Source organism: Lissotriton vulgaris, unplaced genomic scaffold, assembly GCF_964263255.1.
Source record: "Lissotriton vulgaris unplaced genomic scaffold, aLisVul1.2 SCAFFOLD_2881, whole genome shotgun sequence".
NCBI classification, from domain to species: domain Eukaryota; kingdom Metazoa; phylum Chordata; class Amphibia; order Caudata; family Salamandridae; genus Lissotriton; species Lissotriton vulgaris.
In genome coordinates this window covers 39,926-303,400 of record NW_028248727.1, presented here as the reverse complement: position 1 = coordinate 303,400, position 263,475 = coordinate 39,926, and the positions used below count along the sequence as shown (strand labels likewise).

The 263,475-nt window shown below is 47.9% G+C and overlaps 2 protein-coding genes across 2 annotated transcripts; one reads left to right on the top strand and one right to left on the bottom strand.

Annotated features, from left to right (window-relative positions):
• Positions 1–21,547: 21,547 nt before the first annotated feature.
• On the bottom strand, positions 21,548–180,744 carry LOC147663847 (long-chain-fatty-acid--CoA ligase ACSBG2-like). Its single transcript, XM_086950155.1, has 6 exons — positions 180,198–180,744; positions 138,471–138,757; positions 41,729–41,817; positions 38,923–39,043; positions 34,729–34,809; positions 21,548–21,745 (listed from the first exon to the last, which is right to left on the bottom strand). The coding sequence occupies exons 1-6, from the start codon at positions 180,205–180,207 to the stop codon at positions 21,548–21,550; spliced, it is 786 nt and encodes a 261-aa protein (XP_086806281.1). The 5' UTR covers positions 180,208–180,744.
• On the top strand, positions 94,950–99,580 carry LOC147663848 (uncharacterized). The gene is made up of 2 exons (XM_086950154.1): positions 94,950–96,315; positions 99,474–99,580. Exons 1-2 carry the CDS (start codon positions 94,950–94,952, stop codon positions 99,494–99,496), a joined length of 1,389 nt encoding a protein of 462 aa, XP_086806280.1. The 3' UTR covers positions 99,497–99,580.
• Positions 180,745–263,475: the final 82,731 nt, after the last annotated feature.

The window sequence follows — 263,475 nt, the reverse complement described above, 5'->3', positions numbered from 1 at the left end:
GATCGTCGGTTCAGCTCCAGATCTGGTGATCGAATCGGACAAAAGCAGACAAGGTTGGGGTGCCAGATGCGGGATATGGCTACAGGAGGCTTGTGGTCTCCTGAAGAACAAAAATTGCATATCAATTGTCTAGAGCTCCTTTGCAGTGCGTTGCTGGATGAGAGAATCTGTACAGTCCTGCGTCCTTCCGAAGATAGACAATGTATCCGCCGTCCGTTATGTGAATCACCTCGGAGGTACACGGTCAAAGGCCCTGTCGGACCTGGTGGCGAGCTTTTGGCAATATTGCCTGGACAGTCAGATCTATGTCATGGCGGTGTATCTGCCGGGCAGAGACAACTCGGGAGCGGACCTCCAATCTCATCACTTCCGGGATTCCAGTCTTTGGAAACTAGACCAGTCAGCCTTTGCACCGCTGAGCGATCATTGATGTCCTTTTTCGGTGGGCCTGTTTGCCTCCAGGCTCGATCACCAGACCCCTCGATTCTTCAGTTGGAGACCGGATCCCTTGGCGATTGCCACAGACGCCTTCCTTCAGGACGGGAGTTTAGAGCAGGGATACCCATTCCCTCCTTTTTTCAATGATCACGCAGACTTCGGTGCAAGTTTACAGGCAGGAGGCGGACCTGGTGTTGGTCACCCCTCTTTGGAGATCTCAAGTCTGGTTTCCTGTTCTTCTGGAACTTTCTTTGGGTTTTCCAATCCTACTCCCCCACTTTCCGACTCTCCTCACGAATCCAGATGGGCTTCCTCATCCTCTGGTGGAGACGGGATCGCTGTTTCTCATGGCGTGGCGGATTTCCATGGCCGTTGGGAGGCCCCAGGCCTTTTGGAGGAGGCTGAGAGCCTAATCTCCAAGGCTTGGGCAGACAGTACCGTCAAGAGGTACAAATCGGCATGGGGAAAGTGGACCAGTTCTTTGTGTGTTAAGGGGTTTCGATCCCCTGGGCTCAGACGTTGTTCACGTCATGAATTTCTTCGGACGGGCTTGCATACTGCACCATCAACACGTTCAGGTCTGTCATTTCTTCCGGTCATATCCCAGTTCAAGGGTCCCCCGTTGGGGGACATCCCTTGGTTTGCAGGCTTCTGAGAGGTATTCGCCTGTCCATACCTTCGGAACCATGTTATTCAGCCCTCTGGGACGTTAATCAGGTTCTTAATCTGTTTTTGTCCTTGGAGCCTAACCGGTTTCTTTCCAGGAAAGAACTCTCAGCAAAATTGGCCATGCTGCTCTGTCTTGTTTTTTGCAGACAGGTTTCGAATGTCCGAGCATTGGACTTTCCAGGAGAATGTTCACTCCAGAAGGTGTGACTTTCAGTCTTCTCGGGCGTACCAAATGCCATACTAGAGTTATCTCCTACCCGGAGTTCCCGGATTCTGCCAAGTTGTGCGTTGTGAGGTGTCTCAAGGCCTATGAGGAAATGACAGGAGAAATTCGCCTCCCCCCCCCCTCCTAGAGAGCGTCAGCTCCTTATTGCCCTCCGGAAACCCTTTAAGGCAGTTTCCTTCCCCACCATCGCAAGATGGGTCCGGTGGGTAATGCAGGAGGCAGACATTAGCCTTTGTCACTTCGGGTCACATTCAGTGCGGGGGGCTATGGCCTCTAAAGCTTTTGGCCTGGGAGCCAGGCTGGAGGAAATCCTCAACGCGGCCGACTGGTCATCGGATTCTACCTTTAAAAGGTTTTATTTTAAGCCAGTACTTAATAAGGCTCAGCTGGTGGTGGACAAGCTTTGAACGAGCATAATCCTCGCCTCCAGTCCTGATATAAAATGAAAAATGTCCTAGCTAAGGTAACGGAAAGTTTAAATTCTATTAAGAATTCGGAGGCGAGGATTATCCCGCCCAGCGTTCCTGGAGAAAACACCTCCCCGTATTGCAGTAAGTAATTGACTTTGAGTTAAACGTTATCCTTTGCTGTATGCCCTAACTTTATCGATTGCTCCTTAGAGGGTCAACAGTGACTTCCGGGTGGTAATATGTTCCCTGTTGTTTCAGGTTCTGATTCCCAAAAGCAAGATGTCGTATGTGCCATGGTGGACTGCCTTCGCGCTCAGAAAGAGGAAGATGGGATCATGACAGAGGACTTTGTTGGACTCCCTGACTCCTTATTGGACACTGAGTCTCTTGTTCTGATTGGTTGTTACCATGTTGTTCTTTTCTACTGCTTTTCCCACTGTTCCATGGGAAGCGTAGTTTGTTTGCTTCTTCGATGCATGTGTTCTGAATTCTGCAGCATACACAGAAAGAGGAAAACACCAGGAAGGATTGTTTTTGTGCAGGAAGATGCCCCTTCTTGCACAAAAACAATCCTGCCTGCAACGGAGGCTCTCTTGGACCATGGTGCAAGGGTGGCTAAGTGGGCGCTTGGCTGCCAAAACAGCACCAGCAAAGAGGGAAACAAATGCCTGCCCTTTTACTTTGGTGTAGTGCATTGAAGCAAGGTGTCTTGCAGTGCTGCCCTATGCCAAAATGCCATAAATGAGCCCCACAGTTTGGTGCTAACATTTGTATGAAAACTGTTTCTGGGGACCACTATAAAGTTTAGGTTTGTTGAAATGGAAAAGTGGTTAGGCTGAAAAGGATCTTGGTCCTGAAGAACAGGGTCCTTAGTTAAAGGGAGTTGCTGTTATGTTTTGGGGTTGGAGTGGTATGGTTAAGCAATAGGGAGGTTGTTATTGATTTCTCTAATAATCTGAAATGTTTAACATCTTAGTGTAACAATGGTATGTTGGTGTGTTTTTGTAAACAGCTCTTTCAGCCATGTTAAAGGTTTGTTAATGGTGTGCTTGTTGTAATAAAGTTAAACTAATGTCCTTCAGTGAACAAGGGAACATTTGTTGGCAACCCCCCTGTGACACCTTCGGGGCCAGACTTCACAGCTCCAACTGACAAGAGAAATCCAAGATAAACCTTCTGGTACAACTATTTGAATTCCACTATATGATGACAAGTCCCTTGCATAAAGGTACACTACATCTCCTCTTCCTCACATAACAACAACAATTAAACACTAACACTACAAATACACTCACCATGAATAATCAATAGAGTGAGCAACTGGAAAGAGGATAATGACTGTATGTATTCACACCACACAAACCCAGAAACAACAAACGTATAACACAGTGAACACTTAAGCCCCAATTATGAGTCTGGCGATTCACGTACTGCCAAACTCGCGGGGGTGCGGCAGTGCAGGTCTCCTGACAGCCCTATTACGATATGGTTGGAACCGCCAATATCCCGGCCACAGCGGCCAGGGAACTGTTGTCCCCTGACGGCGTTGCGACAGTCAGGAGGCAGTGATATGCAAGGCTTATTACAAGTTTCCTCTACCACAGTTTTCAGGGCCCCCTTGTGCCTTACGCCCTATGGATGCACACAGGGGGGCACTACATATGTCCCCCTGTGTGCATGCACACCAGTTCCTGCACAGCATGGACTTTTCAGTCAACGCCATGCAGAAACTGTTTTGGCGTTCCCATTGCGGTGCCGATTTTCAGCGCACAGCCGTGGGAACGTGATAAAAGATCACCAGACAGGAGAAAACTCCTAATCTGGCAGAAGGTCTGACCATGTCTTTGGCAATCCCGCAGCGAGGTGGACCTGGCGCTGAACCGCCAAAGTTGTAATTGGGCCTTTAGTAAGGTCTGTAAACCCATTTGAGGACAGACTCACCCGCAAACAAATTCCACCAACCACCCCAATATCTCTAAAACCTTAACGGGCCCCTCCCCTTGACAACAAGTACTGACCTGTTGGACATGTGGAAAGCAGGAAAAGTGACCCCTGTTTCACCACCTACATCCTTTTGCAGATATATGGTGCCTCTTGCGTACCTTCTCGAATTTTCCTGAAAATCGGCATGTGTGGTATCCAGCTCTTCTTTATGTTTAGTCCTTCCTTTGTATTCTCTGCCCTGCTACTCAGCCATTGTGAGTGATGTCATAGAACGTTCATGTGTGTCTGGTTGAGTGAAATGTCAGTTTGTGTATGTGGGCTGAGCAGCTGGGATGCTGCTCCTGGTGGGGCTACTGTTGCAACTACCTTGTAATCTGCAATTTCTGTAACCTAAAATACCTACTTTAATCTGAAGAAACAACTTCCTTTTGGATTCTCCATCATGTCTGCTTACCTGTCAGTTTATTACACAGGCGACGACGGAAAAGGACCTACAGTGGAGAAAAGTTCCCTTCTGAAACTTAACAGGAGTCAAGATTACTGCAACAGGGGAGGAGAGATATTAAGAGTACTAGCCTTCTAAGTGGAAATGCATCTGGGAGCTCAAACAGACAGACAGACAGCCTCAACCCAGGGCATTGGAACAGGCGATGCTCACCTAACATTACTTGAGATTCAACAAACATTACTGTCAGCCTGCCGTCACCTCAAGCAAGAAGAAACGTGTCAAGTGATAAAAGGTGAACAGACCATGAGCAAGTGGCTTTCTTGCTGCATTGTATTGGACTGTGCAACATTTACGTGATTTACCACTCATTTGAAATGAACTGACGGTGAGCCTCTGTGTCTAGGAACTGTGTTACATTTGAATTGGTTTGATTTTCACCCTACGGTCTTCAAGTGCCAAAGAATAGACCTGCTGAATTTCTTTCCATACAGGCGCTAATGCCTACTGGGCACTAATAATTGTGGCAATTGTCAGCGGTGAGTGCATTCTTTTATATAGTGGAGGACTGCCCTATGTTTCAAGAGAAAGCAAAAGACACACAGATGAAGGTGGATTGCAGAACAAATCAAATATTCACCCTTAGTCAAGAGATATGGATTAAAGTAATTGTTCTTTTCCTCACCGTGCTACCCCAGTTTAGACCGCACCATTTGCAAATCAGTCTTGCCCCTGTGCCTCATGGGAACAGTCCAAACCGACCTGCCAAGCCAGGTCCTCCCTGGACTGGAAACAAGCATCCTGGTACCGGTTTCGGGGCATCATCCCTCATTAGCCAGGCTAGCTTGAATCCAGAGGCACATTGAGCCCGAGACCCACGTCTGGGCATACTTGGCACACTTAGGCCAATGTTGTAGATGGGTTATTAGAACTCATTGAGCCCTTTGTTTTAGGAGCAAATAATTTCATCCTCATTGTAGATTTTAATTATCATGTCGACCTACTGGTGGACCCAGACACTGAACAATTGATAACATCGCTACAGACATTAGGGCCGGAACAATTGGTAGTTGGCCCAACCCATCAGGCCGGTCACACATTAGACCTTTTATTTACAAACTTGAATAAGCTCGTAGTCGGTCAGCCTTTGCCGCTCTTTGGACCGATCATTATCTAATTAAGTTTGGTCTTCTTATGGATGACCATATAGTGAGCTGCGACAAGGACAGTACTGCCATTAGACCTTGGCGAAGATCACCCTTGCTTCTTTTTATACTCACTTTAACACGGCAGCCCTCCCTGATACAGATAACATAGAAGAGGCTACTAAGGCATTTGAAGATGCCATAACATCCACTTTGGATACGGTAGCCCCTATGTTAAGAGTTAAGTCCAGGAGTAAACCATCTATCTCTCGGTTCACCGCAGGATTAAAAGTTGAGAAACTGTGCAACAGGGCCGCAGAACGTCTCTGGAGGAAAACACAATCCGCCAGTGATCAAGCCAAATATAAAGAAAGCCACAGCTTATATTTAAATAATATTAAACAAGCAAAAAAGCTGTATCTAACAGAGAGGATTGAGAATGCTGCCAACACCAGCAAGGAATTATATAACATTTTCAAAGAGTTTACCTCCCCAGAAGCTACTCAACCCTCTATTTCTCCTACACAGGATTGGGTCGATAAAATATCTTTCTTTTTTGATGATAAAGTTAAAACTATCTATAGATCTTTCCCCCAAGAAAACAACGCCCTCATGTCTTCAGTTATGAAGAATCATTCACCTGTACCTTTGCTGATGAAGTTTAAACCAGTAACCTGTGAACAGGTGTCAGAAGTTATGGTCAAAATTAAATCTGGCTCTCCTGCCGATCCTCTCCCCCCGGATCTATAGGAAAATAGCCTCACAGCTGACACTGTGGTTAACAGAGATTTTTTTAATATGTCCCTGGAACAAGCTGCTGTACCAAGAAACTGAAAAATAGCGCACCTTAGACCCATTCTAAAGAAGCCAACATTAGATGCAAACAAACCTGGAAACTACCACCCCATTTCACTGCTGCCTTATTTCGGTAACGCTCTCGAGGCCCTGGTAAATAAACAACGAACTAATCCCTTAGATTAGTTAGTTGATTCCTCCCAATCAGGGTTTTAAGTGGCACATAGTACCGAAACTGCAGCAGTTGAAATGGTTGACATCAGGCTGGCCTTGGACAAAAAGGAATGAGCTATGCTGGTTCTCTTAGATTTGCCGGCCGCCTTCGACACCATCTCCCATGATATTTTGTTACAGCGACTCTGAGAGATGGGGGTCTGAGGGAAGGTTCATGACTGGTTTAACAACTATCTAAACGATACCCAGCTGCTGATCACCTTTAGCCCTGACCCAACTGATACTATGATCCAGTTTAAAAACTGTATGACCCACATTGACAGCTGGATGGGCCAAAATCAACTACAGTTAAACAACAGCAAAACCAGGATCATTCTGTTCAGCAAGGCTGAAGATTATTGGTCAAGCAGCTGGTGGCCCCAGACACTTGGCCCCTGTCCATCTCCAAAACAAACCATCTGCAATCTGGGAATTACCATCGATAACAAACTTTCCATGAAAGCACATGTGAATCGTGTACTGGGCACCAGCTATGCCATTTTACGGAAATTACGGAAAATCTTCAAATGTCTACCAATTGAAACCCCAAAGCCACTCGTGCAGGGCCTCATTGCCAGTAGCATGGACTATGGAAATGCCTTATTGGCCTCTATAAATGAAGATCTTGTTTCCAAACTACAGATTCTGCAGAACATGGCAGCCCGATTAATCCTGGACCTGCCTTCTTGGTCGCCATCCATCCCCAATTTGAAGCTTCTTCATTGGCTTCCAATTAGGAAGAGAGGGCAGTTTAAAATCCTAAGCCTAACACATAAAAGCTTTTATGGCACCGGCCCTTGTTATCTTGGGAAAAAACTGAAAAAATAGCAACCCGCGAGAACTCTTAGATCCAGTTCTAAGCTCCTCTTACTTCCCCGGCTGGTTCGCACTGTGCGTAATGGTGGCTGATCTTTTTCCCATCTCGCCCCGTATTTTGGGAACCAGCTTCCGCCCCATCTTATGTCCATCCCAGACAACCGACGTTTCTGTAGTGAATTAAAAACATGGCGGTTCTCCAAGTGAAATGAGATAGCACTCAGCCAGTTGAAGGATCTGCAAGTGCCTTGAGACCTAACAGTGATATGTGCGCTATACAAGATTTTTTGACTTTGACTTTAGGGTGAGAAAGCAAAAGACACACAGATGATGGAGGGAATGCAGAGCAAATCAAACATTTACCCCCAGTCAAGAGACCTGGGTTAGATCCATTTTTTTTTTGCTCACCTTGCCACCCAGGTTTAAGCCCAGCTTTATGCAAATCAGTCTTGACCAGGTGCCTCATTTGAACAATCCAGCTTGGACTGCCAAGCCAGGTCCTCCCTGAACTGGAAACAAGCCTCCTGGGACCAGTTTTGGGGCATCACCCCTCATCGGCAAGGCTAGCTTGAATCTAGTGGCACAGTGAGCCTGGGATCCACGTTTGGGCATACTAGGGTTAGAAAGCAAAAGACACACAAATGATGGACGGAATGCAGAGCAAATCAAGCATTCGCCCCCAGTCAAGAGATCTGGGTTAAAACTATTTTTATTTTGCTTACCATGCCAACTCAGTTTAGACCCAGCCATATGCAAATCAATCTTGACCCTGTGCCTCATGGGAACAGTCCAGTCCAGGCCAGATCTTTGTACTGAGGTGAACCTATGATATTGTTTTGCATTCAGTCAACTGTTTTTTTTGCATTTGTCACACCGAGTGGGACGGGTATGCCCAGACGTGGGTCCCGTGCTCTCCATGCCACTGTAGTCAAGCTAGCTTGGATGATGAACGGTGAAACACCAAACCGGTCCTAGGATGCTTGTTTCCAGTCCAGGGAGGACCTGGCCTGGCAGTTCGGGCTGGACTGTTCCCATAGGGAGAAGGATCGAGACTGATTTGCATATGGTTGGGTTCAAACTGGAATGGCATGGTGAGCAAAGAAACAATGGATTTAGGCCCAGATCTCTGTACTGGGGTGAATGTATCACATTGTTCTGCATTCTACCCATCAATTATACTTTTTGCCTATATTTCAAGGGGGCAGCGGTGACTGCATTTTTTAAATCCCGTCACCGCTTGTGTCTTTTTGATTTTAAACAGTTTGGACTTTCGCAAAAGCTGCTTACCTTGAGCCTCAAGGAGCTGCGTGGGCGGCTGGAATATTTTCTTATGCATGGTGTACCATCTAGATTCGCCCCTGCGGTGTTGTGGTTATCATGATGTTTTGACCTGGATACCTGACTTTGCCTGACGGGTGCAGGCCGTGGACACGTCATGTAAACGCAGCGTCATATCCCTATTGACGTGCTCCATGACATGGGAACTGGTGAAGGCTAGCGTGAGATCGTTCTACGTGCATCTGACGTGCGCATTCCTTCGCTTGCGCTGCGAAAAGCTGTGGAATTCTTTTCTTTTACAAAATGCATCTTGCACTTCACCGGACGCCTGCATTTCCTGAAGTGTGGTGTTGCGCTCTAGCCTTCGGCGGCCGACGTAATGACATGCCGCGCCGGAGCTAGAGCGTGAGACCACGCATGCGCACAGAGGCTAGGGAAAAGCGCGCAAGCTAGGCTAACGGCAAAAGCGACCGGAGCTAGAGAGGATTAGACGCTCGGCGCTCTATGAGAAAGCAATTTAACTGTAACGGTGAATAAAGCAGTTGTTTCACTACCCTTGCTTCCTGTGCTCTGTGGAGAGGGACATACGACATTACAGTGGCGACGAGGACTGGGAGCACCCCACTTTCTCCACACAGCTCCACTGGGAAGCAGTAGCAGGAGCACAAGAACTCAGGAGCAGGTCAGAGGCAGTCTACAACTGCACCTCAGAGGGGACCTGGTCTGTGCAGCAGTGCTATTCTCTATAGAGCGCGGCAGCAGCAGAAATCCACAGCAGCCTGCATACACGGGGCACCAAACCACAGAAATAAAGGTCAGTGCATACACGGCGCGCAGAGGGACCCTAAGTCAGGATCCTGGCTGAAAGAAAGGACATTGATAAGGTGGAAGAGGGGATACCCCTCCCCAGCGCCACACAGGGTGCAACCAACAGTGCACCGGGCAGTCCCAGAAGCCAGGGAGACGTCTCAGTCGGTGAAGGAGCCCCAAGTGCACCAGGCAGCCCGGGTAATCGGACTGGGGGACCCAGAACAGAGCCCAGAATGGCCAACCAGGCGACTTCACTAACTGCTCCCATCCCCTTCCTACCCATACCGGGTGAACCCCTGATGAAGTGGGAGGACTGGAGGGAGTACTTCAAGAACTACGTGGAGGCCTTAGAAGATGAAAACGGTGAGCCATTCCCCAGTGCATGGAAGAAAAGGCTGCTACTGCACAACCTGGGCCCGGAGGGCGTGCGAGTATTTGCGAACATTGTACCTAAAGAGAGACCTGACATGGACGATGATGTCTTCAAGAACGCTCTGGAAGATCTAGATTACCACTATCGCCCAGCAGTGTGTGTATCTATCGACCGGTACAACTTCCAACAAAGGAAACAGGAGGAAGGAGAGTCGATAGATGACTACGTAGCAGCCCTGAGACGTCTGGCCATCACATGCAAATACGGGCAGCTACAGGACGAATACATCAAGGACCAGATAGTCATGCACACAACGAACAAGTCGGTCCAGGACAAGCTGTGGGCACAGGGAGAAGCGTCGCTCAAAGACGTTATAGCCATGGTGAAAAAGGCGGAACTTTCAAAATGCTGCGCAGAAGCGGCTAAGAAAGAAAGCGCGCAGAAGCAGATGGTCAACAAGATCGATGAGGCTCCTGCAGCATACAAACAAAGGGGATCCACAGGTGAACGAAAGCAAGATTCGAGGTGGACAGGGAAGCAAACGGTTCCAGGGAGACAGCCCACGGACAACACATTTTCATGCTACAGGTGTGGAAGTATGGCCCACTTGGCGCAGTACAAATGGTGCCCGGCGTTTCGCAGCAGATGCGCCATCTGTGGCCTGGTCGGACATTTTGAAAAAGTGTGCCGCAAAAAGGGAAAGAAGACCATGGTGAAGTGCATCGAGCAGCCCCAGTCGGAGGACCTCACGGAAGAAGACCTGGAGGACGACGATATGGTCTTGTGTGTGGATGAGCAAGTGCTGGATGTGACAGGCAAGCGCTCAGACAAGCCGCGCACGGACATGATAATTGTTGGGGTAAAGGTGCACATAGCAATCGACTCGGGATCCCCGTGGTCCATAGTACAGCGATCTGTGTGGGAAGAAGACTTTGTACCCACCCTGGGACCGATGCTACACCCACCAGATATCCGTCCCATTTCATACACCAGCAACGCAATTCCCATGGTGGGTTTCCGCGCCCTGAAGTTCGAATTCAGAGGTAGATCAGCCACCTGCAAGCTATACGTGGTGGAGAAGGGACCCTCTGTACTAGGCTGGAGAGACCAAGGTGACTTGGGGATTAAGTTGGATCCCGGCGGCAAAGAGCAAATCCTGTTAACAGAAGACGACCAATCGCCCCAACGAGACAAACTGAAGCAAGCCCTCCCCAAAGTCTTCGGAGGCACAGTAGGAAAATTGGAAAAGTTCGTACATAAGATACTCCTCAAGGAGGGTGCCCGCCCGGTGTCCCACAAAGTCAGGAACATCCCCATCGCCATTAAAGAAGCGGTCCAGCTGGAACTCCAAAAGTTGGAAGACCAGGGGATAATCGAACCGATTGACAGTTCCGAATGGTTGGCCCCCTTGGTCGTAGCCAGGAAACCCAATGGCAAGGTCCGTTTATGTGTGGACCTCCGTGAGCTCAACAAGTGCCTAATCGTGGAGAAGTTTCCCCTGCCAAGGATTGAGGAAATGATGGCGAGAACGAAAGGAGTGTCATGGTTTTCTACCGTCGACCTCACGTCGGCGTATCATCAGATCGACCTGCACCCATCGAGCAGGAAATACACCTCATTCATCACACCTTTTGGGTGTTATCAGTTTCGCCGCATGCCATTTGGACTGGCCTCTGCGGCCGCAGTGTTCCAGAAGCTGATGCATCGTCTATTTAAGGATCTACCGGGAGTCCAGTACTTCCAGGACGACATACTGATCATGGGAACGAACCAAGAGGACCATGACAGTAAACTGACAAAGGTGCTAACAGTACTCCAAGAAAAGGGTCTCACTGCGGAGTGGAGCAAGTGCAAGCTAGGCATGTCGTCAGTCACATACCTGGGCCACGAGATCGGGAGTCATGGCATATCCCCCAAAAGACAGAACGTGAGAGCCATTTGTGATGCCAGGGCCCCAGTCAACAAGGAAGAAGTACGGTCATTCCTAGGGATGGCTGAATACTACAGCAAATTTGTAAGGCACTTTGCTACCAAGACTTATAAACTTCGTCAGCTCATCAGGTACAAATCGATGTTCAAGTGGGATGCAGAGGCACAAAGCGAGTTCGAGGGACTGAAGAATGACATCAGTGGGGCAGTACCCCTACATGGATATGACCCCACAGGCAGCACCATATTGACGACAGATGCCAGTGAAAAAGGATTAGGGGCGGTGCTTGCACAAGAAAGGAGGGATGGCACAATAGAGACTATCAGTTTTGCATCCCGGGCGCTATCCCCCACCGAACAGAAATATAGCGTCATCGAAAAAGAGATGCTGGCGGTTACATGGGCCATGGGAAAATTTAGGCAGTTTATCTGGGGCACCCGTTTCAAACTTCAAACTGACCACAAACCGTTGGTCAAGGTGTTGACATCTTGCGGCCACGACACAGCCACACCACGCATTGCCAAAATGACGCTTAAGCTGCTGGACTACACGTATGATGTAGAGTACCTGCCAGGGACACAGAATAAGGTAGCGGACTACTTAAGCAGGGCCTCCGCCATGGAAGACGCACCTGTGACCCTGCCAGACGCGGACGAGATGGTGGCAGACATGGCTGACACGGAGAGGACGATCAGCCGGCAAGAATGGACCGAGGCGTATGAAAATGACCGTGAGATAGTGGAAGTCAAACAATATCTCATCTCCAGATGGCCAGAAAAACTGAACCTCAAAGCGGACCTGAGGAAGTACTATGAGATTCGGGAAGAGTTATCGATGAGTGACTCAGGGATTTTCATGTACCGTGGGGACAGAGTGATACCACCGGTGGCCATAATCCCGGTGCTACTAAGCCAACTGCACAAGGGACACCTAGGCATTGTGAAGACGAAGGTCAGGGTGAAACAAATGTACTGGTGGCCTGGAATGGACAGTCAGATCGAAAGACAGGTGAGGGAGTGCGTCCAGTGCCAAGGAGCTGATAAGATACTGAGACCATTGAGACCTGCGTTAGGGGAATTTGACCGTCCCCAGAACCCATGGGAAGATATCGCTGTGGACATACTAGGCCCTGTTCTCGACAACAGAGGTATTGGCAAATACCTGTGTGTGGTCATCGATAAATACTCGAAATGGCCTGAAATCGATGTGCAGGAATCCATGGACACGGACGCAGTGTTGAAATTCCTCACCTCACTGTTCTTGAGGGAAGGAATACCAAAAACAATATTGAGTGACAATGGGCCACAGTTCGCCTCGGACAAATGGACCAGGTACATGAAGAGAAATGGAATAAAGTCCAAGCACACTGCAGTCTATCACCCAGCGTGTAATGGGCAAGTGGAGCAGTTCAACCGCTTACTGATGGGGTCAATACAAGCTGCCATAATGCAAGGGAAGGAGTGGGAAATAGAAGTCCAAAACATGCTGTGGGCATACAGGATCACTCCGACGGTGCTAGGATACAGCCCTTTCCAAATCCTGAGAGGCAGGTTCCCCTTTTAACGAGACAATGTGGTGTGGGGAGAAAAGACAGTGACTAGTAAATGGTCACCGGCAGTGGTGCAGCACAATCTGGAAAAAGCTCAAAAAGTATATGCTGCACATTACAACAAGCGGCACAAAACCAAAGACACCATTCTGGAAAAAGGGGAGTGGGTTAGAGTCAAACTCCCAACTCTCCAAAAGAAGGGAGAAAGCAAGTACAGCAAACCCTTGCAGGTTCAAGAAGTGTATGGAAGAGTGGCCTTGCTCAGCGATGGGAGAGTGTGGTCCCAAGACTGCATGGCAAGAGTCAACAGGATCATGCAGTGGCCGGTGGTCAAGGAAGAGGAGGCTGAAGAGCAGCGGCAACCCGGAGAGATGGAGATAAGCGAGGAAAAGCAGAAGGAAAAACTTGTTGTGGAGGACAATGAAGGGAACGGAGAATCACGAACATTTGAAGAAGCAGGAACCAACGGAACCCCGGCTGGGGAGACGGAGAAAGGGAATCAGATGGACACCAGGAGTCTTTCCGGTGGAGGGAACAGTGAAGAGTCCAACCTGGTAAGGCGTACCCGTGCCGGGAGACCAGTCACCCTGCCTCCTCGATTCAAAGACTATGATATGAGTGACTATTGAGCTGGGACTTTTGTTGTTGTTGTGTTGTTTATAAAAAGGAGGAGATATGTGGTGTTGCGCTCTAGCCTTCGGCGGCCGACGTGATGACGTGCCGTGCCGGAGCTAGAGCGTGAGACCACGCATGCGCGCAGAGGCTAGGGAAAAGCGCGCGAGCTAGGCTAACGGCAAAAGCGACCGGAGCTAGAGAGGATTAGACGCTCGGCGCTCTATGAGAAAGCAATTTAACTGTAACGGTGAATAAAGCAGTTGTTTCACTACCCTTGCTTCCTGTGCTCTGTGGAGAGGGACATACGACATTACATGAAGTGGCTCCCGGCAGCAATTTGAGGTCGTGCACCGTGAGGGGGTGCAGTGTTCTTTCGGGTGAGTAGTCGCCACCGGCAGTGTGGATTCGCAGCTGGATCTTGAGTTTCACAGTGCCATGAATATTTAAGCTTTGGGATTTTATGTCCTTTTTCTCTTGTTTATTTTACAGGTCAATTTGAAATATTAATCTGTATTTTGCTTTTACAGGCTTTAACAGCTCAGTGTGATTATCTAAACTCAGACTCATAAATTGTACTTCATTCCTAGTTGTGTGAGTCATGCAGCTATGTGTGAACCAGCAAATAATAGAGTGCATTTCTGTCATCATGACATGCTGCAGGTTGTAACAGGACTTTTCAGTACTGGGATTTCTGTAACTTATTCTGCTGTTGCTTGTGTTGGGATTCATTTCCCAAACCTTACTAACTTACTGTGTTGATGGTGTTGCGTTGTTGTTCCTAAGCCATGGTTGGTGGGTGCATTGCGACCCCAAACCTTACTTGAATGTTCTGGTGGGGAGCAAGTTGCTTAGCTCTAACCATTTTTATGGGGCACACTGTGACCCCAACTTTTATTTAAATTCTAGTTGATGAGTATATTGTTGAGCTCATTTTTGATGGGCATAGCTTTACCCCAATCTTTACTTGTGTTGACTGGTGATGAGGGTGATGTTGAACACAAACCTTTACTGATGGGGCACTTTGCACCCCTAATTTTGTGAGTATTTACAGGTGGTGGGTATACTTGTTGAGAACACACTTATTCTAATTTGTGGTGGCCTTTCTGTTAATTTACTTTAGTTTAATGCTCAAACAATATTGAGGGGGCATTGTCTTACCCCACATGTTAAAGTGAGTTGTTGATTTACAGTTTGTTGCACAATACTTGCATTTTCTGGTGATGGGTCATGTTTCTGGGCTCAAACTGTTTGGTAGGGTTATGTTCTTTACCTTATTGCATTTATTTGTGATTGGTATTTCCACCCACATTTGCAGTGCATTTACTTTTTTCTGGGTGTCTCTTTGGCACCCTAGTTCTGCACCATCTTTTACTTAGGAATGTGAGTGGCATCCTTTGGAACACATTTATTTATATTTTTGATAGGAGTGGTGTGTTGGTGTGTTTCTTTGTTGCATTATTCTTTCCTAGAACTTCTGTGTTGCATCATTTGGAGCACATTTATTTCCTTTCGCTGTAGGGGAGAGTGTGTGTTGTGCTTGTGTCATTTCTCTCTGGATTGCCTCTTTCTTTTACTGTCTGTTTTATGATGTGTGTTGCCATCCTATTTGTACTGGTGTTTGATATTGTCTCCATAAGGGAGGAAGGGTGTGGTACCCTGCTATTCTTGATGTTTAGTCCTACCTTCCTTTGCATTCTGTGCCATGCTGCTCAGCCATTGTAAGTGGTTTCATAGAAAGTTTGTGTGTGTCTGGGTGAGTGAAATGTCAGTGGGAGTGAGTGGGCTGAGCTGCTGGGATGCTGCTTCCAGTGGGACTGCTGCTACAACTACCTTGTAATCTGCAATGTCTGTAATCTAAGACGCTTACTTTATTCTGAAGAATAAACATTTGTATTCCATATCATCTCTGCTTACCCTCCTTCTTAGTTTATTACAGAATGCTTCATGGAGAAGCACCTACTATATTCTACCTTGCTTTCCTCCACTTCCTTACAGTCACATTTCTGAAACACATACCTCGGATTCCAAGTAGGGCCATTGTTAATGACTAACTAAGAAGGTATACCTACTGAATTAGAAAACATACCAAGTGCTCCAATGGAGGAAGGCGTGGTCACATTCGTCATAAATACCACCTCAATCCACTTAGACTTAGCATCCGCTAAGCATCAACAGCTGCATACCTCTCTTGTGCAGGCAAAAATTAAAAGGGTCCAATAAAATCTAAGTAGCTATTTTGCCTCAAGTGTTTGGCATTACAACAAGCTGATCACAATCTAACGTCCCTAAATCAAATGTGTTGATAAGGGCGAGGAGGCCATGTTGGTCCTCCTCGACCTATCCGCCACATTCGATACGGTGTCCCACAAAATTCTTCTAGACCGACTGGAGCAGATTGGACTGAGCGGCACTGCTCTGGCTTGGATCAGTTCCTTTCTCCAAGGACGATTACAGAGGGTTCTGCTCAGACCGTTTAAATCAGGATGCAAACCTCTTGTACGTGGAGTCCCACAAGGCTCGGCGTTGAGTCCTCTGTTTTTCAATGTCTACCTAGCCCCGTTGGCCAAGGTAGTAGAGGCATGCGGAGTCAGAGTGATCTCTTATGCTGATGATACACAGCTGATATTTTCTTTTAGAGATCACTCTGACTCCAGCCTCTCTAGTTTCCGCCATTGTCTTGGCGAAATCTGCTCTTGGATGTCCTCGAACCACCTGCGACTTAACACCGACAAGACGGAGGTCTTGTTCTTTAATCAAAAAATGACCATTCCACCTTCATTATGGTGGCCAACGGTACTCAACCCCCCCCACCCCGGTTCACTCTGCCCGTAATTTGGGGTTCATATTTGATGATACACTCTCCTGCAGCCCTCAAATCAACAAGGTTACTGCGGCCTGCTTTGGTAAATTAAAAATGATGAGAAAGATCTTTCCATTTTTGCCAATGGAGGCACGCAGAACAGTAACTCAGGCCTTAATTACCTCCCACCTGGATTATGCCAACAGTCTATATGCTGGGGCCCCTCTATATCAAATTGAACGCTTGCAAGTAGTTCAAAATGCTGCAGCAAGACTGATTGGCAATATCCCATACAGACACCCTATATCAGCGTTTCGCAAAGAACTCCATTGGCTCCCTATAGCCAACCGTATTAAATTCAAAACGCTTACACTTGCTTTTTGAGCTTTGAACGGAACCGGCCCAGATTATTTAAAAAAGAGATTGAGATTGTCCCACTCTGTCAGAGACCTTCGCTCTAACAACCTTCGTCTCATGCTTGTGCCAAGATTCCGTCGCACAAGAACTGGTGGCAGAGCCTTTGCTGTTCTTGCTGCCAAACATTGGAACTGCTTACCGATCGACCTCAGATTTGCCCCATCCGAAGCTCTGTTCCGCAGACGCCTGAAAACGTGGTTATTTTCATCTATCTAGATTGCTCCTTCACCTCCTGCTGACAGTTCTAGCGCTGGGACACCCCCATTGGGGGTAGCCGCGCGCTTTACAAAATTCGTAAATAAATAAATAAATAAATAAATCTTCAATTGTTTTCCCACCTGCCTACAGACTCCCCACCCCATTACCCATCTCTTTACTTGGCCATTCATCGTAGGCCACCAAAAGTCCTCCTTAAGTCTTTTTCATGACCTGTCCCAAATGTCCTTCATAAGCTGCAGCTATTATCTTGATTCTTACCTCAAAAAAGAGGTACAAATCTGTTGTCTCTCATTACCACGTTATCATCACACAATGACATTTCCTCGATGAACTTAATGTAAGGCCGGGCACCAAGAGGAAGCACACTCTTGCTCATTAATGTACCCTTAATGAGTTTAACCACAGTTAGCAAGGTCTTCTTCCGTGGACACAATCCAGTCCTACTTGGATATCATGTTTCTAACAGTGTACCACACCTTCTGGTGGACCATTTCAAGGCTGCGGAATGGCGGGCCTGGTGCTTTATTGGATTACCTCCTTCCTGAAGGGACGCTCCCAGTCTGTCAACCTCGTTTATCTCGTCCAGACTCCTTCTAGACTGAGGATGCCACCATGGCTCCTCCCCCACTCTCCCCACCTCTTCGATTTGTATATACATCCTTTAGTCCATTCACTGAAAAACAATAACTGTGCTATATACAACTACAAGGACGATATGCAGCTGCTGTCCAGGAGCGACAACTCTCCTGAATCAATAAAAACATTCTAATCCACAATGCTGTTCATACACGACTGGATGGATAAGAGCCACCTCAAACTTAATTTGGATAAAACCGTAATTGTCATCACCAAAAGCAAGATAGACTACTGATGGCATCATTATGGCTGGGAAACCCTGCCCCCTGTACATCAGAGGGGTGATTGGACATCTCCTGGGCTGTCAATAAATTAGCCGGGCTGCTTGGTACTGGACAATTTGAATACTGTGAATGTGGCATTTAGGTAAGCCAATGTATAGTGAGTATGCATAATCAATTCTAGAGAGAACTAGCATGATGACTGCATTACATTACATTTAGCCTACACCCATCTCTTGCTCCGGATATTAGGCACCGTAAGTATTCCACCTTTCTTAAACTAATAACCTACATTTTTTCTTGAGAAGGGTAAGCCCAGAGCTGAGACTTTTACTGAAAACCCTCTGTGGCATTTGGCTATGTGTTGCAACAGAGTTTCCATAGAGTAAGAATATCATCCTGAAAAAAACCCATTATTAATAGGGCATTTTATGTACGTCTTTTGAAAACTCTTGTCATCGATACTAATACAAATGCCAGCTTGGTAGATTGGTGCTCAGTTGCACACCCTCAGTCATATTAAATGCAGTCAATGCTTTGGAATCCAGTTGAATTGTTATCTGTTGGTAAGTCATTGTCTGGTCCAGTATCTACAAATACTGACCATCAGACAGCATCAAAATCATCTAGTTGGGAGGGAAAATCAGTCGGTAATGATTTTCTCATTAAGGCTGCAAAAGTCCACATAGAATCTCAAGGGACCATCTGATTTTTTTGGGTGATAACCATATGAGATATCCACTCTGAAGCCTCCACAGCAGAGGTCTTCAAACCAACATAAATCTTGAAGTCCTTTTCTGCGGTTGGTTATATCAATGTAGTCAATGGGGTCCCAGAGGTGGGTGTTTTGCTTTATTGAATCTTCCCAGAGCCAATAGTTTATTTGGTCTTTCTACTAGATTCTTAAGGGGAATGCACCTCATTTCAGCAACAAGAGCAATCCACAATAAATAAACATGGATCTCTGACACAACAATTGGAATTCCATTGCATGGTGAACATTTCCTTGAAGAAATATACAACAGTGCTGCTTAGTTCTTGCTACAGAATCTTACTGGCAAAGCTCTCCTGAGGAAACTTCCACAGGCTAGGCAAGGAATACACAGAAAGATTATGGAGATATCGCTTTCAGCTCACAGAATGGAATTTTGTAGGATCTGTTATATTCCATATAGGTAACCCAATTTAGGTTTGGGTAGCATCCCAATCTTTCACCTATATTCATCCCTACATTACATACATTACGGGCTGCTTGTACTGACCCTTCACCTAGTTACAGTACTGCACACAGAAAGTTGGGTTTTCCCTGAACAAATAGCCTCCTATATTATGCATGAGGATCCGTGGATTCTTGGCAACTCAGCCGGGCAACCATCTCCTGTATAACACCTAGGTACAAGGTTCATTCCCTATGTCATCCTAAGCCTGGCAGTGGCACAGCAAGGTAGAACCCCTGGGATACCTTTGGGTATATAAACATCCCATCTTGCTGAGATAGAGAGAGGAGATCATGGCTTCCATGCCGGCACACTGACATGATACGCTGAAATACCCTGCATGCAGATACTCCAGCTCATAGTGGTCTAACCGAAACCAGGATGGGGTCCCACAATTTCTCACTTCAGGTAATGGGGGTTGACTTTATCCTAGAGGATTATTGGCTTAAAACCTACATACATGCTAGGTACACTTAGGTACATCTAGTTAGGGTAGCATCGTAGGAGTACGCATTTTATTGTCATGCATTTTATATACTTGCCTGTATTCATGGTTATAGCAAGATGGTAGAACTCTACCATCCTTTTACTTTCCTAGTGCTTCTAATCATCTATATCTGTTACTGTCTAATGATTGTTTCAGCACACATAATTTACACTAGAATACTTATTGAAAACGTCCCTACTGTTTATTCCTCTGAGACTAAATGAGCATGAGTGACTGAGCGAAAAGTAGTGCACTGTTTCCACGGTCCTGAGGGATTGGGGTTGTCATGTTCGTGGGTTGGCAAGAACTATTCCATCCTTGATAAGAGAAGTTTCTAGTGGCACTGTGTAAAGAGTTTTTTTTACCAAATAGCCTGTCATTTTAGACCTTTCTACTGCATATGTTGGGGCATAATATCAAGCCTATTATCGCCGCTTTAGCCTTTTTCGGCCGAAAAGCGTGGATAATGGCAACCCAGAATTAGCAAGGACACGCTAGCACGTGTTTCCTTGTCTTAGTGCCGGTTTTTCCTTATGCCTTGCATAGCATCTCTAATGAGATGCAAAGTAGGCGTTCCCTAGCAAAACAACATTAAAAATATTGCTATCTGTCCGTTCCAGTATTTACAAGCCCACCCAGGACACATAGGGGTCCATTATGATGGCGGGCGGATTTCCACCGCCAGGCTGGCGGTGGCTACCGCCAGCCTGGCGGAGGAAATCCGCCCGACATCATCAGAACAATTCCCCTCCGCCATATTAGGATGGCGGAGGGTACCGTGGCGGTGCGAAAGACCGCCCGCCTGTTTTCCGCCCCGGTCGCCTTGCGGCCTGGGCGGTAATGGGGCCATATGGTGGCGGTGTCTATCAGACACCGCCATCCATATTAGGATGCCTGTCTGCAGCTGCTTTTCTGTGGCGGCAATGCCGCCACGGAAAGGCATGCGGTGATTGCTTGTGAGGGCCCGTTACGGGCCCCCAAGGACTCGGGGTGGTGGGGGGTGCACATAGGGGGTACCTATGGTACCCCCCAGCAGTTCCATCCAGGCGCGGTGCCTGCCATGCTGTGCATGGAAGTGCATGACATGCCTTCCTGGCATTGTGGCGGGCGGTGCTGAATGCACTGCCCGCCACAATGAAATGAATGCAGGATGCGCCCGCCACTGTGGCGGGCGCATCCTAATGCTGCACACGGGACCCCCGCCCTTAGGGCGGGCGGTCCCCTACTACGACAGGATGGCGGGCAGACAAAGTCCGCCCGTCATCCTAATGGACCCCTTAGAGTGATATTAAAAGCCTCGTTAACCACGGTTATCACCGGTATTTTACGTCTGTGAAAATCCTGACTGGACTATCTTATACAAGGGTGGTGGACTGTACCGCTAAATCCACATCTCCCTATCACTAAGGATTCCCCTATCGATGCAGCTTTATTGCTGGATTCACAGCGATAAACCTGCCTTTCGTGTCTATCGCCAGATTTTTCATCGCTGTGGAGATAAGCGTTATAAATAACGCAATGTCTCGGCGATCAAATCCGGCGATAGCCGGCTTTAAACAAAATTGCAGTAAGCGCGCTCTGTGATATTTATTGCAGATCGTTGATGATATGCCCCATCCTCTCACATGAAAATGTTTTATAAATGTGAACACCATGCCTGTTTTTTTCTTATTAACACATGATACACCATACATATAATATAATTACAACTGCCTCTACATGTAAAGTGTTCTGTCTTTCCCATTTAGTAAACTTATTTCTTAACTGAATATGTTGGTCTGTTTTGATGGTTGATAGTTCAAGGATCTGAACAGATATTTTGGTGAAAAAGATATAGTACTTAATGTGAGAGAGGACACACTGTCCAGTGCATTTAGTTCACCTTTGTTTACGTTCAATTATTTACATTAACTTGCCCGGGATAAGTTGCATTGATACTCACATTGTCATGACTCAGCATCACACCCTTAGGTGTACCAGTTGTCCCTGAGGTGTAGATCAGAGTACAGCACTGATTTGCATGCTGGGAATTCATGATGTCATCAAGTTCAGAATCTGGAATTTCTGATCCCAGCTGCATGAACTCCTCCCACTGCAATCAGAAAATAAGAGTCAAAACATCAGAAAAGGGCAAGCGATATGCCAATAATGTCAATGAGCCGATTCACAAAAGTAATCTGAGATAAAATCCTAACTTTACGACTATCCTAACTTTATGACTTTCGGTATTCACAAAGGGAATTTAGGAGTAGTAAAGTTAGGATTTTGTCTCAGTTAAACTTAAGTTTTGGTCTTAAACTAAGTTAAACTTAAGACCAAAACTTAAGTTTAACTGAGACAAAATCCTAACTTGACTACTCCTAAAGGCCCTTTGTGAATACCGAAAGTCGTAAAGTTAGGATTTTGTCCCAGATTACTTTTGTGAATCGGTCCCCATAAGACTGCAAAGTAAAACAGATGTAGGAGAGCTATAAACAGGGGGCCTCATTTATGAGGAATCGGCTTAGGGCAACGTCGCAGGTCTTGTTGCTGCGCTGCCCTACGCCAATTCGAAATGGCAGGAATGCACCGTATTTACAAGATACAGTGCAATCCTGTCCTTTCAGCCAGCGCTGGCACACAATTTGCCGCTGAGCGCCAGCGCAGGCCCCTTGCAACATGGTGCAAGTGTGTCTGTGTTGTTGGCATGATTGTTTTTGTGCACAAAAACAATCCTACCTGGCGTTTTCCTCTTTTTATGTGTACTGTAGAAAGCAGCACACTTGGAAAGAGGAAAAAACAAGGCGATATTAACATATTTCTGCTTGTTACGCCTCACCTTGAGAAGCGTACAGATTTGACATTGCCCTAGGTTTACAACACTTTGTAAATCTTGGGCAGCATCAAATTCCATGGGTGTTGCATGGGAAAACCCACTGCGACGCACATGGGACGCCTCCTTGAGGGATAGTAAGGCGAGGCTTCAACCTGCGCTGCTTTTTCCTACTCCATATCAATGAGGCCATGAAAAACCATGCAGGGTGGCTTGGCGTCTCCTAATAGATATGACTGAGAGGCTTGCGCTGCAGCATCATCAAAAAAGTGATTCTTCAGCAGTGCAAGTCTCTCATAAATAACCCCTGGGATATTTTTAGGGTCACAAACAAGAGTTCAAATAATGAACATTTGAGCTGTCAGAAGGGCGAGCAAAACAGAAGATGTTCACTGGAATTAAAAGAAAACACACTGTGAGAAATCAAAGAGAATGCATGCAAGAAACACTGACTTTGGGCCACTGATCGGAGACCATATGTACAGAGTAAATGCTCATTAGGAATTGTGACTGTGCCGCCTCATTCTGCATTAGTAGGGTAGCACCCCAGGCATTGTTATGGAAATGGCCCAGCGACTGGCCCGGTTTTAAGCTGTAGGTTTCAGTTCAACTGGCCTATAGTGAGAGCCCATTTTAAAATGGCCACCAAACACAAACTACCTTCCAATATGGGCACCAAAAACAAACTTCATACCAAGATGGCCACCAAAAACAAACTTCATACCAAGATGGCCTCCAAAAACAAACTTCAGTCCTATAGGGTAACCACACATAAACTTCGTTCCAAGATGGCCACCAAACACAAACACAAACTTCATTCCCATAGGGCCACCAAACACAAACTTTATTTCAAGATGGCCACCAAATACAAACGTCATTCCTATAGGTCACCAAACACAAACTTCATTCCAAGATGGCCACCAAAGATGAAAAGCATTTCAGCATATCCAGCTTTCCCTGTTCTATGTCCTTCCCATTCAATTCAAGTGGGTCCTGTTCTGGGACAAGCCTCTTCCTGTCGGGTGATTCCTGTTCTGGGGCCAGTCCCTTCCTGTCCGGTCAGTATATAATGAGCCTCTGGTCAGCATACTGGTGCATCACAGCTTCTCTAGCTTCATCCTGCTGTTGGAGTCCTTACTTCTGCTCCAGCACTTTTCCAGCCCAAGTCATCCTTACATTCAACCAGCTTTGAGCCTTTTCCCTGTGGTGATAACAGGTGTTGCATACCAAAGACCATTCACCCTGTAACCTGTGATGCACTGGGGACAGACAGCCTGGCTTCTGGAAGAGGCTACCTTTAACTTAGAGCCTCTGAGAAAGAAAGGAACAACCAAACACTAAATCCCACCCTTGACAGACATTGCCGCCGAGTGGTGTGAGTAAAAGCTGCCATAGGTGTCTTTTGGCTCACTTTGTGCACACTTCTGACATGTCTGTTATGCACAAGTAATGCTGGTTATGCAGTAGATAGAGTGCATTGAATTTGCATTTCCTGATCAGAGTGTGTTTGCTTGGTTGATTCAAGATTGGACTGTTGAACCAGCAGAGCTTCTCTGGGAAGGATAAGCAGCCGATACTGTCCTCTAATGACAGGTGAGAAAGAAAGTCAGGGGCTTATGTGCCTAACTGCTTCATATATACTATGACAATGCAAACGCCCATGCATTCATGTGTGCCCTTACATTTGATTAATCAGTTGGTATTTCATTTGTGTACGTCTTGAAGTCCACTAAAGCCCAAGCTTTATTTCACACCTACACACATTTTAAACAAGTTCTCCTTGTGTTATGTTATTCCCAGCTGTAATCCTGACATTTTAGGTGAACCCTTCGGGTGAGCAGAGCACAGGAAAGTGAGTATCTCAGAGAGCAGCAGGGCCATCTCTTGCTCCAACCAATGGATCTGTTCCGTCCAGGCCTCTCGCACCCTTCCCACCCGAAGAGCCCGGCAGCTGCACATGGGAGCCTTCCATGAGGTTTCATATGCATCACTTGCTCTGCTCCCATTCACGCGCACGGAGATAAAAAAAATAATAATGGTCCAACGATGAGATCAATGGATCTTAGCATCAGATGCTGCAACTGGTCGAGGGCGAAGCGCTGTTCAATTGACCTTGCTTATTTTGAGTGTTTGCTTGCTATGTTTGTATTAAACATGAGCGCTCCCCTGAGTGTTTGTGTTTTTTTATTCAGAACCTGGTGCATTGTGTGCCGAGAAACATCCCCAGTCGGCCAGCAAATCTTGCATTGGACGCCCCCCCACACGAGGACCCCAGGCGCAGAGGTAAGGTGGAGATGTCTGCAGGGGGCTGGGGTGGAGCGTGGCCCAGATCAGGCCCTGGGAACAGTGCAACCATCTTGGACCAAATTTAGATGAAGTCTGACTGCGTTTAATTTATTTTGCTTGCTCGCTTGCGTTGCAGATGTTGTTATGAAATGTCTTTAATGTGTTCATATATCCAAAACACGTGTTGTTTGGGTAGGAGAAGACTAGAATTAAGACTGGCTGGGCAGGTATCAATGGGAGGAGTCTGGAGACAAAGATTGTGTGAAAATCCATGGTTTAGAGTAAGCTCATGTCATGTCATGTGAAGCAATGATAGATGCAAGACAAGCATGAGTTCCAGGGCCTGCTGAAAAGACCCTTGAAGGGGGAATATGTGTGGGAAAGAGGCCCTCGGACACAACTGATCACCCGCTGAAGGCAAGGACACTTTTGGGTGTTAGTGTATATTCGTGTTTCTCCCTCACTCCACAAGATCAAAAAATGTCCACATAACAAGCTCCAGCCAAAAGGGATCTTGCCCACACTATGTAACACCAGTAATGTAGAGCCACATGCACACTGCACGCGAGCGTCCGAAGAGTGGTCGGGAGTCACTATCGAGCATGAGAGGCCCTCTCCTAATCATGGTGCCTTTCATATAGAGAGCGCAACCCCACAATTAGTAGAGAACGCTTCAGAAGGGGAGCAAACCGACAGACTAGGGGACACCTCCCCTCCACTCATTCCAGTGATGCAGATAATGAAGACCCTGCCCACATGTTGTGCAGGGATTCCTACAGAATGTGAGAAATCAGTCAATGATGATATGTCCTGGATGGCACACTAAGAAACTAGCAGAACGAATGACCATCAGAAACCACTGTGGAGCTTCACAGGAAAGATACAAGATTGAATCCAAATGAATCACTTTGAAACAGCAGAAAGGAAGGGAGAGAGTGTGTGGAGCTCCTCAATGGTGAGGACAAAGGGGGGGCCAAAAGGAGTATGAGGGGGACAGAAAAGGGCAGGGGTATTGTAAGGGGGAGAAGAGAAGCCCCGGGTGCAGGCGGATTTTGTTTTGCAGGTATTCAACTGGGGCATTGGAAAAAAGGCTACCCTAATGCTGTTTCAAATGTGTCAGGTCTTGTTTACACCCCTGGATTTTATCAACAATTATGCAACAATCCTGAGTTTTAGGACAGCCTGAGAGGTTCCGACTGCGCCCTGAATACCCTCATTCCTAGATCAAAAAGGTCCCTATGTTGATTGCATGATCAATGGCACATTGTAAGAGCACCGCTCGGCCTATTGACACTGGTGCTAGCTGCTCCATCTTTAAAACCTCTGAGTGTCCCTCATTGGATCTCTCGGACTTATCCATAGACGCAGTCAGTATTTCTTTTTTTTTTTATTTAAAAAAGTTTTTATTTAGAACATTTTCCAATACAGTACAGTAGTAATGCAGGGGGGGATATTTACAGCGGGGAGTTCTTGGTATTTCCCTGGTTACATGTTTGCCCCGAGTATGCATAGTTAATCGGCTGATTTCCCCTGCAGAAGGTGAAAGAAAGAGAGAAAGGTGGAGCGAGCGGAAGGGGGGGGTGTTCTCTTAGCCATGGCTGCGTGCTGGCGGTGTGTCGTTGGTAGGTTGTGCGTTTACGGGTTTACGGGGGTTTATGTGACCTCAGGTGTGCATCTAGGGCCGCCCACATCTCGTTCTTAGCATTGTGGCTGGGCGAGAGGTTCCCCGTGATGTTGTCTGCTCCTCCTAGGAAGGTGACCCAGTTTATCCAGCTCTTGAATGTTGCTTTGGCTGTGTCTTTCCAATTCGTTAATATGGTTTTAACTGCTGCTGTAAGTAGGATGTCTACTAGGTCTCTCTCTTCCTTGCTTTCTAAGTCTGGTGCCATAAATGCGGTGGCTAGCCCTACGAAGCCTGGTTGTATGCTTCTCCCTATGACAGTGTTAATCAGGTTGCTCACTCTTGTCCAGTACGTCCTGACCTTGGGGCATTCGAAGATGAGGTGCTCTAGGCTTCCCGTCTCCCTTTGGCAGTTCCAGCATGTGTCGCTGTCTCTTATGCCTGCTTTTTCAAGTTTGGCAGGAGTCCAGAAGGCTCTGTGTAAGAGCCAGTATTTTGTCTGTGCGAGTTGTGGCATGACTTTATTTGTTGTGGCTGAGCTCCATAGCCTGCCCTTTTCTTCCTCACTGAGGTGTCTTGTGTACAGTGTCTCGCAGAAGTGTGTTGTTTTTGCATTCAGTGTAGATGTTTTGGAGCCCAGGAGTTTGTAGATCTGCGCTGTCTGGTGTCCAACCTTGTTGAAGTTGCTCATGTACTGTTGATGGTGGGCGTTCCTTTATTTAGGTTTGCCTTGGTGATGGCTGTTCTTATTTTGAGGAACGTGTACATTTCTATGTCTGGTAGGTTGTGCCTCTGTTTGAGATTCTGGAACGTGATTGGGGAGTGTTTTTTTTCCAGTTAAGCTGGGGTGGTGATCCCCTTTTTGGTCCAGGCCTCGTTGCACATCACTTTCCCTTTGTATTGGACTCTTGTATTAAACCAGATTGATTCCCAGTTGGTTCCTCTGATCCGTTGTCCCAATTTTGCTTGTCTACTCTTAGCAGGGCTGTTTTTGTGTGCTTGATGATGGGGTCATGTCTGGCGGGGTGTTTGTTCGCTGTGAGCATTGCTATTGGGTTTAGCCCCCCCTAGGATGTTCCTTTCGAGTGTTAGCCACTCTGGTGTATAGTCCTGCGTGTTGGTAATCCAGAATATTCCTTGTTTAGCTAGGCAGGCAGACTGGAAGTTTTTAAAGTTCATCATATTCAGTCCTCCGAGTTCTTTGTTGAGCCTCAGTTTTTTTAGGCTGATTCTAGGTCTTTCCATATGAACCTGTTTATCAGTTTGTCAAGCTTTTTGTGGAAGTCCTCTGTCATTGTTAGGGGCAGCATGCTGAGCGTGTAATTGATAGCTGGTGTTACCATCATCTTAATTGTCTCCACTCTACCCCACCAGCTGATGTATTTGGGGGACCATAGGTCCAGTCTTTCCTTTATTTTCTTTAGGGTAGCTTCTTCGTTATGCTCCAGGGTTTTTTTAAGGTCTCTACCGAAGAGTAGGCCCAGGTATTTAAGGGGTTTTGTTTGCCATGCCAAGCCTGAGTTACCTAGTACCGCTCTTGTCGTATGCACGTTCATGGGTTTACACTCTGACTTGTCCCGGTTTAGTTTGTAGCCTGATGCTCTTGCGTATTCTTCTATGGAATTCTTCAGTGCTGCAATGGATTTGGTTGGATCCTTCATCGTGATTAGCACATCGTCTGCATACGCTGCCAGTTTCACTGTCTTGCTCTTGATTTGGACTCCCGTTATATCTGGGTTCACCCTTATCATTGTTAGTAGCGGCTCTAGGGCTAGTAGGAAGAGGCCTGGAGATAGAGGGCAGCCCTGCCATGTACCTCTTTCCAGAGTTAATGGCTCTGATGTTCACTACAACCCTTGCTCTCGGTCTGTTATACAGTGCCATAACCATGCCCCGGTACTTGGTGCCTAGGCCAAATTTTTCCATGCATAGGTTAAGGAATGGCCAGGAGACCCTGTCGAAGGCCTTCTCCGCATCCACCGCTATCATAACTGCCTGCTCTGCACTGTGCATTGTTTGGTTAATGAGGTGGCAGAGTAGTCTTGTGTTGTCTTGGGACAGTCTGTTTTTGAGGTATCCTACTTGTGAGTTATGGATGAGGTGGGGTAGGACCGTGTTAGTCTGTTTGCTAGGATTTTTGCGTAGATTTTACTGTCTACATTGATGACCGATATTGGCCGGTAGTTCTGCAGGTGCTGGGGGTCCTTCCCTTCTTTTGGGATCACGATGATTTTGGCTTCCGCCATGGAGTCCGTCATACGACCTTTGCAGATGCAGTGGGTGAACACTTCTGTCAGGGTGGGTTTCAGATGTTCGAGGAATTTCTTGTAGAACGCCGCTGTGTACCCATCGGGCCCTGGTGCCTTGTTTGCTTTGAGCGTTGTTATTGTTGTGTCTATCTCTGCGTCTGTGATGTCTCCTTCAAGTGCTACTTTCTGGGTCTCTGTCAGGGTTGGTAGTGTAATTGTGCTCAGTAGTTCTGCTCCCCGTCGGCTGCTAGGTTCCTGTCGGTGCTGTATAGCTCCTGGTAGAATTGTTTGAAGACTACTAGGATACCTTTGTTGGTTGTTTGCGATTTGTTTTCCTTGTCCGTTATCGCTGCTATTGAATGTTGCCTCTGTTTCGCGTTTAGGTATGACGCCAGTTCTTTCCCTGCTTTGTTGGCAGAGCAGAGGTTTATGGCTTTGAATTTGTTGATCCATGTGCCCGCTCTTTCGCTCAGGATCTTGTTGAGCTCATACTTTTTCTTCGTTAGTGTTGTCCGTGTGTTCTTGTTGGTGAGGTTAGCGCAATGTGCTTTTTCTAGGTCTCTGATTTGTTCTTCTAGTTCGGCTATTTTCTTGTTTCTGTTCTTGTTCATTCTGGCCTTGATGTTTAGAATTTTGCCTCGGAGTGTGGCCTTTAGTGCATCCCAAATGGTGTCCTTGTTTATCTCGGCATTATCATTGAATTCCAGGTATTCCTTTATGGCCTTCTCGATTTCTACTATGTTGTCTGGGTGTTGTAGGATGTCACTATTGAGCCTCCATCTGCGGCTGGGTGTGTCATTGTGTCTTCCAATCATAGATAGCGATATATGTGCGTGGTCCGAAATGGTAATTGGGGCAATGACCGTTTGATCGATCAGGCGTGTGTGTATGGCTGACATTAGGATATAGTCAATTCTGCTATATGAGTTGTGTGGGTGTGAGTAGAAAGTATATTCTCTCGCTTCCGGGTGCTGTAGCCTCCATGGGTCCCTAAGTTGGAGCCTGGTGCATATGTCCTTGAGTATGTGTTGGTTTTGGGAGTCGTGGCTTGGTCTGTATGGATGTATGGATGCCTGTCGGTGGACTGGTCTAGGACCTGGTTCATGTCCCCCGCTAGAAGGAGGAGGTCCCCTTGCGGTAGTTCCTCTAGTTTGGTTCCTGCTCTGTGCCAAAAATCTTTATCATCTGCATTGGGCCCATATACGTTTGCTACATGTATGGTTTCCTCCCCTCTCTTTAGGCTCGTCAGTAGTAGTCTGCCGTCATCGTCTGTGTGGGAGTTGCTCAGAGTCATGTTGGCTTTCTTGCTTACTATGGTGATAACCCCTCGTTTCTTGTGTTTGGCTGGTGAGCAGAAGACCTCGCTTATCCATCTGGCTTTGAGGTGACTTGCGTCCTCTTCCGAGAGTCTAGTTTCCTGAAGTACGTACACATCTCCTTTCAGTTTCGCTAGGTAGTCTAGGGTTTTCCTATGCTTGATGGGGTGATTGAGGCCCTTCACGTTGAGGGATACTATCTTAAGGTTTGTGCTTATGTTGGTCTGTACTTGTGTAGTCATGGTGGTTTGTCGTTTTCGCTTCCCTTTGTGAGTTTTGCTAGGTTTGCTTGTATCTCCTTCGATCGCTGAATCTGCTAGTTCTCGCTATGTTGTACTGGCTAAGAGGTGCTGACCTGTGTGTGCTAGTCATTATGTTCCCCCTTGGAAGTAGATGGTTGTGAATAGTAACAAAGATATAGTAAAGACATAGAGAAAAAGAAATGCATACTTCTGTACTGAAATTTGTGACCGCTCCCTCCCCTCCCCTCCACCTCCCCACCCTCCCCCCACATCCAGAATTGTGAACGTGCAACAGATTAGGGTGCCCCGGCTGTCCGTTATCTTCATCCTCGCTGACCCCGCGAAGCTGAAGGAGATATTGTCTTTTCGCAATTTGTCTCTCATGGCTAAGAAGCCTTTCCTGGTTTCAACTGTGAGCTTGGAGAAGTCCTGTGTGATGATGATCTTGCTCCCATTTACTTTTAGAGTTTGTCCTTTTCTGGCGAAAGCGAAGATTGCTTCCGTGTGGTTAGCGCGCAGTGGCTTGCATATTATTGGTCTTGGGCCTCTGCCGTGTGGCAGTTTTGTTGCTGGGATCCTGTACGCTTTGTCTACTTCGAAAGGTCTTTCAAACGTCAGACCTGTCAGCTTGGGTAGGAGGTCCTCAAGTAGGGCTGCGCATGAGCCTTGTGAGTCTTCTTCTCCCTCTGGTATTCCTAGGAGCCTTATGTTACCCTTCCTACTCCTGTTGTCCTGTTCCGCTAGCATTTTTTGCAGGTTGTTTGTTGTTCTTATTACTAGGCCCATGTCCTTGTGTGTTATACTGGTTACGTCCTCTAGGTCCCTGATCCTTTTCTCTGCCACGTCGATTCAGCCATTTGTTTTGCTTTGGTCTGCCCTTATGGCTGTCAGCTCCATCTGCATATTGTCTATTGTTTTTTTGTGGCCTTGGCTACTTCGTTGCCCTCAGTGATTTTCTTTAGGAGTGTCTCCAGTGTTATTTCGTTATGTTGGCCGTTTTTTTGTTTGTTTGGCGATTCCGGGAAGTCTTTCCTGACTTTTTTAATGTCGATGGCGTTTTTTTCCTCGCGTCCCGCCATTGTATCAAAGCCCCTTCTGGCTAGATACGTGTGGAGTCTGCTTTCTTTTTGTTGTTTGGTAGGGTCCTCTTTCGCTCCTTTCGTTGTGGTCTTCCTCTGAGCGGGTATGGGTTCCTCGCGGAATGTGCTTGGCCACCTGACCGTCCTGGTTCTCGTCTTCGCTCCCGCCAGCTCAGAGGGTCTGCCTTGCTTTGCCTAGTTGGCTTGAGGTTCGTTCAGCTTGTCGTGGTGTTACCGTGACTTCCAGCTTGTGTTTTGCCTGGGGTCGCTGCTCTGTTTGATATCCTTCTCTCCCTCGCCTCTTCCTGGCGATCGTGTGCTTGGATTCTCCCCTGTCCGCTCTGTTCTTGTTCTCTGCACACTGTTGTGCCTATGCCTCTCTTTTGTGCGTTACGGCCAGCGGTGCGCAGAGTGCATTATTGTGTTCGGCTGGGTGGCTCCCCTGCTGCTTTCCTTACCTCACCTATATGCGGTTTACTTTGTGGCACGCAGTATAGCTCGCTCCCACGCTGCCGTTCTTGCCTCTCCGTTATGTGGTTTACTGTGTGGCTCACAGTGATGCTCTTGTTGTTTTCCCACCCCAAGATGGCCGCTCCCTTGGTTTCCCGGTTTCGTTTTGCAGGGGTGTGTGAGGTTCGGCAAGTTCCAAATTGGTGATCTTCCCTGGATCTACCTGAGTCTGGTTGAGGGTGCGCCTGGGCGATTTGGTCGCTATGGCCGCCCCCACCGGCGTTCTGCTTTCATTTCGTTTTGCAGGGGTGATTGAGATTCAGCAAAGATCTGCCGATGTACCTTCCTCAGTGTTGTTGCGGGCTTGCCTAGTTGCTGTGTGGGGTCTTGGGTCTTGGGGTTCCGCTTTGTGTCTCTCTCGGCGTTTGCCGCGTGTCAGCTTGCCTCTCCTGTTCGGTCCTCCCCAAGATGGCCGCCCTCCCGGTGCGCTTCAGTGCTTTTTTTTCGAGCGAGGTTGGGTCTGAGCACAGGGGGTCGCTGACTTGTTGTGGGTTTCTCTGGCGGTATGCTGGTTTCAGGGCATATACTCTTCGCCGCTGCTCGGCGCTTGCCACGTATCTGCTCGTCTCGTCCCTTGCTGGTTCCGTTATGAGTCTGTTCACCTGCAGCCGTCGTTCTGTCTGCCTCAGGTGGCCGCACTTTCGGTTTCGCTTGTCTGGTTTCCTCCCCGCTGCGGTGCTAGGGCGGCCTCGTTTTACCCGCTCTCCTCTGCTGCTCCGGACATATTGGTTGGCTCTGGTCTCCTGCTCGTACCCCACTGCTCCGTGCTCGCTGTGTTTACTAGTGGGCTGCTACCTCCATTCTGCACGCCGCCATCTTGTGCTCCTCCTCGCCTTCCCTCTCTGGCACAAATACTTCATTTCTTTGGTTCTTGTTGCTTCCCTTATATAATCGACTGCCTCTTTGTGTGCCCCGCAGCTTCAGACGCCTTCTCCTTTATTTATTTATTCGCCTTGGGCTGTTTCGCCGCTACAATCGCCATTGTTTCGCTCGGGCTGGTGGAGGCTCCGGACGTAGGCGCCTGTCCTCCTCGCCATCCAAGCCACGCCCCCCGCAGTCAGTATTTCTAACCAGCCTCTTACTCTTCTCATTTCCGACCCCTTTTCTATCTCCCATGGGCCCATTACTGATCAGAATGCTTTCCTACTCAGTTCTATCTCACCAGCCATTCTGTGGAGTGGGACATCTTGTGCAGAATTAACTGCATAGTGTTGGGAAACACCGATGGAGTATACCTCCATGTACACCAGCACTGTGAGAATGAGGGGCTCCCCTTGCTCTGTGAAAGTATAAACTGTCAATCTGATGCAATTAACTCTAAATTAGCTCCAAGCTTAACTTATTTACTTTTCCAGGTGGCTTCCACATTTTGGTCTACAGGTTCCAATGATGTGGGAGGTTTTGTGGTGATGGCACCCTTGAAGATCAAGATTCGCCACAAAAGAAGCTGCCTCGAAACCCTTGTTATCAGAGGGACACATCTTTCCTGTAATAACTGGGCAGATTAATCCCGGGGTTCTAGTATCAATTGTTAGTAGATGGTGTACCCTTATTCTCCATGTTAAGAAAATGGAGAAGACCAATGTGTACAGTTTTTTCTAGATTTGCCTGCCATCAATAATGTGGCCATACCTAGCACCCCTGTAGTCTGTAATGTGTCACTGTCCTTTCTTACATCCCCACAAGTGCACAATGGTTTAACATAGTGGACCTTTGTTCTGCCTTGTTCTCCATGCCCATACATTTTGTTAGGTAGATTTGTAGAGTGGGAGTGTTGGAAATGGCAGTTTCTGTAGGGTCATCCCCAAACCTTTTGCCTTCCTCCTCCCCTATTTGCTGAATTCGTTTTTATTGGCTGTAGGGCTCCGAACACTTAACCACTGCTAAACAGTGCTAAAGTGCTTGTACTCAATCCTCAAAACATGGTTCGAGTGACTTATTCACAATTGGCCTGTTTAAAGTCCTTAGTACTGAGCACAACATGTACCCAGGGCCTGTAAATTAAATGCTACTAGTGGGCCTTTAGCACTGATTGTGCCACCCACTTAAGTAGCACTTTAAACATATCTAATTCCTGCCACTGGAAAGCCTCTGTGTGCAGTTTACAATGCCATGCCGACTTGGCATTTAAAACCCCTTGCCAAGCTTTAAACTCCCCTTTATATTTTTTTTACAAATTATTCACCTCTAAGGTAGGCCCTAGGTAGACCACAGCACAGGGTATTGTGTAATTAAAAGGTAGGACATGCATTCTTAAGTTTTACATGTCCTGGTAGTGAAAAACTACCAAATTTGTTTTTCACTACAGTGAGGCCTACCTCTCCCATAAGTTAACATTAGGAATTCCTTGTTAAATCTTATAAGTTGTAATTACCTATTGAAAGGAGGTAGAGCTACCATGTTGTTTAGTACTTATGGTATTGAAAGGATAAAACCTCTTTAATGGTAAAGTTAAAATTGCAACTTTTAGAAAGATGGTGTTTTTTTTTCTTAGCCCTGTGTGCCTACAGCCTGTCTCCAATATATGTCTATGGTGGGCGACAGCTGGACTTTGTGCATTCCTTTTAGATAGCCACACAGAAAGGGAGCTTAAGTGTGCTTGAAGGGCAATCTACATCCCGATGGGCCACCCTGGGTGCACACAGTACTGCTTAACCCCTGCAGTGATACCAGTGGAATTCTAGTTCGAGTCTCACTTTTTATACTCGAACCTGTCTCCTGTCGGTATATCAAAAGACTTTTTAACAAAAGAGTCACTAAGGTAAAAAAGAAAGTGGCATGCCTTGCTGGAAAATCACATGTTGCTACCAAAACACCATTTCCTGTAATTTTCAATTAATTTTGTTGAGAAAAAATATGTGGCTTTTCCCAACCTTATGATTAGGGCATATGTTGATTTGTAACTGTGTGCGACAGTGGGAGAGAGGAAGACATGGCCAAGGACTGTGGAAGTTCCTCACCGTGTAGAGGTTGGGTCTCTTCTCCTTTAGCTCATCATTGTATTGTACGATGGCCTTCAGATGAGGCAGCTGGTCCTGGACCTAAACTCAACACAAAGGAAACCAAAACAAATCAGTTATAACACACATGAACTATAATTCAGATAACACAAAGATCAAGCCCTAAGCTTCTACTACTTGTCAGATTGAAGGCACTAGTTTTGAGTATTAAATGCACAGTTTATCTCCAAACAGGGAACACTAAAGGCTGTATGTGCATTGGACGCATTCTGTACTGATCCAAACTCTGTCAGGCCCTTGTCTGTAAGGATTATAGGCTAAGTTTACAATCCACACTTGGTCTAGACTTTCTGAAAGCCTCTGAGACACCCAGTGGCTCCAGGTTTTTGGACAGCACCATCACTTTGGTCTCACTCATTATTCAAGCCTCACCTCGTTGGACCTCTGTGCTGGCCTCTGAGGGTTCTTAGCAGGAAGCAGTAGCATCTCGAGGGTTCAGACCTGCTGCCTCCAGCACCAACCCACGATCCTGTAGCACTTCATTATTTCCTCCAGTGTTGGAGTGCTAAGACTCTTCCTCTTTACAGTACCAGCAACGCCTAAAGAGGCTTGTTCTTCCCTCTCTGTGAAACAGTACCAGGTGTCTACAGAGATTCAGTGGTGCTGTGACACTAATACACTGATACCAAAACTGGGCTGTGGCTTCAAAGCAGTAAGGCCTTGCCTCAATAACTATTAAACAAAATAACTGCCAGTACTGCCTATCTATTTAGTGGAGATTTCAAGTAGGACGTATTGACTGTAGAACAATATGTGCCTTAGACCTTTTGTTTAGTCTGAAATCAATCAATTTAACTTTGTTCTTTTGTTCACATTACAATAACATTTGCAAAGTTTTGTTTTTTCTTTTTTTAAATTCAACAAAATTTACATTTGCACCATAGAAAAACATAGAAAACCATTTATTCAACTTCTCTCCTTCTTCACATTCAATCCTGCATTCACAACCACAAGCACTCTTATTCACAAAATATTACAATATATTCTTATATCAAATGAAAGATTTGACATTAACAGCCATGGTATCTATTCATAATTTTACAAAAATCACAGTTTTTCAAGTAATCCTAGAGCTGTATTGGACAAAGTTCTACGCGTTTCAAACTCTCTGGGTTATGGAGAGTTCTCTTCAGGATCAGGCAAGCTGTAAAACAGAATTACAAGGTGTGTGAGCTATGTAGTGTCCTAAACATCTCTCTGCATTTCACAGCCACTTACTCATTATGTGTCTTACCTTTTTAAGGCTTGAGCTGAACAGCTTTCAGAGACTACAACAAATGAGAGAAAAAAACATTTTTTTGCTAAAAAAAATCCTAATCAGACTAAAAATACCCAATCTGCACAAGCCAACTCCAGACGCGTAACTAAGATTTATTACTTACAGCTATATTCATCTATGATTGTCTTTACGAAATCGTGCGCTAGTCGTGAACCTATGGAGGTAAAGAGGTGTCATAAGACAACTGCTTTGTCCAGAGTATCTAGAGTGAAGAGAGAAGTGGTGTGTACTTACTCGACGATAAAAAAGAAGTCTATAAGAGTAATCCAATTGAGGGCAAACAGTCGCAAATTCTGGGGGAAAGAGTATGCAGTTAGATTTGTATCTCTGCTTAAGTATTTGCAGAAAGGAGTGTTAGGCGTCGGATACAAACGAAAAGGTAAAGACCGGCGTGCCGCTACAATCCCTCTAAAAAAGTTGAGACTGACAGCCTCGAAACAACACAGACAACGCAAGACTCATCGCACCTTTCGATTTTTCAGGTACAGGCATGAGAAACAAATGACAGAGTCTGCACTACGACTGACGCCAGAGGTAATTCGGCCGTCAAACACTTTCATTTATTAATTTTTTCGCCGCCTGACTTTTAAGCAGAGATACAAATCTAACTGCATACTCTTTCCCCCAGAATTTGCGACTGTTTGCCCTCAATTGGATTAATCTCACAGACTTCCATGCTATCTTCGAGTAAGTACACACCACTTCACTCTAGATACTCTGGACAAAGCAGTTGTCTTATGACACCTCTTTACCTCCATAGGTTCACGACTAGCGCACGATTTCGTAAAGACAATCATAGATGAATATAGCTGTAAGTAATAAATCTTAGTTACGCGTCTGGAGTTGGCTTGTGCAGATTGGGTATTTTTAGTCCGATTAGGATTTTTTGTAGCAAACAAATGTTTTTTTCTCTCATTTGTTGTAGTCTCTGAAAGCTGTTCAGCTCAAGCCTTAAAAAGGTAAGACACATAATGAGTAAGTGGCTGTGAAATGCAAAGAGATGTTTAGGACACTACATAGCTCACACACCTTGTAATTCAGTTTTACAGCTTGCCTGATCCTGAAGAGAACTCTCCATGACCCAGAAAGTTCGAAAACACGTAGACCTTTGTCCAATACAGCTCTAGGATTACTTGAAAAACTGTGATTTTTGTAAAATTATGAATAGATACCAAGGCTGTTAATGTCAAATCTTTCGTTTGATATAAGTATATATTGTAATATTTTGTGAATAAGAGTGCTGGTGGTTGTGAATGCTGGATTGAATGTGAAGGAGGAGAGAAGTTGAATGATTAGTTTTCTATGTTTTTCTATGGTGCAAATGTAAATTTTGTTGAATTTTAAAAAAGAAAAAACAAAACTTTGAAAATGTTATTGTAATGTGAACAAAAGAAAAAAGTAAAATTGATTGATTTCAGACTAAACAAAAGGTCTAAGGCACATAGTGTTCTACAGTCAATACGTCCTACTTGAAATCTCCACTAAATAGATAGGCAGTACTGGCAGTTATTTTGTTTAATAGTGATACTAATACAAGCAGGTTAGCACACAACTACTAAAGACATACCCAAGGGCTGGAGCCAAAGGAAGCGGGAAAGCAAGAAGAGAGTCATCAACCAGGTGTGAAGAATTTCCAAGAATGCTGTACCTCTTTTTTTCTACCTTGAGACCATCACAGGTATTTGAACATACCAAAAAAACACAAGCAACAAGGTGTTGCCATGTACTGGTCCTTCGTCTCTATACATGTACGAGAAGGCTCACTGTAAAATGGAAGCCTGGCTTTCTGTTCTGGCGTTAAACAGGAAGCGGACAGTGGTTGTGGTGTTCGCCACAAGGCAGGAAGGAGGACCTTGAGACTCTGCTTGAGACGATTTTGACACTTGAGGCAAGATGAGTAAATGCTTGTTTTGATCTTTTACTCTTTGTGTACTTGTACTAGGTGAAATGTTTTTTATGCTCGTAAACTCTTGCAAAATGTCCTGCATTTAGTGCCAAAATTGTGACACAAAATGTGTGAGATTACACAATTATTCCAAAGCAAAAGAGGAAGCATCGAGGTAATGATAGAATCACCCTCCTAACGAATTTATATAAACAAAGAGATTCTATCAATGTGTGATGGTGATATTTTTATTTGGATTTTAATATGTACAGTGAAAAACTAAGCTCTCTCTTATGCAGTGGAAAGATGAGAGCATTTGTGTGCTTTTTAAAATACCCCTCACACACTAAAAAAATCCATTAGTGTCATGCTTCATCATAGGGGTCTTCCCGTCCCTCTACGGGGCGGGGCGTGCTGCGACCTACGGACTACGCGGGAGCACTAGATATTTGTGACAAAGGCTATGTGATGGTGCAGTGTATCAGTGAAGTGTAGGGACCTAACTAGTGAGTGTGATAAAAAAGGAAAAATTAAAAATTCCCTGGCTAGTAGAAAAAATACAATGTATTCACTTCTCTGGCTGTTCTTCTATTATTTCACTCATTTGCGTGTTGATAGTAGTGTTTTGCTAGAATTTTCATGAATCTATGTTACGCAGTTCTGGTTCTACGGTTTACAATAACGTGTGCACAGGCATTTGTAATATAATACTTGTGGGCCTTATATCTGTTTGAAGGGGTCAGGGTTGCACACGAGTAGGCGCCATCGCATACCGCACAGATCCGGACTAAAGAGGTGCTGACGCTCATCAGAAACCCTTTGATCACTAACAATCATGCTAGTGGTTAAGGTAAGGCAATCTTGGGGTGACTATGATGAAGGCCTTAAAATCCGCCTGCTACTACTTTGTGCCTTAGATATCATTACGATATGTGTAAAAGGAAGGAGAAAAAATGGGTGAATATCTCACCTGCAGAATCTTCTCCAGTTGGTGATGGTCGTCTACAAGAAGGATGTTGGCTTCACTGTTGCTGGCCACGTAGCAACAGGTGTCCGCTGAACTTGTGGAGTATATTCCTGTAGGAGTACCTCTGCAAACAAAGGAGGAGAGTTTGAAATTCATGTCTTCGGGTTAAGAAGATGCTTATCTGTGTTATGAAGGGCTTAAATGCTGCTCGGTTGACTCCCAAAGACACTTTAATAATCCCCTCACAAGCTGGAACTAAGAAAGGACCATCACAGCATAACAGACAGGCTGGGAAAGGCGTGTTTGCTCTTTCACCTTGTGATGGCATGAGGCGCATGCCATCTTCAAGGACCGCAGCAAAGGTGGCAGCAGGTAACAATTCACCGGCAACCTTATGGGCGCGAGTTCCATCCGGATCCATCACCACCACACACACTCACAGCTGTGCTCAAGGCTGCACCACCCAAGAACTTCCAGCCACTGAGTATATGCAAGCACAAGGCGCCTTACAGAGGCCGCCTCTGCAGGGCTGACTCTGGTTAGAATGACTCCTCTAGCATCCACTACGTAGGCTCTTCCTGCCCCTGCACGTAAGCCCACTAAATCACTTCATCTACCTCTAAAGCAAGATCATCACTATGTATTTTCATTAAAAAGCACTCTTTTTTACACATTTGATTTTTGGGGTGCCCACCACCATACCACCCAGAAAGCACCTGATCTCAACAAAGATTTTGGGGTGCTGGGGATTAGGCAATTAGAGAGGCTGATTAATCTACATTCGGGAGTCTTTGGTGGTTGGAGGCAGCAAATGCCTGTCCAGTAGCAGCAGAAAGAACCCCTCACATCAGCAGGGAATACTCATAGGAAGAGGAAGGGGGAGGTTTTTAGGTTGTTTGAGGGCAGAGCAGAACTGTACAGTACTTTCAGAATCTGCTTTTGAGTCTCATTATGTGCAATGTTCGAGATTCCATCTTCCACACATTTCATCGCCAACTCCACTTCATTTCCTTGTTTCCTCTATTTGAGATTTTGAGGTCTTTTGCAATTTCTATTTCTTGATATGTTGTAATCAGGCCTGTGAAGGGTTTTTATGTGTTACTGCATTTTCTCCCTCTAGGGCAGCCATTTTCTTCTCTTTCTTAGATTATTAGAATTAGCATAGTTGTGGTTCTTTACTAGGAGTCTCCACCTTGCCCATTCAAGGACAGTGGAGAGCAGTTATGTGGCAGCTGGAGAAGGTCACCCACTTCATACCTTGCCAGAAGAAGGATAATGCAAGAGACAAGACATGAGGAAAAAACCTCCTGTGCACCACATTTGTCTTCCTTAATTATATTACAAGCTGTCCCACCTTATCAAGGTCCTTAGGAAATTCAACCACATCACCAATACATTAAAGGAACTTTGTGGCATATTATCAAGGCCTTTATCACCACTTTTTGGCTTTAAATGCCAAAGAAGCGGAGATAAAAATATCGCCCTATCAACAACAGGGTGCTAACATGCAAAATCGCATGTTAGTATCCTTTTAGCTACGCTTTCCTTTGCATCTCTAATGAGATGCAAAGTTGGCGTTCCAAAGAAAAATAATAGGAGAAATTTCGCTAAGCAACATTTCTCCTATTTTCAAGCTTTACGCTAACCCTGTTAGAGTTAAAAAAAAAGCAGCGCTAACCACGGTTAACGCTGCTTTTTCACGTCTGCTAATTTTCAGACTTAGCCATGTAATCCAATGGGAGGTGGATTACATGGCTAAAATCACCCTGCCCTATCAGCAAGGTTTTGCTGGTTGCAGTGTGATTATCGCTGGATTTCCAGCAATAATCACACTGTTTACCAGCTAACGCATGGATTCCTATCGCTTGGGAGATAAGCGTTGCTGATAGAATCCAGCGTTAGCCTGCGATAATTATGCTCGCGCTAAAAGCGCTGAGCGATAATTATCGCATGACCTTGCTAATATGCCCCTTTATTTCTTCCATCTGCAGGCCCAGAACAAATAAAAAAACAGTGGCATCAGCAAAAAGGCCATAGGAAGTGGCATCCTTGCACACCTGGCCAAGAAACAACCCACCTCAGGAGCTCTTCTGGACACCAGTAACAAGATGGAGAAATGTGAGAAAGGAAACTGAAGGCAGGGCTGGGCAAGCAGGATCTGGAACAACATCTCCATCACCCTCAGACCTTCTGCACCCAGAAAGAAATAGAAGTGCTATCTCTTCAACGAGAAACATGGGCTCCTGCCTGCAGTTTATAGCTCATCCTTCTCCCCTTCCTCAACCAGGTTTGTTTATATAAATATCAGCATATAGATAAATGCATAGATATAACTGTATTACGTTAATTTTTTCATTTACATGCCCAATGTAAGAATCAAATACAATGGAGAGAGGTGTCATGTCCAGGTGACTTCCTTAGTTCTTCTATCTCAAGAAGCTTGAGCCATGGTGAATGTTGTGTCTACATACAGTGTTGTATTATTTCATTATTTTGTAATTTTTAAACTTTTTAACACTGACAGGGCATTGGTTGCATCTCCTTAATACAAGATTCACACCCAAAAATAGTAATAAGCAGCAAAGAGGTGACCTGTCAACCTTTCCAAAGGGCCTTCCACTGCAAGGCAGCACATGTCGCTGCAGTGTTAGTAACTTTTGAAACTTTTGATCTAGGAACAAAACAATGTTTTAAAATCTGCATATTATGTGGCAGATGATGGATTATGTGAGAATGACAGTGGCCACACCATCGCATAATTCCAGTGGACCTGATTATGTGTAAAGTAAGAGCAAGAGGAGGCACCTACCCTGCCATGATGGCTCCAATGTGCCCGATGAAGCACTCTGGGGCATTAGCGCCCAGGATCCCAACGCTGCGGAAGCGCTCCAAACCGAGCTGCAAGGAAGAGATTCAGAGAACCTTGATCAGGAGCAGCTCTTCATCTGCCATGGTGCATAAGTGCAGCATTTAGTAGATCTGAGGTGCCATCATCACCAGCACCTTGTACACGCACTATTGGTAGGACATTCGAACCTTTCCAACTCATCAGTAAACGAATCAGCAGCCAATAAAATACAGCAAAAGGAAACTGAAGCTGGCTAATATGTTTTTCAAAGTTAAACCAATGTTACGCAAACATCTCACTTCCCGCCTTCAGGGTCCTTAATCGACTACATGCACAGTCACCAACAGGCATTAACCACACATCATAACTAAAGCTCAGTAGCTACTTTTAACAGGTTAGGAGGATCCACATGAGAGAGATCAGAGCCGTTGGCCAGGGGCAAGGAAGCAGAAGAGGGAAAGCTGTACATGAAGGATCTGTGATTTGCTTTATAAGATCAAGGAAGATCCTTGGGTGATAGCAAAGAGGTGGGATTCAAAGTGCTTTCAAATGTCACTTTTAACAACCCAAGCCAGTTGCACAACTGAAAATGTGGAAAACACCAAAGATTAAAAAAAATCATTGTATTATAATAGTAAATGTGTTAAATAAATTATTCCCACAGTAATAATATAGAACATAGTGCACATATTTAAAAATCTTTATTGGGTAATGGTCCATTCCATATTTAGAAAAAGGCAGCCAACTCTGAGGTCACAAGAAATGGAGGAGAGGGGGCAAGGAGCTGGATCTAGGTCCAGTGACTCGTGCTCCTGAAAAGTAGTATTGTTGCTGAGGGGAGTCACAAATCCTAAGGAGGAGTAAGGAAGAGAGAGATGAGTGTATGTCTTTTTCTTGATGCCCTCACACACCCCGAATGATGTCATGCTTCAGCATTGATCTGTGCTCCTCGTCGGGCCGGCGCTGCAATGCCGCATGGGTCCCCAAAGGGTCACTTTTTCAGAGATCTTTTGAATGTTTTAGCCATATGAGTGTGTGCAGGTCTGAGTTGAAGTGGTGTTAGGTGCAGTATTAAACGAAGGCTAGAGGGAGGTATAAGCATGGCATCCTTTGGGGTGTGTGATGGCATCAAGATAAGGACACACTGTCCCCTGTTACTATGTTAAAAGAACAACCCCCATCTCTCTCTTCCTTACTCCTCCTTAGGAACTGACATTCTGCTGAGCAACGAGCCTACTGTAAGGGCCTGATTGTGAATTTGGTGAATGGGTTACTCCATCACAAAAGTGACGGATATCCCGTCCGCCATATTATAAGTTCCATTGGGTATAATGGAATTGTAATACAGCAGACAGGCTAGCCATCACGTTTGTGATGGATTAACCCATTCACCAAACTCTTAATCAGGTCCTGAGTTTTCTTCACAAGGCACCTGTTGTTTAGAAAGAAAAAAAGACAATAGAACATGAAATGAAATTCACTTCCTTGTTTTATGAGTGCCATTTATATATTTATAAATCACAATGGGAGTCTTTAGTGATCATCATCCGGCTACAATCATCAAACTCTTAGGGCCTGATTTAGATCTCAGCAGACAGGTAATTTCGGCACATGGGGGATGGATATCCCATCTTCAGAAATATAAATTCCAAAGGATATAATTTGATTTATATTTCAGTGGATGGGATACCTGCCACCATTGTGACGGAGTAACCCATCCACCGAGATCTAAATCCGGCCCTGACTTTTGACTTCACTTGGGGCCAGAGTAGATGATTCTTTTCTTCCATTGTAACATCTGTTACTCAGACCCTTCTCTGGAGACACCCTAGTGTGAAAGGGCATTGTTAGCTTTGGGGGGTCTCTAATTGGCAGAGGTAGATACCTTTGACCAAGTAGGGACGCTTGCGTCTAGTCAGAGTAAGGGGCTACAATCCTAAAATAACTTCTGCTCACCTCCTTGGTAGCTTGGCACAAGCAGGCGGGCTTATCTCAGAGGCAGTGTGTAAAGCATTTGTGAACACATACAGTAACCCATTGATAACACTACAGATGAACACAACACAAGTTGTAGTATAAAAATAAGTATTTATATATAGACTTAACACAAGACTACAAACGACAAAAAAACAACAATACTGAACTTTAAAAATGGTAGAAATAGCTTAGTTCTCTTTAGATGTTAAATGCAACACTTTTCTTTTTTAAATTTTCAAAACCTTTATTGGTTATCAAGAGTATAATCACAGCATATTGCCTACAACCATATCAAGGCCGGCAGCGTTTCATAGTGGATCTTAGGCATCAAGCAGTAAGTCAAACAGTCATATTCATTAACACAGCAAGTCGCCTACAACCACATCGGGCCGGCCGCGTGGAGACTGGTGTCGATGCAACAACCGACAGTATGGGCAATAATGCATATAAACTCCAGGGAGACAGAGAAGAACTGCTTAAGAAGTCTGATCCTAAGACAAGTAATATATCGTTCAGCTCTCTATCTGCCATTCACTTGCAGAGCTTTAAGGAATTTGTTCTCGAAAACCATACAATCATATAAGTAGGGTTGAAGTACTTCACTGCAATCTTTTCACATATGTTGTTATGAAGTCCAGTAAATGACGTACAGATGTGTGAGAAAGAAACAACTAACTTAGGAAACAAACTAAATTGGCATCAGTCAATACAATAGCATCAAAAGAGCACAGTATATTATCGTTCTTTACTGAATATAATCAGCCTATAGCTGGTTTAGGGCTGTGAAACATGTTGGGATCCTATTGATATCATGCAAAGTGCTACACGTCTTGCGTACATACCGGCGGTCCATCACAACATAGCGGCAATAGGCCTGTGAGAATTGAGGTCTGCATCGCTTCAGGATTCGGGAAGGGGAACCAACCCCCCGGGGTCAACGCGCTGGAGCGCCATCATAGTCACCCACTAAGCTGCAGTCCCCCCAATAGTTTCTTACGCATGCGCCACCTCGTCAATAGCCGGGGGCGCACCCTAGCTGATGTCCACTGAATAAACGGCTCCCAGATGTTCCGGGGTCGAGAAGTCACGGGCATGGTCTCCCAATAGATACCTAGCTGTGTATGGCCGTAGGTGACGTCTGAAAGCCAGTCGGAGAATTTGGGTCTCTTCCTTCTACCCCAATGAAGCGCGATTTGCCTCCTAGCATATAATAGGATAGGCATAGCATGGAGCTTTCTTCCCTTAGGTGTAGTGTCGCTGACCAACCCCAGTAGGCCTAGATGTGGGTCGGGTCATCAGTTCTGCCAATAATTTGATTCACCGCCTCAAATACTTCTTGCCAGAAGCCAGCAAGCCTTGGGCAGTGCCATGCTATATGTAGGAAATTAGCATTGTCGAAGCCACACCTCCAACACCTGGCATCTTCTCGCAGGCGCATGCGGTACAGGCTAACTGGGGTTCTATAGTATCTATGCAAAAATTTGAAGTGTATGAGGCACAATTTATAATTTGGGGAAAGTTCAAGCAATTGTTTACAACAAAACGACCATTGGTCCTCAGACAGGGGGGGAGGGGGTTAAGCTCTTCATTCCAAAGGAGCATAGATTTAGGTTGTACAATGGGGGCCTGGTCCTGCATCTCATTGTACAAACGCGTCACTAGTTTTTTTGGGGGGAGGCACGAGCCAGTACATTTTGCAAGGTGTTGAGCATGGGGGGTGCATCAGGAAAGCCTTCCCAGAGGGAAGACCTCCTGAAACGGTGGGGTCCTCCTCTCTTCCTCCACCTGTGGGTCTCGGAATACGCCGTCTGGGTACAGATCTGCGAAGGTGCGAATTTGGGCGCCCCCAGGGTTATCTCCCCACCCCGAGCCTCCAAGCAGGTCAACATCGGGTTATGCTTCAAGGGGATGGCAGGCGCATAAAGAAGTGGGAGCCGGGCACGCCTTTGCAGTTCGCGCCACGCCCAGCATAAAGTATTAGCGGAATTCACTTCTGTCTTGGGGCGAACGCGCTTTTGGTAGAGGGCCACAGGTAGGGGCGTGGGTGCCAATGAATCTTGCTCCACTGCCACGTGTGGCTGGTAGGGCGTCGGATAGGTCCAGAAGTGCAAGCACTGAGCTTGTGCACAGAGAGCATACAGCCGCGTGTCTGGGGCCCCCAATCCACCCTGTCGTAAAGGCAGGGTCATTAAAGCCCATGATATTCTGACCTGACCCCCAGACCATACCAGTGAAAATAGGTGGGTGCGGAGACATGTAAAGAAGTGTGTAGTGAGCGGAATCGGTATATCACTGAATAAGTATAGGAATTTGGGTAGGACCACCATCTTAGCCAAAGCCACTTTCCCCGCAATGGAGATCGGCAATTTGGACTAGATTGTCGCCTTGCTCTCCAGCCAGTCGACTGCCCGTCCGAAATTTAAGGACCAGATATCCTGAAGATTGCGGCTAATCCAGACACCCAGATACTTGATGTCGTCTGCCGACCAGCGTAAGGGAAATTCCGATCACACCTCGGGCGTACCATCCGTCAATGGGAATATCACAGATTTGGCCCAATTGATTGTGATACCAGACAGTCCGCCAAATTTCACAAATTCTCGTAACAGGGGGTCCAGGTTAATGGAGGGGTTTGAGACATATAAATATACATCGTCCGCATAGATAGATATCAACAGGCTGTGGGAACTGAACCCAATCCCTTTGGCAGTATGTTGTTGCCTTATTCGGGCTGCGAGTGGCTCCATTGCAATAGCGAACAGTAGTGGAGACAGGGGGCAACCCTGTCTCGTACCTCTAGTCACCTCGAATGGTTCCGAGATCATACCGTTCACCCGTACTCGCGCCATCGGGCCAGTGTATAAAAGTCTCAGCTGGGCAATGAATAATGGGCTAAACCCCATACGCTCCAATAAGCGGAACAGATACGGCCATTCAATTGAATCGAACGCCTTCGTGGCATCCAGGAAGATAGCAGCAGCGTGCACCGTAGGATGGAGATAGTGTAGCACCTAAAATAGCGTTTGAAGATTATGTGCCGTGGACCGACCAGGTCCGGTAAGGCCACCATTGGGAGTAGGGGCTGCAACCGGTCAGCTGCTAATTTAGCGTATATCTTGACATCAACTTTTATTAAAGACAGGGGTCTATAAGAATCTATCAAGGTCTCATCTTTGTCCGGTTTCAGTAGGGTCATTATTAAAGCTTCCCTCATTGACGCTGGGAGGACTCCCTTCTACAGTGATTCTGCATAAACAGCGTGCAACCGTGGGGCCAGTTCCTCCGCGTAAGCTTTGTAAAAAGCCGTGGTAAGGCCGTCCGGCCCAGGGGCTTTGTTTAGAGGAAGACCACTAATCGTCTATTGGCACCGGGATCTCCATATATTTGCGATGTGCGTCATTGAACCACACCAGTGCTATGGATTCTACGAAGTCTTGTAAGTGCGCCGGAACTTCAGTTTGTGTTGTATTATATAGGTTGTAGTAGAAGTCCTTAAACTCATTTAGTACCGCCGCCTTCCCGGTAATTGTAGTACCGTCCGGATAATTAATCGTGTGTATGAAGCGAGCGGTTGTCGTTTTTTTAGTAGGCCTGCCAGCGTGCGACTTGGCCTATCGCCTTCCCCATACCGTCTGGCCTCTGCCTGTTTACCTAGGAACTTTAACTCACACTGTGCCTCCTCCCCAAAGTCCAACAGTTTCTGTTTTATTTCTTGAGCAAGTTCGGGACCAGGTGTAGTGCAAAATGTGCTCTCCAGAACCCTTAGCTGACTCTCTAGTGCACTCAGTGTACCCCTTATAGCCCTCAAAACTCCCTCTTGTCTTGCAATACACTGTCCGCGGATCACTACCTTAAAGGCCTCCCACAACGCTGAGTCAGTGGATACAGAACCTGTGTTCAAAGCAAAGTAATCTACAATGTCATTCCTAATTTCTTCTTTAAATGCGTCATCCAATCGGGCATCAGGCGGGAGCCTCCAGCTAAAGGCTAGCGTGGGCGCATCCGGGGGTGTCAGTTCCAGAAGCCACGGAGCGTTGTCCAACAAAGAGCGGGCCAGATGCTCAACGCCAACAGTCCATGCGGCAACCTCAGGGGATATCAGCCAGAAGTCCAGTCTGGACCAGGCAGCATGATGATTGGAAATGCAAGTGCCCTCCCTGGCCTCTGGCTGCCGCATCCTCCATATATCAGTCAGGCTGCCCTCCAACATAATGTCAGTAAGTGCTTGGCGAGCTTGGGGGTGTAACTGTCTGGATGAGCTCTTACGATCTATGTCATCATTTAGAACTACATTAAAATCACCCCCCCAAATAATAGTGGGACAGTTTCATTGTCACTAAGGTTACCCTCCTCCAGGCCAGTCTGAAGATTTCTTCCTCGAGCCGCAAACATGTTTGGCAAACTTGAGAGCAGATTGTGCATCTGTAAAGAAATGTGCTGATCTGTCATGTGTAACCTTAAGCTTGGCAGGGTACAAGAGCGCATAAGGAATCTGCACCTGCAGTAACAGACGTTTAGCAGGCAAGAACTCTTTCCGGGCAGCTTGCACCACCGGTGTGAAGTCTGGGTAGAAGGAAATCTTATTTCCCTTATAGGAGATCTGGCCTTTGTCCCGTGCTAATTTCAGGATAAGATCCCTGTCTTGGTAATAGAGGATTTTTGCCAGATGGGCAGTGGCGTGCCACCCACCGGTGGTTTCGGGCCCAGCGCCCTGTGCGCCCGCTCCACCACAAACACTGTTGACAATTCCGGATCGAACAGTTCGTGGAGGAGGTCCGTCACGTACGCTTCCTTCTTCCCCATGTTGGTCGTCTCCGGAATTCCTGTAATTCGGAGGTTGTTCCTCTGAGAACGCGCTTCTAAATCGTCATTTTTGGCTTTGATAACCATGAGGAGTTTGTCCATATGAAGGAGCTGTTCCTTGGTGTCGTGTTGGAATTCCACACACTCAGTGTGTCTATTCTCAAGCCCGTCGAGCCTGGTTTCATGTGTGGCCACTTGCGTCTTCACCTGGTCCAGCTGGGCGGTCAGCGTGTCCAATTTTGCGTCGATATTACGCAGGCTGGAGCGCATTTCGAGCATTAAGGTGCGGATATCATCGTCCTGGTTGTCATCCTGGTTGCCCGCCGCTCTGTCACCTCTGGCATTACCAGCGGTCACCGGAGATTAGCCATTGGGTTTCGCAGTGCGGGCAGTGTCAAAGGTAATTTTTGCCTGTCTTGTTTCATTCTACCCCATGTTCTACGTTGTAGCGGGCTGTGATGGGCAGAGGTCAGGCAGAATTCAGGGCAACACCCCCCCCCCCCACCGGGCCCAGGTGCAGGACGTGGCGCGGCGATGATACAGGAAGTCAGAGCGGGACCACCCGGCCACACCCACTCCCTTGAGGATCACGAGTTTCCCTTGGGGCCCGTGAAAGCAGGGGGGGTGGGGCCCTGCAAGATTACCACACTGAGAATATGCAGCCCCCACACTGGTGCAACAATCAGACGTAGATTGCATGGCAGCAGACAAAATGGAGGTACAGCAACCAAGTCACGAATCGAGGGGCTGTATGATCAATACTCACACACGGACGCCCTTCAATCAATCAATCAATCAATCATGGCATTTATATCGCGCACTACTCACCCGGAAGGGTCTCAAGGCGCGTGGGGAGGGGGGTCTGCTACTGCTCGAACAGCCAGGTCTTGAGCTGTTTCCTGAAGGCGAGGTGGTCCTGGGTCAGCCGCAGGTGGACGGGCAGGGAGTTCCATGTCTTAGCCGCTAGGTAGGAAAAGGATCTACCTCCGGCGGTGGCTCTCTGGATACGAGGCACGACGGCGAGGGCGAGGTTCGCCGATCGCAGCTGGCGGGTGGGCATGTAGAAGGTCAGGCGGTCGTTGAGGTACCTAGGGCCCAGGTCATGGAGGGATTTGTGTGCGTGGGTGAGGAGTCTGAACGTGATCCTCTTGTTGACAGGGAGCCAGTGTAGGTCTCTCAGGTGGCTCGAGATGTGGCTGCGTCGGGGGACGTCCAGGATGAGTCGGGCGGAGGCGTTCTGGATGCGCTGGAGTCTCTTCTGAAGCTTGGCTGTTGTTCCGGCGTAGAGTGTGTTTCCATAGTCCAGTCTGCTGGTGATGAGGGCCTGGGTGACCGTCTTCCTTGTCTCGGTCGGAATCCATTGGAAGATCTTGTGGAGCATGCGGAGTGTGTGGAAGCAAGATGAGGAGACGGCGTTGACTTGTCTGGTCATCGATAGGGAGGAGTGCAGGATGATGCCCAAGTTGCGTGCGTGGTCTGTTGGCTTGGGTGCGGCGCCTAGGGCTGGGGGCCACCAGGACTCGTCCCATGCGGAGGGCGATGGTCCCAGGATGAGGACTTCTGTCTTGTCCGTGTTCAACTTTAGGCGGCTGTTGTTCATCCATTCGGCGACGTCTTTCATCCCTTCGTGGAGGCTCGCTTTGGCGGTGTCGGGGTCTTTGGTGAGGGAGAGGATCAGCTGGGTGTCATCGGCGTAGGAAATGATGTTCAGGTTGTGATTGCGAGCGATGGCAGCTAGTGGTTTCATGTAGATGTTGAAGAGAGTGGGGCTGAGCGATGATCCTTGCGGGACGCCGCAGATGACTTCGGTGGCCTCCGAGCGGAACGGCGGGAGGCGTACTCTGTGTTCTTCCGGAGAGGTATGAGGTGATCCAGTCCAGGGCCTTCCCTTGGATGCCGGTGTCGTTGAGTCGTTGGACTAGGGTGTGGTGGCAAACAGTATCGAATGCAGCGGAGAGGTCTAGGAGGATGAGTGCCGCTGTTTCACCGTTGTCGAGCAGGGCTCGGATGTCGTCAGTGGCTGCGATGAGGGCGGCCTCTTCAGCAGGTTTATTAGGCCCGTGAAGCAAAACTGTCATTGGGGCACTGCTGCGTGGACATGCAATGATCCTTATGCTCGGGTCTTGCAGCGCGTCCATTCCCGGAACCTCCAAGCCTGCTACGCAGGGGGGGGTAGTGCACCAACCCCGTCCCGTTAAGCATGTAGCGCAGTGCCCTCCTACCTCCAGCAAGTGTCTCTGTATCCCAGTAGCCGGGTCTCAGACTCCCTCACCTCTGCCAGGTCGCAGCGCCAGGATCTAATATGGCATCCAGGCACCGCGGTCTCCCGAGCCGCGCGTCTCCGACCAGTTCTTTCTTCACTGGCGGCTTCAGCTGCACTTCTGCCACGCGTGCCAGGTAGGTCTTGTGTCGCCTCACCGGGGCCCCCGCAGCCCGACAGAGTCCCCACGGGCCCCGCATGCACCACGGCAAGGCGGCCCACCCGACCCCGGCCTGTAGTGCGCCAGTATGCTGGGTCAGATTCCCTCCGGTCGCGGCTCTGGCAGCGGGGATGGTCCGGTGGTAACAGTTCTGGGTGCAGCAGACGCAGAGCGGTGATCTCGGCAGCAGCACTGGATACGTTGCAATCACCGGGCTTTCGGCTATTTCTGACGCTAGCAGCGGGTTTCCAATTTCACAGCTTTGACAGGATTATTATAGGATTACCCCCGTGGCCGGCGGAGCTCGCTCAGAAGGCGGCCATCTCGCAGCCTGGCTAGCCACGCCCCTAGAGTTCAATGTACCTTTGGATGCATAACGCTATATGACGAAAGTGTTGCAGGGAAGGTGATACATCGGTTCCTTACACGCAGGAACAGTAATGCGTCTGGTCCCTACTGCTGCGTAGGGGATGCGTTGGTTCTTCTCTGCATGGGGAGGTGATGCGTTGGTTTCTTACTGCGCATATTTGGCATTGAAACCAGCAGCACCTTGATGCGATGAAGATCCGGTGCAATGAAACAAAATGGCGTCTTCTTCTTGATGTGACAACGATGCGTGCGTGCCCGAGGGCCGTGCAGCGACTCAACTATTCTTCTGAGCCATGACAGGCCCTGCAACACGCTTCTCTAGTGATGCGACGGCATCTGCTGCGATGGCGACACTCTTTTCCGGTGATGCGAGGCGCTTGGGGTGATGCGATGGCGACAGTGGCAGCGGCGGCACGCTTCTCCGGTGATGCGACGGCGTCAGCTGCGATGGCGACACTCTTCTCTGGTGATGTAACGACAACGGCTGCGGCAGTGACACGCTTCTTTGCTGTGAGTCGCGCTTCCAACTCCCAGCGACACGCAGTCTCTCAGAAGGCCCAGCTCAACAGCAGGCACTTCAATTCCCAGCAAGGGAAGGCAGGGGAGCTGGCTGGTGAAGTCTGTTGTCCATGAGAATTCAGCAGGAGGCAAGCACTATCTCAAGCCCTTGGAGATCCTTTAAAAGTTGATTTGAAAGTAGCACAAAGTCCTTTCTCCTTTCTTTGGCAGTCAGGCAGCCACTGCAGGCCAATCCCCTCCAAACAACATTCAGCTTAGGGATAGTCTCCTCCTCAGTTTGTCTGGTTCCTCTCCTCAGCAAAGGTTCTTCTTGTTTACCAAAAGTGATCTAATTCTCTGTGGTCTAGGTCCCCATATTTATACTAGCAAATCGTTTGCCCTCTGAAGGCAGAGGATCTTGTACCCAGTCCAAACCAGTTCTGTGCAGTCCTGGAGCACTTTGTTGACAAGACTTCTTCTTTCCTTTAACAGTGTTGGCCAGGGACATCAGACGCACCACAGGAGGTGGAGCCAGCATTGTGGAAGGCAGGCACAGCCCTATTCAGGTCCCAGGTTCAACTCCTCCCACCCATCTACATGCAGATAGCTCTATTCAGCCCTTTGCTGACTCACCCTTTTTCCAGGAATCCCCCAGCCCCTGTCACTCAAACTCCAGACAAGGAATACACAACCTAGCAGAGGCAGGCTTGGACAGTTAGGCAAGAAAATACCTTCTATCTAAAAGTGGTATTTTCAAACACAGAATGTTAAAACCACCTTCACTAAAATATGTATTTTATCATTCTGAGTTCAGGCATACTAAACTCAAATTTCTACCTGGTTCCCTAGGTCAGTTAGGATTATGAGATATTATAATCAAACTGCCCATTCTGGCCTATTGGGAACAGTTAGCCTTGCTATAGTGAAAAACTGGCTGTAATTCACTATCAGGACATGCCACTCACATCAGGGCATGTCCTACCTTTTACCTACAATGCACCCTGCCCTTGGGCCTACCATAGGGGTGACTAATGTGCAGAAAAGGGAAGGTTTAGGGACAGGCAAGTGGATGCACTTGGCCAGTCAACATGGCAGTACCAGACTGCACACAGGCTCTGCAATTGCAGACCTGCGACACATGTTACAGGCTGCTTCTTTGGGTGGCACAACCAATGCTGCAAGCCCACCAGCAGCATTTGATATACAAGCCCTGGGCACACGCACTGCACTGTACTAGGGTCTGTCAAGTAAACCAAACCAGCCAATCATGGAGTCACTAATCCATACATCAATTTACAATAAAGAGAGCATATGCACTCTAGCACTGATCAGCAGTGGTAAAGTGCCCAGAGTCATAATACAGCCAACAACAGGTCAGAAAAAAGACAGGTGGAAGGTAAAACGTTCAGGGATGACCCTGCAAAAAGGGCCAAGTCCAACACAACCCCCTTCCACCCAAAACGCAGGTTAGACCAGTCACTACCTTGATGGGCTTCTCTGCTTTGGGTGATAGAAAATGGACCCTGGCCCGCAACAGCTGGGGCATATTCCAGTTCTAGGCCAATCTGAACCCATTTGGATCTCTTTCCATACTCTTAGGGCCCACCAAGCTAACACATGGGGAACCCTTCTCCTCACCTGTGGACACCATCTGTGCAGCACCTAACCTTAGTCTGCTCACAGTTGTGTCCCAATAGACAGCAAGCACGCCACAGTGGCCACTGACAGTAGTCAGTGATGAGACCCAGGCCTTATGTCTCTCCGGGCCCTCAAACCTCTGTGATGTCATAGAGTGGGGGGTAGTATCCCCAGGTGCTTGGCACCCTTTGCCCACTCCCACTCCTGTCCGGTCAGTTATGACATCCTGACACTGACCCACAAGCCCCGGGCCTGAACCCAGCAGCTGGACAAGAGACTGGACAAGAGACTGGGATGGGCTCTCCCACACCCAGTCCTCCTCCTATGGGCTCTGCACCCTCCCACTTGGAGTGGTACCCCCTTCTAGAACCTGGCTTCCTAAACCCAGGGACCAACCCCTGAGGTTGAACACTTGTCCAGCGAATGGTGTGCACATATGCCCCCCCAGGCGTGGCACATAACTCATGTGTCGTGTGTCAGTCTGCCTGGGGAAGATCTCCCGACTCCTGTCTATCTGACAGTGTGTGAAGATCCCCCAGGACAGAAGTGGTGTTGAGATGGTCACTTCTTGGTGACTCAGCCCTTCTGGCTGACCCCTGACCCACTGGTTCTTCCACTGGGGACTCTTTCCCCCTCTCACCCCCCACTCCGGACTCCTGCACCCTCCACTTAGGAGTGGTACTGCCATACACTACAACTGATGGAGGTCCACTTACAGACACTCCCAGCTCACCTGACACAGGGATATCCCCCTCAACAGACGGTCCATCAGGACAGACTAGGCTCCCTAGCTGGTGTTCCCTTAAAGAACAATCCATTCTCTGAGACTGAGGTTGGGCACTATCGGGACATAACCCATTCTCACTACTTCCCCTTAAAGACAGGACGTGAGGTCCTATACCCCTTTCACTACAACAGGACCAAGCTGGGCTAAACTGAGCCACTTCTACCACGCTGGGTTGGAAGATACCTGAGACACTCCCCTTAGGTTCACACCCAATGCCTCTTAAGATCCCAAAAGGTCTGCCTCCAATGTGAGCTCCCTGGGGTCAGAGAACTCACTCTCCAACAAGTGTTGGCGTAACTCTGGAAAATAGGGACTTACAATATGCTGTCCCACAATTGCATCACACAGCCCCCTACAAGGGTTAACCAAACTATCCTTCACCTCTTCATCCAGTGCCTCACACAGGTACTCCACACCACTCTCTTGAGATTAGCAAGACAGTATCTGACTGTCTCTGTCACTCAACCCACACTCTTCTGGGCAGTGTTCACACTCACCTACCAGAACTTCAACCTTGGGGGAACCCCTCTGCCTATACCTCTCATCTAGATTCAGTAGAGTGTCTCTTCCACCACTAGGACCATGAACCCCTGCATCAGTTTCCCCATTTACCTCAGAGATACTGCACACTACTGGAGCTACTTCATGTCCTTGAACCTCCTGGTTTATGCTAACCCCCTCCTTCAAGTCAGGCGCCAAATCTTTGGATGTATGTACTTCTCTCCCAGCACGGGAGAATTCAATTTTGCTTCCACCATCTGCGCTGGATTCTACCTCCAACTCAGCAAAGCTCACTTCCTGAGCTACAAACATTTCTTTTTTTGGGGTTGAGACACTCATGGCCTCAAGCCTCTTGATCTCCAAATCAAGCTCCCTCATTCTCAACTCCTACTCAAACTGCATCCTCTTTTCCTCTAGGGCCCATTCCCTAGTTTGCAACTCCAATTCTAACTGCCCACTCAACTTCAGCTTGGTCAGCTCCATCTCATGCATCCTACTCTTCTCCCTGTCCTCCAGCTCTTCTGGGGACAGGCCCTTGGCAGAAACACTTCTACCTGCTGGGGGAGGTGCTCTCCTCCACCATGGACCCTGGACCTTCCAGCTGCTCCTTTGCATTTTCAGCCCTTTCCTCATTCTCAGGGGTATTCCTTGCTTCGACCCAGGTCCTCATCGCCTTTTGGAACTCCTCCTACTTGGAGAAACCAGTTATAGCAACTTTAAATCTCCTGCAGAAGTGCTTCAGCTGTTTCACATTGTAGCATTCTAGTTTCTCCTCTTCCCAATCAAAATCAATATGATTGATTCAGCATTCTGTCCATCATTTGTTTCCACAGCACTTTTCACCCTAAGTGGGTTGGGAATGCCCAGACTTGGGTCACTTGCTCACTTTGCCACTGGATTCAAGCTAGCCTGGCTGATGAAGGGTAATACCAGGAAACCGGTCCCAGGATGCTTGTTTCGGGTCCAGGGAGGACCTAGCTTTGCAGTTCGGTCTGGCCTTTTTCCATGAGGCACAGGGTCAAGATTGATTTGCATATGACTGGGCCTAAACTGGGGGGGCATGGTTAGTAAAAATACAATGGATTTAACCCAGATCTCTTGACTGGGGATGGATGTATGATTTATTCCGCATTCCGTCCATCATTTGTTTGCGTAGCACTTTTCACCCAAGTGGGATGGGTATGCCCAGACGTGTGTCCCTTGCTCATCGTGACACTGGATTCAAGCTAGGCTGGCAGATGAAGGGTAATACCCAGAAACCGTTCCAAGGATGCTTTTTTCTGGTGCAGGGAGGATCTAGCTTCGCAGTTCGGGCTGGACTGTTCCCATGAGGCACAGGGTCAAAACTGAATTGCATATGGCTGGGTCTGAACTGGGGTGGCATGGTGAGCAAATTAACAATGGATTTAACCCAGATCTCTTGACTAGGGGTGAATGTATGATTTATTCAGCATTCCATCCATCATTGGTTTGTGTAACCCTGTGCCTCGTAGACACACCCCCTACCAATATAAAAAGGCAGCACCCACTCCACAATACCTGAAGACATGGTAGGGTGGGTGCGGCGCACTCACTCCAGTGAAAGCTTGTTTCTTTGACTATGTCGTTGCTGCTTTTTCACTGCACTGGGTGGCTACTGGCTTCCTGCTGCGATGTTCGGGGTTTTTCTGGGTTGGGCACGCGCTTTCTGGTGTCCTCCAATGTTCCTGGCAGTTTGGTTTTCTGCCGTGTGGTGACGGCAGTCGTTTAGTCCAGCTTCCGCGTTCTTCTCTCGTGGTGCTTCCTTCTTGTGGCATGCTGCAGGGGCATCTGTCCTTCTGGTAAGGTGGGGGGGTGTCTGCATGAGGGTGTGGAACCCCTCCCTCGTTCCCTTTTCTTGCCAGGCCAGAGGTCTGCGACGCTTGCCTCCGGCTGGCTTGTGGTAATGTGTGGGGACTTGTTGTTCCCGCTGAGTCGTCCCCTCTTCCTCTTGCCTATTTTCCTCCCTGACCGGAGGTCCGCGGTGCCTTCCTACAGACATGGGGGCATGGCTTGTTGCTGGGGCTGGTTTCAGGTGGCAAGAGATTTGCTGTGCATTTCTCCTGCCGGTGGGTGTGTATCTCTAGGTGGGTTTTGTTGTAACACGAGGAGTCAGGTAGATGCTTGTTCGAAGTTTATTAGCAGGAGACAGCTTGAACAACCACCATTAACAAGTACACAGGCTTCACTGAACATTACTAACATTAGAATGTCTAAGTAAGAAAGAACCATAACAATTCCAATTGGAACATAGGAAGTGGAATAATACACACCTTCCCCCCTTAAAAAAACAAAAAAAACCCAAAAAAAAACTCAATGAAAATAGTCACGCAACTTTACAGGAGTATGTTTAACACGTACACTTTTTCTTTGGACAGAATCATTAGAAACATCAGAATTCTGTATGGGAACATTATCATTAACAGAGTTTTCATCATGCGTAGCACTAGACTGTTCACTATTCTGATTGCAATTGTCAAACATGGGAATAGGACTATCCAAATTTTGACTTTCACATCCAAAAGTGTCAAGCAAAGGAGAATAAGATGCATCATTTTGTTCAACAGAAACATTGGGCTTAGAAATGGAATGATCACTGGTGGAAGGCAAAGCAGAACACGATTTAGTGTCTGAATACAAACTAGGATTCAAACCTTTGCACAAAGAAACCCTTCTAAAGTTCCATATCTTGCCATCCTCAACTCTCACAGCTTTGGAAAATACCTCAGTAACCTTGCAAGGATCCGACCATTTGTTCCACTTGTTATCAAAAACCCTACCAAACTTGACACGTACAAAATCACCCACCTTGACCTTCCAGCAAGAACTTTTAGATGACAAAAAACTGGTTTTCATTTTCTCTTGATTTCTCAAAATTCTGTCCCTAACTTTGTCAGGATCTACTGAGGATTCGCAGGAAAACTTAACCTTCATCCACCAGGGAAAAAGTTTGGATCCAGGTTTCCTACCTCTAAGCAACTCAAACGGAGAAAAACCTGTGACAGAGTTGGGAGAAGTGCGATATGACAGTAAAGTGACACGCAAAGTTTTCTTCCAATGTAAATTACTTTTAATAGCCAGCTGAATGGACTCTTTGATGACTCTGTTGAAGCATTCCGTTTGACCGTTGGCTTGGGGATTGTAATTTGACACCCTTTTGTGCACAACACCACACCTCTGGAGAAAAGACAAGAACTCTTTGCTAATAAATTGCGGGCCATTGTCCGACACAATTTCAGCAGGTATGCCTTCCCTACAGAAAACCTCATCTAAAAACTGAATAATTTGGGTAGACCCAACCTTGTCAACAATCTTTAATTCTGGCCATTTGGAAAAATAGTCGATGAGAACCAACCCAAACACATTTTGGTGAGAAGATAAATTAAGAGGTCCAATTATGTCAATGCCCAACTTCTTCCAGGGGCAAGAAACACATTCAATAGGGGAAACATCCACTGCCAAAGGTTTGACAGTTTTGTCACTTTTAACACAAGGAGAGCATGAGCTAACCCATTTATCGACCATTTTATCAATACCAGGCCACCAGTAAAATTCACAAATGCGTCTCTTAGTACTAGACATGCCCATATGCCCCTCGTGAGCCATAGAAATAATTTTTCCTCTCAAAGAAACAGGAGGAATGATCTTATCACATCGGATGATGAAACCTTGGTCAAACATAAGTTCATCTTTCACCTTGAAAAAGGAAAGAATATCGCCAGACAAATTTCGTTCTTGAGGCCAACCACACTGTAAGTACCTAGTTAACAAAGGCAAACTAGAATCATTCGCCATCGCTTCTCTCCACTCAGTTTCAGAAATACCACCAGAAGAACCTTCAGTACCGCAATCATTAACATCATCAATGTTAAAAACAACATCAGAATCATTGTTCAAATTGCCAGAAAAGACAAAATTGATCAAAGGCAACCTGGACATGCAGTCAGCGTGCACATTTAAACGACCAGGAACATACTCAACAACACATTGGAATTCCTGTCATTTTGCAGCTAGACGTGCTAGACGCGCAGTTAACGTTCTACCACCACCAGCTGCCAGCATGTTATTTAAAGGTTTATGGTCAGTTCTTAAACGAAATCTAGTTCCCCAGAGAAATTGCCTAAAATGTTCAGAGGCCCAAGTGCATGCTAATAACTCTTTTTCTATTGTAGAGTAGTTGTACCCGCAGAGTTCTCGAAGCATATGAAACTACGTATTCTTCACCTTTGTCTTTCTGCATTAAAACAGAACCCAAACCTACGTTGCTTGCATCCACGCACACTATACACTCTTTCCCAAGATCAAACGGCCTTAAAAAAGGAGCATTGGTAATTTCCTGCTTCAGCAGATCAAATGCATGTTGCTGATCATTGTTCCATGAAAATGTTGCATCTTTTTTTAATAACAACCTAAGAGGATGTACTTTTGAGGCATAGTCTTGAACAAATTTACTATAAAATTCAGTAAGGTCCAAAAAAGAAACTAGCTGATCCTTGTTCAAAGGCGCAGGAGCTTTTGATATGCTTTTGATATGATTGAGTTTAGGTTTAATACCCAGGGCAGAAATTTTGTGACCAAGATATTCAACTTTACTTTGCCTAAATTTACATTTGGATAGCTTTAATGTCAACCCATTTTCTTGAACACTTTTTAAAACCTTTACAAGATTTCTGTCATGTTCCTCGAAATTTTTCCCATGTATTAAAATGTCATCCTGAAAGGCAATTGCTCCCTCACAGCCTTCTAACACTGTCTTCATAAGACGTTGGAATACAGATGCTGCACTGGCTAGACCAAAAGGCATTCGACAATATTGGAACATACCCTCAGGTGTAATGAAAGTGGTCAAAAATTTCGAATCTTCATGCAAAACTACCTGATGGTAAGCACTAGTTAAGTCTAGTGTGGAAAAAACACAAGCACCTGAAAGGGTAGAAATAAGTTCATGTATGTGAGGTAAAGGATGTCTATCAATCCAGATCTCTTTGTTTAGATTGCGGAGATCTACACATAGACGAAGTTCGCCATTGCTCTTGAGAGATAAAACTACTGGCGAAACCCATGGGGATGACTCAACCGGTTCAATTATTTTCTTGGAAACAAGATCTGACAAAATTACTTTCAGTTTGTCACGATATGCCAAAGGTACATTCCTGACTCTATGTCGGATGGGAATGGCTGATTCTTTAAGAATGATACGGTGTTTGAAGTTAGCAAAGACTCCCAAATTATCATTAAAAATAAAAGGAAAATCCTTTTTTAATTGGGTAATAAAATCATTTTCAGGTGGAACTACATATACAGGAGGAGAAGCATTAGGGTCAAGCTTGATCCCTAAATCGTGTTGATGAGGCCAACACAAGATAGACGCACCTTTGGCGGAGACATATACCTTCCCTCTAGTAGTCCTATCTTTAAATTTAATGTCAGCCCACATGATCTCTTTTCTTTCCAGTGTACCCCCCGGGATGTATATCAGGTGGTAAGAGTTTCGTTGAGCTCCAATATCTGTCAAAAATATTTTTGCCAATTATGGTATACCAGGCACAAGAATCAATAAGCATCGATATTTCTTCACCATTAATAGAAATCATATCACTGGGAAAGCCTTTGCATTCAGTATCACCAACACATAACATAGTGTTAATTTCAGACAGTTGTTCGAGATCATCACATTCTTCATAAGACAAATAATTAACTTTTTGTGAGGACTTACACATTTTGCTAAAATGACCTGACTTTTTGCATTTAATGCAAATCTTGTTCCAAGCTGGACAACCTCTATAATTTCCTACATGATCATTAGCTCCACATCTATAGCATATGATTTGAGATTTTTTAGCAAAAGATTTATTATCTCTACCAAAATTATCTTTTCTAGTAGAAAAAAATGCAGGCTTCCTGTAGTTGGAAGGATTCCTTACTAAAGAAACCTCAGGAATTATTACTTTACTCTTTACTTCGTGACCTCTTATTTCATTTACAAATAATTGAGATTGCTCAATACCCTTAGCAATGTTTAATACAGCACTGAGGGAAGATTCAGTGCCCATCCACAAGCGTTCTTGGATCTTTTTACTCTTGGTGCGCATCATAATTTGGTCCCTTAAAAGTTGATCAAAATTTATAGTTTCAAAAGAACAAGAGCCAGCCAAAGTGCGCAAAGCAGCTACATAAGTCTCAATGGATTCATCTTCTTTTTGTACTCTAGAGTAGAACTTAAACCTTTCCATAACAGTGTTGATTTTTTTCCAAACCTGGTACTTACTTGCTTAATAACAACCTCAAAAATGTTTAAATCACCAGCACCTATATTTTCAATGGGAGGTAAACTTTCTAATTCTTTGAGTCCAGCACCACCTAGACAGTTCTTTAACAAAGCAAGTTTCCTTTTAGGAGAACAACCGTCTTCCTCCACTACATCTACATATGCTAGGAAAGTTGGATACCAAAGATCCCATTCTACTTTGGGATCACCAGCTGAAGGTAAAAAATGTGCAGGTGAAGTAATGTTATTAGACATTCTTTTTTTTTAAAACAGAAAATACAAATAAAGGAAAGAAAAGAAAATAACATAGGTAGTCACCGTTGTCCAGTTGATTTCGTTGTCCAATATTGATAAATGTGGTAATGTAGATCGTTTTTTTTTTTTTTAAACAGGGAAAAATGTTTACCCAAAAGGAGTTTATGACGTTCAAATTTTTAGTTGTGGAGAAGAAATCAGTATAAATGTATCACTAAAAATAATAGGGTAAAACACAGCTTCACACGGATTTCCGACTTGTTGCTCGTTGCTATGGAGACAAAATGGCTGCTGGAACGCAACGTTTTAATGCAACGTTATGCGTGAAAACATGATGACAAGACAAGTGCGCGGTGACAGACTGCGCTGTGGAGTGGTGAACACGAAAAATCCAGACGCGTAATGAAGAACTTTGAAAAACATGGAGCGCCACAACGAGCTGGAAACTACAGTAGGTTTCAAAAAATGCTTCACAGGATAAATGCCGAACGAAGAAAAATGAAAAGTAAATGAATATGTTGGGAAAACAGGATTTTAGGCGGAGCTTCACACAGGGAGAAATAAACGTCAGAATTACACGTATGAGTTGTAGAACAGAAAAAGTCTCAGAGCGTTATAAATTGAGTAGAAATAATAAAGCTGCCGCAGGTGCAATCAGAGCACGTAAGGTGATAGGAACTGCCGCTGGTGCAATCACTTAACACAGAGAATAAAATAAAAGTACCTTCAATTGATCCTTGATAGGAAAGGTGAACGCTGTCTCCAAACTTCGTTTTTCGGAAAAAAAAAAAAATGGTTTTGAAGAGAAAGTGGGTCCTTTTCTTGCTTCACGCTTTTGTATCCCGATCGTCGCCAAAATTGTGTTGTAACACGAGGAGTCAGGTAGATACTTGTTCGAAGTTTATTAGCAGGAGACAGCTTGAACAACCACCATGAACAAGTACACAGGCTTCACTGAACATTACTAACATTAGAATGTCTAAGTAAGAAAGAACCATAACAATTCAAATTGGAACATAGGAAGTGGAATACTACAGGTTTCCCCCTGCCTGGGGATGACTGTGCGGTCCTTCGGTTTGAGTGGGCGTGGCCTGTTGCCGGGGCTGGTTTCAACTGACCAGAGTTTGCTGGGGATTTCTCATGCAGTGAGTTTGTCTGTAGATGCGGCAGCGGTCCTCGGTTGGTTGGCGGGGGGCGTTTGATGGCCCTGACGCATCACATAGCTCGGCCTTCGCATTGCTGAGCATGTAGTATTGGTGCCAGTTTGTTGTGTGCATGGTGAACCCTTGTTGCCCTAAATTGCACCTCCTTTGTTGCTGCAGACGAGGCAGAGGGGGGCATCGGCTCGGTTTTAGCATCTCGCAGGTTATTGGATTGATGTGGGGCATGTGGAGTGGTTGCCTCTCACCTTTCGTTGTGTGGCCAGGGGTGCTGGTGTGTTTCTACTGTGGTCCACGTGGGCGACGGTGCCTGGCCACAGTTTGGTCGGCTTTCGCCTGGTTTGCGCTGGTTTGGTTCTCCTGGCCGGGGTTCTGCTGTGTCTTACTCAGGTGGAGTGCTGGGGCCGGATTCTCTCTCTGTGGTGTGCAGGGGAGCCTTTGTGGATGCTGAGGGCTTATTGTATTTGGGGTGCCGGTGTTTGGTGCGTTTGGTGGCTGATAGCGGTGCCGCAGCCTCATGTGTTCTTCGTTGCTTTGGTCTCATTCAGCTGGTGGGCTGTGGGGCATTCTCTGGCCTGGGTGTGCTGCTGGGGTTCTTGGCCCTCTCTAGATATCAGCGCCTTTTTTCTGTGCTGTGATGTCTGTCATGGGTTGACCCTCATGCAGCCTTCTGCGGTGGCTCCAATAGTCTTGCGCCTGTCTCTTTCTTGGGCTTGGCATTTGTGCCTGGGGTCCTGGTCCTGCCATGGGGGTTTGTGCAGGCCTGCTCCCCTGTTGTTTTTTGGCCTCTTGGGTGCCTGGCACTTGCTCCACGTGCACCATTTAGCCTTGGGTCTTCCCAGCTCTCCCTTGTCTGTGGCATTTCCTGGGCAGCCTGGCCTGTGCTTTTGGGTCTGGCCTGCATGCCTCCTGGCCTTGTCAGGGGCGGTGCTCTGTTCAAGGTGCTGGTTTGGCTTTGCATGGCTTCCTGGGTTTTGAGGACTCCTTTGCCTGTGGCTGTCCCTGGGCATCTCCCAGCACTTCGGAGTGGTGCTCTGACTGTCGCTGTGGCTGAATTGGCACGTTGGTGCTGCTGTTTTTTTGGCAGCTCTATTTTGCTTGTTGTGCGGATGCTGTGCCTCTCGGCGTCTGCGGTGAGAGTCTGCAGGAGGGGTATGCCTTGCTTCTTGCTGTTGGTGTCTCTGTCCCTCTGGTTTGGACGTCCTTTCTTGTTTTGGATATAGCTGTGCTATATTTTTTGGTTGTGGTTGGGTCTGTTCCTACCCTGTGGCCTGTCCTTACCTCTTGGGTGCCGGTTTACCTTTGTGTTCTGTCTCTGTTTTTCTGGGGGTGTCCCCTGGGCTGCTATGCACCTATGCTCAGTACAGGGCAGTGTCTCTGGCCTGCCCTGCCACAGCGTTTCTGTGCTTCCTCTGTTTCCAGCTTTCTGGGCGCTGTGGTGGTGGGTGCCATTGTCCCTGTTTGTGTCCTCAGTGTCTGTTTGGGCTAATGCTCGTCACTCCGGGGGTCTCTCCCTCTTGGGTATTGCAGTGGTCTTTGGCTTCCCCTGCTCGCTGTTTATAGGGGTGACGTTGGTCATGATTCCGCCTGTTAGCTGCTTCTTGTTCTGGAGCTCTTTGCCTGCTGTTCTGGTGGTTTGCCGGCGAGTGGTGGCTTGCCGGCCATTTGCTGGCCTCTGGTTTTGGCCTGGTCTGCATTGCTGTGCCTGTGGGGTGTGTGTGCTTGTTTCCCATGTGATGTTGTCCCATCCTGTGGTCTCCCTGGGTGTTGCCTCTGCAGTTCTTGTAAGGCGTTTCTGTCTGTTCTCAGACGTTCAGCAGCATCGGGCCGGGTTCATTCCTGGTTAGGTGTTTGCCAGGCTTTGCCGGGTGCTGTAGGCTTAGCTGCCTCCTGTCTCTCCTAGCCTGTGGGTGTGTTGTGTGGCTTTCTGTGGTCCGGTTTGGGCTACACCCTCTTTGGTTCCATGATGGGGCAGTGATTTCCGGTGCGTGCTTCTCCCGTTTCTGCGCATCCCTGTGTCTTCAGTGATTTTTTTGGGGGGGTTCACTGTGTTGTCTGAGGCTTTTCGGGTTCCTACGTGTGGGCTGTTCACTGTGGTTGCCTGACTGTGGGTTGCCTTGGGGGCTGTTCCGGCACCTCCTTCCCACTGTTCCCTGATTTTGTTTTTGGATGTTGGGGGGTGTCAGTGTGGGGGTGGTTGCCCTGCGGTTTCTGTGGCCTGCAGGTCACTTGGTGGCTTCCCTCTGTTGACCTTGTTCCAGGGTTCTGGGTCAATGGGTTGGATGTCCGGTTGTTCTGGTGCCTCTGGCTTGTCCTGTTCCTTTGGTCCCTCTGTTAGTGTAAGGTTGGGGATTGGTGGCTGTTGGTGCCTTGGTCTCTGGGCTTTGGTCACCTCTCCTGTGCGTGCACCCTTTGGGGGTCTGCCTGGACTTCTTGTGCTCTGCGTTGACTGTTGGTTGGGACTTGGTGTGCTGTTGTGCCTGTAGTTCCTTTCCGTTTCTCGGCCTCTGGCTGACCTTTGGAGCTTTTGCTGTGGTCTGTTGGTCGGCTTGGGTTTGGTCTCCCAGTCCTTTGTGCGGTGTTCTTGCCCTCAGGGGATGTGTCCCTCGTGGGGATTTTCCTCCAAATTTGCCGGCTTTCCGATGTTCCCTGTTGTTTCTTTCATCTGTGGGGTTGCACTGTCTGGCTCTGCTGTTTTCTTCCTTTTGTTTTTGGGTTGCCTTGTGTGTTGGCTTGCAGGCTCGGGGGTCTTCGGCTCTTTGTCTTAGGGTTCTTCTTCTTTCTAGGGTTTGGGGCTGGGCGTACCTCCAGGTTTCGGTCCACTGTGTTGGGACTGGCCTGTCTTTCCTGTTTGTTTGCCCTTCCTTTGGGCGCATTGTTATGATGCTCTGGGCTGCTGCTTGGTTAGTTGGCCTGGTTTTTCTTTGGCTTGGTATGTCTCGTTGCGTAGTGGATATAAACGAGAGGGACGTGGAGGTGATGTTTATATTGTTTTATTACTTACTTGTAATCACATTACTACTAGTCCCACTCTCTCTTATCTCCATTATGGCCCTTCCTCCCTCCTGGTGGCCAGGCCAACTGAGTCTATGATGGCTTGGTACGTACTGGTGTTGTGGAGGGGGCGGTGCCTTTTTATATTGGTAGTCAGTGTGTCTAGGAGGCACAGGGGCTCATTGTGTAATGGAGATTTGCGAGAGTAGGACTAGGAGTAATGTGATTACCGGTAAGAAATAGAAACATTCGTAAATCACAGTGCACAATTCGGTGTGTGGGGACTACACAGCTCTTCAGTCCTGGTCTCATCTGGCGTGTTCCTCGTCGACTGACAGACACATTGGAGTTGTGCAGCTTCCACGTCTGGACTTTCGCTGCCCCACGCATCAAACACAGAACGATGGATGGAATGGAATGGAATGGAATGGAATGGAAATAGATTTATTGAGCGCGATTGCTGCCCAGGGGCGTCCAAGCGCTGGGGGTAAGAATCAAAAGGACAGGTGGCGTGACACATTAGAGCTCGGAGGCTTGGGTGAATAGTAAAGTCTTCAGTTTTTTTCGGAATGACAGCAGGTCCGGGTTGGAGCGGAGTGAGAGGGGGAGGGTGTTCCAAAGTTTAGCGGCATTCACTGAGAACAGCCTACCCCCGGATCTAGCTCTCTTTACTCGAGGAACCACTGCCAGAAGAGCCTCAGAGGAGCGGAGATTCCTGTTTGGGTGGTAGGGGATGACGAGCTTGCTGTTAATAGCAGGTCCTGTTTTCCAGAATGCCCGGTGTGCGATGCACAGCGCCTTGAATGACACCCTGTGCAAATCTCCCTTCCTGGTCCGGGAGTCTCTGCAATTACAAACAGTTACAGATATTCTAGCGAACAGAAACAGGAACGCTTTTCTTCACAGTTTGTGTTTGGACATTGTTCATTTTTTAAGGGCTGCCTTGTAGAGATTGTACTACCAACTATTTGCTTCCCGTATTACCATTTTTTTTTTCATTTGAACAGACCTTGCTTGCGTAATATGTCAAATTTTGTGTGGGAAAGCACTTCAGACATGTGAGTTCAAATTACCAGTTGTACACAAATAACACTTTAGATAAGTACTTCTCATTGCAGTACTTTAATATGCCTAGTAGTGTCCAAACTTTCACGTTAAAGAGCAGCAGATGTAGCAACAAAGATAATGTTTTGCAATGTCTAAATGCTTACAAGGTTCCAAAGCTGAGACCAATTGCATTGCAAATGCTTGTTTCGAACGGAAACATTAGTGATTTGCCCAGAATCACAGGATGTTGAGCTGATGCCGAGATTGGAACACGGTCCACCAGATGCAAGGTCGGCCACTCCGGCCGTTACACCACATCCTCTGCCCTTGCACCACATCCTGTCCCATTGTACACACTACTCCGTCTCATGTCATTTTTTCTGTGTGGAAGGTGCTGCTCAGCGCTGTGGTATGAGGGTGGGGCTCTACTAGGCGCTGTGGTAAGAGGGTGGGGCACTGCTAGGTGCAGTGGTAAGAGGGTGGGGCGTTGCTAGGCGCTGTGGTAAGAGGGTGAGGCACTGCTAGGTGCTGCAGCAAGAGGGTGGGGCACAGATAGGTGCTGCGGTAAGAGACTGGGGCGCAGTTAGGCTCTTTGGTAAAAGGGTGCAGCGCTGCTAGGTGCTGTGGTAAGAGGGTGGGGTGCTGCTAGGTGCTGTGGTAAAAGGGTGAGGTGCTGCTAGGTGCTGCAGTAAGAGGGTGGGGCGCAGCTACGCGCTGCAGTAAGAGGGTGGGGTGCAGCTAGGTGCTACTGTAAGAGGGTGGGGCGCTGCTAGGTGCTGCAGTAAGAGGGTGGGGCACAGCTTGGCGCTGCGGTAAGAGGATGAGGTGCAGCTAGGTGCTGTGGTGAAAGGGTGGGGCGCTGATAGGTGCTGCAGTAAGAGGGTGGGGCACGGCTAGGTGTTGCAGTAAGAGGGTGGTGTGCAGCTAGGTGCTGCAGTAAGAGGGTGGGGCACTGCTAGGTGCTGCAGTAAGAGGGTGGGGTGCAGCTAGGTGCTGCAGTAAAAGGGTGCAGTGCTGCTAGGTGCTGTGGTAAGAGGTCGGGCGCTGCTAGGTGCTGCAGTAAGAGGGTGGGGTGCAGCTAGGTGCTGCAGTAAGAGGGTGGGGTGCTGCTAGGTGCTGCAGTAAGAGGGTGGGGCGCTGCTAGGTGCTGCGGTAAGAGGGTGGGGCGCTGCTAGGTGCTGCGGTAAGAGTGTGGGGCACAGCTAGGCCCTGGGGTAAAAGGGTGAGGCGCTGCTAGGCGCTGCAGTAAGAGGGTGGGGCACGGCTAGGTGCTGCAGTAAAAGGGTGCAGTGCTGCTAGGTGCTGTGGTAAGAGGTCGGGCGCTGCTAGGTGCTGCAGTAAGAGGGTGGGGTGCAGCTAGGTGCTGCAGTAAGAGGGTGGGGTGCTGCTAGGTGCTGCAGTAAGAGGGTGGGGCGCTGCTAGGTGCTGCGGTAAGAGGGTGGGGCGCTGCTAGGTGCTGCAGTAAGAGTGTTGGGTGATGCTAGGCTCTGTGGTGGGTGAGGCGCTGCGGTAAGGGGGGGCGCAGCTAGGCGCTGTGGTGAAAGGGTGGGGCGCTGATAGGCGCTGCAGGAAGAGGGTGGGGCACTGCTAGGTGCTGCAGTAAGAGGGTGGGACGCAGCTAGGTGCTGCAGTAAGAGGGTGGGGCACTGCTAGGTGCTGCAGTAAGAGGGCGGGGCGCAGCTAGGTGCTGCAGTAAAAGGGTGGGGCACAGCTAGGTGCTGCAGTAAGAGGGTGGGGTGCAGCTAGGTGCTGCGGTAAAAGGGTGCAGTGCTGCTAGGTGCTGTGGTAAGAGGGTGCAACGCTGCTAGGTGCTGCAGTAAAAGGATGGGGCGTGATAGATGCTGCAGTAAGAGGGTGGGGCACTGCTAGGTGCTGCAGTAAGAGGGTGGGGCACAGCTAGGTGCTGCAGTAAGAGGGTGGGGCACAGCTAGGTGCAGCAGTAAGAGGGTGGGCACTGCTAGGTGCAGCAGTAAGAGGGTGGGGCACTGCTAGGTGCTGCAGTAAGAGGGTGGGGCGCAGCTAGGTGCTGCAGTAAGAGGGTGGGGCGCTGCTAGGTGCTGCAGTAAGAGGGTGCAGTGCTGCTAGGTGCTGTGGTAAGAGGGTGCAACGCTGCTAGGTGCTGCAGTAAAAGGATGGGGCACTGATAGACGCTGCAGTAAGAGGGTGGGGCACTGCTAGGTGCTGCAGTAAGAGGGTGGGGCACAGCTAGGTGCTGCAGTAAGAGGGTGGGGCACAGCTAGGTGCAGCAGTAAGAGGGTGGGGCACTGCTAGGTGCAGCAGTAAGAGGGTGGGGCACTGCTAGGTGCTGCAGTAAGAGAGTGGGGCGCAGCTAGGTGCTGCAGTAAGAGGGTGGGGCACAGCTAGGTGCAGCAGTAAGAGGGTTGGGCACTGCTAGGTGCAGCAGTAAGAGGGTGGGGCACTGCTAGGTGCTGCAGTAAGAGGGTGGGGTGCAGCTAGGTGCTGCAGTAAGAGGGTGGGGTGCAGCTAGGTGCTGCAGTAAGAGGGTGGGGCACTGCTAGGTGCTGCAGTAAGAGGGTGGGGCACTACTAGGTGCAGCAGTAAGAGGGTGGGGCACTGCTAGGTGCTGCAGTAAGAGGGTGTGGTGCAGCTAGGTGCTGCAGTAAGAGGGTGTGGTGCAGCTAGGTGCTGCAGTAAGAGGGTGGGGCACAGCTAGGTGCTGCAGTAAGAGGGTGTGGTGCAGCTAGGTGCTGTCGTAAAAGGGTGGGGCCCAGCTAGGTGCAGCAGTAAGAGGGTGGGGCACTGCTAGGTGCAGCAGTAAGAGGGTGGGGCACTGCTAGGTGCTGCAGTAAGAGGGTGGGGTGCAGCTAGGTGCTGCAGTAAGAGGGTGGGGCACAGCTAGGTGCAGCAGTAAGAGGGTGTGGTGCAGCTAGGTGCTGCAGTAAGAGGGTGGGGCACAGCTAGGTGCAGCAGTAAGAGGGTGGGGCACTGCTAGGTGCAGCAGTAAGAGGGTGGGGCACTGCTAGTTGCTGCAGTAAGAGGGTGGGGCGCAGCTAGGTGCTGCAGTAAGAGGGTGGGGCACTGCTAGGTGCTGCAGTAAGAGGGTGGGGCGCTGCTAGGTGCTGCGGTAAGAGTGTGGGGCACAGCTAGGCCCTGGGGTAAAAGGGTGAGGCGCTGCTAGGTGCTGCAGTAAGAGGGTGGGGCGCAGCTAGGTGCTGCAGTAAGAGGGTGGGGCGCTGCTAGGTGCTGCGGTAAGAGTGTGGGGCACAGCTAGGCCCTGGGGTAAAAGGGTGAGGCGCTGCTAGGTGCTGCAGTAAGAGGGTGGGGCGCAGCTAGGTGCAGCAGTAAGAGGGTGGGGCACTGCTAGGTGCTGCAGTAAGAGGGTGGGGCGCAGCTAGGTGCTGCAGTAAGAGGGTGGGGCGCTGCTAGGTGCTGCAGTAAGAGGGTGGGGCGCTGCTTGGTGCTGCAGTAAGAGGGTGGGGCGCTGCTTGGTGCTGCAGTAAGAGGGTGGGGCGCAGCTAGGTGCTGCAGTAAGAGGGTGGGGCACTGCTAGGTGCTGCAGTAAGAGGGTGGGGCGCAGCTAGGCGCAGCAGTAAGAGGGTGGGGCACTGCTAGGTGCTGCAGTAAGAGGGTGGGGCGCTGCTAGGTGCTGCAGTAAGAGGGTGGGGCGCAGCTAGGTGCTGCAGTAAGAGGGTGGGGCGCTGCTAGGTGCTGCAGTAAGAGGGTGGGGCGCTGCTTGGTGCTGCAGTAAGAGGGTGGGGCGCAGCTAGGTGCTGCAGTAAGAGGGTGGGGCACTGCTAGGTGCTGCAGTAAGAGGGTGGGGCGCAGCTAGGCGCAGCAGTAAGAGGGTGGGGCACTGCTAGGTGCTGCAGTAAGAGGGTGGGGCGCTGCTAGGTGCTGCAGTAAGAGGGTGGGGCGCAGCTAGGTGCTGCAGTAAGAGGGTGGGGCGCTGCTAGGTGCTGCAGTAAGAGGGTGGGGCGCTGCTTGGTGCTGCAGTAAGAGGGTGGGGCGCAGCTAGGTGCAGCAGTAAGAGGGTGGGGCACTGCTAGATGCTGCAGTAAGAGGGTGGGGCGCTGCTAGGTGCTGCAGTAAGAGGGTGGGGCGCAGCTAGGTGCTGCAGTAAGAGGGTGGGGCGCTGCTAGGTGCTGCAGTAAGAGGGTGGGGCGCTGCTTGGTGCTGCAGTAAGAGGGTGGGGCGCAGCTAGGTGCTGCAGTAAGAGGGTGGGGCACTGCTAGGTGCTGCAGTAAGAGGGTGGGGCGCTGCTAGGTGCTGCAGTAAGAGGGTGGGGCGCAGCTAGGTGCTGCAGTAAGAGGGTGGGGCGCTGCTAGGTGCTGCAGTAAAAGGGTGGGGCACAGCTAGGTGCTGCAGTAAGAGGGTGGGGTGCAGCTAGGTGCTGCGGCAAAAGGGTGCAGTGCTGCTAGGTGCTGTGGTAAGAGGGTGCAACGCTGCTAGGTGCTGCAGTAAACGGATGGGGCGCTGATAGACGCTGCAGTAAGAGGGTGGGGCACTGCTAGGTGCTGCAGTAAGAGGATGGGGCACAGCTAGGTGCTGCAGTAAGAGGGTGGGGCACAGCTAGGTGCAGCAGTAAGAGGGTGGGGCACTGCTAGGTGCAGCAGTAAGAGGGTGGGGCACTGCTAGGTGCTGCAGTAAGAGGGTGGGGCGCAGCTAGGTGCTGCAGTAAGAGGGTGGGGCGCTGCTAGGTGCTGCAGTAAGAGGGTGCAGTGCTGCTAGGTGCTGTGGTAAGAGGGTGCAACGCTGCTAGGTGCTGCAGTAAAAGGATGGGGCGCTGATAGACGCTGCAGTAAGAGGGTGGGGCACTGCTAGGTGCTGCAGTAAGAGGGTGGGGCACAGCTAGGTGCTGCAGTAAGAGGGTGGGGCACAGCTAGGTGCAGCAGTAAGAGGGTGGGGCACTGCTAGGTGCAGCAGTAAGAGGGTGGGGCACTGCTAGGTGCTGCAGTAAGAGGGTGGGGCGCAGCTAGGTGCTGCAGTAAGAGGGTGGGGCACAGCTAGGTGCAGCAGTAAGAGGGTGGGGCACTGCTAGGTGCAGCAGTAAGAGGGTGGGGCACTGCTACGTGCTGCAGTAAGAGGGTGTGGCGCAGCTAGGTGCTGCAGTAAGAGGGTGGGGCGCAGCTAGGTGCTGCAGTAAGAGGGTGGGGCACTGCTAGGTGCTGCAGTAAGAGGGTGGGGCACTGCTAGGTGCAGCAGTAAGAGGGTGGGGCACTGCTAGGTGCTGCAGTAAGAGGGTGTGGTGCAGCTAGGTGCTGCAGTAAGAGGGTGTGGTGCAGCTAGGTGCTGCAGTAAGAGGGTGGGGCACAGCTAGGTGCTGCAGTAAGAGGGTGTGGTGCAGCTAGGTGCTGTGGTAAAAGGGTGGGGCGCAGCTAGGTGCAGCAGTAAGAGGGTGGGGCACTGCTAGGTGCAGCAGTAAGAGGGTGGGGCACTGCTAGGTGCTGCAGTAAGAGGGTGGGGTGCAGCTAGGTGCTGCAGTAAGAGGGTGGGGCACAGCTAGGTGCAGCAGTAAGAGGGTGTGGTGCAGCTAGGTGCTGCAGTAAGAGGGTGGGGCACAGCTAGGTGCAGCAGTAAGAGGGTGGGGCACTGCTAGGTGCAGCAGTAAGAGGGTGGGGCACTGCTAGTTGCTGCAGTAAGAGGGTGGGGCGCAGCTAGGTGCTGCAGTAAGAGGGTGGGGCACTGCTAGGTGCTGCAGTAAGAGGGTGGGGCGCTGCTAGGAGCTGCGGTAAGAGTGTGGGGCACAGCTAGGCCCTGGGGTAAAAGGGTGAGGCGCTGCTAGGTGCTGCAGTAAGAGGGTGGGGCGCAGCTAGGTGCTGCAGTAAGAGGGTGGGGCGCTGCTAGGTGCTGCGGTAAGAGTGTGGGGCACAGCTAGGCCCTGGGGTAAAAGGGTGAGGCGCTGCTAGGTGCTGCAGTAAGAGGGTGGGGCGCAGCTAGGTGCAGCAGTAAGAGGGTGGGGCACTGCTAGGTGCTGCAGTAAGAGGGTGGGGCGCAGCTAGGTGCTGCAGTAAGAGGGTGGGGCGCTGCTAGGTGCTGCAGTAAGAGGGTGGGGCGCTGCTTGGTGCTGCAGTAAGAGGGTGGGGCGCAGCTAGGTGCTGCAGTAAGAGGGTGGGGCACTGCTAGGTGCTGCAGTAAGAGGGTGGGGCGCAGCTAACGTGTAGCAGTAAGAGGGTGGGGCACTGCTAGGTGCTGCAGTAAGAGGGTGGGGCGCTGCTAGGTGCTGCAGTAAGAGGGTGGGGCGCAGCTAGGTGCTGCAGTAAGAGGGTGGGGCGCTGCTAGGTGCTGCAGTAAGAGGGTGGGGCGCTGCTTGGTGCTGCAGTAAGAGGGTGGGGCGCAGCTAGGTGCTGCAGTAAGAGGGTGGGGCACTGCTAGGTGCTGCAGTAAGAGGGTGGGGTGCAGCTAGGTGCAGCAGTAAGAGGGTGGGGCACTGCTAGGTGCTGCAGTAAGAGGGTGGGGCGCTGCTAGGTGCTGCAGTAAGAGGGTGGGGCGCAGCTAGGTGCTGCAGTAAGAGGGTGGGGCGCTGCTAGGTGCTGCAGTAAGAGGGTGGGGCGCTGCTTGGTGCTGCAGTAAGAGGGTGGGGCGCAGCTAGGTGCAGCAGTAAGAGGGTGGGGCACTGCTAGGTGCTGCAGTAAGAGGGTGGGGCGCAGCTAGGTGCTGCAGTAAGAGGGTGGGGCACTGCTAGGTGCTGCAGTAAGAGGGTGGGGCGCTGCTAGGTGCTGCAGTAAGAAGGTGGGGCGCAGCTAGGTGCTGCAGTAAGAGGGTGGGGCGCTGCTAGGTGCTGCAGTAAGAGGGTGGGGCGCTGCTTGGTGCTGCAGTAAGAGGGTGGGGCGCAGCTAAGTGCTGCAGTAAGAGGGTGGGGCGCTGCTAGGTGCTGCAGTAAGAGGGTGGGGCGCAGCTAGGCGCTGCAGTAAGAGGGTGGGGCACTGCTAGGTGCTGCAGTAAGAGGGTGGGGCGCTGCTAGGTGCTGCAGTAAGAGGGTGGGGCGCAGCTAGGTGCTGCAGTAAGAGGGTGGGGCGCTGCTAGGTGCTGCAGTAAGAGGGTGGGGCGCTGCTTGGTGCTGCAGTAAGAGGGTGGGGCGCAGCTAGGTGCTGCAGTAAGAGGGTGGGGCACTGCTAGGTGCTGCAGTAAGAGGGTGGGGCGCAGCTAGGCGCTGCAGTAAGAGGGTGTGGCACTGCTAGGTGCTGCAGTATGAGGGTGGGGCGCTGCTATGTGCTGCAGTAAGAGGGTGGGGCGCAGCTAGGTGCTGCAGTAAGAGGGTGGGGCGCTGCTAGGTGCTGCAGTAAGAGGGTGGGGCGCTGCTAGGTGCTGCAGTAAGAGGGTGGGCACTGCTAGGTGCTGCAGTAAGAGGGTGGGGCGCTGCTAGGTGCTGCAGTAAGAGGGTAGGGCGCAGCTAGGTGCTGCAGTAAGAGGGTGGGGCGCTGCTAGGTGCTGCAGTAAGAGGGTGGGGCACTGCTAGGTGCTGCATTAAGAGGGTGGGGCGCTGCTATGTGCTGCAGTAAGAGGGTGGGGCGCAGCTAGGTGCTGCAGTAAGAGGGTGGGGCGCTGCTAGGTGCTGCAGTAAGAGGGTGGGGCGCTGCTAGGTGCTGCAGTAAGAGGGTGGGGCACTGCTAGGTGCTGCAGTAAGAGGGTGGGGCGCTGCTAGGTGCTGCAGTAAGAGGGTGGGGCGCTGCTAGGTGCTGCAGTAAGAGGGTGGGGCACTGCTAGGTGCTGCAGTAAGAGGGTGGGGCGCTGCTAGGTGCTGCAGTAAGAGGGTGGGGCGCGGCTAGGTGCTGCAGTAAGAGGGTGGGGCGCTGCTAGGTGCTGCAGTAAGAGGGTGGGGCGCAGCTAGGTGCTGCAGTAAGAGGGTGGGGCGCAGCTAGGTGCTGCAGTAAGAGGGTGGGGCGCTGCTAGGTGCTGCAGTAAGAGGGTGCAGTGCTGCTAGGTGCTGTGGTAAGAGGGTGCAACGCTGCTAGGTGCTGCAGTAAAAGGATGGGGCGCTGATAGACGCTGCAGTAAGAGGGTGGGGCGCTGCTAGGTGCTGCAGTAAGAGGGTGGGGTGCTGCTAGGTGCTGCAGTAAGAGGGTGGGGCACTGCTAGGTGCTGCAGTAAGAGGGTGGGGCGCTGCTAGGTGCTGCAGTAAGAGGGTGGGGCGCAGCTAGGTGCTGCAGTAAGAGGGTGGGGCGCAGCTAGGTGCAGCAGTAAGAGGGTGGGGCACTGCTAGGTGCTGCAGTAAGAGGGTGGGGCGCTGCTAGGTGCTGCAGTAAGAGGGTGGGGCTCAGCTAGGTGCTGCAGTAAGATGGTGGGGCGCTGCTTGGTGCTGCAGTAAGAGGGTGGGGCGCAGCTAGGTGCAGCAGTAAGAGGGTGGGGCACTGCTAGGTGCTGCAGTAAGAGGGTGGGGCGCTGCTAGGTGCTGCAGTAAGAGGGTGGGGCGCAGCTAGGTGCTGCAGTAAGAGGGTGGGGCGCTGCTAAGTGCAGCAGTAAGAGGGTGGGGCGCTGCTAAGTGCAGCAGTAAGAGGGTGGGGCGCTGCTTGGTGCTGCAGTAAGAGGGTGGGGCGCAGCTAGGTGCTGCAGTAAGAGGGTGGGGCACTGCTAGGTGCTGCAGTAAGAGGGTGGGGCGCTGCTAGGTGCTGCAGTAAGAGGGTGGGGCGCAGCTAGGTGCTGCAGTAAGAGGGTGGGGCGCTGCTAGGTGCTGCAGTAAGAGGGTGGGGCGCTGCTTGGTGCTGCAGTAAGAGGGTGGGGCGCAGCTAGGTGCTGCAGTAAGAGGGTGGGGCACTGCTAGGTGCTGCAGTAAGAGGGTGGGGCGCAGCTAGGTGCAGCAGTAAGAGGGTGGGGCACTGCTAGGTGCTGCAGTAAGAGGGTGGGGCGCAGCTAGGTGCTGCAGTAAGAGGGTGGGGCGCTGCTAGGTGCTGCAGTAAGAGGGTGGGGCGCTGCTTGGTGCTGCAGTAAGAGGGTGGGGCGCAGCTAGGTGCTGCAGTAAGAGGGTGGGGCACTGCTAGGTGCTGCAGTAAGAGGGTGGGGCGCAGCTAACGTGTAGCAGTAAGAGGGTGGGGCACTGCTAGGTGCTGCAGTAAGAGGGTGGGGCGCTGCTAGGTGCTGCAGTAAGAGGGTGGGGCGCAGCTAGGTGCTGCAGTAAGAGGGTGGGGCGCTGCTAGGTGCTGCAGTAAGAGGGTGGGGCGCTGCTTGGTGCTGCAGTAAGAGGGTGGGGCGCAGCTAGGTGCTGCAGTAAGAGGGTGGGGCACTGCTAGGTGCTGCAGTAAGAGGGTGGGGTGCAGCTAGGTGCAGCAGTAAGAGGGTGGGGCACTGCTAGGTGCTGCAGTAAGAGGGTGGGGCGCTGCTAGGTGCTGCAGTAAGAGGGTGGGGCGCAGCTAGGTGCTGCAGTAAGAGGGTGGGGCGCTGCTAGGTGCTGCAGTAAGAGGGTGGGGCACTGCTTGGTGCTGCAGTAAGAGGGTGGGGCGCAGCTAGGTGCAGCAGTAAGAGGGTGGGGCACTGCTAGGTGCTGCAGTAAGAGGGTGGGGCGCAGCTAGGTGCTGCAGTAAGAGGGTGGGGCACTGCTAGGTGCTGCAGTAAGAGGGTGGGGCGCTGCTAGGTGCTGCAGTAAGAAGGTGGGGCGCAGCTAGGTGCTGCAGTAAGAGGGTGGGGCGCTGCTAGGTGCTGCAGTAAGAGGGTGGGGCGCTGCTTGGTGCTGCAGTAAGAGGGTGGGGCGCAGCTAAGTGCTGCAGTAAGAGGGTGGGGCACTGCTAGGTGCTGCAGTAAGAGGGTGGGGCGCAGCTAGGCGCTGCAGTAAGAGGGTGGGGCACTGCTAGGTGCTGCAGTAAGAGGGTGGGGCGCTGCTAGGTGCTGCAGTAAGAGGGTGGGGCGCAGCTAGGTGCTGCAGTAAGAGGGTGGGGCGCTGCTAGGTGCTGCAGTAAGAGGGTGGGGCGCTGCTTGGTGCTGCAGTAAGAGGGTGGGGCGCAGCTAGGTGCTGCAGTAAGAGGGTGGGGCACTGCTAGGTGCTGCAGTAAGAGGGTGGGGCGCAGCTAGGCGCTGCAGTAAGAGGGTGGGGCACTGCTAGGTGCTGCAGTATGAGGGTGGGGCGCTGCTATGTGCTGCAGTAAGAGGGTGGGGCGCAGCTAGGTGCTGCAGTAAGAGGGTGGGGCGCTGCTAGGTGCTGCAGTAAGAGGGTGGGGCGCTGCTAGGTGCTGCAGTAAGAGGGTGGGCACTGCTAGGTGCTGCAGTAAGAGGGTGGGGCGCTGCTAGGTGCTGCAGTAAGAGGGTAGGGCGCAGCTAGGTGCTGCAGTAAGAGGGTGGGGCGCTGCTAGGTGCTGCAGTAAGAGGGTGGGGCACTGCTAGGTGCTGCATTAAGAGGGTGGGGCGCTGCTATGTGCTGCAGTAAGAGGGTGGGGCGCAGCTAGGTGCTGCAGTAAGAGGGTGGGGCGCTGCTAGGTGCTGCAGTAAGAGGGTGGGGCGCTGCTAGGTGCTGCAGTAAGAGGGTGGGGCACTGCTAGGTGCTGCAGTAAGAGGGTGGGGCGCTGCTAGGTGCTGCAGTAAGAGGGTGGGGCGCTGCTAGGTGCTGCAGTAAGAGGGTGGGGCACTGCTAGGTGCTGCAGTAAGAGGGTGGGGCGCTGCTAGGTGCTGCAGTAAGAGGGTGGGGCGCGGCTAGGTGCTGCAGTAAGAGGGTGGGGCGCTGCTAGGTGCTGCAGTAAGAGGGTGGGGCGCAGCTAGGTGCTGCAGTAAGAGGGTGGGGCGCAGCTAGGTGCTGCAGTAAGAGGGTGGGGCACTGCTAGGTGCTGCAGTAAGAGGGTGGGGCGCTGCTAGGTGCTGCAGTAAGAGGGTGGGGCGCAGCTAGGTGCTGCAGTAAGAGGGTGGGGCGCTGCTAGGTGCTGCAGTAAGAGGGTGGGGCGCTGCTTGGTGCTGCAGTAAGAGGGTGGGGCGCAGCTAGGTGCTGCAGTAAGAGGGTGGGGCACTGCTAGGTGCTGCAGTAAGAGGGTGGGGCGCAGCTAGGCGCTGCAGTAAGAGGGTGGGGCACTGCTAGGTGCTGCAGTATGAGGGTGGGGCGCTGCTATGTGCTGCAGTAAGAGGGTGGGGCGCAGCTAGGTGCTGCAGTAAGAGGGTGGGGCGCTGCTAGGTGCTGCAGTAAGAGGGTGGGGCGCTGCTAGGTGCTGCAGTAAGAGGGTGGGCACTGCTAGGTGCTGCAGTAAGAGGGTGGGGCGCTGCTAGGTGCTGCAGTAAGAGGGTAGGGCGCAGCTAGGTGCTGCAGTAAGAGGGTGGGGCGCTGCTAGGTGCTGCAGTAAGAGGGTGGGGCACTGCTAGGTGCTGCATTAAGAGGGTGGGGCGCTGCTATGTGCTGCAGTAAGAGGGTGGGGCGCAGCTAGGTGCTGCAGTAAGAGGGTGGGGCGCTGCTAGGTGCTGCAGTAAGAGGGTGGGGCGCTGCTAGGTGCTGCAGTAAGAGGGTGGGGCACTGCTAGGTGCTGCAGTAAGAGGGTGGGGCGCTGCTAGGTGCTGCAGTAAGAGGGTGGGGCGCTGCTAGGTGCTGCAGTAAGAGGGTGGGGCACTGCTAGGTGCTGCAGTAAGAGGGTGGGGCGCTGCTAGGTGCTGCAGTAAGAGGGTGGGGCGCGGCTAGGTGCTGCAGTAAGAGGGTGGGGCGCTGCTAGGTGCTGCAGTAAGAGGGTGGGGCGCAGCTAGGTGCTGCAGTAAGAGGGTGGGGCGCAGCTAGGTGCTGCAGTAAGAGGGTGGGGCGCTGCTAGGTGCTGCAGTAAGAGGGTGCAGTGCTGCTAGGTGCTGTGGTAAGAGGGTGCAACGCTGCTAGGTGCTGCAGTAAAAGGATGGGGCGCTGATAGACGCTGCAGTAAGAGGGTGGGGCGCTGCTAGGTGCTGCAGTAAGAGGGTGGGGTGCTGCTAGGTGCTGCAGTAAGAGGGTGGGGCACTGCTAGGTGCTGCAGTAAGAGGGTGGGGCGCTGCTAGGTGCTGCAGTAAGAGGGTGGGGCGCAGCTAGGTGCTGCAGTAAGAGGGTGGGGCGCAGCTAGGTGCAGCAGTAAGAGGGTGGGGCACTGCTAGGTGCTGCAGTAAGAGGGTGGGGCGCTGCTAGGTGCTGCAGTAAGAGGGTGGGGCTCAGCTAGGTGCTGCAGTAAGATGGTGGGGCGCTGCTTGGTGCTGCAGTAAGAGGGTGGGGCGCAGCTAGGTGCAGCAGTAAGAGGGTGGGGCACTGCTAGGTGCTGCAGTAAGAGGGTGGGGCGCTGCTAGGTGCTGCAGTAAGAGGGTGGGGCGCAGCTAGGTGCTGCAGTAAGAGGGTGGGGCGCTGCTAAGTGCAGCAGTAAGAGGGTGGGGCGCTGCTAAGTGCAGCAGTAAGAGGGTGGGGCGCTGCTTGGTGCTGCAGTAAGAGGGTGGGGCGCAGCTAGGTGCTGCAGTAAGAGGGTGGGGCACTGCTAGGTGCTGCAGTAAGAGGGTGGGGCGCTGCTAGGTGCTGCAGTAAGAGGGTGGGGCGCAGCTAGGTGCTGCAGTAAGAGGGTGGGGCGCTGCTAGGTGCTGCAGTAAGAGGGTGGGGCGCTGCTTGGTGCTGCAGTAAGAGGGTGGGACGCAGCTAGGTGCTGCAGTAAGAGGGTGGGGCACTGCTAGGTGCTGCAGTAAGAGGGTAGGGCGCAGCTAGGCGCTGCAGTAAGAGGGTGGGGCGCAGCTAGGCGCTGCAGTAAGAGGGTGGGGCACTGCTAGGTGCTGCAGTAAGAGGGTGGGGCGCAGCTAGGTGCTGCAGTAAGAGGGTGGGGCGCTGCTAGGTGCTGCAGTAAGAGGGTGGGGCGCAGCTAGGTGCTGCAGTAAGAGGGTGGGGCGCAGCTAGGTGCTGCAGTAAGAGGGTGGGGCCCTGCTAGGTGCTGCAGTAAGAGGGTGCAGTGCTGCTAGGTGCTGTGGTAAGAGGGTGCAACGCTGCTAGGTGCTGCAGTAAAAGGATGGGGCGCTGATAGACGCTGCAGTAAGAGGGTGGGGCACTGCTAGGTGCTGCAGTAAGAGGGTGGGGCGCTGCTAGGTGCTGCAGTAAGAGGGTGGGGCGCTGCTAGGTGCTGCAGTAAGAGGGTGGGGCACTGCTAGGTGCTGCAGTAAGAGGGTGGGGCGCTGCTAGGTGCTGCAGTAAGAGGGTGGGGCGCTGCTAGGTGCTGCAGTAAGAGGGTGGGGCACTGCTAGGTGCTCCAGTAAGAGGGTGGGGCGCTGCTAGGTGCTGCAGTAAGAGGGTGGGGCGCTGCTAGGTGCTGCAGTAAGAGGGTGGGGCACTGCTAGGTGCTGCAGTAAGAGGGTGGGGCGCTGCTAGGTGCTGCAGTAAGAGGGTGGGGCGCTGCTAGGTGCTGCAGTAAGAGGGTGGGGCACTGCTAGGTGCTGCAGTAAGAGGGTGGGGCGCTGCTAGGTGCTGCAGTAAGAGGGTGGGGCGCTGCTAGGTGCTGCAGTAAGAGGGTGGGGCGCTGCTAGGTGCTGCAGTAAGAGGGTGGGGCGCTGCTTGGTGCTGCAGTAAGAGGGTGGGGCGCAGCTAGGTGCTGCTGTAAGAGGGTGGGGCGCTGCTAGGTGCTGCAGTAAGAGGGTGGGGCGCAGCTAGGTGCTGCAGTAAGAGGGTGGGGCGCTGCCAAGCACTGTGGTAAGGGGGTGGGGCGCTGCTAGGCACTGTGGTAAGAGGGTCTGGCAGAAGGATGGTTTACTTTGTGTGTGGCTTGACGCCACAAGAGGCCCTCGAGCCGGACCAGGTGCCGCCTCGGCGGAGCCTGGATGGAGTGGTTTCTCCACATCTGGTAGAAATCAATGTCAAAATGAGTTTAAAAAATGCAACCCCCGCTGGAAACCGCAAATGACCGCAAACGAAGAAGAGAAGCAAAGAGCTGTCACTTGAAGGAGCACCCCAAAGCCCTCACCAGTGTCAATGAATTATGAGTCGGGTGTAGTGGAGACCTCCGGAGGGGCTCAGCCACCCCCCATGTCTAGATCAAGAGACCGATTTACTGAGACAAGACAGGGGGTACCGTCGGGAGGGGCTGAAGTGCACCCCTGACACCACCCAACCCCCACCTATGGTGTGAGAGGGCATGGAGGCAGACCTCACCTGCATGTTATTCCTCATTCCTGATAGAATTACCTGTAATTCCTTCTCTTCTGAGATTAAGTAAATTTGATGGTGTTATTAATGCTCTGAAACAGCTTCGTTCTCTGTCAGTGGCCTGATGTATTCAATTGAAGGGAGCACCCATGATGCCTCACACCTACTGCTGTAGGGCCAGTCTCTCCCTGAGTGAAAATATTTCTAGACACAGATGGAAAGGTATTGTGAACCTCTGCTTCTTATTGTTTCCCCACTCCAAAATGGAGGAGTGGGGGGGGGGGGCGGTGGGAAGGGAGGGGGCGGGTAGAACTCAACACATCCTGCCGAAAGCGCTCCCATTGAGAACCGTCCCACTTGAAATTCGAAGTAAACTCAAAAACATGCTGATGGAGCCGCGTCAGTGCCTGGTGAATCCAGGCCAAGGTACCAACCACTCTGTAGTAGCTGAGCTTGGGTTTAGTGCACTAATGCGTTCACTGTATGGGCCTCTGTCTGCCCTTATGGTCACAGGTTCAAATCCCGGTGGGATCACTCAACCTTTCATCCATCTGAGGTCTCCGAGGTCGATAAATTATTATCATTATGTTGGATAACAACAAACATCTGTTTTTCAGCGCCCAGATGCCCGGGCGCGTTCCAAATACACAGGCCCTAAGTGAATGAGACTCTGTGGAAGAGAACCAGCTGATGGTGGCAGCGACATCCTACCATTCTTGAGCAGTGCTCCTTAATCTGGGATGAAACATACATTGTTACATCTCATTCTTGTTGATCCTGGGTTGGGATGGGAGGACTTTGTGGCAGCTTCTCCCAGCAAGAAGGGAAGCTGGGTCTGTCACTGGGATGTGCCATTTAAATCTTGAAATGCTTGTTATTCATGCTCCCACATTTCCTCGTGCAAAGAAAACCGCTCTTCAAACCTGTATTATTTGGATCTAGTACTAACCAGAGGGAGTTGAGCTGCAACTAAAATGAAACATTGGGGTGCAGTGCTTGCAGTGCTGGTTTCATAAGCAGTGCAAAGAAGGAAATTCTTTCTTGAAAGTTTTAACTGGCATTTTTAATGATTTGAAGATTGGTGCAAAGATGTTGATTGTTGTTCAATGGACTGCCAGACCATGTTCAGGAGGCTTAACATGAGGTCAGAGGCCTTTTATCCCTGCTTTATGTTTTTTTACAAACCCCTTGTAAATATGGCTCAGTAGAATTACTTGGCTTTCAGTTAAGCAAAGGCTTGAACCAACTTACCAGCAGGAGCAATAGACAGGCTATGATTGATGCATCTTCTACAACTTACCTGGAAATAGTCCATATTGGGTAAGGCTCAAACCTTGGCAGGGAAAGTAAGGAGTACATTTCACTTAAGTGAGAAGATTACTTAATTTGGGGAGAGGATGTAGCCATATGGCTAGAGTGATTGACCTCGGACCTGGGGAACCGGGTTTGAGTCTCGGCAACGACGCTGAACAACCTGTGATTCTGGGCAAATCACTTAATCTTCCTGTGCCTAATAAAAATAAATGTGTCCTTCTGTAATTTTTCTCCCCCTCCTCTTTTCCTAATTTCATTTTATTTTATTCACTCTCTCAAATCCTTGAACAAACCTATTCCTTAATCTCATAATATGTCACGAAGTTCGTTTTACATCAGCACACTGCACATGTGTTCTATTCAAGAACACAACTGTACAGAGATTAGTTTTGGCAAAATTAGACCCATTGATATTTGAAAATCCACTTTACCATGTGCATGTTGATTCTAGATCAGTCACCAAACAGTATTACTAGAAATAGCTAAAGTGAGATCTTTGCACTAGGAAATATGTGAACCAGATTAGGATGTCAACTACACCCCTTCATCACTTGAGTCTGCTCATTGCTTATAGGACCGATATATCAAAATTGGTTGGTTGACAAGATTTTGGGTTGTCACCCAGGGTGTAGTTACACAAAAGTCACTTGTCGTCTGAACTTTAAAACATGTTGTTTGAGTTTTTGAAACTTTGCTATTGTACATCTTCTAGCCCTGAAGAAGCCTTGGGTTCACACCCTGATGAAACACGTGTTGGCTGGGCAATCGATCCTCATTAAACCATAAGAACACGATACACCTGGAGTGTTCTGTTATTTCACTTATTTTATGTGTGAATAGTGAAATGTTACTTGTTTTTTTGTCAATTGAGATTATGTAGGACTGATTCTGCAATATACTTAAAGAACGTGTGCATAGGCATTTGTAACATAACCCATATGTCTCGGATCTAGTTTGCGCTATTTAAAACTCAAAAAAAAAAGAAAAAAAGTGTGGGTTACTGGAACACCTTTCCCTGAATAATGCACACACAGGAAATCAACACTATAATTGTTTAAGAAAACCTTTACACATTAATGCCTTGTTCTGTGCCGCATAAATCAAAAATCTTATTTCCAAATATAAGCATTATGGTGAGTAAAATGAGATCAATACGGGTAAATAATATGAAAATGTGCGATACGATTCATCATAATCTGTAATGCAGTTTGATGGAGTTCACTCCGTTCCCTTCCTCCCTAATCCTAGTAAATGTCTACATTACCACCAATTTATTGCCAGAATAAGGAGTCTCCGTGCACACGCACACCTACCAATTCTGATTCTCTTCTTTTATTTTGTCTCATTGCTCCTGCAATTCAGGAAAGAACTGAAGACCTGGTTGTTTGAATGAACAGATAACCACAAAGCAGTAAGCTGCCCCAAGGCCTTGAGACCCTCATAGGTGATTTTCCGCGCCTTGCAAATACTTGACAGAGTGATTGATTTTCCTGCCTGCTGGCAGGCAAGACCACTCTTTGTCTATGCCTTGTCGATGTTCAGATAGCAAGCATGAGTGGGTAGTCTTGACACAGACTGTCACAGATGATCCTTCTGGAATGCCTGAAGTCTTTCTATGAGAGGTTGTCAAGTGGACTTCATGTAAAAGTTTTCATCATTGTTATGAGAAATAAGGAGCCCCATGATCTGTGATGTGAGTTGTGATTAGTGGTGTGTGAATTCTTTGCACATTATCTCATGTACACCAAGACCGTGCCCATTTAAGCCTCTTCTACCTTTATTATGTGCTTACCTGCAGACTCTTTTATGGCTTCCTATCAGAACGTGTGAAGATCAGACACCCACAGAAATGAGCATCATGTCCACCTCCAATCTAGGCTGACACATTTTGTTGTTTGTGTTATGGCCACTGCCATGTTAATATAACAGCTTAAAATGGAGGCTCAATTGTCTACATGTGAATCGCAATGATGCATTTATCGCCATACTTACTCTCGGGAATAACAATTCGTATACATCGCAGAATGAGGCCTCTCACTGATAGCTCATCTCTTACATTTTTTAATTTCAAATACTCACTGTCATTAATGAGAGGTCTAGAGTGCTAGTTTCACAATTGATGAGCAATAATGTCTATTAATTTTAATATGTCGCTATCTTGGTTCGTGGCGGTAACAATTTGTTTTAAAGACATGGTAGCTGGTGTGCTTGATTTCACAATAAAATTGATGTAAGCCTCCGCTATCTTAGATGGGATACCAGGGCACTGCCAGAGCAATTTCAAAAAATAATCAGCAGAATTTTGAACTTTCCTTCAACGATGAAGAATCGTATACCTGCATTCTTCTAACCTCAAACCCAAACATTCAATTCTAGGAGGCATTTTGGCTTTGGGATTGCTGAATATTGTCAACAGTGATTGATGATCAGTCACTAGTGTGAAAGGCTTTCCATACAAAAACACAAGGAAATAGTCACAAGCCCAGGCCACGGCCAAACTTCCTTTCTCAGATTGCGTGGAAGCACATTCTGTTTGTGACAGGCTTTTACTGGCCTAGGCTAGCATTGCACCTATTCTGATGGGGCTAGCGTCAACTACAACCTCCATGTGAAGTGTGGGATCAAAGTAGGCCATTGCAGTGGCACTCTCAATAGCTTGCTTGAATTTTTGGAAGCTATTCTCACATTCTCTAGACCAATAAAAAGACACATTCTTTTTTTTTTTAGTTCTTGTAACGGTGTACTGACCCTAGCAAAGTCTTCTATGTATCTAGAACAGTAATTGGCCATTCCAAGAAATGATCGTAACATTTTAATGTCCATGTGGGATGTGCAGTAGACAATGCTGGTACTTTAGCTGGATCAGATTTCACACCCCCATCAGAAAAGATATGGCCAACGAATTTCAAACTTTTCTTATGGACTTCACATTTGTCAGCAACCAAAGTTAAGCCTGCATCATTCAGCCAACAGCATACTGTCCAGACCAGGATGTCTCTCTCGCTCAATTGCATTGTTGGCTTGACACATGTCAACATATATACGTACAGCTCCTTTACTGTCATTTTTAGGCACTGTTACATTGGGAGAAACACATGGTGTTGGCCAAGTGGATTGTTCAAAGATGTCATGTTGAGGCAGCAAATTAGTTCCTTTTCAACAGCTTCTTGCAAGTGAAATGCAACTTGCCTGTGTCTTTGAGCAACTGAACGAACATCCTTTTTATGTGTAACTTTATGTTGTATTCTCTTATCTTGTTTTAGTGTGCTTTCCACTTTAAATAGAACATTCTATATTCACTTATGGCATGATGCAACCTGGTGCTCGGGTGATTCTATACTGAGAGTTGCTTCCTGACTTTTGATGGGAACACCAGCTTTTCTCTGTAGCTTATAATAAATTACTTTATCTACTTTGATGGTATTCCTGGCTGTTCAACTTCCGTTATATCAGATGGCGACGATGAGCTTGTGAAGCAAGTGGAGTACAGAGTGAGTTAAAACTCGACTGGTGGAAAAGAACCGTGGATAATAAGATTCAGAAGGAAAAAATTAGTTCAAGGAAGGCTTGGAAGTGTATTAAGGAAAATGAAAATGAAAATGATGAAAACGATGTTTGGTTAGTGGAACTGTTTCATTAGTGAAGAACGGAGAGTAAGCAACGAAGAACGGTGAGCAGGCTATCTTTAAAAGTCGTTGTTAAGTGTCGTGAAAAAGGAGAATACGGGTGGAGGAAAAGACTCATGATTTAAGAGGATTGTGACTATTGACTGTTCGTCTAGCGATGTTTAAATTTAACTGCTTGCGAAAGGAATGAAAGTCATGTCGCCAAAAGGAGAACATTTATAGATTAAAAAGGAAAGAAAATATATGAGGAGAAGAGGATTGAGTTGTCTATATAACATTGAAACTGTCATTTACCATTGCTTGATCAGCGGAAGGATAAGTTATTGACAACTGCATGTTCAACGGAAGGATTGATTTTCACAAGGAAACGGCGGCATAGCATTTTTTAAATGTACTTACAATCTGCACGAGCAAACGGCTTCAATCGTTCAACTTCCGTTATATCACTTTACTTTCATTGTTTTGAGTTTTCCTAACCCATGAAATAATGAATGAAATTGACTTACAATTTCATGTAGAGCATTCATATTGTAGTTCACTGATATCAGTCCCATGTCAGCAGCAGTGTTACATCTCAGCAGACAGACATTTGAAGCTGTTCTGTGAAGCACATGAATAGGTGTTTGTACCACAGTTTTCTTATGGTTCATGGAGGCAACAAACAAACCTTGTCTTTTAAAGGGCATTGAGGCAGCCCATGTGTATACTTTTTTCTTTGACTTCGTCAGTTGTGGTAATGAAGATAATTCTTGATACTTCTCCTCAGGCATGGCATTTTTCGATGCACCATGTCAATTCTGAATGGTATGTAAATGTGTTGTATTTGTATAGCGCGAACAGTAACCCGTAAGCATCCCGGCGCTTGTACTCCTACCACAAGGGAACCCCTCCTGGCTTTTCCTTGTGAGGTGTCCACTCCTGGGCATCCCATGGTGAAACCAGGCATCCCTTGTGTATCGGGGGCCGTTGTGGAGACTAAGCAAGCTATTGCCCAGAGTTGCAGCGTGGGGCCCATGCTTAGATTCGGCACTGAGGCGAGAATATCCAGTCAGAGGAATTTAAGCCCGATCCCGCCGAGGCGGGAATCGAACCCTGGTCCCTGGCCAGCACTCTGCATCAAGGTCTGCCGCTCTAACCATTGAGCCACACTTCTCCACTATATCAAACACATGTTTATAGTTAGAGGGATCTTTGGACAATGTTAGAATGTTTTTGGTGCTTTTTCATGATGATTTTTCTTTACCTTGAGTTTTTCCTCACATTTGAGATTCCCACATGATTGCCTTGTTTGATGTAATTATCAACATTACAAAATTGGCATTGTACTTTCACTGGAAACTGATACTGAGGAACTATTTGTCGCTGATTTAGATGATGATCAATTTCATATGGTGTCAATTTGCCTAAGTTGGTGTGACCGCTTATTCTAGTGGAAGTGAGTCGAACGTCACTGAGGTAGCGTTCGTTTGGCCATTTTGTCTTCATGCTGTGACGCACTTAAGTTTCTTTTCGCCTTGCAAGTTATCACAAAATGGTTCATTTTACCACAGCCATAGCTGTCCAGTACTGGGATATTTACCTTTCCATGGAAATGACAGTCCACATCTGTAAAACTTTGTATTTTTCTATGGAGACATCGCCTTGTGTCCCTCTGCCTTGTACCTTGGCTTACTTTTAATGCTCATGACTGAGGCACTTATGGGCAACTCTGACCTCCATGTCAGGTGCTTGACAATCAGCACACTCTTCAGCGTGGGCAGCCTTAAGGAATTGTTCTAAGCTCAGTTTCTTTCAGCAGTTGTCATCAAAAGGAATCTGACAGACATCCATCGATTACTCAGGTGGGTAGCTTCCTCGTCATTAAATTAATTGAATTTACAGTGTTTCACCAGAACATTCAGTCTCTCAACAAACTCTTTGATGGTTTTACCTGGTCCCTGGTGTTCTCGACTGAATATGTAGCTTTCATAAGCCACATTTGGCACTGGGCTGTTTTGATTTGATTGTGTGTCACTTCACCTTCAAGTGGTATCTTTTTCATAGTTTCTTTTACTTCTTCACCAGTCATGTTCTTCAGATACTTTATCATCTTTTTTTTTTAATTCTTTATTATTATTTTCATTATTAGCATTGGCAAAAAACTCAGGTGGATTACAATTATAGTATAACATTAGTGCACATTCCCATATCAGCGATACAATCATCTTGTGTGCATTCTCTTTTAGATCTTCCGACTCTACAATCAATCCCCCCATATATACTCTGTTAACCTCTTTATTGTTCCTCCTCCGAACTGTCTTCAATACGTTCTGGCGGTGGCTCACATATGTCTCCACTGAACTTATTCCATGCTCCCAACACCTTGCTCCATTTCTGGGGGCTGCCCCCATTAATAAATACTGTCCTTTCAGCGACCAAAGACGGCACCTCCGCCGCTCCCCACTTTTGCGCTGTATTGCGCTTAGCTACCACCAACCCCAGCGTGGCCTAGGACTGCGCCTGATGAGTAAGGCCATTCAGTTCCCGCATGTTCAATAGGCACCTCTTTGGTTCCGGCACCAACAACAACCCTTCAGTCTGTGATATTATTTTCATTATTTTCTTCCAGTAGTCAGCGATTGTAGGGCATATGATCTGATAGAAGGTACCCTCCTCCCCGCAACCTCTAAGGCAATATGGATGTGATGTTCTACCCATCTTGCATAGATTGTATCTAGTGTAGTAGGTGCTATGTAGGATTTTAGGCTGTATTAGTCTGAGTCGCGAGGGTATGCTCACCTCTCTTGGCGACGCCAGTGCCTCTTGCCACTCTGCTTAGTGTCCCAGAGAGGAGTAAGTTGGGTTAAGACCCCTGTCAGCCCAATTTTGCCTGCGCCGCATGCCATATGGTGACTGTGTGTATTGTGGGCCCTGTTATCGTAGAGGTAAGTCCCTTATTGTAAAGTGCAGAGAGCATATTTCCTGGTCCCAATAGAAACCTGTCTGCTCTGTATTCGGGATCTGCCTGCGGGGCATGTATCCACTGATTAATGACCTTCAATTGCACTGCCCAATAATACAGTTGTATATTTGGGAGTGCTATCCCACCATCATACCACCCGCGGGTCAACTTATTCTGCGCTAAGCGCGCCGGTTTTGTTACCCCATAACAGGGTGGATACTTGGGCTGCAATCTTCTTGAAATATCCTGGGGATGCGGGGAACGGCGTGTTCTCTAGTGCATATAAAAACCGGGGAAGTGCCATCATTTTAAAAAGTGCTGCTTTTCTCAGCAATGTCAGCGGTAACGATTCCCAGTGTGTAACGTCTCTCTTTAGACGCTCCAGTGGGGGCACCAGATTTCTTGAGAAGAAGTCATCTGGATTTGCTGTAATGTATACGCCTAGATACTTAAATGTGTCACCCGTGACCTGGAGCGGACAGCGAGCAGGGAGTTGTAGTGGGGGGCTGTGTAATACGTACAAAACAGATTTGGACCAGTTTATGGTGTACTCCGATACCCTTCCAAAAATCTCACAGATATTGAGGAGAACCAGTATTGAGCGCCTGGGGGATGCCAAGTATAACAATACATCATCCGCGTACAGGGAGATGTGGTCTTCCCACCTATCTGTCCTCCCGAGGCCCCTTATCATTGGCTCCCATCTGATCCACGCCGCAAGTGGCTCCAGCACCAAGGCAAAGAGCAGCAAAGACAGGGGACAGCCCTGGCGTGTCTCCCTTGCAAGTGGAAAATCATCAGAAATGTGCCCATTGGCCGTAACATGTGCTATTGGTTTAGTGTACAGGAGGCAAATCCACGCGCAAAACCTGGGGCCAAAGCCCAGATGGTGAATCACTGCGAATAGGAAGGGCCTCTCAACCATATCAAAAGCCATCTGTGTATCTAAGGATAGCACGACAGCTGGCTCTTGAAGATATGGGATTCGGGCCATTACCCCATGTAAGCGCCTCAGATTCAGTGCCGTATTTCTGCCCAGCATAAACCCAGACTGGTCCGGATGTATTAGGGTCGTAAGATGCCATGTTAGCCTAATCGCCAGTAATTTCACAAGGATTTTAGCTTCCTAATTTATCAATGATATTGGGCGGTATGAGGTACATTCTATCGTAGGTTTCCCTGGTTTAGGAATTGCCACTGAGGTAGTTAATCGCTGATCAAGCGTCAATTCACCCATCTCCGGGCTATAGGAGTACATGCGAAGTAGGTGTGGGGCAATAATGCCCGTCATCTCCTTGTACAGCTCAATAGGCATACCATTCGGTCCTACCGCTTTGCCAGATTGTAATGATCGGATCGCAAATTGTAGTTCTTCCTCCTTAAGATCCGCCTCTAACTCGAGGGGCGCCTCCGGGGTGAGCCTAGGCATTGCTATGTCTTTAATATAGGTCAATGCATCTTCCATTGCCATCGTGGAGGATGAGGTTTATACTTTCTGGAAGTGTCGTGCTAGTGTGCTGACTACCGCCTTGGGTCCATCGTCGTCTGCCCTTCCTCCGTCTGAATCTTTGCTATCCCTGTGTTACCCCGCTCCCTCTTATCAAGGCATGCCAGAAGCTTTCAGGCTTTGTCTCCGGTTTCGTATTTTTTATGTTTAGTGGCTTTGAGCCTCGACCAGGCCCGGACTGGCCGTTGCGGGCACCGGGCAATCCCCCGGTGGGCCGCATGGGTTGGGGCCAGTTAATGAGCCCTTGGGGGCCGTTTTTGTTACAGGGCCAAAATGGCCCTGTAACAAAATCGGCCAAAAACCGTCCCGGGAAAAGAGCGCAGGCTCACCCCCACGCCCCGTCAGGAAGGGGGAGAAGGGGCGGCCGAGCACTTTGCCAGGGCCGGTTTCGGTTCCCAGTCCGGCCCTGGCCTCGACCTGGTCTCCTCTCCAAGGTATTCTCTATACTGTTGCTGCCTGATGTTCAGCGTCTGGGATGTAGTTGGTGTGGGGTTAGTAGAGTGGTGTGTCTCAGCCTCATGCAACTCTAGTTCAATGACATGCATTTCTCGCTGTTTCTCCTGCTTGTGCCCTGCAATAGAAACTATGGCCTGCCCTCTAATGACAGCTTTATAGGCCTCCCTCAAGATAGTCAATGAGCTAACAGACAAAGTTTTCTTGGAAGTAGTGTTTTGTCGCCTTAACAACCGTTTTTTAAATCTTTGGGACCTGTAAATAGCCGGGGTAGATGGGGTAGATGCGCTTCCTAGTTTGGTAGTGATACGAAAAAGTCAATAGTACTGGGGAGTGGTCAGAGACGCCCCTAGGTCTTTTTTATATATCTTCAACGCTCTTAAAACTATCCGCTGAGGCCAGGAAGTAGTCTATTCTACATAGGCTGTTATGTGCCCCCGAATGGAAAGTGTAGTGTCGTGTTGTAGCGTGGTGCCGTCTCCACACATCAGTAAGTCCAAGTGCCTCCATAAAACCCTGCAGGCGAGACACACCAGGCATGTGCGCCCTCACCGGGTATCTTTCTAAGGTACCATCTATAGTCGCATTGAAGCCCCGCCTATCAGAATTTCCCCTTCCGGAAGGTCAAGTAAAAATTCGCTAAGGGCTGGGAACGCTATCGCATGCAGGGCGGGAGGAATGTATACTGATACCCCATTGACAGATCGTCCCTCCCATTGACCCATTAGGGCTGCAAATCGACCTTGATCATATGTTTTTGTTTTATGTATTATAAATGGGGATTGTTTTTTCACCAGAATGCCAACTCCTCTTGAGCCAGAAAAAAATTCTGAGTGCGCCTTCATTTTATACCCCCACCTATCCATCGCTTTACATGCGGTACCAGTGAGGTGTGTTTCTTGCAGTTGGGCTATCAACGGGGCGCAGCGCTTTAAACTTTGTAAAGCCAGGCCTTTCTTTATTTTGTCACCCAGGCCGTGCACATTCCATGTGAGCAATGTCAGAGGGGTCACCTGGGTCCTGGGGTATGACTCCGAGTCGTGATCAGCTGGGGCTTGTGATGCCATGCCTATTAAAATACTGGGGAACGGATACTGACTCATGTGTATACTGTATATTTCGGCCAATGTGCGGGAATGCTACAATTCTGAAATCGCCGCTGGAAACCAGAACTAATAACGCAGAGAACCATGTAAACAGACCCTTCCCCCCAAACACCCTCCCTGCCCGACGGACTCATAACTGCCCGCCTCCCCAACTTAGTAGAGTGCTCAGTCCCAAGCCCCGAAAAAGTACTTGCGTGTGGGAGGTGAGAGGTCTAGGGACGGTCATAGTCCTTCCCCACCCCAAAGACTGCTTTTGCTTAGAATTTGTTTCAGATCTTTGTGCAGGTAAGTCCGCGTTTGTGCCTCCAAACCTCACCCAATCTCAGTGTCCAACGTTCTCGCTCAGTCTCACTCTTGGGCCTTACTTTGTTGCAGATGTTCTTCCCCTTATTGCTGCCCACGATCCCCGGGGTCTTTAGTCATCTTGCGACGTCTCTGGTTCCTCTCCGACCACTTGGGTCCTCCCACCAGGCGTGTGCCTCCTCTGGCGTGTCAAAAAACCATGTTTTCCCATCCGCTACCACACGCAGTTTCGCCGGGAATAACATTGAGTACAGCAGTTCCGTGGTTCTCAGTTCTTTCTTGACCTCCATGAAACTCCTGCGGTGCTTGGAGACCCCCGCTGTATAGTCCGGTAAGAATGATACAATTGAGTTCTGGATGGATACATAGCGGCGGAGCCACCCTTGCTGTTTGCAATATAGCGTCTCTATCTCTGAGCGTCAAGAGCGTCCTTCTTGGTTGTCCAGTTTTGCTGCCATGAGTTTGTTCTCTGCCTCCAGGCGGTTCACCGTTTTTATCAGGACCGTAGTTTCTTTCGTCAAAGATTTCATTACCTTCTCAACTTCCGTGACCTTGGCCTTCATTTTTTGAAAGTCCGCTCACAGGAATGAGACATCCACTGATATCGTTCCCACTGTTGATTGTACACTGGTGAGGGCGGCCATTATGTCCTCCAAAGTCACTTTGTGTGCACCTTCCTTCTTAGGGGCCCTGTCTGCCAGGTCCTTACGTTCAGGCAGCAGTGGGAATTCTTTGCCGTAGGCAAACTTGCCTATTTTGGACTGGGTGGTTGTCGTGCGAGAGCCCCGGCCCCCCATATCCTCTCAGACGACTTTGTCTTTCTTGTACTGGCTGCCGCCTGCCGCGAGATCGCCTGCCGCGAGATCGCCTGCCTCGCGCGGCCTGTCGGTTTTCCCACTGTGCCACTGGATACTGGTAGAATGGTGGTGTAGGGCCAAAAAAGGGTGAGGGTCTCCCACGCAACACTCCTGTAGCATGCACTGCACAGTTTCACCTTCTCATTGCTTATTGTACAGTTTCCTGCATCTCTACCTATTATCGTGCGGTTTTCAAACTTTGCTTTGCCGGTGCTTTTATTTGGTAATTCAAGAAAAAGGGGTGACCCTGTGTCCCTCGGAACTTGGGTAATTAATGATTAATATAAAAATGGTTCTGTCGGGTGAGAAACATGACTAATTCCGATTACTGTTATTGTAATAGAACGGAAAGAAAAAACCCCCTATTAGACAACACAATTCACGAACCTCGCAATTAATAAAAAAAGGCCCAGCGTCTTATTCGTTGTATTTTTGTATTTATCGGAACTGAATTCATTCAATAAATATTTCAAACAATTCATACAACGACTGTCAAAGTGAATATAAAGTGCAAAACTAGTGATAATGGTGAATAGTGATCACATAGTGAAGTGATATGTGCAATGAAGAGTCAAAATCTATACAATAAATCTATACATATATATACAATTCTCTTTTCTTTGTCAGAGGCCATGTACGGATGGGTGTCTAGAGATTCACAAAGTTTCTTTCAGTTTATGCGGAATCCTAGAGGTAATGAATGGGCCTTGGCAGAATGTCGTCGTTTCGACCCTTCTGCGCCTATGTCTGAGGTTGCGGCGGGTCTTTATCAAGACAGGGATGTGTTGCACGACAGTCTGAAATTGAAGTAACAGGTTGTGTGTCAGGGGGGTTATATGATTGAATGAATCGACAATCAGGATGGACCGTGGGTTTACTTACCCAGAGTTTTACAAGTCGTAGTAAATCGCCTGTTAGGATGGGGCACACATTGGCCTAGTAATCTGTGGAAGAGAAGGAGTGGGACAATGACCTTCTCCTCTTGGAAAGTTTCAATTACATGAGGTCTATCTGGAGAATAACCGGGATGTGAAAAGTGAACGTGCAATACTACGAGGTGGAATCTCGCGGCAGTAGAGCAGGCCTCGGTGTTGCATGCATTTATTCAAAAGTGAGGATGTTATTTTAAAATGTCCCTCTTAGCGGTGCCTGTCGTGGGAAAACCGTCTGTTTCTATAATTAAATCGGGTGTTATAAAGTTTGAGCGATTGCCCCGCTTTTTAGTCCGGTGGAGATTAGAAAGACACCCGCTGAATATGCGCGATTTACCCAAGGAGGGGGGGAGAGGAGTGGTTGGATGATCCCTTTGCGCGGTGCCTATTGATTTACCCGTCGGAGTGCATGGCTAAATCGGGTGTCCCGCTTCCTAGTGGTGAAGAGATTGTATCGCCGGCACGTAGTTCCTTTGATTCGCTGCCATCTGCTAGCTTATCGGGCTCTGTCTGTCAGTGACTTTGTTTGAGAGTGAGCTGTGAGGACGCCGGCACGTAGGTGCTGTAGCGTCGTTGCTTGGCAACCAGTAGCGTCATCTAGTGTAACACGCAATTGGTATGTGAACTGATGACGTGTCACCTCGGGAGACCTCGGGGAAGCAGAAATCATTAATGTTCGACTATTAGGATGCACCACATCAGTCAGGCAGGGTGTGATTGGTTAGTAGATCGCTCATCATTGGAAAATCATGACATTATACATAGAATTCTATGTCAGGGAGCGGAGGCGAGGATTTTGCTAGTCCTTTCTCCATTTTATTGGACAGCAAGTTAGAAGTAAAGAAAAAACATCACATCCAGGACTACCCAAACCAACATGGCAGCGGTAGCCCTGGTAACGTAACAACCAATCAGAGTCCAACAGTTCGTATATATGGAGTCCCAGCTGTTAGTCCTTCCTCTTTCTCCATTGCTGCCTCGGCAAGATAAGTCACGCTCTTCATATCTTTGTCGTGGCAGTGTTTTGTGTGATTGTTGACAGCTTTATTTGATAGCGATTATTTGTATTTGACTTTGCCTTATTCTTGGCTGTGTTTCTATAACGCGGTAGGCTTTCAGCCCGAGCGTTCATTCTTCGCGCGTGCGCGATCTTGGTGTCGGCTTCTGACGCCGATCAGCTGTTCTCCTCAGCGCTTCTCGCGCTTGAGTAGAAACGCGCTGAGGCATTGCGCTTCTGTCATTTTTCAGCCTCTTCCCTCACACTGACGCCGTTTTAGACGGCAAGAAGTATTTTCTGACTGAAAATTTGTGAATTTACTTATAATCTCTGTCAGAATTTTGGTGTTTCAGGTTTTCTTGTGTGTTAACCTGCCTGGTACTTGTGTGAAGGGATTTCCCCTTGTATTTAGTTGGGGTGTTTGTGTATGGGTACCAGTTTTTCTGCTAATATGCAGTCCAGTCCTTCAACTGTTGAGGTGGTGGCTCCTAATGTTCAGCCACAACTGACCCCTTTACACCCTCCTGCAGAGGTTGACAGGCTTCTCTCTTCGGCAATAGCCCAGGCTCTGGCACCTCTGCAGGACAGTGTAAACAGACTGTCGGCCCATGTATTTAAGAATGATACTGGTGTTTTTGGGGACAGTGGGGCAGGGCCCAGTGGTGTTCCGTGTGCTCTACCACGTACGGCCAGGAAGCGTGACGCGGGGCACCTGGAGGGCTTCAGTAAATTATCTGAAGTGTTCCGTAAGAGTGCGCGCACGCTTAGAAGCGCACCCTACCGGGGGGAAGACTCACCCGGAGAGACTGGTGGTTTTGCCACCCAGGACCTTGACCCGGAGGAAGGGTTTCCCTTTGAGGGAGATGACGAGGAGGACGAATACGTAGATGAGGATGAGGATGCTTCCTCAGAGGATTTTTCTGATGTGAGCAGGTCTTGGCGCCCTAAGCCCAGTGCTCCTAGTCTTACGGAGGGTGATCTTGCGCCTCCTAATATGTTCGACCCATCTACCATTGTAAGACCTAGGTTATCGGAGTGGTTTCCTGAGCAGTCTACTGCTGATTATGTCGCAGCTAAGCTCCGACAACCTTTACCTCAGGATGTCCGACTCCGTTTGCGCTCTGAGTGCCCTCGCCCTTCCCTTCCCTTTAGAGTAGCTTGCACTCCTGAGATTGATCCCAAGTTGTGTACCTTCTTTGCCAAATATATCAAAGACCCTAAAAAGGGTATTGATAGGTCGTGGAAAGCCTGTCAAGATAAACTCCTTGATGTGGTGGGCCCCCTCACTAAAATTATTGAGACGGCCCAACGCTCTAAGGAGTCGGGCTTACCGATGTCTGTTGATGACGTTGCTGGTTGGTCGCAACGGGCAATGTGCCTTCTTGGCAATGCCAATTGCGCGCTTTCTGCAGAACGGCGACGTTCCTTACTGCTTAAGATTGACCCGAAACTAGGGGAGTTGCCGTCTTCGGAGGCAGGCCCTGTTGCTCAGGGTGCTTTGTTTGGTGACCCCTTTGTAAAGGAGTTGGGGAAGTTTGTGGCAACCTTTTCAGCTCTGGACAAGGCTCAGGCTTCGATGAAAAAGTTCTTCCCCAGAAAGGTTTTTGGCGGGGCCGGCAGAGGCAGGGGTCGCTCTTCCGGCCGTCAGGTCCAGCAAGGCCCCAATAGAGGCCAGTACAAACGAAATAACGGCTGGAACGATGGACGACAGGGTACCTTTTACCCCTCCAGAGGAGGCAGAGGCCAAGGCAAAGGTCGTGGTGGATTCCAGTCCAACTCCAGAGGATTTAATGGTAAGATTTCGAATCATCTCTCTGGTTCAAATGGGGGGAAGATTAGCGTTATTTCCCCAGGCCTGGGCGTCGATAACTTCAGATCCTTGGGTGCTGGAGACTGTTCAGGGGTTTCACATCGAATTCTACGGTTCCCCTGTTCAGTTTTCTCGTCCTCGTCCTCTAGTGTTTTCTGTCTCAGACCAAGAACTTGTCGATTTAGAGGTTCGGGCGATGTTACAAAAAGGCGCCATTATCCCCTCGGCGCTTCATCCAAACGGTTTCCTCAGCAATATCTTCCTGGTGGAAAAGAAAGGCAAAGGGTTCAGACCTGTAATCAACCTTCGCTCCTTCAACGAATGGCTGGTTTACAGACACTTCAAGATGGAGGGCATCCATCTTCTGAGGGACCTTCTGTTACAGAACGATTGGTTGGTTCGGTTGGACCTGAAAGATGCTTATCTTTCGGTTCCAATCTTTCCTCCTCATCGTCGATTCCTCCAGTTTCTGTGGAGGAATCAGGTTTACGAATTTCTTACGCTTCCATTTGGTCTTTCCTCAGCACCTTGGTGCTTAACCAAGCTCCTGCGCCCGGTGGTAGAACATCTCCGGACCCTGGGGATTCGTCTGATTGTTTACCTGGACGACATTCTTTTAATGTGCCAGTCCAAGGACCTCCTTCTTCACCATCTTCAGGTTACTATAACCCTCCTTCAGTCTCTGGGATTCATCATCAATGCCCAGAAGTCGGATCTCTTTCCTCGACAGGAAATGACTTTCCTTGGCTTTCTGATCATAACTACGGATGCGACTCTTCACCTTCCTTCCGAAAAGATCTCCAAGATCAAGAAGGAGATTCGCAAGGTTCTTTGGCGGGATCGAGTATCCCTCCGCCAACTGGCCAGGATTGTGGGTTTACTCTCTTCATCGATCCAGGCCATTTTTCCAGGCCCTCTTCATTACAGGGCTCTTCAGAGACTGAAGGCATTTCACCTCCGCAAGGGTCTTACTTACTCGGAACTGATTTCCTTGAATCTGGAAGCCCGATCGGAGCTCCTCTGGTGGTTAGATCACATGGATGCCTGGAACGGGAAGGCGATTTTCGGTTCCCGTCCGGATCTGGTGATCGAGTCAGACGCCAGTCGCCAGGGTTGGGGCGCCCGTTGCGGCTCCCTCTCGGTGGGCGGCAGATGGACGGAGGAGGAACTTCATCTCCATATCAACTGTCTGGAGCTCCTTGCGGGCTCGTTCGCGATCCGCTCCTTCACCTCGACCAAGGTTTCGTGTTGTGTGCTTCTTCGGATGGACAACACGACTGCGGTCAGGTACATCAATCGGTTGGGAGGCACGCACTCCAAGGTTCTAGCGGACCTTGCGAAAGACTTTTGGAACTATTGCCTTCTTCGCCAGATCTCTGTCACGGCGGAGTATCTCCCAGGCGATCTGAACACTGTTGCGGATTGGCAATCCAGGAATTTCCGGGATGCCAGCGACTGGAGACTGGATCCTTCAGTATTTCAGAGAATTTCGGACCTTTGGGGTCTTCCAGTAATGGACTTATTTGCGTCCAGATGGAACGCCCAGCTTCCCCGTTTCTACAGCTGGAAACCGGATCCGGGGGCGGAAGCAGTGGATGCCTTCCTACAGGACTGGTCCCTGTTTCCAACTTATGCGTTTCCCCCCTTCCTTTTCATTCAAAGGGTGGCGGCCCAAGTCCGCAGGCAGAGAGCTTCTCTGATTCTGATCACGCCAATCTGGAAAGCTCAATGCTGGTTCCCTTCTCTTTTAGAACTATCCTGGGACAAGCCTCTTCGGCTTCCGTCGTTCGACCACATTCTGACGGATCCATTGGGTCACCCGCATCCGCTGGTTCTCCAGGGCCATCTACGTCTCATGGCATGGAGGATTTCAGGGGACGTTGGTCTTGTGACTCGCTTTCGAGAGACGCTGAGCTCCTCATTCGAGGAGCCTGGGCTCCTAACACCACTAAGCGGTATAGATCTGCATGGAACAGATGGGTTCGTTGGTGTGTGGGAAAACACCTGGATCCCATGGGCTCCTCTGTCACCGACGTGATTAACTTCCTCGCTGATCTTTTCAAAAAGAAATTGGCGTACAGCACCATTAATTCTTTCAGGTCGGCAATTTCTGCTGGGCATGCTCTCGTTGATGGCTCTCCGGTTGGTGAGCAGCCTTGGGTTTGTAAACTACTTAAAGGTATCCGCCTTTCGCGACCCCCAGAACCTCGTTATTCAGGTTTGTGGGATGTTAATGTGGTCTTGAATTTTCTAAAGTCCTGGCAGGATAATCAATACCTTTCCCGCAAGGAGCTTTCGGCCAAATTAGCGATTCTCCTCTGCTTGATCTCATGTAAGCGTGCTTCAGATGTTCGTGCACTGGACGTCTCAGCCAGGGTTTTTACCCCAGAAGGGGTTACATTTACTGTTTCAAGAAGAACTAAATGTAATACCAGGTCAGTAACTTACCCGGCTTTCCCTGATTCGCCAAAGCTCTGTGTTGTTCGTTGCCTTAAGACATATGAGGATGTTACTCTTGAGCTCCGCCCTCCGGGCGAAAGACAATTACTTATAGCGGTTAAGAAGCCGTTCAAGGCAGTTTCCTCTCCCACCATTGCCAGATGGGTCAGGTGGATAATGTCTGAAGCTGGAATTAGCGTCACTGACTTTGGGGCTCATTCCACTAGAGGTGCAATAGCTTCCAAGGCTATTCAGGTAGGTGGACGACTGGAGGATATCATGAATGCAGCGGATTGGTCCTCAGATTCGACTTTCAAAAAGTACTACTTTAAGCCAATCCATGAGGCTGCTTCGTTGGTGGTGAGTAGGCTTTGAACAAGCAAAATCCTCGCCTCCGCTCCCTGACATAGAATGAGAAATTTCCTAGTTACCACAAAGGAAAGTTTCAATTCTATTAAGGAGGCGGAGGCGAGGATTTTCCCACCCAGGCCTTATCGAGCCTGCCCTCCCGGAACTGGACTATGATTTGTTACTTCGTCTAAGGGAGTATACCTTTTTTCTGAGTTTTAATGTTTTCATTGATAAGCTGTGCAATGTTGATTAAGTTCTATCAGGCATTTCGTTTTGTTACTCCATTGCAATGTTCTTGAATTCTTCGACATTGTTCTGGACGAGATATTATTATTTGGTTCTCTTCCCTAGGCTCCGATCAAAAGACGGACTAGTGGTTGGATGACTTCTTCCCTGCGGCAGCTCCCACGAAAGAGGAAGGACTAACAGCTGGGACTCCATATATACGAACTGTTGGACTCTGATTGGTTGTTACGTTACCAGGGCTACCGCTGCCATGTTGGTTTGGGTAGTCCTGGATGTGATGTTTTTTCTGTACTTCTAACTTGCTGTCCAATAAAATGGAGAAAGGACTAGCAAAATCCTCGCCTCCGCCTCCTTAATAGAATTGAAACTTTCCTTTGTGGTAACTAGGAAATTTCTCATTATACTTAAAATGTCGGGCCAATTACACTAAAAACATACCAGGCTGGTTATATTACAAAATTGTCTATACATGGTTTGTTGCCACAGTATTGTACACGATATTGGTAAATGTCAGTAAAAGCATATCTGTTCAGTTGGAAGTGACATTATGCACAGATAGTATATACCTGTAATTTCGGGCCAATTTCCTTACAGGTGCATGCCAAGTTAATTGCATTAAAACTATATATGCACACTATGATCACACTTTATTTTGAGTGTATGTTATGGCAAACCTGTGCATTTGTTGCAACCAAGAATGTAATGGGTCCCTACGAGGACCATGATTGGGGTAGGTAAGGAATTAGAGCACGCCCATTTGCTTGGCACTTTCCTCATGTTCATTCAGGCCTGTGGCAACTGAGTCTAGGATATGTATCCATTTACATTCTTTCTTGTTCAAAGCGGCTGACATGGAACCTCCTCTTGGGTTGTGGTTGATTTTCTCCAATATCCTCCATCTCAGGCTTTCCGGTGGGTGGTTGTGGTTTTATACAATGTTCAACCATTGGTGCTCCTGGTGTCTTACATCTAATGCGACTCATGTGTTGCAGAATTCTTGTTTTGGCTTTCTGTGTGGTCTAGCCTATATATTGCATTTCGCAAGGACACAGGATAATGTAAATTACATTGGAGGTGTTGCAGTTCGTTAGAGAGGGTAATGTATAAGTTCTGTTTCCATGTGTTAGAGTCTGTCCCTCCAAGCATAAGGGACATACCTTGCATGTGCCGCACTTGAAGTGGCCAAGGACTGGTGGAAGTCTAGCTGGTCTCCCAGGTCTGGTTGTTTTCGAGGTTCAAGGTATGCTTTCACCACACTGTCTTTTAAGTTCGTCCTCTCTTGAAGGCAGAGAGCGGATTTTCACTCATATTGAGTTCTGTAGCGACTAGGCTCCATAGTTTCTTGATGATTTTCTTTACCTCGTTGCTCTTGGAGTGAAAGGTGGTAACATATACCAGTTGGTTGCTGGTTGTTTCCTTTTCTTTTGGAGTGAGAAGTTGGTCTCTTGGGCAATACCATGCCCTTTTCTTTGCGCGTTTGAGGAGGCCCATCGGGTACTCCCTTTCCCGTAAACGTTTGGTAAGCACCTCAGTTTCTCTAAAAAAGCCTACCCTTCTGGTGCAGTTTCCTGGTCCGCTACAGTAGTGTAACCCCCAGGGAGGCGGATTGAGCCAGCGATCCCCTGCAGCTGATGGCATATTGGAGTTTGTGGGGTCTATAGCAGATGGTGGATGGTGTGGCGCAGCCCTGGTGAGAGCCCTGATAGAAGATTGAGGAAGGGCGCACCCCGCAGTAGTCAGGGTGTGCTAGGCCCTGTTACACTACAACCGCTGGTTCAGTAGAACTCAGAGTATTCTAAGCTAAGTTATATGTACCTTGGTACTTATGTGATCTTTCAAATGATATTCTTAGGATACGTGTGTGATAAAACAACAGCAAGCTCAAATCCCAACCGCTGCACACCAATGTGAGAACTTGGCCTGATATATAGTGCTCACTATTCTAGTGATCACTGTGTATCATTCCAAACGACCCTTATTGATGATTGGTTGTAAGTCAACCTTATAGACCAGCTATCCTAGTAGCGTGGACAAAAGCAGTCTTTAGGCTAAACTCTAGAGGGCGTGTTAAGCCAGCTGTTTTACCATCACATATACCCCTTGAACACCAAGTGAAAGGACACCACACAAGTTGTTATAAAAATAAAGTATATTTATTAATAACAAGTCTACCCTGAACTCTTTATGAGTCAGGGAGCTGAGCACAATACAAAACTCTTAAGAAAATACTACAAGTTGCACAATTTACACAAATGCCCGAGGGGCACGAAAAACCATATACTCTAAAAGTGGAATGCGAAATGCTAGCAGGTGAGTAACACAATCCAGAGGCTTCAGGACCGCTAGGACTACCTTACTGAACCCTAAGGTTAGGAGCAGGAGGCCTAGGGAGATCGGGTGCAGAGTGTGAACTCTTACGCGGGATGCGGGACAAAGTCTATGGATGCTAGCAATTCTAAAGTTACTGTTTCCGGACGAATCCGACTAGGTAGACTAAAAACGAGAATGGATCTGGACACTTGGATAGTGAACCTGCGTTGGAGCACTGAAATGCTCGGGTTACCTAGCCCAGGGGCTGCGGCTGCATAGGGTTCAAAAGACGTCGGGAATCCTCGTTGTAGTCTATGGAGCCTGAAAGAAGATGTTGCTGGCAGGCGACCAGTGAAGATGTTCGGTGTGATCCAAGGCTGGATCGGTGATGAAGACGACCTGAAAGCAGAGGGGACTCAGTTCTCAATCACTAGCCAGTGATTGTGTAGGCACCAGGTTGGCACCGGATGAGGTCACCGTGATCAGGTGAGTGGGCGACGCTGGACTCTGCAGCCACACGGGCCAGGAGGCGTTGTCGGCAACCAGGCTGGGGGTGCGAGCTGTTCCACGAGGGTGTCTGCTGTCGGCGATGCTGGATCCAAGCTTGGAGCAACAAACCTTGGCAAAGGCAAGCCCACGCGGTGGAGTCAAAATGGCGTCTGGAGTGGACCAGGAGGGTCCGGGGTGCTCCTCTTTTGGAAGGGAGCAAGGGCCAGTCTGGAGCAACCAGACCAGCGGTGAAAACGTCGTGGTACGTCGTCAGGAGGGTCACTGGCCAACGGGCAAGTGACCGGACAACGTGGCAAGCAGCAAAAGAGCAGAAGGGCCCCACGCAGATCTCGTGGATGCTGGGGGGCTGGACTTCGGTGCTGGAGCTGCCCGGGGTTGGGGCTTCTCAAATCACAGTGCACTCACTCGAGGATCCCTCGGCGGTCGTGCTGGTTAAGCGTCGTGCAGATTTTGAAGATGGCCGATCCCTCAGGTCTCGTCACACCCAGGAATCTCAGCTGGGCTGATGATGCAGGTAGAAGTCAGAGATGCCAGGGAATCCGGGTCTCGTCGAGCTGGTCAGTCTTGATCCAGAGGATGGACGTGCAGCAAACCGCAAATGCTTAGGTGGTGCCTGCGGGTGCAGGGTGGCTACTCCTTAGCCACAAGGGAGAGTCTTCAGAGAATGTCAAGAGTTCCTTTCGTGGAAAGTAGTTCAAGATTCAAGATTATCTAATTTGGGAAGGGGGCCCGCTCCTACCTTTATCCTAAGAAAAGGGGCTGGCCCGTGACTAGGTCCTGCCCATGGGTGGGACCAGGAGGGGGGTGGTTACACCCCTCTCCTTTGTCCGGTCTCTCCCCAGCTCAGGGGCTGGGGTGCCCCTGGAACTGGTTTGAGCTGGCATATGCACAGTGAGCACCGGGGTGCCACTTGCAGTCACCTTCCTCTCAGCCCTGCCTACCTGGGATACACAAAACCCTGTCTGGGATGGTGCTAGCACCGCCCCTGACAGGAAACCTTTTGTCCGAGCTTTCCTCGCTGGAAGGACTCCCAGCAGCAGGAGGTCAGACTTGTGTCTGTGGTGGCAGCATCCATTTTGTGATGCTGAGGCTCGAGTTAACTTTAACCGGGGTTCACAGTTACATACATGTCGTGTCCCTCTAGAAGGGTGGAATGCTAACCCCGTCACAAGAATTGGCGAGGGGTTAGTATTCCAATTCGTATGACACCTTACTCGACATGTTTTGATAAAGCGATACCAAAGTTAGCAAATAACCGTGAGGATTATAATGCACTTAAGAGTATATGGTACGCGTTATCATGGAACAGCTATTTGGACTTGGTTCCGCAAGCTGCAAATGGGCTCAGCTCATGCCAGAGCACCATCTCACATAATTCCAAGCACTCTGCTTTCAGGATTGATAAGGCCTGCCATAGGAGTGACTGATAGGAATATATGTGTCCATTTTAGGGTTAGATATGTTATGTTATAGTGATTTGTATTGAATACTATATATATAGGAATACTATATCTAAAGCAAAGGGTGATTACACCACCTTGCCCCAGCTGTCGTGCAGACAGTTGTGTCAGATTTGGGTGGCCAGCCAGGGGTGGCATAATACATGCTGCAGCCCCTGGTAGGCCCTGGGTACACATATGCCCTGGATACCTAAGGTATGCTGTACAGGGACTGATAAGGTGACTCAGTATCCAATAGATATGTACCTAGGGTACATTACAATCCATTTTACAGAGAGAGCAGTGGGCCTGGGGCCCTGAATAGCAGGGTCACAGGTCAACTAAGTCGAAAAACCAGCAAAACACCGGGCAAAAAGTTGGGGGCAACCATAGTCAGATATCCACCTTCCTACACCTACCACCACCTCTGACTCTACCAATCTACCGCCCTCACTCTACCACTCTACTGCCCTAACTCTACCACTCTACCGCCCTCACTCTACTGCCTCACTCTACCACTCTACCGCCCTCACTCAACCGCCCTCACTCTACCACTCTACCGCCCTCACTCTACTGCCCTCACTCTACCACTCTACTGCCCTCACTCTACCACTCAACTGCCCTCACTCTACCGCTCTACTGCCCTCACTCTACTACTCTACCGCCCTGACTCTACCGCCCTCACTCTACCGCCCTCACTCTACCACTCTACCGCCCTCACTCAACTGCCCTCACTCTACCACTCTACCGCTCTCACTCTACCGCCCTCACTCTACCACTCTACTGCCCTCACTCTACCACTCTACCGCCCTCACTCTACCACTCTACCGCCCTCACTCTACCACCCTCACTCTAGTACCCTCACTCTACCTCTCTACCGCCCTCACTCTACCAGTCTACCACCCTCACTCTACCACCCTCACTCTACCACCCTCACTCTACCACTCTACCGCCCTCACTCTACCACTCTACAGCCCTCACTCTACCGCCCTCACTCTACCACTCTACCGCACTCACTCTACCGCCCTCAATCTACCACTCTACTGCCCTCACTCTACCACTCTACTGCCCTCACTCTACTGCCCTCACTCTACCACCCTCACTCTACCACTCTACCGCCCTCACTCTACCACTCTACCGCCCTCACTCCACCACTCTACCGCCCTCACTCTACCACCCTCACTCTACTGCCCTCACTCTACCACTCTACTGCCTTTACTCTACCGCCCTCACTCTACCGCCCTCACTCTACCGCCCTTACTCTACTGCCCTCACTCTACCACTCTACTGACCTCACTCCACCACCCTCACTGTACCGTACTCACTCTACCACGCTACCGTCCTCACTCTACCGCCCTCACTCTACCCCTCTACTGCCCTCACTCTACCACTCTACCGCCCTCACTCTACTGCCCTCCCTCTACCACTCTACTGACCTCACTCTACCACCCTCACTCTACCGCCCTCACTCTACTACTCTACCGCCCTCACTCTACCACCCTCACTCTACCACTCTACTGCCCTCACTCTACCACTCTACCGCCCTCACTCAACCGCCCTCACTCTACCACTCTACCACTCTCACTCTACCACTCAACTGCCCTCACTCTACCACCCCCACTCTACCACCCTCACTCTACCACTCTACGGCCCTCACTCTACCAGTCTACCGCCCTCACTCTACCACCCTCACTCTACCACTCTATGGCCCTCACTCTACTGCCCTCACTCTACCACTCTACCGCACTCACTCTACCGCCCTCACTCTACCGCCCTCACTCTACCACTCTTCTGCCCTCACTCTACTGCCCTCACTCTACCACCCTCACTCTACCACTATACCGCCCCCACTCTACCACTCTACCGCCCTCACTCCATGACTCTACCGCCCTCACTCTACCACCCTCTCTCTACTGCCCTCACTCTACCACTCTACTGCTTTCACTCTACCGCCCTCACTCTACCGCCCTTACTCTACTTCCCTCACTCTACCACTCTACTGACCTCACTCTACCACCCTCACTGTACCGTACTCACTCTACCACTCTACCGTTCTCACTCTACCGCCCTCACTCTACCCCTCTACCACCCTCACTCTACCACCCTCACTCTACCACTCTACCGCCCTCACTCTACTGCCCTCCCTCTACCACTCTACTGACCTCACTCTACCACCCTCACTCTACCGCCCTCACTCTACCACTATACCGCCCTCATTCTACCGCCCTCACTCTACTGCCCTCACTCTACCACTCTACTGCCCTCACTCTACCACCCTCACTCTACCACTCTACCGCCCTCACACCCTCTCTACCACTCTACCACCCACACTCTACTGCCCTCACTCTACCACTCTACCGCCCTCACTATACTGCCCTCACTCTACCACTCTTCCACCCTCACGCCCTCTGCTGCTCTATACCACCCTGCCTCCTTCTTTAACTCCATGTTCTCTTCTGCTGTGCTGTTATTCTGCTCTCTTCCACCCACCTCCTTCTCAAACTCCCTGTTCACTTCTCTTCTCCAGAGCTGATCTGCTGCTCTCTTTAACCCGCCTCCTTCTCTGCCTCCCTGTTCTCTTCTCCCGTGCTGTTCTGCTGCTCTCTTTCACCCCACCTCCTTCTTTAACTCCCTGTTCTCTTCTCCTGTGCTAATCTGCTGCTGTCTGCCACCCAACTCCTTCTCTAACTCCCTGTTCTCTTCTTTTCTCCCTCTGCTGATCTGCTGCTCTCTTCCACCTCGCCTCCTTCTCTAACTCCCTGTTCTCTTCTTCTGTGCTAATCTGCTGCTCTCTTCCACCCGCCTCCTTCTTTAACTCCATGTTCTCTTCTGCTGTGCTGATCTGCTGCTCTCTTCCACATACATCCTTCTCTAGCTGCACACGCACATACATACAACCACACACACATACAACCACACACACAACCACACACACACCACAAACACAATCTCACACACAACCACACACACACAATCACATCCAACCACCACACACCCATCCACACACCCAACCTCACACAAAACCACACCCAACCACCCCCAACCACACACATAACCACACACACAACCACACACACAACCACACACACAACCACACACACAACCACACACCCAACCACACACACGTCCACACACACAACCACACACACACACAACCACACACACACAACCACACACATCTATCTATCACCTTCACTCTATCTATCTATCGCCCTCACTCTATCCATCTTTCTCCCTCTCTCTAATTATCTATCACCCTCACTCTATCTATCGCACCACCACAGCATCACTCGGGGGCGCCACAGCATCACTTAGGGTCACCACAACATCACTATGCGCTACCACAGCATCACTGAATGCCACAGCATCACTCGTCGCCACCACAACATCACTCAGCGCCACCACAGTATCAATCTGTGCAACCATTCAACAACAACTAGTTCAAATATGTTCTCTCAATGTTTCAAGCTTTATTACAAATGTCACAAAAAATGTTAATATTTCACTTCTGTTCTTAGATTTTCGTCACAATAAAATACACTGAACATAATCTTCACAAAAGTTATTTACAAAAGTTTAAGCTAGTGCCATTATAAATTACAATAACTTTTATTTAAAAATTAATTATTTAAAGAAATTTAAAGCCATTGTTATTCGTAATATCAATACATCTAAGTCACGTAAATACAAAACATTTTGCATTACAAATGGAATAGGTGTCACATTTGCAAAAGTTAAAAGTATTAGCATTGTAATTGACAAAGCTATTAATTTCGCTATTTTCAAAACCAACACATAAATAAAAAATGTGTCCTTTACAAGACCAATAGCACAAATTTCCTACTGCGAGACCTATTGCATTGCAAATGCTTGTTTTTAAAGAGTTTTCAGCAGATAGACTTCCCATGTAGTTATCTGCCCTTAAATGGCAGAGGATAATGCTCTCACATCGAAGTTAGTGAGGATAATGAAGAGTACCCAATTGAAGAGACTAGAAGCACTGCCTTTGCCGTTGAGAGTGACAGTGCATTCTAGACCAGAGTTGTCCCAGGGCTTCTGGCCACTCCTTTGAAGATTGCAGGCCACCTGCCTGCAGTCCCATTGTTAAATACAATGAATTGTTTTTGTACTATATTGAAGGATACTAACAGCTGTGTCAGGGTTTTATATCACCAGGTTCTGCAGGATCTTCCAGAATAAAAGGAAGAGTCATATTAACCTGCAGAATGATGATTAAGATGAGTCCTAACTCCCATCAGTGACATGGGCAGTGATGAAGGGCAGACGTCTTGGACCTACAGTCTCAGCCCTCAGAAAGTAACAAGGCTGGACAGCGATTGCCAGCGCGTCATCAATGGCATCTCCAAAGCATTGTGCTTGCTCCATCAGAGGGCGTTGGACATCAGACAAAAAGGAGGAGCTGGTTCCCTGTTTTCTACAGAACCAGAGTTTCAGTGCAAAAGAGCGAAAGAGAAGGATCCCTGTTGTTGATGGCAGGGCTGGTTTGAGGCTTCATTTTTCTACCTGTCATGTGCTGGTAACCTCTGACAGCTCGCTGCCCCTTGAGCCCCTTGGCCTGAGTTTTGGCCCCCCTTTTCTTTGCTCCAACGCAAGGGCAGTGCACCGGAGGATCCAAGATTGGCAAAAGGCACTACACTGTGGTACCCATGATGAAAAGAAAAATAAATAAAATGAAAGAGCAGCCCGAGCGTCCTCTGACACTGAATAACGAGGTTTGGAGTCTGAGAATGTAGCTGAACATGAAATTGTTTTGCTTTTTCTGTTTAAGCAGTACCCGGGTCTGCACGAGTTAATCTGTGCCCACGACCAACGATGAGCACAATATCTCAGAGGAGAGACACTGGTGCACTGCATTGAGACATTTCGACTTTCGAGTGAGCTGTGAGTGTTTGCCAGGAGGGCACGCCAACAGATACTGAGAAGCATTATTTTCATGGACGGCCTGGATCAAGAGGCCCAACTTGGACAACGGAAGCAGATTTGATGGACGATATAAGCCTACCATAGAGGCTTAGAACGGACTTTGGGATAGTTGCACAAGTGCTTCCAGTTCAACTGTATAAAGTGGGTGTTGGATATGTTCCCATTTGACTGAATTGCCATGGAAGAGGAATAGCCTCTACTGGCTCCGCCCCTAGCATCCAAAATGGTCCACCAGAAGTGAATTTGTGTGACTGTTCTTACTGTTCTGCTGGCATCGTTTTAAAGTAGTTTTCTATCTGTACTCTGAAAAAGGGTATTCACATTTCACCTGAGAGCATTGATAAGGATCCCCACAGTCTCACCTAAGTATATAACAGTCACTGAAATGCATAGGAGCCCTAAAATGTTTACTAGATGATTTTAGGATTTGCTTTTGCTTACGACTAGAAAAATGATAATTCTATTTTTAATAGTAGTCATTACTTTCTACTGCTATCTGAATCTTAATGATGCCTAAATGCTCTGTTCCCCTTGTATTCCTACTCATACCAGCTTAATGAAATGTTTAGAATGGAAAATGCCCACCTAGCAATGAATTAGGAAATTGATAAAATTATGAAAATTAATGTGTAAATATTTTCTCTGTTCCCACTGGATCATAGGAATGTCTTCAGCTAATGCTAAAACGGTCACTGTCGTAAATTGATAGCAATGGGTTAGCATTTAGCTGAAGCCACCTGTATTTAGAAGTTATCTTATCCGCTTTGTGAAAGCCATTTTGTATTTCTGGCAGCCATTTTGTTTGCCATGTGCTCGCCATGTGCTCTGTCCTCCCTCAGTGTTAACTGCTCTTGAAATCTGCCTAGAGACAAACTATTTTCAGCATCTTCCACTTCGAACATGCCCAGAAGGGCCTAGCTGGTAGAATGCACCTGGTTCTCTAGTATAACTGTCAGGCTATTTTTGCTGCTGAATGGAGAAGTAATTCTCCTCCCACTTTGTTGAGCAAGTAGATCTTGTATGCCCATCTTAGTCATTTTGCATGCTTACATGAGCCAGGACTGCCCCTTGCATTTATGCTTACTTTGTAACCCTAAGTATATATAAAGCCCCAGCTTTCTGTACTCCTCAGACTGCCTCATTCAGTTGCTAAGGCTTCTGTGTGACATAGTTTCACTCATTTGAGTTTAATAGAAATGTAACATTTATATTTCAGCTTCTGTGCCAATTTCTTCTTTGTTGGTTTAAAAGGACCAAGTATCAGTCGGACCCCTAGGAAGGTTTCTTGATTTCTTCAAAGGGACGAGAGCAGCGGGACACCAACTGGTGAAGTGCACGGAGAAACATCCCTGGGCCATAAGCGGTGCATGAGTTACTAATCAGGTCGCTCCCTGGCTGGGTAGCTCCTTTACCCCTCAGGAGAGGTCCAGGTCCTGGCGACCAGTGGTTGATAGTGCTCGCCCGAGACAACAACCATCTGCGGATGCCAATGGCGCAGCAATTAGCGATGCGGGACAAACCGAAAGTTGGACAACATAAGACTGACAATCTTGATTCCCCCACGGGACGTCAGAGTGGAAGCATGGAGACCCAGGCGGGGGCCCTTGCGACTAAGATGGACACCGTGCTGGCAGCGGTGGAGTGGATCGGAACCATCCTGGAGCAAACGAAAGAGTCGCTAGAATCAGGGATTGATAAAGTCACGTCGGACTTCACTCTCCTTCATGCCGATCATCGCAAGTTAGCGGACTCCGTTGCCTTGCAATATCAGACGCTCCAAGAGATTCAACCAGTGGTGCAAAATCACACTATAGCACTCCAGGATATGATCGACCGAGTCCATGCACTTGAGGATCGCATCGAGGATGCAGAAGGGCAATCTCGGAGCAACAATGTCCTAGTGGTGGGCCTTCCAGAGGGCGAGGAGGGCAGAAACCCGGAACAGTATGTCGAGAACTGCTTGCGTGACTTCCTGCCCCATAGGGTGCAGTCGCCACAATTTGTGGTGGAGAGGGCACATAGAGTGCCGGCGCAGAAGCCCAAGCAGGGAGCTAGACCTCGTCCATTACTCTTCAGACTCCTTAACTTTCAGGACCGAGATGTGGTGCTCCGTGAAACCAGGAAGCTATGCGACATCAGGGTAAGAAGTGGTCTTGTTATGTTCTTTCCGGACTACACAGCAGCGGTTCTGAGACGGAGGAGCACCTACATGGCGGTGAAGTGCCAACTGCGAGAGCTGGAGCTGCCATACTCCCTGGTATTCCCATCGTGGCTAAGAGTGATCTCAAAAGAGGGCACCAGCTTTTTCGATACTCCATCGGACGTCTGGGACTGGCTGGAGGAGACGGGGCAGTGGAAAGGAGCAAGACCCACAGGCCTGGATGACGGTGGTTGGCAGGAGAAGACGTCACGGAGGCGCAGGCGCAGGGGGGCTCGCCGTGGAACAGAGTTGGGTACAGTTGCGCCCAGCCCAGAGAAGATTAGACTGGAAAGGCAGGAAGTTCTTGAGGCGGTGGCAACTCTTGGAACAGTGAACAATAATAGCTGTGTGGAGTCGCGGACACGCAGTGACCTGGAAACCAGTGGTTCATCATCGCCATCCACCTTGTTCTCAGAAGATTCGAATATGCCAGTAGGGACACCCCAGACTGCCGACCAGATCATGTGACTGAGCGGTGATATGTTGCTTTCCTCCATGACCTACACACACGTGTGCACTGTATGTTGTCTCTCTTTAGTATGTTTGTGCATGCTCTGTTGATATGTGTTATTTGTTTGAAGCGCTTCTGTCACACAAAGTAATGCATGTAGATGTCCAAGAAATGTCTCACTGGTTGAAAGGCGGGATGTGCAGCGCAGCTGTTGCATTTTTCGCAGTCTCCCACAGCGGTGCTCCACACCGAACCTGCACGGTTACATACTCTGTGACACATTGTACACCACTTGCGAGCACGACAGGCTTGAGACGGGGGTGCAGCGCGGATACTACACGCACCACACTGGTTCCTATACTGGACTAGCACTTCATTGCAAGTGGTTTAGCTTGCGGTTTGGACGTATGCCCTTTCGGGGATTCGCCCCAATAGTTGCATTGTTCTTGGTTTTTGTTATGTTTACGCTGCGACACAGGGATATGCTCCACCTAGTTAGTACCTCTGGCCCCCCTGGGAAAACCCTTCGCCCCGCGCTGCGCTAATTACTCCAGGGACATGACACAAACTAACATCGCAACCTGGAATATCCGTGGTATGCACACATTGTCAAAACGTTACTCTATCTTCTATTTACAGTGCCATGCGATAGGGGTTGCCCTCCTGCAAGAGACCCACATGACACAGATTGAACTAGGCAAACTCAGCAGGAGTTGGAGAGGGCAAATCTATGGCACTGTCTTCTCGGCGCATGCGCGAGGCACCCTGGTATGGGTAAGAGCGGGAATTCCCTTCATTTGTGAGGAATCGAAGATAGATCAGGAAGGCAGGTACTCCCTGGTGTGGGGGAAACTAAATGGTCAGGAGGTGCTATTAGGATCGGTTTATACCCCGAATGTAGATCAACCCTCCTTCTTAGCGCGACTGACCCAGGCCCTCCACCCTTATGCTGGGCTTCCTCGGCGGAGATTTTAATATGGTGCTGGACGTGAACCTGGATAGGTCCTTTCCCCCCCTCAGAGCTGCAGCGGTAGAGTCCAACGCGCAGGCGTTTCGCGATTGGCTTACATACTGGGCGATACGGGAAACATCCTTTACGATGCAACTTTTACCACGCAGTACCTTTACAACGCAGGTTTTTCAATGCAAGTTATTACAACGACTTGCGCTGGGGGCCGCTCTAGGATAGGTAATAGTTTGATTTACTATCCAACACCTTCCCTACTATTCACGGGGACTGCAGTTGGAATAGTAAATTAAACTATTCACTATCCAGCATCCCCCAACGCAAGTCATTGTAACGACTTGCGTTGAAAAACCTGCGTTGTAAAGGCATGCGTGGTAAAAGCATGCGTTGTAACAACGTACATCTGGCGATACAGGACTGTGGCGAGTGCAACACCCGGTAGATAGAATCTATTCATATTACTCATCAGTCCACAACTTATACGTCTGGTTGGACAGGATAGTGGGTTCCCAGTCCCTGCTCCCACTCATCACACAGTCAGAGTACCTGAGTAGAACACATTCCGATCATAATCCCCTGCGGTTCCGGATTAGTTGGGAGGCGGAACAACCACCCATTCCCACGTGGAGGCTACAACCTACGGCGTTAGAGGACGCAGAGTTTCGATCATCGCTGGGCACGGCCATCCTTGCGTACTTCGATGCCAACGACGGGACAACGAGCACTGCCTTGATAGAATGGGATGCGCATAAGGTGGCCGTTCGGGGACACTGCCTGGGGACCACGTGGAACATACACAGAATGCTCTCCGACTCTCTGGCGCATCTGGAGGCTGAGCTGCTGCAATATGAGCTGGAAGGGGAAGGGGAGTTGGGCACTCACTCAGACTGGGGGACCTTTGCACTAGACATGCAGAGCTTCTAGAGAGGCTGAGATGCCATAACTATGCTGCACACACAGCCAGAACACATGCCAAGGCAGACAGGGCAGGCCGACTGTTGGCCTGGTTGATAAAGCAGGAGGGGAGTGGCGCCCCAATAGGGGCCCTCCGCACAGCTGGGGGAGGTATGGTGTTCACACAACGTGAGATACACCGCACCCTGACGGATCACTATACGCAGCTGTACAAGGCCCAGGGCACTGGCCATAGGCACGTCTTGGAGGAGTTCTTAGACTCTGTCCTATAGCCCACGGCCTCTGAGGACCACAAAGGGGCCCTTAATGCGCCCCTCTCGCTGGAGGAGGTTGGGGAGGCGATTCAGTCCATGGCATCCTGGAAGACCCCAGGGCCAGATGGCTTACCAGCGGAATATTACAAAGCATATAGGGAAACCCTGACACCACTACTCCACAAGATGTACACTACAGCGATAGAGGAAGGATTGCTGCCCTCTTCAATGAGGGAGGCGTTTCTGGTTTCTCTGCCTAAGCCAGACAGAGACCCCACTGCCTTGGGCTCATACAGGCCTCTGGTGATGCTCAACGTGGACTATAAAGTCTTTGCTAAGGTGTTGGCGGAACGATTGGCGCTGGTAGTTTCCTACCTGGTACACACTGACCAGAACGGGTTTGTCCCAGCGAGATCTACATCGCTCAACCTTAGAAGATACTTCAGGGTGGCAGCTGAGGCTACGCAGGAGTGGCCTAGGGCGGGATGCCTGATATTGGATTTGGAAAAGCCGTTTGATTGCCTGGAATGGGCTACAGACTGGAGGTAGACTTCCTCCAAATGATAGACTTGCTATATAGAAATCCCATAGTCCGAGTGCGGTTGTGCCCTTACATCTCAGAAGCGGTGGCGGTGGGCAGAGGCACTCAGCAGGGGTGCCCTCTGTCCCTGCTGCTATTCACGCTTGCAATCGAACCCCTGGCAGCAGCCATATGACAGACTCTTGGAGATGGTATCCTGTTGGGAGACGCAATACAGCAGGTATCGCTTTACGCTGACGACCTGTTGGTATTCGTGAGGGATGTGGGAACGGCTGACCCAGCTGCTGCGCATGTTTGCTGGAGTCTCGGGACTCCGTGTGAATGCAAGTAAATCCTGACTTTATGCTTTTAGTGAAGGGACCGGAGACCTTGAGTATTACCTCGAGGTCACAGGATTCCAGTGGAAATCAGACACCTTTAGGTACCTGGGGATACAGATATACCGCCGGCCGGGTGATTTGTTCGATGGAAATCTTGGGAGGGCGGTCGCAGTGATCAGGTCCCAGATACGCTTTTGGAATACGCTCCCGCTAACAACCACAGGCAGAGTGGCTCTCGCTAAAATGGTGATTCTTCCCCGCCTCCTGTACTAGTTAGTCAACTTGCCGCTCTTTGTCCCGTCCTCCTTCTTCACTATGCTCAATAGGATACTGAGGGACTTCATCGGGGCACTTCTAGGCACAGGCTGGCACTGGCTAAGCTATTCCTGCCAACAGACCTTGGAGGATTGGCTGCCCCTTGCTTTGAGCACTACTACCTAGCCGCGCAGCTGCAGTGGGTTGCTCGTTGGTTGGTAGACAGGGGCAGAGAGGACACAGCCACGGTGCTACCCCCATATTCCCTAGAGAGTATAACAAAATGTTTCCATCCAATAGCGGTGACTCGGTGCCCAACACCGCTCCTTCTGGCGGTGGTATATAAATGTTACCGGAGAGCCTTATACCTTACATGCACAACAACGCCTTATGCGCCTGCAATACCATTGGAGGGTTCACCCAGTGGCGACGGTGTACTCACATCCTCCATGCTTGCAGAGTGGCGGGAGGCTGACATACACACGCTAGGGGAACTTTATAGGGAAGGGGATCTCACGGCATACGAGACACTGGTAGCAGAAGAGGGACTTCCTCCCGGTGGGTTCTTAATGCACCGCTCACTGATAGCGAAACTGTCTGCCACTGGGGGAGATGTTGCAACGGAACCCAAATAGCATCTAACTATGCTGTATCTCCACGTCATGGGGAGGGGCAGACACTTGATCCGCTGGTTTGCAGCCTCACTAAGGGAGCACGCAGCGATTAGTGTAGATCCCCTCAGAGGCAAATGGGAGCTAAATCGGGCGACCATTAGCAGACAAGGAATGGGAAAGAGTCCTTAAAAGCCCAGTGCGCATCCCCAGAAACATGCAATTCCCTCAGATACAACTTTTAATTATTCATAGGGCCTACCTTACACCCGAGTTGATCAAATACTTCTGTCGCGACGATGCACGCTGCCCCAGGTGTAACGAGCTAGGAGCGGGGCTTCTGCACATGCTATGGAGCTGTCCCGGGCTGGGCGCTTACTGGCAAAAGATCAGTGAGCTGCTGCAGAACTGCACAGGTTGAAACATACCCTTTGATTGACCCGAATATATACTACACCACTTCAGGAGAACCCCCAAAGACAAGGTGGCATCCCAATTCCTGGACCTGGGACTAGTGGTGGCACAGCACCTCCTCACGAGGAGATGGAAGGCGCGCGATCCGCCATGTGCCGGGGCGTGGACCTCCTCCTTTCAGGCATGGGCTAGGGCGGAAGGGACTGCCATACGCTGGGAAGAGACAGTGGGGCTTTGGAAGGAACCCATGGCGGTATTCTGGGGGCAAATGCTTGATGCATTACAGCAGCCGGATAGGGAGGGGGACGCGGATGGCGCAATAGTTGATTGGAGGCACACTCGGGGGGCAGGTGCATACCACAAGTCGTTCTCCTGCCGAGATAGTCTGATGTGCTCACTTCCTGGTCCAAGTGGACGTATGAATGCTCACGCCACAGCATTCATGGCTGAGGGGTGCGAGCGAAGGGGACGGGAGCTGGGGCAGGGGGAGGAATGGGGGGAAGAGACAGTCCAGGAATGAGAGCCAGAACACCAGGGGGGGGAATTTTGTTGCCTCAGCTTATGTTTTCTTTCCCTTTGTTTCAAATATAATTCATCTGTTTGCAAGCTCAAGTTGGAGGGTCAGCCCTGAACTACACGGGCTATTGAGAAGTCAACGCATCGGCCCCTCTGGACAACCTCAGGATCTGAGCCTGCATAAGGGCAGGCACACTACAACTAGCCCACCAGCTACCTCCAGTAAGCGCTACAGAGCTGCGTTGCAGAGAGGTGTAAAAAGGGGTGTGGCCTCAGAACACCTCTCTGCAGTGCAGCCCCCTGGCACATACTGGAGGTACCTGGTGGGCTAGTAGGACCCCAGGAACCCCCAGTATTCAAGGGGAATTTGTTCCGCCTCTGTAAACGCGCCAGGGGGCGCGTTTGCAGAGTGGTGCAATAATGGGGTGTGGCCTCCGGCTGCGATCCCTTTTATTAAATTTTTTTTTAAGAAGGAGGGCTGTGTAGCCCCCCCTTCTTTTTCTAATTTTTTGGCCCTGGGGACCCCATCCCCCAGGGCCTGCCCCCAATTTTCTTTCTTTTTAAATAAACTTTTTTGAAGGGGGCCCTGTGGCCTCCCCTCCTGCGGCCATAGTCTGCCTCTTATTTTTGCCTTGCCCCCCTCCCATGCCACTAATAGCCCCGGGGACCCCATCCCCCGGGGCTGGCCCACTCCGTTGGGGACCGTGGGGGGGTCCCCAATCCCTCAACGGTCACAGCCGGCTCCCCTCATCCTGCGGGAGCCGGCACTGCTTTTCCACATGGGGAGCAGCTAAACATGCTGCTCCCCATATGGAAAAGCTATCTGCTTTCCTATTTGGAAGAGAGAGCAGTTTGCAATGACAGGGTGGGAGACGCGAGGCTCCCGCACTGCCATTGCAAACAGCAGTGTCCCAGGTGTGGGCACCCCGGGACACTGCAGGAGCCGGCCCTCGGGGGTGGCGGTCCTCAGGGCCATCGAGAGCTCCAGGAGGGGGGCCATGCGACCCGCTCCTACATTTTTTTGAAGCCCCGGGGGGTGGCTGCCCCCGGGGCTGGGGGGCCTGAGAGCCTGCCCACCCATTTGTTTGAAGCCGCGGGGGTAGCGGTCCCCAGGGCTGCGGGGGGGCCCGTGAGCCCCTCCGCATACATTACATTCTTGCCCCAGGGGTGGTGTTCCTCAGGGCTGGGAGGGCCTGAGAGCCCCCCACCCATTTCAAAATAGCCCCAGGGGATGGTGGTCCCCTGGGCTGCGGGGGGCCCTGTGAGCCCCCCGCATACATTAAAGTTGAGCCCCAGGGGGTGTTGGTCCCCGGGGCTGAGGGGGCCTCAAGGCCCCCCCCAGCTAACATTTCAAAGCCCCGGGGGTGGCTGTCCCGGGGCCGCAGGGGGGCCCTGTGAGCCCCCGCATATATTAAATTAAAACCCCGGGGTGGCGGTCCCTAGGGCAGTATGGGGGGGATTGGGACCCCCCCACACTTTTTTTTCAATAATTCCCCCTGGATTTGGCCCCCCCGGGGGCAAATTTACATATTTACTGCGGGAGACCGCATTTCTAGGATGCGCAGATCCTACCCGCATCCCACAATTTTAAAAAAAAACGTGTTTTTTTTTGCCCTGGGGTCCTCGTGGGACCCCCTAAGCAGGCCTAGGGGGTCAGGGTGTGTCTACCATGCCCCCTTTTTGCATTTTGCACTGTTTTTTTTGGTTTTCTTGTTCCTCGGTTCTACCGAAGCACAAGATGGCGGCCAACACTTCCTGATTTTGACAGTTGTCAGCCAATTAGCATTCAGCTTGTGCACGGCAGGGTGCTTGTAGACTGCGCGTAGGGTACGCAGATAGGTACGCAGATAGGTACGCAGATCCACCGCGCCCATAGATATATAAATGACTTTAACTGTCATTTTCTCAGGAACTACTGAACGAATTTACACCAAATAAAAAAAAGGCACACGTCGAAATTGAGGACTACCTCTCTGCCAAATTTGGACTAATTCCGTTCAGCCGTTCGAGCTGTAGCCATGGCTAAAGGTCCTATGGGAAATTGCATGGGGAAACATGTTTTGGGACCACCATTTTCTTCTCCCCCCGCTTGACCAATCTCCCTTAAACTTTCAGGGAAGGAGTGGAACTGAGCTGGCCAAAAGTTTTGAAAATTTCAAAAAGATTCATCAATTGACGCCAAAGTTATTGCCAATAGAATGTTGGGGTTTTCCTAAGGATAATAGGTCCTAACTATAACTACCTACTGGCGGCCGCCAGTAGGTAATATATATATATATATATATATTACCTACTGGCGGTCGCCAGTAGGTATATATAGTTAGGATTTTTTCTCTATGAGATTTTTGAAAATTCTATGTCTAATAACTTTGGCGTTTGTGGACGGAATTGGCTGCAATTTTCAGGAAAATGGAACATTTTGTTTCTGAGCAGCCCCTGACAATTTGGGGGGGTTTCATCAAGGGGGGGCCGAGAAAAAAGGGGGGTCCCAAAACGCGTTTTCCCATGTTAATTTCCATAGGGCAGTTGGCCTCACTTTTAGCTCGAACGGCTGAATGGATTTGCACTAAACTTGGCAAAATTGTAGGGACTGTTAGCCCAATGTGCCTTTGCTAGGTCTCAATATATGTGCTCCAGTGGATTTTGAGTAATTTAGGTTCAAAAAAAGATATATATCTGGGCGGAGCCTAACCACACATCTGATCTGATTGGCTGTCAGCACTTCATCCAAGAAGTGTTGGCAGCCATCTTGGGACCAATATACATGATAGCACCTCATTAAAAAGCATTGTAGTTAATAGAGGGTTTTAGGACTTTAGTTACATTATAAATCATTTGTTGATGGTACCATACTCGTTTTAGGAATTGTGGTGGGTTCTAAGGTGATTTTACCATGTGAAAAATCCTTCTGCTGTGATATCATGAATATTGTTTGAAAGAAAACTAATATCTCATGATTTTCCCACAGTGGTTTGGAAGGGGATCTATAAGCTAAACTGAAAGCATATTTTCTGTAAATTCACATTATCTTTCTCAGTCATGTGAAAATGAAGTCTGACATTCTCAGTAAAACATGTACATCCAACAAGGACAGAGACTGTCAGTTGATTCCTTTGTGCTCTACTGCAGCCTCCTAAAGTGTTCTAAAGAACAACTAGAGCGCTAACAGTCCTACGTATTACAAAGGTATAGCACACCTGGAGCCATCGTGATGGGAATAAAGTGGTAACTCTTAAAACATTTAATTTAAAAAGGAACAAAATGAGGGGGTATATTATGCAATAGAAGGTATTATTAGTGCTGCAGAAAGAAAAATTAGGGCACATTTTGAGTGACTTTTCAAATCCTTTTCTATTTCATTAAAAAATTCTGACATGCAGTCTCCCAAAATGGCCACCAGAGACAAAAGAGCCCAAATGTAGCCCAAATATCACCCAGATGTAGCCCAAGTATAGCCCAATGACAGAATGTCCCAGAGTGTTCTAAAGAACAACTAGAGCGCTAACAGTCCTACTTATTACAAAGGTATGGCACACCTGAAGCCATCTTGATTGGAATAAAGTGGTAACTCTTAAAACATTTAATTTAAAAAGGAACAAAATGAGGGGGTATATTTTGCCATATGAATTATGATTAGTGCTGCAGAAAGAAAAATTAGGGCACATTTTGAGTGACTTCTCAAACCCTCTTCAATTTCATTAAAAAATTCTGACATACAGTCTCCCAAGAAGGCCACCAGTGACAAAAGAGCCTAAATGTAGCCCAAATATCACCCAGATGTACCCCAAGTATAGCCCAATGACAGAATGTCCCAGAGTGTTCTAAAGAACAACTAGAGCGCTAACAGTCTTACTTATGACAAAAGTATGGCACACCAGAAGCCATCTTGATTGGAATGAAGTGGTAAGTCTGAAAACACTCAATTTAAAAAGGAACAACATGAGGGGGTTAATTTTGCCATAGAAAGTATGATTAGTGCTTCAGAAAGAAAAATTAGGGATCATTTTGAGTGACTTCTCAAATCCTCTTCTATTTCATTAAAAAAATTCTGACATGCAGACTGAAACATGCACTTTGAATACCAGCAGCAGACGTCCCTGGTGAGCAGTAGCTTTACTACAGTGATCTAATGTGCAACTAGAGTGCTAACATTCAGAATTTATGGCAAATGTGTGACACATCTGAATGCCTTCTTGATGGAACCAAAGTAAACAAGCATTGAAAATGCAATAGATCTCGCCCTCGTTTAAGTTAAAGCCATTCTGTTTGTAATGAGGTGGCTTTTTAGCTTTGCTTTTATTAGTGTTTTTTCAACTTTCATGTAAATAACATGCATCTGTATGCATATAAGTATATGTATGCATGCATTTATGTTTGTATTTATATAGATATACAGATGATATATGTTTATATATGTATGTATATATATATATTCACTGAAAAAACCATAGGTTATAGACCATATATAGTTAGGAATTAGCATTTACAAAACCTTGAAAATTCACTGAAAAAACCATAGGTTATAGACCATATATAGTTAGGAATTAGCATTTACAAAACCTTGAAAATTCACTGAAAAAACCATAGGTTATAGACCATATATAGTTAGGAATTCGCATTTACAAAACCTTATTTTACTCACACAAAACCATTGAAATTCCATATATAGTTAGTTGCACTAACTATATATCGCGCACCCGCAATCCACTGCTGATGATGTCACATATTACATCATTCATGACATGGTCAGTGACATCACTGATGACATCACTGATGACATCTCAAATGACATCACTGATGACATCACTGATGACAACATCCAGTGACTGTATGTTTCTGTAAAGTTAAAATATGTCTTACATATTGAAGAATGAGTGGATGTATAAGTGTCTGGATGAAGGATTTAGTAGGTGCATGACTGACTGTATGAGTGAGTGATTAAATGTGTCTCACTGAGTGCATGGGTTAGTGACTAAACTGTCTTAATTTGTGCATCATTATGTCCGTTGTTCTGTAAACTGTTGCATGTGTTGATAAGTAGCTATATGAGTAACTATATGGGTTATTGATTGGTTGCCCAAGTATTTGTATGGGAGACTGAGTGTGTGTGTGGGTGGCTGGGAGGTGTATGACTCTGTGCATAGATGTGTGAGCAGTTGATTCACTAGATGTATGGTTTCAAAAGTGCATGTGGAAACAGCTGTATGGGCGGTTGACTGTGTGCATGAGTGTATTGGTGAGTGAATGGATATCTCAGTGCTACATGTCAAAGTAAGTACATATGTAAAACACAGTACATGTGAGAGTTGACATATATAAATAACTGTGCATAAGAGCCAGTGAATGTGTGAGTGGCTGTATGGATCATTGTGAACTTGTATCAGGGATTGTATAAGAGAGTAAATATGTGTTAGTATATGTTTGAATAAGTAAAGTTTGTATAACTGTATAGTTGAGGAAATGGAGGTGTGATTGATTCTTTGCATGACTGACTAGGTGTGTGAGTAACTCCATGGATGAGTGACAGTCTGTGAGTGTCTGTTTACACTGATTGTATCTAAGGTTATATTAGAGTCTGAAGAGGTTCATCGTATTATCACATGAATGATATCATCAGTGATGTGATCAGTAATGTCAAATGAGATGTCATCAGTGATGTCATTTGAGATGTCATCAGTGATGTCATTTGAGATGTCATCAGTGATGTCATCAGTGATGTCACTGACCATGTCATGAATGATGTAATATGTGACATCATCAGCAGTGGATTGCGGGTGCGCGATATATAGTTAGTGCAACTAACTATATATGGAATTTCAATGGTTTTGTGTGAGTAAAATAAGGTTTTGTAAATGCGAATTCCTAACTATATATGGTCTATAACCTATGGTTTTTTCAGTGAATATATATATATATATATAATATATATATCATATCACACGTCTAGTGCCCATCCTGACATCGTTCATTCAGGCCATCTTTCTGAGCCCATTGCATTACAAGGCCCTCCGACATCTACCGTCATCCCATCTTTGGAAAGGCCTGACGTATTGTACTGTCTCTCTATCAAAAAGGGCCAAAGTAGACATATATTGACGGCTCTCAATTTTAGAGGCCTGGAACTGAAGTGCAATATTTGGAGCTCAACCAGTCCTGAAACTAGGATCAAATTCCAGCAGAAGCATCTGGGTGGTCTCATGAGGGGAGTTCTCAGTAGAAGAAGAATGGTCCTTTGAAAAGCAACAGCTACACATCAACCTTCCCAGCTCTCTTGGCAGGCTCCTTCGCAGTGCGATGCTGGACCGAGGACATGGTCCAATGATGTGTCCCCTTCAAGATGGACGACATCTCAGCTGATTGATATATTGACTATCTGGGGGAGCAAGATCTTGAACACCATCAGATGTGGTCAATGACATAACAGATTACTGCCTGGAACACCAGATCTCAGTCACAGCGGAATGCCTCCTGGAGACCTCCAATCAGGTCGTGGACTGACACTGAAGGCCACAAGACATGAGCCACTAGAAACTTTCTCACAGGGTATTCAATGGACTAATGAACAGATCGGGTTTGTTCAATATAGATCTCTTTGTATCATAAATGGATCACCACATTGACATATTTCAGCTAGTGGCCAGATCCAAAGGTGGCTGAAATGGATTTCTTTCTCCAAGATTGGATGAAGGAAATGGGCTATGCCATTACTCCATTCTCAATTATAACGCCTTTCACTGTTCCACCGACCCACCGGTGTTACCTGTGCCAGCCACGTCAGGGGTATACTGTGGTAAATACACAAACAGTTTAAAGGCTTGATTTTGGGAAGAATATTAGTTTCCTGATAGGATCCTGTTTATGGATAGCACACTCATTGATGTTTTTTTGCAGGTAATGAATCATCTAAACAAGACGTGTATGAGCCGAGTGTAGGACATGGATTAGCTCCTGTTGCACAAAGAAAGAGAGTGATACATCTGGGGTAGTTAGTATGTTTTATTTTAGTTTGACGGAAGGACAGGAAACTGTACTGGGTGGTGTGAATTTACTTACTAGTGTTAGTGGCTGGGTGCATATTGGAAGCCGCAGTGGGCACCTGGGTGCTCGATTGACTGATTAATGACTTGACTGGTTTAATTGGTGGCATGGAATGTGAGAGGTTTTTATCACTTCATTAAATGGCATGGGTTCCTGTTGTCTCTTAGATATCAGGGGGTAGGAGCAGCATTCCTACAGCAGATCCAGGTCAATGCCCAGGAGCACATCAGCTTGGCAAGGAGATGGACAGCGTTTGTAGTCATCTTCGTTCTCTTCTGTCTTCCGGGTGTGGCCGCCTGGATAGAGTGGAGGACATTTTAGCGTATTAGCAGCGACTTATGACTCAAAAGGGCAGTGTGACATGGTCTCTGTGACCCTACATGGTCGATGTGGGAAAGCAGATTCTGACATGGAGAAACCCCAGTTTTTTAACGTTATTATAAAAAGTCAAAGTATAATCTGAAATGTACTCTGAAGTGTAAAAAGCTAATGCAGTCATGAAAAGAAAGTCTTAAGTGGCCTTCAACTGCACCCAAGAAGTAGCCTGGGGCAATAGAGTGCACCGTAATTCAGTGCGTGGGCTCAAGAATGTGTATATTATGGTGATGGTGGCCTCAGAGAGGTAGAAGCATCACAGCAGCATCCTTCTGGTTAGGGGGCTTCTAGGAGCACAGTATCCCCCCATTATTGCTCTACCTGCCTCTAGAGCCTTGCCACCGCAAGTACCTCTGAGAGTAGGTACGCTTGGTGTCAACCTCTTTCTTGGGCTTCTTTTTTTGTCTGTGTCGTGGAAGTAGCTGTGACCTACTGAGTTCTAGGTCCTTAGTAGGTGCTATATGAACTCGTTTAAAAACAAGAATATGATTTTTCATGAAATATTCACTGTTAAGCATGTTACAACGTTGACGGTGTGTCACAGCATATAGGTAGAGTTGTAAAAGGTATAATATTTGCATAGTTTTGATATCATCTTGAAATGATCCGGGATTTTTAAGTGCTCACATTTCATTATTGAATGCACAGGAAATAACCATGTCAAATCCAGTGTGTCTGATTTGTAATAGCTGCATTCCATGTGAATTGTTTAGTCTCACAGGGCCTCATGCATAAAGCACTTCTGTGATCACAAAATTTGGGATTAACCAAATCACCAGGTGTGCCAAAAGGGGGTTTGTTATGTTCAAAAACATTTTCATAAGTGAGTAAAATATTTCCGACTCTCAAAAGGACTGTTGCAATTTTTTCTGAATCACAAATAGGGAGAGGCATAAAAGAGGCGTCCCCCTCCTATTTTTGATTAGTGAAGGAATGTATCAATGGCTTACAACTGCACTTATTGTTGATGTGTTACTGACTCCTGGTTACTGTGCCTTAGAATTCCTTCTCCTTTGTGAATCGTGTTGACAGCCTCTCCCATGGACCACTTCCTGCTCCTCTTGAAGTGTTTTCCACACTAAAAAAACAGGACTATGGCGCACTGCCATATCAAATCTTCTTAGTGTTCAAGAATCCAGGAACATTCTGTATGGTGCCAAATTCACGATCATGCATTCCCTAAATCTTAGAGCTGACCTTACCATTACCTTATACAGAAAAGCCATCATTCTTATCCAAGCTCCAGACATAGATCTCAACAAATTCGCTGACTTCTTCCCCATCTATAAAACACAAGCAAATAACCCCTCTACGCTCCCCTTGGGCCTCCCATCCAGGTCTAAGAAAGATGCTACCACTCCCCCATGCACCCCCACACTCCCTCACAGAGGTTGGCGAGGCTTGACTCTTCCTAAAGTGTTCCACTCCCAGAACAAGCCCTGGACCGTACCTTTCTTAATGCTACTATAGAGTTTGAAACCTTTTGCTTCTGACAACAAGCCATTGCCACCGCCCTCCTCCTCCACATCCGCTCATCACCTTCTCGCTCAGTACCTAACACACACATCACTCTCAGCTCACCTGAGCCCCATCCCAAAACCTCCATGACCACCCTTCTGAGCCTCACCCACCTCAACAGCCCCCTGACCACACCTCTAAGCTCGCCTAGCCCTCCTAACTCCCCTGCTCCCAGAAACCTAGCCTTAGGGTGTTTGAGCTTTTCCACCAGGCCTCCTGCTCATCCCACCAGATTTTGTCCTGATCCACAGGCTCCCTTCCAGCAAGTTCTACCTTTACCTTTGGACCTTGAAACCCTGAACTTCAGAGCATCCAACATAGTTCAGAGCATCCAGAATTCCATACTGGAGTTGAAGAACATCCTTCACCTCAATGAACACTCTATCGCTATCCTTAAGCCTTCCCATAACTCAGTCCTTCCCCCACTCACCATGCTTTCCCTCCAACCCATGCGGCTGGCCAACAGACACCTTCACCCTCGCAAACATCCCGCCTACCTCTCGGAGGATGAAACCTTAGCCTTCCTCTTATCTTACAAGACCTACCTCGACACCCCCCTTCCTCCAGACATGAAAGTTGATTACTGAATCCCGACGGTCTCCATCAACACAAATAAATACATCTTCTCTCCATAACCGAGGAGTAAACAGCAACAACTTAAAGCAAGTACCCCTATCCTTCCCTACTTCAAACACTTGCCACGACACTACACTCTCTGGCCTCCTACTGCTGATCAGCAGTGAAGCATACCTCTGACATCGCCGTCCTCATCCTGTGCCAGAAACCTGACGTAGCTATCCCAACAGAGTCATGGCTCAATGAATCTTCATCAGCCTATCTAGATTTACTGGTCCTGCTAAACTGCTTCATTGTTAGGCTTGACAGACAAATTAAAAAAGGGAAAGGTGTTGCCTGCATCTACTGCTCAGACCTCCTCGTCACTGAACTCCATTCTGACCCCACTAATTCCTGCGAATATCTCGCTCTCTCCATTGGTAATAACACTACTCAGTTTTGCAAACTGCATATCTTCTGCCACCCCCAAGCAAGAACAACACTTTTATTGATCACCTCATTACTGCTAAGGCTTCCCCTCACTCCAAAGCCATCTTCCTCAATGACTTTAATATGCACTGGAATTACCCCAAAGACCCACAGTTCAACGCAGTCAAAGCCTTCCTTGTTGACCAATCACTCACTCAAGCTGGGAAACATCCTTTACGACACAACTTTTACCACGCAGTACCTTTACAACGCATGTTTTTCAACGCAAGTCATTACAACGACTTGCGCTGGGGGTCGCTCTAGGATAGGTAATAGTTTAATTTACTATCCAACACCTTCCCTACTATCCACGGGGACTGGAGTTGGAATAGTAAATTAAATTCACTATCCAGCACCCCCCCAACGCAAGTTGTTGTAACGACTTGTGTTGAAAAACCTGCGTTGTAGAGGCATGCGTGGTAAAAGCATGTGTTGTAACAACGTACATCCCTCAAGCCTGCACTCTACCACCTCACACGAACGCTTCCACGCTGTATTGGATCATCGCAAAGCCATCATGGGTCAGTCTTAAAGTAATTGTCCCGTGCGGCTGGTCAAATCACTATACCATTACCTTCTTGATTTCTTGATACCTGGTGAACTCATGAAGAGACCAGGGCAGCCTGTGAAACCAAAACACTGGCTCAGAGACATTAAGAGCCTTGACCTCGAGAAGCTGACTGTTCGCTGCGAGAATGACTTACACCCCTCCAAATCTTTCCTATGTCAATGACCTCACAGAGCATTACAACTCGACTATGTCCAACATTATTGATGATCTTGCCCCGTTAAAGCTAAAAGAACCCTATTGAAAGACAGCAATCCCTGGTTCAACAGACCCCTCAATAACGAAAGGAGAGCTCTCCAGCTAACGGAAAGAAACTGGAGACTGCACCCCTCAGCCTCCAACTAAAACTTCTCCGGCAGACCCGAAACTCATATAACAGAAACATCCTCAAATCCAAAAAAGGGTTCTTCAGATCTGAACTGGATAATGCTAAAAACATACCACACAAGTTCTTTGAAATGGTCAAACTTCAATCAAACAAACTAGCCAAAACCTCCAAAGAAACTACAAAATACCTAATAACCTATGAGGAGTTCTCTTCCTTTACAGCTAAAATTAATTCCCTAGGAAACAAACTTAATGGGGCCTCAAACTTCCCACCCCCTCCTGCCGGGACCCATCTCTCTACTCATCCACCCCTGGTAACACCCAAAAACCAAGTTCACTGGTTCAACTTCAAAGCTTATGATGACCTCTCCATCTTGAAAATTCTATCCTCCTTAAAACCGAATAGCCACTTCAACGACCCACTCCCGTCCAACTGCCTGGCAGCGACCTCCCTATTGGTCATTCCCATTTGGACCACAATCATCAACGACTCCCTTCTTCAAGGCTCCATACTTGACTCCCTAAAAAACGTGCAAGTCATCCCCATCCTAAAAAAAGCCATTCTGAATCCTGCTATTCCAGACAGCTTCAGACCTATATCCAATATTCGTCTCTTGCTAAAGTGCTAGAGAAATGTGTGCAACTTCAACTGAGCCAACACATCGCTAATTTCAACCTATTAGACAAATTCCAATCTCATTTCAGGCCTGGCACAGCACTGATTCAACTATTCTTCAAATTGTATATGATGCTCTTCAAGCCCTTGACCAAGGCAAAACCTGACTCTGAATCCTACTGGATTTATCCTTGGCATTTGACACAGTCAACCACGAGAAACTACTTGAATGCCTCGAACACAGGATGGGAATAGGAGGTACTTTCATCAAATGGTTTGGTTCCTTCCTCCGTAACCACTCCCACAGATTCTCAGTTAACATCAACCTATCTGCTCCCTCTCCGATAAAAATTAGTGTCCCTCAAGGCTCAACTCTGTCCCCTACCCTCTTCAGTCTCTACTTCGAAGCGCTAGCTGAAATATTCCACACTGCTAACATTTCCTTCCACATGTACGCCGACGATAACCAGATCTACTGTAAAATCTCATCCCTAGAGGAGATTAACTGTTTGAATGAGGCTCTAAGGTTAATGGTTCAATGGCTCGCCAGCAACCAGCTGAATGCACAAAAAAAGAGGGGCATATTATCAAGAACGGCATTAAAATTATCTCCTGTTCAGCGGCAGAAAACCGCCACTAAAACAGTGCTAATGGGCTTGATAATATGCCCTAGAGAATTCCAATAGACGCCTATGTTGACACCAGAACATGGACTTCTATTGGAATTCTCAAGGGCATATTATCAAGCCCATTATCGCAGCTTTAGCTGCAGTTTTCTGCTGCTAAACCGGCGATAATTTTTAACGCTGTTCTTGATAATATGCCCCAGAGTTCCTTCTCATTTCCCCCCGTAAAAACACTACTGACATCCTGGAATGGACCAACTCGATCATAGCACTTAATTGCAAACCGACCATAGTGGAATCTGCCAAATATCTCGGCATAACCCTGGACAGCCAAATGAATATGCATGACCACATCAACTCAATGGCCAAAACTGCCAGGTTTCACCTGAGCTATTTGAGAAAACTTCCTTGAAGCTGCAGACCTAAAAAACGCAGTTCAGGCGTTAGTTATCTCCAGGATTGAATACGGCTGCTCAACCCCATGAGGCCTACCCAAGATCTCCAATGCCCCCTGAAAGCCTGCCTCAACACCGCAGCAAGACTCTTAAGAAGGCTCAAAAACATTTGACCACATCTCCCCGCATCTGAAGGCGTTGAACCAGATCCCCTTTGAAGCCAGAGTCCAGCTCAAACTGGCTTGTATCACGCGCAAAGCACTAAACACAAATTTCCCTGCATATCTCGCCAAGAAACTCTTGGTATCTGGGGGAATCAGAAACTCCTGGTCCGCCAAAGACCTGGTGCTCCAGCCACCCCACTTCCGTGAGGATAAAACTTATAACAGTGCCTTCTCTGGGGCCGCACCCAGAACATGGAACTCGCTGTGGTCCTCCATCAGAAGAATTAAAAATTTGCAAACATTCGTGACAAGAATTTTCAATTCTATTAAGGACTAGGAGGCGAGGATTATGCTTAGTCTCATTTCTTTACTGACACATAGCAGCCAATCACATTACAGTAAAGAAAAAAACAGAAATACGTCACCCATGAACCCAGGGCAACCATAGAGTACACCCATAGTATATAAACAGTCTCAGAGGTAACCACTTCCTCTTTCTTTGTCCAAAATCCAGTAGGAAGAACCAATTAAACATCAGAAAACTAAGGAGAACATCATCCGAAAGGACCAAAATCCGAACGAGGAGGCGGAGGAACTTCCAAAAGCCACAGGAACAGAAGCAGGCCAACGAGGAGTAGAAACTCGCAGCAGAACTTCCACAAGGGCGGAGCCGGAGGAACCTCACTTGGGATCAGAGCCTGAAAAGAGACACAAAGCCGTAATACACATCCTGTGTAATCATGAGCAAATAAAGGGTTGGTAGAGAAAAACCAAAGCATTCATCACATTTCATTAGGAAAAATCTATGAAGCATTGCATAGTAACAATATAATAGATACATGCATATACAACGGGTGGGATAATCCTCGCCTCCTAGTCCTTAATAGAATTGAAAATTCTTGTCACGAATGTTTGCAAATTTTTAATTCTATGTCAGGACAGGAGGCTCCGATTATGCTTTTTTAAAGCTGATCCACCACCACAGAAGCAACACTATCGATAGGCTTGAAATAAAAAGTCTTAAACACAGAAGCAGACGACCAATCTGCAGCCTTCATGATATCAAACAGAGTAACACCCATGGAATAGGCTTTGGATGCCATCGCACCACGTGCAGAGTGTGCGCCAAACACAGAAACATCAATTCCAGCTTCAGACATAAGCCCCCGCACCCAGCGCGCCAAGGTGGCTGGAGAAACAGGGCGAAAAGGCTTTTGTAACGCAATCAGAAGCTGACCCTGCATGTCTGAGCGCAAAGAAGCGGTACTCACCTCATAATCCTTCAGGCATTGAACCACACAAAGGTTGGGGTGAGAAGGAAAAGAAGGATAAGAAATAGAAGGCGTATTAGATTTGGTACGTCTGGAGAGACGAAAGGAAACCCCTTCAGGAGTGAAGCTGCGACCCGCCAGATCCAAAGCGTGTACATCCGACACGCGCTTACATGAGACCAAACATAGCAACATAGTCAGTTTTGCAGATAGCTGCTTGCGAGATAAGGAAGTATTGGAAGGCCAGGCCTCCAAAAATCTGAGGACAACTGAAACATCCCACAAGGTAACATACTTAGGGGTGGGAGGTTTTGCAAAACGAACACCTTTAAGCAACCTGGAAACAAAAGGATGTTCACCCGCAGGTTTCCCATCAATGTGGGCATGACCCGCCGAGATAGCAGACCGGAAACCGTTGATAGTCGAATAAGCCAGACCAGAGGTGGCTAAGGAGGCCAAGAAATTAACAATCATGCTGATATCTGCTGAAACGGGATCAACTTGTTGTTGTGAACACCAATCACACCAACGCTTCCAAGACCCCTTATACCGTTTGTGAGTATTGGGAGCCCATGCTTCACTAAGGAGCCTGGAAGCGTCGCCTGAAAGGCCTGGGAGCGACCAGCGATCCCCGAGATCCTCCACGCGAGAAGAGGGAGGGAGCCTGAGAGGATCAGGGGATGAGGATCTCCGAGAGGGTCCAACAGGAGATTCCACAATGGGGGAAGGAGAAACGGTGGGGCCGAACACATTTCTAGAAGGACCGGAAACCACGCTTGAGCCCTCCAGAGAGGGGCAATCAGAATCAGATCCGTCTGAAATCGCTTGGAGTAGGCCAATACCCTGGGAATCATTAGAAATGGAGGGAAGGCATAGCAGAGGGTCGATGGCCACTGCTGGAGAAAGGCATCCGTGGCCAGAGCCTGAGGGTCCGGCCTCCAACTGTAAAAATGCGGAAGTTGCGCATTGAGGCGTGAGGCAAAGAGATCTAGTTGGCAAGGACCCCAACGCCGATGGAGAGCACGGAAGACCCGGGGATGCAGCCTCCAATCGCTGTAATCTCGGAGATGCCTGGAGTGCCAGTCCGCTATCTGATTGTGGCATCCCGGAAGGTACTCCGCAATAACAGTGATCTTCTTCTGCAGACAGAAGTGCCAAAAATCTTTGGCGATCTCCGCCAGGATCCTGGACCTGGTCCCGCCCAGTTTGTTTACATAGCGGACTGCCGAGATATTGTCCATCCGGAGAAGGACACAACAACTGGTCTGCAGTGGGGAAAAACATTTGATCGCAAAGGAACCCGCTAGGAGTTCCAGACAGTTGATATGAAGCTTCAATTCCTGAGGGGACCAACGACCCCCGGTCGAGACCGAACCGCAACGGGCTCCCCAGCCCCACCGACTGGCATCGGATTCTATCACCAGATCCGGAGACACACCGAAGAGGGCTCGGCCGTTCCAGGCCTCCATGTGGTCCAACCACCACTGCATCTCCCACCGGACCTCCTCCGTAAGAGGAATCTGATCGGAATATCCGAGGCCTTTCCGGAGATGAAGAATTTTTAGGCGCTGCATTGCCCTGTAATGCAGGGGACCCGGAAAAATCGCCTGAATGGAGGACGCCAGCAGACCGACTACACGTGCCAACGACCTCAACGACACAGTCGGTCTGGAAATAACAGACGTCAACTCTCTCTTGATATAACGCATCTTTTGGTTGGGCAAGAGAAGTTGACAAGTAACCGAGTTGATCTGGAAGCCCAGGAAATCGATACGCTGGGCTGGAACCAAAACCGATTTCTGGACATTGATTAGAAACCCCAGAGACTGTAAAAGAGTGATGGACAATTCCAGATGTTGAAGAAGTTTGAGAGGACAATCCGCCATAAGGAGAATATCGTCCAGATAAATAATCAACCTGACTCCCTGCCAAAGAAACTGGAGAAAACGGCGATGAGGTTTGTAAATCGGAACCGAGAGATATGCATCTTTGAGGTCCAGCCTGACCATCCAATCCCCTTCTCGAAGGAGATCCCTCAACAGATGGATGCCCTCCATCTTGAAATGTCGATAGACGACTCCGCCGTTGAAGTCTTTCAGGTTGAGAACAAGACGAGCACCGCCCCCTTTTTTCTCGACCAGAAAGACAGAACTGGCAAACCCCTTTGGATGACGGGTGGTTGGAATCACCGCCCCCTTTTTTAGAAGAGAGTCTATCTCCTCGGAGAGACAAACCTGATCCTGAAGAGAAAAACGCAGACAAGGAGGGGGACAAGTCTGATGCATCGGGTGATAGAATTCTATCCTGAACCCCTGAACAGTTTGTAGCACCCAAGCATCGCCGGAGAGCATACGCCAATTCTGCAGGAAAAACTGAATGCGACCCCCCAACATCACATCGCATGCATGAATCAGGCTCACCTGTAGAGTGGGAATCTTGGTACTGTCCCTGATGACCACCGGAACGTCCTTTGCCGTACTGGCCTTTTCCTTTTCTGGAAGGATAAAAGTTGGCTCTCGATGAATAACCTGCGTCGTAGGAGCCTCTATGTTGAGAGGAATTGCCTCTCTGGGACTGATTGGCAGAGCCACGGCCGAACGAGCGTCCCCTACCTCGTCCAGCCTTTCCAAAAACCGGACGCATGGCTCGCCGCAAGGAGGCCTGCGCCTTGTCGATGCCACTGAAGGTGGATACAAAGCGTGTAAGTTCCTTAAGGAATGGCTGACCAAACAGGAGGCCGTCCGCCTCAGGGCCCGACTCAGAAGTGGCCAATTCAGAGAGTCTAGGGTCAAGCTTTAACAAGATGGACCTGCGACGTTCCGCAGACATAGCACAGTTCGCATTACCCAATTGGCAAATCGCCCGTTGCGCCCATTCGATCATCTCCTTTGGGTTCACAAGGGCAGAAGCTTCTTGTGCTCTGAAACCGAGGTCCAAAATCTTAGTGAGAGGCCCAAGCAGGTCTAACATTTTATCTTGACAAGACCGCCAAGATCTATCAAGGCCCTTCTTTGGGTCCTTGGCATATTTTTTCAAATACGTGACCATCATGGGGTCAACGTCTGGAGTCTCAGCCAAGTGGGCAGACAAATCAGGCCTCGGGCACTCTGATCGCAACCGGGCACGAACTGAAGCCTCAAAAGGTTGGCGGATATGCGCCTCAATGTAGGCTGCTACAGCTGGAGAAGGCACCCATGAGGAAGAGTTTGGATGGATTATGTCTGCAGGCTCGAAATTGAGCACCTTAGGACGCTCGGGAGCGTCTACAAAATGTTCTTTACAGACCCGTTTTTTAGGTGGAGGGGAAACATGGTCTGAAGATGCTGAAGATAGCACATTGTCTGAATCAGCCTCGTGAAGACCAGCAGATGAGGATGGTGCAGCTGCTAAACTTTTAGCCAGACGCTGAAAGTCAGTCTTGAGAGGGTTAACAGGCGACTTCGCCGTCTTCTTGGAAGCAGGCAACCAGCCTTGCTGTTGAGCATAGAGATTGAGATGACGTTTCAAAGGGTTAATAGCACGTACTAGTGCTTTGTTAACGGACTGTTGAACACCCTTGTCTAATTGTTCAACTAAGTCCTGTTCCAAGGAGCCTTCCTCCTCATCAGCATAATAATAACAGTCGTCTTCAGCGTCATCAAAATAATCAGCCATTCTACAGCAAAGTAGAGGTAAGTGCCCACAAGACGACTTGAACAATATGGAGTGTTGACAAAAAACACACGTCAAGGGGGAGTGTTGAGACCCCAAAGCAGGCTTGAAAGAAGCAGGAATAAACCTGACTCGAAAAAGTATTAGAATGTGGAGGGAGCCAAAGCCTGCACCAAATAGAACACTCTAGGCAGAGCCTATGCCACGAAAGCTTCAAAACTCCTGCCCCAGCTCTCTGTAAGCCAAAGCGTCACACGGGGTTAAAAGTTCCAGTCAGGCTGTGGGCGTAGACGTCAGGGACGACATTCACTCAACCGGCGTCACTCGAGCCGGAAATCACCAATGCGCATGCGCGACACGGGATGCCTGCTGTCAACAAAAACGACTCAGGAGCGCTCGCGCTCCCCGCACGAGTCGCTAACCCCTGCTCCCGCTCCACTTCAAGTACAAGACACGGGCAGCAAGCGCCCTGTCATAAGGGAGGCGACCACGCGCTCCCAGACGGAACTGCAGCAGAAAAAACGGCAACGGACCCTTAAAGAGCAACCGGAGCCTGAGAAACGCCGAAAGACGTGACAAGCAGCGCTATGAAAGCGCGAAGCATACAGCGAGTACGCGCAAGTATAACAATCAATACAGTAACCATGTAAATGCAAGAAAACACAGTTAACAATGAAAAAGCACTTAACTGGCTGCGGAGCAGCAAAGAAAGAGGAAGTGGTTACCTCTGAGACTGTTTATATACTATGGGTGTACTCTGTGGTTGCCCTGGGTTCATGGGTGACGTATTTCTGTTTTTTTCTTTACTGTAATGTGATTGGCTGCTATGTGTCAGTAAAGAAATGAGACTAAGCATAATCGGAGCCTCCTGTCCTGACATAGAATCCCTATTCTGTCAACCTTGAAGAAGGAAGCTAAAACATTCCTTATGAGCAAATTCCTCCCTTAATTTTCTTTCACTGTGCACTCTGCTTCGTGGCAGTGCTTTGGTTATTCTGAAATATCTCTTGTCTGCTTGGTTGCTCCTATTCTCTGTACTGATTCATTATTCCTGCATATGTAATTGTGGACTCTGTCTGCATATCGCTGACGCGTCACCCTGCATATGTAATTGCTGACTTTTCATTGCATTTTGCTGACTTGTCCCTGTAAAGTGCTCTGATACCCTAATGAGTCACGTTCACACTCTATAAAACTTTAAATAAATACATAATTAAATAATTAAAAAATTTCAAAACAGAAAACCTTTGCTTTTTTAACCAACACTGGTTCCTTTAAGGAACACAGGCTGGTTTTAAAAAGGTTTGATGTTCTGAAATGCAATCACAGGGATGGTAGTCTGCTGTCCCTTGCAGGCCACCATCCCTGTGAGTGCAGTCAATCACAGAGGCTGGAAATTGTGGCTTACCTGACAAACGTTGATTAGGTACAATTTGCGACCACTTTTTGTAAATGAAACAATAGTACATTAAGGCAATAGTGATGTGCCGTAGTCGCTACTTCGAACCGCTAGCTGACATACTCCACACTGCTAACATTTCCTTCCACATGTACGCCAACGATAACCAGATCTACTGTAAAATCTCATCCCTAGAGGAGATTAACTGTTTGAATGAGGCTCTAAGGATAATGGTTCAATGGCTCATCAGCAACCAGCTCAAGCTGAATGCACAAAAAAAGAGGGGCATATTATCAAGAACGGCATTAAAATTATCGCCTGTTCAGCGGCAGAAAACCGCCACTAAAGCAGTGATAGTGGGCTTGATAATATGCCCTGGAGAATTCTAATAGAAGCCTATGTTGACACCAGAACATGGACTTCTATTGGAATTCTCAAGGGCATATTATCAAGCCCATTATCGCAGCTTTAGCTGCAGTTTTCTGCTGCTAAACCGGTGATAATTTTTAATGCTGTTCTTGATAATATGCCCCAGAGTTCCTTCTCATTTCCCCCCGTAAAAACACTACTGACATCCTGGAATGGACCAACTCGATCATAGCACTTAATTGCAAACCGACCATAATGGAATCTGCCAAATATCTCGGGATAACCCTGGACAGCCAAATGAGTATGCATGATTCATTATTCCTGCATATGTAATTGTGGACTCTGTCTGCATATCGCTGACGTGTCACCCTGCATATGTAATTGCTGACATTTCATTGCATTTTGGTGATTTGTCCCTGTAAAGTGCTCTGATATCCTAATGAGTCACGTTCACACTCTATAAAACATTGAATAAATACATAATTAAATAATTAAAAATGTCAAAACTGCAAACCTTTGTTTTTTAAACCAACACTGGTTCCTTTAAGGAACACAGGATGGTTTTAAAAAGGTTTGATGTTCTGAAATGCAATCAAAGGGATGGTAGTCTGCTGTCCCTTGCAGGCCACCATCCCTGTGAGTGCAGCCAATCACAGAGGCTGGAAATTGTGGCTTACCTGACAAACGTTGATTAGGTACAATTTGCGACCACTTTTTGTAAATGAAACAATAGTACATTAAGGCAATAGTGATGTGCCGTAGTTTTAGGGATGTTGGTCTGTTAGTGCACAAACGATTTAAGGTACCTCTGACCGACAGGTTTAGACTGTATTCAGGGGGACATTTAACTGCTGTGACCTTTCAATATTGTTAACCCTTTGTGGCTTCAAGGCATTTCACAGGCAGTTCCCATTGGTTTTTACCATCCGACGATTTGCATACCTTTATCTGGGCATTTGTTTAGTGCTATTTTTTGGATTTGCTGCATATCTACCCTGTAGCATTTCCCTGAGCCAGCCTTGGACTACTCTGCCCTAAGATTCAATTTCCTAACAGGAGTACTTGGTCCCCAGGTTCAGAGTCCTTAGTGCGGATGCCCCAAGGCACTGGAAGTGAAAGACCCCACTTGTCATCATTGGGGTCTAGTGACTTCTGATTGACCTAGAGCCCTCTGACACTGGCTTTGCACACTAGACCTGAGTGTCTGTTGAATCTATGGGTGTGGTTCACAAACTACACCACAGAAATTACTACAAAGTGATATTCACAAGCTGCATTTCTGTAGTAACTTACTCTTTTGAGAAAATCTACTACTTTTTGGTATTCACAAACTACACTTTTATTGTAACTTACTCTTTGTAGCATGTCACTACCTCCATCATCTTCTATTGGAGGGTGTTCTGTACCAGTGGTTAGACATGTGCAGTGCTGGGTTTATAACTATTACAAAAGGGTCCAAGTCACATCTGTTTCTCTTGGTGCACTGGCTGTGGTCTGGCACTCTGGAAAGCTTCACAACAAAGGTTACAGGTTAGGTCCAAATGGGATTGGGATGTGGGTGAACAGATACAGACTATGGAGTGGCAAGTATTGGTTGACTAACACAAACTGGAGTAAGGCAAGGTTCTGATACACCCAAGTTCTTGCACCTGATCAGCTTCTTGTGTCATATAACTCATATAATTCATATAAAGCAGACTTTGGCCTCAGTCTGGAAGTTTGAAGGGTTTCACAAACTAAGGTCCAGAGTCCAAAGATACACTTACACTTTAGGGTAAATGTGTGTTTGCTTGCTATTCACAAAGGTACTTTATTAGGTGTAGCTCTCCGCACATTAAAAGATGGGACAGTTCTGTCTTTTTATATGTAGAGACTCCACAGTCGTAAAGATACTATTCAGAAAATACCTTTGTGAATAGCGAATATTAGTAAACCTACACAGAAGCGTTAGCTTACTTTTGTGACTCCCACCTAAATGTTTGTATTTCTTGATATAACTTTTTGTGGATTGTAAAAGAATTCTCTTTGTGTGTAGTTTATTGTAATCCTAGGAAAGCTTGTTGAATAGGAACAAAATAACAGCTTGGCTGCCCAGAGGCTTATCTGGGAAAATGAACACAAACAGAAAGAACTAATGATTGGCATCGTACACGGTCTTGTGGACTTGTTCACTTTTGACCATTTGGTGTTACAGTACATGATCATTTACAATATGTTTGTAAATCAATCTTAGGGCCTGATTTAGATCTCAGTGGATGGGTTACTCCGTCACTACTATGACGGCTATCCCATACGCCGAAATATAAATGCCATTTTATACTACGGGATTTATATTTCAGTGGACGTGATATCCATCGCCATTGTGACGGATCAGGCCCTTAACTCTGCTCGAAAAGGTACAATCCAGCTTGAGCTGCAGTTCCCGTTTCCTCTGTACCTGAACACAGGCAATTCAGACACTATCAGCCTTGCTGGGTCTCATCAGTGAGGTGCAGCTCAAAATCTACGGCACAACAAGCACAGGACTCATGTGGCGGTACACCCACCCGACATGAGGTATCACATTGAAGCAACAGCAGGTGATGGGTGGCATAACTAGCAAAAGTCTCCACCACTGCATTCCCTCGAGCCATTATGCCACACCAGGTGCGAATTAACCACCTCAGACGAAGAATGTACCACAGCCTTCACTGTTGCGTATATATGTAGACTGTGGTTTGATGCCAGGTTACATTGTAGTAGGAATCTGAAACTATTGGAATGTTGTAAATTATCATTAACGTTTTCCTGTCTATTTACTGACAGTTTTGAATATTGAATTTAATCTCAAGTACATGCAGTTTTTCTCTTGTAAAGTGCTCTTAGACTCTAGCATCTGATACCTTCCATATAGAACTGCAAACAAATAAATTAAACAAACATTTTGTCCACAAATGTATACAGATATATCTTATTACATTTCTAAGGTTTGACTGCACCAAGCATTTTTCCATCATGAACTGTACTATTTTGTTGTCAGCATTTAAGCAGGAACAAGTATCTTCATCTTTCATGAACCCTCCCAGTCCGAACAGTGGGGCTTGCTTGGACTCACCTTCAGAAAGCTCTTGGCTGCTGCCCGGCAGGCCTGGTAGTACTGGAGATATGAAATAGTTTCCCACTGCCCGTCTCTCTTCACTGCCATCGCTGGGCGGTTGCCGAAACGCTGGGCCGCATCCCATAACATCTGGTGGGTGGTGACTGGAGGCTCTGAGGCTGGTCCTGTCTCTTCTGTGTGTAATTTCACCGCCCCATCCCTTTCAGTTGTCAAGAAGTTGTCCGCTGGGGCCAGATTCAGCTTGATGGGACAGCTCCTCTTCCCCACACCTGCAGACTTTTGTCCTAAGGGGGAATGAGATGGTAGGGGTAGTTGCATTGCTAAAAATTTTGGGGTGACCGGGGAGCCAGCTAGAGCCAGCAAAGGCCAAAAAGTGCCTGCACCGCTCACTCCTTGGCCACCCACCTCCTTCCATCCTTATTTGTTAGCATGTTGGATTACTGTTGCACATATATTTGCTGTCTACACATGTCCCTGCTTCGTGGAAACATGGCAAGTGAGACTACCTTCACAGATGGCTGTGGCAAAGCTTTCCTACCCGAACTCACCTCAACAGATTCTTGACTCCGGATCACTTAACAGCTTATACTTGGCAATTTCCATCATCACACAGGCTCCCAACCCTGTGGTCTACTATCCAGCCATTTATTTAGTAGATTTAACCCTTCCATCCCTCCCAAAGAATCTCCTGCTTTTAACACACTATGATGAGTGACTAATTACTGTTCTCATCCTCTCTCCTCCCTCCTCTGGACGTCTTCCTTCAGGCAAAGACACTGGAATGCAGCCTCTATATCTTCTAGCCTCATTAATTGATCCATCACCTACTTCCCCCCTCCCCGTTCTGGCGTGTATAGCTTAAGAAGCAGTCTTATGATATCTCTATGGTTTCTTTTGTTTGTAACTATCAATGGACCCGTTCAGGCTCCATCTTTTATTTCTAATGTTCTTTAAATGCTTATTTGAGTGGGACTGGGACACACTGATAACCTCTTTGTGGCCTCCTGGAGAAAGAAAGTACTCATGAATCTCTACCTATCAGAGACATTTGTTCAGCCAAGACGTTTGTTAAAGTCACCAGGACCTCAAGATAGCAATATGGGATCCCATATTTTTTATATTACATGTTTCTAATAGGATAACTAGTTTGAAAAAAGTTTTTGCAAACAGGTAACTGCTGGCTTGAAAAAAGTGACAGAAATACTATTCTGGTTGGTTGGGAGGTATGGAGTCTGGGCCAAGACAGCGATGGACTTGCTCTAACCAAAGGGACAGATGGACTTCCTGTTGGGATGCCGGAACCCCCAGAGTGACCTGCCTAAGAGCAGGGTAGCGGAGTGACCTTAAACCAGTGAATAATGCACTGCTCCGGGGAGACAGAGGGATCTTGGAAGATCCAAAGTAAGTTGGGTATTTTTTTTCACAATAAAAGCAGGACCCAAAAACATCATTAACGGACTGCTTATATACCGCCCGCCCGGAGGGGCAGCACAGTTCTGTGACCAACTAACACAACTGATAACCCAGCCGGCACTTCGATACAAAAAATGTCTTATTTTGGGTGACCTAAACCTTCACTTTGAACATACCGAATGGGGGGAGGCAAAGGCTGTGGCAGAAGCATTGAAATCCCTAGAGCTCAACCTACAATCTAGGTCCCTCGCACCAATTAGGGCATCTTTTGGACCCTATATTTGCTAACTGGGAGGGTGTTAGAGTCTCCTCCCAAATCAGAACGATTTGGTCTGATCATTTTATCATTCCGTTCGAAATAGAAGGTATTCCTTCAGAAATTAGAACTAACAAACCCTTACCCCAGAAACGTAGAGACTGGAAGAAATTCAAGCAGGAGACCTTTAAATTTTCCCTACTTGCGAACCCCCCGCCCCCTAGCAACACTTTGCTGGAGGCGTGGAATAGTTACGAAAAATGGGTGTCCAATGCGTTGATATTGTAGCACCCTGGACACTCAAACCTCCCGCAAGACAGATCAAAACTGCCCCTTGGTTCTCTAAAGAACTCAAATAAGCCAAAGCAAAATGCAAAAACTTGGAAAGATGCTGGAGGAAAAGTTACAATTCAGAATGTAAGTCACATTATAGAACTGAACTAAAAAAAAACATAAACTTGTAAGATCAGCTAAAGGCGCCCATTTTAAGGGTAGAATAGAATCTGCTGACAACCCCACTAGAGAACTCTTTGCCATTTATAAAGAACTAACGGTCCCGACCAGACTCGAAGCCCAAGACACCTACTCCAGCAAGCTATGTGACTCCATAGCTGACTATTTTGTTGGCAAGGTCGGCAAAATCCATGCCACCTTTACAGACGACGTTGATCCTTCGATAAAAAAAGGGGAAGTAAGAGACAACTCTACCATTAAACCTCGTTTGACATGTTTTAAAGTACCAGATAGGCAGGAATTGCTGAACATTGCTAACAGCATACAGTCTGGCTACCCTTGTGACGTGAGTCGTCCCAATCGCTGTAAAGGAGTCTTGGAGAGTATGATTGATCAGATTACACATATCGTCACTCTATCTTTCCAAGAATGCCATGTGCTTGATGCATGGAAAACAGCCCAGGTTATCCCTCTGAAAAAAAAACCTAATGTCCACATCTCCCAATTTCAAAATCTTCGTCCCATCTCCCTTCTTCCCTTCTGTATGAAAATAGTGGAAAAAGTGGCAAATGGCCAACTCATGAAATATCTGAAGGAGGAATCCCTCCTCCACCCCACACAATCATGGTTCAGAGCCGGCTACTCTACGGAGTCAGCCGTCCTCTATTCCACTGAGTGTCTTAGACAAATGGTGGATGAAGGACAGACAGCAGTGTTGGTTCTATTAGACCTCAGTGCAGCTTTTGACACCGTGCTGCACACAATGCTGCTGTCCTGCCTCTCAGATATGGGAGTGGAGGGATCTGCCCATGCCTGGTTAAAATCTTTCCTGGAAAATAGGAGTTTTCAGATGCACTGTCCCCCTTTCAAATCTTCCCCCGGAAGCTGAGACAGGAGGTTCCACAGGGCTCTAGTCTGAGCCCTACTTTGTTCAATCTCTATATGGAACCCCTGGCTCACATAGTTGAAGCTTTCGGGGTGGATATTGTCACTTACTCTGACGATACCCAACTGATGATCAAGCTTACGCTCGACCACACGGAAGATGCTACTAACTTTTCCAAATGCTTGTCATCAGTGGCAACATGGATGAATAACAACTGTATGCGCCTGAACGGTGGAAAAACAGAACTTTTGGTTGTTGGTAAATCCCCCTCTGCCTGGTCGCACATGTGGTGGCCTACTGAATTGGGCAATATTCCCTATCCCACGGACTCTGTCAGAAATCTTGGAGTGATGCTTGACTCTGACCTTTCTTTCAAATCTCAAGTTAGTAAAGTTACTGGAAAATGTTTCAGCATATTGAAAACCCTCCGTAAAGTCCTTGACCTTCTCCCCATCAACGCCAGGAAGACACTTGTCCACGCCTTAGTCACACCCCACCTTGACTATGCCAATGCCCTGCTCCTAGGTTTAAGTAAAAAAGGCCTGCACCAACTGCAGTGCGTGCAAAACGCAGCTGCCCGCCTGTACTTAACCTGCCTCGTAGAGCATCTGGGAAGACGGCTCTGGCGAAACTTCACTGGCTCCCGGTCAAGGAACGCATTAAATTCAAAGCCTTATGTTTTACACACCACATCGCCCAGGGCAAAGGCCCAGGCTATCTGCAAAAGCTTTTCACAATTCACCGCCCCACTCGGAATCTTAGGTCGGCCGGAGCTATGCTGTTTAATCTCCCCCGCACCCGCAGAGCCAGGATGGGTGGTCGTTCTTTCAGGTATCTGGCTCCTAAACACTGGAATGTACTGCCGCTAGACCTCCGAATGGAACCTTCAGAAATCAGATTCCGCGCAAAACCTAAAACTCATCTGTTTCCAGTTATCTAATTCACCCTCTCCTCTTTGACCTTGGCTTTCTTTTTCTTTAACATCTGCCTTTTGGGAACTAGTAGCAATCTAGCGCGGGGACACACTGTTCTGAGTGTAGCCAGGCGCTTAAGAAATGGCTTTATTATTATTATTATTAAAAAACATTTTATCAGGGAAAACAAATCAGGGCAGCCCTAGGGACTCTGCTGGGTGCAGAGCAACAGATCAGCATGGAAGGAGCAGTAAGAGGAGCAGAAGCTGCATTAGAGAAGCTACCCTACGCCCATGAGAGGAGCAGCCTGGTAGGAGCAGCAAGAGCCGAGGAAGCCGCAGTAGAGGAGCTGCTGTACTGTACGCCCATGAGAGGAGCAGAAGCTGCAGTATAGAAGCTGCCGTACGCCCATGAGAGTAGCAGCCTGGTAGGAGACCCAAGAGCAGAGGAAGCTGCAGTAGAGAAGCTGTGTAGTGGTGATGTATTGATTACGTAACTTGGAATGTATTTCATGATGTATTGATTACGTAACTTGGAATGTATTTCATGAGTAAATGTTGTCCTTTGAATGTATGCAGTCTTCTTGAGTCTGGGGTTCTATGGGTTTCTCCAGTTGCCTGTTGGACTCTGGACTGGAGAGGCGCTACTTCTGTGGGTGAACTACCTTGGATTAAATCTTCATTATATAACTCGTTTAGTCTCTTGCATTTCCAGATGTCCTGCCTTCTGCAAGCTGCTGTACGCCCATGAGAGGAGCAGCCTGGTGGGAGCAGCAACAACAGAGGAAGATGCAGAAGGGAAGCTGCTGTACGCCCATGAGGAGCAGCCTGGTGGGAGCAGCAACAACAGAGGCAGCTGCAGTAGAGCAGCCTGGTGGGAGTAGCAACAACTGAGGAAGCTGCAGTAGAGAAGCTGCTCTACCCCCATGAGAGGAGCAGCCTGGTGGGACCAGCAAGAGGAGAGGAAGCTGCAGTAGAGAAGCTGCCATACGCCCATGAGAGGAGCAGCCTGGTGGGACCAGCAAGAGGAGAGGAAGCTGCATTAGAGAAGCTGCCATACGCCCATGAGAGGAGCAGCCTGGTGAGAGCAGCAAGAGCAGGGAAAGCTGCAGTAGAGAAGCTGCCGTACGCCCATGAGAGGATCAGCCTGGTGAGAGCAGCAACATCAGAGGAAGCTGCAGTAGAGAAGCTGCTGTACGCCCATGAGAGGAGCAGCCTGGTAGGAGCAGCAAGAGCTGTGGAAGCTGCAGTGGAGAAGCTGCTGTACGCCCATGAGAGGAGCAGCCTGGTAGGAGCAGCAAGAGCTGTGGAAGCTGCAGTAGAGAAGCTGCTGTACGCCCATGAGAGGAGCAGCCTGGTAGGAGCAGCAAGAGCTGTGGAAGCTGCAGTAGAGAAGCTACCGTACGCCCATAAGAGGAGCAGCCTGGTAGGAGCAGCAAGAGCTGTGGAAGCTGCAGTAGAGAAGCTACCGTACGCCCATAAGAGGAGCAGCCTGGTAGGAGCAGCAAGAGCTGTGGAAGCTGCAGTAGAGAAGCTGCCGTACGCCCATGAGAGGAGCAGCCTGGTAGGAGCAGCAAGAGCTGTGGAAGCTGCAGTGGAGAAGCTGCTGTACGCCCATGAGAGGAGCAGCCTGGTGGGACCAGCAAGAGGAGAGGAAGCTGCAGTAGAGAAGCTGCCATACGCCCATGAGAGGAGCAGCCTGGTGGGAGCAGCAAGAGGAGAGGAAGCTGCATTAGAGAAGCTGCTGTATGCTCATGAGAGGAGCAGCCTGGTGGGAGCAGCAAGAGGAGAGGAAGCTGCAGTAGAGAAGCTGCCGTACGCCCATGAGAGGATCAGCCTGGTGAGAGCAGCAACATCAGAGGAAGCTGCAGTAGAGAAGCTGCCGTACGCCCATGAGAGGAGCAGCCTGGTGAGAGCAGCAAGAGCAGAGGAAGTTGCAGTAGAGAAGCTGCCGTACGCCCATGAGAGGAGCAGCCTGGTGGGAGCAGCAAGAGCAGGGAAAGCTGCAGTAGAGAAGCTACCGCACGCCCATGAGAGGAGCAGCCTGGTAGGAGCAGCAAGAGCTGTGGAAGCTGCAGTAGAGAAGCTGCTGTACGCCCATGAGAGGAGCAGCCTGGTAGGAGCAGCAAGAGCTGTGGAAGCTGCAGTGGAGAAGCTGCTGTACGCCCATGAGAGGAGCAGCCTGGTAGGAGCAGCAAGAGCTGTGGAAGCTGCAGTAGAGAAGCTGCCGTACGCCCATAAGAGGAGCAGCCTGGTAGGAGCAGCAAGAGCTGTGGAAGCTGCAGTAGAGAAGCTACCGTACGCCCATAAGAGGAGCAGCCTGGTAGGAGCAGCAAGAGCTGTGGAAGCTGCAGTAGAGAAGCTACCGTACGCCCATAAGAGGAGCAGCCTGGTAGGAGCAGCAAGAGCTGTGGAAGCTGCAGTAGAGAAGCTACCGTACGCCCATAAGAGGAGCAGCCTGGTAGGAGCAGCAAGAGCTGTGGAAGCTGCAGTAGAGAAGCTGCCGTACGCCCATGAGAGGAGCAGCCTGGTAGGAGCAGCAAGAGCTGTGGAAGCTGCAGTGGAGAAGCTGCTGTACGCCCATGAGAGGAGCAGCCTGGTGAGATCAGCAAGAGCTGTGGAAGCTGCAGTGGAGAAGATGCTGTATGCCCATAAGAGGAGCAGCCTGGTGAGATCAGCAAGAGCTGAGGAAGCTGCAGTAGAGAAGCTGCCGTACGCCCATGAGAGGAGCAGCCTGGTAGGAGCAGCAAGAGCTGTGGAAGCTGCAGTGGAGAAGCTGCTGTACGCCCATGAGAGGAGCAGCCTGGTGAGCTCAGCAAGAGCTGTGGAAGCTGCAGTGGAGAAGATGCTGTATGCCCATGGGAGGAGCAGAAGCTGCTGCATCCCCATGAGAGGAGCAGAAGCTGCAATAGAGAAGCAGCTTTACGCCCATAGGAGGAGCAGCCTGGTGGGAGCAGCAAGAGCAGGGAAAGCTGCAGTAGAGAAGCTGCCGTACGCCCATGAGAGGATCAGCCTGGTGAGAGCAGCAACATCAGAGGAAGCTGCAGTAGAGAAGCTGCCGTACGCCCATGAGAGGAGCAGCCTGGTGAGAGCAGCAAGAGCAGAGGAAGTTGCAGTAGAGAAGCTGCCGTACGCCCATGAGAGGAGCAGCCTGGTGGGAGCAGCAAGAGCAGGGAAAGCTGCAGTAGAGAAGCTACCGCACGCCCATGAGAGGAGCAGCCTGGTAGGAGCAGCAAGAGCTGTGGAAGCTGCAGTAGAGAAGCTGCTGTACGCCCATGAGAGGAGCAGCCTGGTAGGAGCAGCAAGAGCTGTGGAAGCTGCAGTGGAGAAGCTGCTGTACGCCCATGAGAGGAGCAGCCTGGTAGGAGCAGCAAGAGCTGTGGAAGCTGCAGTAGAGAAGCTGCCGTACGCCCATAAGAGGAGCAGCCTGGTAGGAGCAGCAAGAGCTGTGGAAGCTGCAGTAGAGAAGCTACCGTACGCCCATAAGAGGAGCAGCCTGGTAGGAGCAGCAAGAGCTGTGGAAGCTGCAGTAGAGAAGCTACCGTACGCCCATAAGAGGAGCAGCCTGGTAGGAGCAGCAAGAGCTGTGGAAGCTGCAGTAGAGAAGCTACCGTACGCCCATAAGAGGAGGAGCCTGGTAGGAGCAGCAAGAGCTGTGGAAGCTGCAGTAGAGAAGCTGCCGTACGCCCATGAGAGGAGCAGCCTGGTAGGAGCAGCAAGAGCTGTGGAAGCTGCAGTGGAGAAGCTGCTGTACGCCCATGAGAGGAGCAGCCTGGTGAGATCAGCAAGAGCTGAGGAAGCTGCAGTAGAGAAGATGCTGTATGCCCATGGGAGGAGCAGAAGCTGCTGCATCCCCATGAGAGGAGCAGAAGCTGCAATAGAGAAGCAGCTTTACGCCCATAGGAGGAGCAGCCTGGTGGGAGCAGCAAGAGCAGAGGAAGCTGCAGTAGAGAAGCTACCGTACGCCCATAAGAGGAGCAGCCTGGTAGGAGCAGCAAGAGCTGTGGAAGCTGCAGTAGAGAAGCTGCTGTATGCCCATGAGAGGAGCAGCCTGGTGAGAGCAGCAACATCAGAGGAAGCTGCAGTAGAGAAGCTGCTGTACTCCCATGAGAGGAGCAGCCTAGTGGGAGCAGCAAGAGCAGAGTAAGCTGCATTAGAGAAGCTGCCGTACGCCCATGAGAGGAGCAGCCTGGTGAGAGCAGCAAGAGCAGAGGAAGTTGCAGTAGAGAAGCTGCCGTACGCCCATAAGAGGAGCAGCCTGGTAGGAGCAGCAAGAGCTGTGGAAGCTGCAGTAGAGAAGCTGCTGTATGCCCATGAGAGGAGCAGCCTAGTGGGAGCAGCAAGAGCAGAGTAAGCTGCATTAGAGAAGCTGCCGTACGCCCATGAGAGGAGCAGCCTGGTGAGAGCAGCAAGAGCAGAGGAAGTTGCAGTAGAGAAGCTGCCGTACGCCCATGAGAGGAGCAGCCTGGTGGGAGCAGCAAGAGCAACGAAAGCTGCAGTAGAGAAGCTACCGCACGCCCATGAGAGGAGCAGCCTGGTAGGAGCAGCAAGAGCTGTGGAAGCTGCAGTAGAGAAGCTGCCGTACGCCCATGAGAGGAGCAGTCTGGTAGGAGCAGCAAGAGCTGTGGAAGCTGCAGTGGAGAAGCTGCTGTACGCCCATGAGAGGAGCAGCCTGGTGAGAGCAGCAAGAGCAGGGAAAGCTGCAGTAGAGAAGCTGCTGTACGCCCATAAGAGGAGCAGCCTGGTAGGAGCAGCAAGAGCTGTGGAAGCTGCAGTAGAGAAGCTGCCGTACGCCCATAAGAGGAGCAGCCTGGTGAGATCAGCAAGAGCTGAGGAAGCTGCAGTAGAGAAGCTGCCGCACGCCCATGAGAGGAGCAGCCTGGTAGGAGCAGCAAGAGCTGTGGAAGCTGCAGTGGAGAAGCTGCTGTATGCTCATGAGAGGAGCAGCCTGGTGAGAGCAGCAAGAGCAGGGAAAGCTGCAGTAGAGAAGATGCTGTATGCCCATGAGAGGAGCAGAAGCTGCTGCATCCCCATGAGAGGAGCAGAAGCTGCAATAGAGAAGCAGCTTTACGCCCATAGGAGGAGCAGCCTGGTGGGAGCAGCCAGAGGAGTAGAAGCTGCAGTAGAGAAGCTACCGTACGCACATGGGAGGAGCAGCACTAATAGATGAAGATGCATTAGAGGACCCATTGAATGCCCATGACAAGAGCGTCCTGGCAAGAGCAGCAATAACAGCGGAAGTTGGAATAGACAACCTAACATGCACCCATGAATAGAGCGGCCTGATGGGATTAACAGTAATTGAAAACCCACTAGGGCAAAGTACTTGTTTATACTAAAGTGCAACACCCACAAGGGATTTTATTTTTGGCTCCAACTGCATACCCATAACTCTAAGCGCCACTGGGTCACATGACATGAATAAATTCAGTTTGCATAGGGTTTTGAGTGCCTTTGTTGCACTTGGGGAATGGCAGCCTATGAACAAGGATGTCTCATATTTGAAACGCGTTAGGCATGATGCCTGGTTCTGGTATTCAGATGGCATCTTCCCCAGGGCCTCCCCGTCTTTTGGGCAAACTTGTGAAACATGTTAATATATGTGTATATATGTATTTGTTTGTAACTTTTTGAAAGTATGTTTATTTGTTAATATATATATATAATATATATGTTTTTAATTAATTTAATGTTAGTATATTATATATATTTTTATATTTTGCTTTGTATATATTTGAAACTTGATATTTATTACAACGAAATTATTGTAAACAATATTTCTGTACTTACCTTTTTAAGTAAAGGTAGTTGATATTTTTGTAGTTAATATTTTTGTCTTGATATTTTTGTACGATTCAGAAAAGGGGGTGGTGATGAACAGAGTGTCTGAATTAAGCAGACCACTCTTACCCAGTCCAAAGATCAGGGCTTGATCCATCACGTTATTTATCTCACTGCACCATCCCAGCTCAAAACCTGGCTATATGCAAATCAGTCTGTCCCTGGCCCAGTGCATCATGGGAACAGGGCAGACTAAACTACCAAGCCAATTCTTCACCAGAAAGGAGACCCTAGCTCATTGCACCATCAGGATTCAAGCAAGCCGGGCCGAAGACGGCTGAAATGCCAGAAACCGGTCCCCGGTAGCTTGTTTCCTTCCCAGTATAAGAATTGGCTTGGTAGTTTGGTCTGCCCTGTTCTCATGATGCACTGGGCCAGGGTCAGACTAATTTGCATATAGCCAAGTTCTGAGCTGGGATGGTGCAGTGAGCTAAAAAACGGTGATGGATCAAGCCCGGATCTTTGGACTGGGTAAGAGTGGTCTGCTTAATTCAGACACTCTGTTCATCACCACCCCCTTTTCTGAATCATTTTTGTCCACCATAAGCGTGGAAGGGTATACTCAGATGTGAGTCCCTAGCTCATTGCACCATCAGGATTCAAGCAAGCCGGGCCGAAGACGGCTGAAATGCCAGAAACCGGTCCCCGGTAGCTTGTTTCCTTTCCAGTATAAGAATTGGCTTGGTAGTTTGGTCTGCCCTGTTCCCATGATGCACTGGGCCAGGGTCAGACTAATTTGCATATAGCCAAGTTCTGAGCTGGGATGGTGCAGTGAGCTAAAAAACGGTGATGGATCAAGCCCGGATCTTTGGACTGGGTAAGAGTGGTCTGCTTAATTCAGACACTCTGTTCATCACCACCCCCTTTTCTGAATCATTTTTGTCCACCATAAGCGTGGAAGGGTATACTCAGATGTGAGTCCCTAGCTCATTGCACCATCAGGATTCAAGCAAGCCGGGCCGAAGACGGCTGAAATGCCAGAAACCGGTCCCCGGTAGCTTGTTTCCTTCCCAGTATAAGAATTGGCTTGATAGTTTGGTCTGCCCTGTTCCCATGATGCACTGGGCCAGGGTCAGACTAATTTGCATATAGCCAAGTTCTGAGCTGGGATGGTGCAGTGAGCTAAAAAACGGTGATGGATCAAGCCCGGATCTTTGGACTGGGTAAGAGTGGTCTGCTTAATTCAGACACTCTGTTCATCACCACCCCCTTTTCTGAATCATTTTTGTCCACCATAAGCGTGGAAGGGTATACTCAGATGTGAGTCCCTAGCTCATTGCACCATCAGGATTCAAGCAAGCCGGGCCGAAGACGGCTGAAATGCCAGAAACCGGTCCCCGGTAGCTTGTTTCCTTCCCAGTATAAGAATTGGCTTGGTAGTTTGGTCTGCCCTGTTCCCATGATGCACTGGGCCAGGGTCAGACTAATTTGCATATAGCCAAGTTCTGAGCTGGGATGGTGCAGTGAGCTAAAAAACGGTGATGGATCAAGCCCGGATCTTTGGATTGGGTAAGAGTGGTCTGCTTAATTCAGACACTCTGTTCATCACCACCCCCTTTTCTGAATCATTTTTGTCCTCCATAAGCGTGGAAGGGTATACTCAGATGTGAGTCCCTAGCTCATTGCAGTGAAGTAGTGTGGCTCACTGGTTAGAGGCGGCAGACCCGAGAGCAGAGGACGGCCCGGGACAAGGGTTCGATTCCCGACGCGGCAGGTTTCTGGACCAGGGTCAGCGGACTCGATAATTCTCTCGCCTCGGTGCCCACTCTGATCAGCGATCACACTCGGCAACTCTGGGCATTAGCTTGCCTCATCTTCACTAACGGCCCCACCAGACCGCCGGGGATGCCTGGTCTCACCCTGGAGATACCCATTAAGGGACCATCTCTCAGGGAAGCCAGGAAGGGTTTCGCAGCGGTCGAAGCGCGGAGATACTCCTCCGGGAGTCGATCCTAGCGCTATATAAACTTGCAATTAATTGCACCATCAGGATTCAAGCAAGCCGGGCCGAAGACGGCTGAAATGCCAGAAACCGGTCCCCGGTAGCTTGTTTCCTTCCCAGTATAAGAATTGGCTTGGTAGTTTGGTCTGCCCTGTTCCCATGATGCACTGGGTCAGGGTCAGACTAATTTGCATATAGCCAAGTTCTGAGCTGGGATGGTGCAGTGAGCTAAAAAACGGTGATGGATCAAGCCCGGATCTTTGGACTGGGTAAGAGTGGTCTGCTTAATTCAGACACTCTGTTCATCACCACCCCCTTTTCTGAATCATTGATATTTTTGTAGGCCAATGTTTTACTAGTCGATTTTGTCAGTAAACTAGGCGCAGAGACGCCACAATGGTCCAGGGAGTTTGGCCTTACTAAAGCACGCATGGTCAAAGGTATGCACACATTCCCAAAACACCATAAATCCAGATGCCACATGAAGTTAGGAATACTCAGCCAATCAGAACACAGCACACACAGTACATGCAGTGATCACATGCTCCTCAATGTGCACATCTGGACATGTTACCCACTGGCCCTCATTGTGTCTGTGCCCGGTCGAAGCCCATCTGCCTTTATCAGGTGGAAATGTTAATGATCCCAAGACTAGGCGGCATTCTTTTGCCAAAAAAGGTTCTCCGGATCGTTTTATGGTGCCCAAGGAAATATATAAACTGGCGCTCAGATCAATTGTACTTTGACACAGTTCTTATACCCCAACTTTGTAACTGTACTTGCGGCGAAATGTTTAATTAAAGCAACTGTTGCTGTTTTGCCAAATGCCTCTTGTCTTTTGTTTTTCAAAGTAAATTCATATTCTAACAACAAGATATGAGAGAGAGAACATGGGAGAGAGACCAACAGCAAGAGAAAGAGAACAATAGAGATAAACAAAGTCAAAGAAAGATAGGTGAGGAGCAAGAGGGAGACAGTGAGAGGCAGTGAGGCAGTCGAGGAGCGAGCAAGTCAAATACAGAATGACGGGGATTGAAAGAAAGATGAACAGGTAGGGAAAGCTGGCGAGAGGTAAAGATGGAAAAATATGGAGATGCTGCGGGAGGGAAACTTAGGCAGAAAGACAAATAGACAGAGGTAAACAAAGAAGAACAGGGAGAGAGGCAAGGGACCAATAAAGACAAGTGGAAAGAGCTAAAGAAAGAAACGATTGGGAAAGATGGAGAGAAGTTCGGCCGGGGAAAGACATGAGAGTCATAATGAGGTAAAGAATATATCAAAAGAGATTGAGAAGCGGGTTAGACAAAAGGAAAAATAGTGCAAAAGAAAGATAAAGGGTTGAGAGGGATACATCTCCATCCTTCCATCCATTCATTCATCCATCCATCCTTCTCTATGTCTCTATTTATTTCTAACTGACCCTTCAACTGTAGTGCATAGGAATCTTGGGCCAGATGTACAAATCATGTTTCAGGCTCAAAGGGCCCGGTTCGCAGAAACGGGCTGTTTGAGATCAGAAAAATGACCGGAAAAAATGCTTTTACAAATGTACAAACTGCAAAATGTGATTCGGTATTTGAAGGGGCGCTTATGGCTGGCTGTCCCTTCAAAATGCAATATCGATATGGTGTGTATTACTGATTTGTGACCGAATTCCAGTTGTAAAACAGTAATTCTTTACCAGTGTTTTAAAAGTGGTGGTAACCGATTCTCAAATTGGATCTCTTTTCCTTTGTGAATGTTTATACAATTTTTCTTAAGAGCAGGCAGTGGATCCACTGCCTACTGGTGAAAGGGAGACTTGAAAGTTCCTTTCTTTTTTTATATGCATCCTGTTTTCCTTTAAGACAAACAGGCTTTTAAAAATGAGAGAGAGAGATTGCTGGCAGCGTTGATGCCGAACTCGGCCTGTTTGACTCTGTTTGTTGTGTTTTCCGGTGTTTGCACGCCAGATCCCTTTCTGCTGCTCTGCAGCTCGGGGCTGTCCTCTGGGCTTGCATCAGCATGTCGTTTCCTTTTAGAGGAAGCACGCAGCCTCAAAGCATCGCATTCAGAACATATTGTTTTTTCCCATAAATTGAACAATGTTTCTAAGTATTTCATAAGTGTTCAGTGTGCGGTTTTTGTGTTGTGAAAGCGACAGTTACTGTTTATTTACTTGGGGAGAAAACGAGCTGGAAGGAATTTGGATGCAACAACGTGTTTCAGTATATAGCACAGACCACAACCTGCTTACGTAGGAGTTGTTTTAGTCCTAAAATGTTACATTTTTTATTTTTTTTATTTTACCTCCTCTTAAAAGTCAATAGGAGTAAAACGTTTTTTATCTTCCCTTGGCATGTTCCTTTCCCCCCTTCCCGCTCCTTCCCTTGGAATGTTCCAGACAGCTGTTTTATGGACGTTGTATGTCAAGCTCACAGCTGGCTGGAACCTGTGATGATGCATGACATGAATAAAAGAGGCTAGCCTATCCTACTTTGAGCCTTCCTTTCAACACTGGCACAAGTTCTGTTGCAGTGTGGGGACAAACCCCCCCCCCCATGAGGTACAGTGAACATCCCCAAACACATATAGTGACATTGCTCAAGAGGTGGGACTGGCACAGGAAGGTCCATCACTAAAGGTCCAATCCACAGGGCCTCTGTGTGCCAGCAAGGTAAACATGTTTACCGGCAGATAGTGATACCACATCGAAAGCCCATCTGATCTGTTTGACCTGTCTTATCCAGAGACTCTATGAGGCTTTTGTTGCTTCCCTCCAGGAGCTGTATATTCTCTGCTTACTCTTTAAATCTTCAACACCACTTTCCCAGTCAACAGTTCCCTGACAGCGACTGGGGCCTCGCGGCGTTGGACTGTTTTGAACTGCAGCCAGCGGCCAATCACAGAAAGCGTGTCAGGCCCCCCTCAGGGAGAAACAAATGAGGTGCTTGATTCCACGAAATTGAACCCAGCGGGTAATAACTGCATGTGTGTCGAGTCCCTCAGGACAGGAGGAGACGCACGCTCAGCCAGCCTAGACTGCAGCCCAGTGGCTGTATGTGTGTGTGGGGGGGGGTGTCGAGCCCCTCAAGGAGGAATACAAGGAAGCGCACCCCCAGCTGATCTCATTACTTCAGAGCGCCTCCCCCACTTTCTTGCATGGAGATCCGCCTTGCAGAGTGATGCTACTGACAGCAGGGTAGTCTCCGGCCTGCAGCACCCACAAGAGAGGCACAAAAAAGGTGTGAACTACCTGCTCCCCTATAGGTACAGCCAAAAAGACCCACTTCATACCTTCCATCCTCTGCTTGCTGTCTGTTTCTAAGTAAACATTCCTCTCAGTCTCGAGCCAGGCTCCCTTTATGTCTCTAATTATACTTCTGCAAAAGGCTGACACCTCATCTCATAGACTTCAAACTCTCCTACTTTAGAACGCTATCCCTGCCATCTAACATTACCTAATCTCTGCCGGCCCTATCTATATCACCAACGATTACCCTGAAGCCACACAGCCCCTTCTGACGATCACACCTAACTGGTATTAATATAATCAATCTATCTATCTATCTATCTATCTATCTATCTATCTATCTATCTATCTATCTATCTATCTATCTACTATCTATCTATCTATCTATCTATCTATCTATCTATCTATCTATCTATCTATCTATCTATCTATCTATCTATCTAACGATTACCCTGAAAGCATGCAAAGTTTTACTTCAAAGCACATCACCTTAATCAACATTTAACCAATGGATTAAGTACTATCCTTAGGCTATGGAGTAGCGTACTTCTCGTCCTAAAGCCCTTGAATGTCATCTCAGGGGTAGTTAGCACTATATAAATAATATTACAATTCCTATTTAATATATATTGCCTACTGGCAGTTGCCAGTAGATAGTTAGGTCTACCTTTCCTTAGACTGAACATTTTTTGGTTTACTAATAACTTTGTCCACGTTTGACAATTCGTTACAAAACTTTCCAAAACTAAAGGTTATCCACCCTATCTGTTTCTTGGAAAGTGTCGGGGTGATCCATCCAGTGGGGGCAGAGCAAATAGGGTTGTCCAAAAATACAAAAAAAACATACGTTTTCCATAGACGTTTTTAGACACGGCTGCATCAAAAACTGTTGGACAGAATTGTACCAAATTTAGCAGGAAGCTAGATCTTCTCTGGAGATTGTGCTTTTGATTTAGTGTAAATCTGTTCAATAATTTTTGAGATATTTGGGGAAAAACAAATTGCATATTTTGCCATTTAGGCTAGCAGCCATCCCTTAGGCGTCCCACGAGAGAGTGAAATTGAAAATGGAGCCATATGGTTGCCCGAGAGGCCCATTTGTCCCCTGCGCCTTCACACTCTTTTGGAAACGAGAGGCTCCTGTGAGTCCCATGAGAGTGAGTGCTCTGACAGTCTGGCTGTTGAAATGTTAGAAATAAAACTGTCGCCATTATTGTTTACAGTAAAAAAATAGGTTTTGTGGAAATGAAGTAAATAAGCTATGTGGGGGGCAGCAGAAGGACATGCTGTCCCCCTGGATTAAGAGAGGAGGAGTCTAAGAGATAACTACTTTGAAGAAAATAAATGTATATCGTTTTTAGTATTAAATCAATTTTATTGGCAGAGCACAAAGCAAGGTAAACAGACACAGCATCTACAACCCAGCGTGCCGGCTAAAGGCTGAGCAGATTATTGCAACAAAACAATGAACTAGAGCATACCGACTGGTAGATAACACAACACAGCATGTCTCCCACAACCATAAGAGGGCCGGCCGCGTGGTGTAAAGGAGAGGAGGAAAAAGAAATGGTTCAGCCTGTAAACTTTGTAGGGTGCATAACGCCCATTAGTCTGAGTGTTAGAAATGGGATTTCCGGTTGGCTAAGGCTTGCGCCAAAGCCAGGCAGAAACCACCACTCTAGTCAGGGCAAGGGAGTTACACGCCAAAGATAACCCCTGCTCACCCTCTAGGTAACGTGACACGAGCAGTAAGGCTAATCCCGGAGGCAATGTAGGTTAAGTATTTGCGCATGCACCCAGCAACAACACCCAACGCCCACCACAAAGGAAACTCCACAAAAGGTTATATATAAGAATAACCTTTGTATTATACCAAACAAATTAGATAATAAACACAAAATTTTCAATGTGCCAGAGGCATGGGCAGAATTTACAGGGGATTATATACATGGGACAGGGCCACATGGACCACTGTCTGGAATAAGCACTTTTAGAACTAGCACTTGGTAGTATTAGCACTTTGTAGAAATAACACTTAGAGCATAGCACATATAATAACTGTAGCACCAAATAGCAAATGTAGCACACAAGCAGTAACCACTGGTAAAAGGTAAGAACCACCTACGCAACCCTAACCACCTTAGGAAAATATCACGCAGGTAACGATGAGCTCACTAGTATAACTATACTAGGTAAAACAACCTCTTAAGCATAAAGAGACATTCAGAGGTGTAGGTAACGGGCATTACACATGATGCAGAAATCACATTAGGCAGGAAATCACAATTTGCGCATAGATCACATGGGGCAAAAACATGTACTCCTAGCAAGGGCACAACACATGAAATTGTCCCTAGGCCAACTTGGCCTCTCAGGGGCTACGACGCCCTGTGTCCACAATGTCAGGGCCGTCTGCGCAGGCAGCCAAAGGAGAGGCGCAAAAGATCAGGCCTAAACAAGGCAGCTGCCCACTAAGTGCTGGGCAGGTGGAGAACTGAGCCTGTCACCAACGTGCCTCCTGGCTCTTCTTTGGGGGGCTCTCATTAAACCATGTGGAAGCCTCCTGGGCTCTGGACAATTTAGCTGTGCCCTTAGGAGCCTCATGGGCTCTGTATCAATAGCTGGGGCCTCAGGAGCCTTGTGGGCTTTAAATAAACAAATGCCCTTGCGTTGGGGGAGCGGCCCGCTGCCAGCCGGGGCCGCTCTACTACCAAAACTGCCCCCTAAATTATGTGGGAGTCCCGCTCAGGGGACTCAAAGAACAATGGCCCCGAGAATCATTGGAGTCCCGCTCGGGGGGCTCGGAATCAGTAAGTGCCCCGGAGCCACTCATTGGTTCTCAACAGCAATGTGCCCCGGAGCCTCTCGTGGGCTCTAAATTCAACAATGCCCCCAATAACTTTGGAGTCCCTCTTGGGGGACTCAGAAACAGAAACAGCAAATGCCCCAGAGCCTCTCGGGGCTCTGAAGAACTGAGGAAACGCTACCCGGAGCTGAGGAGCGACCCCGGGGACACACGCACTCACCGGCTGTTGGGGAGGCGGCGGCTCCTCTCGGCAGCGTCTCTGCTCTCTCTCCTCTGTCGGGTGGTTAATAACTGTGGTGTGTGGGGCTCTCCTCAACTTATGGGAGCCCCGCTTCACTTCCTTTCTGCCAGCGAGCATGGCTTCTCTCCACCGGAGCTCGGGGCAGGCTCCCCTCTACTTCCGGGCTCCTGGCGGCCCGGCCCACGTCCTCGGCGGGGCTACCTGACTTCCTGCGGGCCGGCTGGCGCCCACGTCGGGGATCTTCTCGTTAAAGAAAATACAGGGCAGGCTCCCGTTGCAATTAACTATGAAGTTCCTGGCGTGGTGGGCACCCGTCAGGGGGGGACAACTCGGCAAGATCGCGGGGTGGCACCCGCTATGAAAGCACAAAAAATCGGCAAAATGCGCCGTGGGCAGCCGCTTTCACCTAGAATAAAAGGGGCAAGTGGCCATTAAATCAGCACTCCTTGCAAGTGGAAAGAAAGCGCTACCAAGCGCTAGGGGGACAAATCCAGCGCTCCCAGGCGCTGCAGGAACAAAGAGCGCTAGTGTCCCCCAAAGTCAAGCAAAAGTCCTTCAGGAGGTGGGTGGGGGGCAAAGGCTGGTCCCAGGGGCCAGCTCACAGGGCCCTCCAGGCAGGGAGGCAGTCCCAGTGGCGGTCCTCCTGGCGCCCAGCAGCAGCAGCAGGCCCCCTCCAAGATAGGATCAAGCAAGAGAACATTTTCATGGGGTCACAGCCCCTCTTTTATACACATTTTCACTTTGTCTGTGTCTGCAGGGTGGGGGAAAACCAGTTGCAGCTGGTTTTGAAGCACTCTGGTGTGCTCAGCCCCCCTCCCCATTCACTAGTCAGGCAAGGGTCATCAGTCGCACCACAGGGGGCGGAGCCAGCATTGTGTGGGGAAAGCCCAACCCTATTCAGGTCCCAGGTGCACTCCTCCCTCACATCACTCATGCAGATCTCTCCACTCACCACCGGGGCAGACCCATCCTGACTCATGGAGCCAGGCTCACCAGCCAGCTCCAGCCAATCACAAGCCAGACAGCTAATTCACATACTTTATACAGACATGCCAACTTCTAGAAGTGGCACTTCCACACTAGACTTATTTATGCTGCACACATCATCGCACAGCATTTAATCACACAAGTCTGCACATACCAAACTCACACCTGCACTCCCCACGCATCAGGAACTACCAGGGACACATACATTCCCATGCATTCCTATGGGAGGGCAGGCCAACCTCACTACACGCACGCACTTTACCCTGGGACACAGTGGTAAAGTGCGCAAAAGCCAAAAATCACTAATACCAGGGCACATGTCAAAGCAAAAAGTTTAGGGGTGAACCTGCCAGAAGGGCAAAGTCCAACACTGAGGGGTCCGTGGATACCACGAGGAGCCATCAAATTAGGTGGGAGGAATGTCCCCAGGGATTAATTTCAGGAGCCGAAGATAGCTGGGGCATGTCAGTTCCCGAAATTCAGTGGAAAGGATAGTTATGAATGGGGCCCAAACCTTGGCATAATCTGCATAATTCCCTAGGGTAGCCATTGAGAGTCTTTCCATACCCAAAAGATACCAGAGTTGGTGCAACCATTGCGTGTGGTCCGGTATTCTATCAGTTTTCCACCCGGCCAGAGTTACTCGGTGTGCGGCGTTCAGCGCAAGCGACATCTGTCTCCTTCTAATTCAGCACAGGGGGAAGGTCAATGCGTTAGGGAGGCCTAATAGGGTGTAAGCCGTGAGCCTGGGAATAGTAGTGCGACAGGCCTTATCAATGTCATCTAGTATCCTCTCCCAGTATCATGTGAGCTTTGGGCAGTGCCGTAACAGGTGGAGGAGGGTACCAGAGCTACCGCAGCCCGCCAGCAAAGGACATCGCAATTAGAGTGCCAATTAGCAAGTCGGGCTGGGGTGTAGTACCAGTAGGATGTAATCTTAAAGGCAGTTTCCGCATGACCCATGGAGTTTGCGGTGTGGTGTGAGCTATAGAAAATATTTTCTCATTCCTTATCAGATAATGTACTCCCCAGTTCTGACTCCCAGCGTCTTTGTCCTGCTGAATGGGTGGTTCGGATACCTGATGTGAGAAAGGAGTATATTTCAGATATAAGCCCTTGATCATCCTTTTTGCTGGTGAGCCACTTCTCGAACGGTCGCACTTCTCGAACTGACTTGTCTTGGTTGCCGAGGCCCAGTGCGTCATCTGGGAGTGGAGGAAGAGGTCAGTGCTGCATAAACCATAGCTCTCCTGCAGGTCCTTAAAGGAGATGCGACCCTGAATGTCGAACAGGTGCCCCAGGCATTTGCAGCCGCCCTCTAACCAGCGCGTTGCTACATTATGGTCCATGCCAGGTGGAAATGCAGGGTAGGAAAAGATTGGGGTCATTGGCAAGGGTAACATAGTTAGGTCAGCCCAGAGAGAGACCCTATCCTAAACCAACATTGTGGGGCGGGTGACTGGTGAGGAATAAAGCCCCCAGGCGTGAGCGGCGCGCAGCAACCAGGCATCTTGTCAGATGTGGTGGCCTGCTACAGTCTGGTCCATAAAGACCTAATATTTCAAGGTCATCGGGCGGTTATACTCCACCAGGTACCGTAGTAGAGAAGCTTAATGGTAGCGGATGATATTAGGGAAGGCGAGACCACCGTCTTTCTTAGGGCGTTGTAGCAAGGTCCTCTGCAAGCTAGGAGAGATCAGGCTCCACACAAAATGCTCGATCGCGGTCTGAATATGGTGAAGTGCCTGAGGTGGAGGCTCTAAAGGGAGTGTTTGAAACAAATACAGGGCCTGTGGAAGTACATTCATTTCGACAGCGGACAGCCTACCAAACCATGAAAAAGGCAGGCACCGTCAGCGGGCCAGGTCTGCTAGGATGGGAGTTAGAAGGGCCATGTAGTTCACCTCTGCTGTTTTTGCAAGACTCTTGTGAAGGACCAGTCTGAGATATTCAGTACCATCCATCACCAAGTCAAAGGGGAAGTTGGCCCGTAGGGCATCGACCGTTGAATGGGCAGCGGTGAGTTTGAGTACCTGAGATTTCTGCATAATAATTTTGAAGAGAGTCTGTAGATCCTCAACAATAGCCGGTAGGGAGGTCTCGGGATGTGCCATTGAAAAGATGACATCATCTGCTTACAGGCTGATAAAACGGTGGTCCAAGCCAACCTGCATGCCCTGCGCCTTGGGGTTGTCCCGAAGCAGTTGGGCAAAGGGCTCCATATAAAGAGCGAAGAGCAGAGGAGAGAGGGGGCAGTCTTACCGCGTTACCCTCTCCACCGCAAAGCTATCGGAAAGTAAACCATTGACCCGCACCGCTTCTTTCAGAGAGCTATAGATACTTGTGATCCACTGTCGGAATCTGGGCCCCAAACCGATTCGCTCAAGAGTGGCAAATAAATAAGGCCAGTGCACACGGTCGAAAGCCTTTTCTGCGTCGATTGCTAGTAGTAAGGCTTCTTCTTTGGACCATTGTACTTTGTCAATCAGGTGGTAGAGTCGATTGGTGTTGTCCCCACATTGCCTACCAGGGATGAAGCTGGATTGGCCCGGGTCGACCAGACCTGGCATGTGCGTGTTCAACCGGGAAGCCAGAATGCTGGAGAATAGTTTCACATCAATATTCAGCAGCGAAATCATGCGGTATGAGCTCTAGAGCTCTGGGTTGTTCCCCGGTTTAGGGATGACTGATATAGAGGCCTGTAACATTGAGGGTGTGGGGAACCCCGTATCCGCGAAGAAGTGGAACAAGCGGGTAAGAAGCGGGGCAAGTTTGGCACAGAAAATTTTATAAAAAGAGCACTAAAGCCATCAGGGCCTGGCGCCTTCAAGGTCTTCAGTCGAGAGATAGCGGAAATCACCTCCTCAATACGTAGGGGGGCATCCAGCACCACCGCCTCAGTCATGGGAAGAGGAGGGATCACCGCTCCCCACAGGAACTCGGTGGGATTGGACAGCAGGGAGTGATCAGCGGTATATAGATTTTTATAAAAAGAGAGGAGGTCGACAGTATCCCGCTGCTATCTATGAACTCCGAACCACCCTCTCCCCGTATCGCTTTTATGGTTTGTTCAGCTTGCTGACTGCGCAGGCAGTGCGCCAGCATTCATCCCCCTCTATTGGAGCCCACATAATATTTGTGTTTGAGTCAAACAACCGCATGCTCAGCTCTGTCAATGTCTACCCGCCTAAGCTGAAGGAGCTTTTTTTCAAACTGCCACCAAATTCTGGGAGTGCAAGTGCGTTTGTGAATAGCTTCCAGTTCCCTGACTTTAGCATCTGGACTGTGTGAGTTTATTTTCATAAGCTGCCTTGGCGATTAGCGTCCCCCTCTCAACAAGTTTAAGTGCCTCCCATAGGAAAGTGGCGAAAGTACTACATTCTTAGTCGCTAAATAGTCAGTCAGGCAACGCTTGATGTTGTCCACTACTGCCGGAGATTGGAGCAATGAGTCTCGCAGGTGCCACTGGTGGGCGGGTGGAAATCTTACAGAGGAAAGTCTCATGGTCAAGGTGATATGTGCATGGTCATACATGGAGCGAGCTTCAATGGTGGAATCTGTAACGCAGGACCAAGCGACTGGGGTAACAAGGAAGTGATCTAGGTGGGCATAAGTCTTGTGCGCCGCTGAGTAGTATGGAAAGTCTCGCTCGTCTGGGTGGAGGCATCACCAATCGTCTTGAATCCCTTCGTCGCGCAGCCAGTCACCACCTCCCGTCGACAGGGCCCCTGCTCCACTGGTTCATGAGCCTGAGCGGTCCATCTCTGTGTCCATTACTACGTTGAGTTCAACACCCACTGCCACTATTGGGTCAGGTGTGTGTAGGACCTCAGCAAAGGCATCTATTAGGAAATCCCCCTGGTCGCTCAGTTGGGGAGTGAATAGAAGCTACTGTGAAGTGAAAACGCCCTATACTAAGGCGCAGTCCAAGGAGGCGGCCTTTGATCTCTGCAACGGGACCCCCCACTGAGCCCCTAAAGCGCCTGGAGATTAGGACCACTACCCCCGCTTACTATTCCCAGAGAACCAGAATTGTGAGGGGAAGTGGCTATGACGCATGCGGTGTGTGTCACTGTGAAGCAGGTGGGTTTCTTGATGGAGACAGATATCGCCACCCAAATGTTCGAGCAGAGAAAGGACCGCTTTCCGTTTGACTGGGTTATTAAGTCCCCGGGCATTGAAGCTAGCTATCGTAAGTTCCATTGGAAATGGACTGGCCAGCTGGTGTATGTGTTGAGGTACCGAACAAGGTACTGGAGGGCCGGGTTATAGGAGAAGCCCCGTTAAGGGAGGAGACAACCCCAAAAGATAAAACCCCAAACATCAACCAAAAATGAGCCATATCAAGTCGTAGGACACCAGCCCAACAAGAGCCTGCGCAAGAAGAAAACAGGGGGAAAACCTAACAATTAGGCTTTGAAAAATAGTCCAAAATAACACAGTCCAATAGGGGGACATTAGACATAGTTCTATCTGTCGGTCAATGTCAGAGAAGGCCGGATCCCTGGCGGCAGGCTGTTGAGCAGAGTACTTTGAAAACCAAGAACCAAGTGCCCCCTGGAATTGGATCGGCGGGGCCGCTGGCACCCTGCAGAGGATCTGCTCCTTGAGTTGAAAATCATGCCCACATACGAGCACGTCCCGAGGGGGGCCTTGTCACAACTGGGAAGTCCCACACGGTGCACCTTGTCCATCTGTATCTCCTGTGGGCCATCATTACCCAGGATCTGCCGGAAGAGAGCCAGGACGTAGGCTCGGAGGTCGTCTCCTTATGCCCGCCATGGAATCGCTCGGATGAGGATATTTTTCCTTCATGAGCGGTTCTCCAAATCCTCCGCATGGGTCTGGAGATCTAAGATTTGGTCCCGCAGCCGCATCATCTCTTGTTGGTGCTGGTATAGGTCTTCTTTGCAACGCAGTTCATGATCCTCAAGGACAGCCACTCTCTCCTACACTCCATCCACGTTGCCCCTGATTTATTTGGGGTCGGCCAGGAGCTGCCTCCTCAGATCCATTATGCCTTCTCTTATCGCTGATAAGAGCTCCATCATGAAGGCCTTCATAGCAGGCCCATCCACCCCTTCTAGTTGCTCTGGAAGCCCCGCGTCCCGGGGGGCAGTGGTCGCTGAATCCGGGCTGACGTCTGCTTCAATAGCATTTCCTTAAGGGTCTTCTCCCTCCTCACCCATGCTGACGCCATGTTGCTACACCTGGGACATTGAAGAGGGCTGCAAGGGGGCTGCCAGGAGCCCAACAGAGTTGGGAGAGGGTGGTAAAGCCATCGAAGCGGCACCGGTGATCTGCGGGATGCAGGGGGTGTACCTCCAGACGCACCAGTTGCGACCAGCTAGGCATTAAGTTTCCAGGGAGGATCCCGTGCGTTCCAGCGCCCATGTGGCAGAAAGGAGGCCCGGGCCGCTCTGGGCAAAAGGCATAGGCGCCAACCATCGTGCAAGCCAGGTGGGCCCTGGGCCGGTCGTAGCGAGCAGAGCTGCTCCCAGCCCTTAGCGTTCAGAGGGCAAGCCCGAAGAAGGGGCATACACTGCTCTCAGACCTTATCCCCGAACCATAGAGGAGCCCCGCAAAGGGAGAGGGGGCAATGCGTGGCAGCGTTGTCGCTCCAAGACCACAATCCTCCATGGTGGCCACTGCAGAGGTGTAGTGGTGCTAAGTGGATGTAAGCAGGTGCACTGGGAAGGGAAGGCTGCACTCACCGGGAGTCTGGGGGATGGAGTGTTGCTCTGCAGGCGGATCACGGCTTTGTCGGGAGCCTAATCGTGCATCCACAGAGAGAGTCTGATGGGGAAGTTCCCCGGCTAGTATCCGCAGCTAAGAAACCCCAGGCTCCTGGATTCCCCGTCTACAATGCTGTGACCCGGCCAGAAGAGAGGATAAGATGGTGGGCGGAGGGCTGGTCTCCCAATGGATGGACCCTACCGCCCCAGTCCGTGCCAGGCCGCAGGTCACAGTTCAAACAGTGTCCGCTGGCCACAGTTCAAGCAGAGTGGGGCACCGGGCCTAGTGCTCACAGAGGGCCACCAGTGGTGTTGCAAGTCTCTAGGCGCAGCAGCCTACAGTGCACCGGGAGGATCCTCGTGGAGATGTAAAATGACGGGGGCGAGCTGACCACTCCGCTGTCCGCGCCGCTCACCTACCACTGCCATCGGACGGGCCTCTGATCCGGGTCAGCGCCTGCTTCTGAATTCACGGCACAATCACACGGTGCCCACACTGTTGTCGGGCAGGTCTCCTAGGGTTCACTGGTGGTGCCTCCGCTGCGTTCTCCCCTGCTCTGTCGCTGCCTTGGCACGCCTCCGTCCGGGTGCACCGATGCAGTCTGTAATTTCCTCACCGCTGGCACGGCAGGAGGCACAAGTCAGGTCCGCACTGTGTCCGGCGATTTGAGGGCCAGGTGATGGGACTAATACAAAGCTTCGAGTAGGCAAGGCCGGAGTGATGGAGATTCGCGTCCTACCAAGCTGTCATCTTCATGTATATCATTTTTGACTAATTTCTACGATATCACGGTACTCTCGCAGGATCGTGAATAGTAAAAAGGAGTACTGTGATGATTAGAAGGGTAATTCTTTTTTTTAAAGTTACAATTTTGGGAGACTAGCGGAATCATGAAGAGTAGGTGATATCTGAATACAGTCTGCTCTGCATACTTCTTACTGTAGGAAGGAATCTTAATGGAGTAGGTGTTATCAGACTACTATTTGTGGTCATTGGTTGAAAAGAGTTGTGAGCAGAGTTAACGTGCATCCACATACTCTACTGTGCACACCTGTCATGTGTGTGAGATGTCTGGAAGTAGAGGTTAGTCCCTCCCCACACCCTTCTACGCTTGTGCATCGTCTGAGAGAGAGGTCTTAAAGGGAAGCCCAGTCCCTCCCTACTAGGCACTCCCATCATTACATAGAGAGGTCTCATCAGAACGGTCAGTCCCTCCGCACACCCAACAATGCGTACCAATCATCTGAAAAGAGACCTAGGAGCATATTAGCAAGAACCTCGTAAAATTGATTTCCGTTTTAGCAGCAAAACGGCGATAATGGGCTTGCTAATATGCATTATAGAATTACAATAGAAGCCCAGGTTAGATGTCCTGCACATCTAACCTGGGCTTCAATTGGAATTCTATAACGCATATTAGCAAGCCCATTATCGAAGTTTTAGCAGCAGTTTCCTGCCGCTAAAACGGCGATGATTGTAACGAGGGTCTTGCTATAATGCCCCCTAGTACCTTGCCACACCTTACTACACGCACCCATCAGCTGAGACAGAGGTATGAAAGGAGAGGCCAGTCCCTCTCTGCACCCTTCTACCCACTCCCATCACGAGAGAGATAGGTCTGAAATGAGAGGCCGTGCACAGCCGGGGTTGCATTTATGTTTTGTTATTAATTATTGCTTTACTTTAAAAAAAATGTAGAAATTCACTGGTAAAAATCTAAGGTTAAAATAATGTAATAGTTCGGTGTGATAGAAGGATCTGTTTTTATTCTTTTAATAAACCTTCAAAATTCACTGAAAAAGCCAAAGGTTAATGTAAAGTGAATTTGTCGGTCTGAACGTTAAAGTTTTGAAAGTAACATAAATTCACCAGTTATAGTTAACATCGCTAACTATAACTTGCACCCCAACCATGCACTGCTTACATAGGACATAACTCATGACATGTTCTATGACATCATTCCTGACATCATCCAAGCTTTAATTTACCACATATTGCTGTATAAATGGCTTTGAATTTACACGTAGCATAGTCCACATTAACAATCAACCACAGACAAATGGGAAACCCTCCTTGAATACGGTGTTCCATTTGTATGCAACTGTTCTGAGAAAGCCAAATTAATGAATGCCAATTCCCGAACAAGTCTCCTGTGATCAGTGCAAAGAGCACCACCACTCACAAAGTATAAATCTTTGTCATCACAAAGTTCAGAGTGATTTGGTCAGTTAAAGCGAGTACCGTCTCCAAAGTATTCTTTATATTTACAGATTAGGCTTTACATTTGCAGATTAAGTCATAGCGCACATTAACATTTCTTTCAGGGAAGCAGACACCCTGGCAGGAAGGCTGGGTTAGCTGCCTGCATGGCTTCAGTTTCACAGCACAGGAGACTCACAGGATGACACTTCAGCTGAACCATTGAAATCATCAGAATTAAACATCCTGGGACTATTGTCTTTTTTTTTTTAAAGTAGGGGAACAGGTTCTTATAAATTAAAAAAGTCTGGGCATGTCATGCTCCTCTGATCCTGCCCACTTCAAACTCTGCTTCTATCCTGTTCCTCTACCCATTCTCCTACTTCCTTTCTTTCCCAGGAACAGTGGAGTGTTTTAAAGAAGACATTTGTACATCTTGGCTACAGGCCTTTTGCACGTTTAGTGGAGCTCAGGGTCTGTGAGTTGGTTTTGCCAGTGCCCGTGCATGCTTCCCTTTGTCTCCTATGCACTCACAGGGCAGACATGTGTCTCTCTAATCCTGTTAAGTGCTTGTTTACACCAACTCCTCTTCCTCCCTCTCCCACAGCACATCAAAGATGAAGAAAAGCAATTGTTATGTTGCATTTAGACCTCACATTTTAAAAATTATATTTTGTTAATTTGTTTTGAATAGTACACCAAATACACTGCTTTATGAACCCCGTCTACCTGCAACTCACTCACAAACTCCCTCATATTTCCCAATTTCTCAACTTTACACGGGTGACCTACCAGGATCCATCACAGCGGCGACCTGGGGTCACAGCCACAGAGTCCTCTGAGGGTCCGTCTCCTACTCCCCTCCTACAATGGCTGCTCGCGGATACGTCACACTCCCTTGTTGACCAATGGATGGTGAGTCTCAACCGACAATCAATCCATCAGCATTTGTATAGCGCAGCACTGGCACCCCTAGAGGTATCTGGGCGCTGTGAGTGCGACGTCTTTGTCGAAATCCAGGGCTTGAGTTTCTTCCTGAAGTCCACCACGGCGGGTGCTGTTCGATGTAGAGTCAGCACTCTCTGCTCACCACAAGAGCTGTCTTCTTATCTTCTCTGACACCGGCTCCCAGGAGTCTGGCAGACTCAAGCTAACGCCTCACCACAGAAAATCATTAAAATTGGCTTCTGAAGGCTCCTGATGCTGCAGAGCAAATGGCACCTCTGAGGCCCATAAATTGAACAATGTTTCTAAGTATTTCATAAGTGTTCAGTGTGCGGTTTTTGTGTTGTGAAAGCGACTGTTACTGTTTATTTACTAGGGGAGAAAACGAGCTGGAAGGAATTTGGATGCAGCAACGTGTTTCAGTATATAGCACAGAGCACAACCTGCTTACGTAGGAGTTGTTTTAGTCCTAACATTTTACATTTTTTTCTTTTTTTATTTTACCTCGTCTTAAAAGTCAATAGGAGTAAAAAGTTTATTATCTTCCCTTGGCATGTTCCTTTCCCCCCTTCCCGCTCCTTCCCTTGGAATGTTCCAGACAGCTGTTTTATGGACGTTGTATGTCAAGCTCACAGCTGGCTGGAACCTGTGATGATGCATGACATGAATGAAAGAAGCTAACCTATCCTACTTTGAGCCTTCCTTTCAACACTGGCCACAAGTTCTTTTGCAGTGTGGGGACAAACCCCCCCCCCCAAACGAGGTAGAGTGAACATCCCCAAACACATATAGTGATATTGCTCAAGAGGTGGGACTGGCACAGGAAGGTCCATCACTAAAGGTCCAATCCACAGGGCCTCTGTGTGCCAGCAAGGTAAACATGTTTACCGGCAGATAGTGATACCACATCGAAAGCCCATCTGATCTGTTTGACCTGTCTTATCCAGAGACTATATGAGGCTTTTGTTGCTTCCCTCCAGGAGCTGTATATTCTCTGCTTACTCTTTAAATCTTCAACACCACTTTCCCAGTCAACAGTTCCCTGACAGCGACTGGGGCCGCGCGGCGTTGGACTGTTTTGAACTGCAGCCAGCGGCCAATCACAGAAAGTTAGTCAGGCCCCCCTCAGGGAGAAACAAATGAGGTGCTTGATTCCACGAAATTGAACCCAGCGGGTAATAACTGCATGTGTGTCGAGTCCCCAGGACAGGGGGAGGCGCACGCTCAGCCAGCCTAGACTGCAGCCCAGTGGCTGTATGTGTGGGGGGGGGTGGTGTCGAGCCCCTCAAGGAGGAATACAAGGAAGCGCACCCCTAGCTGATCTCATTACTTCAGAGCCCCTCCCCCACTTTCTTGCATGGAGATCCGCCTTGCAGAGTGATGCTACTGACAGCAGGGTAGTCTGTCTCCGGTCTGCAGCGCCCATAAGAGAGGCACAAAAAAGGTGTGAACTACCTGCTCCCCTATAGGAACAGCCAAAAAGACCCACTTCATACCTTCCATCCTCTGCATGCTGTCTGTTTCTAAGTAAACATTCCTCTCAGTCTCGAGCCAGGCTCCCTTTATGTCTCTAATTATACTTCTGCAAAAGGCTGACACCTCATCTCATAGACTACAAACTCTCCTACTTTAGAACGCTATCCCTGCCATCTAACATTACCTAATCTCTGCCGGCCCTATCTATATCACCAACGATTACCCTGATGCCACACAGCCCCTTCTGACGATCACACCTAACTGGTATTAATATAATCTATCTATCTATCTATCTATCTATCTATCTATCTATCTATCTATCTATCTATCTATCTATCTATCTATCTATCTATCTATCTATCTATCTATCTATCTATCTATCTATCTATCTATCTATCTATCTATCTATCTATCTATCTATCTATCTATCTATCTCCCTGAAAGCATGCACAGTTTTACTTCAAAGCACATCACCTTAATCAACATTTAACCACTGGATTAACTACTATCCTTAGGCTCTCAATAAACCATGTGGAAGCCTCCTGGGCTCTGGACAATTTAGCTGTGCCCTCAGGAGCCTCGTGGGCTCTGTATCAATAGCTGGGGCCTCAGGAGCCATGTGGGCTTCAAATAAACAAACGCCCTTGTGTTGGGGGAGCGGCCCGCTGCCAGCCGGGGCCGCTCTACTACCAAAACTGCCCCCTAAATTATGTGGGAGTCCCGTTCAGGGGACTCAGAGAACAATGGCCCCGAGAATCATTGGAGTCCCGCTCGGGGGGCTCGGAATCAGTAACTGCCCCGGAGCCGCTCGTGGGCTCTCAACAACAATGTGCCCCCGAGCCTTTCGTGGGCTCTAAAGTCAGCAATGTTCCCAGTAACGTTGGAGTCCCTCTCTGGGGACTCAGAAACAGCAAATGCTCTGAAGAACTGAGGAAACGCTACCCGGAGCTGAGGAGCGACCCCGGGGACGCCCGCACTCACCGGCTGTTGGGGAGGCGGCGGCTTCTCTCAGCGGCGTGTCTGCTCTCTCTCCTCTGTCGGGCGGTTAATAACTGTGGTGTGCGGGGCTCTCCTCAACTTATGGGAGCCCTGCTTCATTCCTTTCTGCCCATGAGCCTGGCTTCTCTCCACCGGAGATCGGGGCAGGCTCCCCTCTACTTCCGGTCTCCTGGCGGCCCGGCCCACGTCCTCGGCGGGGCTGCCAAACTTCCTGCGGGCCGGCCGGGGACCATGGCGGGGATCTTCTTGGGCAAAGAAAATACAGGGCAGGCTCCAGTTGCAATTAACTATGAAGTCCCCGTCGGGGGCGGGGGGACAACTCAGTAAGATCGCAGGGTGGCACCCACTATGAAAGCACTAAAAATCAGCAAATATGCACCGTGGGCACCCGTTTTCACCTAAAATAAAAAGGGGCAAGTGGCCATTAAATCAGCGCTCCTTGCAAAGGGAAAGAAAGGGCTCCCAAGCGCTAGGGGGACAAATCCAGCACTCCCAGGCATTGCAGGAACAAAGAAGTAGAGCCAAGCGCTCCCCAGCGCTAGTGTCCCCCAAAGTCAAGCAAAAGTCCTTCAGGAGGTGGGGGGGCAAAGGCTGGGCCCAGGGGCCAGTTCACAGGGCCCTCCAGACAGGGAGGCAGTCCCAGTGGCGGTCCTCCTGGCGCCCAGCAGCAGCAGGCGCCCTCCAAGATAGGATCAAGCAAGAGAACATTTTCATTGGGTCACAGCCCCTCTTTTATACACATTTTCCCTTTGTCTGTGTCTGCAGGGTGGGGGAAAACCAGTCGCAGCTGGTTTTGGAGCACTCTGGTGTGCTCAGCCCCCCTCACCATTCACTAGTCAGGCTAGGGTCATCAGTCGCACCACAGGGGGCGGAACCAGCATTGTGTGGGGAAAGCCCACCCCTATTCAGGTCCCAGGTGCACTCCTCCCTCACATCACTCATGCAGATCTCTCCACTCACCACCGGGGCAGACCCATCCTGACTCATGGAGCCAGGCTCACAAGCCAGCTCCAGCCAATCACAAGCCAGACAGCAAATTCACATAAATTACACAGACATGCCAACTTCTAGAAGTGGCACTTCCACACTAGACACATTTATGCCGCACACATCATCGCGCAGCATTTAATCACACGAGTCTGCACATACCAAACTCGCACCTGCACTCCCCACGCATCAGGAACTACCAGGGACACATACATTCCCCATGCATTCCTATGGGAGGGTAGGCCAACCTCACTACACTCACGCACTTTACCCTGGGACACAGTGGTAAAGTGCGCAGAAGCCAAAAATCACTAATACCAGGTCACATGTCAAAGCAAAAAGTTTAGGGGTGAACCTGCCAGAAGGGCCAAGTCCAACACTGAGGGGTCCGTGGGTACCACGAGGAGCCATCAAATTAGGTGGGGGGAATGTCCCCGGGGATTAATTTCAGGAGCCAGAGATAGCTGGGGCATGTCAGTTCCCGAAATTCAGTGGAAAGGATAGTTATGAATGGGGCCCAAATCTTGGCCTAATCTGCATAATTCCCTAGGGTAGCCATTGAGATTCTTTCCATACCCAAAAGATACCAGAGTTGGTGAAACCATTGCGTTTGGTCCGGTATTCTATCAGTTTTCCACCCGGCCAGAGTTACTCAGTGCAAGCGACATCTGTCTCCCTCTAATTCAGCACAGGGGGAAGGTCAATGCGTTAGGGAGGCCTAATAGGGTGTAAGCCGTGAGCCTGGGAATAGTAGTGCGACAGGCCTTATCAATGCCATCTAGTATCCTCTCCCAGTATCATGTGAGCTTTGGGCAGTGCCATAACAGGTGGAGGAGGGTACCAGGGCTACCGCACCCCGCCAGCAAAGGACGTCGCAATTAGAGTGCCAATTAGCAAGTCGGTCTGGGGTGTAGTACCAGTAGGAGGTAATCTTAAAGGCAGTTTATGCATGACCCATGGAATGTGCGGTGTGGTGTGAGCTATAGAAAATATTTTCTCATTCCTTATCAGATAATGTACTCCCCAGTTCTGCCTCCCAGCGTCTTTGTCCTGCCGAATGGGTGGTTCGGATATCTGATGTGAGAAAGGAGTATATATCAGATATAAGCCCTCGATCATCCTTTTTGCTGGTGAGACACTTCTTGAATGGTCGCACTTCTCGAACGGACTTGTCTTGGTTTCCGAGATCCAGTGCGTCATCTGGGAGTGGAGGAAGAGGTCAGCGCCGCATAAACCATAGCTCTCCTGCAGGTCCTTAGAGGAGATGCGACCCTGAATGTCGAACAGGTGCCCCAGGCATTTGCAGCCGCCATCTAACCAGTGCGTTGCTACATTATGGTCCATGCCAGGTGGAAAGGCAGGGTAGGAAAAGATTGGGGTAATTGGCGAGCGTAACATAGTTAGGTCAGCCCGGAGAGAGACCCTATCCCAAACCAACATTGTGGGGCGGGTGACTGGTGAGGAATAAAGCCCCCAGGCGCGAGCGAGGCGCAACAACCAGGCATCTCGTCAGATGTGGTGGCCTGCCACAGTCTGGTATATAAAGACCTAATATTTCAAGGTCATCGGGCGGTTATACTCAACCAGGTACCGTAGTAGAGAAGCTTAATGGTAGCGGATGATATTAGGGAAGGCGAGACCGCCGTCTTTCTTAGGGCGTTGTAGCAAGGTCCTCAGCAAGCGAGGAGAGATCGGGCCCCACACAAAATGCTCGATCGCGGTCTGAATATGGCAAAGTGCCTGAGGTGGAGGCTCTAAAGGGAGTGTTTGAAACAAATACAGGGCCTGTGGAAGTACATTCAATTCGACAGCGGACAGCCTACCAAACCATGACAAAGGCTGGCACCGTTCAGCGGGCCAGGTCTGCTAGGATGCGAGTTAGAAGGGCCATGTAGTTCACCTCTTCTGTTTTTGCCAGACTCTTGTGAAGGACCAATCCCGAGATATTCAGTACCGTCCATCACCAAGTCAAAGGCAAAGTTGGCCCGTAGGGCATCGACCATTGAATGGGCAGCGGTGAGGTTGAGTACCTGAGATTTCTGCATTATAATTTTGAAGAGAGTCTGTAGATTCTCAACAATGGCCGGTAGGGAGGTCTCAGGATGTGCCATTGAAAAGATGACATCATCTGCTTAGAGGCTGATAAAACGATGGTGCAAGCCAAACTGGATGCCCTGCGCCTTGGGGTTGTCCCGAAGCAGTTGGGCGAAGGGCTCCATATAAAGAGCGAAGAGCAGAGGAGAAAGGGGGCAGTCTTGCCGGGTTACCCTCTCCACCGCAAAGCTTTCGGAAAGTAAACCATTGACCCGCACCGCTGCTTTCAGAGAGCTATAGATGCTTGTGATCCACTGTCGGAATCTGGGCCCCAAACCAATTCGCTCAAGAGTGGCAAATAAATAAGGTCAGTGCACACGGTCGAAAGCCCTTTCTGCGTCGACTGCTAGTAGTAAGGCTTCTTCTTTGGACCGTTGTACTTTGTCGATCAGGTGGCAGAGTCGATTGGTGTTGTCCCCACATTGCCTACCAGGGATGAAGCCAGATTGGTCCGGGTCGGACCTGTCTTGTGCATGTTCAACCGGGATGCCAGAATGCTGGAGAATAGTTTCACATCAATATTCAGCAGCAAAATTGTGCGGTATGAGCTCTTGAGCTCCGGGTCGTTCCCCGGTTTAGGGATGACTGAGATAGAGGCCTGTAACATTGAGGGTGTGGGGAACCCCGTATCCGCGAAGAAGTTGAACAAGCGGGTAAGAAACGGGGCAAGTTTGGTACAGAAAGTTTTATAAAAAAGAGCATTAATGCCATCAGGGCCTGGCGCCTTCAAGGTCTTCAGTCGAGCGATAGCAGAGATCAACTCCTCAAAATGTAGGGGGGCATCCTGGGCCTCCGCCTCAGTCACGGGAAGAGGAGGGATCGCCGCTCCCCACAGGAACTCAGTGGGATTGGACAGCAGGGAGTGATCGGGGGTATATAGAATTTTATAAAAAGAGAGGAAGGTCGACAGTATCCCGCTGCTATCTATGAACTCCGAACCACCCTCTCCCCGTATCACTTTTGTGGTTTGTTCTGCTTGCTGACTGCGCATGCAGTGCGCCAGCATTCATCCCCCTCTATTGGAGCCCACATAATATTTGTGTTTGAGTCAAACAACCGCGTGCTCAGCTCTGTCAATGTCTACCCGCCTAAGCTGAAGGAGCTTTTTTTCGAACTGCCACCAAATTCTGGGAGAGCCAGTGCGTTTGTGAATAGCCTCCAGTTCCCTGACTTTAGCATCTAGGTCTGCACGTTTGGACTGTGTGAGTTTATTTTCATAAGCTGCCTTGACGATTAGCGTCCCCCTCCCAACAAGTTTAAGTGCCTCCCATACCGAGGAAAGTGGCGAAAGTACTACATCGTTAGTCGCTAAATAGTCAGTCAGGCAACGCTTGATGTTGTCCACTGCTGCCGGAGATTGGAGCAATGAGTCTTGCAGGTGCCACTGGGGGGCGGGTGGAGATCTTGCAGAGGAAAGGCTCATGGTCAAGGTGATGTGTGCATGGTCATACATGGAGCGAGCTTCAATGGTGGAATCTGTAACGCAGGACCAAGCGACTGGGGTAACAAGGAAGTAATCTAGGTGGGCATAAGTCTTGTGCGCCGCCGAGTAGTATGAAAAGTCTCGCTCGTCTGGGTGGCGGCATCGCCAAGCGTCTTGAATCCCTGCATCGTGCAGCCTGTCATCACCTCCCAAGTCGACAGGGCCCCTGCTCCACTGGTTCATGAGCCTGAGCGGTCTATCTCTGTGTCGATTACTAAGTTGAGTTCGACACCCACTACCACTATTGGGTCAGGTGTGTGTAGGACCTCAGCGAAGGCATCTATTAGGAATTCCCTTGGTCGCTCAGTTGGGGAGTGTATAGAAGCTACTGTGAAGTGAAAACGCCCTATATTAAGGCGCAGTCCAAGGAGGCGGCCTTTGATCTCTGCAACGGGACCCCCCAATCAATCAATCAATCCTCGTAGGGTCTCAAGGCGCTGGGGGCGGGGAGGGGGGGAATCTGCTACTGCTTGAACAACCAGGTCTTGAGTTGCTTCCTGAAGGCGAGGTGGTCCTGGGTCAGGCGGAGGTGGGTGGGGAGGGAGTTCCATGTCTTGGCGGCGAGGTAGGAGAAGGATCGTCCCCCTGTGGTGGCTCTGCGGATGCGGGGGACAGCGGCGAGGGCGTGGCTGGTCGAACGAAGCTGGCGTTTGGGAGCGTAGAAGTTGAGGCGGCTGTTGAGGTATCCTGGTCCTTGGCCGTGTAGGGCTTTGTGTGCGTCGGTGAGGAGACGGAAGGTGATTCTCTTGTTGACCGGGAGCCAGTGCAGATCTCTCAGGTGTCCGGAGATGTGGCTGCGACGGGGGATGTCCAGGATGAGTCGTGCTGAGGCGTTCTGGATCCGCTGGAGTCTCTTCTGGAGTTTGGCGGTGGTTCCGGCGTAGAGGGTGTTGCCGTAGTCCAGACGGCTGGTGACGAGGGCCTGGGTGACCGTCTTCCTGGTCTCGGTGGGGATTCACCGGAAGATCTTACGTAGCATGCGCAGGATATTGAAGCATGACAAGGAGACGGCGTTGACTTGTCTCGTCATGGAGAGGGAGGAGTCCAGGATGAAGCCCAGGTTGCGTGCGTGGTCTGTTGGTTTGGGTGCGCTGCCTAGGGCGGGGGGCCACCAGGAGTCGTCCCAGGCGGAGGGTGAGGATCCCAGGATGAGGACTTCCGTCTTGTCCGAGTTCAGTTTCAGGCGGCTGTTCTTCATCCAATCGGCTACCTCTTTCATCCCTTCGTGAAGGTTGTCTCTGGTGGTGGCGGGGTCGTTGGTAAGGGAGAGGATCAGCTGGGTGTCGTCGGCGTAGGAGATGATGTTGAGGTTGTGCTGGCGTGCGATGTCTGCGAGGGGGCTCATGTAGATGTTGAAGAGAGTCGGACTGAGCGAGGAGCCTTGAGGGACGCCGCAGATGACTTCGGTGGCTTCAGATCTGAACGGGGGGAGGCGGACTCTCTGTGTTCTTCCGGCGAGGAAGGAGATGATCCACTCCAGTGCCTTCTCCTGGACTCCGACAATGCTGAGGCGTTGTACTAGGGTACGATGGCAGACAGTGTCGAAGGCCGCGGAGAGGTCGAGGAGGATGAGGGCCGCTGTTTCTCCGTTGTCGAGCAGCGCTCGGATGTCATCGGTGGCTGCGATCAGGGCGGTCTCGGTGCTGTGGTTGGCCCGGAAGCCGGACTGCGAGGGGTCGAGGGATCCGTTCGTCTCGAGGAAGGCAGCCAGCTGCTTGTTGACGGTCTTCTCGATGACTTTTGCAGGAAACGGGAGCAGCGAGATGGGGCGGTAGTTCTTGAGGTCGGTGGGGTCAGCCGATGGCTTCTTGAGTAGAGCGCTGAGTTCGGCGTGCTTCCAGCTCTCCGGGAAGGTAGCGGTGTCAAAGGAGGTGTTGATGATGTCCCGTAGGTGGGGTGCGATGATAGCGTCGGCCTTGTTGAAGACGTGGTGAGGGCAGGGGTCCGTCGGGGATCCGGAGTGGATGGAGTTCATCGTGCGGATGGTGTCTTCGGTGCTGATTGGAGTCCAGGCGCGGAGGGTGGTGGTGGGGGGTGGTGGTTCGGTCGTGGTGCTCGTTGGTTGAGTGCTGAAGCTGTTGTGTATGTCCGCGATCTTGTTGTGGAAGTAGGAGGCGAGGGAGTTGCAGAGGTCTTGGGAAGGGGTGATGTCGTTGTTTCCGGCGTTGGGGTTGGAGAGCTCTTTGAGGATGTTGAAGAGTTCTTTGCTGTTGTGTGCGTTGTTGTCCAGTCGTTCCTTGAAAGCAGTTTTCTTGGTGGCGCGGATGAGTTGGTGGTGTTTCCGGGTGGCGAGCTTGAGGGCAGTCATGTTGTCCGGTGTTGGGTCTCTGCGCCAGGTTCTCCCCCCCACTGAGCCCCTAAAGCGCCTGGAGATTAGGACCACTACCCCCGCTTACTATTCCCAGAGAACCAGAATTGTGAGAGGAAGTGGCTATGACGCATGCGGTGTGTGTCACTGTGAAGCAGGTGGGTTTCTTGAAGGAGACAGATATCACCACCCAAATGTTCGAGCAGAGAAAGGACCGCTTTCCGTTTGACTGGGTTATTAAGTCCCCGGGCATTGAAGCTAACTATCTTAAGTTCCATTGGAAATGGACTGGCCAGCTGGTGTATGTGTTGTGGTCCCGAACAAGGTACTGGAGGGCCGAGTTATAAGAGAAGCCCTGGAGAGGGAGGAGACAACCCCAAAAGATAAGAAAACCCCCCAACATCAACCAAAAATGAGCCATCTCAAGTTGTAGGACACCAGCTCAACAAGAGCCTGCGCAAGAAGAAAACATGGGGGAAAACCTAACAATTAGGCTTTGAAAAATAGTCCAAAATACCACAGTCCAATAGGGGGACATTAGACATAGGTCTATCTGTCGGTCAATGTCAGAGAAGGCCGGGTCCCTGGCGGAAGGCTGTTGAGCAAAGTACTTTGAAAACCAAGAACCGTAGAGGGGCATGGCACTGACCACAAGATAGTAGTCATCCCAGGAGCCCCTCTGGCCTCACTCCAAGGTGGCCATCCCCGTGTGCGTGCTTGGAGTGCTCAGGGGGAACACAGGCGGTTGTGATAGAGAGGAGATCATCGCCTCCCGTTCTTTCCCCATCTCCTCTGGGTCACGTTCCGCAGAGGCCTTCGGTTTCCCAACTGTGTGCCATTGTGATATTCTACGTGTGGAGCGGTCCCTGGGGCTTTCCCTCCGCCCAGCGTGGAGCGGTCCCTGGGGCTCTCCCTCCGCCCAGCGTCCGCTGAATTGTCCAGTCCCAGTAGATCAAGAGCCTCAGTAAAGGAGCGGATCTGGTGCAGTTTTCCATGGGGCTTCAATATGAGGCTGAATGGATGGCCCCACGAATAAGGGATGCCTTTATCCCGGAGATGAGAGGTGATCACTCATCCGTTTGGCAAGCATAGATGCAGCGAGATCTTCAAAGAGTGCTGGGGAGTGCCCCATGGAATTGGATCGGCTGGGCCGCTTGCACCCTGTGGAGGATCTGCTCCTTGAGCTGAAAATCATGCCCACATAAGAGCACGTCCCGAGGGGGGGCCTTCTCACACTGGGAAGGCCCACACGGTGCACCTTGTCCATCTGTATCTCCTGTGGGCCATCATTACCCAGGATCTGCCGGAAGAAAGCCAGGACGTAGGCTCGGAGGTCGTCTCCCTCTGCCTGCCAAGAAATCCTTTGGATGAGGATATTTTTCCTTCATGAGCGGTTCTCCAAATCCTCCGCATGGGTCTGGAGATCTAAGATTTGGTCCCGCAGCCGGATCATTTCTTGTTGGAGCTGGTATAGGTCTTCTTTGCAACGCAGTTCATGATCCTCAAGGACAGCCACTCTCTCCTACACTTCATCCATGTCGCACCTGACTTATTTGGGGTTGGCCAGGAGCTGCCTCCTCAGATCCATTATGCCTTCTTTAATCGCTGAAAAGAGCACCATCATGAGGGCCTTCATAGCAGGCCCATCCGCCCCTCCTAGTTGCTCTGGGAGCCCCGCGTCCCGGGGTGTTGTGGTCGCTGAAATCCGGGCTGACGTCTGCTTCAATAGCATTTCCTTAAGGGTCTTCTCCCTCCTCACCCATGCTGACACCATGTTGCTACGCCTGGGACATTGGAAAGGGCTGCAGGGGGGCTGCCAGGAGCCCAACAGAGTTGGTAGAGGGTAGTCAAGCCATCAAAGCGGCACCGGTGATCAGCGGGATGCAGTGGGTGTACCTCCAGACTCCCCAGTTGCGACCAGCTGGGCATTATGTTTCCAGGGAGGATCCCGTGCGTTCCAGCGCCCATGTGGCAGAAAGGAGGCCGCTCTGGGCAAAAGGCAGAGGCGCCAACCATCGTGCAAGCGGGGTGAGCCCTGGGCCGGTCGTAGCGAGCAGAGCTGCACCCAGCCCTTAGCGATCAGAGGGCAAGCCTGAAGAAGGGGCATACACTCCTCTCAGACCCGAACCATAGAGGAGCTCCGCAAAGGGAGAGGGGGCAATGGGTGGCAGCGTTGTCGCTCCAAGACCACAATCCTCCATGGTGGCCATTGCAGAGGTGTAGTGGTGCCAAGGTGCGCTGGGAAGGGAAGGCTGCACTCACCGGGAGTCTGGGGGATGGAGTGTTGCTCTGCAGGCGGATCACGGCTCTCTACAGGGAGAGTCGGATGGGGCAGTTCCCCGGCTAGTATCCACAGCTAGGAAACCCCAGGCTCCCGGATTCCCCGTCTACAATGCTGTGACCCAGCCAGAAGAGAAGATAAGATGGTGGGCCGCGGGCCGGTCTCCCAATGGATGGACCCTACCTCCCCAGTCCGTGCCAGGCCGCAGGTCACAGTTCAAACAGTGTCCGCAGGCCAAAGTTCAAGCAGAGTGGGGCACCGGGCCTAGTGCTCACACAGGGCCACCAGTGGTGTTGCAAGGCTCTAGGCGCAGCAGCTTCCAGTGCACCGGCAAGAGCCTCGTGGAGATGTAAGATGGCGGGGGCGAGCTGACACCTCAGCTGTCCGCGCCGCTCACCTCCTGCTGCCCTCGGACGGGCCTCCGATCCGGGTCAGCGCCTGCTGCTGAATTCACGGCACAATCACACGGTGCCCACACTGTTGTCGGGCAGGCCTCCTAAGGTTCACTGGCGGTGCCTCTGCTGCGTTCTCCCCTGCTCTGTTGCTGCCTTGGCACGCCTCCTTCCGGGTGCACTGATTCAGTCTGTAATTTCCTCACCGCTGGCACCGCAGGAGGCACAAGTCCGGTCCACATTGTGTCTGACGATTTGAGGTCCAGGTGATGGGACTAATACAAAGCTTCGTATCGGCAAGGCCGGAGTGACGGAGATTTGCGTCCTACCAAGCTGTCATCTTCATGTATATCGTTTTTGACTAATTTGTACGGGTTGCATTTACGTTTGGTTATTAATTATTGCTTTACTTTAAGAAAATTGTAGAAATTCACTGGAAAAAATCAAAGGTTAAAATAATGTAATAGTTAGGTGTGATCTGTTTTTATTCTTTTAATAAACCTTTAAAATTCACTGAAAAAGCCAAAGGTTAAAGTAAAGTGAATTTGTCGGTCTGAACATTAAAGTTTTGAAAGTAACATAAATTCACCAGTTATAGTTAACATCGCTAACTATAACTTGCACCCCAACCATGCACTGCTTATGACCTCACGTATGACACCACTCATGACATGTTTTATGACATCACTCCTGACATCATCCAAGTTTCAATGTACCACATATTGCTGTATAAATGGCTTTGGATTTACACGTAGCATAGTCCACATTAACAATCAACCACAGACATATGGGAAACCCTCTTTGAGTACGGCGTTCTATCTGTGTGCAACTGTTCAGAGATAGCCAAATTAATAAATGCCAATTCCCAAACAAGTCTCCTGTGATCAGTGCAAAGAGCACCACCACTCACAAAGTATAAATCTTTGTTATCACGAAGTTCAGAGTGACTCGATCAGTTAAAGCCAGTACCGTCTCCAAAGTATTCTTTACATTTGCAGATTAAGTCATAGCGCACATTAACATTTCTTTCAGGGAAGCAGACACCCTGGCAGGAAGGCTGGTTTAGCTGCCTGTCCCACTTCAGTTTCACAGCACAGGAGACCAGCAGGATGACAATTCAGCTGAACCATTGAAATCATCAGAATTAAACATCCTGGGACTATTGTCTTTTTAAAAAAAGTAGGGGAACAGGTTCTTATAAATTAAAAAAGTCTGGGCATGTCATGCTCCTCTGATCCTGCCCACTTCAAACTCTGCCTTTATCCTGTTCCTCTACCCATTCTCCTACTTCCTTTCTTTCCCAGGAACAGTGGAGTGTTTTAAAGAGGACATTTGTACATCTTGGCTACAGGCCTTTTGCACGTTTAGTGGGGCTCAGGGTCAGGGAGATAGTTTTGCCAGTGCCTGTGCTTGCTTCCCTTTGTTTGATTCCCTTTGTCTCCTATGCACTCACAGGGCAGACATGTTTCTCTCTAACCCCTTCGATGCTCTTGGTGGAATGGTTCCATCATGAGCATCGGTGGCGCTGTGCTCATGACGGAACCGTTCCGTCATGACCGCACCCATTTTCATTAGGGCCCAGCACCGGCGGTAAATCTACACCGCACGGATGAGGTTAAACCTGGTAAGTGCTTGCTTACACCAACTCCTCTTTCTCCCTCTCGCACAGCACATCAAAGGTGAAGAAAAGCAATTGTTATGCTGCATTTAGAACTCACATTTTAAAAATTATATTTTGTTAATTTGTTTTGAATAATACACCAAATACACTATTTTATGAGCCCCGTCTACCTGCAACTCATTCACAAACTCCCTCATATTTCCCAATTTTTCAACTTTACACGGGTGACCTACCAGGATCCATCACAGCGGCGACTTGGGGTCACAGCCACAGAGTCCTCTGAGGGTCCGTCTCCTACTCCCCTCCTACAATGGCTGCTTGCGGACACTTCACGCTCCCTTGTTGACTTGCGAGGGACCAATGGTTGGTGAGTCTCAAGCGACAATCAATCAATCAGCATTTGTATAGCGCAGCACTGGCACCCCTAGAGGTATCTGGGCGCTGTGAGTGCGACGTCTCTGTCGAAAGCCAGGGCTTGAGTTTCTTCCTGAAGTCCACCACGGCGGGTGCTGTTCGATGTAGAGTCAGCACTCTCTGCTCACCACAAGAGCTGTCTTCTTATCTTCTCTGACACCGGCTCCCAGGAGTCTGGCAGACTCCAGTTAACTCCTCACCACAGAAAATCATTAAATTGGCTTCTGAAGGCTCCTGATGCTGCAGAGCAAATGTTACCTCTGAGGCCTGGAGAGATGTGGACAGGCGAGAGATGAGGACACACTCCCTGTGCCGCTTGACGTCTTCTTAGTTGTGCCATAAGCACAAACGCAGCCACATTCCTCTCTATCAATGCACAGTGTGCCAGCCTACAGGGTGCAGCAGCCGGGGTGTGTTGAGCAACTTCTCATATCCTATTGTGTCATCTGGGTGTGTGCTGTTCCAAGTGAAGTTTCTGATTCCCCGCCTGCGGCGCAGGCTCGAGCCTCTGCTTTCCATTTAGAAACATCCTGATTAGTATGCTTCCTACAGGTTAATGTTTTGTTCATGTCCCATCAGCGGAACTATGGTAACCTTCAATAGTTTACCTGCCCTATCATAGACATAAAAGACAACAATAGAAAAATAACTAAAGATATCAACCACGCATTAAAAGTTAATATTATTCAGGGTGCCGCTCGCACAGAGGTTTTGCCATTTCGAACTCTGACCGGAGCTACAGGAGTAGCCTATTTGTTCTCCAGCCCTTTTCTGCTTATCCAGTGCCCAGCGTGAGGAGGAGTCTTTCATCGAGGCCGCAGAGGAGGTGAGAGGCGCGGCCCCGGGACTGCGAGGACCAGCAAGCAACACCAACAGCTGTGTCCTCTTCCCGCGCGAGCCGCGCCCCCTCCCAGTGCCACGCCCCCTCAAACAGCGCTCTTTACCTCTCGCGGCCCCCGCTTCACGGGAGCCGCTCGCACAGAGGTTTTGCCATTTCGAACTCTGACCGGAGCTACAGGAGTAGCCTATTTGTTCTCCAGCCCTTTTCTGCTTATCCAGTGCCCAGCGTGAGGAGGAGTCTTTCATCGAGCCCGCAGAGGAGGTGAGAGGCGCGGCCCCGGGACTGCGAGGACCAGCAAGCAACACCAACAGCTGTGTCCTCTTCCCGCGCGAGCCGCGCCCCCTCCCAGTGCCACGCCCCCTCTCATCTAACAGGAATTGAGGTGAGTGCATTACCGCGCACCGCGCAACGCGGGACGCGCGCGGGTCGCAGCCCGGGGCGAAGCCCGGGCCAAGGGCGGGCCCGTTGTTGCCCGTTAGTGACCGGTAGAGACCGGACCGGGCTACCTCTCTTGGTTCTTTTATTGTCTATATAGTCACCTTATAAGACCCCATATATGTCTGTCATGCCTGGAAGAACAAGAAGTAAAACTAAATCAGCGATGGCCGTAGCCCAAATCACTGGGCCTATAGATCAATTTATCTCCCGGGTTAACGAGACAATTGATCATAGTATTTCTTTACTGGAACGAAGAGTATCTTTGGACCTTATGAACGCTAAACGCTCGTCCTTGGGCCCTTTAACAACTGCGAGCTCACCTGCCCAGCAAATTTTAACTAATCGTTCCCTTCCTTTACCTCACTCTGCTGCTGGTACACTCACAGTACCAAACTCAGTAGACTTATCAGTGTCTCAATTAGAGTCTGATTCATCATTTGTTGACCTAGAGGCCACTCCAGACCTTGAAGCTTGCCAAACACTCAAAAGGCCAGAGTCTACCATAGATAAATGTCCTCGAGGATCAGGGGAAGGAGGCATTCCTGTATTGCCAGAACCAAGGAATATACCTAAGACCAAGAAAAAACCTAAAACTAACATCAGGAATCATAATCTTGTGTCACCAGCCCCAAATTCAGCATCAGGCATACCTTGTTGGGTTGAAAATATGGTAGCAGATCTAAAATCAGATCTTGAAGCTACAATAACGGCTCAAATCAAACCCTTAATGTCCAAAATTGATAGACTAACATCTTTAATCAACACTAAATGGACTAATAAGGCAAGTGGAAATGTGTCCACACAGATACAAGGGAAAACAAAAGAAGCGCCCCTGGTGAATAACATCAATAGCAACCTACCAAAAGATCCCACCGCAAAGGCTAAAACTTTACCCGACAAACCAGGAGCAGCAACGCACCACTTGTCTCAAAGGGGGGAAAAAGCTGCTGCGTCCTTACCAACTCCTAGCTGTGTAGACCCTATTACAAAGCCCCAAACACCTTCCGGTTCCAAAAAAGTGCCTAATCAATCTGCTAAGGGTTCTAAAAGTTCAGCCACCAATTTGACAGCAACTACCTCCCCAAACAAGACTTATGATCCAAAAACAAGGCCGGCTCGTTTTAAGTCAATTAACTTACCGCCGGAAGTCTCACCCTTTGTGGTTGTACTGACGGGTGTGCCACCACTGAAGGAGGGTAGAAGAGAAACCCTTGTTGAACTAAAAAATAAATGTGCCCAGTGGCTCCACCTGCACAAACCACTACCCATCAACATGTGTGGCGAAATACACGCAGTTAGAAGAGGAGATTGGGTGGGTAGAAATACTAAGACCATAGCAGGAGATGTTATAACTATCAACTTTAGGGATACAGGGGTAGTGAATTTTATTTGTAATACACCTAGTAGTGGGCTGGCTACTCAAATTCACCCACTTCCCTTGTCCTACTTTCTACCCATGCCCCCAATACAATATCCCCCTCGATTCAGCTTCCCAATAAATAGAGGGTACACACATGCTCCACAACATACTATCCATCAGTGGCAGCAACCATGGCAAGGTCCACCTCCTCCTTTTGACCCCTTTGTATCTCAGTTTGCCCACTGGAATAGATTCAGTGCGTTGGAAGAGGTAGACTGACCTAATTCCGATGAAGCTTCCCCCATGCATTTTGCCACCAATAGGGGCGAGGAGGAGGGCTCTCCAGTCACGTCTTACCCGTTATGCCCTAATCTTCCAACTGCGGCAGCCACTAGCCTGATTAAGTCACCATCTTCTGCTTCAGAGAGGGAATGTATAGAATCCCTTAGCCTTACAGACACCGATGGTACTAGAGGAGAAACCACCAAGGATAAAATAAAAATCCTTAGTTGGAACCTTGCGGGCATTTATAGGAAATTGGGTCTGCCTGAGTGGAGTGATCTGGTTGAAGCACATAAGATCTGTATGTTTCAAGAGACCTGGAGTACAGAACCACTCCACCGGGTTGGGTTTGTTACCTTTTTTGTCCCAGCAGAGAAACCCATAAATGGGAAGGGGCGTCCATCGGGGGGTCTTATTACTTGGGTAAGCATCTCCCTGAACTGCCGAACAACATCTAAGCAGATAAATAATCCAGACATTTTAGGCATTTTACTATGCAATCCCTGTAGAGGTTCGACTCTAGCTCTTTACAATGTTTATGCTAGAGGCACAAAAAATGGGTGCACCTCACCTGTAATATCTGATCTTGAGGTGCAACTTAGGGATTGTAAAGAAGCTGATTATACCCTAGTAGCAGGTGATTTTAATTGCACCTATGAGCCACTTCCCCTAGATGGCATCCCTGATCTGGGTGAAGAAGACAGTAGATGGGGCATCCCTTCACTTTCCATCCCTCCGATTAAGCGCTGGACCCGCAGTGCAGTGCAGTTAAATGCACTGACTTTAGAGTTTGGGCTAAGAGCCACCAATGGCCGTACACCTTCTGACCGGATGGGCGCCCCGACCTTCAACAGGGTTGGTCATACTTCGAGGATTGACTATATCCTGTTGGACCTGGGGCTTTGGAGCAGGGTCGAAGATATGACAGTCATACCGACTGTTGAGAGCGACCATAATTCGCTTTCCCTAACTATCACGAATGCCTGGTCTAATGAAGCATCGTCAGCACCTTCTAAATGCTTGCACAAGGTCACTGTCTCTTCCTGTGGAAGGCGCCTAAAGTGGAACAAAGTTGCCAGTAACCCTGACAAACTTGCTAATATAGAGGTGGTACTTGTGGCCTCACAAATAGAATTTGATACCGTTGATTTAGCCACGGCAGCGGACAGGGCAACACCCATTTTTGAAGCTGCTGTCAAGACTATAGGGGAAGTTTTTTGGGTAAAGGGTAATGTAGGGAAGAATATGTCCCAGAATAAAACCAAGGGAATGCATGACTGGTATACAGTAGCTTGCAGGAAAGCTAAGTCTCGACTAATTGAGGCCGTTAAGGGCAAATCTCAACCCCAAATACAGTTAGCCAGGAAAGAACATAAGAGAATACTGGGGCTAGCAAAAAAGGAGTGGGAAGAGGCCTACTGGTCTATCCTTAAAGAAGCTAGCTCTAAGAAAGACTCAAAGTGTTTTTGGGATACCATTAGAGCTCGCAATAGGCCTGATAGTGATTTAATAACTTGTAATATCCCAAGCCAGGCGTGGGTTAAACATTTCTCAAAGCTCTACACCCGCCAAACTGACCAACCGCTGACGAGCGACCCTCAAGGGGGGGTTGTGGCCCCATCATTGCTCCCTCCAATCTGGAACATCCAGCCCAGCGATTTCGACTTTTCCATTAAGGAGGTCGAATATGCAATAGGCACTATTATTCCCCAAAAAGCGGCTGGCCCGGACGGTATCCCTGGTGACCTCTTAAGATCAGATACTTTAAAGTGGGGAAAACTGATCCATTCCCTACAGTCGCTATCTGTAGGGGCGCCCCTGTCCCCTCCTCGTGGAAAGGGGCGGAGGTGGTCCCTATTTATAAAAAAGGCCCCAGAGAAGACCCGTCAAATTATAGGCCCATTAGCCTGCTAGACATCAGCCAAAAAGTAGTCGGCAAGGTTCTACTGGTAAGAATTTTAAATTGGGTAGAAGAAAACAAAATCCTTACTGACTACCAGGCGGGCTTTAGAGTGGGAACTGGGACAATCGAGCAAGCTTTTAGGCTCATGATGGTCTATAGGAAAGTTGTGGTCATAGGCAAGGGCAGTCTTTATCTCGCGTTCATCGATTTAAAGACTGCCTTTGACCTTGTACCTAGGGAGACCTTATGGAGCGTTTTGGCCGATATGGGGTTGCCGCACTACTTGCTTGTATTACTTGTTAGGTTGCACGAAAATAGTTTTGCCCAGATTAGGTGGGGCCCAGGGGGGGAAAAAACTAATAGTATCCCGGTTGAGAGAGGTGTCCGCCAGGGATGTGTGTTAGCTCCCACCCTTTTCTCCCTTTACATCAATGGGGTGGTTGAGCATCTTCGGAAACATCCCTCAGATGAACCATCCCTGGCTGGCGAACGTATACCAAACCTCCTCTTCGCGGATGACACGCTTTTAATATCTAAAACCCCAATAGGCCTCCAAAGGCTCCTAAATAACTTTCAATCCTTCTGCGCCAACCGGGGTCTGGTAATCAACACTAGCAAAACAAAATATCTTGTACTGAATCCTCCCAAAAAACCAGTCCGCTCTCCTATCCTGAATGCTGAACCCCTGGAGAGGGTAGAAGTTTTTGACTATCTTGGGATACGCCTTTCACATAAAATGGACTGGACACCACACTTGGACAAAATGCTCCTAACCCATAAGAGAATAACAGGAGCTCTTTTGAAAGAACAACGCTCCTGTAAAATAAGACCTATAGCTGCAGTCCTAGAGATCTATTCGGCCAAGGGTGTCAGCTCTGCTCTCTATGGGGCCGAACTCTGGGGGTCATCCATTTCTGATGCTCTACCAAGATCCGAGATGAAATTTTGTAGAGCGATTATGTCTCTACCGCAGGGAACTCCTACGGTCCCGCTAATGTTGGACTTAGGCTGTCGCCCAATTGATGACCTCGCAAAATTTCGTCCACTTTTGCTATGGGCGCGTCTGTGGCGTGTGGAGGAACTCAGCAAATATGCTCAAGGCCTTGCAGAAATCATGTCACTACCAGGGTGGCACAAAATTAAATGGTTGAGAGACATGAAGTCGCTGCTAGCCAATCTGGGCCTAAATGAAGCGTGGATAAATAGAACTTCACCCCCGAAGTTAACCCTCAAGAAACTTTATTGGGACTGGATCTCCACACAAAGAAATACTAGTACCACTATGGGCAGACTTACGGAGGATTTTCTGAAGTTTAAAGATCAACCTAAACGGGAAGTGTATCTTGACACTATTGAAAAACCCTTTGATAGGGCTCTATACTTTAAATTTAGAGCAGGAACCCTTCCCCTTTATTCCTTTACTTCGAGTTGGAAATCCCGTGCACAAACCACAGAGCTTTGCCCAGCGTGTTTAGTTAAACCAGAGACATTGGCACATTTTATGTTTGAGTGCAGAGAGTATGTAATACCAAGGAGGGTTTGGCTCAAAAACTTATGCCGGCAGTTGGGTACCAAGAGTCACGTGGCCGCAATCAGGATATTAATGTCTGATAGCCGTGCCACTTATGCTTGTGCCTTAGCCAAATTTTTATCATGGGCTTGGTCTATTCGAATCAAAAGGCTAAAATTGACTGTTTAATTCTTTTTTTAAAAAAAGTCGAATGCTTAATGAACTGCTTTGTAAATTTGTAAAAATGTTTTACATATGCTTTTCTGATTTTATAAATTGTTGTATTGTGATTTATGTGTTGCTTTTATAATAATATTTTTATCGAAATAAAGCCTTTTTGACTTTGACTTTGAATATTATTCAGTTCCTTTTTAGAACGTGGCTACCCACCAGGGTTTCGCTGCTCCTGATGAAAACAAAAGACACACAATTGATGGATGGAAGGCAGAGCAAATCAAAACATTCACCCCCTGTCAAGAGATCTGGGTTAAATCCATCATTCTTTTGCTCATCATGCCACCCCAGTTTTGATTTATTCTGCATTCCATCCATCAATTGTATGTCTTTTTCTTTCTCACCCTAAGTGCGCCAGGTATGCCCAGACGTGTGTCCTGGGCTCACTGTGCCACTGGAATCAAGCTATGCTGGCTGAAGAGGGGTGAAACCCTGAAACCGGTCCTAGGATGCTTGTTTCTGGTACAGGGAGAACCTGGCTTGGCAGTTCAGGCTGGGCTGTTCCCATGAGGCACCGGGTCAAGTCTGATTTGCGGATGGCCAGGTCTAAACTGGGGTGGCATGGTGAGCAAAAGAATAATGGATTTAGCCCAGATCTCTTGACTGGGGGTGGATGTTTTGATTTGTTCTGCATTCCATCCATCAATTGTATGTCTCCTGATAAAAACAAAGAAAACACAAGGAAATGATGGACGGAGTGCTGAAACTTTTCAGACACTCACCCCCAGTCACAGATCTGGATTGAATCTATCATCGTTCTTTAGCTCACTTTTCCACCCCAGTTCAGACATAGCTATACGCAAATCAATCTTGACCCTGTGCCTCATTGGAACAGTCCAGCCTGAACTGCTAAGCTGTGTCTTCCCTGGACCGGAAAGAAGCATCCTAGTACCGGTTTCGGGCTAACAGCCCTTATCAGCCAGGCTAGCTTTAATCCAGTAGCAAAGTGAGCAAGGGACCCACGTCTGGGCATACCCTGTCAACTTAGTGCGAACCAAAGCAAACACAAGGAGATGATGAACAGAGTGCTGAAACTTTTCAGACACTCAACCCCAGTCACAAATCAGGGTTGAATCCATTATTGTTCTTTAGCGCACTCTGCCACCCCAGTTCAGACATAGCTATATGCAAATCAGTCTTGACCCTGTGCATCATGGGAACAGTCCAGCCGGAACTGCCAAGCCATGCCTTCCCTGGACCGGAAACAAGCATCCTGGGACCGGTTTCAGGCTGACAGCCCTCATCAGCCCGGCTTGCTTGAATCCAGTGGCAAAGTGAGCAAGGGACCCATGTCTGGGCATACCCTGCATCTTAGGGCAAACAAAGCAAACACAAGGAGATGATGGATAGAGTGCACCTGATAAAAACAAGCCAGATAAAAGCAGATGTGCATGTCAGACATTCTTAGCTATACGTTAATGCACAGCGTGTAAGCCTCCCCGGTGCAGCAGCTCGAGTGCCCCAGTACCTATAGGGAGATCACTCTGCTAGACGCCACCGGAAATTTGTTTGCAAATTGTGTATTACACCAGCTAAAGGTATGGGTAGAGGAAAAGAAATCCAACCCCAGGAATAGGTGGGTTTGAGACCAAACCCCTCCACCTTAGACAACATATGTTTTATTTAATCGTGGAAAAGTATGTCCAGAAGTGGGGTATGTCTGTCTACACGACCTATATTGATTTTTCCACCACCTTTGACTGCATGGTCAGGCACACCCTCTGGAGTGAACTTAGTGCTTGGGCATTCCAGAAGGTCTACTAAAATTGATCCTAGCCCTGTACACTTCCACATGGTGCCATGCAGTGATTGTTGGTAATTGCGGCCTTGCAACAAAAATTGAAACCAGGAATAGTTTAAACCAAGGGTGCCTATTGGAGCCCCGGCTCTTCCCTATATATCGCTGATTTGCTGGAGGTGATGAGCTGTGTAAGTGGTGATGCCCCAAAGGGAGGGTCTCAGCCCGTGGGGACACCACTGTCTGTTGATGATTTTGTGTTATTAGATCTGACACCAAAAAGACTGCAGAAACCACTTGACTTGTTATCAACTTATGCTGAGACCTAATATTTGAGCGTCAACATAAATAAAAGTGGGATCATAAAGTTTCTCACCACGGATTGTCATTTAACAACAGAATATAGTCGGTCCTTGGGCAGTGTACCTTTGGAAATGGTTGAATCACGTTTGTCGAATAAGGCATTGATTCCTGCAAATGCACTTAAAGCACTTTATGGTGCAATGAGGCAAAGACACTTTAACCATTTATAAACTGTACATAAGATGTAAATACCCCAAACTTGTTATATGGTGTAGAAATTATAAAAGTACATCACTGGCACTGTATGCAAAGGTCAGAGGGGAAGATCCTGGGGTCTATATAGAGTCTAAATACAATGGCGCCAATTGAGGCATCACACATCGAAATGAGTTTGATAAGCACTTTAATAAGAGGATTGGCAGCCATAATATGATGGGGATACCGTCTTCTTTCACAGGATAAGACCCTTAGGAGGATTATAGGAACAGAATGCTTTGACCCTATAAGGAGGGATTGTACATTGATGATAAATCCTTTGTTCACACTTAAGCACTTTTGTTTAAATATGGCAGATCTGCAAAATATGATCTAATTCAAACTTAGAGGGTATTTCAAATCATTCATGAAAAATAGCTCCATGGAATATGACATTCAGCTAAGAGAGGGAATAACGAGGCTGCTTGAAATAATACTGTCTTGATGTGTTTCGACGACACAACTTTATCTCGGCTGGAACTTAGAGCATGGTGTCGGCCATTGTATGGTATTGGTAGCAGAATTATCTCCCTTGAAACAGTGTTACAGATGCTTGGTGGTGAATAACATGGCAGGACAAGTTGTGTAATTTATGTAAGGGTTAGATCATGTTTTATTTGTTTGTTCTGCTTTTTATCCCCCAGATGTATCTTTTTAAAACATCTTTGTATGAAATAAGGCATTAAGTCAGCGAGAACAGCAACCCAGATGTTATACTGTGAATGAATTGATGTGTTGCACAACATTTTAGTTTTTTTAATGTTTTTAATAAAAGGTACTGTTTTGAATCATATCTATTAAATTACTGTTGATCTCTTTGTAGCTCTAAATCTTTGATAAAATCTTGAAATCCTGAGTGACTTATATCCCTTGCTGTCAGCTGGGTGTGTGCTTTCCCCATGCCGTGGTTCCTGCACTCCTGCCTGGGGCACAGGCTCGAGCCTCTGCTTACAAATGACAAATATCCTAATTAGTATGTTTCCTACTGTTGAATATTTAGTTCACGTTCCAGTAGCGACTCCTGGTAAGGTTGAAGAGTTCACCTGAGTCATATCTGGGATTGCAGCGCAAGTGATGTCAGCTGTAAGTGGGTTAGAATGAAAGGAATTACAGAACGACCTGAGGAAAATCCCTGCACTCTCAGGCAGTCTGTCTGTCTGAGGGATAGCCTTGATCTTGTGTTAGTAATAATTGTACATGACTTATTTCTGAGGATATGGTCCATTTGTCTTTTTCTTCTCAATACATCACGACTAGACACTCTTTAGCACTAAAGCACATTTATCCACAGAGTGTTGTTTAAAAGTGTTGTAAAAACAGACATGATGGACTGAGCTCTGAAACCTTTCAGACACTCACCCCCAGTCACAGATCTGGGTTGAACCCATCATCGTTCTTTTGCTCACTTCGCGACCCCAGTGCAGACACAGCTATACGCAAATCAGTCTAACCCTGTGCCTCCTGGGAACAGTCCAGACTGAACTGCCAAGCCATGCCTTCCCTGGACCATAAACAAGTATCCTGTGACTGGTTTCGGGCTAACAGCCCTCGTCAGCCAGGCTATCTTGAATGCAGTGTAAAGTGAGCAAGGGACCCACTACTGGGCATACCCTACCTTCCCTGGATCGGAAACAATCTTCCGAGGATTGGTTTCAGGCTAACAGCCCTCATCAGCTAGGCTAGCTTGATTGCAGTGTAAAGTGAGCAAGGGACCCAAGTCTAGGCATACTCTGCCAACTTAGGGTAAACAGAGCAAACACAAAAGGATGATGGGCGAGGCGCTGAAACTTTTCAGACACTCACCCCCAGTCACAGATCGGGGTTGAATCCATCATCTTTCTTTAGCGCACTTTGCCACCCCAATTCAGACACAGCTATATGCAAATCAGTCTTGACCCAGTGCCTCATGGGAACAGTCCAGCCCAAACTGCCAAGCCATGTCTTACCTGGGCCGGAATCAAGCATCCTGGTATCGGCTTTGGGCTCACAGCCCTCACCAGCCAGGCGAGCTTGAATCCAGAGGCAAAGTGAGCAAGGGACCCACGTCTAGGCATACACTGCCAACTTAGGGTGAACAAAGCAAACACAAGGAGATGATGGACGGAGCGCTGACACATTTCATACACTCTCCCCTAGTCACAGATCTGGGTTGAATCCATCATTGTTTGTCAGCTCCCTTCGCCACCCCAGTTCAGACACAGCTATATGCAAATCAGTCTTGATCCTGTGCCTCATGGGAACAGGTCAGCCCGAACTGCCAAGACATGCCTTCCCTGGACCAGATATAAGCTACTGAGGACCGGTTTCTGGCATTTCAGCCGTCATCAGCCAGGCTAGCTTGAATCCTGTGGCAAAGTGAGCAAGAGGCCCACGTCTGGGCATACCCTGCCAACTTAGGGCGAACAAAGAAAACACAAGAAGATGGTGGACAGAGTCTGAAACTTTCCAGACACTCACCCCAGGTGTACAGTTGTTCTGCCAATGTGTCCCATGTGCCCACTTAGTGAGATTACTTAGTCTTTGCATCTAATATTGATTTTCCATCTGTGTAACTAAATGTACAGTCTTGACAAATCACATAGCATACTGGGTGACACATGTGTCAGCTGTTCTGTTATGATGGACTATTTCCTGAAATGTTAATACTTGACTCAAAACCAAAGAACTGTAGTAAAATCCCGACTGGATCAAATAAAGTAACTAATCCACAACTATTATATTTTGTTTTCTCTTCAACAAACACTACATCAAAAGGCCATAATAATCTGTCAAATGTACACTCTTTTGTAAGTTGGGCACTCTATGTCTGCTGAAGTACGCATATAGTGCATATATTAAGTTTACTGGGTTAGGCTTTGGTACACCCAGAATTGGGAGTTCACTAGGTCAAGTAGTAAACTACCAAAGCCCTAAATTCAACAGCCAGAGTCCCCTGGACACATGTGTGACTTGGAGAGGTAAATAGGCCTAATACTTCCCAAAATGTATCTATTAGGTTGATAAAAAGTAAGGTCGAGTACAAGGGTTCTCAAATAAATGAGTGTGTCATCCACATAACGGACACCACCTGTATCGCATGGTCTGCTGTCACTCCTTAGTCATCTAGGACCTTAAGAAGCAAATCTGCATACCTGAGTGAATGTGGATTCATATTTTTATGAGCCTCAATGTACCCAAATATAGGCCTAGGTAGCTGCACAACCTTTTACCTACAGTTTTCCAACTTTGCTCTACATAACGGTTCTGGTGCTGAGCTTTTACCTAGTTACGTGTCTAATAAATGTTGTGTGGTTTTCTTCTAAACCTAGCCTAATTTATTATGCATGAAGATTCTTAGTATCATATCTTAATCCCCCTGCCTGCAGGATTACCATCTTCTGTATAATAACTCTGTACAAAAGTCACTGCATTCGTCATCCTTGGACGACAGGCCCACAGTACCATTACAAATCTAGGTAGAACCTCTGGGGGTAACTTTCGGGTTTAAAAGAAACAAATCTTCACTGGGAAACCAGAGGAGAAACTTCCATGCTGACATAAGATGCTGAGATTCCTGCATGCAGAAACTCCAGCACGCAATGGTCGACATTCCTTGCGGGGTGACCAACTAGAGACCAAGACGGGATCCTTCGTTCTCTCCCATTAGGCAATGGGTTGGCTCTTTTCTAGGGCATTCTTGGCTTATCACCTACATACATGTTAAGTATAATTAGGTTCAGTAAGTCACAGAGCTTTATTTGATCTTTTTGAAATGGATCCTAAAAGCACAAGTTATCTAAAAAGTCCAACATAATATATACACATTTAAAATAAGAATTAAACAGTTGCAGTGATCCAGGTAAATTCATATAAAACGTTTACGATAAAAGGCTTTCAGAATTTAAAATGAATTAATTAGTTGTTGCTACTAAAATGGCATCCCACCTTTTTCCTCTTCCTAAGACAAGCCCAGAAAAATGAGGCAAACAAACAGCATACAAATGGATCCGGTAGAGTTTTTAAAAAGTACATGGCCACCCGGCACTGCCTAAAGTTGTAGTACCTCATGATTGGGAGTATGAATGTTTTCCTTTTCTCTGTATAGGTCTTGCAAAATAATACAATGTGTAGATCTGACTGTACTGCATAGTTGTTACAGGGACAGGGTAAGAGGTCTGCTAATTTATATTTATTTTGGTGGCATCCCAGGAGTAGCGGGATCATGTTCATGCGGAAACGCAAAATAATAAATCTGTGTTGCGCATTATTTATGCGTGATAAATACTGAACACCTTCCCCAGATCTTGGTGGTACCACATCATAAAAATGGAGGAATGATGAATACGTTTTTTTTATCTTCGGGCATACTTTGATCTCTTAATGAATAAATCCGTTATTCTTTCCCTTGAAACCCTTTTGCAGGTCTCAGGGTCCTGAAATAATTCTCCGATCCATTTCCTTTAAGATGGACCTCCATGTAATTTAACCATCCAATTATTTTACAATAATCTAATTTACAACAGTCCTTGGTAATGGTTTGTGTCAAATCCACTGTAGACCTCCACCATACTGATAGCCACAACAAGACTGGAGCCAGTCTTATGTTGTCGCTCAAATAAGGAAGCCCCAATTCACAGTGTAAAATATGATTTGGGGCTGATTGCGGTAAGGACACACAGTTTTAAAAAAAGGCGTCTTCTATTTGTTGTAGTGGTGCAACATTAGCCATACCCCACAGTCCTGCCCCATATAGTGCAGCAGACTTTGTTTTAGCTGAATATATTTTCGATTTAGGTTCACTTAGGGCTAGCATCTTACGAGTATGCATGATTACTGTAATCTATCCATATGCCTGCATGTATTCACTGTTTTAGCACCATGGTAGAATTCTATCTTTTGTTTACTCTGTTGGTACTTGTAATCATAATTATATCTGTTTCTGTCTAATGGTTGTCACAGCACACAATACTAGATTGATGCTGGTACAATAAATGCTTATTGAAAACGTCTCCATCATTTATTCTGTGTATTTCTCTGAGACCAAGTGAGCACGCGTGACTGTGAGAAAAGTGTTGAACTGTTTCCACGATCCCTGAAGGATCAAGTGTTGTCATGTTCGATAGTTGCCAGAAACTATTTCCTCCTTGATAAGGTTAGGGGGCTTATAGTCGAACTGTGCGCTAGCTGGTCTACAGGCTAACATACCCTTTGGGGGTGTCTGCAATCAGTCTGGACACCAATTCCTTAGTTTATGTTGTCTAAATGTGCAGATTCTATATAGATTTATGGGAACTACACAACAATACCTAAGGTGATTAGAAGAGATGATGAGTGCAGCTCTGTCTCTTACCACATTAAAACAACCTAATGCCTGATATCTCTTTTACTGTTCCTAACCATCACAGTGAGTGCCGTAGTACGATTCATACCCAGGTCACAAAATCAGAGTCAACCTTTAACCTCTCCAACACCCTAAAAACATACTCTCAACCCATGGCAGGAAAGGTTGTTTCTGTATCTAAAACAGCAGGCATATAGTCATTTTCTCAAAGGGTTATATTAAGTACTGAACATATGCCAGTCTTCAAAGTATACTGACTCAATGACACACAGATCCAGACTGGCAGGATGGACCATCAAAGCAAGGTCCACTGGAGGTTTGTTGTAATGTCTTTGTCTTTCTATCAGCTAGGCCTACGTTGAATCCAAGTGTACTTGTGGTGGGGAATAAATCTTCAACATCAGTAGAAATGTAGGTAAGTTTTATTGAGACTAAAACAAGCATCGCTTATCACCCAGAGACCCCTGGGTGATAAGCACTATATAAATCCAACATACAATACAATACAATACAATACAATACATCTCACAGCTGCCCAGTCATTAGCAGCTGCCACTTCCCAGAATCCTCCCTCTCCGTAACCTTCCATACCAACGTTTCAACCTCGAATTGCATATAAGATTTCAAACACAACATATCTCTTTTTCTTATAACAAAACAAAATACAATCAACAAATATTAGCAATAATATTACAATACTTAGTATTAACTCAATAAACAATACAATAGTTACTTTGGCAACTTTTGTTTAAACCTTGTCCAATAATTGTTCAGCACACAACTCCTGCATTACTGCAGGATGAGATTTTGTCATTTTCCTAGCATTCCAAACGTCTCTACCTTGCAATTCCTTTTACCTTTCAAATTTTAGAAGACAAAAGAGTTCCCCCTTTCTTACCTATTGAACCCTTCCTTGACGCAACCCAATCATTCACCTGACCGTACTTGTTTTACGGTTTGATATTCTCTTGTGTCTTGTTTGATTACCTCTCTGATATTTACTCACACTCTCAGGTCACCCAAATTACATCTACCTTTGTGCACTGCATCCATCCAAGATACACTCTTCAATGTAGTTATCTTCTTTTTAAATAAACAGTAGAAGTATGATGTGTGGCTCAATCATTCCACAACATCTTTTGAATTGCTTTCCTTCCAATATAAATCACTGAGCACACCTGCACACTTTCAGACAATACCTGGTTAGACCTCTCCACAAAGGCATTTTCTCTTGGATGGTGAAAAGCTGTGCAATGGTGATTAACACCATTCTCCCACAAGACACCTTCCATTTGCCTTGAAACAAATTGTGGGCCATTACCAGCTACTATTTTCTTTGGCCATCTCTCTCACACAAATTCGTAACGTGTAACAGTATCAGATTCTGCAAAATTCACAAACTTCACATGTGACCACTTAGAAAAATAGTCCACCAGTACTAACGCATAATTTTCTGAACACCCTTTCACAGAGAATAGCCCACAAATATTCAGACATAATTCCTGACATGGATCACTTGGGAATTCAATGGGAATGATGAGCGTTTCCTGGGACTTGTGCAATTTGTCACTCATTGCGCATGGTAATGTCTTCCAATCGTCTAATCCACTCCAGGCTACCAAATATTTTCCTAGCTTTTCTATTAATTTCTGATGTTCCACCATGTCCTTCATGTACAACATCAATTTTCTGTTATCAACATTACACGAACAACGAACATGTCACCAGGGTACAATTTGCTCTCATCCCACAAACTGTCCAACAACAAAGCCTTAGTCTTTACCATGGCCATCATTCAATTTAACACTTCTTGATTTCCAACATTTCAGCATCCAGATTTCTTTCAGAGTCTTATTCCTTCTCCATGATAACTCCTTTACAGGTAAGTCCAGGTACATATTTAACATCAAAGGAGAACTCTTGTAGTTATTAAAGCCCTTAAGCTAATCTGGGTGTAGCATTGCCAGCTCCCTTCATAGAATATTGGTCCACTAAAGCTTTGAGATTGGCTATTAATTCAAATAGACTACTTCAAATATCATTTTTAAAATGTTTAATCACCAACCAACATGCTAAAGCTTCATTCTTGATCACACTCTACCTTTCCCCTGCCCTCTAAGGCTATGACAAGCAAATGCTACCACCCTTTCAATTCCATTCCATTCTTGCATCAAGACTGCACCCAAACAATACAAACAGGCATCGGTCACTAAAACTGATCGAACATTCACGTTAAATGGCTTCAAAGTCACCACAGTCATGATACTACTCTTAATTCATTCAAAAGCAATTTCACATTAATTAGCCCCATCAAACCTCACATTTTTCTTTAAAAGTTTCCTTAATTCCCTGGTCAAATCAGAAACACGTGCAATACATTTTGCATATTACTCTGGCATTCCGAGGAACAACCTCAATTGTTCCGTGTTTGATTGGGATGGGGCACTCTCACTGCTTTTACTAATCTCCTAAATATTCCATTGTTCCCCTGCAAAATTACACATACTCTTGCTTACTTTCAATCCTATATCATTCAATATTGTTAACCTCTTTCAAAACCTTATGATGCTCAACGAACTCCTTTCCCCATACCAGAATATCATCCTGGAAAAACTTCACATTAGACTCATTAGCAAATAACGTCAGCATAATCCTTTTGAATGGGTTGAGGGGTAGATAGCAAGCTGATCCCACAGTTGGAAGTTCCTTCTCCTTGTTTGCTCCTCTGAACGCTGCCACTCTGCTACACGCCACCCATTGCTGAACCAGCAATCAAGCCTTCTCTTGCTGCTTATGTGTCAGCTGCGTGGTTGGGGTTGGTGAGGTTTCTTGCCACTTTGCTGCAGAATCCGGCGGCGGCTCGGCAGACTTCACAGTGACTTGAGTTTGCGCTTCGGCACTATAGTGCTGTCACACTCAAGTGCACTGCGTTGTACACGGGGTGCTAGTGGTGTGGCGAGAGCCCGCGCTGGACAGCCTGCTGCAGAAGTGGGAGATGGAGAACCGGTCTGACTTGCTGCTGTCTACAGTAAATTCTCACATATCGCATGTTGGAAGCCCCATTTTAAAATTACTGCAAGCCAGCACAACAGAAAGTCCGGTTCTGGCCCACTCTAAAGAGACTTTACTTTCCAGAGAGGAAAGTATGTTGTTGAATGTTCGAATAGCAGCTGCTCTGGCTGGGAGGATCGGATGAGGAGCAGGACAGCTAACAGTGGCACTAACGACATTCAGTAATTGGGTGATGTCAAAGGGTGAGGTCAAAGACCTAATCTTCAGCTTGTCCACTGCTAATATTGAAGGCCATTGTTGACAAAGGGGATAATGCGACACCCGGGGAAGTGCTCACTACAGACTCTCATAGCCCAAAGCCTTCTCACTGCCTGGGTCTAGCTCTACATCTCTAGATGGCTCTCCTTCCAGTCTACCCTCTTCTGGGGTTAATATAGATATTACTGATACCAATGGAACGCAGGAACCCTCTCTGTTGGCAATTTTACAGCTGCTATAGGTCAAGCGGCAGAAGGCACAACAACATTATGCACACGTCGGAGTAGACAATGCAATAACAAAACTATCTTTAGCTAAAGTCACTGGTAACATATTGGTTCTTTCTACAGACATGGTAGAAGTACAGCATTGAGTGGCCGATAAAGAGGAAGTGGGAACAGCCACTGTAAAGTCTATTGAGAACCATGATTGACGCTTGGTTCTGGTCTAGAGTAAATTTGAAGACTTGGAGAACCATCAGAGGAGGAACAACTTATGGGTGTTTGAGATACCAGAAGGTAGAGAAGGGGAGGATCTCTGGCAATTCATCATATAGCTGTTTAGCAAGGCTTTTCCCAATCTTATGGACTGGGACATGAATCCAACGGACGCATTGGCACCCCACAAATCATAATGATAATACAGCTTTTCCAAATGCTCACCCAGCATACCCCCACCCTATGGAAATGTCTTGCTGTGACAGCCAATATCGCTGAAAGCCCGGTGTCATAAGCCACCTACCCGGATCCCAGATGATTCCAATGGGGCGGCGACGCTAGTTCCCAAATGCTCCTGAGACTTGCCCTCGGTTTACAGTAGGAGACACTGCTGCGGTGGCAAATCACAGGGGGTAGGCAGTTGGGATGGAGAGAGTGTGTAGAGTCAAAGATGCTGTGCCTCATCTACTCAACATCAACACTGCAGCAGGCATTTACACCAGTCTGATTAATGGTACCAACAGATAGGGTACCGATAAACAAACAAATATTAAGGCTTAGTCTTGTAATAACTCTATCTCTTCACCTCACAAAAGCTTTTCAAATCCCTACCAACCTTTAGTTTTGTTGTTTTGTTTTTCATTTAGATTGTCCTTAGAGGCCCCTTTATCAAAACTGCAGTGAGTATGATTTTTCAGCATCAAACCCACAAGCAAAAATGGATGGAGTTAGCTTCACCCAAGTCCTCTCTGGAAGAGCCCTGCCAGCAGTAGGTACTATGTAGAGAGTGCTAGAAATCTCCAGAGGAATATAGAAGCAGCAAATAGATAATTCTAAGTCTCTTTTTGTGGTAGTGTGGGCAAGAAGTTAGGATTATTAGAGGACTGTGTAAAGCATTTGTTGTAGTCACAGAGGCAATAAATGAGAGACACACTCAAGAATTAATTTGAGACCAATTTGTATAGAAATAACACCTATGTTTATATATATTTGAGAAGCAAAACTTCAAAATAAGAAATATACTTCATGCAGTTTGATATGTGAATAAATACTTCATAGAATTTTAATCATAGATTGGAAATGCAGTGCAGTTCAAAGTATGCAGTACCTTCGGTATCCCAGCACTTGGCAGTCTCTACAGTCAAATATTTACCATAGCGGTAATTGGCAGAAGTAATGGAAGCATGTAGCTTGAATGGAGTTCAGGAGACATGTTACCCTCGCAATAACAGCAGCTGGTCTCTGTAGGTCAATGGATACCAAACACCGCCAACCCAGCTTTCGATGCCATGGTGGTTGTTGGAAGGAGGTGTGGATTTGGATAGAGGAGGATAGCCTTCTCAGATACCTTCATGGTCACTGGAAGGAGGTCTCCTTCAAAGTGCTTCGGCACCAGCAGTGAGCAGGTCATAGGTGTGATGCAGAGCAGCCGTCACAGAGTAGGCAGTCGTGCCAGCGTTGCTGCAGTACGTTGATGCGTGCAACTGGTGCTGTCTTCTTTTTTGTCCTCAGAAAGTGGTAGTAGTGTTTGAGTGAGATCTTGAAGGCTTCCTAAGAGGCGTCCTTGCTGGCACGCCATCTGCTTTCCAGCTGTTTGCTGTCTTGTTTTGCTGTTCTGAGTTCTTTGGTGTACCAGGTGGCCTTTTTGGATGAGTTTCTCTGGTTGTTACTTTTCAATATTTAGTTTACCCATCCTTGTCTCCTGTCTGTCTTCCTGGAATAACAGAATCGAAATATTGCACCTAAGGCATTGTAATATCCTGTGTGTGGTTTCATAGCTTCTAAAAAAATATAATCTCCACAACATTCTGGAACATGAAACATCTTTCCATCAATTCATATCTACCCTTCAGGATCCTGACCCTTAGCAATAACTTGAAACAAGTTGCCACTGTCAATCAACACAGGCACATCCTTCTTGGAGCAAACAAGAAGCAAAGAGTAACCACCTTTCCATTTCCTGCATAACCTTTTCATTCAAATGTGTTTCCTACGAGCATGCTATTTTAAAATCTCAGTGCTTTATAAGCAACAATACCCATTAACTCTTTGCATAGTTATTCAACTGTCAGGTCATTAATTTCATCTCTCCCACCATGTACTACAGATCTTCCATACTCTCCATCTTTACCCATGCTACCTCTGCGGGTCCTTCCTTCCACCAGAACACCATTGTTGCAGAATTGTGACTCATGGCTCAGAATCAGAAAGGGCGTAGAAAAATATATTTAAACAAAACATCTCTCTCAATGCCCACAAAAACTCTAGGAATTGGAAGAGCAGGCTATAAAGCAACCCTAGCTAATCCTTCCACCACCTAAAATCGATCCATTCTCTGGTCACCACCAAAACATTATTGCAACGAACAGTGACAGTTCAGGCATCATTACAGCTATCAGGTGCTCCAGGGGGCGTGAGCAGCAGAGTCCTTACTCAATTCAAGCTATAAAGGAGTCACAGAGATTGCAAGAAAGGCAGTGCAGCAACATTTACAACTGTTTCCTTTAGACCCTTGCATGTCAACTACTTACAGGTGTATATTCAAAACTAATACTACCATTACAGCAGCATTCAGAATCTACAGACAATGTGCCATCTTCATTCACTGTTGGCTTGTGGGCATAGTAAGTACCAGTGTCACTCTCTCTTACAAATACTGGGAGATATGCCTAGCTTTGTGTGCAAAGTTTGGGATGAAATATCTGTATAAATTTGCTATGCCCACAAAGCATTAATCATCCTTAACAGACGCTGGAGATGGTCAATCCCAAATAGCAGAGACTTGGATCCACAAACAGGCCTTGAGCTGATAGGTTGTAGCCCAGATCTCAATGGGTGTTTGGACAAAATATCGGGAAAAAACTGTCGTGATTAAAAATATTGTGTCAAGAATATTGGGCATAAAAAAGATCGTCGACAGGAATATCGTAGGTAACAATATCGCTTTCAGTGTTGTTTTTAATATTGTTGTAAAAATTATTGATGTACAAAATATTGTTGAATGTAATATCATGTTTATGTATTAATTAGTATGGCATTTATTTAAGTGTGTTCGACTGTGTATGTGTATTATTTTTTTCTTTGTGTGTTATTTAGATAATTTTTTTGTTATGAAACGAGCTGGGCTTATCTAACTCTGACATTCATTGGCAGAGTTAATTTAGTAAAAATTATGGTTCTGCCTAAATTGATTTTTTTTACTTCAAAACATTCCTCTGGCATTTAAAGAAGAAGGCCTGGGGGGGCGTGTCTAGCAGCCGATCGCGATGGCCGCAGCCTAGTGAAGCTCCGGGAGTGAGACTACCTCCCCAGCAAATCCGGACATTAATCCGTGACAAAAAGTATATCCAGAGTCCAGAATCGTACTCTGGAGGTAGAGCAGAGCAGATTGTTACCAGATAGAAGGCTCCCTGTGGTCGGTGGGAGAAGTGTCACGAAAGAAGAAAGCGGCCTACAACCACGCATACAGCCGGGGACTGGATTTTGGCGCCTCGTAGGCGGCGAGGCTTGGTGAGCATTGTGGAGTAGGGGCAGCGGACATGAGTGGCGGCCGCGTGGCTGAGCGGTGCCTGTGAAGGTGTTGGCGGCAGTGGCCGCAGTAGCTGTGCGGCGGCGGTGGACGACCCCCCCTCCTGCCCCCTCGCCGGCGGCGGGGCGGCTTGGCCGGGACAGGGCCTAAGGTTCGGATGAAGGAGGGCGGCGGTAGCAGGCGGTGAGAAGGCCCAGCTGGGGGGACCTGAGATCCGGAGCAAAGCCGGAGGGGACAGAGTAAGAGCGCAACTACAGCACTGGCGGGACGGGCACGGGGGCCGCAATTACCCACCTGGTCCCGCCGGTTCGGCGGCAATAGTGACAGTGCGCCGCACATTGCAAGGGACACCAGGTGTAGACAAGAACAATGACCATCCTTGCTGGGGAACAAAATTGAGCAGCAGCCCAGGATTTCATCCCCCCCCCTTCCTCTACAGCGACGAGACGGCTAGGCCAGGGCAGGGCCTTGGGACCGAGTGAGGGAGGCACCAGAGGCGGACTGCAAGGGGGCATAGCGGGGAGAACCCGATAACAGGAGTAAAGCAGGCGCAACCAGGCTAATAGGGTGTGCAATGCACCGGCGGGACAGGCCCAGAAGTCACGGGCACCAACCCAGTCCTACCAGCTCAGCGGCGGCCAGAGACGGTGTACAGCCTCCTAGCGGGGGTAATCTCGCTGGACAGCAGGGACCCCGCCCACATAGTGTGCACACTACTGCTCTAATGTCGAGCGAAAACGATTGAGGCCCCCCCTCGCCGCAACTATCCTGAGAGGACCCGGTGAAGACGGAAAGCAGGGACCAGGGGCACAATGAGCGGCAAAGGGGCTTGCGCGGCCCAGCAAAGCAAATTGGACAAATTTGCATATACAAAAGACTTCCCCCCGCTGCTGGAACGCAGAAATGTGGGAGGTAAAGATCCGGAGGTAGAAAATGGCCCCAAGGTCATGCTTGATGATGTTATGGCGGGCCTACATCAAGTGCAGACAACGGTCGGGACGATCTCCACAGATGTCATATTCCTGAGAGCAGATTTCCAGAAAATGTGGCGGGGCGGCTTGGCCGGGACAGGGCCTAAGGTTCGGATGAAGGAGGGCGGCGGTAGCAGGCGGTGAGAAGGCCCAGCTGGGGGGACCTGAGATCCGGAGCAAAGCCGGAGGGGACAGAGTAAGAGCGCAACTACAGCACTGGCGGGACGGGCACGGGGGCCGCAATTACCCACCTGGTCCCGCCGGTTCGGCGGCAATAGTGACAGTGCGCCGCACATTGCAAGGGACACCAGGTGTAGACAAGAACAATGACCATCCTTGCTGGGGAACAAAATTGAGCAGCAGCCCAGGATTTCATCCCCCCCCCTTCCTCTACAGCGACGAGACGGCTAGGCCAGGGCAGGGCCTTGGGACCGAGTGAGGGAGGCACCAGAGGCGGACTGCAAGGGGGCATAGCGGGGAGAACCCGATAACAGGAGTAAAGCAGGCGCAACCAGGCTAATAGGGTGTGCAATGCACCGGCGGGACAGGCCCAGAAGTCACGGGCACCAACCCAGTCCTACCAGCTCAGCGGCGGCCAGAGACGGTGTACAGCCTCCTAGCGGGGGTAATCTCGCTGGACAGCAGGGACCCCGCCCACATAGTGTGCACACTACTGCTCTAATGTCGAGCGAAAACGATTGAGGCCCCCCCTCGCCGCAACTATCCTGAGAGGACCCGGTGAAGACGGAAAGCAGGGACCAGGGGCACAATGAGCGGCAAAGGGGCTTGCGCGGCCCAGCAAAGCAAATTGGACAAATTTGCATATACAAAAGACTTCCCCCCGCTGCTGGAACGCAGAAATGTGGGAGGTAAAGATCCGGAGGTAGAAAATGGCCCCAAGGTCATGCTTGATGATGTTATGGCGGGCCTACATCAAGTGCAGACAACGGTCGGGACGATCTCCACAGATGTCATATTCCTGAGAGCAGATTTCCAGAAAATGTCCGCCAGAGTATCTGAAGTGGAACAAGTGACGACTATGCTTACTAAAGATACTACTCTGCTAAAAAAGAAGGTGGCGCAATTGGAAACAGATAATAAAAGAATGGCGGCTAAGCTGGACGAACAAGAGGGACACTCTCGCCAGAACAACGTCCGAATCACAGGCCTGCTGGAAAGTGAAGGGGGGCCCGCTATGGATCTCTATATAGAAGAACTCATAAAGGGCCGACTACAACCCAAAGGACTGTCAAATTTTTTCTCTGTGGAAAGAGCTCACAGAGTACCAGGAGGTAGGCCCAGGCCTGGAGCCCCAGCGCGACCGGTGCTGGCCCGAATATTCAACTATCGGGATAGAGACACTATACTTCAAACGGCCCGGGTAGCACCGTCTATCCGTGGCAAAACTCGGTGATCTCCTTTTTTCCGTATTATACAGCAACGGTTGCAGCACGCAGCAGAAGTTTCCTGGAGGTTAAAAAGACGCTGAGATCCCGTGAAATACCATACTCTATGCTCTTTCCGGCTAGGCTTCATATAGTGGCAGATGGCAAAACTTGGTTTTTCGATACACCAGAGGAGGCAAATGACTGGCTCGAAGGATAGAGACCGGCGGAAAGGTCCGGGCGAGCGCAAGGACGCTGACGGCAACCGGATCGAGATGGCGCACCGGGGGACGTGGAACAAGGGGAGACAGAGGAGCTGCACCGGGACAAAGATTCAGGAGAGTGACAAATACGGAAAGTAATTTTTTTGGTTTCTATAAGGGGTGTATACGCAGATTTCAGCTCTGGCTTACCTCACTCTACTGAAGGCAACAGAACTACTGTCAGTTTAAGGACTCTGGGACTTGGGGAAGGATAGGTCTTCCTTGGACTTCAACCCCCGTACACACCTGTACAGGCCCGGACTGGCCGTTGCGGGCACCGGGAAATCCCCCGGTGGGCCGCATGGTTGGGGGCCGGTTTTGGGCCCCTGGGGGCCGTTTTATGTTACAGGGCCGTTTTTGCAGCTATGCTGCAAAAACGGCCCTGTAACAAAAAACGGCCGAAAACCGGCCCTGGCACAGAGCGCGGTCACCCCCCCTCCCCAACCCCTCCTCCCGGAGTGTGGGGGGGGGGGGGGAGGCCGGCCGAGCACTTTGCCAGGGCCGGTTCTGGTTCCCAGTCCGGCCCTGCACCTGTAGGCTAAGTTTAAGGGTGGGGGTCTTAAGCACTCTGCTAAGTTGGGGCAGCGGGCAGTTTTGGGTCCGCAAGGCAGGGAGGCAGGGAGGGGAGTTGGGGGCCGGGGACCAAGTTCAAGCATTTTTGATGTATGATTATGGTATGTTCAAGCATAGATGTGGCTTCACAGTCTCCACAGCGCTCAAAATAGGCTCAGGCATGGGACACATCACAGACACTAATAGATCTTCTCAATGTCACAATGGGAGACGAACCGCAGACTAACTCACAGGGGGCCTCTGGCACCATGATTGCTGTCCCTCTCCGTGCTCACATGGAATGTGCGCGAACTGGGCGATAAAATAAAACGTGGCCTGGCTCTCCAATGCATAAAAAGGATGGGCCCAGCAGTGGTATTACTGCAAGAGACGCATCTTACAGGCCTGTCTAGCAAGGCAATGGATAGATGGGGCTACAAAATGGTGGCTCACTCCGATTTTACCTCAAACTCCAGGGGGGTGGGCATCGTGATAAAAAACAATTTCCACTAATAATAAAAGAAGTTAAATCTGATACGGCAGGGAGATTTACCGCCATCCATACGCAATGGGAAGGGAGACACCTCAATATTGTTTCAGTTTACATGCCCCCGGCGTTACACACAGTAACCTTCAAGGAACTAAGTGCGTTCCTGCTTGGGCTGCCAACGGGGGAACTACTCATTGGTGGGGACTTTAACTCAGTAGCGGATGACTCGTTAGACAGATTCCCTCTGAGGTCCCGTCTGGGAAGCTTTTTAAATGCAATAGGACTGATAGATGTTTGGAGAAAATGCCACCCTGCGGAAAGACAGTACACATATTATTCTCATATCCATAACAGCCTCACCAGAATAGATTACTTTCTGGGCTCACTGGGTAGTCTCACTAACATCAGCAATATAGAAATCAGGCCACGGGGCATCTCCGAGCACTCCCCATTGCTGCTCAGCTATACACACCATCAACAGAAAAGGCGTCGGATATGCCCTGGCTAGCTTCAAAATCACAAGATTGGGAGGGAGCTACAGAGGGCAAGATAACACTATTTTCAGGAAAATGTGGGGTCTGTGACCTCATACGTCACTTTATGGGAGGCATATAAGACAATCCTTACGGGACAAGCAATATCCTCCATAGTAACGCATAAACGGGAGGGGCAGCGAGAATTACAAACCCTGGAGTCAGAATTAACCATTACAGAAGCCCGACACAATCAAGACCCAACCCCAGACACGGCTCACAGCTTGCACCTCACACAGAGATGACACAGGGAACACCTGACGGAACTGACCAGGCAACAACTAGCGAACACGCGACACAGACTATATGACATTGGTGACAAGGCAGGGTAGCTCCTGGCATGGCTGGACAAACAAGATGCAAGGAACAGATGTATAGCGCAGCTTAGCACAGGGGAAGGGCAACTTACGACGGAACCGCACACAATAGTGCACATGCTGGCACGACACTTCCAGAAGGTATACTTCTCAGACTCGACAATATCAGAGGAGGAGGCGATGATGTATATAAAGGACCTTGCAATGCCAAAATTGACCCCTGAAGAGGCGCAAGAAATGGAAATTGACCTCACGGAGGATGAGGTGCACACAGCCATTAGGTCATTGCAGTCGGGTAAGGCGGCAGGGCCAAATGGCATACCAATTGAGCTTTATAAAAAAAGTCTGGCTCCCTCGCACCGCACCTGCTCCGTATGTTCACTGAAAGATTAAAAACATGAGAACTACCACCAGACCAACGCACGGCTACCGTAATAGCTATTCTGAAATCTGGAAAGCCAGCAGATCAATGCACCTCCTACCAACCTATTTCTCTCATAAACGCTGAGGCCAAAATCCTCGCTAAACTGCTGGCAATAAGGCTCACGCCGCACCTGTCGAAGCTCATTCACCAGGACCAATTGGGCTTCATGCCTGGTAGGAGCACTGCTTTTAATTTAAGGTGCTTGCCCGCGCAGAATACGTGTTAGAACCGGTAGTGATACTTTCACTGGATGCACAAATGGCATTCGACGTGGTTCACTGGCCATTTCTATTTGCGGTGCTGTGCCATTTAGGGTTCGGTCTGAAGTTCTGTGCATGGATCCAATTACTCTAGACTAAACCAATGGCGCATGTCACCGCTAATGGCCACATTTCAGAAGACTTCCCCCTGGCAAGAGGCACACGACAAGGCTGCTCATTGTCACTGTTAATATTTGCATTGGTGTTGGAGCCCCTGGATACGTTGGGAACCAACGATACACGGCCTTAAATGGACTAACACCTGGGAGGATAAAATCTCCCTTTACGCTGACGACTTCCTGCTGTATTTGACTTCCCCTAGGTGTTCTATAATCAGCCTTTTAGATGTTTGCACGGCATACGGAAGTGCATCCGGGTACGCCATCAATTGGTCCAAGTCTACCATGTACGTGGTACATGGCCCGCTTCCTCACCTTCTGGACACTTGCCCACTAAGGACGGCAGAAAATACGTTTAAGTACTTAGGGATCCACGTCACAGCTGATGCAAACAATTTTCATATCCTGAATCTACAACCGCTGCTAGAGCGTCCGACATTGGGAAACGCTGCCGCTAACCCTGCTGGGAAAGGCCACGTTTTTTGTATATTCTGGAAAAAAAACCTTACCCAGTGCAGTCCTCATACTTCAAAGCCATTGCGGCACAAGTGTCCAATCTACTCTGGGGCGCTAAGCCGGCACGTATAGCGCAAGAAAAGCTGGTGCGAGGTTGGTACGATGGGAGGATAGCACTACCGGATATACAACTGTATTATTGGGCGGCACAGTTAAAAGTAATCAATCAATGGGTCCATCTTCCTCACTCAGAACCAGCACTGAAGGCAGAGAGAGCACAGTTAGGAGTGGTAGATATGCTAGCTCCCCTCTACGATAAAAAATTATCACTGACAAAGTTTGGACCACTGCGTCATACGCTTGGACTGTGGCACATGGCTTAGGCAAAGCTTGGATGGCACGGGATACTGACACATCTCACTCCACTGTGGGATCTGCAGCGGCTGGGGAAACTCATACACTGTAAAGGCTTCGATCGCTGGGATGAGATTGGGATCTCCACGATCGGAGACATGTGGCAAAAAGGGGAGGTGATTTCCTTTACCACGCTATGGCAGCAATACAATTTAGGCCCCTCTAAAATGTTTCGGTACACACAGATTCAACATGCCCTAATGACAGTGCTTCCGCCTGGTTCAGAAGTCCCAGGAGCGTCTCCTCTATAGGACAGATTATTAACAGACTACATGCCAAAGAAGGCGACCTCCTTAACCTACCGGAAGTTGGTGAATAACCTGCCTGACCCGATGGGAACCCTATGGGAAAAATAGACTCATGACATTGGTGAAAGTGATGACTCGGAGTGGCAGGAAGCACTAGCGTCCCCGAAAAGGTGGGCATTCCCTCGCGCCTCAGACTGCTACAATTACACATCCTACACCGATCCTACTACACAAGGCACACCCTACATAAAATAGGGCGAGCAGATCATCCCTACTGCCTGAGAGTATGTGGGGGGGGGGACCTTTAACCACACTATATGGGATTGTCCCAAAATAGCCGACTAGTGGACGCAAGTGCTAAGGACTATGTCGCAGTCAGAGGGGGTATCGCTGTTACCTGAACCCAGACGTTGCTTGTTAAACATATGAGAACCAAACGACCTTACACGTACAGGACAAAGTTGGGTTACAATGGGTATGATGGTGGCCAAGAGGAATATAGCGCAAAGATGGGGAAGAGCAGAAAGACCTACTTTAACAGCATAGGGTAACGACATGGACGCGGCCATGGTGGCGGAGAGGGCAGTGTTCAGTAGCAGGGGTTGCCCAAAGAAATGGACAAAAATCTGGGGGGCATGAAACAAATATAGGGGAAATATGTGTGAACCGCCATCAGACTGCGATGACAGTAGCACGGATTCAGAAGAAGACTGAGGACCCCGGAATAACTGGAAAAGGTTTGCTATCCAATGGTGTAACGATGAACACTTGTGAAACTGTAATAATAGAAAATGTCTCTGATGTTTGGATACAATGCTCTGCTCTATGTTTGTGCCTGAAACGGATGTGCTGTGCTAGCAGACAAAATCGAATACATTTTTTTGTAAAAAAAGAGATAAAGAAGAAGGCCTTAAAATAACCAGTTTTATATGGGCCTCGAAAGGTATTAGAATATCATGGAATAAATTACGTAGAAAGAAAAACAAGGGAGGGCTCTGCCTGTCAGATTTAGTTTTTTATGCGTGGGTCTTCCTAATGAGGGCCAGATAAATGCTAATGATGTACCAGACAGCTCAGACATAGGTATAATATTTAAGAAGATGTTGTTGGATTTCAAGGGAGGGAACCAGGGCTTTTCATTTAAATTTGGGTACCGAAGATTTAAAAAAAAAGTTTGCCTAAAGATCTTAAATGGTCTAGCCTCTACATGGTGTAAGGTTAAAAAAGGATCACAGATCAGCTATTACAGCGCAATGGCACCCATTTGGGATGCTCCGGGTTCACCGGAATGGACTAAGGACTAAAATAGCTGGAATTCTGCATTGGGAACAACTTGCACCCAAGGGTTCTCTGCTTTCTTGGGATGCTTTGAGTACAGTTACGGATAATGGATTATCTAAATGTAAGCATTGGCAAATTAAGAGCTGGCATCAAGCTGTTGGTATGACATTTGTCGTGACTAACCAATTGGAAAAGACCCAGAGGAGAAAAATTGCGAAAAAGAAAGAGGTGGCGATCCTATATCGGATTTTGCTAGAACTGGCAGAGAGTGAATTTAAACTTCCATCTGAGCTGTGGGGAGAGTGCTTGCCTGGCGCCTATCCAGAAGATTTATGGCAAGTATCTTATAACACCTTGTATACTACAGTTCAAGCTGCAAATTTAAGGAGAAATCATGTTTTTGTCTCCACATGGTGTACTGGTCTCCCTTAAAGCTATCTACTTTCACGAAGAGCCCTATGCCAAAATGTTTCCAGATTAAAGCAGATGAAGTCCATATGTTTTTTAACTTATTTAATGTTGCATCATTTTTGGAGCGCTGTAAGTAGGAAGTTATGTTTGGATCAAATTTCCAGGTGAGCATAAGTTTGCTGTTTTTTGGGTTATCTCCATACCATGAGTCAATGTCCCTGGAGGAAAATAAGTTATTTTTTTATTTGATTTTACTTGCACGGAGAGAGATCTATAAATTGTGGGTTAAAAGTACATCTCTGACGCTTCTAGAGTGGTCACTTTCTATTAAATACACGATGAAGCTTGATAGAGCCTTATTAGAAAAAAAGAACATAAGAAAAGATTTATGGGCCCCATGTGAGGAAAGGCTGGGTACTCTTGATCGTCAGGGGATATCATTCCAATGATTATGCCTCTACACTGATTTACTTCACCCCTCTGGTTCTGCGAGGTTCCCGGAGACATACAGAACAGACCAATAGAGAGGTTTTGTGTAAAGTGTATCCATTTAGATACAGAGCTCTCCTGTCGGTGCCAATTAAGTGGGGGCCCGCGGAGATATCTGAATTGCTCTGGGTTTATCTAATGGTGAATGAGGACAAAAAAAAGGGAGCTGAATTTCAGCAGTTCCCCTTGGCCAATAGCAATGCCGGCTCCCGTGGGGGCATTAGGGCTCCCCCCACAGTCCCCAACTTGATGGCCGGCCCCGTGTGATGGGTCCTCAGAGCCAGAAGTAGCCCGGGAGGGAGCCATTCGGCCCCCTCCTTTTTTAAATAATGAAGTATTTTATAAAAAAACGGAAGGCCAGGCCCCGGGGGATGGGTCCCTGGGGCCAAAAGTCTCCCAGGGAAGGGGGGCCACGTGGCCCCCATCTCGTATAACAAATAAAAAACAAGGCCATGCCCTGGAGAATGGGGTCCCCGGGGCCAAACTCAGCCTCGGGAGGTGGGCGTGCAGCCCCCTTCCTGTTTTTTTAAATTTGTTTAATTTGGCAGGCCCTGGGGGATGGGGTCAAAGGGCCCAAAAATAGATTAAAAGAAAGGGGGTTTTAACAAAAATACATTTTAAAAAACCGGCATCTGGCCGGAGGACCCGCCCCTCCCTACACTACTGTGCAAACGTGCCCCCTGGCGCGTTGTAAGTTGGGGGATTTAGTCCCTTTCAATCCTGAGGGTCCCCGGGGCCCAGTAAGCACCACACAGCTAGGTTGCAGAGAGGTAGTCTGAGGACACGCCCCTTTTTACACTACTCTGCAAACGCGGCTTCTGGTGCAATGCTGGTGGGGTGATGAGGTCCTCTTGTGCAGTGATCCTTTAACAAGGTCACCTCTGCATACTAGTTGAGACCACGTAGATCTCTAATTCAAATGACGTTTCAGATATTCAGGCCATTATATTTATCTCTCTAGTTTTTCATAAATATTTTTTCATTATCCCTACGCTGAATTCTCAGTGTCACTCTCACGCCACAACTTGGCTACCGGTACTGTCTTTTTTTGCCAGAAGTGCTTCAACTGAACACTCTCTGATGAGAGTTACTTGGCCAACTCTCAACATATTGGTTGTTGGTTCAGTGTCCCAGCACCGCAAAAACATGTGATTCCACTATTTAGTCACGTACAGGTAAGATTGCCTTCTCTCAACACCTAGGTTTTTTTAAACATCCGAAGTCGTGCTGCGTGTGTGAATCCAGACAAGAAAAAACAAAAAATGAAGCGCAGTCTCTCGTGCTTCATTTTATAAGCCCCTGAGTGGGCCATGTCCCGGCTGCAACGAGTAATTTATTTGCGGGGGGTCACAGGCCCCCTCATGGAGCCTTTGATGGTCCTGGGGACCATCCCACCCCCCAGGGATGGCTCCTGCAATGTCCCGGGACATTGCTGCTTGCTATGGCAGGGTGGGAGCACGGCTCCCACCCTGCCATAGCAAACCCTGCTTTGCTTTGTTGAAGCGAGAGCAGCAAAACCTGCTCTCGCTTCAACGAAGCAAAGCGGAATTGCTTTTGGGCAAGGGGAGCTGCATGTCAGGGACTTGGCTCCTCCCCACGGTACCCAATGCTAAGGAGCGGCCCCGGAGCCAGAATAGGCTCAGGAGGGGGTTTCACACAGCCCCCTCTTCGAATTATTTTATTTTCAAAACTAATGGCCTGCTACGGTCCGCTCCTGTCTGAAAAGTATCGGGGTGATTTGTGAAGCTGGGACAGAGAAAAAAGGGGGGTCCTAAATCTGATTTTCCCTGTGTTCATTTCTGTACGAACTTTAGTCAATGCTACAGCCCGAACTGCTGAACGGAATTACACCAAATTTGGCAAAAAGGTAGCTTTTGGTCCAGAAAGCACTCCTTTGTTTAAATGCTGTAAATCCATTCAGTAGGTCCTGAGAAATTAAAAAAATAAAAATAGCGATATCCGAGCACCAAGGAAGAGTCACGACTCCTCCCGAGCACAAGCTGGCTTTTGATTGGCTGCCAACTGTCCAAAACAGGAAGTGTTGGCAGCCATCTTGTGACTCAGTACCGAGTCTCAAGAAAAAGAGGGAAAGCAAGGTTGAAAAATAAGAAAAGAGGGCAGGGTAGAAAGACCCTGACCCCCATAGTCCTGCTCAGGGGGCCCCACTACACCCGCCCAGACCCAAAAAAAGCATTTTTCTTTTTTTTTTAAACATCCGAAGTCGTGCTGGGTGTGTGAATCCAGACAAGAAAAAACAAAAAAATGAAGCGCAGTCTCTCGTGCTTCGTTTTATAAGCCCCTGAGTGGGCCATGTCCCGGGTGCAACAAGTAATTTATTTGCGGGGGGTCACAGGCCCGCTCATGGAGCCTTTGATGGTCCTGGGGACCATCCCACCCCCCAGGGATGGCTCCTGCAATGTCCTGGGACATTGCTGCTTGCTATGGCAGGGTGGGAGCACAGCTCCCACCCTGCCATAGCAAACCCTGCTTTGCTTTGTTGAAGCGAGAGCAGCAAAACCTGCTCTCGCTTCAACGAAGCAAAGCGGAATTGCTTTTGGGCAAGGGGAGCTGCATGTCAGGGACTTGGCTCCTCCCCACGGTACCCAATGCTAAGGAACGGCTCCGGAGCCAGAATAGGCTCAGGAGGGGGGGCACACAGCCCCCTCCTTTAATTATTTTATTTTTTAAGAAAAGGCTAGGCCCCGGGTAATGGGGTCCCCGGGGCCACTATTGGACTGAGGAGGGGGGCCATGCGGTCCCCCTTCTTTTTTTTAATAAACAAAAAATTGTGGCAGGCATCAGGGATGGGGTCCCTGGGGCAAATACGAAATAATTAAAGGGGATTGTTTTTTTTTTGGTTTCGAGGTTGGAGTTGCGACTCTAGCGCATCTCTCATCGCGGCCCCCGGTGTAATCACGATGGAGTTGCTAATATACCTTAAATAAATAATTAAGTAGTATATAATGTAGAAGGTAGTGTTGTATTTGTGAAGTTGTTTTAAAAAGGTACTGTGATTGAAGTTAATGACAAGATTACAATTGATAGAGTTGTTAAAAATATCTAAACTTAAAAAATAATAGTTAATTTTGAAAAGTGTGTTGTGTTGTAGTGCAATGAGTTTGTGCTTTTGTTTTGTGAATTTGCGCTGGGTGTGGTACTAGCCTAAAAAATTTAAAAAATTGTATGTGTTAAAAAAAATGTATAATCAGTATTAATTTATAGGATGGCTCTAAAAAGAGCCCTTGTTTTTATTCTGAGTTTTACTGATCTGTAAGGTGTACTTCATCACTCCGGTAGATGCCATCCATATCAAACGTAGATTGTTGTTATATATGGAGCCCATCCTATGGTTTCTGAGGTAAGCAGAAGCAGCTCTATTGACATTTTTTCTAGCTTACTCAATCTGTGGACAGAATTGATTTGACCACTTCCATTTCTGTCTTCAGCATATGTTAGAGTATACAAAGGCAGTTTGAGGCAAATGCAACATAAATTGGACAAAGGTGTCCTGCATTAATATTTCTAGACCTACCCCAGTCAATGTGCCTAAGTCATTGCTAAAACAGTGCACAATCATGAGGTTAGGGGGTTGGAGATGCAAAGAGGTTTTTACCAAATTAATCAATTGGTGCCACTTTAATCCTTTCTGTGCAATCCATTTAATGTCCACATTTTGCAAAGCTAGGTCTTTGTCAATACCTCTGCGTTCAGCATACCTTTTGCACCAGAAAACATAGCGGTTCCCAAAAATCCACACTGTAAGCATCTTGAAGGGATGTCTGGAAGTAATGAAAATATGTCTGTAGCTAAGGTAGTCAGTTGGTAGAATGAGAGGTATGTAAAATGGTGGACACAATGCTGTTTTTTTAAAAAGTAGAGCATTGATTGGCTGTTTAAGAACATTGTACATTCAATCAAATGGTGCATTTTACTTTTTTTTAAAGCATGTTTCTTATTGGTTAGTACAAAATGTTTGAAAGGTACAATAGAGTGACCCTTGACCCTGTTTTCCAGGCAGGTGGCTCCCCACGCCGCGCAGCTCCACCAGACTGTGGCCTTGCTCCTGTGACCAGCCGCTGCTCCTGAGGGTGTTCGAGGCCCGTCTCCACCCGCAGGCCACCACCTGCAACTCATAACTGGTGGCCAGTGGTAGGCCTTAGGTTTGCTTGTGCCCGCTCATTTTTCTGCACTGTGTGCTTTGTGACCTTATTGTACTGTTTTTTGATATTGCCTGCTTTTGCTTCCGCCTTGTTCCCTGCCCTTGCCTGTGCTTCTTCCCCCTCCGTGCCCACTCCCCGCCGATCCCACTCCCCGCCACTGCATCCCCTGCGGCCCGTCCCCCGCCCCCATTGGCCCTGTCCCCCCACCCAGTTGCTCCTCCCTCCCACATCCCCTTCTTATAGCGGCCGCTGCGCGGCAGTGAGAGTGACCCATGACCCTGTTTTCCAGGCAGGTCGATCCCCGCGCTGCACAGCTGCACCGGACTGCGCCCTTGCTCCTGTGACCAGCGGCTGCTCCTGAGGGTGTTCGAGGCCCGCCTCTACCCGCAGGCCACCACCTGAGCCTCATCCCTGGTGGCCAGTGGTAGGCCTTAGGTTTGCTTGTGCCCGCTCGTTTTTCTGCCTGTGACCGCTGTTTCTGCACTGTGTAATATTGCTTTGTGACCTTATTGTACTGTTTTTTGGTATTGCTTGTATTTGCTTCTGTCTTGTTCCCTGCCTTTGCCTGTGCTTGTTCCCCCTCCGTGCCTGCTCCCCGCTGCTGCATCCCCTGCGGTCCCGCCCCACCACCCCCATTGGCCCTCTCCCCCACCCAGCTGCTCCTCCCTCCCACCTCCCCTTCTTATGGCGGCCGCTGCGCGGCAATGAGAGCAACCTTTGACCCTGTTTTCCAGGCAGGTCGCTCCCCATGCTGCGCAGCTCCACCACACTGCGCCCTTGCTCCTGTGACCAGCCGCTGCTCCTAAGGGTGTTCGAGGCCCGCCTCCACCCGCAGGCCACCACCTGCGCCTCATCCCTGGTGGCCAGTGGTAGGCCTTAGGTTTGCTTGTGCCCGCTTGCTTTTCTGCCTGTGACCACTGTTTCTGCACTGTGTAATATTGCTTTGTGACCTTATTGTACTGTTTTTTGGTATTGCCTGTATTTGCTTGTGCCTTGTTCCCTGCCTTTGCCTGTGCTTGTTCCCACTCCATGCCTACTCCCCACCGCTGCGTCCCCTGCGGCCCCGCCCCCCCACCCAGCTGCTCCTCTCTCCCACCTCCCCTTCTTATGGTGGCCAAAGGCTCGCCAAAGGCAAGCCTGTCTGCGCCCGTCCGCGCCTGGACCACGCCCAGCGTCAGAACCCCTGGACCCTGGAGACATCTCCGCACCCAACTGCACTACAACGCCATCACCCTCCACGCACTCAACCTCGGACGAGAACACGCCTGCTACCGGGCCAAACCGAAGCGCACCCATGGACCCTTCTCCTGACGGAACTGCAGCCTCACCAGCATCCAGCCCGCCAAACCATCAAGTAAAGATCCCAACCACCTCCAATGCATCCTCCTCAACACCCGCTCCGCTCGCAAACACGCCATAGAACTCTGGGACCTCCTCGACTCAACCGCCCCCGACATCGCCTTCCTGACGGAGACCTAGCTGAACACCACCTCAGCACTAGACATCGCCATCGCCATCCCAGAAGGCTACAAGATCTCCCGCAGAGACCGCACCAACATAGTGGGACGGGGAAACGCCATCGTCCACAAGAACACTATCAGAGTCTCTACCAACACCGACGACACCCTCAACACCGCCGAGCACCTTCATTTCCAGATACACACTGACCCCAACACCACCCTCAGAGGAACCCTCATCTACAGACCACCTGGACCCCGACCACAGTTCAGCGACTCCATCGCCGACCTCATCAGCACCCACGCCCTCGCCTCTACGGACTACATCTTCCTCGGGGACCTGAACTTTCACCTCGAGAACAACAACGATGCCAATACCACCGCCCTAATCGCCAACCTCGCCAACCTCGGACTCAGACAGCTCGTAACATCCCCTACCCACGCCGCGGGACACACGCTTGACCCCATCAGTTCCTAGTTTCCCACTAGGCCCTGCGCATTGGAATAACATAAACAGTAGTATCGACGTAGAAGTGCGGATCTTCCAGGCCTCTACTGACTATGCTAAACTTAATTGGGTGTGTTACCAACTAGCTCAGAGGTCACTGGAAACTTTCTTGACTGAATAGGAAGTGATCAGCTTCCCTGGCACAGACAAGAAGGGATTCAGTTTTCCAACAACCGTGCAACATGACAACTTTGCTCCTCAGATCAAGAGTCAATCTCTAGGGTCGTGTGAAACAATAGACAGTTATTTTACTCAGTCAGGTTGGTGCAGTTTACTTTCACAATATGTAGAGAACAGAGAGACGGGCGTTTGTCAATAAAGGGTTAACATTTATTGAACAGCCTTTCTTCTCGTACAAGAGAAATGTATTGCCACAATTGCAAGACTTGTTATTATAAAAAGTACGTACAGTAAGATAAGTATTGCGAAATAATACTGTAAAAGCATTGATATGGTTTCTTAGCCATACAATGGTTTAAAAGTAATAAAACATATATACATTCATATATACATTAGGCTAAAATACTCAATTGGTGCTTCTAACTACGCCTACCCCAGTGTACCTGACCTAAGCCTAATACTTGGGAGGGGAGTAAGTAAGTAGCTTTAGTTTAAGTTGGTTTTGCCAAGGTTTGCTTCAAGAATTCTCACTAAGGGTTTAGTCAACACCATACCTCTGAATAGAATGATGGAGGTCTGGTATCTCCTTCAGGGAAACTCGGTATCCCAGTCACCCGCAAGGGTAGACCAGAAACGCTGGAGCTGGATTTCTCAGCAGGAGAAAGACAGCGTCTCTTCTTCAGCGCGTCGAGGAGGAGAAGGAGGGGAGACAGCGTCCGCGGGCAGCTGGCATCTGCTGGGCTCTTCGCAGAGGGACGGCTGTTCAGCTCCTAGTTTCACCACACCATCGTTCGCGTTTTAGCAGCGATAATGGTATCAGTAGCTACGAGACAGCAGCAGCATCAGCGTACTGCAGACAGCTAGCAACAGGCAATTGCTTAAGGCAACGTTGGTAATATTTATACCTGACAGGTGCCTGGTTTGACGTACGTTTGCTGGACATAAGACGTCAATTAAAGATGTCACTAGGAAGTGATCGCTATCAGTTGCTCATTAGAGTTCCATTACTAATCAAAACACAGCAAGCGGGGATTTCCAGGTTTGCTGAGTTTTTATCTTGTTGAAGAACTCGGAGTGTTAATCTAGGAATCTCAGATAGTGACTTCTGCTCTGTCATTGCACTAATTGGTTGCAAAGGAAGTGGCAGAGAAAACTATTCTGGAATGTGGCTCTGTTCGTGTGAGGCCAGAGATGACTTTCTGAATATCGCACTTGAACGGTTATGCCAATATAGGGAATAAATGGATTTATAGCCGAATAGGGGCATAAGGTCACAGTATCGATCAGGATCCTAGATAAGCACGCAACACCCACTCCACGGGTTCATGTCCATCAAATTACTAAAACTAGAGCAATAAGATGCATGTGTAACATTGCCCACCCCAAAATACATAAATGCATTTGAAATAGGCGTATATTGTAATACGTGAAAATTATAGGTACTGTACGTTTTTGAAGCATAGAAATCATTAAAAAATTATTGCATATGAAATCAATGAACGATTATGCAAAAAGAATTACACATGAAATATCTCTGAAACAGAAGAAGGGCGAGATAAATCATCACATATAAATGCATTGCAATAAATGTGCTCGAGGCTGGTGTAAGTTATTATGTCTCTAGATGTGTTTAGAAATAGAAGTGTGAAGCTTCTGTTCTCTAAGAATAGTTTTTACCTTAAGCAAAGAATTTTTAGTGCCAAAAAATTCGTGAATATTAAAAAGTGTTCAATTCAAAAGAATTATTGCTTGAACGGGGAAATAGAGTTCCAAAGCTTTTAGCAGTTTTTGTTGTTCAAAACTGAAGGCCGAATTCAGAGTTCATGGGAACGCTGTGTGTCGGAAAGCTTCTTCAAAGTTATTATTTCTGTTCGGGTGAGAACATCATATCTGACAGGCTCTCAAAGAATTGGTCTACAAAATCAGGTGACAGTTCAACCAAATTCGATAGTGCTGTAACTTGGCAGGTGTGAGAATAATTGCTGTCATCATAGTCGGGATCAGCAATGCTCACAGAAGGTCGTACCTGGGTGATGTTGCTTTTGTTACTCGCTCCACTGTTACCACCTAGTCGTAGCACAGGAGTCTCAACCAATGCCGTCATCAGGATTGGTAGCCGCTGGGGACAACACAATGCGTGAGCCGTTATCGGACTGAGCAAAGTCTCGACGTCCATTGGTACTGCTGATGGAAGTGAAAGACAGATCTCCAACACGCACTCATCTCCGCATAGCATACATCGAAGTACCGGTAAGATACAGTTCTGCCATATAGGTCTGAATGAAAGGAACCAGGTCATGTTTAGATCTCTCAGCCTGGCCAATCCAAGGACGTTAGTTATCCTGTCCCGGTAGCGCATTGCTAGGATTGTCTCTTCCATTCCCATGGGAGCTATGTCTGAGCTTTGGCTTGCCATAACGAAGCAGGACGGTCAAAAATAAAATCCCTGCTACAAGTCCCAAAAATAGGGGTATGCCGCCAAAAACAGAGTGAACAAAATTAGGAACGATTCCCAAAATTGCTTGAAAAGGTGTTAGCAGTCCCGTAAAAATCATCTTAAATATGCCTGGGATGCCTGTGGCACTAGACATGTTAAGGAGTTGGCTAAGCATTTCTACGAAATGCACGGGGCAATTTGTTGATAAAAGTTCATGAACTTCCGTAGCTGTCCTTGCAACTAGGAGATCATACGTCTCTTTTGATGACGTTATGGGCACTGTTGTCTGTAAAAGCACAGACTTCATTTTGCTTAAAGTATCAATTCGTATAGAATAGAGATTCAGACGAGGCCAGATGGGAGTCTCTGTGTCTGCAAGCCCGCTTGGAAACAATGCCTGCATACAACATTTGACCATGGATGTTACTCTTACTAGATAACTTTTCCCTGGAACAAGGCCACAACATCTGTGATCCGTTCTAAGAATGTAACTCCCGTTCGCAAGTTGCATAAAGAAGGGCTCTATCTGAGTTGCAGGTGTGACTAGCTGGTGGCATGAAAGGTTGTTAGAATTTCCATCACAAGCTCCGTGTAAATTAATACCCTGGCACAAAAGTATACCGCTTAGTGAATGTTTACAATTTTCACCACTAACACCACTAATACATTTTTGTCGCTGTCACTATAGCAAGAATGTGTGTATGGTAATTTCCATTCTGATTTTACATATCCTTTACCCAATCGTTCATACTGGCCAGTAGGTATGTACTCAAGGCACTTTTTAAATCGGAAAGTTGTTATCGGAATAGTGATAATTCCGTGTATTATCCATTCAATGACAGGACTCTCTGACATTGTCAATGGTAATCTCTCAAGTTTTTCGATGCTCAGGATTGTATAGTCTGCTCCTTTCTGTGCCAAACTGATTTGTTTATCAGTAAGGTTAAAAATGGAAAATAATGACGTTGTGTTGATTAAACGCCAAGGCACATAGCCTGAACGAAGATTTTGCAGCGTCCAGCCCAATTGTACAATAGAACGTAATTGAGATTGGCCATATTGTAACATTAGCAAGTCTCTGTCTATTATGTCAAAGGCAGAAGATACAATATTGTCCAACGAATATATTATGGAAGACAGAGTCATTAACCCATTGTCCACTACAGAAAGTGATTTTTCCAAATTAATACGATCAATTTCTCGTATTTTTTCTGCTGTTTCAATTTGTGTGACTTTCTAAGCCTCGTTGTACGCAGCATAGATACTGGTCGCTATGAAACGCTTTTGACGCTGTTTGCGTGGTCCAAGAATGAAATCGCGCAAATCAGCACCATCTTTAAGTAAGGACAAGTGTTGCTTAATTTCAGCCAGTGTGGATGATGTTAGGCATTCGAGGCAGAGTTTCCCTACACTGTATGTTGTTACTATCCATGGATGTTGTCTCTGGGAGTATCTAGGGTCTTGTCTGGTCATTTTTAACCCCTGTGTTTTGTTCAGGAATCTATCTTGACAGTTGTTTGTGTCAGTAGGCCAGATTAACCACTTTTTCCAATCAGGATGTGTTCTGTTAAAATGTAAAATTTGTGATACGTCTAACTCAATATCTGCAGTTGTATTTTCAGGTATTGGCTTTGGAATAGACGGTTTGTTAAGGTCTTTGATCTTAGCTAGGCCAAGACAGGATGTTTGGTGTATTGTGTCATTTAAAAACATCATTTGTTCTGGTATCATGCAGGTTCTGAATAGTGCTTCAAGGCCTTGTACCTGCCAATCTTTTGTACCCCAAATTGTTTTGGTTTCAATGTTATTTTTCCAATAATCAAAACCAAATGTCATCATTTTGTCATAAAATGCTTCTGAATATATTAATTTAGTGTTTGTCAGCATTGTTTTCATTCCTGTTTTATCTAACAGTTTGTAAAAAAACGTTTCTGCATTACTGGTGTTAAACCCTGAGAAGTATTTGAATTTCTCAAAAAATGCTTTAGAACTGCTTTTAGGTGGTGTAGCACAATGTTCCCATTGATTATACATAAAAACATTTCTAGGCTGTGCAGATTTATGCAAGTAATGATCACCATAATGTGTGTAGCAGAATAATTGCTCATAACTAGATGAACCTTGTAAATAATCATGTTCTGTGAATCTAGCTGACATTACTAAATCAGACATCATGTCATTAATACTGTTAAGGTCCCAATCATCAGAGAATGTACTAGGTTTTACAAAGTCACTTAAGGAAACCTTCAGTTGATGAGGATACTTCAGGATTTCGACCGGACCATAGATCTCATAGTCTGTTTTCTCCCATACTACCCCACCAGGTATTGGAATTGCTGTGACATTTACTGTTGACAGTTCTCTTTTCTTCACGTGGGATGATCTGTGTGGTTTCAGGACTAGGTTGATGTTCTGACTTGCTGTGTCCATTCAATTGTAATAAACTTTCCTAAAATTAAAACTAAAATTAGGCAGAGTAGGAGTATGAATACCCCTGAAATAATCCAATGCTCAATCAACGGTGAATCCAGATATAATTCTTTGATTTGTTGAAGGAGTCCTGTTGTATTTTCTTTAGAATACTTTTTTGTTTCTGGCATCACTTCAGGGTCGTTTTGATCTTCAGAGAAGTTATCGAAGTTGATGAAATAACCAGAGGCAGTTCTGTCAATTGTTGGGATTGTTCTTTCAATCTGTCTCTCGGTAGCACTTTCTGATGCCACATTATTGTAGACTGGTGTTTCTTGATGAACCGTTTCAATCTGTGTCTCAAGAGGCACGAGTTCCATGGCATTATTGCATAGTCCTTCTCTGTGCACTGCAGGCTGATCGAATGTGATTAGTCTTTCAGTTTGAACCTCTTGGATTGTTGCAAGTTTGGGTATTCTGTTGTTTCTTGGGAGTCCACTGGGCCTACTGTTGATTATAGGCCACATGCTTGTGGTTTTACCAGGTCGATAGACACGACTCTGTTCTCCTTTTTACCAGCAAGGGGCGGTAGTACTACTGATCTTGTTCCGGTGACTGCCAAGACAGGTACTGCTTTTCTGTAAGAAGGCCCAAATTCCTTCTTCACCGCGATTTTTTCTCTGACTAGATCCCCAATCTTTGGAATCCAGACAGGCCTTGCTGGGGCTGTTGCTTGTGGTGCCTCGTCAGTGGTATCTGGCTGTTGCTTTAACTTTATGTTGCTTAAGGATTTTCTTGTTTCATTCAGTTCCTGTAAAACAGCCAAACGATCTTTGATGTCAAAGTCTGTTGTTTTTTTCTTGTACCACTGACATCTGACTATCGAGGTCCTGAATGTTCATTCTAATTCCGAACAATAGTTCGTATGGGCTGAAACCTTTTAGAGAATTTCTTGGCAAGTTATTAAGACTAGTCTGGACACTTATTAGATGTTTGACCCACCCAGCGCCTGAACATAATACCTTCGCTGTTATGGATCGCTTTATGTCTCGGTTTTTTCTTTCTACCACACTATTCCCTTCGGGGTGCGACGGACAAGAATACCGCAACCCAATTCCCATGCTGGCCATGGCCTCCTTATAAGCTCGAGAGCTGAAAGCAGGACCCTGGTCCGAATGGAAGGTGGTAATTGCGTATGTGCCGATAAAGACTCACAGATCTTTTATAACCGTTCTAGCGTCAGCCGAGCGCTGGAGGGCACATTTTTTAAGTGTGTTTAGCCTTAAGGATGTACAATGGGACGCGCTTCTCTTCTTTGATTGCGCAGATAGACCGCCTTATGCTGTCTATCAGGGTTCCTGAAACTACACTGGCCTGTTCATTACTGCGATCTCTGTTGCAGTTTTCACAATTTTGAGCAAAACATTGAATATCTATGCTCATTCCTGGCCACCAGTACTCTGATTGTAATTCTTTCAGAGAATCCTTAATTGTTTGATGTCTCAGACCCAACCCCATATGTGCGTCTGCTATTAAAAATATTCTCCGGTTCGTGTTTGGAATTACCCTATCCCCCACTCCAGGGATTCGAGCAAAAGGAACGGAGTTTGCATCGATTACGTATGCATAATTGAGTGGATAGTTCACGGGTAGTGCTGCACAGTCGCCTTTTACGGTCGTTTTTACTGCCAGCATGGTTTCCCCGTCTATGTATTTTTCTGTACGCTTTTTTGTGGCTACGGAAGCCGGTTTAGTTGCTTCCGCTTTGGCTGTATTAGCCAATGAATTCCCTGCAACGTGAACGCCATCACGTTGAAGACTCTGTGCGTGAATCACGTGAGTCTTTTGTAGTTCTTTGTGTAAAAGAGCTACCTGTTTCCAGAGCAATTTATGCTTTATTGTGGCACCTGTGTCATCTTTGTAATCGTTTTCAATCCAACTCTGCAGTTTATTGTTGTAAGAGTTGACGCAAAAATGAGAATCACACACGATAAGTGTCGGGAATTCACGTTCTGCATTTTCGAGCGCCATCTTTAAACATCTGATTTCAGTTCTCTGAACCGAACAGTTTCTTACAGATTCAGTTTTTGTTACTTTCGGTCTGAATTTACCGCACAGCCAACGACCTTTAACAATCGCACATGCTGCATCATAGGATTTGCTCTCTACGTTGAAATGCTGTACAAATCTATCTGTATAGATTATACAGGTATATTGTGGGAGAGGCAGAATTTCGATTGGCAGAGGATATTCTTCTTCATATTCTAAATCATTCAGTTCTTCGAATTGTGGGGCGAAATAGTATTTCACATCTTCCGCTCCTAGAGAATCTACACACTGTATCCATTTCGGATCCAGTGACACTGTAGGCAGGTTTACTGGGCTGAATAGCGCCTCGAAGGCGGATTCCGCTGTGAGGATATTAATCCGTTTGCCGTGTGCTAGTTCTCGTTCATTTGCTAATGCAATTTGCACTGCTTTCACAGTTCTTTCTGTGAGACTGAATGTTTTTTCTACTTGTGTGTACAAGTGAGATTCAATTGAAATTGGTACCTTTTCTCCCTCATTAGAGGTCAGGTACGTGAATTCGCATCTTCCTGGGATGAGTCGGATTACAAGACTGCGTGTATTGTCACGTGTATCTAATTTAGTTTTAGCTAACATGTCTGTTTGCAATGATCTCAAAATTTCTGTGTGTTTTTGAGTCCAATTGATTTGTTTAAAATCAGGTTTTATTAGTTCGTAGAGAGGTTTAACCCTCCCCGCGTAATTTAGAATGTAAGTTCTTCCGAAATTCAGAAAACCTAGAATGGATTGTAAATTCTTCAGCGTTTTTGGAGCTTGGAGTACAGCGCACTTCTCTAAGAAGTTGTCCGCTAGGCTTTTCCCTTCACTTGATAATTCGTACCCTAAGAATAGCACTGTCAGATGGTCAATTCGAGACTTTTTAAAGTTGAATTTGTAACCCTCTGCCGCGAACCCAAGTATAATGGTGTTCACTCTTTTCAAGTGAGTATCCAAGTCGTCGTCTGTGAGAAAGATATCATCTACGTAAGATAATGCCTCATCATCATATATTTGTAGTAACTCTGTTACTCTAGCTGAGAATAGTCCTGGGCTGTTCTTGAACCCCTGTGGGAGTCGACAGAATTTTTTCTGCGACCCAAATGCTAAGAAAGCGGTCAAATATCTGCTTTCTGGTGCAATGTTTTGACAAAAGAAACCATTAGATATGTTTAATGTCGTTTTATATTTTTTCCTAACTAAGTTATTCATTAGGGCTGCACTATGCAAATTTTGTACTGCAAAAGTTTTGCAACATGTATTAAGGTGTCTGTAGTCCAAAACTAGACGATATGAATTGTCTGGCTTGGAGACAGGAAACAAAGGATTGTTCATTTGAGAGGTGCATGTTTCAATCACCCCCTAGTATTCAAGTTGATCTAAGATCTCCCTGACTTGTTTTTTAGCTTCTTGCTTAATGGGATACTGCCGTTGGGCAGTTGGTTCACTTTTTAATTGGATTTTGTGAGGAGGTGAGTCCTCATCCCATCCTACATGATTTTTATATAATGCCGGTGCCTGGGCTACTGCCCATTTCCTTGCATATGTATATTTTTTGTGAATCGGAATGTGATTCGAGAAGGCAGGCATAATCACTTCTTCGCCACGAGGGCACTCCCTGACAAACTCTGGGGGCCAATTTTTTTCAGCTAACCGAATATCATAGCCTTTTGAGAGTTTATCCCAAAATAGACCTCTTATTTTCCTAGTCTTATCACCCTCTATACTCAATGTTATTTCGTATATTTTATGGGGCTCGCTAAGTCTGGTGTCGGCAGTTTCAACCTGAATGAATTCATTCGTGTCCACTGTCTCCAGATGACTCATCAAGATCTTGCGGGCTATACTGATTTCTGCTGCACTGTCCAACATTGTCAATGCCCACTCCCCGTTTTTCAACTGTGTCCTCAGTATTCTCGGCATGGTTGATTACTCTAATACTGGCTACCTTCTTTTTTGGAAATTGAGATTTTTTACTCTGAGCAGGTTCCTTGTCTTTGGACTTGGTGTGCTCTCCTGGGTCTGACCGTCCTCTTCTTTCCGATTTCTGCGAAAAAGATCGAGAGGGACGTGTATCAATACTTTGATATCTATCAGGTTTTTTCAAATTATCCCTATTTCTAAGGTTGTATCTTTTCTCAGAGGGCTCCCTCTGGGGAGACTGGTGTTCTCGAGTCGGAGTTCTTTCCCTCCGTCGAGGAGACCTTCCCCTGGACTGGAAAACTTTTTCCTTGGGAGTGGATTGTTTATTTCCATCCCAGCTCTTTTTAGGAGTGTTTAAATTATTTTTAATAAATAATTTTTCAGGATTTTCGAGCAGTTGGGGCTTTACTTGTTTCCCACCCAAGCTGTCTCTACCTAATTCTTCATAGCATTTTTCTATGATTTTGGCAAGCTCAACTGGCTGATCTTTTATATCTGTTTCCTTCAACTTCTGGCGGATCGCCACAGATGCTGCTTCTCCTTTTATATTGGCTAATAATATAGCTGAGACCTGCTTGAAGTCTTTCAGTAATTTCATACCAAGAGTTAAAGCGGGCTCTGGACCGTATTCATTTTGAATCTGTTTTAGCACATCCGGTATTATCGCCATAGACGGAACACCATGTGTTTTTGTGTAAATGGAAGCAAAGACTGTACCCCAAGTGTCGCAGTCCTCCACGTGTGGTGCGATTCCCATAGTAAGGCAGATTGTCAAGATTCTGTGTTTCTCTATAGGGGTAGTATCAGGAAATACTGCCTCTATTTGAGTGATTTTCTGTGCTAACCAGAAAGGAATTTGTTCCCGTTTTACGGGTGTTTTACCAAGACATGACTGTATGTTCTGTGGTGTAATTTTATTAGTGTTCCCCTGATGAGGGGTCAGCTGTGGTACATTAACAGCTGGTTGGACTGTTGCAGTCCGCATTGCATATTGGACTAATTGCCTATGTATTTTTATTAATGTTTTTAGCTGTACTAACAGCTCTTCCTTTGACATTTTTGCAATGTCCGGATGTGGTGTATAGCTGGCTAGAACCGGCCACGTTGCTCCTGGTCTACCTAGTGGACCGAGCCTGGTAATATGATCATTATGTTTTAGGGCGCCATTAAACCAGAGCAGGTGCTCTTGGAATTTTAGTGGGATTTCAGTCTCCTCGAAAGGAGCGTACTCTTCCGGAGGTTCCTCTATTTTGTAATAGTGAAACTCTTTTGTTGTAGCGCTTGCCGCTGGAAAGTTTATCCATGAATAGAATACCTCTGTCTGCCGATATTCGTGAGCCTCTATCACGAAAATTACTGTACCACCTTGTGGTGTCAGTCCGTTTTCTATAAGTTTTAACGTTATAGACTTTCTTAAGTGGACCGGGATGATAATTGCATCCGGGTCTGTGTCGTCGGGACCCTGCTGAGTCGCATCTGCTGCGGCCCCAGTGGTTCCGTTTTCTCCTGGCATTGTATAAATGCAGGTTTTGCAGAGTTGGTCTCCAAGGAGACAAAGATTAGGTGCACAATATTTTGGAACACTGTATCCTTCAACGTTGAATAAACCAGAGCTTTACATAGGAATCTATTCCTACTGAGTTCGGGCGGATTTTAACCTTTCACCCACTCCAGACGTCTATTGGAGTATTTACGGGAGAAAGGGGTCTGTGTGAAATATGCACGACTGAGTTACTCTAACGTCTTGCGTTAGTTTATCGCCTTACCAAACGTTTGGGCGCCATGTAGTGTAGTTCCTAGTTTCCCACTAGGCCCTGCGCATTGGAATAACATAAACAGTAGTATCGATGTAGAAGTGCGGATCTTCCAGGCCTCTACTGACTATGCTAAACTTAATTGGGTGTGTTACCAACTAGCTCAGAGGTCACTGGAAACTTTCTTGACTGAATAGGAAGTGATCAGCTTCCCTGGCACAGACAAGAAGGGATTCAGTTTTCCAACAACCGTGCAACATGACAACTTTGTTCCTCAGATCAAGAGTCAATCTCTAGGGTCGTGTGAAACAATAGACAGTTATTTTACTCAGTCAGGTTGGTGCAGTTTACTTTCACGATATGTAGAGAACAGAGAGACGGGCGTTTGTCAATAAAGGGTTAACATTTATTGAACAGTCTTTCTTCTCGTACAAGAGAAATGTATTGCCACAATTGCAAGACTTGTTATTATAAAAAGTACGTACAGTAAGATAAGTATTGCGAAATAATACTGTAAAAGCATTGATATGGTTTCTTAGCCATACAATGGTTTAAAAGTAATAAAACATATATACATTCATATATACATTAGGCTAAAATACTCAACTGGTGCTTCTAACTACGCCTACCCCAGTGTACCTGACCTAAGCCTAATACTTGGGAGGGGAGTAAGTAAGTAGCTTTAGTTTAAGTTGGTTTTGCCAAGGTTTGCTTCAATAATTCTCACTAAGGGTTTAGTCAACACCATACCTCTGAATAGAATGATGGAGGTCTGGTATCTCCTTCAGGGAAACTCGGTATCCCAGTCACCCGCAAGGGTAGACCAGAAACGCTGGAGCTGGATTTCTCAGCAGGAGAAAGACAGCGTCTCTTCTTCAGCGTGTCGAGGAGGAGAAGGAGGGGAGACAGCGTCCGCGGGCAGCTGGCATCTGCTGGGCTCTTCGCAGAGGGACGGCTGTTCAGCTCCTAGTTTCACCACACCATCGTTCGCGCTTTAGCAGCGATAATGGTATCAGTAGCTACGAGACAGCAGCAGCATCAGCGTACTGCAGACAGCTAGCAACAGGCAATTGCTTAAGGCAACGTTGGTAATATTTATACCTGACAGGTGCCTGGTTTGACGTAAGTTTGCTGGACATAAGACGTCAATTAAAGATGTCACTAGGAAGTGATCGCTATCAGTTGCTCATTAGAGTTCCATTACTAATCAAAACACAGCAAGCGGGGATTTCCAGGTTTGCTGAGTTTTTATCTTGTTGAATAACTCGGAGTGTTAATCTAGGAATCTCAGATAGTGACTTCTGCTCTTTCATTGCACTAATTGGTTGCAAAGGAAGTGGCATAGAAAACTATTCTGGAATGTGGCTCTGTTCGTGTGAGGCCAGAGATAACTTTCTGAATATCGCACTTGAACGGTTATGCCAATATAGGGAATACATGGATTTATAGCCGAATAGGGGCATAAGGTCACAGTATCGATCAGGATCCTAGATAAGCACGCAACACCTTCTCCTGACGGAACTGCAGCCTCACCAGCATCCAGCCCGCCAAACCATCAAGCAAAGATCCCAACCACCTCCAATGCATCCTCCTCAACACCCGCTCCGCTCGCAAACACGCCATAGAACTCTGGGACCTCCTCGACTCAACCGCCCCCGACATCGCCTTCCTGACGGAGACCTAGCTGAACACCACCTCAGCACCAGACATCGCCATCGCCATCCCAGAAGACTACAAGATCTCCCGCAGAGACCGCATCAACATAGTGGGACGGGGAAACGCCATCGTCCACAAGAACACTATCAGAGTCTCTACCAACACCGACGACACCCTCAACACCGCCGAGCACCTTCATTTCCACATACACACTGACCCCAACACCACCCTCAGAGGAACCTTCCTCTACAGACCACCTGGACCCCGACCACAGTTCAGCGACTCCATCGCCGACCTCATCAGCACCCACGCCCTCGCCTCTACGGACTACATCTTCCTCGGGGACCTGAACTTTCACCTCGAGAACAACAATGATGCCAATACCACCGCCCTAATCGCCAACCTCGCCAACCTCGGACTCAGACAGCTCGTAACATCCCCTACCCACGCCGCGGGACACACGCTTGACCCCATCTTCTCCGCAAGTCCCCACGTCTCCTTCAACCACACCACCGAACCTCACTGGACCGACCACAGATGCGTCCACTTCACCTTCAGGAAACCCACCACGCACCACCGCACCCAACAGATGCCACGCCGCTGCTGTGGCAAGGTCACCTAAGACTAACTGACCACCACCCTCGCCTGAGACCACCCCCTGACCCCACCGACCACCCGCCACCAAGCCACTCCAGAAAGAAAGATAAATGGTTCACCGAAGACCTTCAAGCCTCCAAGAGGACCGCTTTCAAGGACCACCTATACAACAACGCACACAGCAGCAAAGAGATTTTCAACATCGTGAAAGAACTCCCTAACCCCGGCTCCAACACTAACGACATTCTCCCCTCTCAAGACCTGTGCGACTCACTGCCCAACTTCTTCCACCGCAAGATCGCAGACATCCACAACAGCTTCAACGCCACGACCCCCACATCCACCGCCGAGCCCACCAACCCTGCGACCACCATGCGCACCAGCCGCCTGACCACCTGGTCCAACGTCAGCGACGAAGACACCATCAAGACCATGAACTCCATCCACTCTGGATCCCCATCTGACCCATGCCCACATCACATTTTTAACAAAGCCAGCACAGCCATCGCCCCCATCTCCGGGAAACGATCAACATCTCCTTCGAGACAGCAACCTTCCTTGAAAGCTGGAAGCACGCCTAGATCAATGCCTTACTGAAGAAACCCAAGGCGGACCCCAAGGACCTCAAGAACTTCCGACCCATCTCCTTGCTCCCGTTCCTGGTGAAAGTCATAGAGAAAATTGTCAACAGACAACTGACCCGATACCTCGAAGACAACAGCATCCTGGACCCATCCCAGTCAGGCTTCCGCAGCAATCACAGCACCGAAACCGCCCTCATCTCCGCCACAGACGACATCAGGACCTTAATGAACAAAGGCGAAACAGCCGCCCTCATCCTCCTGGACCTCTCAGCCGCCTTCGACACGGTCTGCCACCACACCCTAACAGCGCACCTCCATGACGCCGGAATCCAAGAGGAGGCCCTGGCCTGGACCCCCCCTTCCTCTCTGGCAGAACACAGAACGTCCACCTCCCACCCTTCTTCTCCAAGACCACTGAGATCATCTGTGGTGTACTGCAAGGATCCTCTCTCAGCCCTACGCTGTTCAATGTCTACATGGCTCCACTCGCCCAGGTCGACCACCAGCACAGCCTCAACATCATCTCCTACGCCGGCGACACCCAACTGATCATCTCCCTCACCGAAGGCCCTCCCAACGCCAAAGCCAACCTTCACAGGGGAATGAAGGCCGTCGCGGAATGGATAAAGGACAGCAGGCTGAAGCTGAATTCGGACAAGACGGAGGTCCTCATCCTCGGATCCACCCCCTCAGCCTGGGATGACTCCTGGTGGCCTGCCTCGCTGGGAACAGCCCCAGCACCTACCAACCACGCACGCAACCTGGGGGTCATCCTCACTCCACCCTCTCCATGACCAAGCAGGTCAACGCAGTTTACACATCTTGCTTCAACACCCTCCAAATGCTCCACAGGATCTTCAAGAGGTTCCCCTCCGAAATGAGAAAAACAGTCACCCAGGCCCTCGTCACCAGCAGGCTGGACTACGGAAACGTCCTCTACGCAGGAACAACAACCAAGCTCCTGAGACGGCTACAACGCATCCAGAACACCTCGGCACGACTGGTCCTCGACTTCCCCCAACACAGCCACATCACCCCCCACCTGAGAGACCTACACTGGCTCCCCATCAACAAGAGGATAACCTTCAAACTCCTCATCCATGCACACAAAGCCCTACACAACACCGGACCAGCGTACCTCAACGAACGACTCAGCTTCTACACCCCCACTGCAGCCTCCGCTCAGCCAGCCACGCCCTCGCCACGGTCCCACGCATCCAGAAAACGACCGCCGGCAGCAGATCCTTCTCCCACCTCCCCGCCAAGACCTGGAACAACCTCCCCACCGACCTTCAACAAACCCAAGACCTGCGGATCTTCAGAAGACTTCTCAAGACATTGCTCTTCGATCAGTAGCGACGTCCCCCCTTCCCCAGCGCCTTCAGACCCTCACGGGTATGTAGTGCGCTTTACAAATTCCTTGATTGATTGATTGATAGAAAAGATGAGATCATATTTTGCAAAGTCAACCACATGTGCTGTTTGCATTTGCAACATTGTGTGGTGAACTTGAAAATATGGTGAACTTGTGACCTGTCAGTTAAGTTGAGTGTTCATGAACTGTTGCTATGGAAACTGGCATTAAGCAGAATGACGTTAGGGTTGAAACTTAATTGTGGATTTAAAATGTGAATTTATAATTTATATATAAGTAATATGTTATTACAGTGACATTTCCCAAGTCAGTACTATCTTTAGAAGTGGTGTGTTATTAAATAATAGTGGTACATTTATTTGTAATATATTTTTAAACTTCAGTATGAATTCACGGCTCCATCGTGGTGGTGCTGGGTGGGGTCGCAACTTGAAAAAAACCTGGAAGCAGTTTAAGCACTTTATAATGTCATTTGCTAAGGGTTAATATGTTTAACCAATAGAACTGTGTTTTACAATTGGAAATAATCTAGGGGGGAATGTGATTTGTTACTAATATGTATTTGTGTGGAAAAAGAGAGGGAAAGTTTGCCATTACTGGTTTTACCTTGCTAAGACTGGTGCATTATATTGATTGTGTGCTAAAGAAAATCCTTTGAGACTTTGTGATATTTTAAATTCAACAAATATATTTAGAAGGTGAGTTATACATTTTTTAGGTGTATTAACTTCTTTCTCTAGTATGTCTCTACTTGTTTCTGTATTTGTATATGTATATACAATTTAAGGTGCATGATAAATAACTAAGAGCTGTTGTTGCTTTTTATGTGGTGGGGTCAAGAGTGTGAGTACTAGTAGAATGGTGAACATGCAGCACAAACGTTTGGTTTGAATGATGCACACATAGGGTATTATTAATTAGGTTTCTTTCTTCTAGTCTGTACAAAGGTATAGTTGAATGATGCCACAAAATTTTAGATAGAATGGTGAAGATGCAGCACAGAAGTGTTGTTGGAAAGATGCTCACATATGGTGTTATTAATTAGGCTTCTTTTTTCTAGTTTATTGTAAGGTATAGTTGAATGATGCCGCATAATTTTAGATAGAATGGTTAAGATGCAGCACACAAGTGTTGTTGGAAAGATGCCCATATAAGGTGCTATTAATTAGGCTTATTTTTTCTAGTTTGTTGAATGGTATAGTTGAATGATGCGGCATAATTTTAGATAGAATGGTGGAGATGCAGCACAATAGTGTTGTTGGAAAGATGCTCGTATCAGGTGCTTTTAATTAGGCTTCTTTTTTCTAGTTTCTTGAAAGGTATAGTTGAATGATGCCACATAATTGTAGATAGAATGGTGAAGATGCATACAGAAGTGTTGTATGAAAGATGCTTATATAAGGTGCTATCAATTAGGCTTCTTTTTTCTAACTTGTTAAAGGGTATAGTTGAATGATGGTGCATATTTTAGATAGAATGGTGAAGATGCAGCACAAAAGTGTTGTTTGAAAGATGCTCACATAAGGTGTTAATAATTAGACTTCTTTTTTCTAGTCTGTAGAAAGGTATAGTTGAAAGATGACGCATGGTTCTAGATGTTTGGTTGCAATTGTAAGTTTGTTCTTTGAACTTTTAAGGTTTGCATAGTGTTATGACTTACCTTACTCTGCTGCCGCTGCCGAGAGTCATTCGTTGCCAGCAAGGAAGGAGTGGGGACACCTGGAAACACTCCACAAACATCGCCGCAGCCCGTAGCACCGCTGCAGCCGCGCTGGGGCTACCCATCCCAGTAGTCCTAGTGGCGCGGCGCAACTGACTGACGCCTCTACATCGCGCCAAGAGGCGCATTTAACAGGGGCAGCCCGCCGAGGAGCGGGGGACTTACCTTACTTTTTTCTAGTTTCTTGAAAGGTATAGTTGAATGATGCCACATAATTGTAGATAGAATGGTGAAGATGCATACAGAAGTGTTGTATGAAAGATGCTCATATAAGGTGCTATTAATTAGGCTTCTTTTTTCTAACTTGTTAAAGGGTATAGTTGAATGATGGTGCATAATTTTAGATAGAATGGTGAAGATGCAGCACAAAGTGTTGTTTGAAAGATGCTCACATAAGGTGTTAATAATTAGACTTCTTTTTTCTAGTCTGTAGAAAAGTATAGTTGAAAGATGACTCATAGTTCTAGATGTTTGGTTGCAATTGTAAGTTTGTTCTTTGAACTTTTAAGGTTTGCATAGTGTTATGACTTACCTTACTCTGCCGCCACTGCCGAGAGTCATTCATTGCCAGCAAGGAAGGAGTGGGGACACCTGGAAACACTCCACAAACATCGCCGCAGCCCATAGCACCGCCGCAGCCGTGCTGGAACTACACATCCCAGTAGTCCTAGCGGCGCGGCGCAACTGACTGACGCCTCTACATCGCGCCAGGAGGCGCATTTAACAGGGGCAGCCCCCCGCGTTGCGGTACACTGGGCGAAGTCCGGGCAAAGGGCGGGCCCTCTGTGGCCCTCAGAGGCCTGAAGAGACTGGACTGGGCCATAGCCCCTGGCCGAAAAGTGACTCTTATTCATCAGAACTGTAAGCCCCCATTGGTTATATCTATGCCCCCATGGTGGCTTCTGCATGGGCTCTTATTGGTGTTTATTACTAACGCTGTAGGGTATTGAAAGTGGGACTTCTTTTTGTTTGCCGGTCTTTAGATTTACCGCTTTCAGTATTTGGTATAGCCTATGGAATGCCGGGAAACTAGAAGTATGGCTGCGGCGGGCGCTAGGAAAAAACTGACTGGAACCCTTGACGATTTTATCGTCCGCACTAACCCTTTAATAGACCAAGGAATCGTATTGATGGAAAGAAGGGTTTCCCAAGAACTAGTAGCAGCAAAAAGGTCATCCTTGGGCCATATTGGTTCGGTGCGTACCCCCAACACCTCCATAAGCATTACTAACTCTGCACTGATCCATGCTGAGCTCCATATTGTTACCAGCAGCCAGTCAGCAGCAGCAGCACTGGACCTTACACCTCCTGACGCCCAGTCCCTGTCCCAAACCCAACCTGACTCTAGCCCAACAGCCACTTTGGCTGACCCCAAAAATGATATCTCCACTATTCAAAAGAGGGGGAAGCGGGAGGGGGCTATCCCTAAATGTAGGCAACCCAAGACCATTATCCCCAACCCCAAGAATGCCAGTGGAATAAAACTCAGTAGCACTGGCATTCCCACTAGTGAGAGAGACAGCATAGAAGAGGTGAGGGAACCTAATAGAGTACCCAATGGGAACAACACTGGGATTGAAGAGACCCAACATGAGGCCTTACGATTACCATTGAGTATACTCGATGACACCATCCTGGATAACACCATGGCTGTTATCCTATAGTTGACAGGTCGGGAACCGATAGACTAGGAGGCTCAGCTGGAGGGGATGAGCCCTTAGCCCACGCCCTGACTAATGTTATTAAAACCTTACTTGCTCCCCTAGAAGCTAGGCTTCATGGAATAGAAAAATTGCTCCAGGAATTACATAAGGACCTAAGACCCCAGGCAACACACCGTGCTAATAGGGCAACCCATGCAACTGCCCCAGCTAGTAACCCCCAACAAGTTAACAAATGACCAGCAGTAGCAAAAAATAACACACCTAAGACTCCACTGCCGACCTGCTCCAATCCTGAGTCCAAAAAAGGGGTGTCCGTCCCCACTCATTAGCTGAGCCCACTAACCAAACTAAGATGAATAGTCACGCTGCCCCCACTCCAAAATCGGACTCATCCCATCCTGCTAATAGCCAGAATGAATGCCTTGGTGTTGGAGCATGCTCTAGTAGCAGTGAATGGGTGCACGCCGTCTGACTTCTCCGGTGCGTGTACCTATAATAGGGTTAGTTGCCCCAGCAGAATTGACTACATTCTGGTAGATAAGAGACTGTGGAGATATGTGTCAGATATGGCAGTTATTCCATCTATCCATAGCAACCATAACCCTCTATCCCTTAGCCTGTGCAACCTGACAACCGTGGGGAACTCCCTGTCCAGCAACAGATTAACAATGGCGACTAGAGAAATAGTACCCTCGATTGCAAAAGGTTCATCAAATGGCATAAATTTGCCATCAATGAGCAAAAGACAAATGCCCTGGGGGAAATTGTAAGAGATCAGACCGAGAAGCTTTCTGCACTCTGTACTGATGATGCTGGCCAACATGGTCTATGAGGAGACAATAGACAGGATGGCCGCTCTCTTCTTTGATGGATGTGGGGCAAGCCAGTTGAAGCGTAGGAAGCCCACAGCCAGGTGGTATAACCATGAATGTAGAGGGGCTAAGTCTAAATTGATTTGTGCCATCAAAACCCGAGATCCAACTGAGGTTCGCTTAGCCCGAGCCGTGTACAGGCGTGCACTGTTAGTGGCAAAGAGGGCTTGGGATGATTCCCACTGGGAAGAGTTAAAACTGGCCAGTCAGAACAGGAACGGGGAACGATTCTGGGCTCTAGTAAGCAACAACAATGATGATGGTACAGATCTATTACCTAACCATATCACAGACAGGGAATGGTTCGATCACTTTAGGAAACTGTACGCAGGGGTAGGGGTTCCTGAGAACATCGAAGCGACAGCAGAATGCATATTACCCCAATACGATACACCCCCATCTATTGATCCCATAGGGCAGAGTGAGGTAGAGTCTGCGATTGGTAAAATTGTCCAAGGTAAGGCACCGGGCCCGGATGGCATCCCTGGCGATCTGTTCCGTGCCAGCCCTAAGCAATGGGCCAAATTCTTCTCCTTCCTGACCAATGCCCTCCTCCTTGGGTCTCCAGTCCCCAACTCATGGAGGGGGGCAGAAGTGATCCCTATTTACAAGAAGGGGCCAAGGGGTGACCCTGCCAACTATCGTTCGATCAGCTTGATCGATGCTGGTCAGAAGGTGGTTGGCAGAGTCCTTATGGAAAGAATCCTCTCCTGGGCAGAGGAGAACAATATTATCTCCCCCTTCCAGGCGGGTTTCAGGGCCTGTACAAGCACTGTAGATCAGGCTTTCAGGTTGTTACTACTTCATTGGAAGACAGTCTCGATTAGCAAGGGTGGTTTGTACTTGGCCTTCATCGATCTGAAGACCGCATTTGACCTGGTCCCCCGAGGGCGCCTGTGGGCGGTTCTTCATGAGATGGGGTTCCCTTTGCCCATTCTGCACCTGTTGGCCTGCATGCATGATGGAACATACGCACGCATTCGATGGGGCACTAAGGAGCAGATAACTGAAAAAATCCCGGTGAACAGAGGTGTCCGCCAAGGATAGTTTTGGCGCCGACCCTCTTTTCCTTATTTGTCAATGGGATGGTTTCCTTTTTATCTGATATTGATGTTGACGCCCCTAGTTTGGCTGGTGTGAAAGTCCCCGCCATGCTCTATGCCGATGATACACTACTAGTCTCTAAAACGCCCATGGGGCTCCAAAAATTGCTGGATCGGTTTTGTGTCTTCTGTAATTTAAGGGGCTTGGTTATTAACACTTTTAAAACCAAGCTCCTCTATTTCAATCCCAGTAGAAAAGCCAATCACACGCTCACTCTTAATAAAGAACCACTAGAGCAGGTTAAAATGTTCGACTATCTTGGGATTAGGATATCCGTCCAAATCAAGTGGAACCCTCACATTGAAAAAAATGGCTTTAAACCATAAACGGGTTGTGGGCGCCATAAGCAGGGAGCATAGATCCTCAGTATCAAGACCCATAGCTCCTGCCTTAGAGATCTATTCTGCAAAAGCATTAGGCAGTGCACTGAACGGGGCAGAGCTCTCGGGTTTTAATAATGTTGATTCCCTCGTAATGGCCGAAAACAAATTCTACAAGGAGCTATTGTCCATCCCCAGGAGTACCCCTAGCAAGCCCATTCAATACGATCTTGGACGCAGATCTATCAAAGATCTTATAATTCTGCGTCCGCTTCTTTATTGGGCTCACCTGTGGCGCACACCAGAGCTAGAGAGCTACGCAGACGGCCTTAAAGAAGTCATGAACTTGCAGGGGTCTCACAAAATTGTCTGGCTCTCTAAAATGAAGGAACTTCTTACGGCCATTGGCCTATGGGTCACGTGGGAGTCCGGTGCTTCACTATCCAAACTGGAAGTCAAGCGGGCTTACTGGCTGTGGGTTGACGCCCAAGAATCTAGAGCGGATAACTTGGGTAGACTCGCTGATGAGTTTCGACTGCATAAGACCGTACCCTTGCTTGAACCCTACATGGACTTCATTAGAAAACCCAAAGATAGGGCCTTATATGTTCAGTTTAGAATGGGAACCCTACCAGTCCGTGAACGCACCTCTAAATGGAAACCCCCCTACCAGACGCTTGCCACCTGCCCGCACTGCAGCACTGAACTGGAAACCATCCCACATGTTTTTTTTGTTTGCAGTGCCTACAATAAGCCCAGATCCAAATGGCTAAAACCTGTCTGTCACCTAAATGAGACCAGAGGCTATGCCCCAGCATTAAGAATTTTACAATCTAACCCTAATACAGTACTGGTGTGTGGGGTAGCCAATTTTCTAAGCTGGGCATGGGTGATCAGATTTAAAGCTATGTGATGAATTCTTTCTTAGGCAATCCCTCATTTTTCTTTTTTCATTTAACTCAAAGCTGTAAATGGTTTAATACTGTTTTATCTCGTCTTTTTAATTATTTATTAAGTGTTTTTATTAATAACATGAATTGTATTTTTATTGTTATGTGCTTTTAAGATATCTCTATATCGAAATAAAGCTTTGTACACATTGTTATGATACTGATTTATTTATGTATGGGTATAGTAATATGGTGAGACTTTTACTAAAGATATGTGAAGTATTCCTTATTTTAAGTTTAGGTACCTTGTGCCTCAGTCAGCCAAAAAGTACACATTCATTTATAAAATCACCCAGTCATTTTCTATGTAGTGATGTAAATCCCCACTCCTTTAATCCCTCAGATGTTACCCATATACTAATGGAATCACCAATGTATTTGCTGTAAAGTGCTTCAATCACCCAGACACTATCCTTGCACTCTTTCAATCACATAGATATTTTGTTGTAGTTATGTAATTATCCAGCCAGTACTCATGTACTTTTAAAATCACCCAGTCACTAGCCTTTGCAATTATGTGATCACTCAGGCAATGTCATAGTAATTCAGTAATCACCCAGGCAGTACTCATAGACTTATAAAATCACCCACTCACTTGCTATCTACTCCAGTAATCCACCAGATAATTCCTCCTGTAATTATGCAATCAGCCAGGCAGGACTTATGTACTACCCCTACAGTCATGTAATCATGCAACCTGTAAGTATGCACTCATGTAATAACCTATACGCTACTCTTGCAGTCATAGAATCATGCAAGTTGTACTATTGCACTCATCTATTCATCTAGGCAATACGTAATGACTCATCTATGCTTTCAGTTACTATTTATACACATATCTGTGCTCTCAATGTCTATACCTGCACTCATGCAATTAGCCAGTCAATTTTCATCTTGTCCTGCAATTACCCAATGACTACTCTTGCCCAAGTATAATCTCCCAAGCAGTACCCATGTAATTACACAATTACTCAAGCAGATCTAGTACATGTATTAGTTTGTAAGTTTCAGTTTATTCCAGAAATATTGTATACATATTTCTTTTAGATTTAATGATGATTTGAAATGGTAGAGACGTACGTGTACAAACTTTTAACAATAAGGAGAGACTTATGGTTGAATCATGTAATGGTGTGCTGCTTTAGATTTGGCTAGGCCCAACACTTATGCAGTTATAAAAACACCCAAGTACTACCCATGCAGTCTTCCAATGATGCAGGCAGCAGATATGCACTGCTGTAATCACCAAGGCACTACCTATGCACTCATGCAATCACCAAGATATTACCCATACACTCATTCAATCATGTTTCCACTACTCATGCAGCTATATATTCACCCACCTACTACCATTGCACTATTTCAATGACAGAGCTACTACCCTTGTAATTATGTAACCACTGAGCCAGTAGTCATACTGTGAAAGAATTTCCCAGGCACTACCTTTGCACTCCTGTAATCACTTAGACACTACCTCAGTAGTCTTGGGATGTTTTAAAAATTACCCATGGACTTATAAAATCACCAAGTCACTCTTTTACACACCTAGGAGTTGTGTACCTACACTTTAAGTCACGGAGGAACCACCCTCTTACACCCCCAGGAGCAGCCTATCCACACCTTGAGTCACAGGGGACCCATTCTCCTGCAGCTCAGGAAGCGCCCTATCCACACTCTAAGTCACAGGGGAACCACCCTCGTAAACCCGCAGGAGCAGTTTACGCATGTTCTGTCATGAAGTGTTGCTTACCTACACTTTAAGGGACAGACAAACTACCCTCTAACATCCATGGACAGCCTACATGCAAAATAAGTCACAGAGCAAACACCCTCTAACACCTAAGGGGTCTGCTTACCCACACTCTAAGTCACAGTGAAACCAACCTTCTCACTCCCCAGGAAGATGCTTACCCATGCTCTAAGCCAGAGTGAAGCCACTATTTAAACCCCCAAATTGCAACCTCCCCATACTCTAACTCACAGAAGAACTACCCTCGCACACCACAGGAAGGTATGTATCCACTTTCAGTTCTATGCTTGAATCCCCAATCCCCCACCTTTTGGCAACACACATCTCATGAAGGAGAGTTGTGCCCCCTACCTTTTTATGGACCCCTCTTGCCTCTTTTTGTACCTCTGTTGGTTCTTTCTACACTGCTCTTCCTTCTTTGTGCACGCCTCTTTCTGCACCTCACTTGCTTCTTTCTGAACACCTATTGCCTTTTTCTGCACCCCTCTTCCTTCTTTGTGCAACTTCCTTAACTCTTTCTACACCCCTGTTCCCTCTTTCTGTATCACTCTTGCCTCTTTTTGTACCTATGTTGCTTCTTTCTGCACTTATCTTGCTTCTTTGTACACCCTTTGTGCTTCTTTCAGCACCTCTGTTGGTTCTTTTTGCAGTGCTCTTGCTTCTATCTGTGTACTTTTTTGCATATTTCTGCACTCCTTTTGCCTCTTTCTGCTGGTCTCTAGCCTGTTTTTGCACGTCACTTGCGTCTTTCTGTACTTCTTTATCTTGGTACTGTACCCCTTTTGCCTCTTTCTCCATCATATTTTTGTTCTCCTACACACTTATTGGTTCTTTTTCCACTGCTTCTGCCTCTTTCTGCATATCTCTTCTATTGTTCTGTACCTCTCTTGTTTCTTACTGCAGTGTTCTTGATTATTTCTGCACCTCTGTTGAAGTCCATTTTCTAATATGACTTAAACATCACTTTTGTCCTTCTCCTTTACTACTCTATTAATGCTAAAAGTGTTAGGCCTAGGCAAATATAAAAAAAGTCTATACCATGTCTCAGATGAAAGTGTCACCATATTTCTAAAAGCATATATGCATTTGTTTGTACCTTTTAAATGGAAGGTGTTTCTTTAATAATATATAATAATATTTGTATATAATTATTTTAATAATATTACATTTGTTCTTGTATTTGTTATTTAGATATTCTCCATTAATATTAAGAAATATTTACTATGGCAAGAAAATCTGAAAAGACAGCAAAAAAACAGTACTCTTTAACCCTTTCGCTGCGGCGGCTATTCCGCCGCAGCGCTAACGGGGCGAGGCGGCCGCGCGGCGCCTGCATGCTGGTGACAGAACCGCTCCGTCACCAGCCGCGGTTGAGCTGTGCTGGTGACGGAGCGGTTCCGTCATGACCCGCCCCGCTCAATACAATTGCCGCGCAGGCGCGAAATCAGCGCCGCGCAGGCGCGGCGGCCGGGCCATGACGGAACTGCTCCGTCATCAGCACAGCCCAACCGTAGCTGATGACGGAGCGGTTCCGTCATCAGCAGGGGAGGGGTTAAAGGAGAAACAAAAGCTGAAATTAGATGAAGTACAACATGTGACGTTGAAGAAAAAGCCTTCTGGTAAGAAAACTAAAGAATTTGTAAAAAGACTTTTAAGAACTGGAAAGACTTTTGAACATGCAGAAAATAGAAACAATAGTTGTAGAATAAATAAGAGTGAAATGAAAAACGGACAAAAAAATGGAAAACAATCTATGTTGAAAGAAGGATGAAACAATATTGTGATATTAGTAAACGAATGTATAAAAGTAGATTAGTACAAAATGTATCGAAAGATTGCAAGAAATATAAAGAATGTTCATTTTTGAAGTAGAAATAACAGATTGAAAGTATAGTTGAAAAGGCTTTTGACTTAAAAAGAAGATTGTTTACATTAGTTACGAAAAGAATGCGAGCCTTGGATAAACCAATGCATTCTATGAAGAACAAAAGTAAAAGGAAAAGACTGATTAATAGAAATAACTTTTGTAAAAAAAAGTTGGGGTGAATGGAAGCACACTTCTACTTCACAACCTTTTTTTAATGAAGTTATTTCAAAACAATGCATTAGTTCACGCAGTTGATACCAGTGGTTGTGCTTATGAAGTGAAGAACAGTTGTGCAATTGAAAAAGAAAAGATGGTTCCTAGAAATGTGGAAGAAGTGATAGCTGAAGAAGTTCAAGGGAGACGTTCACAAGCTCCAGAGTATACATGTGATTATAGTAGTATTTGTAGTTTACGACAGGAGTCTATTGATATTTTATGAAATTTCATACAACAGTATACTAGAAAAAGTATTAAACTAAAGATTAAGATGTTGTTAGGACTAGATCCTTGTAAAGTGAGAAAAAATACTTGGCTTGCAAGGTCATTCCCTGGCTTGTCTTTCTAGAGGAGTGTGTCAAAGTGTTTTTCATCATTTGAGAATGTTAGCAGTACATCAGTCTGCAATGCTTAAGTTAGTAAGAAGATTGTACTGTGTAAAAAGTCCTGATTTATTTTTAAGTGAAATAAACACTGCTCTTTTGCATGGGTCAGTAATGTATGTAAAAAAAAGTTTGTGATGATATGGAGTTTTGTTTCTTTAGTACTGAAGAAGAGTGTAAAAAAAGTGAGAGATTGATAAGTGTAGGTGTTGAAGAGAAGGTGGAAGATAGTACTACTGAGAAGTTTTCAAAAGAAATTACATTTTTGTATTTGTTGTCGACATACTCACTATAGAAATCAAACTAGGAATGTTGATCTGTATTTAAAAAGTGAAAAGGAAAACAATGATACCCTCCCAGCAGACACGGCAGCAAGAAAACCCTCTGGTTCACCGACGAACTCAAGGAATCCAAGAAGAACTGCCGCACCCTCGAGAAAGCCCGGCGGCTCGACCACACCACGGACAACAGGACCGCCCTCAAGCACGCCATCAGCAAACACCATCAGCTGATCCGCGCCACCAAGAAGACGGCACTCAAAGAACGTTTGGACAACAACACCCACAACAGCAAGGAACTCTTCAGCATCGTCAAAGAGTTCTCCAACCCCAGCGCCAGAAACAACGACATCACTCCCTCGCAAGACCTCTGCAACTCACTCGCCTCGTTCTTCCACCGCAAGATCGCCGACATACACAACAGCTCCGACGCACAGACCACGCACCCTACCACCGAACCAACGCCCGCCACCACCACCCTCTGCAACTGGACCCCGATCAGCACCGAAGACACCACCCGCACGATGAACTCCATCCACTCCGTATCACCAACCGGCCCGTGCCCACACCACGTCTTCAACAAAGCCGATGCCACCATCGCACCCCATCTCCGAGACACCATCAACTCCTCCTTCCACACAGCCACCTTCCCAGAGAGCTGGAAGCACGCCGAGGTGACCGCCCTCCTGAAGAAACCAACGGCGGACCCCACCGACCTCAAGAACTACCGTCCCATCTCGCTCCTTCCTTTTCTGGCCAAAGTCATCGAGAAGACCGTCAACAAACAGCTGGCCGCCTTCCTCGAGACGAACGGATCCCTCGACCCCTCGCAGTCCGGGTTTCGGGCCAACCACAGCACCGAGACCGGCCTGATCGCAGCCACCGACAACATCAGAACCCTGATCGACAACGGGGAAACAGCGGCCCTCATCCTCCTGGACCTCTCTGCGGCATTCAACACCGTCTGCCACCGAACTCTAGTGAAGCGCCTCAGCAACATCGGAATTCGAGAAAAAGCGCTGGAATGGATCATCTCGTTCCTCACCGGAAGAACTCAGAGAGTCTGCCTCCCTCCGTTCAGATCCGAGGCCACCGAAGTCATCTGCGGCGTACCAAAATGATCTTCACTCAGCCCAACCCTCTTCAACGTCTACATGAGCCCCCTCGCAGCCATCGCACGCCAGCACAACCTCAACATCATCTCCTATGCCGACGACACCCAGCTCATCCTCTCCCTCACCAGCGACCCTACCACCGCCAGAGCCAACCTACACGAAGGGATGAAAAATGTCACCGACTGGATGAGGAACAGCCGCCTTAAACTGAACTCGGACATCACCCTCTGCCTGGGACGACTCCTGGTGGCCCCCGGGCCTGGGCACCGCTCCCAAACCGACGGACCACGCACGCAACCTGGGCTTCATCCTGGACTCCTCCCTGTCAATGACCAGACAAGTCAACGCCGTCTCATCCTCGTGCTACAACACCCTGCGCATGCTCCGCAAGATCTTCAGATGGATCCCAACGGAAACCAGGAAGACCGTCACCCAGGCACTCGTCACCAGCCGACTGGACTACGGGAACACCCTCTACGCCGGAACCACAGCGAAACTTCAAAAAAAACTCCAACGCATCCAGAACGCCTCCGCCCGACTCATCCTCGACATCCCCCGACACAGCCACATCACCGGACACCTGAGAGACCTGCACTGGCTCCCCGTCAGCAAGAGAATCACATTCAGACTCCTCACCCACGCACACAAGGCTCTCCACGACCTGGGCCCCAAGTACCTCAACGACCACATGACCTTCTACACGCCCACCCGCCAGCTACGATCGACCGGCCACGCACACGCCACCGTACCACGCATCCGCAGAGCCACCACCGGAGGAAGATCCTTCTCCTACCTGGCAGCCAAAACGTGGAACTCCCTCCCCACCCACCTTCGGCGAACCCAAGACCATCTCGCCTTCAGGAAGCAGCTCAAGACCTGGCAGTTCGAGCAGTAACTTTCCCCTCCCCCAGCGCCTTGAGACCCTCCCGGGTGAGTAGTGCGCTATACAAATGACGTGATTGATTGATTGATTGATGATAATTGGAAGGTATTTGATGCTTATTTGTTGGTGGAAGGTCTTTTTGAGTTGGGTAGTAGTCAATGTATTTGTATATATTGTTACAGCAAATTAAAAGAGAAGAGAATGCCAGCTAGATCTGTATATAATAGCCTAAAGTTGGTAGCTATTCCTCCAGAACTGGTAGATTTAAATACATATGAGTCCATTCTGATTCAGTCTGTGCACCCGTTTCAGGCTATTGTTCGTATGGAGCCTAAAACAGGTAAGCTGCCTCCATCAGATTTGCAAAGAGGTTGTGTATTTACCTTCAGATTTAAAGAAAAATATTGAAACTATTGGTGTAGACAGAGAGGAAACTGAACCTGTAGGTATTCTATTTAATGGTGTTCCAACAAAGAGTCGGAACATATGGCAAGAGTTAGTAGATGTCACCAAAGTTCTAAAGGCTATGTTATATCTCATACAAAAACAATCTTTATTACAAAAATGTATATCTGGAAGAAGAAGAAACAGTTTTAGGAGATGATAGCGAAATTTCAACTGGCCAAATCAAAAATGTGGACATCTCCAGGAGTGAAGAAATATATGAACATTATAGTGTATATCCTTTATATTCAAAGGAAGTGATTGGAAATACTATTGAATTATTCCAAATGAAGAAAGGAAAGGAAACTCCTGTGAGTGTTTGGGAAAGAAGTTTAGAACCCCGCTATTTTCCACAGTTGTTCCCCACTGGAAAAGGTGGACGATATGATGAAGCACTCGTTCAGATTCCAGCTTCAGTATATCGTACAACAAGATTATACTCAGAAGATCCAAGATTTTGACAGTGTATTCCATATATATTTCATCTTTTGATTGAAAGTGACTTGTCTGGACTTTCATATGCAGTGAACCACATATTAAAAACAGAAGTTCATCTTCAACATGTTTCTGCAAAGGAATTCATGGACAAAGTACAAGAAAGAAACAATCGTTTAGAATCTCAATTGAATAATTTGATTGGGGTGTCAACATGGTACTCATGAGTATCAGTATTGTCGTCACGGAGAACGTAAATGTATGTTGAAGAATTTAGACACTCCTACGTGGTTTGTTACGCTAAGCTGTGCTGAATACACATGGGACGATTACTTGAATTTCTACGAGACGCAAATTCAAATATTAAAAACATTGAATTCAAGACAGCTGGAGATCTGTGTTCCTTGGATCCTGTACATTTGTGCAGATATTATAATCATAGGTTTCAAACTATGATGTCTTTTATCTTCAATAAAAATAGCCGACCTCTTGGAGAAGTTATTGTTTTCTTTTGAAGAAAGGAGTACCAAGCCAGAGGTGCTCCTCATATACATATGCTATTTTGGATCAAAGATGCACCTAAATATGGAACTGATTCTGATGAGACTGTTTTATCTTTTATTGAAGTCTGTGTTACATGTGGTATTCCAGAAACAGAAGAAGAAAATACTTTAATACAACAAGTTTTACGGTTTCAAACTGATTGATGTGAGAAATATTGTCGATGGAAATACAAGTCAAAGAAAAAATCTTATACAAAATGTTTTGCATTCTCACATCCAGTAATTTCCAAAGGAAGATTCAACAGTTTCATGTCAACAGTGAGGCGTACAATAACTCAAAAATCCATAAAGAATATTTGCACTATAAAAAGAAGTGAACATTCAAAGTATATTAATGATTACAATTCAGTGATTTTGACGATGTGGAATGCAAATATAGATATCCAGTACGTCGCAGATAATTCTATCGCTGTTGCTCGCTATGTTACGTCACATAACAAAATCTGAAAAGACGGAGTTAAAAGAAATGTGGGAAGAAATTTTACAAGAGAAGACTCTTAGTAACAAATTGTACAGATTTAGTTTGAAGATGCTTTCCCATCGAGAGATTGGATCCTGCGAAGGTTAGGATTGGTACACATCTGCCAGTTTATATTCAAAGTCAAGAGGAATCATTTGGGTAAGTCTAGGTCTTGCTGTAAAACAAAATTGAGAATTGAAATATGTACAAGAAATTGAATACTTAGCATTAAATTAACCGGAAAGTACATATATTGTTAAAACAAACATGTTGGATACGTACTATCCTAAAAGAAGTCCAGATTTGGAAAACATATGTCTCTGTGAAGTACTGAAATATTACAGCTTTAAGAGAAATGTTACAGAAAATATCAATGAAGAAAAATAAATATGCAGTAATTTGATGTAATGGATATTTGGTAAAACATACCAAGGAAATCGTATTAATCTCAGGAAACTCAGTTGTGATACTCCAGATAAAAGGGAATTTTTCCATTTAGCACTTCTGCAACTCTTCAAGCCTTGGCATGCTGAAATGGAATTACTTGGAGATTTTCAGTGCTATGACGATTCTTTTAATGCATGTAAAGATAGCATTGAATGCATAGTTTTTCCAAATTATCTACAAATGTTGAATGAAGAGATTGAACAAAAAACTACTATTGCAGCTGAAATTGCTAGAGACCGTTCTCAAGATAGTCAAAGTTCTTTCCCCACGAGTCAAGATCCACTAGGAGAACCAATTCTTGAAAATGAAGCAGCAATAGCCATGAGTTAAGTAGAAACAGCAATGCAACAAACACAACAGGATATAATGGAGTTGGGGAACTTGGAACAACAACTAATTATTGAACGGAATACACAACAGATATACCATGGTATACTTCATGAAAAAAAAGAATGCAACTGCACACCATTTAAACCTATTTGAATGTATATCAGTGGTCACGCTGGTACAGGAAAAGGTTTTTAATTAAAGTTTTAACCAGTTATCTACAGAAAACCACTGAATCACATGTATCTTGTGTTGTAACTGCTCCAACTGGGTTAACCACACACAACATTTAAGGGATTACATTATATTGTTTACTTATGCTGCTAGTTGAACATAAAAATAAGTTGGAATATCACAAGCTATCTGGAGAATCTTGTTATGAAGTTTCAAGAGTAGTAAAGAAAATGAAACTTCTGACCATTGATGAGGTGAGCATGGCTAATGCTTGCCTTTGTGCATTTAGGAATGCAGCAGATTTTAAAAGCAGATGATGATGTTTTATTTGGAGGAAAACATGTATTTGTATTCGGCGACCTACTACAACTTAAGGGCAACCAGTTTTAAAAACACTTGTCCATGAAGACACTAGGAAATCTTTAGGAAGTATTGGAAATGTCAACATTTGGTCTCATTTTGAATATATCGAACTTGTAAGTATTCTTCAAGATATAAGAATTGGTGATTTGACAAAACATGGTAAATAAGCTTTACAAACTCGGCTACTTACAAACGTGTTTGCAAATGAAAATGTTGGTCGTGAAGTAATAACAAAAAAAATTGTAGAGAAGAAGTCTATAATTTGCCTAATTGCAACTCTGCAAGAGTGTTCTACATTCAATCAAGAACTTTTGAAGCTGGAAAAACAACAGATAATGAAAATGGAAGCCATTGATAAAATAGAGCACAAAGGAATTACTATTATTCTGTCTGAAAAAATAAAATGAAAATTGGATTCTTTGGGAAAGTCTATAGCTAATACTGCTGGGTCAGAAAAGAACTTATCTATATGTGAAAATTGTTGGGTAATTTTACGGCGTAATTTGGATGTAGAAAAAGGTTTAGCAAATGGAGTAATGGGAAAAGTTGTTGATTTTGTTAATTATCCAAACAGAGATGGAATTGAATTCTTGAAGATTAAATTTGATGAGATTGAAGAGGTAAAACATATTAGACATTGTGGTGTTCATTTTTTGCTTGTTAAAGACTTGTATGTTTGTAGAAAACAGCTTCCTCTTTCTTTAGCATATGCGGTGACTATTCATAAACCTCAAGGTTTAAGTGAGACAATGCTTTGGTAAATATTGGTAGTACAGTGTTTAAAGTGGGTATGCCATATGTTGCATTGTCTTGAGTAAGAACATTATCTGGATTGTATTTGATTATTTTTGATGAGAAAAAGTTTAGGGCAGATGCAAGTTGGGTAAGAGAGTATAATTGGTTTAGAAGTCTGTATTCTCCTAACTTAGATGATTATCCCACATATGAAAAACATGTAGTTTGTCGAAAACGAAAAGAAACAGTCTATTGAGGCTGGAAAGAAGAAAATTATTCAAGAGAATGTTGAGGCCGCAAAGAAAATGAAAATGGACACTTGATATTGTAGGATACCAGTTAGAAAATAGTTCAGGTATCAACTGCTATGCTAATATAATTGTGAACGTCGTATTTTTTCTAGAAAATCTTCATCATCAAATTATGGAAAATAAAGTGAAAACTGAAAAAAACTAAAATCGATACTGCTTCTGGCATTCGGCATCTTTTTGATATATGTTCTGGGTTTTCACAATTTACACTTAATGAACGAAAAGATGCTCAAGAATTTCTTATGTTTAAGCTTGCAGTATTGGAAGGTGCAGGAAAACAAATTGGAAATCTGTTTGGACTTCATTACAGATGGGATCATAAATGTGAAGACTGTTCACTTTCTTCCACTGAAATAGACACTGAATGATTCATATATTTGAAAATACCAGATTGTAAAACAGTGTCTTTTAACGAATTAGTAAAATCAGCTAATCAAGATATAAAATATACTCACTGCAAATCAGAAATGTCAAGTGTCAATTTCATGAAGAACTAATAAAGAAGTGGCTATTATTTTTCATGATGGACCTAGTACAACATCTGGCCACTATACTGTGTATTTAAGATGCAATAAAGGATGGACACATTGTAATGATGCAGATTTACAATTCAAATGTCGGTTGCCTTACAAATTAGCAAATTAATATCTCATATTTTTAGTGCCAAAGTTTTGAATAGATCATTCAGCCTATTGTGAAGATGTATACATGAATTAACGAGTTTATATTGTATATTTTCAATGCAAATGATTTCGGAAACATCATTCAGCCTATTGGGACAGTGTCAACAGTTAGGGACCAATTTCGTTCTTGCTCGGAATGGCTCCAAACGCGATCCGGACGGAAAAAGTACGAGCCGTACGCATGTTCTCCGCCGGACTCGTACAGCTGTGCGAGCGAGAAAGTATGATGTGAGCAATGCAAAATTCACCGACCGATTCGTTTCCGGGTCCGAACCGCTCCGTACGTCTCGTCCGTAAGGGGAAACAGCCATCACAACGCAACTTTAACAACGTACTACGATTACAACAAAACTTTTGCAACGCAACATCCATCACAACGCATGCTATTACAACACATGCCATTACATCCCAGATGCTTTTACAACGCATGCCATTACAACCTAAGTATGGGTAAGAATTTGTATTAATTAATATTAATTTAATGTAATTTTAATTAATTAAATTATTTATTTTAATCATTTGTCATTAAAAAAAATTAAACAAAAAAATTATTTTAATTTAGTAATTTTAACCCCTACACTATCCAACACTTACCCTACTATTACACCCCCTGGAGTTAGAATAGTAATTTTAACCCCTACACTATCCAACACTTACCCTAGTATTACACCCCCCTGGAATTAGAATAGTAATCTAAACCCCTACACTATCCAACACTTACCCTAATATTACACCCCCCAGGAGTTAGAATAGAAAATAAAATTATATTAAATAAAATTAATAATTAATTTAAATTAATTAAAAAAAATATATATTACAAATAAATTAATAATAATAAAATTAAATACTTACATTTACTTACATTGTAATGGTATGCGTTGTAATAGCATCTGGGATGTAATGGCATGCGTTGTGAAAGTATGCGTTGTAATGGATGTTGCGTTGTAAAAGTTGCGTTGTGATGGTATGCGTTGTGAATGTATGCGTTGTAACGTCATACATTCGTCCGTAAGCAAACCGCGCTGTGCAATGGAGGTGTTTTCCGACCAAGCCAGTATGATGCATGCATTGGACAGCCGGATCGAGCCGAAGTTTCCGGCTTGCAAAACGTATGGGAAGCTGCCTTTGGGGGTCCTTGTCAGACCGGCTATGAAACATAGTCAGCAAAATTATTAACAAATTTACTATAATACTCGCACATACCTGCGAAAGAAAGTAACTGTTCCTTATTGCAAGGAGAAGGGGCATCACTGATACCCTCCACATTTGACCCCTTAGGAACCACACCATCACCAGATAAAGTATGGCCAAGATATTCAACTGAGTCTTAAAACAGTATGCACTTATTTGACTTTAACGTCAAACCACTTTTCCTCAACTTCTCACAAACATAGCGCAAATGTAATAATCCCATCCTCGTCACCAAATTTTGTGGAATATCAAAGAGGAAAACTTGTAGAGATAAGAAGATATCTTTATTGCGGCACAGCAACAGGATCAGCAACCACCATGCAAACAGGATCTTCAAACTGACCCTGACACCTAGCAGCTGCATAGAGTTCTAAATGGAACTCTTACATACAAAAACATACAAGGGCATTTAAAGATACAGAGCAACTATATACATGTGATGAGAATGTAACAGGCTCCCATTGACTTCTATGGGAGTCCGACCAAACCGAGTCCCGCAGCATGCAGCCGCATTGTACTCGCTCGGGCAGACTGCATGAGTCCGGCTCAGTCGGAAAACACTCCGGATCTGGCACGGTCGGAGAGCTTTCCGACCCAGATCGGAATCAGCCACTTAGTGTTTGAATTATCATTTCTGTCCTTCGATATTGCATTTGGAAAATTTAGTTTGAAAAAAGTAGTTCATATATTTGATCTTTGTATCATATGCAATGTAAATGAGAGTATTTATTTTTGAAAATGTAAACAGATAGTTGTTTGCTGTAAATATTTTGAACACAGATTTTTTTTTACAATCTTATCAGGGTGTGTGTAATGGTGCAGGCCAAGGCATTGATGAGGAGCGGCTGGTTGTTGTGTGCACAGGGAGATGAGGTGAGACTCGGACGCGCAGGGTGCGTGTTGTGGTGCAGGCCAGGGCATTGGTGAGGAGCGCCTGGTCATTGTGTGCACTGAAAGAAGAAGTGAGTTTCGGACGCGCAGAGTGCATGTCATGGTGCAGCTAGGGCATTGGTAAGGAGCGCCTGGTCATCGTGTGCACCATAAGAAGAATTGAGTCTTGGACGTGCAGAGTGCTAGTCGTGATACAGCCAGGGCGTTGGTGAAGAGCGCCTGGACATCATGTGCACCAGAGAGGAGTGGAGTCTTGGACGTGTATAGTGCATGTCGAGGTGCAACCTGAGGTGCTGGTAAGGAGTGCCTGGGTAGTGTGAGCACCGGATTTGAAGTAAGTCTCCAAAGTTCTGAGGGTGGGTCTCGGTATTCACTGAGACCGCCGGAAGGAGGGCCAAGTCATTGGGCCCTCGGGGGAAACAACAGACCGTCAGCCCTGGAGGAGCTGAACCACCGGCCTGAGCTGGCTGTACCCTGTGATGAAGTGCTGGATCAAGGCCCAAGTGGCTGAAGTAGGAGAGGAGAGTGAGGTCGCGCCCCCCAGGTAACGTGGATCACCACCTGGGGTTTGGGTGCGGGCCTAGAGGGACACTCTCTCGGCCTCTTGCTTCTGTCAGCTGCGCGAGCCTGTTGCTTCGGCTCGGATCTCAGCCTGTGCTGGCCCAAGGAGGGGCAGTACTGGGGCCGGAGTGAGAAGCAGTACTTTTGTGTCAGCATTGATCCATATTGGGGACACTGTTAACAGAGCACCTAAACTGTTGTATTACACTTTGCATTATCGCTGCTAACGAGCTATCAAACTATCCCATGACGCCTGACCTCATTTGTGCCTGACAAACTACATGCTTGGTGCGCCACGCACTGCGGTATTTTTCCCTTACAGAGTACATGATTGTAACGTGCCGCATTGCATTATTTCTTCATCGCACAGTACCTGATTTTAACGTGGCACAGTGCATTATTTCTTCATTGCACAGTACATGATTGTAGAGTGACGTATTGCTTTGTTTCATCCTGGCACAAGGCATGCTGGTAGTGATACGCATTGCATTATTCCTTTTATTGCAAAGTACATGACTGTGGCATTACTTAAGGCATTGTTTCTCTGTTGCACAGTACAAGAGAATTTCGTTATGCATCGCAGTATTTCTTTTCTTTTGCAATGTGTATGATTCTAGCAATACGACTAGCCTAACCTTTTGGAAACGGTTAGAAGTGAACTTAACTGTTGGTTAGAAGAGGTGATTGGGATTAGAACCTACCAACCCCCGGAATGAATACTACCAATTCTTATATGTTGATTTTGTATTGTGTGGTCATATCGTATAACTTCTTATATAAGGATTATACTCCTTTTATAAAAAATTGTGTGGAGTCTACTTGTGGTGACATCACTAGGTTGCTGTGAGTGTGGTTGCACATATTGTACACTCGTGTCTTGGAGATAAGCCTGGCTGCTCATGCCAAGTTACTAAGGGGGTGAGCAAGGCTATCTCAGAAGGTGTCTTTACTTAGCCTAATGTTGAAACGAGGGGTCGGGGACTCCCGTCTCCAGCATTTGGTGGCAGCGGTGAGGGATAAGGATCCCCACTTCCAACATTAGGCGGGAGAGCGGAGGGATTCAATCCTAATATAAATTAAACGCATTTGTGCAAAATCACTCACAGTAATTGGTGTTCATCATAAATTGATTGCAGACCGCGACACAACAACATATTGTTTTTGATTTGGTGGTTCTACTGTTGAGTAACCTTTCATCCACACATCATGTCTCAGGGGGAGAGCCAGATAGCCGGTGAGGCTGAGGCTGCAAAATTAGAGTTTGACATTGAGGCACTGTTTACCTACAAGGTTAATCAGTTCAGGAAATTCTGCAGAGCTTTGGGATGTCCCATGAAGAGTAGCGTCAAGGAGGAGCTGCAGGTGGCCTTGAGGGCCTGCTGGGAAGCCAAAGAGGCTCAGGAGACAGGTGATGGTGAGGTGGATGAGGATGACCCAGGGAATGGATTTGGTCCACAGGATTTGCCAGTGGAGGGACCAGCCGAAGGGGCTGGTAGTAGCCATTCAAGGAGGAGTTTTTCACCAGAGGAGTTGGAGGAAAACCAAAGGGTCAGACTGCATGAGTCTCAACTACCCTATGACAAATTCTTAGGTCTTTTGGTGTGTACCTTCATGACATGGAATATTGCAGGTCTGAAAGCAAAAAGAGACAATGAACATTGGTTAGCGGTAATAAAGATGGGTCACATTATTGCACTCCAAGAAACTTGGGACACGTCTGACTCCTTTGTAATTAATGGTTTTACCTCTTATTTTAAATCTGCATCTCAATCAGTAGCAGGAAGAGCAAAGTGTAGCTTGCTTACCTTAATCTTGCTTAAATTGTCATGTGCCATCAAGGCTTTGCCTAGCTCCTCTTCTCACTTATTAGCTGTATGACTAACCTTCCCAAGCAGTGTAACCCTGGTAATTGTACATTTTTATAATTCATTTTGTAGGGATCATGATAATGAACACTTAAATGATCTTGAAAGTTTTATAGAGGAGGTTGCACAGGAGAGACATGCTCCATACGAAACAATTATAATGGGGAATTTCAATGCACACCGTTGCAAATTAAAATGTTTGTTAGTTGGGGATATCTATGAAGATTTACCACCGGTGGCCCATTTCGAACATACCCTCCAAGGCGCCCAGCTAGAAAGTTTATTAGCAAGTAATAATTTATACTGTCTAGAGCATGGGTACTCACAAACTTTCTCTCGGGGGCCAAATTTACAGTGTGGTTTGTGTCTGAGGGCCGCACCAGTAGGGGCGGGGTCAGTGGTGGAGGGGGCGGGGCTAGAGCAACAAAAAAAACTGTGACCATGAGGTTGATCACAGGTCCCTGCAGCGGAAACCTTCGTCCACTGAGCCACCAGACCCGGCATACACACATCTCTCTCTCTCTCTCTCTCTCTCTCTCTCTCTCTCTCTCTCTCTCTATCTCTATCTCGCTCTATCTCTCTCTCCCTCCCTCTAGCTCTCTCTCCCTGTCTCCCGCTGTCTCACTCACTCTGACTGTCTCATTCCCTCTCGCTCCCTCTCTCACACTCACTCCGACTGTCTCACTCCTTCCCTCTCCCTCTGTCTCCCTCTGTCTGTCTCCCTCTTTCTCTCTCTGTCTCCCTCCCCCTTCTCTCTGTCTCCCTCCCTCCCCCTCTCTCTGTCTCCCTCCCTCCGTCTCCCTCTTCCTTCCTCCATCTGTCTGTCTCCCTTTCCCTCCCTCCACCTGTGTCTCCCTCTGTCACCCTCTGCCTCCCTCCCTCTGTCTCCATATGCCTGTCTCCTTCCCTCTGTCTCCATATGCCTGTCTCCCTCCCTGTCTCCCTCTCTGTCTCTCCCTTCTCCCTCCATCTGTCTCCACCTGTCTGTCTCCCTTCTCCCTCCGTCTGTCTCCCTCCCTCTTTCTGTCACCCTCCCTCTGTCTCCCTCTCCCTCCCTCCCTCTGTCTCCCTTCTCCCTCCATCTGTCTCCCTTCGTCTGTCACCCTCCTCCCTCTGTCTGTCTCCCTGTCTGTCTCCCTCCCACTGTCTGTCTCCCTCCCACTGTCTGTCTCCCTCCCTCTGTCTGTCTCCCTCTTTCTGTCTGTCTCCCTCTTTCTGTCTGTCTCCCTCTGCCCCCCTCTGTCTCCCTCGCCCTCCCTCCCGCCCCCTCTCACTGTCTGTCTCCCTCCCCCTCTCACTGTCTGTCTCCCTCCCTCTGTCTGTCTGTCTCCCTCTCTATTCCTCTCCCTCCCTCTCCCTCTGTCTCCCTCCCTTTTCCTTCCTCCCAGTGCCCCAGCACATGTATCTGTGAGGGGCTGGCATTACCATAATTCCCCTAAGAGGGAGCGCCAGCATCTTGTTCATTGTGACGCCGGGACTGAGAAACGTTGCATGTTTTAAAAACAATGTGGTTTCTAAAGACACTGCCCTAAGCACTAGTGCTGCTTGTCTGAAGGACTGCAATACTTTGGCAGTTTCCATTGCTTACCTGCATTGGACTGAGTGGTCCCAATACTCCTGCACTGCAGGAATTGCCAGCAATAACATAATTACTCGAACGGAAGCGCACCAGCACTTCAACATGCACTGACTGCAAGCAAGTTTGGAATGCGTCTATGTAACTAAGAAACCTTTTTGATTTGAACAACAGACGGTGTTTCTGGATTCTGCACTTGCTGCTGCTCTTGCCAAGCACGTGCTATTTGATCACTGTAATTAAGATAGAGAGTAAAGTAATCTCGATATAAGCTCTTTCATTAAATAAACACTTGATGACTACATTAGAGACAGCAGGCGAGATACACATAGGTGGTGTATATTTACCTAAAGTATCTATGTTAAACTGTTTTCATTAGCTCATATTTAATGGTACAAGCCCCGATGTTTCTTTCGGTCTCCTTTCCCTCCCTCCCTCTCCCTCTCCCTCTCTCCGTCCCACTACCTCCCTTTGTCACCCTCTTCACCTCACCCTGCGTGTGTCAACCTGGGCCGAGCACTTCACAGGTCTTTAGAAAGACCATTTGTATGTTAATGAGGCCTTGCTGTACTTAACCTCTTCTTAGGCACCTGCAGCTCCACTATCATTGGAATCACCCGGCGGCCAGCCCCCACAGAGCAGCAGAGTCTCTCAGACTCGCGCTGCAGCAACCAGTGTTTGAAGACACGATTACATTTTCATTTAAATACAACAGGGGTACGATGTCAGGAAGGTCAGCGGGCCGCCAGGGAAGGCTTGCCGGGCTGCCACTGGCCCGCGGGCCGTACTATGAGTACCCGTGGTCTAGAGCCTGGGGAGTTAGAAGAGATGATATCGTCGTTCTTTGGGAGAGGGAGCAGTTCAACTATAGATTATGTTGTAATATAAGCCCCCCTATATCCACATATGCGGGAAGTCAGGGCGGCTCGAACCGGTTTAAGTGACTATAATCCCATCATTGCTGAATCCAAAGGCCTAGTGATCTTTTGGGGTGCTGAGCAAAAAACCTTTGCAAATGGGGATTTTCAACCTATGGACCAGGTACGGAAAATAAGATGGGAGAACATTGTTCCAAGCTCTTTTTTAGCAGAGCTATATACTGAGGGAAAATAGGACACTGAGCAGTGCCTTAATAAACATAGTGAGCCTACAAAAGTACTCCAGGCTTATGACAAGTTACCAAAGCTAATTGGTCAGAAGTTAACAGGCAAAAAGACCTTGGCAGGTACAATAGAGGTCAAGTGATTTAATGCCAACTGCTCTAAAGCTCACAAAGCCCTTATGGTTGCATTAAAAAGTTTACCTAAGGATCCTGAGCAGATTAAAAGATGAAGGAAAGCATATGGTATGGTTTTAAAATGAAGAAAGGCTACTTTAAGGGATCAGGTATGGAAGGATCTAACACAGGCGAGTGCACAAGATGATAGTGCAAAATTCTGAAAGGTAGTCAGTAGCTCCTTTTTTAAAGATAATAACACATCAAGAACGGAGTGCGTAATTCCAGCCGACCGGTGGGTTAGTCATTTTGAACAGATATATGCAGAGGTTGACACAGAACAAATAGGCCCCTTCTGGGTACTGAACGCTGAACCACTCACTCTAGGGTTTGATGTGAAAGAGGACCAGAAAGCGATTGAGGGTATGTCTGCAAGTAAAGCCCCTGGTCCCGATGGGATACCAGTGGACCTCTATGGAACAGACTCCGGTACATGGGCGAAAATCCTAAATGAGGTATTCAATGCGGCCACGAAGGTAGGTGTTAGACCTGTCAGCCCTAGGGTGGTCTTTCCCTGTATTTTTTGCCCCTGCCTTATTTTTCACACCTACTTTTTGTTGGCTTGAGGACTCTGGGCACCCTCCCATTGCTAATCAATGCCAGGGTGCAGGTGCTCTCTTCCCCCAACATGGCTGCCACTGACCCCTGCTACTGCAGCGTGGTCTGTATAGGCGCACTCTAGTAGCCAGGAGCTGGCTGGAACCCTTAAACAATGTTGCCATACCAGCCTGCCAGCCTGCCCATAGCTAGAATGAGGGAAGCTCCTGGAACCTTCCAGAATAGGGGAGGCACCAACTGCCACTGCCAACTGCCAACTGACACTATATAAAAAAAAGGAGGGAAACTTTCTAGTCAGTTGGGGCATCACTGACCTGGGGAACCCACACAGGAGTTTTAGGCGGGAGGGCCTAGTGAGGAAACTATGCTACTGGGAGTGACAGGATTTAGGTGCTGCCTCTTAAGCTGGGTGAGGTGTCCCAAGCTAGCCCCCTGATCTGAATTTGAATTTGAATTTGAATTTAAAATACTTGTATAGCGCAGCGTTCACCAAACGGTTTCTTTGCGCTTAGGAGGCATAGTAAGCAGGAGCAGAGCAATGGATGGATTACTGCGGGAAAGCTTGATTGAACAAGAAGGTTTTCAAGCCCTTGCGGAAGAGTGTTTGGTCGACCGCAGATGGTCGGGGAGGGAGTTCCAAAAGGTGGGTGCCAAAAATGAGAAATTGGCCCCTCCCCACTTTTTTCTCCTGTAGCGGGGTACCTGTAGAAGGGATTGGGAAGATGATCGGAGCTCTCTGGTGAGGACATATTCCTTTATCAGGGAGATGATAAAGGCCGGGGCTGATCCCTGGCGTGCCTGGAAAACCATGCAGCCAGTTTTAAAGAGGGAACGTTGCCTGACAGGCAACCAATGTAACGCCTTCAGTAACGGCGTTGAATGATGGGAGCGGGGGAGGCCGTACACTAGCCGAGCCGCCTAATTTTGCACCAGCTGGAGCTTTCGTAAACTGTAGGCTGGAATGCCGTTGTACAGGGCGTTGGCGTAATCCAGCCGGGAGATCACTAGGGCAGACATGATCAACTTTAGTGCCAAGGGGGAAAAAAAACGGGAGACAGTGCGAATAGTGCGAAGGGTGAAAAAGCAGGAAGAGACAACAGAGCTAATTTGTGAGTGAAGGGTGAGGTGATTATTCATTTTAATGCCTAAGGTCTTAACTGTAGGAGAGGGAGTCGGAGGGGAACCTAGGGAAGAGGGCCAAAATAAAGAGTTCCAGGGACTGGAAGAGCCGCCAGTGAGAACCAGCTCGGTTTTGTCCGGGTTCAACTTCAGATGGTTGTGGCTCATCCAGTCCCTGATTAAAATCATAGTCGTCTGAAAGTTAGAGATAGAATGGGAAGAGGAAGAGAGATTGAAGACGAGCTGGAGGTCATCCGCATAATTAAATACGGTGACCTCCAGCTGCTGGAGTGCGAAAATTAGAGGATAGGTATAAAGGTTGAACAAAAGAGGGGAAAGAGAGGAACCCTGGGGAACACCGCAAGTGATCTTGAGTGGAGTTGCCGTGAAATCCCCCAGCCGGACAGCCTGGGTGCGATCCCTCAGGAAGGACGATAGCCAGACCAGGGCTGAGCCCCCGATTCCCGCCGCTCTGATACGTGAAAGCAAGATGGAGTGGTCCACCGTATCAAAAGCGGCGGAGAGATCGAGGAGCACTAGGGCCTGATGTTTATTTTGGTCCATGCCCTCCCTGAGGTTGTCCAGGACCGATACCACGACGGACTCAGTAGAGTGCCTAGGCCGAAAGCCCGCTTGACAAGACGCCAGGCCCCCGGTTGCTTCCACGTGGGCACTGAGTACCGAGATAACATGGCGCACAAGCACCTTGCCCAAGTAGGGCAGCAAGGAAATGGGGCGGTAATTAACTGGGGCGGACGCGTCTGCACCAGGTTTCTTTAAAATAGGCACAATTGAGGCAGATTTGAGAGATGGAATCACAACCCCTTGCGCAAGGGAACTGTTAAGGAAGGTGATCGGGGGCTGAGTGCAGACGGAATAAATCTGTTGGAGGATATGGGCTGGACAGATATCGGCCGGAGAGCCTGACTTTACTTTAAGAAGAGTTTCCAAAAATACTTCTTCGGTGAGAGGGGGGATCGAAGACAGACAAGACTGGATAGTGGGAGGGAGGGGATCAACATAAGTAGAGGAGGGGGGTGGGATGTTAGTCTTGATATTTGAAATTTTATCCAGAAAATAATAGTTCAGTGAGTCACACAGGGACTGGGTAGGGGGGGGGGTTTAGGGATAGTCCTCTCAGAAAAGGCTAAGTCGTGTACGATGGTAAAGATTTCCCTAGATTGGTTCTCTCCCGCCAGAATTTTTGATGAGAAATAGGCAGTTTTAGCTCCTAGAATGGCTTTTTTATAGTCTTGCAATAGTGTAAGGTAGTGAGTTTTCTGTAGGGGACAGTATTCCCTTCTCCACAGCCTCTCCGCTCGCCGGAGGGTCAGCTTTTTATCCTTTAAGTCTTCACTGAACCACCGGTTAGACTCCTTAGGTCTTTTGGTTGAAATCCGACGTAAGGGAGCTACTGAATCGCAGCCTCCAGCGAGCCAGGTATCAATCGCAGTGGCTTGTAGCGAGGAGGATAGGCCCACCAGGTTGGGTGAGGAGTTCAAGAGAGAAGAGGAGAGTGAGGGAAGGTCAACACGATTCCAGTTCCGTGCCCAGGTGTTTTTTGCAAGCGGAACCTTAGTTACAGGGTTGAGGTGGAGGGAGAACGAGATAAGAGCATGGTCAGACCATGGACATGGGGACACGGATATAGAAGAAATGGAATAGTTGAGAGACCAAACTTGGTCTAACATGTGTCCATGTGTATGTGTCGGAACTTGAATGTGGGAGATAAAATTCAAAGATTGGAGTAGTTCTGTGAATTGCTTGGAAGATGTACATACAAGGGGATCTGTGGGCCAGTAGTTAAAATCGCCTAACACTAGGACTGAGGCATAATTGACCGCCAGCGTGGCCAGTAGGTCCTGAAAGGCTGGCATAAACAGAGGGGTGGACTGGGGTGATCGATACATTAACAAACAGATGAGCTGGGGTGAAAAAGTAGAGGAGCGAACCACAAGGTGCTCGGTGGGGTCAATAGGGGGGGAGGGGAGAAGTTGGAAGTTATACTCAGACCGGGCGATAAGCGCCACGCCACCCCCTATCTTGCCCGCCGGGCGGTCAGCACGGAGGGCCACGTAAGCAGGGGGAAGGGCAGCTAGAAGGGACGGCAAGGAGGACTCACAAAACCAGGTCTCGGTTAGGAACAGTATGTCAGGCTTGTGGGAATCAAGTAGGACAAACAATTCTTGATGGTATTTCACCGCTGACCTGGTGTTGAGCAAAATAATAGACAGAGGAGGGGGGGGGGGGAGGAAGAAGAAGAGCTGTCGCCAGAGGGAAGTTGCATCGGGGGAGCCAGTAGAGAAGGAGGGGACGGAGGTGATGAGGGTGTAAGACCAAGGGAGGAAATAATACTAATAGTGGAATTCGCAAGCGACCAATTGCCCTGTATAGATTTAAGGCCCTCAGAGGAGTAGGAGATGGGAGGGGCATAAGTACGTGCCCCTGGCCCGCAGACGGGCTTGACTTAGGCGCGACTTCGGCGCGCATTTGACGCGCCCACTGCGCTCGTCCGCTGCGCGCACGGGGACACATCGCGATTTATGGTAGTCACCCCCAAGCAGCTGGACCGCTAACTGCGGTCTAGGCAGCCTTCAGGCTACACCCAAGATGGCGCCCGCCCTCCACACAATCGGCACGAGCAGCCGTGGTGGACCGGGGCTGGGGAGGCCACACAAGAGGAAGTAAGTGCGCAGTGCAATGTTTTTAAAAACAGGTTTACATAAACAAATAGGCAATGATTAAAAATGAAAATTGGGTGCCTGCATCAAAATCATGCAGGAGCACCGCTAGTCATCCGATAAACTACAGTTGTAGTCACTGCAGCCTCTCACTGATACAATGCCCCCAGTGAGGAACAGGAGCTGCCACCACCAGCTGACCCAGTGGTAGGGAACCCCAGGGACCATCTGCAGTGACTGAGGAAAATTCTTCAAGCCTTCAACTCAGAAACCCCCCCCCTCAACAACTTCAAGTAACCAGCAACTAAGGTCGCAGAACCATCCAAGTGCCAAGAAGTCTACTTCTCCTTGACCAGAGACTGCTGGGGTGATCGACCAGGTACTGAACCTGTGCTGCCCTGCGCATTCCCTGCTTTTAACTGGGCTCACCTTGCCCTACCTGCCTCCCCCTGACTGAACTGTTCTGCTGTCCTGGTTAAACTGTGTGGAAAGCGCTATATTCTGCTTCCCCTGTCCAGCGCTGTATTTAAGACTGCCTGCCCTGCGCTAACTGTGCCCCCGTGGTTCAAGCGCTGTGATCCGGAGGCGCTTCTCGCCTCAAGAAGCATCCTGCCCTGTGAGGCACTGCAGTTGCCCCCGCGCGCTCACCTGCTTCGGTGTAAAGCGCTGTGACTAGCCCCCGAGGCACCTGAGGGGACCTTGCGGCAACGGCGCCACCTTCGCGACACCTCTGAGGTGCCTCCGGCCTGTCCTGTGGCCGCCTGCCTTTGCGCGGTGTCCAGCGCTGAGATTACCCCCCTCGGCAGCCCCGTACGCCAGGAGAGGGCCGCCACCTTGAGTGAGCTGGGCTGCGGTAGGCCCGAAGTCAGTGCGCACCCCACGTGACGAGGGAGCTCCTTCGTCCCGCCCCCGAGGGCCGCGCTACCATAGATTCTGGCTGGCGCGCCCTCGAGGCGAAGCACGCCCGGCCCCTGCCTCGTCCCCAGCGCCGGTGCCCTGAAGCTGAGCCTGCACCGCGCTGGGACGAGGGCAGCCACGAGAGGGTTGGAACCCCCTCTCCTCCGCTGAACCCTACGCAAGGGCCCTGAAGGGCCGAAGAAGTGAGGTAACCCCCTGGGGAGGCAGGCGGTAGGCCGGGAGAGGCCCGAGGTCACCCCTCCCCCGGGGTGCTCTGAGACTGGGCCCTGTTGGCCCCTTTCCCCCTGCAACTGTGCCTCAAGAGACCGTATTTACAAGCCTGAAGTGTTTAGCGTGCACTGTATTTACAAGCCTGAAGTGTTTAGCGTGCACCGTATCTACAAGCCTGAAGTGTTTAGCGTGCACCGTATTTACAAGCCTGAAGTGTTTAGCGTGCACCGTATTTACAAGCCTGAAGTGTTAGCGTGCACCGTATTTACAAGCCTGAAGTGTTTAGCGTGCACCGTATTTACAAGCCTGAAATGCTATAAGAGCACTGTATCCACAAGCCTGATTTGCTCCTAGTGCACCATATGTACAAGCCGGAAATGAGAGGGAGATTCACTTCACTGTACTGAATTTCCTTTCAGAGGTGGGCTTCCATAGTATTCTGATGATCTGATCTAGGTCCCAAGCCGACCTGTATTCACAAGAAGAAAGGCTTGTCACAAATAAGTAAAGGTTGTGTTCTTTGGAGTTCCTTGTTGAACTGATAAGTACTTGCCGATATGTTGTATTACCTGTAAGGGAAAGCGTCCATGAGAGGTTCTGATGTAATATTTAAATGCATTACTATAGTCGCTTCTTGTAGGATCCTCCAGGTTAATACAGTTACCCCATTACCTGTCAGAGAGTTTGATACGACAGGCGGGGTCAGCTAGTGTTTCACTGCTAGATGAACTGGTTATTAATCTAATGAAATGTTCACCCATTTATAGGAAATGTAACCGGAACGTGATTCATGAAATGTTTCAGTGTAATGCTGACGAATTAATAATGCAACGCTCTATTTGAAAGCTTATATAAAAGATCTTGATTCTTTCAAATACAACTTCTGGTGTGGTCTCCAATATTGCGCCACTGTGTCTTACATTGGATGTGTGCGTTAAGTAGCTGCTTTACACACAAGCCCCTGGCTGCCTTGGTGCTCGCGCCATGCTACCCCCTTGAGAGCTGGTGACCCCAAGTCTCACAGTAGGTCAACCCAGTTCATGGTAAAAGGCAGTGATTTTGCCAATTTATAAAAAAGGTGCTGGGAACGATCCTGCCTGTTATTGACCA

Coding starts and splice junctions, on each gene's coding strand:
- LOC147663848 (XM_086950154.1), top strand. CDS start 94,950: ATGGGTACCAGTTTTTCTGCTAATATGCAGTCCAGTCCTTCAACTGTT. Junction 96,316..99,473: donor CAACTCCAGAGGATTTAATG/GTAAGATTTCGA, acceptor TCTCTTCCCTAG/GCTCCGATCAAAAGACGGAC.
- LOC147663847 (XM_086950155.1), bottom strand. Junction 34,810..38,922: donor AACTGGAGAAGATTCTGCAG/GTGAGATATTCA, acceptor TGTTGAGTTTAG/GTCCAGGACCAGCTGCCTCA. Junction 21,746..34,728: donor AGAGACCCAACCTCTACACG/GTGAGGAACTTC, acceptor TTCTGATTGCAG/TGGGAGGAGTTCATGCAGCT.